At 39.7% G+C, this 246541-nt stretch overlaps 2 protein-coding genes and 1 pseudogene across 11 annotated transcripts; 1 reads left to right on the forward strand and 2 right to left on the reverse strand.

Moving 5' to 3' along the window:
- Positions 1-20272: 20272 nt before the first annotated feature.
- On the forward strand, positions 20273-173067 carry FBXL2 (F-box and leucine rich repeat protein 2). Of its 9 annotated transcripts, none has more exons than XM_047741532.1 (16): positions 20273-20359; positions 56217-56294; positions 60754-60815; positions 107949-108003; positions 108504-108578; positions 114374-114468; positions 136669-136737; positions 136838-136933; positions 137129-137255; positions 137397-137471; positions 140173-140303; positions 141810-141870; positions 142675-142719; positions 143288-143344; positions 170403-170615; positions 171259-173067. In XM_047741532.1, exons 1-16 carry the CDS (start codon positions 20357-20359, stop codon positions 171364-171366), a joined length of 1350 nt encoding a protein of 449 aa, XP_047597488.1. In that variant the 5' UTR covers positions 20273-20356; the 3' UTR covers positions 171367-173067. The 9 variants fall into 9 exon arrangements, with proteins under 9 accessions (XP_047597488.1, XP_047597514.1, XP_047597491.1 ...); XM_047741558.1 differs by lacking the exon at positions 171259-173067 and adding an exon at positions 156257-156475 and having other exon boundaries at positions 170403-170487; XM_047741538.1 differs by lacking the exons at positions 20273-20359; positions 56217-56294 and adding exons at positions 39450-39454; positions 43737-43741.
- On the reverse strand, positions 78620-79261 carry LOC125107029 (eukaryotic translation initiation factor 1-like; annotated as a pseudogene).
- Positions 173068-174307: 1240 nt separating the features above from the next.
- Positions 174308-231334, reverse strand: UBP1 (upstream binding protein 1). Of its 2 annotated transcripts, XM_047741517.1 has the most exons (16): positions 230922-231334; positions 215012-215163; positions 203175-203251; positions 197060-197165; positions 196308-196414; positions 194164-194316; positions 193955-194065; positions 193399-193506; positions 187155-187258; positions 184982-185036; positions 184618-184711; positions 181332-181422; positions 180720-180835; positions 178476-178618; positions 177496-177547; positions 174308-175206 (listed from the first exon to the last, which is right to left on the reverse strand). In XM_047741517.1, exons 1-16 carry the CDS (start codon positions 231032-231034, stop codon positions 175169-175171), a joined length of 1620 nt encoding a protein of 539 aa, XP_047597473.1. In that variant the 5' UTR covers positions 231035-231334; the 3' UTR covers positions 174308-175168. The 2 variants fall into 2 exon arrangements, with proteins under 2 accessions (XP_047597473.1, XP_047597478.1); XM_047741522.1 differs by lacking the exon at positions 193399-193506 and having other exon boundaries at positions 230922-231331.
- Between the last annotated feature and the right edge of the window lie 15207 nt (positions 231335-246541).

Below are 246541 nucleotides of genomic sequence, written 5' to 3' on the forward strand. Positions count from 1 at the left end.
GGTTACACATATATTAACAGGCTTCTAATTCCCAGAGGAGCATATGATATCCTTGTAATCAGTCTTCCAGTCTTGAATTCTTCAGGTCTCTGACCAACTATTTTAGGTATTATCTGTAGATCAGTGCAGATTCATGAGTAAGGCCATTGGTCGTATTTACCAAAGTTGTACCCATTGGGAGAATTTTCTTTGGCTACTGTTTTTTTTTTCATTGTGGTAAAAATATGTTTAACACAAAATCTAACACTTTAATCATTGTAAGGGTAATCTGTGATCTTAAGTACATTCACATTGTAGTGCAACCATCATCACCATCCATCTCCAGGAATTTTTCAGCATCCCTAACTGAAACTATGTACCCTTAAACAATAAATCCCATTTCCTCAGCCTCCCAGCCACTGGTAACCACTGTTCTACTTTCAGTCTCTCCAAATTTGATTGTTCTAGGTACCTCATGTAATAGAGTCATATAATGTTTGTCCTTTTGTGTCACTACTACTTTTTAATGTTTTATTTCTTTATTAGGGAGAGAGAAAGAGTGCACATGAGCAGGGTGGGGGGGTGCAGAAGGACAAGCAGATTACCAGTTGAGTAGGGAGATAATGCAGGGCTCGATCCCAGGACACTTAGATCATGACCTAAGCTGAAGTCAGACGTTTAATCACTGAGCCACCCAGGTGCCCAGTACTGTTTTTTCAGTCCTGTATCACAGTGGGGATGGCTAGTGCCATGCTGTAGACACTCAACTATAAAGAAGGCCCAAGTTTTCTCCTCCTTTGTTAAGTGAAACTCTTCATGAGTCCCTAAGTGTGGGTTGAGGTAGAGGCAGCAAACCAATAAAACCAAGTGCCATGGGAATCTGAGCCACCCGCTCATCAATTTGTTCCTTGTTCCTTCCAGACCTACTGATGTATATAACCTTTCCATTTCAGAGTGGAATTCTGCTATACAAATCAAAATAGCCCATTCATAAGACCAGCTAAGGTCTCAGGCTTTGATGGTCTCTGTGGTCCAGTGGTCAATCTCCACCAGGGCCCAGTAGCAGGATACAAACTGCTAATCCAAAGGAGAGTAGTTGATTGAACTCTTAAACTCTCGAGGTTTGCATTGCCATTCTACTGTCTCTTCTGCCCAAGCTTCATAAGACATCCCTATCTGCCACACACATGTAAAGTATTGTGTCTTTTGTGACATGAAGCCAAGTGGCAAGGCAGTTTGTACTTGCTACAGAGCTCCCTGTCGCTATGTACTTCTTTTAACGCTGTAAGCCTTATGGGTTTCCATCCATGATTATATTTGCTGGTGGAATTAAAATAAACTGTTTGGGGCATCTGGGTGGCTCAGTGGGTTAAAGCCTCTGCCTTCAGCTCAGGTCATGATCCCCAGGGTCCTAGGATCGAGCCCGCGTCGGGCTCTCTGCTCAGCGGGGAGCCTGCTTCCCCCTCTCTCTCTCTGCCTGCCTCTCTGTCTACTTGTGATCTCTCTCTGTCAGATAAATAAAGTCTTAAGAAAAAAAAAATAAACTGTTTACTCAGTTAATAACTACCTATAGGCACCAAAGCCTGTATTGATTTATTCTAATAATGCCAATATTCTGGGAAGAACAGGTGTCAACACCTGGTTATATTGAAGATTAGCCACTAATATTTTCCAAACTCTTCTGGTCTTTGCTCTGGCAAACAGGAAACACTGAATGACCAAACATCCTGTTTCATACCTCCTATTTATACCTGTTGTCCCAGTATCCCATCCACTTTCATATTTGACCTAGATTTTTCATTTTCTGAAGAAATGTCAATAGTAGAATTAAGATAAGCCAAAAGGGCAATCCTCAATCTTGTATTTCTAGTTTGTGAATGTTCTCATCTAATAGTGTGTGAGATGCATGCGTGGTTCTCACTTGAACAATGACTAAACATGGAAGCTAACCAGTGACCCATCTCATTTTCCCTGATTTTTTTCTGACGCCATGTAACCATCTTTTCCCTTTCAAGGACAGTATATATCAACTATACATACTGTATCTAATCAGTTATATAATCAAGTATGCTGAGCCCCAAATAGATAGGGACAGCTCACTCCTTACAGTCTTTGGTCATTGTGGGGAAAGTATTCAAAGCTCCTGCCAGCCGCTTAGTTTATTAGGCAGTTTTTCAGTAGCCTGAAAGATGCATGAGGCTGCTACTTAACAGGTCAGTAGAAAAAGTGGGACATTATCAGTTAGGTTTATATGAAATATGTGCAGAAAATAGGGACCGAGGAATTTGGACTTGGTGTAGTTTGAATGCCCTTACTACTTAGAATGGTCTACAACTGTTTAGTTATTTATTTTTGGTAACTATTTTGCAATAAATCCTTTTGGTAGCAATGAATTAAGAAAGGAGGATTTCCTGGGTGGCTCAGTCAGTTAAGCATATGCCTTCAGCTCAGGTCATGATCCCAGGGTCCTGAGATTGAACCCCACATTGAGCTCCCTGCTCAGTGGAAAGTCTGCTTCTCCCTCTGCCTTCTAATTTGCCTGCTTGTGCTCTCTCTGTCAATAAATAAATAAAATCTTAAGAAGAAAAAAGGAAAGGAAATGCATATTTCAAGAAAATCAAGTACTATATTTCCATTTCTCAAGATAGTTAATAACAAGCATGTTAGTTGCCCAAAATATTCATCAGCATTTAATACCCATAATGGGCCTGAGGAATATCTCTGACAACATCAGAACACATGAATCTGCTAAAGAGGCATTGGCAATTATTCCAAAAGTTTGAAGACAACATTTTAACATGCACAACATCAATTTACACATCATTCCATGATACATGGCTTTTCAATTCAAATGATTTTTCTTTTAAGTTAATTCTTTTATTTCAAGTTTTCTTGTACACATACATTGATTTCATCGATGGTGAAATGATGCCAGCTTCACACAATATTATCAGATACTTTAAATAGAAAATCAGTCTACTCCAATAGTGGTTTAATTTTTTTCATCAGCTGTGTACATGAAACAAGATAAATTTTTTGGAGGCTCATTCTGTCAAAGGAGAATCATTTGACATTATTTAAAGGCTAATATAAAATGGTTTTTTTTTCTGGTGATTATTTAAGTACAAATTTTGATGAAAAAATAATATCTACACTAAATTAAGAAACCTCTGGATGTTTCTAGCATTCTTGAATACATTATGATACCCATATAATCCATAATTTCAAACAAGCTGTGATATCCTATAGACTTGAGAGATTTGCTTGCATTATTTATTTATTATTGAATATACTTGACCTAAACATTGTATAAATTTAAGGTATACAAAATGTCACTTTGATACATTTATATATTGTAATACGGTTGCCTTTGTGCTGATCACATTCAATAATTATGGTAATATTATTGTCTATATTGCTATACAGTGCATTAGATCACTTTGGCTTATTCACTACTTGTTGCAAGTAGCAAAAGTACATTGTTAAACAACATCAATCTTATCTCTACCCCCAACTTGTATTATTTATTTGATGTTTCCTCCCCCTGTCAAACCTCTTCTTTTGGATTTTCTACTTTTAACATGCTGGGTCTTCTGGATTCATTCTCTCGTTTTCTTATTTTTCTCTTTTGGGTTATGAGGATGGCCGAACACATGACACCCAATACTAGACAGATAGGATTGACAGCAGTTTGATAGTCACTTACACTCACAGCATAGGGAAGGACACCGTATGCCACGCAGGGCCATATAGGGGTTGTCATTTGGGAACTGGGTGAACAAGTAGGGGCTAAGGGATGTAGACTTTGAAGTAACAAGAAGGTCAGGTGACCTCTGGTTCCTCTGGGAGGATGTGGCTGCCCTGTTTGAATAATTTCCTCAGGTTGGTGGAGAGCTGGAGCCTACTACTCAGAGAAAAGCAGAAACTATGCCTGGTCCCTGTGATAAGGAGGATTGTTTGGCTAGGGGACTTTATCCTTGGTCTCAAAATGGGGAGAAGAACTTGAGGTTAGCCCTGTGAGGGCCTCCTTATTTTGCCAGATGTCATGACCTTGGAGAAACAATTTAAGTGTATCCTATCCTTGTTTGTAAAATGGGGATAATAATATCAATGCCTTATAGTTATCAATGTGATTAAATGAGATATCCCAGAACACTGTAAATGCAACAAAGTAATTGGCTAAGCAATAGGTCTGTAATTCATCCTCTTTATTACTTGGGAGACACATCAGGAAAGAAAGGGTGAGCCAGTCAAATATTTCTATAATCATTTAATGATTGACTTTTATAATCATTTAATGACAGACTTCCCAGCAAACAAACTAATGGTTTTTGCTGGTGGGAGTATCTTATCCTTAGAAAGCTTTTAGAAGGATGTACCTGGATATCTAGGATTGCTTATGGTAAAGAAACAGGTAATCTATGGATTCTGGGGCATGGGTGTCTGGAGATATCACGTAAGTTATGTAACCATGTAAATAGAAAGTGGAGCTGTATCATGACTTAGATGTAGGTGTTGTCAGAGCACACGTCCCTTGAAGACCTCATCTGTCGAAAGGTAGACAATGTGGAATCACTAGGTATCTGCAGAAAACCTGTAAGATGACAGATGGAGACCTAACTAAAGAAATGAGAAATGCGGGGGGAACCACAAAAACAAGCAATTAAGAAACCAGAAAAGACAGAGGCAATGCAGGGAAAAGAAAATTTCAACACAGTAACCTTACTGCTCTCATGAAGGTAAGATACCACATTCAAAAATGTAGAGCAGGGTGTAGTACTCTGTTAAAAAGAAAATCACAGGTCCAAAATGGTGTCACTTAAGTCACCCAATCTGCACTTAATACCTAATTGCAGTTTCAACCTCCCCCAAAATGTAGTCTTAACTGGTCAGTCAGGAATTTTCTTCTAATCAGCTTCTATGAGGAATCTATCACAGGTGCTCTCTCCATCTCCCCAGATGAAGATGAGGTAATCCATCTAATAAGACCTGCTGTCCTTTCTCCTAAGGAAGGTGACCTTGCCTGAAACAATCCTTTCTTTTCTTTTGCTAATAACTCTTTGCTCCACCCTCTTTCCTATAAAAACCTTCCATTTTGTACAACTCCTGGGAGTTCCTCAACTAGGTGGGATGCTGCCCATCTAGTTCATGAATCATTCATCAATCATTTAATAAAATCGATATTATCTTTATGCATTTACTTGGATAGATTTTCTGTATAACAGCCCTTTCCCCCCACAAAAAGAATATTTAGAAACCAAAAAAAAAAAAAAAGATTTCCATAGATGGGTTTGAAGATAAAGTTGAGAAATCTCGCAGTTAAATACAGTGAAAAGACAGAGATAGCAAATATGGGAGGAAAAAGTTACCCCCAGAATGCCCTTCACCTCTACTGCTGTCATCTCTCCACATGGCCCCTTGAGACAGGCCAAGTACCTACCTACTCCAGGACCTGAAAGTAATAAACTTCTTTATGACTTTACTTAACGCATGTTAATTTAACAAAGTCATAAGTTTCTATGAAAAGTCCAAAGTCCACCCAAAGGTTTCTGAAAATCTCTGAGACTTGGGTTTTTTTTTTTTTTAAAGATTTTATTTATTTATTTGTCAGAGACAGAGCACATAAGCAGGGAGAGCAGCAGGCAGAGAGAGAAGCAGGCAGGACTTGATCCCAGGACGCTGGGATCACAACCTGGAGACTTGGGTTTTGAATTCCTGCCCTCATTTCTGGTTCTACAGAAAGTGGCTGCCCCTTTATTTTCACCTCCTGTCCATTCAAATGTAGAAATCATGTTGGAGTACCTTTTTCTTTATTTTACCAAAACTATTCACTTAAGGCTTACCTATGAAATAGTCTTTTATCAAAGGACTTTAAAAAGTGAAAGCATATTTTTGCATAAGTGCAAACAACATAAAACAGAATACTAGACTTCCCTCTTTAGTCCTATTGGTCACTCTGCCATTTTCTGAATCCACCTTCTTTTGTTCTCTACCCCACCCACCCAGTTCCTCAGCATTCTCCCACCCCCAAATCCATCCCCTTTTCAGATCCCCATCTCCCTTAGTTTCCCATCATTGCATATAAGCCCACCACTCATAAACATTCCACAGTAATTAAAGGAGTAAGCTTAGACCCTCCCTGAGACTCCCATTGTTTATATTGAAAATATTTTGCTTTGGTTATGATATTTCAGAGTTTATGCATTCAAAAAGATGTCTGGTTATGCTCAAATCCCTAGATAATCCATAAACTAGTGTATACTATCCAACTTGTTATCTTGGTTTAGGGTAAGTTGTTTTTCTATCTAAAAATCTCACCAGGGAATCTAATAGCTAGATCATTAAGTAGGATCTATTAGAATAACCACTAAAGATTTTAAAATTTAATTAGCTTACCAGACCTCATTTATATCTTGTTATGTCCAAATTTCTCCTGGGCACTTAGAGTCAGAAGGCCAAATATTGAATCATTTTCTTAACAGTGAAGTAATGAATAATGATTGTCCGAAATAAACTTAACTCATCATTTTGGTACTGGAAATTCACTTCTCAGTGTTAAATGTAATTGCCTTTTATTGATCATCTATGACAACAGGCATTTTAATACATATTTTATCTCTAATCCTTGCAACAACTCCATAGTCAGGTTGCAGATGAGAAAATGGAGCTTTTTTCTATATATTGCCCAAGGTCACACAGCTAGCTTGGCAAAAGTGGGATTTGAACACAACTGTATATGATTCTAAAATTTCCACCCTTACCTCTTATGTACCCTATAAGCATTTCTTCCTATTACATTAGGGTTAAATTCTGGAAAGGCAGACTCTAATGTTGACAGTCTATGTCCAGAGTGAGAAAGAAACCATAAGTAACCTCTTGAGCACCTTGTGACTATACAGCTTAGGTCACGTATTGTGAATATGAATTTATGGGTCTGTCCCTTTCTCTGGAGATGTTTCCAGGGGTCTTCCCATCCTCTGTATCACCAGTCCCTACTACAGCCCTTACTCCATGACTGGCACATAACAGGTACTCAATACACGCCTGGTGAAAGAATGAGTGAGGTACTGTCCATGGTCGTGGGGACACTCCGTTTCCCACAGTTCACTTGGATGAACACCTGCTCATCTTTCTTGAATCAATACCAGCATCATCTCCTCTGTGAAGTCCTCTTTGTAACGTAGTCCAGTCTCTCCACAGATGACTCTCCCCTTTGTGCTTCCACTGTAGCCTGGACAGTTGTCTCTTAGTCATTATGGCCCTTTTATGCAACTGTTGTTCTGCAAATCTATCTCTCCCACTAGTCTGAATACCCTTGAGGACAGGGTCCATGTCTTTTCTGTGTTATCTCTACTGCTTTAAGAAGTACCTGGTTCATAGTAGGTTCTCAACCTATGTTTGATGAATTAATCATGTACCCCAATCTGCTATTAACTCATCAAAGGACCCCAAGAAGAGAATATGTCAAGGGTCATGGTCATGCTTTCAGTATAATAAAGACCTTGCCAGGGGATTGCCTGGATCCCTTCTTAGCATCTTCTTTTTAGGGCAATGACTATGTCCCTTTATGTCTCCCTGTCTCTAGTAGGTTTTACAGTATCTACCACATAGTAGGCATTTAATTAAGCTTTGATGAATGGAAGGATGAATGAATGAGCCTCAAAAGCAATACATACCAGCCAATGTAGCATTTCAAATGTAATGGATCTGAAACAGTCTCACAAATCATCTGCCACCAGCCTGAAGCCACATAACCAAAAAAATCACTGCACAATGTAGCATTTACACGTAGGCTGCCTTTGGGGCAATGGAGGTTGTGAGCTGGTCCTGAATAAACACAGGCTGCACTGAAGAGCCATTGTGGGCACTGGTAGTTCTTACAAGTTCCTTTGGGGTCTGAAGTTGATTTGCAGCTGGAGCCAAGTCCCTGCCAAGCACCCCCCCTCCCAGCTTTTTTTGCAATTGAATTATTAACTAAAAGAAAACCATCCAGGGTGTAGCTGTTAGCAGTGAACTGCCAATGCTAGGAAATTTTTATTTTGTTTACTCAGAGTGTTTGCACCTAATCTAATGAAAAGTAGGAATGAGCCGGCAGAAAGCAATTCAGAAGCCCTGGCCCCAGAGGAAGACAGGCTTTGGACCTGACAGGAAGACCATTCCGTGCAGAAGCAGTGGGGCTGCAGGGCTACCCCTCAGAGTAAAGACTTTTTTCCAGGGATGTGTTATCACAGGTTACTGCTGTGCTGGCTTTTCAGGGACCAAGGGAGGATCCCCATGCTCCCATCTCCCAAATACCTCCAGAAGTGCCTGGTTTAATCCTGCAGCTTTCATGGAAGACTTTAATCCTGGTTGAGATGCAGATGCCGCTGAGAGGGACAACTCTGGAAAGGAATCAGCAGAACTGAGTTTAAGTGTGACTTTTGCAATTTATAATCCATCATGGAGACCTCACTTTACATCTCTGGTCTTAGTTTCTTTACCTATAAAATAGAGGTGATAATGCTATGTGACATTCAGGGTTTTTGAGATTGGAATTACTTGGTAAATCAAAACATTTGCTGCATATAAAATGATGATCCATAAGAATTTCTACGTGCATGGTACCTTAGCACATTGCCTTGCTCTGTAAAGCACATGAGGGCAAAGGCTGTGTCTTCCTCTACATCTGCAGCTTCTAGCTCAGGACATGGCACAGAGTAGGTGGCCAATAAAGGGTAGGTGAATTGAGCAAGGACAACTTGTGGCAGCAGGAAGCATAAATACACTCCAGTCTTCTATCATGTCTGATGTCCAAGATCCTCACTTCCTTAGGATCACAGAGAAACTGCTGAACTCCATCCTTTTGCTCTGGGTAAGCAGGGCACCTCCTGCTCAATTTCCAACGGACCCTCAGTCATTACCAAGATGACTGCTATTCTGGGGACCATTCATCCCAGATCTCCTTCAGATGGTCCATGCATTGTTAATAAAGAGTCCTATTGTACCCTTTGGTAAATGTACTTGTCAGGCTATGCACTGAAATCTTTATTTTCCAGAAAAATGGTCATTATGTACATGAAGCATGGTGACAAGACAGGGAAAAATCAGCCTAATAATGTGACATATTAAATATCTCTCATCTTAGCCCATATGTTGATTTTGCTTTTTGCTGAAGTATGGCAAATCATAGATATTTTAATATTTACCTCAAGAAATGGTGTTGATAGAAGGGTCCAAGATGCCTGGCCATCAGAAAACTAGATTCAGGGGGCGCTTGGGTGACTCAATTGGTTAAGCCTCTGCCTTCCTCTCAGATCATGATCCCAGGGTCCTGGGATCGAGCCCTGCATTGAGCCCCACATTGGGCTCCCTGCTCAGAGGGGAGCATGCTTGTCCCTCTCTCTTTGCTCCTCTGCACCTGCCACTCCTGCTCTTCCTCAATTGCTCTCTCTTTATGAAATAAATAAAGAAGATCTTTTTAAAAAAGGAAAAGAAAACTAGATTCCCCCTCTTAGACTGTCATTAAACATGTTGTTAGTTATTCTGTTGCCCTCTGTTTGTTGTTCAGTAAATTCCAGCAATGGAGAGATGACTGCTAAGCAGAATAATTAAAAGCCACTATTTTTCATTATATTATATATTAAGACAGCATATTCTCTTGTCTACTGACTTTGAAGAGGGCCCTGCCAGATAGTCTGTGTATGACTAAATGTTCAAATAAAAGGATTATTCTGTAGGTCCTTGGACTTGGTTTTTTAAGAAACTTCCTCTTCATTCATATGAAAAAAATAATAATATTGTCTAGAATGTATTTTAATTTTTTACATGAATGATATAATGTGTAATCAGCAAATTCCTTATTTTCTAAACAATTGGGTCTTGGTCTTCTATATTAGAACATACAGATCTTCCTCGTTCTTTTTGAATAGTACCACCAAATTCAGAATGATGGATAGGTAAGGTAAGGATTTGCTTTTTTATATGGTTACTAGTCAAAGGGTACTTTGGGATTTATATAACATTTTGATTATTCTATAAGGTGAATGATTTGTTTTGAGTTATATAATTAAACATTTGAAACATGAGTAGTTCTACTGGTGAAAAGGGCATTTTGGAGTACGAACAGAAGACCTTTGCGTAAGAGAGTGGTCACTTTGCCAGATAACTTCTTGGCATTTGGGGATTATTTTAAACATAGTGTGTTTCTTTTTTAAGAGAGTTTAAGTAATCTCTACATCCAATGTGGGGCTTGGTCCTGAGACAAGAGTTGCATGCTCCATTGACTGAGCCTACCAAGCACCCCAACATACTGTGTCTATGATAACTTACTCTGTGGCATTTCAAAAGAGCCCACTCCTTCATTTTTTCTCAGTAATTTGGTCAATATTACCAGCTAGTCAATCCATACAGTCTGTTCACTGGTAACAGGATCTTCCTCCAATACTGAGTCATTCTTTTCATCCATTTTTCCCTTTGGCTTCTGTAGGCACACATTGTGCATTTTTGTGGGACCTTGAAGCTGAAGTTAAAGGTCTTGTTGTTTTGTTTTTGTTTTAACACTGATCACCATAGTACCTATGCCCATTTATTTGGGGTGATGTTAACGCTGATCATTTGGTTAAGGTGGTATTGGTAAGAAAGAGTTTCCCCTTCTCCTCAGTTTATTTATTCAATTCAGTTATTCACTATGTTATTAGCTGCTTGATGCTGTCTGATACCAGAAGTTATTTATCAATAACATATCTACCTATCTCTATTTATGCCTATGATGTCTATTTCTGTCTCTATCTCGGGACATAAACAGGAAAACTTTAAGGGAATTTTCACTTCTGGTAATGGTGAAATAAATTAGATGAGTCTCTTTCTGAAAATGAGGACAACTTATTTTTTTTAACTTTTAAAAGATTTTTTCTTTATTTATTCAACAGAGAGAGATCACAAGTAGGCAGAGAGTCAGGCAGAGAGAGAGAGGGAAGCAGGCTCCCTGCTGTGCAGAGAGCCTGATGCGGGACTCGACCCCAGGACCCTGAGATCATGACCTGAGCTGAAGGCAGAGGCTTAACCCACTGAGCCACCCAGGCGCCCAATGAGGACAATTTAAAAACTTGCATAAAATTTGGTAATGTCTACTTACAGGCATCAAACAGCTAATAACATAATGAATAATTGAATTGAATAAGTAAAGGGCAACTCTTTCTTACCAACACCACCTTAACCAAATGTTCAACTCTAACGTCACCCCAAATAAGACTTGTTGACATCATGTACTCTTTTGTGCCATGCACTGAGGAGGAAACATAGCCTCTGTTGTATTCTTCCCCTACATCTATGGCCTCGATCTGATCATGAGAAAGTATCAGACAAACACAGGTTGAGGACCGTTCTAAAAAATACCTGATCAGTACCCTTCAAAAAGAATGTCATAATGGGCCCCTGGGGGGCTCAGTCAGTTGGATGACTGACCTTGGTTTTGGCTCAGGTCGTGATCTCTAGGTTGAGAGATCGAGCCCCCACCTGCGGCTCCATGCTCAGAGAGAAGTTGGCTTCCCCTCTCCCTCTGTGACCCCACCCATTCACACACACAGGTGCTTGCACTCATATGCGTGCTCTCTCTCTTTGAAATAAATAAATCCTTTTTAAAAAAGTATTAGGGTCATGAAAGAATGAAGAGGACTGAGGAATTGACACGGACAAGACAGGAAGACCAAATGCAATGTGAGATCTTGGATTTGACACTGGAACAGAAAAAGGACATCCGTGGAATACTGGTGAAACCTGAATAAGTTGCAGTTCAGTTAATAATATGGTAGCAGTGGTAATTTCTTAGCTTTGATAATTGCGCCATGATTATATAAGATGTCAGCATTAAAGGGAATGATAACATCTCTGTCCTATCTTTGCAACCCTTCAACAAGTCTAAAATTCATTTCAAATTAAAAAGTTTTTAAAATCATTATGCAATACAGTCAGCTGTGAGAGAAAAAACTAAAAAAGGCTTTGAAAACACAACACATAGTTGTTGGGACTTGTAAAACCCAAATAAATGGGTTGAATAACAGATTGGACACAGCCAAAGAGTAATTAGAGAACTAAATGTCAAGCTGAGATTATCTCTCGGCACACAGCACAATGAGATAAAAGGTGGAAAATATAGGGTTAGATAGACAAATCTTTTCTAGCATCCTATGGAGAGGTCCCACTATGTGTCTAATAAGAATCTCAGAGACAATGGAGAGTTACATCAGCACCATGTGTTGAAATAGAGTTTCTATCATGTTTCCCCAAAGAACATAAAGTTTGGCAATCAGCCACAGAGGAGAGTGACTTTGTGGACACTGGAGAAAAAAATATCCAAGATTAGATGCATCGAAGAGGGTAAGAGGAACAGCCTTACTTACCTGTGTCACCCACACGTCCCCCAAGGCTGCGTGGCTCCAGTGCCTAGAGAAACCTACTCAGCAGGTGATTTCTCCCATGGAAGAGAGTGAGTATGGGAGGTGCCAAAGAGAACCATTCCTTTCTTGCTCCATCCAGAATATGGAGGTGTGCTCCACAACTTGGGTGGGTGGGCGGGGGAGGACAAGGAGGGGCTGGCAAGAACAGCAGCCAGGGCACTCCACAGGATCAAAGAGACACAGATCCTACGGGCTGTTTTGTGGACTCCACTGTGAAGGCCCCCCACAAATTACTGAGGATGATTCACTTGTGGATCCCCCCAACTGGCATTTGGGTTTCCTCCTTATCCCATACCCCCAGCTCCACGAACTTCCCCCAATCCACATCACCACCCCCAGCCACCTCCCTATGTGACACCTAAGGGCAGTGAGCATGAGTGCAAATGGTTACTGAGCACATGCAGGAAGCCAGCCAAATTATTTTTGCATTCTGTGATGATAGCTTGATTATCATTGGTGATTGATTACTTTGCTGGAATTGATGTGTTAATGTTAATACTGAGGATTTTCACATCTATGTGTATAAGTGAGATTGCCTTCTGTTTAGTTGTTATTCTTTTGCTGTCTGTATATGTCTAATTTTTATGACAGATTTTTCCAAACTCACAAAATCAGTTAGTGTTCCATGTTTTCTGTGCTCTGGAATATTTTATGTAAGAATATTTTTCTGTTCCCTAAAGTTTTTGCAAAACTTGTTTGTAACATCATTGGATACATTTGGGAAGTTTCCCAGGTCTTTCCATTTCTCATGTGACTAGTTGTCTTTTTATGTTTTCTATACTTCCTTTACTTTTTTTGAAATACACAATTTATTTTTGAAATTTACAACTTTATAGAAAAATGACTATTTTCATCTGAGGTTTCAAATTTATTAGTGCAAAATTATTCCTATTATTACGTATTGTTCTTCCCATACAATGTCCTTAATGCTTTTATATGTACCTTCTCCCTTTTTTACTTGATCAGTATTATCTGGAGTTATCTATTTTACAAATCTTTTAAAAAAACCAGAGTCTGGTTCTATTCAACTCTAATTTTCTCCCTGTGATGAATTTCTGCCTTTATAGTATTTTTTAATTAATAGACTCTATTTTTTAGAGCTGTTTTAGGTTTATGCAAAAATTGAGGGGCACCTGGGCAGCTCAGTTGGTTAAGCATCTGGCTCAATTTCAGCTCAGTTCATGATCTCAGGGTTGTGGGATCAAGATTGGTGTCCAGCTCTGAGCTGGGCGTGGAGCCTGCTTGGGATCCTCTCCCTTTCCTTCTACCCCTTCACTCCTCTCCCTCTCCTAAAAAAAAAAAAAAAAAAGAAAAAGAAAGAAAAAGAAAATTTGAGCAGACAACACAAAGTTCACATATACTTTCTATCTCCTGCCCACCCTCATCCCACCCCACTCCATCCCCTCACAATTTCTCCCATTATTAACATCCTGTGTTACTGTGGTACATTTGTTACACCTGATGGACCAATACCTTATTATTAACTGAAGTCTGTAAGTCTGTACTTTACATTAGGCTTCATCCTTTTTTTTTTTTTTTTAAAGTAGGCTTTACGCCCAATGTGGAGCCCTATACCAGGCTTGAACTCACAACCCTGAAATCAAGACCTGAGTTGAGATCAAGAGTCCCATGCTTGAAAGAATTGAACCACCCAGGTGTCCTGAGTCTTTTTTTTTTTTTTTTAAGATTTTATTTATTTATTTACAGACAGAGATCACAAGTAGGCAGAGAGGCAGGCAGAGAGAGGTGGAAGTAGGCTCCCTGCTGAGCAGAGAGCCTGATGCGGGGCTCGATCCCAGGACCCTGAGATCATGACCTAAGCCAAAGGCAGAGGCTTTAACCTACTGAGCCACCCAGGCGCCCCCCCCCCCTTTTTTGGAAGTAAGTATAGTTGACACACAATGTTACATTAGTTTCAGGTTCATAACATAGTGTTCAGACAAGTCTATACTTTGTGTTATTCTTGCCATAAGTGTGGCTACCATCTCTCCCCATACAATGCTATTACAATATTATATTGTTGGCTATATTCCCTTTGTTGTACCTCCATCCAGTCATCGCCATGGCTTACTCATTCTATAATTGGAAGCCTGTACTTTCTTTCACTTATTTTGCCCATCTCCCCACCTTCTTCTCCGGCAACCACCTGTTTGTTTTCTTTATTTATGTGTCTGTTTCTGCTTTCTTGCTTGTTAGTTTTTTTCCCCAGAGTCCACATATAAGTGAGATAATATCGTATTTATCTTTCTCTGTCTGACTTATTTCACTTAGCATAATAAAGACTTCACTTTTGTGTTGTATAGTTTTAAGGGACTTACAAATGTTTTTCATGTGTCCACCATAACAGTACCATATGGAACAGTTTCACTGCACTAAAAATCCCCTGAGCTCCCCCGAACTCCTGGCAACCACTGATCTTTTAACTGTCTTTTTTTTTTTTTTTAAGATTTTATTTATTTATTTGACAGAGAGAGAGAGAGCACAGTAGAGGGAGCAGGAGAGGGAGAAGCAGGCTCCCCACTGAACAGGGAGCCCGACGTGGGACTCAATCCCTGGACCCTGGGATGAGGCCTTGAGTTAGAGGCAAACGCTCAACCAACTGAGCCACATAGGTGCCCCCTGATCTTTTAACTGTTTTTATACTTTTGCCTTTCCAGAATGTCATATACTTGGAGTCCTATAGTATGTAAGCTATTCAAATTGGTTTCTTTCACTTAGCAATATACATTAAAGATTCTTCCATATCTCTTCATGGTGGTCATAGCTCATTTCCTTTTATGCTAATAACATTTCATTGAATGGATGTAGCACGGTTTGTCCACACACCTATCGACGTGCATCTTGGTTGCTTCCAAGTTTGGGCAATTATGAATAAAAGTGCTATAAGCTTCATATGCAGGTTTTTGTGTAGACATAAGTTTTTGACTCATTTTAGTAAATACCAAAGAGTAGAACTGCTGAGTCAACAGTAAGAGTATGTTTAATTTTATAAGAAACTGCCAACCTGTCTTCAAAGTGGCTTTATCATTTTGCATTCCCAACAGTTCCTGTTGCTCTACAGCTTAATTCACTTTTTATTATTCTAATAGGTATATAGTGGTATCTCACTGTTAATGTTAATTTGCAATTCCTGTATGACATATGATGTTCAGCATCTTTTTATATTCTTATTTGTCATCTGTATATCTTCTTTGGTGAAGTGTCTGTTCAGATCTTTTGCACATTTTTTAATTGGGCTGTTTTATTGTTGAATTTTAAAATTCTTCATGTATTTTGGATACAAGTTCTTCATCAGATAGGTGTTTTGTAATATATTCTCCCAATGTGTGACTTATCTTTATCTTTTCATTGTCTTAAAACTGCCTTCATTTTACTAATTTTTTCTTCAACATACTTTAGGTTTGTGTACTTTTTCTAGTTTATTCAGATTTGTTTCAGTTGTTTTTTATTTAATGATTTAATAATAAAATTTCTTCTGCTCCATTAGCTGATTCCCACAAGTATTTGTAAGTATTACTTCATTTTCTTTAGTTCTAAATATTTTTATTTCAATTTTATTTCATCTTTCAAGTATGATTGATTCAAATCTGCCTTTTAGCTTGTAAATTTATGGTTATGCTTTGTCATTTGTCTAGTTTTATTGTACCATGGTCAGTGAATATAGTCAGTAGGATATTTTAAAAGAATTTCAAGCAACATCCTTGATGTCCTGCTAAGATTAATTTTGGGCAAGGATATCATGCTGCACAACTCTGGGGGTACTAATTATATTTTAATTTATGTGTCTAATGCTCCTCAGGTTCATAGTGTTTAGACTTTATAACTCTCCCCGATTAAGGAAACATTTTTGTTTTTGAAAAAATGTGCATCTTAGTCACATTTGTCAATTTTTATGTTATATAATTTAAGGCTATGTTGTTAATGGAATAACACTGAGAGTCCAGAAATAAACCTACACATCTACGGTCTATTGATTTTCACTGGGGTGCCAAGATCATTCAATGGGGAAGATAAAAGTATTTTCAAGAAATGGTGCTGGGATAACTGGATATCAGCATGCTAAAGAATGAAGTTGGAACATTACCTCACATCATGTAAAAAATTAACATAGGTCAAAGATCTAAATATAAAACCTAAAAGCTATTAGAAGAAAACCTATGGATAAATCTTCATTACCTTGGATTTGGCAAAAGATTCTTAAAGTATGACCCCAAAAGCCCACACAATGAGAGAAAAAAGGACAGCTATCCTGGGCGCCTGGGTGGCTTAGTCATTAACCGCTTGCCTTTGGCTCAGGTCATGATCCCGTGGTCCTGGGATCACACCCCACATCAGGCTCCCTGCTCAGTGGGAAGCCTGCTTCTCCCTCTCCCAGTTTCCCTGCTTGTGTTCCCTCTTTCACTGTGTCCATCTGTCAATAAATAAATAAATAAATATTTTAATTTTATATTACTTTATTTTTTATTTACTGAGCCTAATGCAGGGCTCAGTCCCAGGACCCCAGGATCATGACCTGACCCAAAGGCAGACACCTGGTTAACTGAGTCACCCCAGCACCCCTGCTAGCAGAATTCTTGCTGGGAAGACCAGTTCTTGCAAGGGACCCATTCTTGGAGCTCTCTACTTTACTAATTCCATGTCACTTGTCTTGCAAGTACTTTGGAAAACAGTTTGGTACTATGTGGTAAATCTAAAGATATACAAAGCAGAAATTCTATTTCTTGTTATTTACCCTAGATCAGTTATTCTCAACTGGGGTAATTTTGCTTCTCTAGTAACATACAGAAATGCCTGGAGACATTTTTGGTTTTCACAACTGAGGTCACGCCACTAACATGTGGTGGGTAAAAGCCATGGAGGCTGCTAAACCTCCTACAATAATTCATAGGATAGTTCCCTCTCACCCTGTTCCCCCACCATCGCAACAAAAATTATCTGTCCCTAAATATCAAAATTGCCAAGAAACCCTCATCTAGAGAAATGAGTACTCACAGGCCCAGGGAAAATGCTCACAACTGCATTGTTTTATAATAGTCCTAAACAGGAAGTGATGCAAGCAACCCAAATGCCCAACAGTTGAAAGGATATATTCTTGTACATACATTCAATGCAATGCCTTATAGAAATGAAAATTAATGAGCTATAAAAACTATATAAAGAAGAGCAAGAAAATGTTTTTCATAAATATTAAGATAGTGGTCATTGGATGGGGGTTACTATTGGGAAAGGACACATGAACTCTTGAAGGCTTTTGGCAATGTTCTATTTCTTGAACTAGATGGTGTTTACATAGGTGTTCACTTTATAAAAACTGTACATTTATATTTTACTACTTATATGTATATTTCATATTATAATAGATAAAATTTAAAATTACAGTTTTTCAGGATGCCTGGGTGGCTCAGTCAGTTAAGCGGCTGCCTTTGGCTCAGGTCATGATCCCAACGTCCTGGGATCGAGACCCACATCAGGCTCCTTACTCTGCAGGGAGCCTGCTTCTCCCTCTGCCTCTGCCTGCCACTCTGCCTGTACTTTCTCTATCTCTCTGACAAATAAATAAATAAAATCTTTTAAAAAAGTAAAATAAAATTACAGTTTTTCTTCTATCACACTCCCTACTTTGACAGATCATATTCTTTTTTTTTTAAGTATTTTATTTATTTATTTGACAGAGACACACAGAGAAAGGGAACACAGCAGGGGTAGTGGGAGAGGGAGAAGCAGGCCTCCTGTGAAGCAGGGAGCCTGATGTGGGCCCCAATCCCAGGACCCTGGGATCATGACCTGAGCCAAAGGCAGATGCCCAATGACTGAGCCACCCAGGTGCCCTGACAGGTCATATTCTTACTTGTATCTTCAAACTGACCATCCAGTCTGAGAATATATGTTTGTTCTTTCAATCAATCATCAATATTGAATAACCACTATAAGCAGAAACTATTCTAAACAGGAGGAACACAGAGAGGGAACAACATAGACATCTTGCATTCCAGGGTGAAGAGACAGGCTATAATTAATATACCAAAAATTGTGAAAGATATTTTAGGGGGCATTAGATATTTGAAAACAGGACAGATATAAGAGAGGTTATAAAGACTGTGGTGAGAAAGAGTAACCAGGGTGAGATATTTCAGATTGAATGGTCAGTGAAGGCTTCGGTGAAGATGACATTTGAGGAGATAAGTGACCTGTTTCAAACCAGGAAATGGGCAGTGTGAAGTTCTAGAGGAATAATATTCTAAAAAAACAAAGGAGTTTGTTGCTGAGGCTCTTAAGTAGCAAAGTGTCTTACATGTTTGAGGAACCTCAGGAAATAAAGCATGTTTAGTGTGGATTGGATGAGGGAAGAGTGGTAGGAGATGAAGTTAGTGCAGGAGGCAAGATCTCCATCAGGGGGAGTTTGGATCTTTTTCCTAAGTGCTATGGGAAGCCACTGAAATACTGCAGACTGTAGGAGAGAAGACAGGTGGCATGGAGACTAACTTAGGCAAGAGATGATGGTGACTGTGAGGTGGAGATCGTGACAAATGGATAGACTCAGGATTTATTTAAAGATAGAGCCCAGAACATGAGGTATGAGGGAAAGAGAAAATCAAGGATGATTCCTAGGGTTTTTTCCTGAACAGCCAAGGAGAAAGAGGGAACTTTTGCTGGGATGAAGAAGATTGGAGAGTGAGTATGACATTTGAATCAAGGAGCTGAGATGCCCTTCAACAGATGAATGGATAAAGAAGATGTGATTCATATATGTAGTGGTAGATGACTCAGCCATAAGAAAGTATGAATACCTACCATTTGCATCCACAGGGATGGAACTGGAGGGGATTGTGCTACACAGTGAACTAAGTAAAGCAGAAAAAGTCAATTATCATACGGTTCCACTCATATGTGGAACATAACGAATAGCTTGAAGGACCACAGGGGAAGTGAGGGAAAACTGAATGGGAAGAAATAAGAGGAAACCATGACAAAGTCTGGACTCTGGGGAAAACACAGAGGGTTACAGAAGGGAGGGAGGTGGGGGGATGGATAACCCAGTGATGGGTATTAAGGAGGGCACATGATAAGCACTGGGTGTTATATGCAACTAATGAATCATTGAACACTATATCACAAACTTATGATGTACTATATGCTGGCCAAGTGAACATGAAACAACAACAACAGTCTTATTTGGGCTATGTTAAGTTTTCAGATACCTGTTAGAAATTCAAAGGGAGGTGTCCCGATTGGCTGTTGAACATGTCTCCATAGATTTTAATATGCCAGATTTGCGGATATCTAATGTTCCCTTCAACCATATTAAACACATCCAACAAATTGAGAATTGATTTAATAAATTAGAGCATACACACACAATGCTATTCCATGAATTGGCATGCAAAGATAATTTTTAAAAGAAGTAGGTTATAAAAGTGTGGACGGTTTGCTTTCACTTTAAAGAATACAATATATTATAATGTACATTTCACTGGAAGCCGATAAACTAGGATATAAGCTGTAGTTACCTGTGCTGGGATTTAGTGTGGTTTTATTCTTTCTAATTCTTGCTATCATTAGTTTAAAATGTCTTTAATAATCACGTATTACCTGTGTAATCTGTTTCTTAAAGTAAATCCACAAAGGTCTCTTCCATCTGGGCAGCCTGCGGCGGGGGGTATCTGTCAGGTGAGGGATGTCAAGGTGATCAGGCTGATGATGGTCCAGATGCAGAGTGTACGAGGTCTTGAGGCCCCGCCCAGGAGCAGAGGCAAGGATGGGAGGGGGGCGTGGGGGCGGTCCAATGGCACCGCCCTGCACATCACGTGCTCGACAGCCGCCAATGGCCGTCTCCGAGCCCACCTTGGGAACGGGGCGGGGCGCCCAGCTGGCGTCACCATGACAACGGGCGTTGCCGGCGGCTTGTGACTTCGGGCTGTGGGCGCGCTCGCAGCTCTTCGGCCATGGTGAGTCTGGGGCCCCAGCGGGTTGGGCCGCCCCGCCCTTCCCCGCCCGGGCCGAACCCCCGCGCGGCCCCTGCTCGTTCCGGCGGGCGGCGCCGGGGTCGCGGAGAGGCCGGGCTGCGGCCTGCGGGACTGCGGGGCAGGGCAGGACTGGGCGGGCCCGGGGGAGGGGGAGCCCCGGGGGACCCGGAGCGCCCGCCCTGCCCTGGGGCGCCGGCGACGTAGCCTTCTCTGCGTTGAAGGTCTGGGCCTCCGCTGGGACCCCTGTGGGCCGCGGGACAGCGTGACGCTTTTTGGTCCCGGCGAGCCTGGGAAGCCACCCAGAGGGTGTGGTGATTTTTTGTTTTTTGTTTTTTTTTGTTTGTTTGTTTTGTTTTTTGAGAGGGGATCTATGTATCATATATTTGTATTAACACTATTTTGCAGTCTGTGTGCTACCTTTTTTCTACGCAATTATATATAAATAATACAATACATAGTAGGTATTTCTTTAAAATTCATCATTGACAGGATTTTTAGCGTGTGGTGGAATTTAAATATGTAATTTGGATTTTCCCTTCTCCTCTTCAAAAAAATGGGGGCACTAAACTGGAGGTTTTCCCTGTGCACAGCCCTTTAAGGGATTTAATTAGTAATTAGTACATTGTAAACGTCTTAATCACTACTTTTTTGAAAAAACTTGAGAGCGAGTGGGCATACCACCTGGCCCCCATTAAGCTCGTTTTTAACACCTGACTTGAAGACTCAGCTGAAGTGTTGGCTTGACTAGACAGGATTCATGGATTGCTGACCAAAGGTGTGATTTCTCGGGAGGCCTCCAAAGGGTGTAAAAGAAGAGAGGAGCTGGACTCTGTTGGGGACACACCTTTGATCTAGAATATTTGAGAGGGGTTTGGGGCGGATTATAAAGAAATGCCTGGCTTTAAGAAACAGTTCTTTTTAAAAAATCACTAGTGTAGATTTACTCTTTTTCTACAGTGAAGTGCTAATAAGCTGAGAAGGTGGGGGGTCTCCCCAAGTGTCAATTGGCCTGGAGAGAAAACCTACCATTTGGAACCCTGGCAGACTTTTCTTCTCTTTTCTTTTTTTATAACTAGGGGGAGGCATGATGGGAAGAGAAGGTGGCTGGTCTGTATCTATCATTGGCTCTGAAAAAACAACTGCCAGATGTGTGGCCTTTTGATAGTAGTGGGGGGAAAATTACCCACAAATAACAGAAATGTGGTCTTTATTTTGTGTATGTTTCTTTTTAATTCTGAATTGGTTTAAGTGACAAATTAATGGAGCCTCACAAGAGTTTTGGAAAATGAATTTACAAAAATCTGAGTGTTGTAAATATTGCAAAATGTTATATGTTATATGTGAGAAAAGCTCTTACAATTATAGCAAAGAGAAAGGAAGAATATTCCGGATTTAAATTTTCATAGGTCTCTGAAGTCTTCTATTCCTCCTGTTGCCCATTTTTCTTTTTCTTCTCTCCTTCCATCCTGACCCACAGTCCACCTTGATTCACTATTGTGCATTTTAGAGTTTTACTTACTTTAAAAGCATTCTACTATACTTGTGTACTAGTGGTTGGTTTGCTAAACTTACAAACTTTTTTTGCTTTTTATCTGTTTTTAAGCATTAAGAATTTCATTCATGGAAGGGATCTAATTTATGATGAACTGATGCCTGGGCTCCAGCAAGAGTGGGGAATGGTTAGTTGTATAGGAGGGGGAATGAGGAAGCTGCCTATGTAATCCCCAGAACTGTATTCAGTAACATCACTGTTCATTGAATGCTTGAATCTAAGCATACAACTTTAGCAGTTGATATGAATAACTTTGCACATAAATTTGGAACTCTGCTTAACTATCAATGAAAATTTCTTCAATTAAGCCACTAATTTCTGTTCTATAATGACAGCTGGCATTTATTATGTACATTCTAAGTGAGATATTTTTCTATGCACCTCATGTATCTTATTTAACCATCACAGCAACCCTATGAAGAAGATACCATTTCCCCATTTTAGAGATGAGGAAATCGAGGTGCAGAAGAGTAACTTGCCCAAGTCACCCAGCTGATAAATTAAGGGAGATTTCAAAACCAGGCAGATTGTTTCAGAACCTGCTTATGGAAACACTAGATTATACTATAATATATAGTGCATCAGTGTTATGTTCCCCCAATATTTATGCCAGGTATATGTTAGGAAATTTGTTTCCTATTTGGATTTTAATATTTTTGAGCACTTAACAATACTTGTATTTATTCCTGGCCCTAAGCTAGATGCTACAGAGCAGGGTAGTCATGCCTAGTCTTCTCTCCTCTTACTTTTCCCTCCCCTTTTTCACAAAGATGAAGAGAAATTAATAAAGACAGATTGTTGAATTGGGGTTCATACTCATGGCTGTAATAGCATTGAAAGTTTCTCCTATCATTTCACTTTGCTTTCAGGGATTGACACATACTTTTTGTGAATCACAAAGACCAGTGTTTTACATAAAGCCATTTAGAGTTGGAGGATGAATATATTTTAAAAAATAAAATTCTATTGTCTGAGATTTTTCCTGATAGTAATTTTAACATATATTTCAGTTGTATATTCTAAAATGGTTTCCAGAAGACACCAGTTTGATTCATATGGATCAGAATATACATTGGGATACCTTTTGTCATATTTTTGCTGTTGCCTAATACTTTAGCTTATAAGGCAGATGTTTTTTTTTCCGGAAGTATAACATTGTATCATTACTCTTTTTCCCATTTAACTTGTTCACTTGGACTTTCTGGCTATTTCGGTACTTCTCTTTCTGTGTTTATCTGTGGTTACGACTTCTCAGAGGTGTTGGGAAGCACAAGGCAGGGGGAGCTTTGCAATAAAATATACCAAGGTTTACAGACAGTTTTGGTCTCTTGTCACATGGATAGTTTAGAGAGCTAATATGCTTATAGAATGAGATCTATGTCAAAAGATCATAAAAAGAATACATTTTCCTTCTATTAGTAATATTGGTCTCCCTTTGGTCTGCACTGCGCTGGGGATGAAGCGTAATTTTTAGAACTGTAACAATAACTTTTTTATAGAGCCCTTTGACATTGTCCAGTTTAGGCTGATCACTTCACATTTATCTCATTTAATCCTTCCACATCCCTCTGAGATTGACATTATTATGCCCATTTAGCAGACCCAGATTGATGAGGTAATTTGTCCAAGGCCATGTAAGTGAGTGGCAGAGCCTGGATTTGAAGTCAACCAGTATGTCTCTAAAGTCTGGCATCTTAACCATTATACCTTGGCCTCTTTCCAAACTAAAGATTGTTCCCAGTGTCTAGCATGAATGTACTTTGCCAAGATTAAGGTCTTCGTGTTTTATTGGCCTGAGCCAGCAAGCTCTTTTTTATTTTATGACAAACTCTATTTTTTTTTTTTTAAGATTATTTACTTATTTGACAGAAACAGAATGAGAGAGGGAACACAAGCAGTGGGAGTGGCAGAAGGAGAAGCAGGCTTGCCACTCGATCCCAGGACCCTGGGATCATGACCTGAGCCAAAGGCAGATGCTTTAACTACTGAGCCACCCAGGTGCCCCACAAACTCTCTATTACGATGTTGTTTAATGACATCCTGTGGGATTACTTGGCTACCCTCCTTCCCCTGCCTTAAGAGGGCAGACAACCAAAGCTCAAATATGGCCAGCCGTGGGTTGGGCTACACTTTTACTTTTGCCTTCCCTGCCACATTTTGTGTCTCTCACCTCTAACCTCTACCCTCGACTACTACCACCTTCAGCACAGGGGTGGCTATGAGAGGGTTGTAAGAAAGCAGAATAGGGCAGTTTTTGGGAAAATTGTGTGGAGTCAGAATTGAGGTTCAAACCCAGCCTTTTGAGTTTTCAGTGCTGCCCCTATAATTGTCTTTCCATTAAATTTTCTGTTCTGTGTGTTTTCTATCCAGCAAATGTTTGTTGTGGGCTACTGGGTGCCAGTCACTGTTGTAGGCAGTGGGTGTCCAGCAATGACACAGGCAGGCTCTGCTCTCAGGGAGCTTACGTTGGGGTGGCAGGAAGACATAATAAACATACAGATAAGGTTGGTGAAAGTTGCTTTGGAGAAAACTAAAGCTGAGTGAGAGAGAAAGGAAGTTTTTAGGGCGGATGAGAGAGTGGATGAGAAGGAGGGAGGAGTTGCTTTTTATATAGAGTGTAATGGAAGGCCTCTCTGATAAGATGACATTTGAGCAGAGTCTATCTCATGGGAATGCCTGGAGTAGGCCATTTTATGAGAGGAACCAAATGCAAAGGTCCTGAGGCGAGATCATCCCAGGTGTGTTGGAGGAACTGCAAGTAAATCAGTATGGCTGGAGTGTTGTAAGACGGGTGCATAGTAGGAGGTAAGATCAAAGTAGTTAGGCCAAATCACATAGGATTTATAAGCCATTTGAAGAACTTTGTCTTTCCTTTTGTGGAAGGGGGAAGCGATTGGCAGGGTTAAGAAGAATGACATAATACAACTTTTAAAAGGACCATTCTGTCTGCTCTGTGGAAAATACATTTAGGGTATGAGTGAGGGGGAGGAAGGACAAAAACAGAGGACACTAGATAGACATTATTACAGAAATCCATAGGATCGTTGATGGATTTGTTGTGAAATAGAGAAGAAAGGCAAGGATGATTTCCATGACTTAAGCCTGAGGGATAGGAAGGAGTTGTCATCTACTAAGATGAAGGACCAGGGGAGGAGTAAATTTAGGGTATGGATAAAGAAAACAGGAGTTAGTTTGGGACTTGATGAATTTGTGACATTCATTAGACATGTAAAATCTAAAGACACAATTAGTCTTTCAGAAACTGTGATGGTATATATTTTAAAAACACAGACTTAATTGTATCTTGAAGTACTAGATTTGAAGGAGACTTCTGAGTTTCTGTTGCACAGGTCCCTTCAATTTACAAACTAGAAATACTGAAAGGGTAAATGACTCAGACAAATCGCCTTTTTACTACTGTTGTGCAGTATAAAGAACTCCTTTGTGCATGCAAAGAACTTCTAGACTTGGAGTCAGGAAATATAAGTTTAAATTACAGTTGTTTCTTTAAGTTTTAAACCTTTGCAAGTTATTTATCTGCTCCAGGTCTGTTTTCGTCATCGAAAGGGGTGAGAAAGACTCCTACTTTCTGTGAGGATGTCGCAAGTTGCAAAAGTTAGACGTTGTTTGCACTGTAATAATGAGAAAGGTGAGGAAGCTAGAAAATGGTAGTTCTCTAAAAAATCACCAGAGAGCTGAGGACACAAAGACATCTAAATAAATTAAAAATCCAGAACATAATGAGCCTTCCCAGAAAAAAAGGAGACACATAGATACTTCCATTTATGGTGGGACAGCAGGAGGAAGAAGAATCTTCTACAAACCAGTGAAGAGAAACCAGCCAAACCTTCATTGACTGCATGTGGGCTGGAGTGACAATTTGGAATTTTGAAGAGCCCCAGCCACAGAGTAGGGCTTCACCCACCTGCCGCCCCTTTCCCATGGACCTTCACTGAGTTTAAGAATATAGTATGCTGGGGCGCCTGGGTGGTTCAGTGGGTTAAGCCGCTGCCTTCAGCTCAGGTCATGATCTCAGGGTCCTGGGATCGAGTCCCGCATTGGGCTCTCTGCTCAGCAGAGAGCCTGCTTCCCTCTCTCTCTCTCTCTCCTGCCTGCCTCTCCGTCTACTTGTGATCTCTCTCTGTCAAATAAATAAATAAAATCTTAAAAAAAAAAAAAGAATATAGTATGCTGGAGGCTGGGGTCAGGGAAAGAGAGCTAAGAATGATCCCGAGATGGGTGGACTCTGTTAAAGAATGGAGGGAGGACTGGAGAGTTAATACAAATCTCTCTGAGGCACTAGGGACTTTTACCAAGTATAAAGCAGGGTTACCACAGGCCGGGGCGTGGCGGGAGAGCTGACCAATATCCCTCTGTGACTATCCAGGTTTTCACTGAGAACAAGGCAACAGCCTCTCAGAAGGTGGAATCAGAGCACAGGGTAGAGAGAGACAGACAGATCTTAAGGCACAGACAGTGAAGGGTGCTTTGTGCAGAGCAAAGACAGCTCCCAGCTGGCAGCAAGAATGCAAAAATAGGGAAAAATCTCTTGAGTTCAAAAGCAAGCAACTGAGTTGTACAGCTCAGAGATGTGTGAAGTTTCACCACTGCTCAGATCCTGACTTCTCCTGAAGGTTAAGTTCTCATCTCACCCTAAATGTTTTTAAGCCATTCTTAAACTGAATCTAATAAATGCTAAAAACAAACAAATAAATAAATAAATAAATAAAATAAAAAAATCTCAAACCCAGCTCAACCATAGATTAAAAGGATTTAGTTCCCTTTACCTCCCCATCTCTACCATAACCTAATTAAAGAAGGAGCTGCCCTTTGTGGAGGTAAATTAACTGGGTTTTTTAAATTCAAGTATCATTGACATAAAACAATGTTAGTTTCAGATGTATAACATAATGATTCAGTATTTGTATATACTGAGAAACAATTACCACAGTAGGCACAGTTAATATCCATTGCCATATAAGTTAAAAATTTTTTTTCTTGGGACACCTGGGTGGCTTAGTCTGTTGAGCATCTGCATTCAGCTCGGGTCATGATCCCAGGGTCCTGGGATCAAGTCCCAGATCGGGCTCCTTTCTGGGTAGGGAGTCATCTTCTCCCCCTGCTTGTGTTCTCTCTCTTCCTCTCTCACAAATAAGTTAATCTTGAAAAAAAATTTTTTCTTGTGAAGAGAACTTTTAAAATCTACTCTCTTAGCAACTTTCAAATATATGCCATACAGTATTATTGTAGTCATCATGTCGTACTTACATCCCTGTGACTTATTTATTTTCTTTTTTTTTATTTTAAAAAATATTTATTTATTTGACAGAGAGAGAGATACAGTGAGAGAGGGAACATAAGCAGGGGGAGTGGGAGAGGGAGGTTTGTACCTTTTGACCACTTTCACCCACTTTGCCCCCTCCCCACCCCTGGGAACCACAGTCTGTTCTCTATATCTATCAGGTGTGTGTGTTTTATTTAAATTCCATATATATATGAGATCATAGGATATTTGTTTTTCTCTATGTGAATTATTTCACTTAGCATAAATAGGATTTATACCCTCTAGATCCATGTTGTTGCAAATGGCAAGATTTCCTCCTTTTTATGCTGAATAATATTTGTATTATATTGCATAATGGTATTTATTATATTGTATAATACATATATATACCACATTTTCTTATCCATTCATCCATCCGTTGTCACTTAGGTTTTCTATATCTGGGCTATTGTAAATAATGCTGCAGTGAACATGGGGGTACAGTTATCTTTTCAGGTTGTTTACCTTTTCTTCAGATAAATACCCAGAAGTAAATCTGGATCATAGGGTGGTTCTATTTTGAACTTTTTGAGGACCTCCAGATTGTTTTCTACAGTGGCTGCACCAGTTTACATTTCCACCAACAGTGTGCAAGATTCCCTTTTCTCCACATCCTTGCCAACACTTGTTACTCCTTATCTTTTTAATAATAGCCATTGTGACAGGTGAGGTGATCTCATTCTGGATTTAATTTGTATTCCCTAATGATTAATGATGTTGATTGCCTTTGTACAAGTTGGCCATCTGTGTGTCTTCTTTGGAAGAATGTTTGTTTAGATCTGCCCATTTTTTAAATTAGATTTTTTTGGGGGGGGGCTACAGAGTTGTATGAGTTCATTGTATATTTTAGCCCTTAACCACTTACCAGATAAAGATTTGCAAATATTTTCTCCTATACAGTAGGTTCATTTTTGTGAAGGTGTCCTTTGGTGTGCAACAGTTTTTTTTTTTTAAATAGTTTGATACAGTTCCACTGTTTACTTTTGCATTTGTTGCCTTTGTTTTGGTGTCAACCCAAAAAACTGTCTCCAAGCTATTGTCAAGGAGCTAACTGCCTGTGTTTTCTTGTAGGAGTGTTCCGGTTTCAGGTCTCACTTTCACTCTTTAATTCATTTTTAGTTTTGTGAATGGTGTAAGATAGTGGTCCAGATTCATTCTTTTGCATGTGGCTGTCCAGTTTTAGCAACACCACTTATTGAAGACTGTTCTGTCACCACTGTATATTCTCTGTTTGTCATAGATTAATTGATCAGGTATGCATGAGTTTGTTTCTATGCTCTCTAGTCTATCCTGTTGATCTATGTGTTTGTTTTTATGCCAATACCATGCTGTTTTGATTATGCTATCTTTGTAGTGTAGTTTGAAATCTGGGATTATAATACCTACAACTTTGTTCTTCTTTCTCAAGATTACTTTGGCTCTTTGGAGGCTTTTGTGGTCCACATTAATTTTGGGATTCTTTGCTCTAGCTCTGTGAAAAGTATTACCAGTATTTTGATAGGTATGGCACTGAATCTGTAGATTGCTTTGGGTAATGTGGACATTTTAGAATAGTAATTCTTCCAGTCCATGAAGCATGGTATATTTTTCCATTTACTTTTGTCATCTTCAATTTCTTTCACAACTGTCTTACAGTTTTCAGAATACAGGTCTTTAACCTCCTTGGTAAATTTATTCCTAGGTATCTTATTATTTTTGATGTAATTGTAAATGGGATTGTTTTCTTAACTTCCTTTTGTTTGTTATTAATGTATAGAAATGCAACTGATTCCTCTATTGATTTGGATCCTTTACTGAATTGAAACTTTACCAAATTAATTTACTCTAATAGTGTTTGGTGGAGTCTTTAGGATTTTCTATAAATAGTATAATGTCATCTACAAATAGAGACAGTTGTACTTCTTCCTTTCCAGTTTGGATGTTTTTATTTTTCTTGTCTGAGGGCTGTGGCTAGGACTTCCAGTACTATTTTGAATAAATGTGGTGAGAATAGACATTTCTTTCTTGTTTCTGATCTTAGAGGAAAAGGTTTCAGCTTTTCACTATTAAGATGTTAGCTCTGGGTGTGTCATATATGATCTTTGTTACGTTTATGTTGCCTCTAAACTTTGTTGAGAGTTTTTCTCATGAGTTGATGTCAAATTTTTGTCACATGCTCTTCCTGTATGGAGATGATCATATGATTTTTATGCTTTGTTTTGTTAATGTGCTGTTTCACATTGATTTCCAGATGTAGAACCACCCTTGCATCTCTAGAATAAATCCTACTTGACTGTGGTGTATGATTCTTCTGATGTATTTTTTAATTTAGTTTGCAATATTTTGTTGAGGATTATTGCATCTGTGTTCATCAGAGATATTGATCTTTGATTTTCTTTTTTGTTACTGTATTTTTGGTTTTGGTATCAGTGTAATACTGACCTTGTAGAATGAATTAGAGGCATTCCTTTGCCTCCTGCTTTTTGAAATGGTTTGAGAAAGATAGGTAGTAACTCTTCTTTAAATGTTTGGTAGAATTTACCTGGGAAACCATCTGGTCTTGGACTTTGGTTTGTTGGGAGTTTTGTTATTGATTCAGTTTCATTACTGGTAATCAGTCTGTTCATATTTTGTATTCCTGATTTAGTCTTGGAAGATTGTATGTTTCTAGAAATTTATGCATTTTTTCTAGGTTGTCAAGTTTTTTGACATGTAATTTTTTGTAGTAGTCTCTCATAATCATTTGTACTTGTGAGGTGTGGGTTCTAACTTCTCTACCTTCATTTTTATGTTTTTTTCTTCTCTCTCTCATTGATGTCTCTGATTAAAGGTTTACCAAATTTAGCTTTTCAAAGAATCAGCTCTTAGTTTCATTGATTATTTTTTCTACTTTTGTCTCTCATTTATTTCTGTTCGATCTTTATTATTTCCTTCCTTCTAACTTTGGGCTGTGTTCTTTTTCTAGTTCCTTTAGGTACAAGTTTAGATTGTTTTTGGAGATTTTTCTTATTTCTTCAGTCAGTCCTATATCATATAATCTGTCCTCTTAAAACTGCTTTTACTGCATCTCTAAGATTTTGAACTGTTGCATTTCCATTTATATTTTTCTTTAGAATTTTTAATTTCCTCTCTGATTTCTTTTTTGACCCACGGATTATTTAGCAGCATGTTGCTTAGCCTCAAAGTATGTGTTTTTTTTTCCAATTTTTTTTCTAGTTCATACCACTATGATTGGAAAGGATGCTTGATATGATTTCAGTCCTCCTAAGTTGATTGAAATTTTTTTTGTGGCTTCACATGGGAATGCAACCTGAAAAATATCTCATGTGCACTTGAAAAGAAGGTATATTCTGCTGTTCTGATGGAATGTTCTGTAGTATTTGTTATGTCCATCCTGCCTAATGTGTCATTCAAAGGCATTGTTTTTCTTAACTGATTTTTCTGTCTGGATGATCTACCCAGTAATGCAAGTGATATGTTAAAGCTTCCGTTATTATTGTATTGCTGTCTTTTTCTGTGTCAGTTAAGAATTGCTTTACATATTTAGATGTCTCTGTGTTGTGTGCATAGTTATTTACAATTTATATATCCTCTTGTTGGGTTTGATCCCTTTATCACTATGCAGCAATACTCTTTTTTTGGCCTTTTATTACAGTCTGTTTTAAGGTCTGTTTTGTCTACTCTCAGTATTGCTACCCCATCTTTTTTTTCTACTTCCACTTCCACAGCCTATTTTTTTCCCCATCCCTTCACTTTCAGTCTGTACGTATCTTTAGATTTGTAGTGAGTCTCTTTTAGGCCGCATATAAATTTTTTTTAATCAATTCATTCTTCTGTCTTTTGAATGGAGCATTTAGTGTGTTTACATTTTAAGTGATTATTGATAGGTATTACTTACTGCCATTTTCTTAATTTCTGGTTGTTTTTTTAGTTTCTTGTTCTTTTCTTCTCTTGCTCTCTTCCCTTGTTTGATGACTTTCTTTAGTATTATGCTGGATTCTTTTTTCTTTATTTTTTGTTTCATAGGTTTTTGGTTTGGTTACCATGAAGTTCATGTAAAACATTTTATATATATAACAGTCTATATTAAGTAAACTGTTGTTTAAGTTTGAACACATTCTATAAGCACTACATTAATCCTCCACATTTTATGTATATGATGTTATATTGTATATCTTTTTAATTTAGTGGATCTCTTGACTGATTTTTTAGATATAATTGATTTTATACTTTTATCTTTTAATCCTCATTTTAGCTTTATAAGTGATTAATCTTCTACCTTTACTGTAAGTTTGCTTTGATCAGTGAAGTTTTTTTCCTTTCCTTCCCTCTACTTACTGCCTTTTCTTTTCCATTTATTTATTTTTTTTTAAGATTTTATTTTATTTGAACAGAAAGAGATCACAAGTAGGCAGAGAGGCAGGCAGAGAGAGAGAGAGAGAGAGGAGGAAGCAGGCTCCCTGCTTAGTAGAGAGCCTGATTGTGGGACTTGATCCCAGGACCCTGGGATCATGACCTGAGCTGAAGGCAGAGGCTTAACCCACTGAGCCACCCAGGTGCCCCTCTTTTCCATTTAAAAAGTCCCTTTAACACTTCTTGTAAGGCCAGGTTAGTGTGATGAATTACTTTAAGTTTTGTTTTCTGGAAAACTCTATCGCTCCCCAATTCTGAATGATAACTTTGCTGGGTAGAATATTCTTGGTTGTAGGCTTTTTGCTTTCAGCACTTTGACTATTTCATGCCACTTCTTCTGGCTTGCAAAATTTCTGCTGAAAAAAATCATCTTGTAGCTTTATGGGATTTCCCTTGTACTTAACAGTTTACTTTTCTTTTGCTGCTTTGAAGATCATCTTTCATTTTACCATTCTAATTATTATGCGATTTAGTGCAGACTATGTTGGGTTCATTTTGTTGGTGCTTTCTGTGCTTCCTTCGACTGGTACCTTTTTCCTTCCCAGGTTAGGAAAGCTTTCAGCTATTATTTCTTCAAATAAGTTTTCTGTTCTTTCTCTATCTACTTCTGGGACTCTAAAATGTGAATGTTTAGCATACTCAGTGTTAATCCCAGAGGTCCTTAAACTATCCTCATTTTTAAAGTTCTTTTTTCTTTTTGCTGTTTCATCTGGTTGCTTTCCACTCCCCTGCTTTTTAGGTTGCTGATCTATTCTTCTGTATCCCCTAATCTGCTTGTATTTTTCACTTCAGTTACTGTATTTTTCAGTTCTGACTGGTTCTTTATATGTTTTCTCTTTGTTGAAGTTCTCACTGGGTTCATCAACTCATCTCTCAAATCTAGTGAGTATATTAATGCCCATTACTTTAAATTCTTTATCAGGTATATTGCTTATCTTCATTTACTTACAAATTTTTTGGAATTTTGTCTTGTTCTTTTATTCAGAACATATTCCTTTGTCTCATTTTGTCTGAATCAGTGTTTGTTCTAGTATTAGGAAGGGTCAGCTATATCTCCCAGTGTTGAAAGTGGTGGCCTTATATAGAAGGCATCCTGTGTTACCCAGTAGCACAGTCTCTCCTGGTCACCAGAACCAGGCACTCCAGGGGGTATCTTCTATGTAGGCTGCATGTGCCCTTCTATTGTCGCTTAGCTACAGCTGCTGTAGGCATGCTGGTGGACAGGGCTGAACTGCCCAGCTGTCTGCAGTGATTTGTTGTGACGCTAGAGGTGCATTTTGGACAGAACTTGCCCCCAGTGGGCTGAGAGGGCCTGGCTGTAGCTACTGTGGTTGTGCTGGTGGACAAGGTTTGCTCCTCTGTCTCCCCAAGGTGGGAGTTATTTGTAGGATTGGTGATCCTGGCCAGGGCTGCCTGCTGTGTGTGGTGGGGTGAGAACTGCTTTGAAGGGGCATTTGCTAAGTTAGGTGCACAGAGGAACTCAGGTTGGGGCTGGTGGTACTAAGAAGGTACTGGAGGGTGTCATAACTGGTTCCCACAAGTATAAGGCCAGTTAGACTGAAAGAATTCAAGAGAAGTGACACCCACCAGCATTCCCTCTCCAAAGAAAGCTCTTGCAGATCCCTTGCACCCCCAGCGATCTGCAAGATTCTAAAATTAGTCTGTGAATCTCCTTGTGTATAACCCACATGCCTTTCAAACTACTCTTTCTCTGCTGGATCTTGGAATGAGTGATACAGCATGCAGGCTCTTTAAGAGCAGAGACTTGATTTCCCATGGCTCTCTGGCACTCCTGGTGTTACTTCCTGCTGATTTTTAAAAAAATTTTATTAACATATAATGTATTATTAGCCTCAGGGGTATATGTTTGTGAATCATCAGGCTTACACAATTCACAGCACTCACCATAGCTTGTACCCTCCCCCAATGTCCATAACCCAACCATCCTCTCCCTACCCCCCCTACCACCCCAGGCAACCCTCAGTTTGTTTTGTGAGATTAAGAGTCTCTTATGGTTTGTCTCCGTCACGATCCCATCTTGTTTCATTTTTTTCCTTCCCTAACCCCCAAACCCATTACATTGCCTCTCAAATTCCTCATATCAGGAAGATCGTGCGATAATTATCTTTCTCTGACTTATTTCGCCCACCATAATACTCTCTAGTTCCATTCATGTCATTGCAAATGGCAAGATTTCATTTCTTTTGATGGTTGCATTGTATTCCATTGTATATATAGACCACCTCTTCTTTATCCATTCATCTGTCGATGGATATCTAGGCTCTTCCATAGTTTAGACTATTGTGGACATTGCTGCTATAAACATTTGGGTGCAACGTGCCCCTTCGGATCACTACATTGTATCTTAGGGTAAATACCCAGTAGTGCAATTGCTGGGTCGTAGGGTAGCTCTATTTTCAGCTTTTTGAGGAACCTCCATGCTGTTTCCAGAGTGGCTGCACCAGCTTGCATTCCCACCAACACTGGAGGAGGGTTCCCCTTTCTCTGCATCCTCGCCAGCATCTGCCGATTCCTGACTTGTTAATTTTAGCCATTCTGACTGGTGTGAGGTGGTATCTCATTGAGGTATCGATTTGTATTTCCCTGATGCCGAGTGATGTGGAGCACGTCTTCATGTGTCTGTTGGCCATCTGGGATGTCTTCTTTGTAGAAATGTCTGTTCATGTCCTCTGCCCATTTCCTGATTGGATTATTTGTTCTTTGGGTGTTGAGTTTGATAACTTCTTTATAGATTTTTTGATACTAGCTCTTTATCTGATATGTCATTTGCAAATATCTTCTCCCATTGTGTCGGTTGTCTTTTTGGTTTTGTTGACTGTTGCCTTTGCTGTGCAAAAGCTTTTGATCTTGATGAAGTCCCAATAGTTCTTTTTTGCCCTTGCTTCCCTTGCCTTTGGTGATGTTTCTAGGAAGAAACTTGCCATGGCTGAGGTCAAAGAGGTTGCTGCCTGTGTTCTCCTCAAGGATTTTGATGGATTCCTTTCTCACATTGAGGTCCTTCGTCCATTTTGAGTCTATTTTCATGTGTGGTGTAAGGAAATGGTCCAGTTTCATTTTTCTGCATGCAGCTGTCCAATTTTCCCAATGCCATTTGTTGAAGAAGCTGCCTTTTTTCCATTGGACATTCTTTTCTGCTTTAATGAAGATTAGTTGACCATGGAGTTGAGGGTCTATTTCTGGGCTTACTATTGTGTTCCACTGATTTATGTGTCGTTTTTGTGCCAGTACCATACTGTCTTGATGACACAGTTTGTAATGGAGCTTGAAGTCTGGAATTGTGATGCCACCAACTTTGGCTTTCTTTTTCTATATTCCTCTATTTGAGGTCTCGTCTGGTTCCATATAATTTTAGGATTATTTCTTCCATTTCTTTGAAAAAAATTGATAGCATTTTGATAAGGATTGCATTAAACATATAGATTGCTTTAGGTACATAGACATTTTCACAATATTTCTTTTCCCAATCCAGGAGCATGGAACATTTTTCCATTTCTTTGTGTCTTCCTCAATTTCATGAGTGCTTTATTGTTTTCTGAGACCAGATTCTTTGCCTCTTTATCTAGGTTACTCCTAGGTATCTGATGGTTTTGGGTGCATTTGTAAATGGGATCGACTCCTTAATTTCTCTTTCTTCTGTCTTGTTGGTGTAGAGAAATGCAACTGATTTCTGGGATGCCTGGGTGGCTCAGTGGGTTAAGCCTCTGCCTTCGGCTCGGGTCATGATCTCGGGGGTCTTGGGATCGAGTCCCGCTTGGGCTCTCTGCTCAGCAGGGAGCCTGCTTCCCCCTCTCTCTCTGCCTACTTGTGATCTCTGTCTTTAAAAAAAAAAAAAAGAAATGCAACTGATTTCTGTGCATTGATTTTATATCCTGACGCTTTACTGAATTCCTATACAAGTTCTAGCAGATTTGGAGTAGAGTCTTTTGGGTTTTCCACATAAAGTATCATATCATCTGCAAAGAGTGATAGTGACTTCTTTGTTGCTGATTTGGATGCCTTTAATTTCTTTTTGTTGCCTGATTGCTGAGGCTAGTATGTTGAAGTACTATGTATGTCCAGTACTATGTTTGAATAGCAGTGGTGATAATGGACATCCCTGCCCATGTTCCTCACCTTAGCATTAAAAGCTCTCAGTTTTTCTCCATTGAGAATGATATTCGCTGTGGGTTTTTCAGAGATGGCTTTGATGATGTTGAGGTATGTGCCCTCTATCCCTACACTTTGAAGAATTTTGATCAAGAAAGGATGCTGTACTTTGTCAAATGCTTTTTCACCACCTATTCAGAGTATCATATGGTTCTTGTTCTTTCTTTTATTAATGTATTGTCTCACATTGATTGATTTGCAGTTGTTGAACCAACCTTGAAGCCCTGGAATGAATCCCACTTGGTCATGGCGAATAATCCTTTTAATGTACTGTTGGATTCTATTGGCTAGTATTTTGGTGAGCATTTTTGCATCTGTGTTCACCAAGGATATTGGTCTGTAATTCTTTTTTTTTATGGGGTCTTTGTCTGGTTTTTGGGATCAAGGTACTGCTGGCCTCATAGATGAGTTTGGAAGTTTTCCTTCCATTTCTATTTTTTGCAACAGTCTCAGGAGAATAGGTATTCTTCTTTAAATGTTTGGTAGAGTTCCCCTGGGAAGCCGTCTGGCCCTGGGCCCTTGTTTTTTGGGAGATTTTTGATGACTGCTTCAATCGCCTTACTGGTTATGGGTCTGTTCAGGTTTTCTATTTCTTTCTAGTTTAGTTTTGGTAGTTTATATGTTTCTAGGAATGCATCCATTTCTTACAGATTGTCAAATTTGTTGGTGTATAGCTCATAATATGTTCTTAAAATTGTTTGTATTTCTTTGGTGTTGATTGCGATCTCTTCTCTTTCATTCATGATTTCATTAATTTGGGTCCTTTCTCTTTTCTTTTTGATAAGTCTGGCCAGGGGTTTGTCAATCTTATTAATTCTTTCAAAGAACAAGATCCTAGTTTTGTTGATTTGTTCTACTGTTTTTATGGTTTCTATTTCATTGATTTCTGCTCTGATCTTTATTATTTCTCTTCTCCTGCTGGGTTTCAGATTTATTTGCTGTTCTTTCTCCAGCTTCTTTAGGTGTAGGGTTAGATTTTGTATTTGAGACCTTTCTTGTTTCTTGAAAAAGGCTTGTATTGCCATATATAGTCCTCTTAGAGGTGCCTTTGCTGTGTCCCACAGATTTTGAACCGTTGTGTTTTCATTTTCATTTGTCCATGAATTTTTTCAGTTCTTTAATTTCCTGGTTGACCCGTTCATTTTTTATTAGGATGCTCTTTAGCCTCCATGTATTTGAGTTCTGTCCAACCTTCCCCTTGTGATTGAGTTCTAGCTTCAGAGCATTGTGTTCTGAAAGTATGCAGGGGATGATCCCCCTTTTGATGCCCATTAGCATGGTAGATGGCTTCCCCTCACTTTAAATCTGGAGGTGTCTTTGGGTCTAAAATGAGTTTCTTGTAGACAGAATATTGATGTGTTTTGTTTTTTTTATCCATTCTGATACCCTGTGCCTTTTGATTGGGGCATTTAGCCCATTTACATTCAGGGTAACTATTAACAATATGAATTTAGGGCTATTGTATTGCCTGTAAGGTGACTGTTACTGTATATTGTCTCTGTTCCTTTCTGGTCTACAACTTTAGGCTCTCTCTTTGCTTAGAGGACTCCTTTCAGTATTTCCTGTAGGGCTGATTTGGTGTTTACAAATTCTTTTAGTTTTTGTTTGTCCTGGAAGCTTTTTATCTCTCCTTCTATTTTCAATGATAGCTAGCTGGATATAGTATTCTTGGCTGCATGTTTTTCTCGTTTAGTGCTCTGAATATATCATGCCAGTTCTTCCTTGCCTGCCAGATCTCTGTGGATAAGTCTGCTGCCAATCTAATATTTTTCCATAGTGTGTTACAGACTTCTTGTCCTGGACTGCTTTCAGGATTTTTTCTTTGTCACTAAGCTTGTAAGTTGTACTTTTAGATGACAGAATGTGGACCTATTTTTATTGATCTTGAGGGAGGTTCTTTGCACCTTGTGGATTTTGATGCTTGTTCCCTTTGCCATATGAGGGAAATTCTCTACAATAATTCGCCCCAATATACCTTCTGCCCCCCATCTCTTCCTTCTTCTGGAATCCCAATTATTTTAATATTGGTTTGCCTTATGGTATCACATCTCTCGAATTCTCCCCTTGTGGTCCAGTAGTTGTTTGTGTTTCTTTTGCTCAGCTTCTTTATTCTCTGTCATTTGTTCTTCTGTATCACTAATTCTCTCTTCTGTCTCATTTATCCCAGCAGTAAGAGCCTCCATTTTTTATTGCATCTCATTAGTAGCTTTTTTGATTTCAGCTTGGTTAGATTTTAGTTCTTTTATTTCTCCAGAAAGGGCTTTTATTTCTCCAGACAGGTTTTCTCTAATATCTTCCATACCTTTTTCGAATGCAGCTAGCACCTTGAGAATCATCATTCTAAACCATAGATCTGACATATTACCAATGTCCGTATTGATTAGGTCCTTAACCTTCAGTACTGCCTCTTGTTCTTTTTTTTGTGGTGAGTTTTTCTGCTTTGTCATTTTATCCAGATAAGGATATATGAACAAGAGAATATAATACTAAAAGGGTGGCAAAAAACCCAGAAAAATGTATGCTAATCAAATTAGAAAAGATACCAAATCAGGGGGAGAAGAATGGGGGTAAAAAGAAATCTAAAAAAAATTTTTAAAATTTAAGAATTATATATATATATATTAGACTCGTGAATAGAACAGAGCCACCCACTTGATTTTGGGTGTATTTTGGTCTCTTAGAAGCAACTATTTCCCAAAATTTAAAGAAGAAAAATTTATATATATACAAAAATAAGGGCAAACATCATGAATGGATGGAATATGACTGTAAAGAAGAACATTTTTAAAAATTCTAAAAAAAGGAATTGATAAGATAAGTTGGTTGGAAAAAGAAAGAAAAAGAAAGTGGAGAGAATTTGCTCAGGCTGGAGACTAGACCAAAGCCCTGTGCTAGATTTAGGGTATATTTTGATCTATTAGAAGAAATTGTGTCCTAAACTTTTTAGAAGAAAAAACCCTATATGTGTACAAAAATAAAGTTAGGTACAATGAAGGATAAAATATGACTATAATAATGAAGGTTTAAAAGATTTTTTTAGAAAGGTATTGTTAAGATAAACTAGTTAAAAAAAACATTAAAAGAGGAAAGAGGAAAAGTTTAAAAAATTAGAATAAGAAAAAAATAAAAATATTTAATTAACTTTGTAAGACCAAAGAATCATGGGGAGAAGCCATGAATTCCATAGTTTTGCTTTGCCTTCCTCTGGATTCCACTGTTCTCCTTGATCACTGAGTTTGGTCTTGGCTGGATGTTCTTGCTGATCTTCTGGGGGAGGAGCCTATTGTAGTGATTCTCAAATGTCTTTGCGCTGAGGCGGAATTGCACTGCCCTTGCCAGGGGCTGGCCTGTGTAATCTGCTCGGGTTTGCTCTCAGGAGCTTTTGTTCCCTGAACGCTTTCTGTAGAGCTCTGGAGGACAGCAATGAAAATGGCAGTCTCCCAGTCTTTGGCAAGGAGCAGTCAAGAGCTCAGGGCCCACTCCTTAGTGCACCCTTGGAGAAAATTGCTCAATCATTTCTGTCTCCCTGGTCTCTGACTGTGCTCCAAGCTCACTGGCCTGTGACCAGGCATTTCTGTCTCTGGCACACAGCCCCATTTGGAGTCTCTAAACCCCAGCAGATCAATGCCACTCTGCTCTTCTGGTGGAGGAAGGTGGGTTTCCCTGGATCTGCCACTTGTGGGGTCCCTGTTCAAAGAGCAGTGGCCTGACTGTGCCGTGAATCACAGTTTAAGGTAACCCTGAACTGAGAGCTCACTCCTTGGCTCCATCTCTGTAGCAGGCTTCTCTGCTTTGATACCTGTGAGCTCTGGTACACTCAGACACCCCTGATCCTTCTGTGACCCCGTGGGACCTGAGACCACACTGTACCCATGAGGGCTCCACCCCTGCTTAGCCTCTGGAGCGATGTCCCTCAGTGGAGCAGACTTTGAAAAAGTTCGGATTTTGTGTTCCGTTGCTCCACCATTTGCCGGGAGCTGGCCCTTTCCCCTGCAGTCTATCTTCCTGTCACTTTGGATTCACTTCTCTGCACATTCTACCTTTCTGAAAGTGGTCAATTTTCTGTTTCTAGAGTTGCTACTCTTCTCTTCAATCTCCTGTTGGGTTTGTAGGTGTTTGGAATGGTTTGATAACTATCTACCTGAACTCCTGTGACCTGATGTCATCTCAGTCTGCTACTCCTCTGCCATCTTGACTCCTCACCTGATTTTTTTTTTTTTAAGATTTACATATTTATTTTATTGGGCGCTCTGGGTGCTCAGTCAGTTAAGCATCTGTCTGCCTTTGGCTCAGGTCATGATCCCAGTGTCCTGGGCTTAAGCCTGGCATTATGTTTGTTGTGAAGTGTTCGATTACTGATTTAATCTCCTTACTAGTAATCAGTCTTCAGATTTTCTATATTTTCATTATTCCGTCTTGGTAGGTTGTATATTTCTAGGAATTTACCCACCTTTTTTATGTTGGCCAACTTGTTGGCATATAGTTTTTAATAGTAGTCTCTTATATATCTTTGTATTTCTGTGGTATCAATTGTAACATCTTTCGTTTCTGATTTTATTTGCATCCTCTCTCTTTTTTTCCTGATAAGCATGACTAAAATACCTCCCAACAAATGTAAGTCAAAGAGCAGATGGCTTCATAGGTGAATTGTATAAAATATCAAATAGTTAATATCAGTGCTTTTCAAGTTCTGCCAAAAAATAGAAAAGAGAACATTTTAAAACTCATTTTACATAGCCAGCATTACCCTGATATCAAAACCAGACAAGGATGCCAAAAGAAAATTTTAAGCCAATATCCTTGATGAACATAGATGCGTTATCTTTTCAAAGAAACAGCCCTTCATTTCATTGAACTTTGTAAATTACTGTTCTTTACATATAATATCTGACATAGAATAACAAATTATGAGATATGCAAAGAAATAAGGAAATGTCAGGAGTGATGAGAAACAAAGTCAGCAATGGTCCAGAAGTTGAACATGGTGAACAGAAAATATTAGCAGGAAGATAGAAAACTATAAAAAGAACCAATATGGAATGCTAGAAATGAAAAATATATCAGAAGTTAAGTATTCATTTGATGGGCTTAACAGTACACTGGACACCAAACCCAAGCAAGATAAATACAAAGAAGTCTAAACTTAGGCAAGTCATAGTCAATTGCTGAAAATCAAAGGTTTTTTGTAAAGGAGGTAGAAAAGAAAAATATATAAAAGGAAACAATATAAATGATAGTGGACATCTTTTCAGAAACAATGCAGACCAGAGAACAATGGCATAACTTTTTTTTTTTAAAGATTTTAGTTATTTACTTGTCAGAAAGAGCACAAGCTGGCAGAGTGGCAGGCAGAAGCAGAGAGAGAGAAGCCGGCTTCCCGCTGAGCAAGGAGCCTGATGCGGGACTCGATCCCAGGACCTTGGGATCATGACCTGAGCCAAAGGCAGCCAGCCACTTAACCAACTGAGCCACCCAGGCATCCCAATGGCATAACTTTTTAAATGATTTTTTTTTTCAAGGCAAACATGCTAACTTGGAATTCTATATACAGGGAGATATTTTTTAAAATACGGTAGAAATAAAGTCATTTTCTGGCAGACAAAAGTAAAGACAATTTGTCTATAGCAGACCTATACAATAAGAAACATTGAAAGAAGTATTTTAGTGCAAAGGGAAGTGTTAATAAAAGAAACTCAGTGCTAAAGGAAGGAATGCATTACAACAGGAAAGTAAATGTAAGATTAGAGGATTAAAATATAAGATCAAAAGATTATGGCTGTCTAAAGCAAAGATAATAGCAGTGTGTTATTGAATACTTAGTATAAGAAGTAAGATATAGGGGCGCCTGGGTGGCTCAGTGGGTTAAAGCCTCTGCCTTCAGCTTGGGTCATGATCCCAGGGTCCTGGGATCGAGCCCCACATTGAGCTCTTTGCTCAGCAGGGAGCCTGCTTCCCTTCCTCTCTCTGCCTGCCTCTCTGTCTACTTGTAATCTCTGTCTGTCAAATAAATAAATAAAAATCTTGGGAAAAAAAAGTAAGATATATAACTATAAATGCAAAACAGGAGGAAATGAAGTTTGTGATAAGTTAAAGATACACTCTGTGATCACTAGAGCAAACCTTAAAAAAAATACAGCCAAAGCTATGTGGTCATTAAAAGAAATTAAATAATATTGCTTTACTAAAAGTGTCATGAAAACAGGAACAAAGAACAGACAAGACAAATGGAAGGTGATGTCAGAATGGTAGACAAAATTAATATCAAGAATTACCTTAAATATAAATATAAGTAGGCCATACACTCCAGTTAAAAGTTAGCAGTTGTCAAACTGTATAAAATAACATGACTCAATATGCTATTGTAAGATAATTTAAATATAAAGGCACACCAGGTGCCATCGATAGATGAATGAATAAAAAAGGTGTGATAAATATCTCACATAATGGAATATATTCAGCCATAAAAAGAATGACATCTCGCCACCTGCAACAACATGGATGGAGCTAGAGAGTATAATGCTAAGCAAAATAAGGCAGTCAAATAAGGACAAATACCATATGATGATTTCACTGATAGCGAATTTAAGAAACAAAAAAAAAATGGACAAAGGAAAAAAGAGACAAACAAGAAACAGACTCTTTTTAAAAAAAAAATATTTTATTTATTAGAGCATGAGCAGGGGGAGGGTCAGAAGGAGAGGGAGAGGGACAAACAGACTTCACATTGAGCAGGGAGCCCCATGCGGGGCTTGATCCCAGGGCACCGAGATTATGACCTGAGCCGAAGTCAGACATCTAACTGACTGGGCCACCAGCCACCCCAAGAAACAGACACTTAACTATAGAGAACAAACTGATGGTTACCAGAGGGGAGGTAAGTAGGGGAATGGGTGAAATAGGTGATGGGGATTAAAGAGTGCACTTAACATGATGAGCATTGAGTGATTTATAGAATTATTGAATCACTAAATTGAAACGAATATGAAACTAATATAATACAATAAACTATATTGGAATTAAAATTAAAAAACAAGAAGGGGGCTCCTGGGTGCCTCAGTGGATTAAGTCTCTGTCTCATGCTCAGATCATGATCTCAGGGTTCTGGGATTGAGGCCTGCATCAGGCTCTCTGCTCAGTGGAGAGCCTGCTTCCCCCTCTCTCTCTGCCTGCCTCTCTGCCTACTTGTGATCTCTGTCAAATAAATACATAAAATCTTTAAAAAAAAAAAAAGATGTGATCTATGCATATGTGTATGTATTTGTATATGTGTGTATGTATATATGTATATATAACTACAATATGTATATATAATTATAGTAAATGGTAACTGCAATTATTATGGTGAGATTTTATAATATATGTAATTGTTAAATGACTGTATTTTACATCTGAAACTAATATTTGTTTAAAAGATAAGAAGGCTTTTTTTAAAAAACTTTGTTTTTTAAATGTTTTATTTATTTGACAGAGAGATGGCCAGCACAGGTAGGGGGAGCAACAGGCAGATGAAGAGGGAGAAGCAGGCTTCCCTCTGAGGAGTGAGCCTGATGTGGGGATGGAGCCTGATGCAGGGCTCCATCCCAGGACCCTGGGATCATGACCTGAGCCAAAGACAGACGCTTAACCTACTGGGCCACCCAGGTGCCCCAAGACTTTTTTTTTAATTTAGTGCTTGTGATTCTTAAAATAATATTGTTGAGGAGGATCAAAGATAGCGGTGGAGTAGGAGGATCCTAGGCTCATCTTGTCCCATGAATACAACTAGGTAACTATCAAATCATCTTAAATACCCCAGAAATTGGCCTGAACTGACAGAACAAACTCCACAACTAAAGGGAGTGAAGAGGCCACATCAAATAAGTCAGGAAGTACAGATACATGCATTAAGGGAAAAACGGGTCACCAGTACTTTGGAGGGGGGGGAGCCATGGTCTTAGGGGAGGGTAAGAGGGAGAGAGGAGCATACAGGGGTATGTACAAGGAGAACATCAAGGCACCAGTGCCTGCTTTTGTTGATTTTGATGGGAGTACTCTTTGCTTCCTGGATCTGGATGTCACCTTCCTCAGACTAGGGAAGTTTTCTGCTTTTATTTCTTGAACATTTCCCCAAAGCCATTGGCCTGGAAAATGAAAGGGGCTGAATATAGTGAGTTCTTACAACCAATAGGGCTTAAAGCCTGGAGTTTTAAAGGTCAGTGGGTTTGCTTGGGATAGAGCAGGGAGGGCACTGCCCTGCTTCTGAAGAGAGGGCAGACCTACAACCTGGGGACAGATAGTGTGGGAACAGTGATCTAAAGAACACCTGGGGTGCACAGTGGGGAGATGATTCACTTGTCTTAAAGGGTGTTCCAGGAATCAACATTCACAGAGTTGCCTCTCCAGGAACAGGGGAGCTGACTGGCACCATTTCCCTCCCCACCCCTCATAAACAGAGAACATAAACACAGTGCTGACACTGGCTGACTAACTTCTTTACACCAAGCTCTACTGCCACCCCCAGCACTCTGGCAGGATTGCCCTTCTCAGTCAAGCTTGCCTCAGTTCCAGTGTGGCATCTTCTCCCCTAGAAGAACAGCACAAACCCCTGCCCACACCACATCTCTGCCAGAGACTTCTGCATGGCCTCAGTTGTAGTGGAAGTAGCATCAGGTCTCATTTAACAAGCAGACCAGAGCACACCTAGTTAACGCTTACCACATTCAGACCAGGGAGCAAAACACTGCCCATAGCAGACCAAAGAGCCTCTGCAGACAACTGGCCTGAAGGATAGAGTGCCAAAACACAAAAGTAGATACTCCCGAAGTGCCAGGCCCTGAGCACTATATGACCTTCTTGTAAGGCCATTACTTTCAGGAGAAGATGTAACAGACTTTTTTAACATGCAGTAGAAGGCAGAGACTTATACAAAATGCTAAGATGGAGGAAGTTATCCCAAAGGAAGGAAAAAGATGGGGTCATGGCCAGAGAAATAAGCAAAACTGATATAAGTAACATGCCTGATGGAGAACTTAAAGCTATAATCATAAGGATACTCACTGGGCTTGAAATAATAGAAGACATTAGTGAGACCTTTTCCACAGAGAGAAAAGAGTTAACAAAGAAACCTAGATGAAGAATGCAATAAATGAGATTGGAAACTGGCTTGTTATAATGAATAGCTGGCTGGAAGGAGCAGAGGAATGAATTATTGACCTAGAGGCCAAAATAATGGAAAATAATGAAGCTCAACAAAAGAGAATTATACAACACAAGAATAGACTTAGGGAACTCAGTGACTCCATCAAATGTAGTAACATTCATATTACAGGAGTCCCAGAACAGGCCCATTCGGTTAAGCGTGCAACTCTTGATCTTGGGGTTGTGAGTTCAAGCCTTATGTTGAGTGTAGAGATTACCTTAAAAAAAGTAAAAAAAAAAAAAAAAAAAAGTAAAAAAAAAAAAAAAAAAGGTCCAGAAGAAGAGAAAAGGAGGCAGAAAATTTATTTCAAGAAATAATAGTAGAAAACTTCCCTAATCTGAAGAAGGAAACAGACATCCAGATCCAGGAGGCAAAGAGAATGCCATCAAAATCAACAAAAGCAGGCATTATTGCCTTGGTGTTGACCCAGACCTATTGTAGTTAAATTTGCAAAATATGGTGATAAAAGAAAACCTTAAAAGCATCAAGAGAAAAGAAGTTCTTAACTTACAAGGGAAAATCCATAAATTTAGCTGAAGATTTCTCATCAGAAACTTGGCAAGCCAAAAGGGAGTGGCATGATATATTCAGAGTGCTTAATGGGGAAAATCTGCAGCCAAGAATACTCTGTCCAGCAAGGCTATCTTTCAGAATAGAAAGAGAGATAAAGAGTTTCCCAAACAAAAACTAAAGGAGTTCATCACCAACAAACCAGCCCTGCAAGAAATATTAAAGGGGACTTTTTGAGTGCAAAGGAGAAACCAAAAGTGACAAAGACAAGAAAGGATCAGAGAAAATCTCCAGAAACAACAAGACAAGTAATAAAATGGCAGTAAATACATATCTATCAATAATTACTTTGAGTGTAAATGGACTAAATGCTTCAGTCAAAAAACACAGGGTGTCAGATGGATTAAAAATAATAAGACCCATCGGTATGTTACCTACAAGAGACTCATTTTAGATCTAAAGATACCTGCAGATTGAAAGTGAGGGGTTAGAGAAACATCACGTACGTGGATGTCAAAGCCAAAGTAACAATACTTACAACAGTCAAACTACACTTTGTTTTTGTGTTGTTTTTACCCGGTTTTTGGGTGTCAGGATGGTACTGGCCTCATGGAATGATTTTGAATGTGTTCCCTCTATCCTATTATGTGTAGGATTTTGATAAGATTTGTAAGATTGTCGTTGATTTAAAAAAAATGTTTGGTGCAATTCACTGATGAAGCTTTTGGTCTTGGGCTTTTCTGTCTTGGGAGTTATTTTTTTTGTTTTGTTTTTTTTAAGCTTTTTATTTGAGAGAGAGTGCACACATGAGCAGGAAGGGCAGAAGGAAAACAGACTCCCTGCTGATGCAGGGCTTGGTCCCAGGACCTTGGGATCATGACCTGAGTTGAAGGCAGATGCTTAACCAACTGAGCTACACAGGTGCCCCTGTCCTGGGAGATTTTTAATTCCTAATTCAACTTGCATTTTTGTTGTTGGTCTAAGAAGATTCCCTATTACTTGGATTCAAGATTCATGAATCAGTTGTGGTAACTTATGCATTTTTAGAGATTATCTAGGGTTTTTTTCCCCTTAGTTTTCTGATTTGTTAGTGTATAATTGTTTATAGTAATCTGTTTTCAGACTGTGTATTTCTGGGGTTATATCTGTTGTATTATTTTCTCTTCCCCTTCTCATTTTGGTTTTTGAGTCTTCTCTCTTTCTCTCTCCCTCTTTTTTTTTTTTTTTATGTGATTAAAGCATTGTCAATTTTTTTTTTTTTTTTGAAAACTGGTGGTTACTTTCAGTGTTATGTTATTGTTTTTCTGGTCTCTATTTTATTTCTGATTTTTCTTTATTATTTCCTTTGTCTACTAAAATTAAGCTGAGTTTCTTCTTTTTCTGGGTCCTTGTGGTGTAATGTTAAGTTATTGAACTTTTTTTCTTAATATAAGCATTTACAGCATAAATTTTTCTCTAGTATCTGCTTTTGCTGAATACCATAAGTTTTGAAATATTGTTTTCTTCTTCTTTGGTTTTGAGACATGTTTTGACTTGCCATTTGATTTTTTTTTTTTAAGATTTTGTCTATTTATTTGACAGAGAGAGATCACAAGTAGGCAGAGAGGCAGGCAGAGAGAGAGGGAAGCAGGCTTCCCGCTGAGCAGAGAGCCCGATGCGGGACTTGATCCCAGGACCCCGAGATCACGACCTTAGCCGAAGGCAGTGGCTCAACCCACTGAGCCACCCAGGCGCCCTTGCCACTTGATTTCTTTTTCTTTTTCTTTTCTTTTTTTTTTTTTTAGCTTTTTTATTTTTTTAATAAACATATAATGTATTTTTATCCCCAGGGGTACAGGTCTGTGAATCGCCAGGTTTACACACTTCACAGCACTCACCATAGCACATACCCTCCCCAATGTCCATAATCCCTCCCCCCTCTCCCAACCCCACTCCTCCCAGCAACCCTCAGTTTGATTTGTGAGATTGAGTCACTTATGGTTTGTCTCCCTCCCAATCCCATCTTGTTTCATTTATTCTTCTCCTACGCCCTTAACCCCCCCATGTTGCATCTCCACTTCCTCATATCAGGGAGATCATATGATAGTTGTCTTTCTCGATTGACTTATTTCGCTAAACATGATACCCTGTAGTTCCATCCACGTTGTTGCAAATAGCAAGATTTCATTTCTTTTGATGGCTGCATAGTATTCCATTGTGTATATATACCACATCTTCTTTATCCATTCATCTGTTGATGGACATCTAGGTTCTTTCCATAGTTTGGCTATTGTAGACATTGCTGCTATAAACATTCAGGTGCACGTGCCCCTTTCGGATCCCTACGTTTGTATCTTTAGGGTAAATACCCAGCAGTGCAATTGCTGGGTCATAGGTTAGTTCTATTTTCAACATTTTGAGGAACCTCCATGCTGTTTTCCTGAGTGGTTGCACCAGCTTGCATTCCCACCAACAGTGTAGGAGGGTTCCCCTTTCTCCGCATCCTCGCCAGCATCTGTCATTTCCTGACTTGTTAATTTTAGCCATTCTGACTGGTGTGAGGTGATATCTCATTGTGGTTTTGATTTGTATTTCCCTGATGCCAAGTGATGTGGAGCACTTTTTCATGTGTCTGTTGGCCATCTGGATGTCTTCTTTGCAGAAATGTCTGTTCATGTCTTCTGCCCATTTCCTGATTGGATTATTTGTTCTTTGGGTGTTGAGTTTGCTAAGTTCTTTATAGATTTTCGATACTAGCCCTTTATCTGATATGTCATTCGCAAATATCTTCTCCCATTCTGTCAGTTGTCTTTTGGTTTTGTTAACTGTTTCCTTTGCTGTGCAAAAGCTTTTGATCTTGATGAAATCCCAATAGTTCATTTTTGCCCTTGCTTCCCTTGCCTTTGGCGATGTTTCTAGGAAGAAATTGCCATGGCTGAGGTCAAAGAGGTTGCTGCCTGTGTTCTCCTCAAGGATTTTGATGGATTCCTTTCTCACATTGAGGTCCTTCGTCCATTTTGAGTCTATTTTCATGTGTGGTGTTAGGAAATGGTCCAGTTTCATTTTTCTGCATGCAGCTGTCCAATTTTCCCAACACCATTTATTGAAGAGGCTGTCTTTTTTCCATTGGACATTCTTTCCTGCTTTGTCGAAGATGAGTTGACCATAGAGTTGAGGGTCTATTTCTGGGCTCTCTATTCTGTTCCATTGATCTATGTGTCTGTTTTTGTGCCAGTACCATGCTATCTTGATGATGACAGCTTTGTAATAGAGCTTGAAGTCCAGAATTGTGATGCCACCAACTTTGGCTTTCTTTTTCAATATTCCTTTGGCTATTCGAGGTCTTTTCTGGTTCCATATAAATTTTAGGATTATTTGTTCTATTTCTTTTAAAAAAAATGGATGGTATTTTGATAGGAATTGCATTAAATGTGTAGATTGCTTTAGGTAGCATAGACTTTTTCACAATATTTGTTCTTCCAATCCAGGAGCATGGAACATTTTTCCATTTCTTTTTGTCTTCCTCAATTTCTTTCATGAGTACTTTATAGTTTTCTGAGTATAGATTCTTAGCCTCTTTGGTTAGGTTTATTCCTAGGTATCTTATAGTTTTGGGTGCAATTGTAATGGGATTGCCTCCTTAATTTCTCTTTCTTCTGTCTTGTTGTTGGTGTAGAGAAATGCAACTGATTTCTGTGCATTGATTTTATATCCTGACACTTTATTGAATTCCTGTATGAGTTCTAGCAGTTTTGGAGTGGAGTCTTTTGGGTTTTCCACATATAGTATCATACCATCTGCGAAGAGTGATAGTTTGACTTCTTTGCTGATTTGGATGCCTTTAATTTCCTTTTGTTGTCTGATTGCTGAAGCTAGGACTTCTAGTACTATGTTGAATAGCAGTGGTGATAATGGACATCCCTGCTGTGTTCCTGACCTTAGCGGAAAAGCTTTCAGTTTTTCCCCATTGAGAATGATATTTGCAGTGGGTTTTACATAGATGGCTTTGATAATATTGAGGTATGTGTCCTCTATCCCTACACTTTGAAGAGTTTTGATCAGGAAGGGATGCTGTACTTTGTCAAATGCTTTTTCAGCATCTATTGAGAGTATCATATGGTTCTTGTTCTTTCTTTTATTAATGTGTTGTATCACATTGATTGATTTGTGGATGTTGAACCAGCCTTGCAGCCCTGGAATAAATCCCACTTGGTCGTGGAGAATAATCCTTTTAATGTATTGTTGGATCCTATTGGCTAGTATTTTGGTGAGAATTTTCGCATCTGTGTTCATCAAGGATATTGGTCTGTAGCTCTCTTTTTTGATGGGATCCTTGTCTGGTTTTGGGATCAAGCTGATGCTGGCCTCATAAAATGAGTTTGGAAGTTTTCCTTCCATTTCTATTTTTTGGATCAGTTCAGGAGAATAGGAATTAGTTCTTCTTTAAATGTTTGGAAGAATTCCCCTGGGAAGCCATCTGGCCCTGGGCTTTTGTTTGTTTGGAGATTTTTGATGACTGTTTCAATCTCCTTACTGGTTATGGGTCTGTTCAGGCTTTCTATTTCTTTCTGGTTCAGTTGTGGTAGTTTATATGTCTCTAGGAATGCATCCATTTCTTCCAGATTGTCAAATTTGTTGGCATAGTGTTGCTCATAGTATGTTCTTATAATTGTCTGTATTTCTTTGGTGTTAATTGTGATCTCTCCTCTTTCATTAATGATTTTATTTGGGTTCTTTCTCTTTTCTTTTTGATAAGTCTGGCCAGGGGTTTGTCAATCTTATTAATTCTTTCAAAGAACCAGCTCCTAGTTTTGTTGATTTGTTCTATTGTTTTTTTGGTTTCTATTTCATTGATTTCTGCTCTGATCTTTATGATTTCTTTTCTCCTGCTGGGTTTAGACTTTCTCTCTTGTTCTTTCTCCAGCTTCTTTAGATGTAGGGTTAGGCTGTGTACCTGAGACCTTTCTTGTTTCTTGAGAAAGGCTTTTACCACTATATATTTTTCTCTCAGGACTGCCTTTGTTGTGTCCCACAGATTTTGAACTGTTGTGTTTTCATTATCATTTGTTTCCATGAATTTTTTCAGTTCTTCTTTAATTTCCTGGTTGACCCATTCATTCTTTAGAAGGATACTGTTTAGTCTCCATGTATTTGGGTTCTTTCCAAATTTCCTCTTGTGATTGAGTTCTAGCTTCAGAGCATTGTGGTCTGAAAATATGCAGGGAATGATTCCAATCTTTTGATACCAGTTGAGACCTGATTTAGGACCGAGGATGTGATCTATTCTGGAGAATGTTCCATGTGCACTAGAGAAGAATGTGTATTCTGTTGCTTTGGGATGCAATGTTCTGAATATATCTGTGATGTCCATCTGGTCCAGTGTGTCATTTAAGGCCTTGATTTCCTTGTTGAACTTTTGCTTGGATGATCTGTCCATTTCAGCGAGGGGAGTGTTAAATTCCCCTACTATTATTGTATTATTGTTGATGTGTTTCTTTGATTTTGTTTATATAGTTGGCTGCTCCAACCTTAGGTGCATAGATATTTAAAATTGTTAGATCTTCTTGTTGGACAGACCCTTTGAGTATGATATAGTGTCCTTCCTCATCTCTTATTATAGTCTTTGGCTTAAAATCTAGTTGATCTGATATAAGGATTGCCACCCCTGCTTTCTTCTGATGTCCATTAGCATGGTAAATTGTTTTCCACCCCCTCACTTTAAATCAGGAGGTGTCTTTGGGTCTAAAAGGAGTTTCTTGTAGGCAACATATAGATGGGTTTTGTTTTTTTATCCATTCTGATACCCTGTGTCTTTTGATTGGGGCATTTAGCCCATTTACATTCAGGGTAACTATTGAGAGATATGAATTTAGTGCCATTGTATTGCCTGTAAGGTGACTGTTACTGTATATTTTCTCTGTTCCTTTCTGATCTACTACTTTTAGGGTCTCTCTTTGCTTAGAGGACCCCTTTCAATATTTCCTGTAGAGCTGGTTTGGTGTTTGCAAATTCTTTCAGTTTTTATTTGTCCTGGAAGCTTCTTATCTCTCCTTCTATTTTCAATGATAACCTAGCTGGATATAGTATTCTTGGCTGCATGTTTTTCTCGTTTAGTGCTCTGAATATATCATGCCAGCTCTTTCTGGCCTGCCAGGTCTCTGTGGATAAGTCTGCTGCCAATCTAATATTTTTACCATTGTATGTTACAGACTTCTTTTCCCGGGCTGTTTTCAGGATTTTCTCTTTGTCACTAAGACTTGTAAATTTTACTATTAGATGATGGGGTGTGGACCGATTCTTGTTGATTTTGAGGGGGGTTCTCTGCACCACCTGGATTTTGATGCTTGTTCCCTTTGCCATATTAGGGAAATTCTCTCCAATATACCTTCTGCTCCCCTCTCTCTTTCTTCTTCTTCTGGAATCCCAGTTATTCTAATATTGTTTCGTCTTATGGTGTCACTTATATATCAAATTCTCCCCTCGTGGTCCAGTAGCTGTTTGTCCCTCTTTTGTTCAGCTTCTTTATTCTTTGTCATTTGGTCTTTTATATCACTAATTCTTTCTTCTGCCTCATTTATCCTAGCAGTGAGAGCCTCCATTTTTTATTGCAGCTCATTAATAGCTTTTTTGATTTCAACCTGGTTCGATTTTAGTTCTTTTATTTCTCCAGAGAGGGCTTTTATATCTCCCGAGAGGGTTTCTCTAATATCTTCCATGCCTTTTTCGAGCCCGGCTAGTACCTTGAGAATCGTCATTCTGAACTCTAGATCTGACATATTACCAATGTCTGTGTTGATTAGGTCCCTAGCCTTTGGTACTGCCTCTTGTTCTTTTTTTTGTGGTGAATTTTTCCGCCTTGTCATTTTGTCCATATAAGAGTATATGAAGGAGCAAGTAAAATACTAAAAGGGTGGCAAAGACCCCAGGAAAATACGCTTTAACTAAATCAGAAGAGACCCCAAATCATGGTGGGGAGAAAGGGGATAAAAAGAGGTTCAGGAAAAAAGAAACAATTAAAAAAAAAGAAAACAAATAAAGAAAAAATATAAAAAAAGAAAAAATATATATATTAGATAAACTAGTTAAAAAACGTTAAAAAAGAAAAGGGTAAAAGTTAAAAAAAACTAGCAGCAGAAGAAAAAAAATTGAAAAAGAAAATTAAATTAACTGCAAAGCTAAAGAATCATGGGGAGAAAGGCATGAGTTCTGTGCTTTGCTTTCTCCTCCTCTGGAATTCCACTGCTTTCCTTCATATTGAATCTGCACTCCTTGGTAGGTGAACTTGGTCCTGGCTGGATTTCTTGTTGATCTTCTGGGGGAGGGGCCTGTTGTAGTGATTCTCAAGTGTCTTTGCCCCAGGCAGAATTGCACTGCCCTTACCAGGGGCCAGCCTGAGTAATCCACTCAGGTCTGTTTTCGGGGAGCTTTTGTTCCCTGAATGCTTTCCATAGAGTTCCGGAGGACGGGAATGAAAATGGCGCCCTCCCAGTCTCCTGGCCGGAGGAGCCGAGGGCTTGGGGCCCCACTCCTCAGTGTGCCCTCAGAGAATAGCGCCCAATCACTTCCATCTCCCTGGCCTCTGGCCATGCTCCCAGCTCACCCAACCTGCAACCGGTTCAAGGGAACCCCGAGCTGAGAGCTCACTCCTTGGCTCTGTCTCTGTATCCGGCTTCCCTGTTCTAATACCTGCAAGGTCTGCGACACTCAGACACCCCCGATCGTTCTGTGACCCTGCGGGACCTGGGGCCACGCTGACCTCGCGTGGGCTTCACCCCGGTTTAGCTTTTGGGGCAATGTCCCTCAGTGGAACAGACTTTTAAAAAGTCCTGATTTAGTGCTCCATTGCTCTGCCACTTGCTGGGAGCCAGCCCCTCCTCCCCGTGGTCTATCTTCCCATCGCTTTGGATTCACTTATCTGCCAGTCCTACCTTTCAGAATGTGGTTGATTTTCTGTTTCTAGAATTGCTGTTGTTGTTCTCTTCGATCTCCCGTTGGATTTGTAGGTGTTTGCAATGTTTAGATACGCTATCTAGCTGATCTCCTGCTAACTGATGTAGTCTCAGCCTGCTACTTCTCCGCCATCTTGACTCCTCCCCGCCATTTGATTTCTTATTTGGCCCATTGCTTGTGCAGTAGTATGGTGTTTAATATTTATGTATTAAGTATTTAGTATTTATGCCATAGATTTTCCCGCTTTTATTGTTCTATAGTTTATTTATTGTTCTGTAGTTTTATACCATTGTGGTTGGAGAATATACTTGATATGATTTCACTTTTCTTAAATTTGTAATACTTGTTATGTTTCTTTTTATGTGATTTAGCCAGGGGTTCTTCTGTGTGTACTTGAGGAAAATGTGTACTCTATTTTGAGGGGCTAGAATGTTTTATATATATCTTTTAGAACCATGTATTCTGAAGTTTGTTTTAAGTAAAAAAAAAAAATTCTTACAAAAAAATAATAACTTTAACTGAAGGTACTCATTTGAAATAAAGCATATCAGGTGGGAGGTGAGTGGAGGGATGGGTGAAATAGGTGTAGGTAATTAAGAGTACACTTACCATGAACACTGAGTAATGATATATAGAACTATTGAATCAGGGGCTCCTGGGTGGCTCAGTCAGTTAAGTGTCCAGCTCTTGATTTTGGCTCAGGTCGTGATCTCCGTGTCATGAGACTAAGTGCCAGGTTGAGCTCCATGCTGGGCCTGGAGCCAGCTTAAGATTCTCTCTCTTCCTCTCCACCTCTCCACCCACTTACTCACTCTGTCTTTAAAAAAATTTTTTTTTTGATTCACTATATTGTAAACCTGAAACTAATATAACACTGTATGTTAGATGTACTGGAATTTAAAAAAATAATAACAAAAAATGAAAAAATATTAAAGTAGGTAAATAGAACACAAAGACATACTGTTTGGTTGCTTTGAAGAGCTATGTAACACATCTTTCACTACAAATATAAACATTTGAATCTAATTATAGTGATACTCTAGAAGAATTTTTGTATACCCAAGAATGTTTTATTACTAAAATGGCCACAGTAGTACATCTTAGAGAATATAGTCACTGGTATTTTTTTTATTAAAGATTTATTTATTTTTAGAGGGGGTCGGTGGAGAGGCAGAGAGAGAGAGAAACCAAGCAGACTGTGTGCTCAGCACAGAGCCCAACATGGGGCTTGATCTCACAAGCCTGAGATCATGATCTGAGCCAAAACCAAGAGTCAGATGCTTAACTAATTGTGCTAACCAGGTACCCTTGTAGTCACTGGTATTGTAATAGCATTGCATGCTGACATATGGTAGCTACACTTGTGAGCAAAGCATAGTGTATAGATAAGTTGAATCACTTTGTTGTACACCTAAAGGTAATGTAACATTGTGTGTCAACTGTACTCAAAAATGTTTTTTCTAAAAATGAAAACAGTGTACGTTTGAAAATACAAAAATATATATACACATACATATAAGGCCAAAGATGAAAAAAGATGCAAAAATCAGAAGAAAGCTGGTTGTTGCTATCTTAATAACAGTCGAAGTGGATTTTGGCACAAGGATAATTTCTAGAAAGAAAGAGGACATTTCACAATGCTCTAAGGTTTAATTCATTAGAAATAAATAACAAACTTAAATACATATGTACCTAACTACAAAGCTTCAAAATACATGAAACAAAACTCGAGAGAACCAAAGGGAGAAAGAAAGAAATCTACAATCACAGTTTTAAATAGCAACACCTCTTACTAATTGATAGAATTTGTAGATTAAAAAAATCATTAAGATATAAAAGATTTGAACATCACTACCAACCAACTTGACCTAATTGACATTTATCTAATGATATACTTCAGTACATAGGAATAGAAAAATGGTAAAAGTCCTTCCTTGTTAGTAATCATTTTAAATGTGAAATTATTAAGCTTACCAAGTAAATACAGATTGGCAGAATGGATTAAAAACCGAAAAACCATGATCCCATTATGGGCTGTCCACAAGATTCTCTTGTTAGACCAAAATTAAATAGGCTAAAGGTAGAAAGATGGGAAGAGACTTTCTATACAAATAGTATTGATATCATACAAAATAGACTTCTGAGTTAAAAACAACAAAAATAATAAACAAAGGTTTATATTTTGATAGATGGTGAATTTCTCAAGAAGTTACAATAATTATAAACATATATGTACCAAATGATAGACTCCAAAATATATACAGCAAATTGACAGAAATTAAGGATGAAATAGACATTTCTACAATAATAGTTGGAGATTTCACAACCATCATCCTAACTATTATTTGTTGAGCACTCACTATTTGCCAAGATTATTCTAGGCATTTTACATACGTGAACTCCTCTAACAGCAACCCTTGTGGCAGAGTTACTCATTATCCCCATTTTACAAAAGAGGAATTCATGGCATAGAAAAATTAAGTGACATACCAAGGTAACAGCAATGTACTTGGCAGAACCTGAATGGTAGATTCAGTAAATTAGATTTGGTTCTTAGAGATTTTCTATTCAAACCTCCCACTGAAAGAAGGGATTTCTTTCTTCAACATACCTGATTCTGTGATACTTGTAGGAGCATTGTGTGGATAGAGCATCACCACTTGAAAGAGTAAAACATTCTAGTATGGGCTAGTCTCATTGCCATACAATTCTTCCCTGCACTGAATTATAATCTTGTAACTTTGATTCACTGGCCTTTATAATGAAAATAAGCCCATCCTTCTGACAGCTATCAAAGTATGTGAAGATTGTCATGATGTCACTCTCCACCACCCTCAACACCAATTGGAGACCTCAACAACATACTGTAAGTAACACGGTAGTTAGCATATCAATAAGGAAATAGACCTACTGGAGATATATAGAACACTCCACCAAACAATAGCAGAATTCATTCTTCTCAAGTGAATGTGGAATGTATTCCTATTCCTATGGGACCTATTCTGTTCTTCAGGGCAGACCTTATGTTAGGCCACAAAAATAGTTGATAATTCTCAAAAGATGGACTTCACATGAAGTATCTTCTCTTACCACAATAAAATGAAGCCAGAGATTTAAAAAAAAAAAAAAAAAAAGGAAGACGGAAAACTGGACATTTCGCAAATACATGGAAATTACACAGTAGACTTTTAACCAGTAGGTGAAAGAAGAAATAAAAAGGATATTAGAAAATAATTTGAGACAAATGGCATTGAAAACACAACATATCAAAACTCATGGGATGGAGTGAAAGCAGTGATCAGAGGGAAATATATTGTTGTAAATGCCTACATTAAAAAATAAGATAGATCTGGGGTGCCTGGGTGGCTCAGTCGGTTTAGCATCTGCCTTTGGTTTGGGTCATGATCTCCAGGTCCTGGGGTCAGACCCTGAGTTGGGCTTCCTACTGCTCGGCAGATAGTCTGCTTCTCCCTTTCCCTCTGCCCCTCTCCACAGCTCATGCTCTCTTTCTCATTCTCTCTCTCTCTCTCTCTCTCAAATAAAATCTTTAAAAAAATCTCATATCAGGGGGTGCCTGGGTGGCTCAGTGGGCTAAAGCCTTTGCCTTCGGCTCAGGTCATGATCCCAGGGTCCTGGGATCAAGCCCCGCATCTGGCTCTCTGCTCAGAGGGGAGCCTGCTTCCTCCTCTCTCTGCCTGCTTCTCTGCCTACTTGTGATCTCCGTCTGTCAATTAAATAAATAAAATCTTAAAAAAAAATCTCAAATCAGTAACCTAACTTACATTTCAAGGAACTAGAAAAAAGTAAAAATTATGTAATGAACTCAGTGCTTAATGGAGCTTGGAATACAATAGGGACTTAATGTTTGTATCTCGCTGTTAGAAGGTGGAGGACGGTCAGGAACGTATCCTCCAGACTGAGAAGGCACTTGAATACTGCAAAACGAAGAAGGCTGTTCTATACCATTTATACAGTTTTATTCAGGGTCACCTACTGACAGGGTATTGGGACAGCAGGTGGACAGAGGATCCAGGGTACTCTACCCCCATTCCCCACTCAGCTTGGATCTCAACCCACAACTTTTATAGTGCAAGGGGTATGGTGGTGTGGTCACAAGGTGGTTATCTATAGTGAGGCCATCTGTGTCCTAGAAGATCTGTACTAGTTATCTAAAGTGGTGCCACCTGTGTGCTAGAGCATGCTGTCTACTAGTTATGTAAAGTGGTGTCATTTCTGCACTGAGGGGAGAACAAGATGCAGGGCCAAAAATGGAGCCAGTGTTGTCACAATCCTATACTCACATATACACTGCTGAAACTAATCATTGAAAACATTTTTTAAATGAGTGTAGGATACTATTTACAGTATTCTTTCCATTTCTGTAGTTTGCTTTGATGGATTATGGTATATATGGGTTTTTAAAATCCATTTTTAAAAATGAGATATTACAGGGGCACCTGGCTGACTCAGTTGGTGGAGCCTGCGACTCTAGATCTCACGGTTGTTAGTTTCAGCCCCATATTGGGTACAAATCTAGAAATAGATAAAGATATTACACATATACTGTGAATTTCACCCATTTAAAATGTACAATCCAGTGTGCTTTAGTATATTCATCAAGTTGTGTCTTCATCACAATTAATTTAAGAACATATTTATAACTCTAAAGAGAAACTCCATCAGCAGTCACTCATTCATTTTAGGTGACCACTAATCTTAATTGTGTCTGCATGGATTTGTCTTTTCTGGATGTTTAATGTAAATGGAATCATGCAATATGTGGCCTTTTATGTGTGTCTTCTTTTATGTAGCATAATGTTTTCAAGGCTCATTTCTGTTGTAGTATATCAGTCTCCATTCCTTTTTATTGCTGAATAATCTTCCATTGTATGAATATACCACATTTTTTAAAAAAGATTTTATTTATTTATTTGACAGACAGATCAGAAGTAGGCAGAGAGGCAGGCAGAGAGAGAGGAGGAAGCAGGCTCCCTGCTGAGCAGAGAGCCCGATGCAGGGCTCGATCCCAGGACCCTGGGATCATGACCTGAGCCGAAGGCAGAGGCTTTAACCCACTGAGCCACCCAGGTACCCCAAATATACCACATTTTGATTATACATTCATCAGGTGATGAACATTTGGATTGAGTCTACTTTTTTGGCCATTAGGAGTGAGACTGCTGTGAATGTTCATGTACAAGTTTTTGTTTAGATACTTGTTTTTATTTTCTAAGTAACTACTATGATTGGAATTGCTAGTTTATCTGGTAACTCTGTTTAACTACTAGACTGCTTCTCAAAGTGGTTTCATTGTTTTACTTTCCAGTGTATGAAGGTTCCAATTTCTGTACAGTCTTGCCATTATTAGTATCTTTTTTATTTTAGCTGTCCTTGTGGCTGTGCAGTGTCTTATTGTGGTTTTGATTTGACCTTCCTTAATGACTAATTATGTTGAACTTATTTTTATGAGCTTATTGGCCATCTGCATATCTTCTTTGCAGAAATGTCTATTCAGATCTTATGCCTATTTTTTAACTGGTTTATTTTTCTGTTTGTTGCATTGTGAGAGTTCTTTATATATTCTGTATATAATTCCTTTATTAGATATGTGATTTGCAAATATTTTTTTCCTATTTTATGGATTTTTCTTTTTACTTTCTGGATGATGTCCTATATGACACAAAAGTTTTTAATTTTGATGAAGTCCAATTTATTTTTTCTTTGGCTGCTTATACTTATGGTATCATATCTACAAAATCATTACATAATCCAAGATCACCAAGATTTATGCTTATTCTTTTCTTTTAAGTTTTAACTCATTTTTAAAAAATCTTTGATCCATATTGAGTTGATTTTTTAATATAATGTGAGGTGGGGATACAACATTATTGTTTTGCATGTGGACATCCAGTTGTCCTGACACCATCTGTTGAAATACTATTCTTTTCTCCATTGAATTATCTCAGAGCACTTGTCCAAAATTGATTGCTTGTAAATATAAGGGTTTATTTCTGGATTGTTCTGTTCCATTGATCTATATTTCTATCCTATTCCAGTACCATGATGTTTTAATTACAGTAGCTTTGTAGTAAGTTTTGAAATCAGGAAGTGTGAGTCCTCCAACTTTGTTTCCCTTTTCAAGATTATTTTGGCTCTTTTGGGACTCTTGCATTTCCATATGAGTTTTAGGATCAACTCTTCAATTTTTTTTTTTTAAGATTTTATTTACTTGACACAGAAAGAGAGCACAAGCAGGGGAAGCAGCTAACAGGGAGAGGGAGAAGCAGGCTCCTCCCTGAGCAGGGAGCCCAGTGCAGGGCTCAATCCCAGGACCCTGGGATTATGACCCGAGTAGAAGGCAGATGCTTAACTGACTGAGCCACCCAGCTGCCTCTCAACTCTACAATTAAAAAAGAAAAAAAGACAGCTGGGATTTTGATAGAGATTTCATTAAATCTGTGGACCAGTTTGAGAACTGTTGCTAACTTAACACTCTTAAATCTTTGAATTTGTGAATGTGAAATTTGTTTCAATTTGTTTTCTTTAATTTTTCTCAACAGAGTTTTTTGTGTGGGTTTTCAGTATATGTCTTGCATTTCTTTAAATCATTCCTAAATCTTTTATTCTTTTTGATGCTGTTGTAATTTATTTATTTGTATTAAAGAGGGAGAGAATGTGAGTGAGGGGAGGGGCAGAAGGAGAGGGAGAGAGAGAATCTCCAAGCAGACTTCCCAGTGCACAACATGGAGCCTGATACAGAGCTTGATCCCAGGACTCTGAGCTCATGATCTGAGCCAAAATCAGGAGTTGGTTGTTCAGCTGACTGACCCACTCAAGCACCCCATAAATGAGATTGTTTTAATTTCATTTTCAGGTGGTTCATTGCTAATGAACAGAAAGACAATTTGTGTATAAATGTATTACATATTTGTATATTGTATTGCTAAACTCGTTGATTACTTCTAATGATTGTGTGTGTGTGTGTGTGTGTGTATTTCTTTAGATTTTCTATGTATAGGATCAAGTTACCTGTAAATAGAAGTTGTTTACTTCTTCCCTTCCAGTCAGGATGCCTTTTATGTATTTTTCTGGCCTAATAAGCTTGGCTAGAACTTCTAATACAATGTAGCATAGAAATCACTGTTGCATTTTTATGAAGTGGTGAGGGGGTATAAACTCTTTTTATATCCATTAATATTGAAGGATGATGGCTTCATGAAATTAGTTATCATATATGTAGGACAGTAATTGGGGCTGTTATGACCATGTAACTTTTTTTTCATTGGGGAACACTTTAACAATGTCCTTGTTTTTTTTTCTTTCAGGTTTTCTCAAATAATGACGAAGGCCTTATTAACAAAAAGTTACCCAAAGAACTTCTCTTAAGGTAAATGTAGATAAACTTTAGTGAACTCAGATTTGATTCAGTCATCAAGTTCCAAGACAATCTTCTTTCTCACTATGAGTCCATAGCATAGAAAAACAGACAGAATTAGCCTAACTGACTTTTTGTTTTTGTTTTATAGAATGCTGTTCAGCTTGTTGTTAAATTTTACTTGGTCTAATCCAGAATGTACTAAGTATGTACATAGCATTGGTCTGGATTCTTTTTGTAATGTGGTAAGTATTGTAATAATCTTCAGTAGGTGCCATTGTTTTGGTATCAGTAGATATTCTCAATGTAATCAGTAACATGAGGAGTGATTACTAAGGTTGTGAGCTCCTGAAGTCCCAGACATGTAGATGTTTTCTGATAAACAAGTTTTAAAATAAGTACAGCTATATGTTCTTACTAAACACTTAAAATGCTCAGTCCAAATACTGATATATTTTTATCCATCTTATGAGAATTATGTGCTACGTGACAGTAAGTACTATAAAACATGGTTTTTGTCCTGTATTTCTGGCATCACTGAATATGCAATAAATGGTGTTTTGCTTGTCATTTTACCAGATAAATCTATCAACCAACGTTTGTTGATCCTGAGGCACTGCAGTTTCCTTTAGTACTCTACAGTCATCAAAGAAATCTTATTTTAGTTTTGGATGTTCTGTTTTAATTGTTTACAAGTAATACATGTATACATGGTAAACTTTGAGTGGCATTTCCCAAACTCTTCTCATATCACTGATGTTCCTCAAAACAAAACAAGTTTTATGATCAAAGAAGAATGGGAATCACTGGGATAACAAAACCAATTTCTTTAGGGCCTTACTAGGCTAATACTTGTGATGATACTCCCAGATGGATAATTGTGGCATTTCAACGTGCTTACCATGGAACTCTTTTAATATTCCGTATTAATTCCATATTCTGTGGGAAAAAATTCTGGGAAATGTTCACATAGAGTAAGTGATTGGCCAGATGACTCAATTCCCTTAGGTTCTTTCATTTTACTCAGTTAATTAAAAAGAAAATTATTTCACAAGTGTATCAAATGAAAAATACAGCAATAATATTTTATTTTGATAAAACAAATACTTGTTTGGATGAAAGAATATTCTTTGGCATTTTAGACCCTTTTAAAGTTAAGGAAGTGGTAACAAGAAAGGAATGATATGTTTTTCATATAAACCCGGGAGCTCTTGATCAAGCAGTGAGCTGTTAGAGCCAGCATGGCTGTGTTAGGATGGGCAGGCTGTTACTATATAAATGGAGGGGATGCCATCCACAACAGATGACAAAATTCATGGTGTCCCTTGGAATTGTACGGTGTTTAATTCCTGGTCTGAACTTTTTCTAGCACAGACATCAAGCTGTCATATGAACATGTCCTCCTCCATCCTCTGGAGAATCCACCAGCTTCAGGCTGACCCATTATTAGTCATTCAACACTTGGGTGTGATTAAACGCCACTCTTCCCATAATACTACTCCTATCTGTGACTCAAAGCTGCTAACTTAATATTTTCCTCTTTGGTAGGGTTAGCTTTGACACTGTTCTCAGCCTGGGAATAGTTTCTATCTGCTGACAAAAAAGGCGGGGGGAATTATATCACTTTCTGTGCTAGTGTGATTTATGAAATGTTATTTTAGAAGTTTTAGTTCTCTCAAAGATCCATGATGGACCCAGCTGTTATGAAATTCTCCAGTTACAGGTTTTGAATCATACCCCAAAGCTCATACAGAGATCAATTTTCAAAAAGAATTGGCATTTGAGACCAAATGTTCATAACATGTCTATTCATAGGTTTGTATTCCCACTTCTGCTCTTATTTTGGAGTCTGTGAGGGGAATTTAAATTTTAAAGTACTGCTGCTACAGGTCTTCTCTGACTCGTGAGTCTCAAAATTAACTCTAGCCAACCATGGTATTTTAATGTTTGTTGGCCTTTAAATCATTTCTGCCATTTTACTCTCAGACCTTATATTCTCAGTAATAGTATTTCTTCCCTTTCCTTTTGTTCCTTTTTGGGCAAAATTTTGAAGAAAGGTTTGACCCATGTTATCAAAGTAGCTGTCTTCATCATCCCTCATGGAGCTTAAGTCTTGATTATCTTGCTTATTTAAATGATGTCTTCATACTTTCAGTATGTCCTAGGCTTACATTTTTACTTCATAATGTAGACTTCTTTGTAACAGTGCAGATTTCGTATTCTTGTTGAATTCCTATTCACCCTCCCTCTTACTTCATCAATAGAAATGAATTCTTTGACCTTACAATAATCTTACGTACTTGCAGCCAGATCCTCTTGTGTCTGCTGTTTTGTTTGTTTTGTTTTTTAAGATTTTTTATTTATTTGTCAGAGAGAGAGAGAAAGAGCGCACAAGCAGGAGGAGTAGCAGGCAGAGGAAGAAGCAGGCTCCCCACTGAGCAAGGAGCCTGACATGGGACTCTGTCCCAGGGCCCTGAGATCATGACCCAAGCCAAAGGCAGAGGCTTAAGTGACTGAGCCACCCAGACGTCCGACCCATGTCTGCCTTTTTTTACTCCATCTGTTACCACCCTCTTAAATTCTCTACTAGCTTCCATTACTGATCACATCAGGCAAATTCTTAGCTTCCCCTTTGGAACCATTAACAAGCACAACCTAGAATTATGTGTGTCTTTTCATCTCTTTATATCCCTTTGAATCCACTCAGAAAAATCCATGAGGTGATTTTTCATCTGATCATCTTATTGTTAGTTTTAAGACTACCCAATATTGTTCACAGATTCCTTCTACCACCCCATCTTTAATTTGTTACTTAGCAAGTTTTTAGAATTTTGCTTTTTCTACCCAACTTTCATTCATAAATAAGGGTACTCCAGTTCTCCTTCTCTACCCTTTATGCTCACAGAATTCAACAGCTTACAATTTTACTCCTCCTGGGGAGTCAGTTGTATAATGCTCATAACATTATAACAATTGTTATAACAATTATAACAATCTTTAATTTGTTGAAAGCTATATATCTATTAGTGAGTTGGGTTGTCCTTATATTCTGTCCTCACTGTTATTGTCTGTATTACTTTTAGAGCCAAAGTTGGTTGAGATTTCAGTTCTCTCCATTTATTGCTTGTGTGACCTTAAAGTGACTTAACTCTTTGGACCATAATTTCCTATATCTACAAAATGGAGATGATAATAGTTCTCACTGAATGGGGTAGTTGCTAGCTCTTAGAGGGACTGGCATTTAATAAATGCTAAATAAATGTTAGCTTTTATTGTTAATATCAATTTTGGATGCCTGAATTACTTATTAAATGCTATGTGATAATGTGGTCAGTTTTACTGCAAACAACTGATAAAAGCAAGCTGTCCTGTTGTGGATCTCAGCATATGCTACTGCTAACAATTCATTTTATCACTCTGGACTGATGTAGTCTCAATGTAAATTGTACATTACAAATGATAATTAAACTGATAACTACTAAGGCATAGGCAGGTTGGTGGTGGTGTATGTCAACTGGTAATTAGTTTGTATTATAAAAACTATAGCTTCTTGCAAAGAACCATTCCTCTAAGAAAAGTAATCTTATGTGAATTGAGTACTGGTCTAAAGTTCAGACTATAAATTTTGATATTAAGCTTTTTACCTTAAGTTTTTATTTCTATTATGGTTGCTTTCAGATGGTGATGATTAAATGAAATGTAAACATATAAACTACCTCACAAAAAATAGGGGTTGCTACATGCAGTAAATATTTTAAAACATTCAGAGAAGATAAAGCTCTTGTTAGTTATAAATAATAATGAAAGAAATCTCTTATTAGATACATTTTTTAAAACTGAGATCATTATTATTTAGGTCATTTTCTCTCCTTGTAAATTTATGTGGACACATGACAGAATTAAGGACTAATAGTGTTTGTTGGCTTGATGAAGGGAAGTTTGATTACCCTCAACAAGAGAGCTGAGCCTAATAATTCTGGGCAAATGAAATCAACTAAACAATTACATACATTTGGCAGTTTTGCTAGTTTCCTGGGGAAAATTATAAGATAACTAGTGCAAAAATTTTCAATTTTCCTTTTCTTAAAATCATAAACCAATTCCATGAGTGAAAATAATTGTGGTTATTGTTGCAGTCATTAAGTTACAACCCAGTGCTTATGTGTAATTGTGGGACCTTGGGGAGCAGTGCAGTGAAGGGCTCATTCCTGTTTCGGGCAGCATTGAGTGGGTGTTCTTGCCTGCTGGTTGGTTTCAGCATTCCATGGGTTTTTTTCAAGGACTGGTGCATCCACCTCCTGCTGTCTGTGATGCCTTATATATATTCCAAGGCAGCTTAACAGGTAAGATGCTCTTTTGGGGATACATACTGCAAATTTAAGTTTAAGCAACTGAGCAGGTTTTTCCTTTTTGTTAAAATTTTTTTTTTTCATTTGTGTGTTCATTTTTATTGCTTTTTACTTTGCATGATGCAATACATGGCTGAATTAGTGTGTGTTGAAATCAGATGCAGAAGCTTAAAGGCCCTTTCTTTTCATTACTTCTATATACTATTATGTACTGTTTTAGGGTTGGCATCTAAGTCCAAATCCTGGCACAAGCAAATTTTCCTTTGTCTAGGTTGAGGGTATAGTTATACATTAAAAGTCTATTGATGCCTTTAGAGACATATATATATATATGTATATATATATATATATATATATTTTTTTTTTTAACTACATTGAAGTGGCATCAAACACCAGTAAAGCTCAACAGATAGGAATGATAGAGCCTAGTACATTGTTTTCCAGAGCTTCATCCCAGGAAAGTTATGTTAGAGACCTATTAATTTAAAAACTCTGAATTCAGAAGATTGGTAAGTTTGACCCTATGAATAGTAAAATACATCCAGATATATATACTATACCACAGAAACAGAGCACAGTGGTAGCCCAGTGATGGGCATTTCACCAGTTAGAATGCACATTATAAGCAGTGGCTACATTCTTCAATGCACAAATAAAATCCTCTTAAAGATTATTAGGTAATAAGGTGGATTATTCTTGATGACTAGAGCTTGAAGAAGGTATGAACAAAGGAAGAAATACAAATGGCCAATTTGTATGGCACTCAATAAGGCCCATATTTAAATAGAAATCAAAATAATGAGATATTACTTACCTGACTGGCAAAGCCCAAAAGGTTGATAATATTGGGTTTTGGTAAAGAGAAGACAGACACTCTAAGATACTTTAGAGCTGGAAATATAAACTGCTATGGCTATTCTGTGGGGCCACTGGGGGAAATCTTTAAAATGCTAAATGTACATATTCACAAATTCCATTTCTTAGAATTTACTAATAGATACATTTACAAAGATACATATACAGGGATGTATATACTAAGGTATGTATATAGGGATGATTAATACAGCCTTTTTTTATTTTTAGTAAATTGAATTACAGAATTGGATTACTCCTAATTCTTGGTTAATCATACATTTCCTCATGATCCGTGCATTGCCTTTTCCCCCTCCCCACCATCAAGTTAATATTTTCAGAACTTTGAATTTATGACTCCTTTAACTTTTTTTTTATCTTAAGTATATTTGACTAAATGGTTGCAGTGTTTACTTTTGCTTGTTTATCAACTTTGTAAAAAAAAAAAAAAGTATATCTTCTGAGACATGGTTTTCACTCAAAATTATGTTTCTAAGAGTGATCCATGTTGCTTTGCTTGGCTATTATTCATTTTACTGCTCTATAATATTCTATTGTATGACTGTGCCAAGATTAATTTATTGATCTTTTTTTTTTTTTTAAAGATTTTTTATGTATTTGAGAGAGAACGTGCAAGAGAGCACAAGATGAGGGTAGGGGCGGGGAGAGACAGAGAAGCAGGCTCCCGGTTGCGTGGGGAGCCTGATCTGGGGCTTGACCCCAGGACCCTGAGATCATGACCTGAGCTGAAGGCAGACGCTTAACCAACTGAGCCACACAGGTGCCCGTTATTGATTTTTCTTTGAGAAATACTTGGGTTTCCAGTGTTTTGTTAATAAAAGCAGCGCTGCTGTGAAGATCCTCGTAGTTGTCTCTTGGTACAAATATACAGAAGTTTCTCTAGGAGTAAAATCGCTGGGGGTCATAGGCTGTACAAATAATCAACTTTATTTTCGTAATACTGTTTTTCCAAAGTAGTCTTATCAATTTACCTTTATACAATGAATAAGAGCCTCTGTTGAGTCACTCTAACATTTAGTGTTGCTGCATGTCTTAAGAGTAGAATAGCATTTCATTGTATTCTTTATTTGAATTTCCCTGAATTCTAGTAGTGTTGAGCATCTATTTATCATTGCATGTATTTCCTTTTCTGTGAAATATATGTTTTGCCTATTAGGTTGTTTCTTGTTGATTTGCTATTGGGGTTTCCTTCCCTCTTGCTCTTTATACTGTATCTTCTGAATTTTTTTTCTCCATCCAATTTGCCAAATGGTGTCCCAATTTAATAGTCTTTACAAGAGGGCAGTTAGGGGTTTTAATGATTAAAACTTATATTTTATTCACTGTGATTATTATGATTTTCTATTTTGTTATTTCTTTATCTTATCTTTATCTGCCACTCCCCTGCCTCAAACCTTTCCTATTACCTTTAGTGTAAAGTCCATTTAAATTGTTAGAACCTAAATTATTCTCCTAGAAATGCATACTTATTAACTCTTACTTTTCCCATCTCTCTCTTTTCCAACTTATGTGTAAATTCTGGCAGTTCTGAATTAGCTCCAGTCCCTGAAATTGTCATTCTCTAATTTGCTCCCTTCTGCACTTATTCTACTTCTTGAAAATGTCTTTTGCTTAGTCTTTTTCACTTAGTTCAGCCTAAGGCTTTCCCCAAGTTCGAGGCTATATTCTCTCCCTCTTGAGTATGCTTATAGATCCTTTAAGCATTTTGTAACTTCTGGTGTTTGACCTGGATTTTATATATCATAACACAGTAAATCTAGCTTTTAAAATAATTTATATATGTATTTGATACATTAGTTTCAGGTGTACGGTATAATGGTTCAGTATTTGTATATATTGTGAAATGAACATCACAGTAGGTCTGGTTAATATCCATCACTATATATAGTTACAAAGATTTTTTCTTGTGGTGAGAACTTAATATCTACTTGCTTAGGAACTTTCAAATATGCAGTGCAGCATTATTAACTATAGTCACCATGCTGTATGTTACATCCCCATAATTTATTTCTGTTGTGACTGGAGTTTGTACCTCTTGACCACTCCTTTGTCCCCCACTTCTGGCAACCACGTATCTATTCTCTGTATCTATGAGCTCAGTTTTTGTTTTGGATTTCACATATAAGTGAGATCAGACAGTATTTGTCTTTCTCTGTGTAAGTTATTTAATTTACCATAATGCCCTCTAAGTCCATACGTGTTGCAAATGGCAAGATTTCCCTTTTTTATGGCTGAATAATACTGCATTATATGTGTATATACGCGCGCACACACACACACACACACCACATTTTCTTTATCCATTCATTTATAAGCAACTTAGGTTTGCTTCCATATCCATAGACAATCTTACTATTTTAAGTAATGCTACAGTAAACATGGGAGTGCATATAACTTTTCAAGTCATTTTCATTTTCTTAGATAAACACCCAGAAGTGGAATTGCTGGATCATATGGTAGTTCTATTTTTAATTTTTTGAGGAACCTCCATACTGTTTTCTGTTTTCCACAGTGGCTGTACCAGTTTACATTCCCACCAGCACTGTATAAGGGTTCCATTTTCTCCGCATCCTCACCAACACTTAACATTTCTTGTCTTTTTAATACTAACCATTATGACAGGTGTGAGTTGATATTTCATTGTGCTTATTATTTGCATTTCCATGATGATTAGTGATGTGAGCACCTTCTCATGTACATGTTGGCCATCTGTATGTCTTCTTGGGAAAAATGTCTTTTTAGGTCCTCAGCCCTTTTTTTATTGGGTTGTTTGGGGGTGGGTTTTTTGCTATTGAGTTGCATTTTGTATATTAACTTTTTTCAGATATATAATTTGCAAATATCTTCTACCATTTGGTGGGTTGCCTTTTCATTGTGTTAATGGTTTTCTTTGCTATGCAGAAGCTTTTTAGTTTGATGTAGTCCTTATTTATTTTTGCTTTTATTGCCTTTTTTGCTTATTTTTTTGCTCTTGGTGTCAAATCCAAAAAATCATCGCCAAGACCAATGTCAGGAAGCATCCTGCGTATGTTTTCTTCTAAGAGTTTTGTGGTTTTATGTCTCATTCAAGTTTTTAATCCATTTTCAATTAGTTTTTGTTTATGATATAAGATAGTGGTCCAATTTCATTCTTTGAATGTGACTGTCCAGTTTTTCCAGCACTACTTTTTGAAGAGACTGTTCTTTCTCCATTATATATTCTTAGGTACTTTGTTGTGAATTAATTGACCATATAGTCATGGGTTTATATTTGGGCTATCTCGTCTGTTCCATTGATCATCTGTCTGTTTTTATGCTGATTCCATACTGTTCTATTTACTATAGCTTTGTAATATAATTTGAATTCCATTGAGTTCCTTATATTTTCAGTACAATCTTTGTACTGAGGTTAATATTTTCTGACTGGATCTTTCTCCCAGTGTGTAACTTATTTTCTTCCCCATTCTTTAAAGCATATTTTGATGAGCCAGACACCTTTTATAAAGTCAAATATATTCAGTCTTTTATGGTTAGTGTTTTTTGTGTTTTGATAAGGAACATCTTTCTTACCTTGAAAACAGATATATTCACATGTATTTTCTTCTGAAAGTTAAAAAGTTTTGTTTCTGATATCTCAGTTTGTAATCACCCTGGTGTTAGTCTTTATTTATAAGATAGAATCCATTTTTATTTTCTTTTCCATGTGGATTACCAGTTTTTCAGGTTCATTTGTTAACTGGTCCTTCCTTTCCTCAAAAGAATGCCATTATTACCTCTATCATATACTCTGTTCTCTCATAATTATATAGTTACCTAGTTTTTACTCTGTTTCATTGGTTAATTTTCTGTGTGCCAATATACACAGAAGACATCTGTATTTTTGGGTGACTAGGACCTTTAAATTTATTTCTCATTGTTTTTATCTGATTCTGGAGTTAATGCAAGCCTATAGAATTGAGTTATGGAGCATTCAGGCTTTTCCTGCTCTCTGAAATAGTCCAAGTGTTTTGGTTTAACTGTCCTTTGAAAGGCTGATAAAACCAGAAAAGACCTCAAATAGCTAGAGGAATGTTGAAAAAGAAAGCCAAAGTTGGAGGCATCACAATTCCAGACTTCAAGCTCCATTACAAAGCTGTCATCATCAAGACAGTATGGTACTGGCACAAAAACAGACACATAAATCAGTGGAACACAATAGTAAGCCCAGAAATAGACCCTCAACTCCATGGTCAACTAATCTTCATTAAAGCAGAAAAGAATGTCCAATGGAAAAAAGGCAGCTTCTTCAACAAATGGCATTGGGAAAATTGGACAGCTGCATGCAGAAAAATGAAACTGGACCATTTCCTTACACCACACATGAAAATAGACTCAAAATGGACGAAGGACCTCAATGTGAGAAAGGAATCCATCAAAATCCTTGAGGAGAACACAGGCAGCAACCTCTTTGACCTCAGCCATGGCAATTTCTTCCTAGAAACATCGCCAAAGGCAAGGGAAGCAAGGGCAAAAAAGAACTATTGGGACTTCATCAAGATCAAAAGCTTTTGCACAGCAAAGGAAACAGTCAACAAAACCAAAAGACAACCGACACAATGGGAGAAGATATTTGCGAATGACATATCAGATAAAGGGCTAGTATCCAAAAAATCTATAAAGAACTTATCAAACTCAACACCCAAAGAACAAATAATCCAATCAGGAAATGGGCAGAGGACATGAACAGACATTTCTGCAAAGAAGACATCCAGATGGCCAACAGACACATGAAGACGTGCTCCACATCACTCGGCATCAGGGAAATACAAATCGATACCTCAATGAGATACCACCTCACACCAGTCAGAATGGCTAAAATTAACAAGTCAGGAATCGGCAGATGCTGGCGAGGATGCAGAGAAAGGGGAACCCTCCTCCAGTGTTGGTGGGAATGCAAGCTGGTGCAGCCACTCTGGAAAACAGCATGGAGGTTCCTCAAAAAGCTGAAAATAGAGCTACCCTACGACCCAGCAATTGCACTACTGGGTATTTACCCTAAGATACAAATGTAGTGATCCGAAGGGGCACGTGCACCCAAATGTTTATAGCAGCAATGTCCACAATAGCTAAACTATGGAAAGAGCCTAGATATCCATCGACAGATGAATGGATAAAGAAGAGGTGGTCTATATATATATACAATGGAATACTATGCAACCATCAAAAGAAATGAAATCTTGCCATTTGTGACAACATGGATGGAACTAGAGGGTATTATGCTGAGTGAAAGAAGTCAATCAGAGAAAGATAATTATCATCTGCTCTCCCTGATATGAGGAAGTTGAGAGGCAACGTGGGGGGTTAGGGGGTTAGGGAAGGAAAAAATGAAACAAGGTGAGATCGGGAGGGCAACAAACCATAAAAGAGTCTTGATCTCACAAAACAAACTGAGGGTTGCCAGCGGGGGAGGGGTAGGAAGAGGGTGGTTGGGTTATGGACATCGGGGAAGGTATGTGCTATGGTGAGTGCTGTGAAGTGTGTAAACCTGATGATTCACAGACTTGTACCCTTGGGCCTAGTAATACATTATACGTTAATAAAAAATTAAAAAAATAAACGAAAGACTGATAAATTCTAAAATTGAGCCTAGAATTTTCTCTGTGGGAAAATGTTTAACTAACTTGATATAAGTAGGATTTTTTTAAGCTTTCATTTTTTTCTTGGGTCACTTTGGTAGTTTCATTTTTCTAGGCATTTGTTTCTGAGTTTAAAAATTTGTTGTCTTGTTAGGGTTTTGTTTTTTTTTTTTTTGAAAGGATATTCTGTCCCACTGTATCTTTTTTTTTTTTTTAGATTTTTATTTATTTATTTGACAGAGAGATCACAAGCAGGCAGAGAGGCAGGCAGAGAGAGAGGAGGAAGCAGGCTCCCTGCTGAGCAGAGAGCCCGATGTGGGGCTCAATCCCAGGACTCTGAGATCATCACCTGAGCCGAAGGCAGCGGCTTAACCCACTGAGCCACGCAGGCGCCCCTGTCCCACTGTATCTTATTTATTATTCAAATATTAACATACAGTGTTATATTAGTTTCAGGTGTACAGTGTAATACAACAATTCTATACATTTCTCAGTGTTCATCAAGTATACTGTTCATTCTATTTATTTTACCTATTACCCCACCCACCTCCTTTCTGGCAACCACCAGTTCTCTGAATTTAAGAGTCTAGTTTTTTGTTCATCTCTTTTTTTCTTTGTCTTTTTGTTTCTTAAATTCCACATATGAATGAAATCATATAGTATTTGTCTTTCTCTTATTTCACTTAGTATTATGCCATCTTAGTCCATCCATATTATTATAAATAGCAAGATTTCATTCTTTTTATGGCTGAACAATATCCCATTTTATATGTATACCATGTCTTCTTTATCCATTCATCTATCAGTGGACACTTAGGTTGCTTACATATCTTGGCTCTTGTAAATAATACTGCAATAAACAGAGAAGTGCATATACCTTTTCAATTTAGTGTTTTTGTTTTCTTTCTGTAAATACCCAGTAGTGGAATTACTGGATCATATGGCAATTCTATTTTTAATTTTTCAAGGAACTGCCATACTGTTTTCCACAGTGGTTGCACCAGTTTGGATTCCCAGCAACAGTCTATGAGGGCTCATTTTCTCCACATGCTTGCCAACACTTGTTGTTTCTTGTTTTTTTTTTTTTTTTTTTTTTTAATTTTAGCCAGTTTTGATAGTTCTATTTTTGTTTAACTCTATAGTATCTGCTGTCATGTACTTTTTTTCATTTGAACTGTCATTAATTTATGTTTAAGTGCTTACCCCATTTTTGATCAATTTTACTAAAAGTTTATCTATTTTGTTAGCACTTTTAAAGAACCAGATTTTGGCTTTATTATTATAGTTGTTGTTGTTATTATTTTGATTTAAAAACAGAAATTTCTTTTCTCACAATTGTGGAGGCTTGAAGTGCAAGACCCAGGTGTCAGCATGGTTGGTTTATTCAAAGACCCCCTGTCCTTGGCTTCATAGGTGGCCGTGTTTTCCCTATGTCCTCACATGGTTTACCGTCTGTAGTAGTCTGTATTTTAATCTCTTATTATGAAGAGCTAAGTCATATTGGATTAGAGCCCACTCTAATGACTTCATTTTACTTTAATTATGTGTTTAAATATCTTGTCTCCACATGCAGTCACACTCTGAGGTACTTGGGTTTAAGACTTTAGTATTTGAATTTTGGGAGTACCCAATTCAGCCCATAGTTGTACATGTTAGCATATGTGTACATGTGTAGTTATGTGTACGTATATATGTATTGGGTGGACATATTTGTGTGTGTATATATGAATGTATATGTGAACATGTGCCTGTGTATGTGTATTATGTGGGCATATGAGTCTATATATCTTTGTGTGTGAGAACATTCCAACCAGTGGAAACAGCACTTGATAAAATTATACTGTATTTGGAGAATCTCGCACAGTTTAGTTTCCTTCTACTCATGGCCCATGTGTGTATTTATTTGCATTTAGTTGGAAGTGCATGGAATGTAATTATTTTCCTCTGAGCTTTCTGCTACCTAACATTTTGTGATTACCCTCCCCTGTCAGCACATAAAAGTGGTTAATAACCACTTAAAATTTTTTCTTCTTTTGTTGAATTATTTCATAACAACATCCTGTAGTAGAATCACTGATCAAAGAGAACATTTTATAGCTCTTGACAAAATCATTGCTTTCCAAATGTAATGAATTTTCTTATTGAAATATATTTGACACATAACATTGTGTATGTTTAAGATCTATAGCATGTTTGATTTGGTAGCTTATATATTACAGTATGATTGTCATTATAGCTTTAGCTAACACCTCTATCACATCATGTAATTATCAGTTCTTTTTTGTGGTGGGAATAATTAAGATCTGGTCTCTTAGCCATTTTGGTTTTATACTAGAATACTGTTACCTGTAATCACTATGGATCTCCAGGATTTGTTTATCTACTAGCTACAGATTTGTACCCTTAAACAACACCTCTTCCATTCCCCTACCTCTTAGCCCCTGGTAATTATTTTACTCTTTAGTTTTATGAGTTCAGTGAGTGATGTCATATGATATTTGTCTTTCTCTATCTGACTTATCTCAGCATAATGTCCTCAGGGTCCATCCATATTGTTGCAAATGGCAGGATTTCCTTCTTTCCCATGGGTAACTAATACATACACATGCAGGTGTGCGCTCACGCTCACGTGCGCGCACACACACACTACATCTTCTTTATCCATCTGTTGATGGACATTCAGGTTGTTTCCATATCTTGGCTTTTGTGAATAATGCTGCAGTAAACATGGGAGTGTATATATTTCTTCAGCGTCCTGTTTTCATTGTCTTTGGTTATATGCCCAGAATTGGAATTGCTAGATCATATAGTGGTTCTGTTTTTAATTTTTTCAGGAACCTCCATATCATACCCAAACCAAATCACAACTGTTTCTCCCTTCTCCAGAAGTAACCACTATCTTGACTTTTATAGTTATCACTGTATTTCATTTTTTAGATTTATCACCCAAATGTGTATCCTTAGACTTACATTCTCTCTTGGCCACTGAAAATTTACAGATCTTTTTGAGTCTCTGATAATTAGTAGGGCCCCTGTTCATCTCTTTCTGTTCCATACATATGCTCTTAAAAAACTTGGGTTATTTGACTTGCTGAAGTTCCCACAGTCTGGGTTTTGTTAATTGCGTCCTCATGGTACAATTTCAGCATGCTTCCTTTCTCATCTATATTTCTTGGAAATTGATAGCTGGATCCAGAGGCTTGATCAGACTCAGGTTCTGTCCCTTTGGTAAGATTTTATGTGGTGGTCTTCCTTCAGGAGTTACAAAATGTCTGGTTTTCTTTTTCTTGTAGGGGATGCTAGCATCTATTGATGTTTACTATTTAGATCATTAACTTATTGGGGCTGCAAATTGATATTCTGATTCTTTTTTCATTTATTAGTTAGAATACTTGTATAAAGAGCTATTTCTCTTCGTTCGTATTTGATTATGAAGTGTTACAGTTTACATACAAAAAAAGTCAGGATAAGTGCCTGATTCTTTGTTTATTTGCCAGTTTTTGAAAGAGATATGTGAAGATATGACATTTGGGGGAAAACATTTGCATAGTTTCATATAATCTTCCATAGCAATCTATATTAATTACAAGAGAAAAATAGTAACTTTATAATGAGGCAGTCTGGCAGACATCATCTTAATCAAATGACCGCAGTTAACATTACCAATAACGGGACAAATGGACACCATGTGCCTCCTGATGTAATGAACAAGAAGACCACAATATTATTGCTGTGGCATTCCTGACAGAAATTAATAACCTGAATCTAATCATGAGGAAACAGCAGATACACACAGGAGGAGATCCTATATGCTTCAAAAATACTAAAGTCAAGAAAGATAAAGAAAGACTGAGTGTCCTAGAATCAAAGAGACTAAAGAGACAAAACAACTAACTGCAATACGTGGTCCTAGGCCAGAAAAAATGTTTTTCTTTTGTTTTAAAGACCACTAATGGCCCAGTTGGCACATGTTTAATAAGAGCTCTAGATTAAATAATAGTACTGTACTGCTGTCCTCTTTTTTTGGATAATTGTACTGTGTCTTTGAAAAAGGAGATACTTGAGTAATTAGAGGTAAATGAATATCATGTCTGCAGCTTGCTCTCAAACATTTCAGAGACAGTGACATATATGTGTGTATATGATGTTTGTTAAAAGATAGGCTGAGGTATATTAAAAATTATTAGAGTTTATTTGAGAAAGAATCACTTTGAATGGGGTAGTGCCAAAGCGGGAGTGGTTGGGAGTGCTCTACCAGTCAGAGCCAGGGGAAAGTCACCTACATAGAAGGTGGAAAGACAAAGAAAGGAAGTTATCTGATTGGCTGTGTCTTAAAGCTTCTTTGCTCTTTATGATTGGTTGTCCTTAGTGTTCTTATTTTGTAACTTTGGGGTATTTAAAGGCTCAGATTTTTGGTTGCTTAGGTAGGCACCACAGCCTTATAGCCACCTCAGTCTAATAGCCTCCCTGTTTAATTAATGTAATATATATACATACATATATATATGATATATATGTTAATATATATTAATGTGATTATATATGTTCCCATATATATATGGTAATGCAAGTACAATATATTGTTAGCACTTGGGAAATCTGGATGAAAAGTGCACAAGAATTCCTTGTCCTATTTTTGCAAGTTTTCTGTAAGTTTGAAATTACTTAAAATTATTAGTTGGTTTTTTATCATCTTCTGAAGGGGACCTTAGACTTTTTGTATTATAAATTTATGAATTTAAACCTGTTTAATAATTTTCAGTTCATTGCTGTTACTACTTTTATTGAAATTCACATGGTCTTGTCTTTGACTCCTGAGCCCTTTTACATAACCCTAGTAGTTTTTTTTTTTTTTAAAGATTTTATTTATTTATTTGACAGAGAGAGATCACAAGTAGACAGAGAGGAAGGCAGAGAGAGAGAGAGGGAAGCAGGCTTCCTGCTGAGCAGAGAGCCCGATGTGGGACTCGATCCCAGGACCCTGAGATCATGACCTGAGCCGAAGGCAGCGGCTTAACCCACTGAGCCACCCAGGCGCCCAACCCTAGTAGTTTTGATAGTTTCCTTCCTGACACATATACAGATGTATGAGGCTCATTTCATATATTCGCTGCCCCAGACCTGGAATCAGCCATTTTTTCAAGAAGTGTTGGTTTCTTTTTGTGGGAAAGGGTATTTCAGGTCTACAGTCTGGTTGCTAGAGGTATTTCTAGGCCTTTTCAGTATATTGAACATATATATAGAGATGAGAAACTCATGATTTCATACTGATATATCTGCTGCAAATTCAGGACTCTGTTATTACTTCATCAGTCTGAAGTCTGCATCTCCTTTCTTCCACACTAATAGTCCTGGTTATGACACAGGGGATTATACAATTAGGATATCCTAATATAGATTAAGATATCTTAATATCCTAAGTCCTAATGCTCATTTGCTTTATCCACATCACAATCACCATAGCCTCAGAATAACAACACCGGTATAGTTTTTACCAGTATAATTACTGAAAACAGTGACATTTGTTTGCATTTGTTCTCTCTTTCTCCTCACCCCTGCCTTTATTTATTTTTTTTAAGATTTTATTTATTTATTTGACAAACAGAGATCACAAGTAGGCAGAGAGGCAGGCAGAGAAAGAGGGGGGAAAGCAGGCTCCCTGCTGAGCAGAGAGCCTGTTGCGGGGCTCATTCCCAGGACCCTGAGATCATGACCTGAGCCAAAGGCAGAGGCTTTAACCCACTGAACCACCCAGGCGCCCGACTCACCACTGCTTTTAAATGGTTGTACTAAATCTACATTATCAAGTGTGTAGCCACCATATATTATACCCTCTCTCTTTTACCTCTCATTGAGCTTATTTAATGCTTACCACCAGTCTTTATTTATAGTCATTTTGTTGTCTGGTGCTTGTTCTCCAGAAGATTCGTTCTTCAGACAGGGTTCATGGGAACAGTATTCTCTAAGGTCTTTATGTTGATACCAGCTTGTGCCCTTTATACTTGAAATCCAGTTTTGCTGTATATAAACTTCTGTGTTTACATTCTTCTATTCCTGATTATCTTAAATCTGTTATTTCATTTGCTTCTACCATAAAGCTTTGTATATGTAGTTGGAATAGGGATGAATACTTTAACAGCTGAGTAATCTCATTATGGATATTTTGATGTGTCATCTAAATTTGACAGGTGACAGTTTCTTAAAGATTAGTTGCAATTTGAAATTTTTAAAACCACAGCAATCGACCCTTTATACTTTACTAAGTTAAATTCCATTTGTCTTTGAATAGATCTTTTCCTCATTCAAAGTGCATTTTGAAATATCATGAATTTATCATTTGGAAAATATCAAGATTTGGGATACCGAACAGGGGTGCCTGTGTGGCTCAATCAGTTGAGCATTGTACTCTTGATTTTCGCTTAGGTTCTGGTCTCAGGGTCATGAGGTTGAGCCCCACATTTGTTCCACACTCAGTATGGAGTCTGCTTGAGATTTTCATCCTCTGCCCCACCCCCCCACCCCTGCTCACTCACATGTGTACTCTCTCTCTCTCTCTCTCAATAAATAAATAAGTAAATACAATCTTTATTTTAAAAAAAAGATTAGGGACATTGATAATTCACGGTAGCCAGTATAAGTTTTCCAAAATTCTAATTTTTATTCAAAAGCTTGAATTTTATCATTGGCACAATTTTCCTTGAAGTGGCAGTTTCATTTCATTTTTAGAAAATGTCTGTTATGTACTTGAGTCTGAATTACCATAATTTATGTCAGCTATTCCTTCATGTTTCATTAAAAAAAGTGAACTAGTTAAAAAAAAAAAAGTGGCTAGTTTAGCTCATAGCTCAAACAATTGTTTTTTTCCTAAGACAACCATTTGAAACCTTTCCTTTGGCTCTTTTCATTTTATTGCATGAATGAGTTACTCTAGTCCAAGCTAAAAACAGACCTCAAATGGTTTCATTATACAAGCAGTGAGGTTTTTAAACTTGTGATAAGGGACAGAAGGAAAATTCTACTCATTGCAAGGAAATCCTCACTTAAGGTTCAGTAAGCCAAAAGCACTTAAAACCCATGAACCTTCAGCTGGTCATCCTTAGCCAGCCCAGTCCCTGTGAGGAACTGGCATATGTTCTTGTGCTGGTGACCCTTTAGCTGAATTACGTCTCCATATTCTGAATGCTCACTTATATTACCATTGCAGGCAAGTTTCTTCTTCTTCTTTTTTTTAAAAAAGATTTTATTTATTTATTTGACAGACAGAGATCACAGGCAGAGGCAGGCAGAGAGGGGTGGGGGGAAGCAGGCTCCCTGCTGAGCAGAGAGCCCGATGCAGGGCTCAATCCCAGGACCCTGGGATCAGGACCAGAGCTGAAGGCAGAGGCTTTAACCCACTGAGCCACACAGGTGCCCCGAAAGTTTCTTCTTAAACACCTTCTCTAGCTTCTTTTTATTGTAATTATTCTTGATCCCTTGGACAGTAGTAAGGGTCTTCCTCCCATTTTCTCTGCTGAATTCTTATATGGATATAATCCTTAGTGCCTGCAGGAAGCAAATCATCACCCTTACTTGCATCAGCAGAGGGGTGGAAAGAGTGGAGGTTCTTGATAGCAGACATACAATGTGATTCCTTTTCCTCTGTGGGAAAAGGCAGTGGTGGTGGTGGGATGGAGTGTTGTGCAGTGAGGGGGCTCAGTGATTGGGACCAAAAACCATTTGAAACCTTTTATGTGTACCTACCATTTTGTCACACAGAAATTAAAAAGATGTGTGCTCAAAAGTTAAGTTTCAATAAAATCAATCATTTGTTTCTGCTTTGTCCAGGACATTCTTAAGTAAAACTTCTGTTTTGTTTTGTTTTGTTTTGTTTAATGATTGTTATTTTGGGTTTTAAACACTGAGGGCCTGGCATTGAAGGCTAAAATGACTCTTAAGTACAGTTTCCCACTGCCTTTATTTGTGCTCAGGAACCAGCAGTTTGCCCACCATTTCTTTTGCACCATTAGTGGAAGTGTTAATACAGAAAAGGTAAATGACATCTTTGTATTAAGAATAGTTTTGACCTACGGAATTCCTGAAAGAGTCTCAGATGATTTTCATGGGTCTCTGGAGCATATTTTGAGGATTTCTGTGTGTGCAAGTGGCACATATCATGTTCCCACATTTAAACCACATAGCCCCACCTGACTGCTGCAAAAGAGGAAGAGGCAGCTAGCTGCTCTCCAAAATCCATATAGCCCTGTTCTTCCTGGGCACACAGTAGGCATGCATGCCCAGGGAAAGAGAAAAACATGACATTTGATGAGCAGCTAGCCACTTATGCCCTAGTCTGCCTTTCTGGTGACCAGATTACCATATTTGTGACCCTTATTTCCACACAGAACACACCTCATCCCCAAAAGGTAAACCAAATCCCATCCATTCACTGCATCCAGCTCCAAGCGTAGGATCGCTGGCTGATATGCAGTCTTCTCTGTCATATCTCCATGTGGTGCTTCATGATTTTGTTAACTTTCCCCAGCTACTGCCCCTCCCCTTATTCAGGATCAGGGACAAGGTGACTGCAATAAACAAAATTTGGGAAGGGGAAGACACACAGTAAGACACACAGTAGTTACTGTTCTATAGCAATGATGAGATTCTGCTAGTCAAGCTTGTGCTGGCAGTAGGGGAAGGTCCTACTCTGTCTTCTGTGAAGAACTCTTGGGACGCCTGGGTGGCTCAGTTGGTTGGACGACTGCCTTCGGCTCAGGTCATAATCCTGGAGTCCCGGGATAGAGTCCCGCATCGGGCTCCCAGCTCCACAGGGAGTCTGCTTCTCTCTCTGACCTTCTCCTCACTCATGCTCTCTCTCACTGTCTCTCTCTCAAATAAATAATAAAATCTTTAAAAAAAAAAAAAAAAAAAAAAAAGAACTCTTTTCCCACTGTTTTTTTTTTGCTGACCCTTAACTCCAGCCTTTGGAAGGTTCTTCCTCGCCCATTATCTTCCATAACTAACCTGAAGTGGATGTTAGGGAATATTCCTGTCTTGGGGTTTCTTCCTATTTCATAGTCATTTCTTACCTCTGCAGTTTTGGAGATCTGAGGATTAGTTTCTAAGTGGTATATTTTAGACCAAGATTTTGGATGAATTCTTTGAGAGAATTTAATAACTCACTGCTCATCTGATTTGTTTGATTCTAGTTCCTATGCCTGTAACCCCACCCAGTTATTTCTTAGACTGTAGCCTTAGGACTCCTATATTTTACTTTTTGCCTCTGTGCCTCTTTTCTCAGTAGTATCTCTCCAGAGACATCTACAACAATAATAGGGTTGGAAAGGAACGGGGCAACTTTAATTTAGTCTTTGCTACAGGGTTTAATGTATATAACAAAGAATTTCAAGCAATCTCCTGTAGCCCAAGATACTTTTAAGTTTTGGAAAGTAATGTTTAGACATAATTGGCTTTTTCAACAGTCTAAGGCTTTCAGTTTTTGTGCTCTCTCCCCTTTTATTTCTGCTTTGCAAGCCAGCTAGTTTTTTCCTGAGTACTTTCTTTCTTGTAATGCCTTGCTAACCACAGCAATGATAAGCCATTAGTCACTAACCTTTTGGCGCTTTGTAACCTCTTCTCTAAATTAGATCTACATACTGTGTCTGCCCTCCACATTATCACAGGCAGTAGTAACACATAGTTATCTGCTCTGTTTCCTTTGCTGTCAGCCACTAGGCAGATGTCACATATTTTAGATTTTTTGTTCTAGAAGCTCCCCCTTCAAGTTGTCTCTGTCTACACTAGTGTAGAGTACACTAGTGTGGCATATGTATTTAATAATTATCTGATGTCTAAAACACAACAGAAGTTTACTTACTGTTTGTCTAATAAAGTTGGGAATGGTGTGTGGAGGCATCGAGGAGGCCCTGCTCCCTGCAGTTATTAAGGACCTGTTTGAAAGAAGTTGTATTGTTTTCAACCATGGCTTCCTTCCAGCTGGGCACCTTCCTGTGGCTAGCTGTTAGTTATGTGCCTGCTTGTACTGCAAGGGAGGCTAGGAAATGAAGTATAGATGTGTATCTGGGAAACAGTTGTCACTGGCCTATAAAATTGAACATTGGCATTGACCAAGCATTGCAACTTTTGAGTATACACTACAGAAGCTCTTACAAATGTAAACCAGATGACATGTATAAAAATGTTCAGTAATGTATGGGTGGCTCAGTCAGTTGAGCATCCAGCTCTTGGCTTTGGCTCAGATCATGATCTCAGGGTCATGAGATTGAGCCTTACATCAGTCTCGATGCTCAGCATGGAGTCTGCTTATCCATCTCCTTCCTCCTTCTGCCTCCCCTGCTCATGCTCTCTCCCTCTCAAGTAAGTAAACAAAAATCTTTAAAAAAATGTTCATAGCAGCACTATTCTTAATAGCAAAAATACTGAAAATAACCAAATACTCTCTGGAATATGGAGTATAATTAATGTAGATGATAAATATGTGATATAATGTATAATGTGAAATATAAACATAGTGAAATGTACTAAATCTCACAAAATAACATGGATAAGTCTTAGTATTATAATGCTAGTGGGGAAAAAAGCTAGTTTCAAAAGACTATACAGCATATACTATTTTTTTAAGATTCAAAATTTTAAAAAGCCACATTTTAGGAATGTATACATTGTGGTAAAACCCTGAAGGGAACAAAAAGCAGAAATCATGAGCATACTTACTGGTTGAGAGGTAGAGAAAGGAAATAAGGGAAGAACACAAAGTAGATACCATGATACTAGTAATGATCTAGTTTTTAAGTTTCAGTGGTGATTCATACACTCTTATTAGGGACTATAAAGTGTTATATATTCTTTTTATGTATCAAAATATTCCTAATAAAAAAATTTGTGATAAGTTTGAAAGGTATGAAGGTATACTACATTTTTTCTTTTCTTGATTTGTTTTCTGATTAGTTTTTTGTTGATGTACCTAACTAATCACCTTGTTACTTCATCTCCCCTTGGCTGTCTTTTAGGGTTAGGTATCTCTAATCTTTATAAATATTTTATTTCCCACTTCTTATTCAGAACTGTTCCCATTTGTTGTGTTCCAACCTTTTGAATCACACTTCGCTAAGTTCACTGTTAATTTCTCAGATTACATTTATTAAAATTCAGTTACTTTTTTCATTCTGTATTGTAATTTGGTTCAATCTTCATAATATATTCTACCTGGATTTCCTTTCCTATGTTGATTTTGCAAATCTCCCTTCTCCAGCTCCATGGTGCAATGATCTAACGTTGGAAATTTTCACTTTTTCCATCATTCAGTTGACTTATATTTTAAATTAAAGGGCCAGATTGTAGTCTCTGCTTTGGATTAGATCTGAGCCCACTTTTCTTTTTTTTTTTTTTTTTTTTAAAGATTTTATTTATTTATTTGGCAGAGAGAGATCACAAGTAGGCAGATAGGCAGGCAGAGAGAGAGAGGAGAAAGCAGGCTCCCTGCCAAGCAGAGAGCCCGATGTGGGACTCGATCCCAGGACCCTGAGATCATGACCTGAGCCGAAGGCAGAGGCTTAACCCACTAAGCCACCCAGGCGCCCCTGACTTATATTTTAAAAGTCAAGTTTTTCTTCTAGAAACTCAGTGATAGATTCCTTAAGATCACTAGCATTATGGCAGAAGTAGATTCATCATTGTTTAAGCATCTTGAATTTTGCATGAAGTCACTGATCTTTACACTGTTTTTGTTAAAATGTCTTTTAGGGTGGGGAGTCAGTAGATAGGTGATGGAGATTAAGTACTACACTTACTATGGTGAGCACTGAGTAATGTAGAGAATTGTTGAGTCACTATATTGTACACCTGAAACTAATAAAACACTGTTAACTATACTGGAATTAAAGAACTTAATAAAATTTTTAAAAATTTAAATTTAAAAAATGTTTTTTAGGTAACTTTAGTCAGAAACTAACATCTTTTTGTGATGTGTTTTATTTTAGTTACTATTTAGTCCTCAATATTTATGATGAAATCTTTATTCATAAGATAGTAATTGAATAATTGGATTATTCAGTTAACCATAAAAGTATCTGTTCTTTTTTAGAAAATGTAATGATTGCACATCTTAATAACTTAGTTTTAACTTCTCTTGAAAATACGGAGGGTTGAAACCAAAAAGAGACTACATTCATATGAAGCTAGTTTTGCTGTTGTGGAGTTGTTTTCTCTTTGTAGTCTTATCTTTATTATATATGTATTTTTTATTAACATGTAATGTATTATTTGTTTCAGGGGTTCAGATCTGTGAATCATCAGTCTTACACAGTTCACAGCACTCACCATAGCACGTACCCTCTCCAATGTCCATCACCCAGCCACCCCATCGCCCCTCCCCCACAGCAGCCCTCAGTTTGTTTCCTGAGATTAAGAGTCTCTTCTAGTTTGTCTCCCTCCCCAGTGCCATCTTGTTTCATTTTTCCCTCCCTTACCCACATGATCCCCCACCCTGCCTCTCGAATTCCTCAGATTAGAGAGATCATATGATAATTGTCTTTCTCTCATTGACTTATTTCGCTCAGCATAATACCCTCTAGTTCCATGCATGTTGTCACAGATGGAAAGATTTTGGGTTTTTTGATGACTGCATAGTATTCCATCATGTATATATACCACCTCTTCTTTATCCATTCATCGGTTGCTGGACATCTAGCTTCTTTCCATAGTTTGGCTCTTTTGGACATTGCTGCTATAAACATTCAGGTGTACGTGCCCCTTTGGATCACTACATTTGTATCTTTAGGGTAAATACCCAGTAGTGCAATTGCTGGGTCATAGGGTAGCTCTATTTTCAATGCTGTTTTCCAGGGTGGCTGCACCAGCTTGCATTCCCACCAACACTGGAGAAGGGTTCCCCTTTCTTCATATCCTCGCCAACATCTTTCGATTCCTGACTTGTTAATTTTAGCCATTCTGACTGGTGTGAGGTGGTATCTCATTGAGGCTTTGATTTGTATTTCCCTGATGCCGAGTGATGTGGAGCACGTCTTCATGTGTCTGTTGGCCATTAGATATCATCTTTGCAGAAACGTCTGTTCATGTCTTAGCCCATTTCTTGACTGGATTATTCTTTGGGTGTTGAGTTTGATAAGTTCTTTATAGATTTTTTCGATACTAGCCCTTTATCTGATATGTCATTTGTGAATGTCTTCTCCCATTCTGTCAGTTGTCTTTTGGTTTTGTTGACTGTTTCCTTTGTTGTGCAGAAGCTTTTGATCTTGATGAAGTCCCAATAGTTCATTTTTGCCCTTGCTTCCCTTGCCTTTGGCGATATTTCTAGGAAGAAGTTGCTGTGGCTGAGGTTGAAGAAGTTGCTGCCTGTGTTCTCAACGATTTTGATGGATTCCTTTCTCACATTGAGGTCTTTCATCCCTTTTGAGTCTATTTCTATGTGTCTGTTTTTGTGCCAGTACCATACTGTCTTGATGATGACAGTTTTCTATTAGAGCTTAAAGTCTGGAATTGTGATGCCGCCAACTTTAGTTTTCTTTTTCAACATTCTTCTGGGTATTCGGGGTCTTTTCTGGTTCCATATAAATTTTAAGATTATTTTTTCCATTTCCTTGGGGAAAACATGATGGTATTTTGATAGGGATTGCATTAGATGTGTAGATTGCTTTAGGTAGCATAGACATTTTCACAATATTTGTTCCTCCAATCCATGAGCATGGAATGTTTTTCCATTTCTTTGTGTCTTCCTCCATTTCTTTCATAAGTACTTCATAGTTTTCTGAGACTAGATTCTTTGCCTCTTTGGTTAGGTTTATTCCTAGGTATCTTATCGTTTTGGGCCCAGTTGTAAATAGGATTGACTCCTTAATTTCTCTTTGTTCTGTCTTGTTGTTGGTGTATAGAAATGCAATTGATTTCTGTGCGTAGATTTTATATCCTGCCACTTTACTTAATTCCTGTATGAGTTCTAGCAGTTTTGGAGTGGAGTTTTGCACATAAAGTATCATATCTACAAAGAGTGAGACTTTGACTTCTTCTTTGGTGACTTGGATGCCTTTTATTTCTTTTTGTTGTCTGATTGCTGAAGCTAGGACTTCATATTTGATCTTAGCCAAAAGGCCAAGAAGCAATGAGGCTAGGACTGCTAGTACTATGTTGAATAGTAGTCGTGATAGTGTACAGCCCTGCCATGTTGCTGACCTTAGGGGAAAAACTCTCAGTTTTTCCCCATTGAGAATGATATTCACTGTGGGTTTTTCATAGATGGCTTTGATGATATTGAGGTATATACCCTCTATTCCTACATTTTGAAGAGTTTTGATCAAGAAAGAATGCTGTACATTGTCAAATGCTTTTTCAGGGTCTATAGAAAGTATCATATAGTTCTTGCTCTTTCTTTTATTAATGTACCAGATTGATTGGTATGTGGATGTTGAACGAGCCTTGCAGCCGAGGAATAAATCCAACTTCGTCGTGGTGAATAATCCTTTCAATGTACTGTTGGATCTTAGTGGCTAGTATTTTGGTGAACATTTTTGCTATTGGTCTGTAATTCTCCTTTTTGATGGGGTCTTTGTCTGATTTTGGGATCAAGGTACTGCTGGCCTCATAAAATGAGTTTGGAAGTTTTCCTTCCATTTCTTTTTTTTGCAACAGTTTCAGGAGAATAGGTATTAATTCTTCTTTAAATGTTTGGAAGAATTCCCCTGGGAAGCTGTCTGGCCCTGGGCTCTTGTTTTTTGGGAGATTTTTGATGACTGCTTCAATCTCCTTACTGGTTGTGGATCTGTTCAGGTTTTCTCTTTCTTCCTGGTTCAGTTTTGGGAGTTTATATGTCTCTAGGAATGCATCCATTTCTTCCAGATTGTCTACTTTGCTGGCATATAGTTGCTTGTAATATGTTCTTAAAATTGTTTGTATTTCTTTGGTGTTGGTTGTGATCTCTCCCCTTTCATTCATGATTTCATTAATTTGGGTCCTTTTTCTTTTCTTTTTGATAAGTCTAGCCAGGGGTTTATCAATCTTATTAATTCTTTCAAAGAACCAGCTCCTAGTTTCGTTTATCTGTTCTACTGCTCTTTTGGTTTCTATTTCATTGATTTGTGCTGTGATCTTTATTATTTCTTTTCTCCTGTGGGGTTTAGGTTTAGGCTTTATTTGATGTTTTTTCTCCAGCTCCTTTTGGTGTAGGGTCAGGATTTGTATTTTTGAGACCTTTCTTGTTTCTTGAGAAAGGCTTGTATTGGTGTATACTTCCCTCTCAGGACCAACTTTGCTGTATCCCAAGGATTTTGAACAGTTGTGTTTTCCTTTTTATTTGTTTCCATTAATTTTTAAAATTCTTCTTTAATTGTCTGGTTGACCCCTTCATTCTTTAGTAGGATGCTCTTTAGCCTCCATGTATTTGAGTTCTTTCCAACTTTCCTCTTGTGGTTGAGTTCGAGTTTCAAAGCATTGTGTTCTGAAAATATGCAGGGAATGATCCCAATCTTTTTGGTACTGGGTGAGACTTGATTTGTGACCCAGGATGTGATCTGTTCTGGAGAATGTTCCATGTGCACTAGAGAAGAATGTGTATTCTGATGGAATATTCTGGATATATTTGTGATGTCCATCTGGTCCAGTGTGTCATTTAAGGCCTTTATTTCCTTGTTGATCTTTTGCTTGGATGATCTGTCCATTTCAGTGAGGGGGTTATTAAAGTCCCCTACTATTATTGTATTATTGTCAATGTGTTTCTTTGATTTTGTAATTAATTGGGTTATATAATTGGGTGATCCCATGTTAGGGGCATAGATATTTAAAATGGTTAGATCTTCTTCTTGGGTAGACCCTTTAAGTATATAATTGTCCTTCTTTGGGTCTTATAGTCTTTGGTCTAAAATCTAATTTATCTGATATAAGGATTGCCACCCCAGCTTTCTTTTGATGTCCATTAGTATGGTAAGTTGTTTTCTACCACTTTACTTTAAATCTGGAGGTGTCTTTGGGTCAAAAATGAGTTTCTTGCAGACAGCATATCAGTGGGGCTTGTTTTTTTAATCCATTCTGATACCCAGTGTTTTTTGATTGGGGCATCTAGCCCATTTACATTCAGGGTAACTATTGAAAGGTATGAATTTAGTGCCATTGCATTGCCTATAAGGTGACTGCTTCTGTATGTTGGCTCTGTTCCTTTCTGGTCTGTTACTTCTATGTTCTCATTTGCTTAGAGGACCCCTTTCAATATTTCTTGTAGAGCTGGTTTGGTGATAGCAGATTCTTTTAGTTTCTGTTTTTCCTGGAAGCTTTATATTTCTTCTATTTTCAGTGACAGCCTAGCTAGATATAGTATTTTGGCTGCATATTTTTCTTGTTTAGTTCTCTGAATATATCATGTCAGTCCTTTCTGGCCTGCCAGGTCTCTCTGGATAGGTCTGCTGCCAGTCTATTATTTCTACTGCTGTAGGTTACAGACTTCTTGTCCCGAGCTGCTTTCAGGATTTTCTCTTTATCACTGAGACTTCTATGTTTTACTATTAGATGACAGGCTGTTGACATATTTTTATTGATTTTGAGGTGGATTCTCTTTGCCTCCTGGATTTTGATGCCTGCTCTCTTCACCAAATTAGGGAAATCCTGCATTATAATTTGCTCTAATATACCTTCTGCCCCTTTCTTTCTTTCTTCTTGTTCTGGGATACCGATTATTCTAATATTATTTCATCTTATGGTATTACTTATCTGTCAAATTCTCCTCTCGTGTAAAGTAGTTGTTTATCTCCTTTTTTCTCAGTTTCTTTATTCTCCAGCATTTGGTCTTCTATATTACTAATTCTCTCTTCTGCCTCATTTATCCTAGCAGTAAGAGCCTCCGTTTTTTATTGCATTTCATTAATAACTTTTTCGGTTTCAACTTGGTTAGATTTTAGTTCTTTTATTTCTCCAGAAAGGGTTTTTATTTCTCCAGAAAGGGATTCTCTAGTGTCCTATGCTTTTTTCAAGCCCAACTAGCATCTTGATAAACATCATTTTGAACTCTGGTTCTACATCTGACATCTGACATCCATATTGATTAGGTCCCTAGCTGTCGGTATTGCCTCTTGTTCTTTTGAGGTGAGTTTTTCTGCCTTGTCATTTTATCCAGATAAGAATAGCTGAATGAGAGAACGAAGTACTAAAAATGTAGCAGCGACCTCAGAAAAATATACACTAACCAAATCAGAAGAGATCCAAAACCTGGGTGGGGAGGGGGGGTGTGGGTAGGAGAAAGAAAAATATATATATATATGATTAGAACAGAGCCACACATTTGATTTTGGGTGTATTTTGGTATGTTGGAAGAAACTGCCTTCCAAAATTTTAAAGAAAGAAAAACTTATATATATACAAAAATAAGGGTAAACATGATGAAGGGATGGAACATGGCTGTAAAGATGAAAATTAAAAAAGATTCTAAAAAAGGAATTGAGAAGATAAGAAGTTGGTTGAAATAAGAAGGAAAAAAAAAAGGAGAGAGTGTGATCCGGCTGGAGACTAGAAGAAAAAGCCACACACTAGATTTCGTGTATATTTTGATCTGTTAGAAGAAACTGTATCCCAAAATTTTAAAGAAACAAAAACTTAACATGTATACAAAAAACAAGGTTAAATACAATAAAGGAATAGAATATGACTATAACAATGAAAATTTTTAAAGTTTTTAAAAAGTATTGATAAGATAAAATAGTTTAAAATGGTGAAAATAGGACAGAGGAAAAATAAAAATATATAAGATAAAAATAAATTTTAAAAAATTTAACTTTGCTTGACTTATTTAACTCAGCATAATCTCTTCCTGTCCCGTCCATGTTGATACAAAAGTTGGGTATTCATCCTTTCTGATGGAGGCATAATACTCCATAGTGTATATGGACCACATCTTCCTTATCCATTCGTCCGTTGAAGGGCATCTTGGTTCTTTCCACAGTTTGGTGACTGTGGCCATTGCTGCTATGAACATTGGGGTACAGATGGCCCTTCTTTTCACTCCATCTGTATCTTTGGGGTAAATACCCAGTAGTGCAATGGCAGGGTCATAGGGAAGCTCTGTTTTTAATTTCTTGAGGAATCTCCACACTGTTCTCCAAAGTGGCTGCACCAACTTGCATTCCCACCAACAGTGTAAGAGGGTTCCCCTTTCTCCACATCCTCTCCAACACACGTTGTTTCCTGTCTTGCTAATTTTGGCCATTCTAACTGGTATAAAGTGGTATCTTAATGTGGTTTTAATTTGAATCTCCCTGATGGCTAGTTATGATGAACATTTTTTCATGTGTCTGTTAGCCATTTGTATGTCTTCATTGGAGAAGTGTCTGTTCATATCTTCTGCCCATTTTTTTATATGATTGTCTGTTTTGTGTGTGTTGAGTTTGAGGAGTTCTTTATAGATCCTGTATATCAACCTGTTGTCTGTACTGTCATTTGCAAATATCTTCTCCCATTCTGTGGGTTGCCTCTTTGTTTTGTTGACTGTTTCCTTTGATGTGCAGAAGCTTTTGATCTTGATGAAGTCTCAAAAGTTCATTTTCGCTTTTGTTTTCTTTGCCTTTGGGGACATATCTTGAAAGAAGTTGCTGTGGCTGATATAGAATAGGTTACTGCCTATGTTCTCCTCTAGGATTCTGATGGATTCCTGTCTCACGTTGAGGTCTTTTATCCATTTCGAGTTTATCTTTGTGTACAGTGTAAGAGAATGGTCGAGTTACATTCTTCTACGTTTGGCTGTCCAGTTTTCCCAGCACCATTTATTGAAGAGACTGTCTTTTTTCCACTTTATATTTTTTCATGTTTTGTCAAAGATTATTTGCCCATAGAGTTGAGGGTCCATATCTGGGCTCTCTACTCTGTTCCACTGGTCTATGTGTCTGTTTTTATGCCAGTACCATGCTGTCTAGCAGAGAGAGTCCATTATCGTATGGTTTCACTTATTTGTGGAGCATAACAAATAACATGAAGGACAAGGGGAAATGGAGAGGAGAAGGGAGTTGAGGGAAATTGGAAGGGGAGGTGAACCATGAGAGACTATGGACTCTGAAAAACAATCTGAGGGTTTTGAAGGGGCGGGGGGGTGGGAGGTTGGGGGAACCAGGTGGTGGGTATTAGGGAGGGCATGGATTGCATGGAGCACTGGGTGTGGTGCAAAAACAATGAATACTGTTACACTGAAAAGAAATAAAAATTTTAAAAAAAATTTAACTTTGCAAGACTAAAGGATCATGGGGGGAAAGCCATGAATCCTATGTGTTGCTTCCCTAGTTCTATTCCACAGTTCTCATTGATTTGTGAACTTGGTCTTGGCTTGATGTTCTTGCTGATCTTCTGGGGGAGGGGCCTGTTGCAGTGATTCTCAAATGTCTTTGCGCTGAGGCAGAATTGCACCGCCCTTTCCAGGGGCCAGGCTAAGTAATCTTGGGTTTGCTCTTGGGAGCTTTTGTTCCCTGAACCCTTCCATACAGCTTTGGAGGATGGGAATGAAGATGGCGGCCTCCCAATCTCTGGTGCCAGAGAGCCGAGAGCTCAGGGCCCTGGTCCTTAGTGTGCCCTCAGAGAAAAGCAATCAGTACCTCCTGTCTCCCTGGTCTCTGGCTGCAGTCCAGGCTCACTCGGCCTATGACTGAGCATTTCTGTCTTTGGTGCATGGCCCTGTTTGGAGTCTCCAAGCCCAGCAGATTCCTGCCACATGCTCCCCCACCACTCCTTCCAGAAGGATGGGGTCTCTCCAGATCTGCCACTTGTGGGGTCCCTGCTCAAGGAGCAATGACCCACCTGTGCCTTGGATCACAGTTTAAGGTAATCCTGAGATGAGAGCCCACTGCTCAGCTCTGTCTCTGCAGCCAGCTTCCCTGGTTTGATACCTGGGGGCTCTGCTGCACTCAGACACCCCTGGTCTTTTTGTGACCCTTAGGGTCCTGAGACCACACTGTCCCCACGAGGACTCCACCCCCCCCCCCAGCCTCTGGAGCAATGTCCCTCAGTGGAGCAGACTTCTAAAAGTTCCAATTTTGTGCTCCTGCTGTGATCTGTCTTCCTGAATGTTGCCTCACATTCACTTCTCTTCAGGTCCTACCTTCCAGAAAGTGGTGCTTCTCTGTTCTTAGAATTGCTGCTCCTCTTCTCTTTTATCTCCTGTTGAGTTTGTAGGTGATCAGAATGGTTTGATAACTATCTAGCAGAACTCCTGGGACCCAGTGAAATTTAGGTGTTCTACTCCTCTGCCATCTTGCTCCTCTTTATTATATTTTAAATTAAAAAGCTTAATAGCTTTAGCAAGTGACACAATAAAAATGTTGAATAAAGAAAAAGGTATATCTTCTGTTAACATGCCTCAGCTCTCACACTCTGAGATAAAAAGTATAAATAGTGTCTGTACTTTTGGAAACATTCCTGAAGTGGTTAACTCAGGGTTTTTTTTTTTTTTTTTTTTTTTTTCTCTTTTAGATAACATCACCAAACCAATGCTCTGAAACCTCAAATTTAATATTTAGTAAATGAACATAATTGTTTTCTCTTCACTCATTTACCTTAGTATGTGAGAACAGGCTTAGTGCAATAGGCTTTAGGAAAAATTTTGTCTTCTGTACCCACATTTCAGAGACTATTTATTTGCACACAAAAAAAATGAAGCCCATATTTTCATGTTCGGAGGCATTATTCTAAGTAGGTAGTTCTTTGAAGAATGTAGGGAGGGCCTGGCATCACTTTTTGTTATTTTTTATCCTAGCTGTTCTAAGGATATGAATGAAGTGTATAAATATAGAAATGCCAAAAGTCATATTCTGGGTCTTACTACCACACCTAACCCACAGCAGTTCTTAGCAAAACAACTAACATTCATGTGATAATTTAAAGTTCCCCACACTTTCTTAAAGGCCTGTTAAGGTTCTGCCTCTGTTGATTCAGTCTAAGGTTTACTAATGATTATTATTTTGAGGGAAAAAGGAATGTTCTCTGAGTATATTGTAGCAGTTTCATAATCATCACTTGATACTCAATCTTTTCAAGTAGAAGGAACAATATTAATAAAAAATCTCAAGCTCAGAGGTTGAGTGACTTAATCAAGATTCCACAATTGTTTAAAAACATGAGATTTGGAATTTAAAGGGTCTGTGTGGATCTGAGACTTCAAGGCTTTTAACTTCAAATCTCATGTTCTTCCTTTATACCGTATTGTTCTTCAGCCAACAAAAATTGTTTCCAGGATGTGTTAGTTTTATAATCTATAAAACAAACAGATAAAAAATCCTCACAAATCTCCATATATCTACCTATAAAAGATAAGGCATGTAATTTTTATCCTTTTAGGCAGAGCACAAACTTCCAGTTTAATAGATCATTCAACACTATAGGTCATACGTCTAATCAAAAATCTACTAGCTCATATACATAGTTTTCTTTGCTGTAGTAAGGGAAGTGAAGGGTAGCTGGCATTCTACTCCTAGGGCATTCTATATACCATGCTGTTGTTATCAAAGCAAAGGAACATCCTATAATCTTATAATTGAGCTAGTATGAAAACACAAGGAGATACAGTGGTTATAATAGAACAAAAAAGGAAATACATAGTTCAAGAATGAATGGTAGTGTACTGATAACTGGCAGTGGTTAGCAAATCAGCTACCAGGCTGTCTGTAATAACTAGTGGCTGGGATTTTGATGCCGCCAAGGAAAGGAGATGAGACTTCACATGTAAATGGAGAGCAATCAAATATGTGACCACTACAATGCAGAGACTCTGGAATGGTTTCCTCCACCATGTAAGATGGGACTTAAACAAGCAAAGAAACAAGCTTCTGCTTAGGTTCTGGGGGGGACGTTCTTTCTTGGGAAATCTCATTTCATTTGTGGATGATTCAAATTCCAAGCCTAGAGATTAATGTAAACTTGATGCTGGAAAGGTGAAATCTTTGAAGAATTTGGCAAAATCAAATGTTAAACCATGTCATAGGGGCATTTCACAAACCAAGATACATGAGCTTTCCACACATCAATAATCAGATGAAAATGAGGTCATGATAAAATATTAGTAGTTACTGAAGGAAATGGTCCACTATAAGGTAGAGTAAATGGATTAAACAGTAATTAGATCAAGCTAAAAATGGAATTAGGAAACTGGAAAATAGAGATTGGAAATTTAACATAGTTCAGCAAAGAAAGAAAAATACAGAAAGGGCTAAGTGACTCAAAAGGTGGGATTAAGTGGCTCAACATATGTGTAAAGGAAATTATAGACAAATATAGAGAAAATATAGAAGTAATATTTGAAGCAATAGTACTGATAATGTTTCAGAATGGAATAAAGATATAAATCCTCAAATTAAAGTAGCACTGTGGGTCTTGAACAGGATCAATAAAGATAAATTTGTATAATAGGCATAATGAAACAGCTAAACTTCAGAGAATAAAATTACCTAAAAGGATTAACAATTGAATTGACAATAGAGCTCTCATCAGCAACAATAGAAGCAAAGAGTAGAAAAATATTTTCCATATATCAATGGAAATGTAAACTTAGAATTTTTTACCTACCTAAATAATCATTCTAAAATGAAAAACCTTTTTTATAATATAGTGTAGGCACTGTGGAAAACAGTTTTTAGCAGTTCTTCAAAAAGTTAAAATTACCACATGACCCAGAAATTCTACTCCTAGATATATACTCAAAAGAATTGAAAAATACTTGTATATAAATAGAGTGTCATTATTTACAATAGCCAAAATGTGGAAACAGCCCAAATGTCCATCAATAATGAATGAATAACCAAAATGTGGTATATATATACAGTAGGGTATTATTCACCCATAAAAAGGAAAGAAGTAATGATACATGCTACAACTTGGATAAACTTCAGAAATATTTTGCTAACAAATGAAGCCACACCCAAAGGCCACATATTGTATGATTCCATTTATATGAAGTATTCAGAATAGATAAATCCACAGAGATGGAAGGTGAGTTGGTGGTTGCCATGGCATAAGAGGAAGTGGGGAATAGAGAATAGCTGCTTAATGGCATGGTGTTTTCTTCTGGGGTAATGAAAATATTTTGAAACTAGTTGGAGGTGGTGGTTGTACAACATTGTGCATGAACTAAATGTCACTGGATTGTATACTTTAAGGTGGGTTTGTTATGTGAACTTTTTCTCAGTTTTTAAAATCACAATTAAAATGTTCCAACTTTTAGAACTCACCTGTCTGAATGAACTGTTAAAGGATAAAATCTAATAAGTTTGATCTCAGAAAGAATGTGTGAGAAACAAACTGGTAAACCAAATGTAACCATGTGGTAAATATTATTTAGTATTGACTTTAGAAAAGGAAAGAAAATATTGATAATAACTAACATGGAAGATTTCATGGAAGCAATGACAGCAAGAACAGTTGTTCATGGTTTCAGTTGGATGATGGGAGGGTGGTGATCAGAATTAAAGTGATTTAAGTTTTGGTGGGAGATATGTTGGTTAACTTCAACTTAAGAAATATTAATGTAAGATACGTCTTAAGATTAAAAAAAATTATTAGACTTCTGCTTTTGCTTAGGGAGGACATGAAAGACTATGGTAATCACAAGAAAAATTACAAATTTTAAAAGTCATACTTTCTATAGGGTAAGCAAAGAGCAATGGACAAGAGGAGGTCTGAAAGAACTGAATTTCTCAGGACAAGCTCTTTGTAGTGAGCAGAACCACAGCAGCTTCTATACCTGGTGGTGAATGCCTAGTCATGGTATGGACCTGCTTTAGACACAGAGGCTAAATCAGCCATGCTTTGGAGATTCAAATGGCAAGGACAAATAATTCGGTCTAGCTATTCTTTCCCATTAGTTCCTCTCCACTCTTCCTTGGCCCCACGAAGTTTTGCCAAGAAGACAGGGATGAAGGAAAGCAGAAAGAAATTGTCCAGGCCATCATTCTTGCAATGATGGGATTCAGAGTACTTGCCAGACTTAAATCCAGAGGCTAACCAGAGCTATCTGAAACTGCTTCTAGATCATACACTGACAAGATATTTTTAATGTTATGTATGGCTCAGGAAGTTGGAGATGAGCCATTCACAAGTGAAATTTAATTTTAGCTATGACCCAGCTCCAGCTCAACTCAAGAAGGATCCTGAATGAGCAGATAGAGGAAAGGGCTTACCCTCTGGGAAATAAGCCAAATGATATGACCTTCTTAACTAGTTTAGTCACAATGTCTGGAGTAGAGCCTAATATTATGAGACATACAAGTGAGCAGAAAAATGTGACCCATGAACAAAAGAAAACAGTCAATGTAAGCAGACTTTTAGATGACCCAGTTATAGGAATTAGTATATTAGGATTTTAAAAGAACTATTACAAAACATTAAAGATTATTGATGTGTCTTCTCAGGAAAGGGAAACAAAAGCAAAAATAAACTTGGGGCTATACCAAGATAAAAAGCTTTTGCACAGCAAAGAAAACCATCAACAAAACAAAAAGACACCTACTGAATGGGAGAATATATATGGAAATGATATATCTGATAAGGGACTAATATTCAAAATATATAAAGAACTCTGGTAACTCAGAGCCCAAATAATCTGATTTTAAAATGGGCAGAGGACCTGAATAGACATTTCTTCAAAGATGACAAAAAGATGGACAACAGATAGAGGAAAGATGTCCAACATTTTTAGTCATCAGGGAAATGCAAATCAAAGCCACAATGAGATACCATCTTATGTTTGTCAGAATGGCTATTATCAAAAAGGCAAGAAATAACAAGTGTTGGCAAAGATGTGGAGAAAAGGGAACCCTGACATAGTGTTGCTATGAACATAAATTAATACAACCAATTTGGGAAACATGGAGCTTCCTCAAAATATTAAAAATAGAAATACCATATGGTCTAGTAATTCTACCAATGAGTATTTACCTGAAGAAAATGAAAACACTAATTTGAAAAGATATATGTAACTCTGTGTTTATTGCCTCGTTATTTAAAGTAGGCAAATTATGGAAACAACCTAAGGACCCATTGATAAATGAATTGGGTAAAGATATGTGTAATTGTATACATACATACACACATATTGGAAAATTACTCAGCCATAAAAAAAACAATGAGGGGCGCCTGGGTGGCTCAATGGGTTAAGCCGCTGCCTTCGGCTCAGGTCATGATCTCAGGGTCCTGGGATCGAGTCCCGTATCGGGCTCTCTGCTCAGCAGGGAGCCTGCTTCCCTCTCTCTCTTTCTGCCTGCCTCTCCGTCTACTTGTGATCTCTCTCTGTCAAATAAATAAATAATCTAAAAAAAAAAAAAAAAAAAAACAATGAGATCTAGACATTGATAGCAACATGAATGGACCTAGAGGGTATTATGCTAAGCAAAATAAGTCAAAGACAAATACCATATACTTATATGTAGAATCTAAAAACAAATGAACAAACAAAAAACAGAAGCAGAATCGTTAAGTACAGAGGGGCACCTGAATGGTACAGTCAGTTAAGTGTCTGGCTCTTGGTTGTGACTCAGGTCGTGATGTCAGGTCCTGAGATCAAGCCCCATGTTGGGTTCCACACTCTGCACAGAGTCTGCTTGGGATTCTCTCTCCTTCTGCCTCTGCTCCTCCCCACTCTATGCTAACTCTCCCACTCTCTCTCTCAAATAAATAAATCTTAAAGGAAAAAAAAAAGCATCATAAGTACAAAGAACAAACTGGTCATTGCCAGAGGGACAGGAGTTCGAGGGGTGGGTGAAACAGGTGAAAGGAATTAAGAGGTACAAACTCTCACTTATAAGTCTTGGGGATGAAAAATACAGCACAAGGAATATAGTCAGTAATACTGTAATGTAATGCAGTGAAAAAATCTTAACTGCACTTATTGCAGTGAGCATAGCATAGTGTATAGAATTATTGAATCACTAGTCTGTATACCTGAATACTAGATTATATTGTATGTCAACCATACATTAATCTTTTTAATCATGAAAAAATATGTTAAAGAATATACAGAAAAAGATGGCTATAGTGAGTGAAGAGGTAGGATATTTCAGGAGATGTGGAAATTCTTTAAAAAATGGGATTTCTAAAACTGAAAAATACAAAACTAAAATTTTTTTTAAAAATTGGTTAGGCTGGGGCGCCTGGGTGGCTCAGTGGGTTAAAGCCTCTGCCTTCAGCTCAGATCATGAACCCAGGGTCCTGGGATCAAGCCCCGAGCCTGCTTTCCCCCCCCCACACCCCGCCTGCCTCTCTGCCTACTTGTGATCTCTGTCTATCAAATAAATAAATAAAATCTTTTTTAAAAAATTGGTTAGGCTTTTCAGCAGATTGGACACTGCAAAAGATAAGATTGATGAACTTCAAGATTAATAAAAGTTATTTGAAGTGACATACAGAGAGAAAAGAGCAAAAATTAACACATCATTAGCAGCTCAAATGGTCTAACACACATAGAATTGGAGGTCCAGAGAAAGAATGGGGCATAAAAAGTTAAAGAGCCCCACATTTTCCAAATCTGATGAGAGTCTACAGATTCAGGAAGTTTAGCAAATGCCATAAATGAATAAATGCAATGAAAAATAGCGCCTAAGTATACTACGGTTAAATTATTGAAAACCAAAGATAAAGAGAAATCTTTAAATATATGTATGAAATGACAATATGAATTTTCATTGAATTCTTATAAGAAATAATTCAAAACAAAAGACAATGAAATGGCATCTTTAAAATGCAGAAAGAAAAAACTCAAAATTACATATCCAGCAAAATAATCTTTTTTTTTAAAAAAGATTTCATTTAGAGAAGAGAGGATGGAGGGTACAGAGGGAGAGGAAGAAAGAGTCTTAAGCAGACTCTGCACTGACTGTGGAGCCTGACTTGGGACTTGATTTCACACCTTTAAGATCACAACCTGAGCTGAAACCAAGAGTCGGTTGCTTAACTGCCCAGGCCACCCCCAAAAATTATCTTTTAAAAATAAAGCATTTTCTGGTAAACAGAAACTGTCAGAATTCATCACCGACATTCCCATACTGTACAAAATGCTAAAGTATGTTCTTAAGGCTGAAGGGAGCTGAAAATCATGTACAGAAAAGAATGAAGAATACCATAGATGGTAAGTATGTGGGTAAATATAAAATACCTTTTACCTCTTAAAGTTACCTAAAAGATAATTGTTTTAAGCAAAAATCATAACACTGTATTGTTTTATTTATAATGTATGTCAAGTAAAATATATGACAACACAAAAGATAAAAAATGAGATTATATTGTAATTGTGGCTGTGGCAATATAATATTAATTCAAACTAGACTGAAATGGGGATGTATTGTATTCAGAGCAACCACCAAAGACATAAATATAAATTATCTGGTTAAAGAATTCTTAAAAGGAGAGTGAAAGAATAAAGAGCAGTTGAGGAAAATGGAAAACAAATGGCAAGACAGTAGATTTAAGCTATATACATGAAGTATAAATGAGCTTAACACTATTAAAAGACAAACTGTTAAACTGGAGTTTTAAAAATAACAAGATACACAATTTGATTGAAATTAAAAGATGGAAGCATTAAAAGCTGTTGTGGTTATGTTAGCATTGACCATGTAGATCTTAAGGCAAGGTGTATATTAGACACAAAGAGATATTTCTTGAAAATAAAAGGTCAATTGGACAATAATAGGAATGTTAAGTTTTGATGAAGCTAATAAGTTGAAAATATATAAAACAAAACTAAAGGGAAAAAAAGGACAAATCCAAAATTACATGTAGAGCTTTAATATACCCTTGATAGACTTATAGTAACTGATAGACTAATCAGACAAAAAAAATTAGAAAGGATATAGGAGATTTGAACCATACTTAACCAACTAGATATATATAGGACATTACATCCAATAACTTTAGAATATACATTCTTCTCAAATGTAAATGAAACACATCAAAATAGATTATATGTTGAGTCATAATGTAAATTCAACAAATCTCAAAGAATTGAAATCATCTAGAGTATGTTCTCTGACCATAGTGGAACTAAACTAGAAATCAAGAAAAACAAATATTAAGCTACATACTTCTAAATCCTTGGATCAAAAAACTTATCACAGTGGAAATCAAAGCATTTCAAATAAACAATAATGAAAGTATGGCATATCAAAATTTGTGGGATGGTGTTTAGAGGGAAATGCTTTAAATGCATGCATTAGAAAAGAAGGGATGAGAGTCAGTGATCAAAAGTTCCATCTCAAGTAACTGGAAAAACACAGCAGGTTCAGAGAAACTATAATGAAGAAATTGATGAAGATAAGAGCATAGATTAATGAAATAGAGAAATCAACAAAGATAATTTTTATTACTAAAATTGATAACTCTGTAGCTTGACTGATCAAGGGGAAAAAAGCAAAACAAAACAGAAAAATTCCCAAAAAGGGACATTACCAATTTTTAAAAGTATTATGGACATAGTTACAGAATGCATTTGACAACTGTATGAAATTAGATTAAATGGGAAAATCCCTTGAAAAAAACACTTTTAAAAACCAGAAGAAATTAAAAATCTGGAGTTACCTGTTACTACACTTGACGTTAGTCAAAAGGCCAAGAAACATTGAAAAGTTATCTATTAAATAGAATTTATTAATAAAATTTTCCTGCAGAGAACAAGCCCAGAAAGCTTTTCTTTAAATTTTTCCAAAAATTTAAGGAAGAAATGATACCAATCTTACAGAGACTTTTTCAAAGTATAGGAGCAGTTTTATGAGGTCAGCATAACCCTAACCCTACCAAACTGAATGAGGATGTTGTAAGAAGGGAAAATTACAGGTCAATATTTGTCTTGAGCATAGATGTAAAAATCCTGAATAAAACTAGCAAGTCAAATCCAGCAATATATAAAAAGCCTAATAATTATAACCAGTGGGTTTATTTTAGGAACACAGGATTTGTTTGTATATTTGAAAATCAGTCAGTGTAATTAAGCACAATAATCTGATTTTCCATTTTTGGAAACTAGAGAAAGAGGATCAGTAGAAGTCTAAAGCAAGCAAAAGAAAGGACCTAATAAAAAATGGAGCAGGGGCACCTGGATGGCTCAGTGGATTAAGCCTCTGCCTTCAGCCCAGGTCATGATCCCGGGGTCCTCGGATCAAGCCCCACATCGGGCTCTCTGCTCAGTGGGGAGCCTGCTTCCCCATTTCTCTCTGCCTGCCTCTCTGCCTACTAAAAAAAAATGGAATAGAACTCAATGAAATTGAAAACAGTAGATGAAATCAATGAAACCAAAATTGGTTCTTTGGAAAGATCAATAAAATTGACAAGCCTCTGGCCAGATTAACCAAGAATGAAAGAAAACACAAATTGCTAGTAACAGAAATGGAAGCGGGATCATCACTACTAATCTCATGAACATTAAAAGGATAATAAAGGAATATTATGAACTCCTCTATGTCCACAAATTTGATCACTTAAATGGACCAGTTCTTCATAAGACAAAAATACTAACTCCTGCACAAGTGAAATAGATATACTTAATGGACATATATCTATTAAATATTTTGAATTGATGATTAATAACCTTCCCAAACCAAAAGCACCAGAACCAGATGGTTTCATTGGTCAGTTCTATAACATTTAAAAAAGAAATACCAATTTTTAAAAATATTTTATCTATTTATTTGAGTGGTGAAGAGCTTGAGTAGGTGGAAGAGGAGCAGAAGGAGAGGGACAAGCAGACTTTCTGGTTGGGGAGCCTGATTCAGGACTTGATCTCGTGACCCTGAGATCATGACCTGAGCTGAAGTCAGACACTTAACCAACTGAGCCACCTAGGTTCCCTGAAATGATACCAATTCTTTATGCCATCCAGAAAATAGAAGCAGGAGACTTCCTAGGTCATTCTGTGAAGATAGCATTACCCTCATACCAAAACCAGATAAAGACATTATAGAAAGGAAAAACTACAGAGTAATATATCTTGTGAACATAGATGCAAAGTCTTCAACAAAATATTAGTGCATAAACAATCTTGGAAAGCTGAAAAAATTTTTAAAAAATCAAACTATGCATAAAAAGAATTATACACCACAACCAAGTGGGATTTATTTCAGGTATGCAAGTATGCTTCATTCCAAAATTGAGGTAATCCATCACATCAGTTGTTTAAAAAAGAAAAAATTATATGGTCATTTGTAGATGCAGAAAAAGCATTTGACAAATACTAATGCCCATCATGACAAACTCTCATCAGACCAAGAATAGAGGGGAACTTCCTCAACTTGATCAAGAATATCTACAAAAAAACAGGCTGCCTGGCTGGCTCAGTCAGTAGAGCATGTGACTTTTTATCTTGAGTTCATGAGTTCAAGCCCCAGGTTGGGCATAGAGCTTATGGAAGGAAGGAAGGAAGGAAAACAAAAGGAAAAGGGGAGAAAAGGAAAGGAAGAAAGAAAACAAAGAGGAAAAACAACAAAAAACCTTCAGCTAACACTATACTTAATAGCTGAGAAACTCAATTTTTTTTCCCCCAAGATCAGAAATAAGAAAAGGGTGGCCACTCTTACTGCTCCTATTTATCATAGTACTGAAGTCCTAGCTAATGCAATTAAATAAGAAAAGGAGGCGGGGAGGTATACACTGAGAAGGAAGAAATCAAATTAGTCTTGTTTGTAGATAAAATGATTGTGTATGGAGAAAATCCCAAAGAAGTGACAAAACATTTCTGTAACTAATAAGTAATTACAGCAAGTTTTTAGGATACAATGTTAATATATAAAAGACCATTGCTTTCCTATATACCATTAGTGAACAACTAGAAATTGAAATGAGAAGCAATACTATTTACATTAGCATAAAAATGAAATACTTAGGTATAAATCTAGGATAATTTGTATAGGATCTATATGATGAAAACTCCAAACGCCAATGAAAAAAGTCAAAATCAAAATAAATAGATGACATATATCCCTGGATAGGAAGACCCAGTGTTGTTAAAATGTTCATTCTTCTCAAGTTGATCTGTAGAATCAAACACAATCCCAGTCAAAATACCACCAAGTTACTTTGCGGATAGCAACAAGCTCATCCTAAAGTTTATATGGAAAGTTAGAAGACTCAGAAAAGCCAGTATAATACTAAGGAAGATCAAAACTGGAGGGCTGACACTACTTGACTTAAAGACTTACTGTAATGCTACAGTAATCAGGACAATATAATTTTGCTGAAAGAATAAACAAATAGATCAGTGTAACACAATAAAGACTGCAGAAATACAGCCACACAAAGTCAACTGATCTTTGACAAAAGAATTTTAATTTTTTTAAGATTTTATTTATTTGACAGAGATCACAAGTAGGCAGAGAGGCAGGCAGAGAGAGAGAGACAGAAGGAAGCAGGCTCCCTGCTGAGCTGAGAGCCTAATGCGGAGCTCAATCCCAGGACCCAGAGATCATGACCTGAGCCAAAGACAGAGGCTTTACCCCACTGAGCCACCCAGATGCCCCAAGGAGTTTTTATTTAAATAAATAAATAAATTTATTTATTTATTCATTCATTCATTCATTCATTTATTTATTTGAGAGAGAGAGCCAGCAAGCAAGCATGCATGACTGGGCGAGGGGGAGAGGAAAAGAGGGAGAGAGACTCCAGCAGACTCCCCCCTGAGTGCAGAGCCTGACATGGGGCTCGATCCCAGGACACTGAAATCATAATCTGAGCCGAAATCAAGAGTCGGTTGCTTCACTGAGCCACCCAGGCACCCCAGGAGAAAAAGCAATTTAATGGAGAAACTATCTTTTTCACCAAATGGTGTTGCAACAATTGGACATCTATATGCAGAGGCAGAATGTAAACACAGACCTCACACCTTTCACAGAAATCAACTTAAAATGGATCATAGACCTGTATGGCAAATGCAAAACAATAAAACTTCTGAAAAAACCATAGAAGAAAAATGTAGGTGACCTTGGGATTGGCAGTGAATTTTTAAATACAATACCAAAAGCATGATCTATCGAAGAGAAAATTGGTAAGTTGGATTTATTAAAATTAAAAACTACTTCTTGGGAAAGATAATGTTAAGAGAATGAAAAGACAAACCACAGACTTGGAGAATATATTTTTCAAAGTCATATATGATAAAGGACTGATGTCCAAAATACACAAAGAACTCTTAAAATCTGATAAGAAAACAAATGAATCAAAAAGAGGCAAAATAGATGTGCCTGGATGGTTCAGTCAGTTAAGTGTCTGCCTTCAACTGAGGTCATGATCCCAGGGTCCTGGGATCAAGCCCCACATCAGTTCTTTTCTCAGCGGGAGCCTGCTTCTCCCTCTCCCTGTTACTCCCTCTGCTTGTACTCTTCTTTTGTCTCTGCCAAGTAAATAAAGTCTTTTTTTTTTTTTTTTAATGGTCAAGGGGCACCTGGGTGGCTCAGTTGGTTGAGTGGCTGTCTTCGGCTCAGGTCATGATCACAGGGTCCTAGGATCAAGCCCCATGTCCAGCTCCTTGCTCAGCAGGGAGCCTGCTTCTCCCTCTCCTTCTCCCTGCTACTCTGCCTGCTTGTGCTCTCTCTCTCTGTCAAATAAATAAAATTTATTTTAAAAAATGGACAGAATATTTAGATATTTCACCAAAGAAGACATACACATGACAGTAAACATATGAAAAGATGCTTAGTATCATGTCTTTAAGGAATTAAAAACTGAACGAGATATCACTGTACACCTCTTTAGAATGGCCTAAATGTAAAAACCTAACAATACCAAATGTTGACAAGATTCAGAACAACAGGAACTCTCATTCATTGCTGGTGGAGCTTCAAAATGGTAGAGGCACTTTGGGAGACAATTTGGCAGTTTCTTACAAAGCTAAACATAAGGTTACATGATCTAGCAATTCTAGGTATTTATCCAACTGAGTAGAAAACATACCTACACAAAAACCTGCATACAAATGTGTATAGCAGAATCATTCATAATCACCCAAAACTGAAAGCAAGTAAGATGACCTTAAATAGATGAATGGATAAACTGGTACATCAGTTTCAATATTAATATTAATATTTCAATATTAATGTAACATTAAAAAAATAACGAGCTGTCTTCCCACTAAAAGACAAAGAAAAACTTTAAGTGAAGGATGCCTATCTGAATGGGCTCATACTATATGATTCTAGTAATTACATTATGAAAAAGGCAAAACTGTGGAAACATTAAAAAGATTGATGGTTAACAGGGCTTCATCTGAAGGAGGAAAGTGGTGAACAGGTTATCAGTTCAAGCCCCACTTGGGTGTAGAGCTTACTTTAAAAAAAAAAAACACACAGGAAATGACATTTAAAAATTCCATTTTAATAGTAACACATCAAATAACCGGCGCAGGGGAATCTAAAGATGAAGAGAGTATCTATATGGAAAACTACAAAAATTACTATGAGAAATTAAAGACATCCTAAATAAATAATGGAATATATCATGTTTCTGGATTGGAAGACTTAATATTATAAAGGTTTCAATTTTCCTCAAAGTTTCTATAAATGCAGTGTAATCCCAGTTAAAATTCCGTAAAGTTTTCCTGTGAAAATTGACATGCTGATTCTAAAAGGGAAGAGGAATTCTAAGAACCAAGAATAGCCAAGGTAATCTTAAAGAACAAAGTTGAAAGACTTAACATTACCAGACCTCAAGACTTATAAAGCTTCATAATTAAAACAGTCTTATTGGCACAAAGGTAGACAAACAGACCAGTGGAATAGAATACGAAGTTCAGAAGTATATCCACTCCTATATATCCCTTTATATATTTGCTGATAAACAAGTTGCCTTTGCAGTGCTTTCCTAATGAAGGGTGAAGTTATCACATTTGAGGTAGGAAGCAATTTCCAGGGGGAAAAAAAAATGCTTGGAAAGGCTGGAACTCAATTTACCATGACTCTTAACTCCTCTAGCTATCTGTCTCTATTGCCACTGTCCCACACTGTTATTCAAGTCATTTATTTTATTCACTGAAACATGATTTCAGGAATTTGGCTTAGGCTGCAGTTTGGTAGTTTGGAGTCCTATCATGCCTATTTAATTTGTGCAAATTCAACTACATATATTTATGGGATGATGGGAAGAGGGAAAATAAACATTAAAGGCAATCTCCTTTTTCATTCAGTAACCATAAAATTTGGTAGTAAGCTTGAGATGAGTAATGTGAATTTTTGCTCCAGCTGTTGGTTCTCATGTGTGGCTGGATATGTGAGCATTTTGCTTCAGTTAGTGTGATCCTAGCTTTCAAAGATAGGTGTTTTCCATACAGCATGCTTACAAAGCAAAATTACTTCATCAGCTGTTCAGTTGAAAAAAAATAGCATCTAGTCCAGTCTTGAGGTGAAAACAGTTGAGTTTAACTTTCTAAGGCTGTATATGTAGTGGTCATAGACTTGGGCTCTCAAGCCCGACTAACTGGTTTCAAACCCTAGCTCTATTCTTACTATCTGTGTGGCCTGGGCAGGTTACTTAACCTTTCTGTGCTCCATTTCATTCTCTGAAAAAGAGATAATAAACAATGTTGAGACAGTTAAATGACTAACATAAATTGTGGCTAGCACATAGTAAATGCATAATCAAAGTTAGCATTTTTAAATATCAGTGTAATTGTTCTTATGAAGAGGTGATAGAATGTGGTCTCCAAGGTGGTACAGTCTTAAGGGATTTTCAAGGGAAACTAGGCTAACTCCTTTTTCACCTAGGCTTTTACTTTAGAACCCAGCCCCAGCATATTCTACCATATGCATTTCTCTCTCCGGTCCTTGGTCTTTTAGAGAGCTAGTGATGAGTTGTGGCTCATAGAATGGTCATATGGCACAGAACATGGATGTTTGAGGCAGAAAGGCGTGCGGGTGGGGCAAGATGTATGTCCATAGAGGCAGTGTAGGTTTGCAGGCACCCTGAAACATGTTTAGCATATACTTTAGTGCGTATTTTTAGCCACCAACATTTTTCTATATACAAAGTTCCATTGCATCTTTTAAGGTCAGTATAGCCCTTATGTTTCTATTCTTTACTTTTCAGTAGAAAGTGATTGGAGCCTGTATTATAGAATGGCACCTGTAGCATCACTAGCCCTGTGGTAATGCTTGTGTATGCATTATTGTAGGGTACAATGCTCTGGGGTTTTATGGATCTGCTATTGTTCCCTGAGCCCATGGATTTTCAACTGACCATTGATTGTTATCTTTGGAGAATTTTTTTTAAATTTTTTTAAAATGATTTTATTTATTTATTTGTGAGAGAGCATGAGAGGAGAGAGAGATCAGCGGGAGAAGCAGACTCCCCGCCAAGCAAGGAGTCCGATGTGGGACTCGATCCCAGGACTCCAGGATCACGACCTGAGCCGAAGGCAGTTGCTTAACCAACTGAGCCACCCAGGCGCCCCATCTTTGGAGAATTTTGAAGAACTTTATAGGTGGCTGTTTGCCATCTTACCTTTTCCCCCTTCTACACAGAGACACAAACTCTCATATTTATCTCCCAGAACTATGAGAATTGAGATCCTATTATTGTCCCTGACCTCATCCTCATAAACCTCTCTTCTCTCAGAAAAGCTGCTCTTTGTTTGCAGCTGTTACCGCACAGGGCTGAGACACACACAGGTATTTGCCACAGTGCTATCGTCAGCAACTCCTCTCCACCGCCCGTGTTGGGACTTCACTCAGTCCCCTGACATACTGACAGCTACTGCTCCCTCCAGGGGCTCTACTAGGTTTTTGTTTACTTCTCTGATTTTTCTTTTCCTCATCTTTCCCCTTCTGTGGTTCTTGGCTTTTGCTCAGCAAAAACTGGTCACTATAGAACTTGCCAATGAATGGACTCCATCTTTCTGCTCTGTGAACAAATACATCAAAGCCAAATGGGTTTTATCATTGAGTCTTTCTTGGCTGTGTTATTTGAGGCTCAGACATCTGAACCTCTTTGGTACATCTGTTAACAGAAGAGGAGTTTGTACCGTGTGCTAGGGACATTAGAATTAGAAGGATTTAGCTCTCCCCAGGCTTAGTGTCTAGGAGATTAGAGAGTTGGTTTTTTAATAGAATAAATTATGATCTACTGTCCCACGTCCATGTCATAGAACAAGTGACATAAAAGTTTAACAGGTTCTTTTTTAAGAAGATTTATGTAGTGAGTCTAAAACAGCTTTGGAACATGTGAACATTTGATATTTCACAGTAGTGTTGCAGAATTATAGTGAGCTTGTGTATTTCAAATTGAGGAATCTTGAAAAAAACTTATATCAGGATGGTGCATTAGATTTTATCTTTCAAGTTGTAAATATCCTAAAATGTTAATACCATCTCATTTTTTTTGTTTTTCCCCTTTCTTCCTAGAATATTTTCCTTCTTGGATATAGTAACTTTGTGCCGATGTGCACAGATTTCCAAGGTAGAGTATTAACCAGATTTTTATCAATCAATAAATACTGAGTTTTATTAGAATGAGTTTTAGTTTTAGTTCAAACAAGCAGTTAACTTTTTTAAATTTAATGTTTTTAAGAAAGTGCACATGTGTGTCTGTGCGCTAGTGGGGGGAGGGGCAGTGGAAGTGGGAGAGAGAGGGAGAGTGAGACTCTTAAGTAGGCTCCAGATCTAGCGCAGAGCCAATGCGGGGCTCAGTCCCACGACCCCAAGCTCATGACCTGAGCCAAAATCAAGAGTTGGATGCTTAACCAACTGAGCCACCTAGGTGTCCCAAGCAGTTAACTTTAAATGTCATCTTTTACATTTAATATAACATGGTGTTATCATAATTCCATATTTGATTGTCCACTTAATGTATATCAAGAATAAAAGTTTGGAAATACAGAGGTTGAATCAGGACTTCCATTAACAGTCTCAGTGTATCTCTTTCACTCCCATCTCTCCTCCTCTGCCTCCCGCCCCTAGGCCTGGAACATCCTAGCCCTGGATGGAAGCAACTGGCAAAGAATAGACCTTTTTAACTTTCAAACAGATGTAGAGGTAAGTTAGCTTTCTTTTAGACAACAGACTTTATAAAAGATAAGTAAACTGGTCACTCTTTCCTGCCTTCTTCTTTTGCTGCATTTAGATTTAATTTTTTTTAAAATATTTTATTTATTTATTTGACACAGAGAGAAAGATCACAAGCAGGCAGAAAGGCAGGCAGAGAGAGAGGGGGAAGCAGGCTCCCCGCTGAGCAGAGAGCCTGATGCGGGGCTCAATCCCAGGACCCTGAGATCATGACCCGAGCTGAAGCAGAGGCTTAACCCACTGAGCCACGCAAGCACCCCTAGATTTAATATTAAGATATCAGGATGTAGGCGAGAAGGAAAAAAACCTAGAAGGTATCTATGTACATCAAGACCAAAATTCTGCATGTATTTTGCTTTGGCTCTGTATCAGTAACAAACTACTTTCCCTCCTTGTTCAAGTCTATAGCCTTGGTATTGCCACTTAGCTTTTTAAAGCCCCGAACCTGCATCATTAACACCCAGTTCAGAGATTTAATCTTAGCAGACTCCTGACAAATATTTATTGATCTGAAAGATCCACTGAGAATTCTAATTCAGCATCAAAAATGGAGAAATGGCAGAAGAATGGGTCGAGGAGTGAAGATGGAGACCTGAGATATCACTGCAGCTCAGCCACTTAAGCCATATAATCTCTCAGTTCTTCAGTTTTATTGTCTATAAAATAAAGAGGCAAAAAAAAATCCTCAAAGCCTTTATAATTCTAGGATTTTCATGTATTTATCTGGAAATATGTGAATATCCCTGACCAAATGAGAAAAGTTTATTTTAAAACAACTTTTAGATTAAATATCAACTTATAATGAAAAAGAAAGAGGAAAGTAATCTTCATTGCACACAATATTTATCTAGACTGGGACACCTGGGTGGCTCAGTCCATTAAGCCTCCTGCCTTTGGCTCAGGTCATGATCCAGGGTCCTGGGATCGAGACCCACACCGGGCTCCCTGCTCTGTGGGAAGCCTGCTTCTCTCTCTGCCTCTGCCTGCCACTCTGCCTGCTTGTGCTCTCTCTCTCTCTGACAAATAAATAAATTTTTTAAAAAAATAATAATTATCTAGACTACTGCGTTAAGGGTGTGCAGATTCTGAAGTTTATCTGCCCAACATTGGGAGAACCTTATTCATTTCTAGTTTAGCCAATTCAGTTGTAGTCATGGAGTTGTATTTTAATCCAGTTCCTCATATAGCATTTTCATCAAGTGTTTCTACCAAAGTGTATGTTTTGTGTCTTTTTTTAGTGGATAAGGAAATAATCATGCCTAAGAGTGAGATGAGCCCAAACAATTTCCTCTGAGTTATTTAACCTCGTGTTACCTGAGAAGAGCTAACGATCAGTTGTGGAGGCCCTTCCCCTCTTTCTCTAGGTTACTAGCTGGAGAGTGTCTGATCCCATATCAAACCAGTGGAGCAGAGCACCTGCAGCAAGTGGGGCTGAGCACAGAGTTTCCCACTGTGGGTTTCCTCTCATGTTGTGGTGTTTTGAATTGGGAAGGGTCAGGGACCTCAGGGCTTCACACCCAGCCTGAATACATAAGTGCTCAGTTGCTGTTTTGGACTGTGGTCCCTGGATTAGGAGTTCTGTAATGCTCTTTCCAGGCTTAATAGCAGTGATTCCACAGTGCCCCACCCAAACATGCTGACCTTCGATTCTTCTTCAAACTGATAATCTCTAGATCTTTGTTCATTGTGTTTACTTAGTGATGCTGAGAAGCACATTAAATTCCAAAAATTGTGGTCATTTCTGCTCACCAAAGGAAAGTCATTGTTTTTTAAAATTCTTGCAAATTATTATTTTTGTGGCTCTTATTGTCCCCTCAGTTTTCTTTGATGATTTTCCCGAACTATACAACTTTTTGAAAGGCATATTTAAAACTTTTAAATTCAGATTTTAAAAACTACTATTTCAAGTAAATAGCACTACCTTGTATATTATTTGATTTCAGAATTTTAGCTTACAGCTGATCATAGCTATATAAATACATTGTAGAAAGACTTACGAGTACTTCCACTAAAGGAAAGACTAGTTTATGGGTAACCAGTTATATAAAGAATTACATATAAAAACTTCTTTTTAAAATTTTATTTATTTGACAGAGAGAGTGAGAACAAGAGAGAGAAAGAGAGCATGAGCAGGGTGAAGGGCAGAGGGAGAAGCAGATTCGGAGCCTGATGTAGGACTTGATGCCGGGACCCCAGCCAGTTTCATGACCTGAGCAGAAATCAGATGCTTAACCAACTGAGCCACCCAGGTGCCCCTACATGTGAAAACTTAAAATAGATAGCACCATATTAGTATTAGTCTAGCCTAATATTATTTAGTTCCCCTTTCGGGGCTAACAACTTGAATCCAGACTGGATTATGAACCAAGTGTCGGAGTCCCCTGTGTTCTTTAAATAGGACCCATTGGATACTCACCCCAGGAAGCATTCCATGGATAAACTGATCACCTAAAATTATTTCTTTGGGATGAAAATGATGATTTATGGGTATGTTGAGAGAAAGAGAATGTACCAAGGTTCAGGATTAATATACTATTTACTATGTGCCTGGCACTATTTAAGTAGCTTACAAATATCCATTTAATTTTCTCAAAAACACCATATTGAAGAAACTGAGGCACAAAAAGTTTGAGTAACTTACCCAAGGTCATTCATCTAATAAGAGGAAACAGTAGGGGGATTCCTGGGTAGTTCAGTCAGTTAGGAGGAAACAGTAGGTACCGTGAACACAATGGGTTATGTGACCGTTGTGTTTCAGAGAAAAGGTAGAATAAAGCATCCAGATGACAAGTGTACATTGTGCCTTTCCTTGAGCATCACTCCTTTCCTGATTCAGTATTGTTACCCTGATGTTTAGGCATTTTCCATGTCTTTAAAAGTTGGAAATTTTTTGTCAGTGTCTTCATGGTTAATAAAGATTCCACCAGGGACGCCTGGGTGACTCAGTTGGTTAAGCGGCTGCCTTCAGCTCAGGTCATGATCCCAGGGTCCTGGGATCGAGTCCTACATCGGGCTCCTTGCTCGGCAGGGAACCTGCTTCTCCCTCTGCCTCTGCCTGCCTCTCGGCCTACTTGTGATCTCTCTCTCTCTCTCTTTTTCTCTCTCTCTGACAATAAATAAAATCTTAAAAAAAAAAAAAAGATTCCACCAGGCCAAAAATAAGAAATAACCAAGTAGCATGCTAATCTAAAAGTTATAACTCCAAAGGTCTCTCCATTTAGGCCTTATTTTTCTCTAAAGCTGTTCATTCCAAAATCTATATTATCATACTATCATCATCATTCAACATATTATCTAAATGGATAATACACAGTCATTGACTTGAATTTTGCATTTGGAAACTATGTGCTCATTTTTTCTTCGTTGTAAACAGTAGAGCAGAAAATTCTGAATGTAATTTTTTTTTAATCTGAGTACCAAAATTTTTACTCCAAAGAAAGGAAGAATAGAAAGCTTATATAAATGTAACCAACTTGAAATGGAGAAAAATATGTTGTGTACCACATTTGTAGATGTTGGTATGGAAGGGTTTTCGCTATTTTATTTTTTACTTGAATGTTTATCTTAGATTTCCAAGTTATAAGCTTCCCCACCTCCAGTGACAATGATTTATTAACTTAGGGAATACTCAAGAAAGCATAAATAAAGCTGCTAACAATATCAGAGTGTAGATTTTCATCTTAAGATGTTAGCCAGGTAATATGTGTGAGCCTTGCTCCCGTGATCCTGTGGTTTGATGTGTCCTAGTGAATGCTTAGTGCTTACAGTTCAGTGTCAAGATTGCCATGTTATAAAGTGAGGATAATAGCTTTTTTTTAAAGACCCAAATGGTCCTCTTTCAGTATTTCCTCCTTTGTGGAGGAGTAGTTGTGCAGCCTTTAGAATCAAGTAACTCTGTTAGAACTCTAACTCTACTACTCACTAAAGTGTAACCTTGGCAATTTGACCATTTAATTTCTTTATTTGCTAAATGAAGGTTTGAATCCATTCTGTTAATTGTCAGGATTCTCCAGAGAAAAAATTAATAGGGTCTGTATGTATATAAACACAGAAATTTATATTGAGGAATTGGATCATGTGATTATGGAGGCTGAGAAGTCCTAAGATCTGCAGTCGGGAAGCTAGAGACCCAAGAGAGCTGATACAGAGCTCCAGTATGACCTGTCAACCAGCAGAGCCCATGGGGTAGATTCCAGTTTGAAAGCTGACAGGTTCCAGACTTAAGAAGAACTGATGTTTTTCAGTCCCAGTCCAAAGGCCATAAAGGACCACTGTCTTAGCTCAAGCAGTCATGCATGGCGAGTTCCCTCTTACTCAGCCTTTTTTATTCTATTCAGGTCTTCAGTTGATTGGATGAGGCCCACCCACTGCAACTTTTCTCTCTCTACTGATTCAAGTGGTAATCTTATCCAGAAATACCCTCACAGACTCATACAGAATACTGTTGGGCCAAATGTTTGCACATTCTGTGGTCCAGTCAAGTTGATGCATCAGATTAATTATCAAACGTTCACCCCTTGTCAACTTGGCACCCATATGTATCACCTTAAGCCATACTTAATCTCCAAATAAAGAAAATAACAAGGTCCAAATTCAACCTAATGTGGTACAAGTATCCAGTGTACAACCAGAAACACACTAACTCCTTCCTCAAAAGAAGAGAGAATGTCCTTGAGTGATGTTCACTCTTCTTCATATCCTGTATCTTAAATAGTATGATATAGAATTAATGATACTTAAATACTTGATATGATATCAGTACATCTTATTTTACATAAGGGAAGAGAAGAGGAAAGAAAACAAATGTCTTGGCTTTACATACACACATACTCATAACAAAATAAGGAGAAGCATTCATGACAGAGTTTTCATTTCTGTAATTGGTTGCATGATAGTAGTTGATATTTTCAACTGTCTTCTTCTACTTCCCATTCTGTGTTCCCTTTGCAGCAAGCACCTCAGCTGGTCATGGATCTCTACCTGGTAGAGTAACCCAAACCATCAATCCTGAAGTGTATGGACTATTGGTAGTCCTGCCTGGATTGATTTGAGTTTTACATTGACTTGAATCACAGTGCATGGTAATGTTACAAGAGATGACCTGAAAGATTTGTATTCCAGACATACTCTTCATTGTCTCCATTGTGGAGTAGTAGACCATGAAGTTGTTGGGAATAGTAACTGAGCCATAATAAGTACAAGAAAGTGTTAAAATCGTGCCCGAAAAAGTGAAAGTGCTTTATCAGTGTTCATTTTTTTCTTTTAATGTATCTGCCAGTATCCAGCCAAGTTTCCTATTTCAAAGTAAATGTGTTTATAGCTGATTGCTAAGGAGGATGAGGGGGAACTTTTATAATACATTTGCAAACTTTTAGAGTGGTAATGTTTAGCTAAAATAGAATTTTTTTTTTTGAGCAATGTTGTTTTAGATTGCTGCTTAGCAGCCAGTGTTCCTACAGCTGACCTCAAAAAACCTTGCAACTGGTGCAGTAGCTCTGAGCCCTGAGTAGGGGAGGCCTAGCTCCAGGGTTAAAGCTGCCAAAATACAGTGCACTAAGTTTTTTTTTTTTAATACTTAATGCTTTAATTGAAAACATTTTTCAATGCTTGCAGCTCCTTTAGGAACAGTGGAGTGTTGGAGGAATGCTCCAAAATGGCTTCATTACACCTGGAAAAAATATATTCCATTTCTAAATTTCAGGTTATCATGCTGTTAGATAAGCAGCATGAAAAATGATATTTTTTTCTGACTTTTTTGATTCCAGGGTCGAGTGGTGGAAAATATCTCCAAGCGATGCGGTGGATTCCTGAGGAAGCTCAGCTTGCGAGGCTGCATTGGTGTTGGGGATTCCTCCCTGAAGTAAGTTGAATCCACAGTGACTCACTCTATCATGGCAGCTTGTAGCTGCCTTGTTGTCAGCAAAAATATTATGTGCTCTTCTTCTGGTAAATTCTTTCTATGATAATTTGCATAGAGAACTAAAAGAACCATGACTTGGGAGTCAGCAGACCTGGGTCAGGAATATGACTCTAGGAAAAATTATTTCACCTCTCTGAGTGTCCACTCTCTTCTACAAAGTGAAGGCGACTGTAGGTGCTGCATGAGAGTGTCATGGATATCACATAAAGCAACATATGTAGAGTGCCTGATGTGTAATAACATAATAGTTGACTCCGCTGTGCTTTTCTTCATTTGCTGATCTTCTAGTTTCATTCTCACAAGAGTGACTGTCTTTTTGTATATTATACTACTGAAAATAATCCTTCCAAAAACTCCTTTAGCATACCTGGATTTTGCTTACTTGTGATAGGATCTAATTATCCAATTGTATCCTATCCAAACAATTGGTTGCCCACCTCTTCCTGGATAGCCATTAGTTATTGGAACTGTTATTAATCCACTGTTAAAGACGTGTGCTTTTCTGGAGACAAGACATAATTAAAACCTTTATGTTCTTGGGGGTGGGGGGAGTAAGATGGCAAAGGAGTAGAAGATCTAAATTACATCAGGTCCCAGGAATTCAGCTAGATAGTTATCAAACCATTCTGAACACCTACAAACTCAACAGGAGATAGAAGAGAAGAAGAGCAACAATTCTATGAACAGAAAAGCGACCACTTTACAGAAGGTAGGACGTGCGGAGAGGTCAATCTAAGGTGATATACAAGAAGATAGACTGTGGGGGGGTGGGGGGACTGGCTCTTGGGAAATGAGAGAGCAGCAGAGCAGAAAATCAGAACTTTTAGAAGTCTGTTCCATGCAGGGTTGTCGCCCCAGTAGCTAGGTGGGGGGTGGAGTCCTCACTGAGACCGTGTGGTCTTAGGTTCCTCAGAGTCACAGAAAGACTGGGGGTCCCTGGGCGTGGCAGAGCTCCCAGGTATCAGAGCAGAGAAGCTGGCTGCAGAGATGGAGCCAGGGAGAGGGTTCTCAGCTCAGGGTTGCCATAAACCATGATCCACTTCACAGTTGAGCCACTACTCTTCAAGCAGGGACCCCACAAGCAGCAGATCCAGGGAGATTCACCTTCCCCTGGGAGGAACAGCACGAGAGTGCACTGCAGGAATCTGCTGGGTTTGGAGACTCCAAATGAGGCCTTGGGCCAGAGATAGAAATGCTTGGTTATAGGCCAGGTGAGCACATAGTGCGGCCAGAGACCAGGGAGACAGAAGTGATTGACTGCTTTTCTCTGAGGGCGCACTGAGGAGTGGGGCCCTGAGCTCTCGGCTCCACTGGGTCAGAGACTGGGAGGCCGCCATCTTCATTCTTGTCCTCCAAAGCTATACGGAAAGCATTCGGGGAACAAAACTTACCGAGAGCACACCCAAGAAGATTGCGTAGCCGGCCCCTGGCAAAGGCTGTACAATTCCACCTTAGGCAAAGACATTTGAGAATCACTGTAAAAGGCCCCTCCCAAAGAAGATCAGCAAGAACACCTGGCCAAGGCTAAGTTTACTGATAAATGAGAATTACAAAACTCCAGCACTAGGTGAATACAGCACATAGAATTCATGGCTTTTTCCCCATGATTCTCTAGTCTTTCAAAGTTAATTTTTAAAATTTTCTTTATTTTTTCTTTTTCTATTTTTTAAAATTTTTCTTCTTTTCTATTTTAACCAATATCTTATCAATTCCTCTTTAAAAACCTTTTTTAATTTTCATTTTTACAATCATATTCTATCCCTTCATTGTGTTTAACCTTATTTCTTTTTATATATACATTTTTCTTTCTTTAAATTTGTGGTATACAGTCTCAAATAACAGAACAAAATATACTCTAAATCTAGTGAATGACTTGGTTCTAGTCTCCCGCCTGATCACATTCTCTTTTTTTTCTAAATTTTTTTTAAACGAACTTGATTCCTTTTTTGAAATCTTTAATTTTCACCTTATAAATCATATTCCATCCCTTCATCGTATTTACCCTTATTTTTGTATATATGTTTTTCTTTAACATTTTGAGAGGCAGTTTCTTCTAACAGACCAAAATAAACACAAAATCTAGGGTGTGACTCTGTTCTCTTCACCAGCCTGATCATATTTTTGTTTTCCTTTCTTTTCTCCCTGGTTTTGGGTCTCTTCTGATTTCTTTAGTGTATATCTTTCTGAGGTTGTTGTTACCCTATTAGCATTTTGTTTTCTCATTCTTCTATTATTCTCTGGACGAAATGACAAAACAGAAAAACTCACCTCAAAAAAAGAGCAAGAGGAAGTACCAACTTCCAGGGACATAATCAATATAGACATTAGTAAGATGTTGGAACTAGAGTTCAGTATGATGATTTTAAAGATAAGAGCTGGGCTTGAAAAAGCCATAGAAGATACTAGAAAATCCCTTTCTGGAGAAATGAACTAAAATCTAACCAAGTTGAAATCAGGCTATTAATGAGGTACGAAAAAAAAAATGGAGGCTCTAACAGCTGGGATAAATGATACAGAAGAAAGAATTAGTGATATAGAAGACCAAGTGATGGAGAATAAAGAAGCCAAGAAAAAGAGAAATAATTACTGGATCACAAGTGGAGAATTTGAGAGATAAGTGATACCATAAGATGAAACAATATTAGGATAATTGGGATCCCAGAAGAAGAAGAAAGAGAGAGGGGCAGAAGGTATATCAGACCAAATTATATTGGAGAACGTCCCTAATATGGGGAAAGAAACAGTTATCAAAATCCAGGAGGCACAGAGAATCCACCTCAAAATCAATAAAAATAAGTCAACAGCCCATCATCTAATACTAAAACTTACAAACCTTAGAAACAGAAAATTCTGAAAGCAGCTCTAGACAAGAAGTCTGTAACCTACAGTGGAGACATATTAGATTGGCAGCAAACCTAACCACAGAGACCTGGTAGGCCAGAAAGGACTGACATGATATATTCAGGACACTAAATGAGAAAAATATGCAGCCAAGAATATTATATTCAGCTAGACTGTCATTGAAAATAGAAGGAGAGATAAAAAGCTTCCAGGACAAACAAAAACTAAAAGAATTTGTAAACACCAAACCAGCCCTACAGGAAATATTGAAAGGGGACATCTAAACAAAGAGAAAGGGGCGCCTGGGTGGCTCAGTGGGTTAAGCCGCTGCCTTCGGCTCAGGTCATGATCCCAGGTCCTGGGTTCGAGCCCCACATCGGGCTTTCTGCTCAGCAGGGAGCCTGCTTCCTCCTCTCTCTCTGCCTGCCTCTCTGCCTACTTGTGATTTCTCTCTGTCAAATAAATAAATAAAATCTTTTAAAAAAAATAAATAAAGAGAAAGCCTGAAAGTAACATAGACCAGAAAGGAACAGAGACAATATACAATAACAGTCGTCTTATAGGCAATACAATGGCACTAAATTCATATCTTTCATTAGTTACCCTGAATGTAAATGGGATAAATGCCCCAGTCAAAAGACACAGGGTATCAGAATGGATCAGAATGAAAAAAATCAATATTCTGTTTACAAGAAACTCATTTTAGACTCAGAGACACCTCTAGAATTAAAGTGAGGGGGTGGAAAGCAATTTACCATGCTAAAGGACATCAAAAGAAAGCTGGGGTGGCAATCCTTATATCAGACAAATTAGGATTTAAACCAAAGACTATGATAAGAAATGAGGAAGGACACTATATCATACTTAAAGAGTCTGTCCAACAAGATCTAACAATTTTAAATATCTATGCCACTAACATGGGAGCAGCCAATTATGTAAGACAAAATTAATGACAAAATCAAAGAAACACATTGACAGTAATACAGCCCCCTCACTGAAATGGGCAGGTCATTTAAGCAAAAGATCAACAAGGAAATAAAGGCTTTAAATGACACACTGGACTAGTTGGGCATCACAAATATATTTAGAACATTCCATCAAAGCAACAGATTACACATTCTTCTCTAGTACACAAGGAAAATTCTCCAGAGTAGATCACATCCTGGGTCACAAATCAGGTCTAACCCAGTACCAATAGATTGGGAAGATTCCCTGCATATTTTCAGACCATAGTGCTTTGAAACTAGAATTCAGTCACAAGAGGAAAGTTGGAAAGAATGCAAATACACGGAAGCTAAAGAGCAACCTATAAAAGAATGAATGGGCCAACTAGAAAATGAATGAAGAATTTTTTAAAAGTTCATGGAAAACAAATGAAAATGAAAACACAACTGTCAAAAATTCTTGGGACACAGCAAAGGCGGCCATGAGAAGAAAGTATATAGTGATACAAGCCTTTCTCAAGAAACAAGAAAGAAGGGATTCAGGGCAGTTGGGAGAGAATAAATGAAACAAAGGATCAGGAGGGATACAAACCATAAAAGACTCTTAGTCTCACAAAACAAACTGAGGCTTGCTGATGGGTAGGGGAGTTGATCCCATTTACATTTGCACCCAAAACCATAAGATACCTAGGAATAAACCTAACCAAAGAGGCAAGGAATCTGGATGCAGAAAACTATAAAATACTCATGAAAGAAATTGAGGAAGGGGGAGAGTCAAGATGACAGAGAAATAGCAGACTGAGATGACATCAGGTGGCAGGAGTTCAGCTAGATAGTTATCAAACCATTCCGAACATCTACAAACCCAACAGGAGATCAAAGAGAAGGAGAAACAGTGCCTGGGTGGTTCAGTGGGTTAAGCCTCTGCGTTTGGCTCAGGTCATGATCCCGGGGTCCTGGGATCGAGCTCCGCATCGGGCTTTCTGCTCCTCAGGGAGCCTGCCTCCACCTCTCTCTCTCTGCCTGCCTCTCTGCCTACTTGTGATCTCCGTCTGTCAAATAAATAAATAAAATCTTAAAAAAAAAGGAGAGAAGGAGAGGAGCAATTCTAGAAACAGAAAATCAACCACTTTCTGAAAGGTAGGATGTACGGAGAAGTGAATCCAAAGCGACGGGAAGATAGACCGCAGGGGGGAGGGGCCGGCTCCTGGCAACCAGTGGAGCAACAGAGCACAAAATCTGAACTTTTAGAAGTCTGCTCCACTGAGGGACATCGCTCCAGAGGCTAAGCGAGGGTCCCTTCACAGGGACACTGTGGTCTCAGGTCCTGTGGGGTCACAGAAGGATTGGGGATATCTGAGTGTAGCAGAGCTCTCAGGTTTCAGAGCAGGGAAGCTGACTACAGAGATAGAGCCAAGGAGTGGGCTGTCAGCTTGGGGTTACCTTAAACTGATCCACAGCACAGTTGCCCCTCTTTGAGCAGGGACCCTGCAAGTGGCAGATCCAGGGAGACCCACCTTCCTCTGCCAGAAGAGCAGAGCGGCAGGATTTGCTGGTTTTGGAGACTCCAAACGGGGCTGTGTGCCAGAGACAGAAATGTTCAGTCACAGGCCCGGTGAGCTCAGAGCGCACCTGGAGACCAGGGAAACAGGAGTGATTGAGCACTTTCTCTGAGGGTGCACTGAGGAGTGGGGCCTGGCCTCTTGGCTCCTCTGGGCTGGAGATTGGGAGGCTGCCATTTTCATTCCAGTCCTCCAGAACTCTACAGAAAGCATTCAGGGAACAAAACCTCCCGAGAGTGAAACCGAGCAGATTACTTAGCCAAGACCCTGGCAAGTGTGGTACAATTCCGCCTCAGGCAAAGACATTTGAGAATCACTACAACAGGCCCCTCCCCCCAGAAGATCAGCAAGAAATCCTGCCAAGACCAAGCTCACTGACCAAGGAGAACAGCAGAATTCCAAAGCATGGATTCATGGCTTTCTCCCCATGATTCTTTAGTCTTGCAAAATTAATTTTAATTAATTTATTAAATTAATTAATTTAATTAATAAATTTTTAATTTTTAATTTTTTTTCTTCTAATTTTTTAAACTTTTCCTCTTTCAACGTTTTTAAACTAGTTTATCTTAACAATACCTTTCTTAAAAAAGAGTCTTTTAAAATCCTCATTATTAGAGTCATATTTAATTCCTTCATTGTACCTAACTTTAAATTTTGTATACATATAGGGTTTTTTCTTCTAAAAAAAATTTGGGATATAATGTCTTCTAATAGATCAAAATATACCCTAAATCTAGCACAGGGCTTTGTTCTAGTCTCCAGCCTGAGCAAATTCTCTCCACTTTCTTTTTCTTTTTCCAACCAATTTATCAATTCCTTTTTTAGAATTTTTTAGAATTTTCATCTTTATAGTCATATTCCATTCCTTCGTCATGTTTACCCTTGTTTTTGTATATATGTTTTTCTTCTTTGAATTTTTGGAAGGTAGTTTCTCCTAAGAGACCAAAATTACACCCAAAATCTAGTGGGTAGCTATGTTCTATTCATCAGTCTAAAATATATATATATATATATATATATATATATATATATATGTATATGTATATGTATATGTATATATGTATATGTATGTATGTATTTTTTTTCCCCTATGTTCCCCCCACCCACCGATTTGGGGTCTCTTCTGATTTGCTTAGGGTACATTTTTCTGGGGTCTTTGCCACTCTTTTAGTATTTTATTCTCTCGTTCATATATTCTTATCTGGATAAAATGACAAGGTGGAAAAACTCACCACAATAAAAGAACAAGAGGCAGTACTGAAGGCTAGGGACCTAATCAATGCAGACATTGGTAATATGTCAGATCTAGAGTTCAGAATGACGATTCTCAAGGTGCCAGCTGGGTTCCAAAAAGGCATGGAAGATATTAGAGAAACCCTATCTGGAGAAATAAAAGAACTAAAGTCTACCAAGCTGAAATTTAAAAAGCTATTAATGAGGTGCAACAAAAAATGGAGGCTCTTACTGGTGGGATAAATAAGACAGAAGAGAGAATTAGTGATATAGAAGACCAAATGATTGAGAATAAAGAAGCTGAGTAGAAGAGAGACAAACAACTACTGGACTATGAAGGGAGAATTCAAGAGATAAGTGATACCGTAAGACAAAAACAGATTAGAATAATTGGGATCCCAGAAGAAGAAGGGGGGGGGGCAGAAGGTATATTGGAGCAAATTATTGTAGAGAATTTCCCTAATATGGCAAAGGGAACAAGCATCAAAATCCAGGAGGCACAGAGATCCCCCTTAAAATCGATAAAAATAGGTCCACACTCCATCATCTAATAGTGAAACTTACAAGCTTAGTGACAAAGAGAAAATCCTGAAAACAGCCCGGGACAAGAAGTCTAACATACAATGGTAAAAATATTTTAGATTGGCAGCAGACTTATCCACAGAGACCTGGCAGGCCAGAAAGAACTGGCATGATATATTCAGAGCACTAAATGAGAAAAACATGCAGCCAAGAATACTATATCCAGATAGGCTATCATTGAAAATAGGAAAGATAAAAAGCCTCCAGGACAAACAAAAACAAAAAGAATTTGTAAACACCGGGGCGCCTGTGTGGCTCAGTGGGTTGGGCCGCTGCCTTCGGCTCAGGTCATGATCTCAGAGTCCTGGGATCGAGCCCCGCATCGGGCTCTCTGCTCAGCAGGGAGCCTGCTTCCTCCTCTCTCTCTGCCTGCCTCTCTGCCTGCTTGTGATCTCTCTGTCAAATAAATAAATAAAATCTTAAAAAAAAAAAAAATTTGTAAACACCAAAACAGCCCTACAGGTAATACTGAAAGGGGTCCTCTAAGCAAAGAGAGAGCCTTAAAGTTGTAGACTGGAAAGGAACAGAGACAATGTACAGTAACAACCACCATACAGGCAATACACCGGCACTAAATTCATATCGTTCAGTAGTTACCTTGAATGTAAATGGGCTAAATGCCCCAATCAAAAGGCACAGGGTATCAGAATGGATAAAAAAACAAAACCCATCAATATTCTGTCTACAAGAAACTCATTTTAGACCCAAAGACACCTCCAGATTTAAAGTGAGGGGGTGGAAAACAATTCACCATGCTAAAGGACATCAAAAGAAAGCTGGGGTGGCAGTCCTTATATCAGATCAATTAGATTTTAAACCAAAGACTGTAATAAGAGATGAGGTAGTTCACTATAACATACTCAAAGGGTCTGTCCAACGAGAAGATCTAACAATTTTAAATATCTATACCCCTAACATGGGAGTAGCCAACTATATAAACCAATTAATAGGAAAAATCAAAGATACACATCAACAATAATATAATAATTGTAGGGGACTTTAACACCCACCTCACTAAAATGAACAGATCATCCAAGAAAAAGATCAACAAGGAAATAAAGGCCTTAAATGACACACTGGACCAGATGGAGATCATAGATGTATTCAGAACATTCCATCCCAAAGCAACAGAATACACATTCTTCTCTAGTGCACATGGAACATTCTCCAGAATAGATCACTTCCTGGGTCACAAATCAGGTCTCATCTGGTACCAAAAGACTGGGATCATCCCCTGTATATTTTCAGAACACAATGCTCTGAAGCTAGAACTCAATCACAAGAGGAAAGTTGGAAGGAATGCAAATACATGGAGGCTAAAGAGCATCCTACTAAAGAATGAATGGGTCAGCCAGGAAATTAAAGAAGAATTGAAAAAAGTCATGGAAACAAATGGTAATGAAAACACAACTGTTCAAAATCTCTGGGACACAGCAAAGGAAGTCATGAGAGGAAAGTATATAGTGATGCAAGCCTTTCTCAAGAAATAAGAAAGGTCTCAAGTACACAACCTAACCCTACACCTATAGGAGCTGAAGAACACCAAAGAAAGCCTAAACCCCCACAGGAGAAGAGAAATATAAAGATCAGAGCAGAAATCAATGAAATAGAAACCAAAAAACCAGTAGAACAAATCAACAAAACTAGGAGCTTGTTCTTTGAAAGAATTAATAAGGTTGACAAACTCCTGGCCAGACTTATCAAAAAGAAAAGAGAAAGGACCCAAATTAATGAAATCATGAATGAAAGAGGAGAGATCACAACCAACACCAAAGAAATACAATTATAAGAACATATTATGAGCAACTATATGCCGGAAAATTGGACAATCTGGAAGATATGGGGGCATTCCTAGAGACATACAAACTACCAAAACTGAACCAGGAAGAAATAGAAAACCTGAACAGATCCATAGCCAGTAAGGAGATTGAAGCAGTCATCAAAGATCTCCCAAAAAACAAGAGCCCTTTGCCAGGCGGCTTTCCAGGGGAATTCTACCAAACATTTAAAGAAGAATTAATACCTATTCTCCTGAAACTGTTGCAAAAAAAAAAGAAATGGAAGGAAAACTTCCAAACTCATTTTATGAGGCCAGCAGTACCTTGATCCCAAAATCAGACAAAGACCCCATAAAAAAAAGAATTACAGACCAGTATCCTTGATGAACACAGATTCAGAAATGCTCACCAAACTACTAGCTAAGGGATCCAACAGTACATTAAAAAGATTATTCACCACGACCAAGTGGGATTCATTCCAGGGCTTCAAGTTTGGTTCAACATTGGCAAATCAATCCATGTGAGAAAATACATTAATAAAGGATTTGATACTCTCAATAAATGCTGAAAAAGCATTTGACAAAGTACAGCATCCTTTCTTGATCAAAACTTCAAAATGTAAGGTTAGAGGGTACACATATCACTCAATATCATAAAAGCCGTCTATGAAAAACCCACAGTGAATATAATTCTCAATTCCCCTAAGGTCAGGAACATGGCAGGGCTATCCACTATCACCACTGCTATGCAACGTAGTACTAGAAGTCCTAGCCTCTGCAGTCAGACAACAAGAAGAAACTAAAGGGATCCAAGTTAACAAAGAAGTCAAACTCTCACTCTTTGCAGATGCTATGATACTTTATGTGGAAAACCCAAAAGACTCCACTCCAAATCTGCTAGAACTTGTACAGGAATTCAGTAAACCATCAGGATATAAAATCAATGCACAGAAACCAGTTGCATTTCTATACACCATCAACAAGACAGAACAAAGAGAAATTAAGGAGTCAATCCCATTTACATTTGCACCCAAAACCATAAGATACCTAGGAATAAACCTAACCAAAGAGGCAAAGAATCTGGTCTCAGAAAAATGTAAAGTACTCATGAAATTGAGGAAGCCCCAAAGAAATGGAAAATCATCCCATGCTCATGGATTAGAAGAACAAATATTGTGAAAATGTCTATGCTACCTAAAACAATGTGTGTATTTAATGCAATCCCTATCAAAATACCATCAATTTTTTTTCAAAGAAATGGAACAAATAATCCTAAAATTTATATGGAACCAGAAAAGACCCCAAAAAGCCAGAGGAATGTTGAAAAAGAAAGCCAAAGTTGGAGGCATCACAATTCCAGACTTCAAGCTCTATTACAAAGCTGTCATCATTAAGACAGTATGGTACTAGCACAAAAACAGACACATAAATCAGTGGAACACAATAGTAAGCCCAGAAATAGACCATCAACTCTATGGTCAACTAATCTTCATTAAAGCAGAAAAGAATGTCCAATGGAAAAAAGACAGTCTCTTCAACAAATGGCATTGGGAAAATTGGACAGCTGCATGCAGAAAAATGAAACTGGACCATTTCCTTATACCGCACACGAAAATAGACTCAAAATGGACAAAGGACCTCAATGTGAGAAAGGAGTCCATCAAAATCCTTGAGGAGAACACAGGCAGCAACCTCTTCGACCTCAGCCATGGCAGTATCTTCCTAGAAACATCGCCAAAGGCAAGGGAAGCAAGGGCAAAAAAGAACTATTGGGACTTCATCAAGATCAAAAGCTTTTGCACAGCAAAGAAAGCAGTCAATAAAACCAAAAGACAACTGACAGAATGGGAGAAGATATTTGCAAACGACATATCAGATAAAGGACTAGTATCCAAAAAATCTATAAAGAACTTATCAAACTCAACACACAAAGAACAAATAATCCAATCAAGAAATGGGCATCGTTAAAATGTCTATATTTTAATTAATTAATAATTTATTGTTAAAACGTCTATACTGCCTAGAGCAATCTATACTTTCAGTGCCATTCTGATCAAAATTCCACCAGCATTTTTCAAAGAGCTGGAGCAAACAACCCTAAAATTTGTATGGAATCAGAAGCGACCCTGAATTGCTAAGGAAATGTTGAAAAAGAAAAAACTGGGGGCACCACGTTGCCTGATTTCAAGCTTTACTACAAAGCTGTGATCACCAAGACAGCATGGTACTGGCATTAAAACAGACACATAGACCAGTGGAACAGAGTAGAGGGCCCCGATATGGACTGTCAACTCTATGGTCAAATAATCTTTGACAAAGCAGGAAAAAATATACAGTGGAAAAAAGACAGTCTCTTCAATAAATGGTGCTGGGAAAACTGGACAGCTATGTGTAGAAGAATGAAACTCGACCATTCTCTTACACCATACACAAAGATAAACTCAAAATGGATAAAAGACCTCAACGTGAGGCAGGAATCCATCAGAATCCTAGAGGAGAACATAGGCAGTAACCTGTTCGATATCAGCCACAGCAACTTCTTTCAAGATATGTCTCCAAAGGCAAAGGAAACAAAAGCGAAAATGAACTTTTGGGACTTCATCAAGATCAAAACTTTCTGCACAGCAAAGGAAACAGTCAAAAAAACAAAGAGGCAACCCATAGAATGGGAGAAGATATTCGTAAATGACAATACAGACAAAGGGCTGATATCCAGAAGACATGAACAGACACTTCTCCAATGAAGACATACAAATGGCTAACAGACACATGAAAAAATGTTCATCATCACTAGCCACCAGGGAGATTCAAATCAAAACCACATTGAGATACCACCTTACACCAGTTAGAATGGCCAAAATTAACAAGACAGAAAACAATGTGTGTTGGAGAGGATGTGGAGAAAGGGGAACCCTCTTTTACTGTTGGTGGGAATGCAAGTTGGTACAGCCACTTTGGAAAACAGTGTGGAGATTCCTTAAGAAATGAAAAATAGAGCTACCCTATGACCCTGCAATTGCACTACTGGGTATTTACCCCAAAGATACAGATGTAGTGAAAAGAAGGGCCATCTGTACCCCAGTGTTATAGCATCAATGGCCACAGTCGCCAAACTGTGGAAAGAACCAAGATGCCCTTCAACAGATGAATGGATATGGTCCATATATACAATGGAGTATTATGCCTCCATCAGAAAGGATGAATACCCAACTTTTGTATCAACATGGATGGGACTGGAAGAGATTATGCTGAATGAAATAAGTCAAGCAGAGAGAGTCAATGATCATATGGTTTCACTTTTTTGTGGAGCATAAGAAATAACACAGAGGACATGGGGAGAAGGAGAGGAGAAAGGAGTTGGGGGAAATGGAGGGAGAGATGAACCATGAGAGACTATGGACTCTGGAAAACAATCTGAGGGTTTTAGAGGGGATGGGGGTGGGATGTTGGGTGAACCTGGTGGTGGGTATAATTATGGAGGGCCCTATTGCATGGAACACTCGGTGTGGTACATAAATATTGAATTCTGGAATAGTAAAAAGAATTTTAAAAAAATAGGAAAGAGGGGGGAAAAGCATTAAAAAGAAAGAAATGGGCAGAGGACATGAACAGACATTTCTGTAAAGAAGACATCCAGATGGCCAACAGATACATGAAAAAGTGCTCCACATCACTCGCCATCAGGGAAATACAAATCAAAACCACAATGAGATACCACCTCACACCAGTCAGAATGGCTAAAATTAACAAATCAGGAATTGACAGATGCTGGCGAGGATATGAAGAAAGGGGAACCCTCCTCCAGTGTTGGTGGGAATGCAAGCTGGTGCAGCCACTCTGGAAAACAGCATGGAGGCTCCTCAAAAAGTTGAAAATAGGGGTGCCTGGGTGGCTCAGTGGGTTAAAGCCTCTGCTTTTGGCTCAGGTCATGATCCCAGGGTCCTGGGATTGAGCCCCGCATCGGGCTTTCTGCTCAGTGGGGAGCCTGCTTCCTCCTCTCTCTCTCTGCCTGCTTCTCTGCCTACTTGTGATCTCTGTCTGTCAAATAAATAAAATCTTTTAAAAAAGTTGAAAATAGAGCTACCCTACAACCCAGCAGTTGCACTACTGGGTATGTACCCTAAAGATACAAATGTAGTGATCCAAAGGGGCACGTACACCCAAATGTTTATAGCAGCAATGTCCACAATAGCCAAACTATGGAAAAAAGTTAGATGTCCATCAACCAATGAATGGATAAAGAAGAGGTGGTCTATATATATGTACGATGGAATACTATGCAACCATCAAAAGAAAGGAAATCTTGCCATTTGCAATGACATGGATGGAACTAGAGGGTACTGAGTGATGGATGGAACTGAGTGAAATAAGTCAATCAGAGAAAGACAATTATCATCTTCTCTCCCTGATATGAGGAATTTGAGAGGCAAAGTGGGGAATTCAGGGGTTAGGGAAGGAAAAAATGAAACAAGATGGGATTGGGAGGGAGACAAACCATAAGAGATTCTTAATCTCACAAAACAAACTGAGGGTTGCTGGGGGGAGGGAGGTATGGAGAAGGTGGTTGGGTTATGGACATTGGGGGGGTATTTTCTATGGTGAGTACTATGAAGTGTGTAAGCCTGATGATTCACAGATCTTGACCCCTGGGGCAAATAATACATTATAGTTTAATAAAAAATAATGTTAGCCATTCAAAAAAAAAAAAAAAAAAGGAAATTGAGGAAGACACAAAGAAATGGAAAAACATTCCATGCTCATGAATTGGAAGAACAAATATTGTGAAAATGTCTATGCTACCTAAAGCAATCTGCACATTTAATGCAATCCCTATCAAAATACCACCAACTTTTTTCACTAGAAATGGAACAAATAATCCTAAAATTTATATGGAACCAGAAAAGACCCCGAATAGCCAGAGGAACGTTGAAAAAGAAAACCAAAGCTGGTGGCATCACAATTCCAGACTTCAAGCTCTATTACAAAGCTGTCATCATCAAGACAGTATGGTACTGGCACAATAACAGACATGTAGATCAGTGGAACAGAGTAGAGAGCCCAGAAATGGACCCTCAACTCTATGGTCAACTAATCTTTTACAAAGCAGAAACAAATGTCCAGTCGAAAAAAAGACAGTCTCTTCAACAAATGGTGTTGGGAAAATTGGACAGCCACATGCAGTAGAATGAAACTGGACAATTTCCTTACACCACACACAAAAATAGACTCAAAATGGATGGAAGACCTAAGTGTGAGGCAGGAATCCATCCAATTCCTTGGGAAGAACATAGGCAACAACCTCTTTGACCTCAGGCACAGCAGCTTCTTCCTAGAAATAACATCAAAGATAAGCAACAGGAAAAATGTACTATTGGGACTTCATCAAGATCAAAAGCTTTTGTACAGCAAAGGAAACAGTCAACAAAACCAAAAGACAACCAACAGAAAGGGAGAAGATATTTGCAAATGCCATATCATATAAAGGGCTAGTATCCAAAGTCTATAAAAAAAACTTACCAAACTCAACATCCAAGGAACAAATAATCTAGTCAAAAAATGGGCAGAAGACATGAACAGACATTTCTGCAAAGATGACATCCAGATGACCAACAGACACATGAAAAAGTGCTCCACATCAGCATCAGGGAAATACAAATCAAAACCTCAATGAGATACCACTTCACACCAGTCATAATGGCTAAAGTTAACAACTCAGGAATTGACAGATGTTGGCAAGGATGCAGAGAAAGGGGAACCCTCCTCCAGTGTTGGTGGGAAATCAAGCTGGTGCAGCCACTCTGGAAAACAGCATGGAGGTTCCTCAAAAAGTTGAAAATAGAGCTACCCTATGACCCAGCAATTGCAAACTGGGTATTTACCCCAGTGATACAAATGTAGTGATCTGAAGGGGCACATGAACCTGAATGTTTATAGCAACAATGTTCACCATAGCCAAACTGTGAAAAGAGCCTAGAGGTCCTTCAACAGATGAATGGATAATGAAGATGTGGTATATATACACAGTGGAATATTATGCAGCCATCAAAAAAACCAAAAACAGAAATCTTGCCATTTGCAATGACATGGATGGAAATAGAGGCTATTAGGCTAAGTCAGTCAGTCAGAGAAGGACAATTATCATATGATCTCACTGATATGAGGAATTTGAGAAACAAGACAGAGTATCATAGGGGAAGGTAGGGAAATACAAAACAAAATGAAAGCAGAGAGGGAGACAAACCATAAGAGGCTCTTAGTCTCCGGAAACAAACTGAGAGTGGCTGAAGTAGAAGAGGATGGGAGGGATGGGGTGGCTGGGTGATAGACATTGGGGAGGGTATGTGATATGGTGAGCGCTGTGAATTGTGTAAGACTTATGAATCACAGACCTGTACCCCTGAAGCAAATAATGCATTATATGTTAATTTAAAAAAACCCAACCTTTATGTTCTTATCTTTGTGGTCTCTGCTATTGTTTGAAGTTGGCTAAACTAGAACACACACTTCCCCCTAGAATCTTAGAATACTTTGTCTCTTGTAGACTAAGAATCACCACCATGTATATCAATCGCAACTGCCAGTAGGAGTGTGCAGCACTTAGTGATTATAGATAGTGGAATTTGTAATTGAAACATCTGCTGTACCATTGTTAGAAAAATTGATTCATAACCTATTTTAAGGATCAAAACGCTCCCTGTAAATGTTACAGAACAAAGTATTTTTTTAAGTCAAGAAATTCAGATCACCAGACCAAATTTTCTGGTACTTCAGAAGCTTTGTAAACTGATGGAATAGATTGATTCTATTTTAATACAAAGCTTAAGGACCTTAGATAATTTATAAAAGAGAACATAAGTTTAATAGTGGTTCCATTAAACTAAAATAAATATGAAGGTGTGGATTGTCGATGAGGAATATAAAAAATATATATATTTTCATTTCACTTTGCATAATACCTCTGGTTCCACTCATGTTGATGTAAATGGTAGGTATTCATCCTTTCTGATGATTGAATAATATTGCATTGTATATATAAACTGCATCTTCTTTATGTGGGCTAATTTAATTTTTTAAAAAGGACATATATTCTTATCTTGGCAACTGGAATAAAGCCATATATAGTAGCAAAACTATCCTGAGAGGCTAAGAATGTTAGTGGTTTACTGTAATTTTTATAGTAGAAATCTATTTTAGTATCTTGTACTTTTTTTTTTTTTTTTTTAGAGAATGTGTGCATGCGAGAGAGCAGTGAAGGGGCAGAGGGAGAGGGAGAGAGAGAATCTTAAACAGTGCAGAGCCAAATTCAGGGCTCAGTCTCACAACCCTGAGATCATTACCTGAGCAAAAATCAAGAGTGAGACACTTAACCTAATGAGCCACCCAGTCACCCTGTTATCTTATACATTTTTAATATGTGAAACCAGATTACTGTGAGAAATAATAAGTATAATTCCAGAATATGACTCGGAATTTTGTTATGCCTCCAGTTTTTTATTGTAATTACCTAAGGCCAGTTTTGGCCTCTACTCTGCCCCACATATGTATTGTTATTGTTTGGATGGAGGGAAGATATTCATTTGGAAATGTTTATTGAGCCCTACTCCACCAGGCACTGATCCCTAGGGAATGGAGATACAGCAGTAATCAAAATAGACTAAAATCGCAATACTAACGGATCTCACATGTATATTCTTATATTCTCTTGCTGCATCATTATATATGAAGCCCTATATACAAAGCCTGGTTTTATTGATATATAATTGAGATACAATAAACTGTATATTTAAAGTATACAATTCGATAATTTTTGTATATGTATATACCCATAAAACCAACATTATAATCAGATAATGAACATATTCATGTGAAAGTTTCTTCATGTGCCTTTATAACCCCTCCCTTCCTCCTTCCCTGTCTCTCCCCCATTGTGAGGCAGCCACTGATCTGCTTTCTGTCACTATAGGTTAGTTTAAATTTTTAAAAATTTTTATGTAATTATACAGTGTGTACTCCTTTTTTCCTGGCCTCTTTCACTCAACATAATTGTTTTGAGATCCGTCCATGTTGTTTGTGTATCAATAGTTCATTCTTTTTTATTGCTGAATAGTAGTCCATTGTATGGTATACTACCATTTATTCATTTATCATTTGCAGCCACTACATATAAAGCTGCTATGAACATTTGTATACAAGGTTTTGTGTGTCATATGTTTTCATTTCTCTTGAGAAAATACCTAGGAGTGGAATGGCTAGATCGTTTGGTAGGTGTGTGTTTAACTTTTTAAAACTTTCAAACTATTTCCCAAAAGGATTATACCATTTTATACTCCCACTAGAAGTGTATGGTACTTCCAGCTCCTCCATATCCTTGTCAACACTTGGTAGGTCATTCTCTTTAATTTTAGTGTTTCTAATAGATATATGTAGTAGCATCTCATTTTGGTTTTAATTTGTATTTCTAACAATTAGTGCTTTTGAGCATCTTTTTGTGTACTTTTGCTATCTGCATATTTTCTTTGCTGAAATATCTATTCAAATGTGGGGGTTTTGACTTTTTTTTTTAAATTAGATTGTTTTTTGTCTTACCACTGAATTTTGAGTTATATACTGCATACAAGTCCTTAATCAGATTTGCGTTTTTTAAATGTTTTCTCCCGGTCTGTGGCTTATCTGTTTATTCTCATGAGGGTCTTCTGAAGAGAAGATTTTCGTTTTAATGAAGTTCAACTTACCGGTTTTTTTGAATGAATCATGCTTTTGGTGAATGATACTTTTGGTAATATATAAGATCTTTGCCTAACCCAGGGACATGAAGATTTTCTCCTGAAGTATTGATTTAGTAGTATTTCACAAATTTTAATTATGTGTTTCATTTTCATTCCATTAAAAATATACACTCTTTCCCTTTGATTCCCTTTTGATTTCTTCCTTGACCCAGGGGTTATTTAGAAGTGTGTTATTTTGCTTCTAAATATTTGGGCATTTTCCAGATTTTTTTTTGTTATTCATTACTAATTTAATTCCATTGTGATCAGTGAATATACTTTATATGACTTGAGTCCTTTTAATTTTATTGGAACTTGTTTTGTAGCCAAGAATATGGTCTGTCATGGTAAATGTTCATATCCACTTGAAAAGAATATGTACTCTGCTGTTGTTGGGTGAAATGTTCTATAAATATCAATTAGATCAAGTTGAATAAGAGTGTTGATAAAGTCTTTTATATCTTTGCAGATTTTCTGACTTCTTATTTGATCAATTATTGACAGAGTTATATTGAAATCTCTGCCTTTAATTTCAGATTTGTTTCTCCTCAGGTTATATCTTCATGTATTTTGAAGCTCTGTTATTAGGTATATAAACCTAATAAACCTATATAAACCTAGGGTTGCTGCACCTTTATGATGAATTGACCAGTTTTTCATTATCACATGACCTTCTTTTATCTCTGGTAATATTCTTTGCTGTGAGGTCTACTTTGTCTGATATTATATAGATACTCCAGCTTTCTTTTTTTGGCATACAATTTTCCATTCTTTTACTTTTCACCAATTTGTGTCTTTATATTTAAAGTTGTTTTCTTGTAGGCGATATATGGTTGGATGTTGCTTTTTTGATCCATTATTACAATTTATGCTTTTTAATTTTGTATTTAGATCATTTACATTTAATGTGATAATTGATCTGTTATGGTTATTTTTAAATTTACTCTCTTCATGTTTTCTGTTTGTCCCATACATATTTTCTTTCCCTTTCCTCTTTTTCTGCCTTCTTTTAGGTTGAGAATTTTTTTAGGATTCCATTTTATGTCGTTTGTTTGATTAGAGTTATAAGTTATTATTTTGTAATTTTAATGGTTGCTCTAGAGTTTTTGTAATGTACATCTTTAACTTGTTATAGTCTACCTTCAAATTGTATTACAGATCACTTCCGTTTTTCCTCACTCAACCTTTATGCTGTTACTATTACACATTTTAATTCTATATATAATACAAACTACTCCACACTAGATTGTTAGTATTTTTTTTAAGATTTTATTTATTTATTTGACAGAGAGAGAGAAATCACAAGTAGGCAGAGAGGCAGGGGAAGCGGGCTTCCTGCTGAGCAGAGAGCCTGATGCGGGGCTCAGTCCGACCCTGGGATCATGACCTGAGCTGAAGGCAGAGGCTTAACCCACTTAGCCACCCAGGCGCCCCAGATTGTTAGTATTTTTTAATAGTTGATTATTTTAAAAGAGATTTAAATAACTAGAAAAGTGATTTATATACCCAAGTGGTTACTATTTCCAGTATTCTTGATTCCTTTGTGTAGCATCACTCTTTTTTCTACCTATAGAATGTTCCTTAATATTTCTTGTACTGCAGATGTGATTAATTCTTTCAACCCTTCTGTATCTGGGGAAGAAAAAACGTTATTTGTCCTTCATATTTATTTCAAAAATATTTGAGGGTCACTTGAGTGGCTCAGTCATTAAGTGTCTGCCTTCAGCTCAGGTCCTGATCCCAGGGTTCTGGGATCGAGCCCTGCATCAGGCTCCCTGCTCAGTGGGAAGCCTTCTTCTCCCTCTCTCACTGTGTCTCTGTCAAATAAATAAATAAAATCTTTCAAAAAAATTCTTTGAAAAATATTTTTGCTTAGTATAGAATTCTGTTGACAGTTTTTTCAGTATTTTAAAGATGCGTCTCCTTGGTTTTCTTGTTGTTGCCTTTTTTTTTTTTTTTTTAACCAATGAAAAATCTGTCACCCTTATTCTTCTTTCTCTGTACATAATGTATCTTTTTCTCTGGCTGCTTTTAAGATTCTTCTGTCACTGGTTTTGACCAATTCAGTTATGATATGCCTTCTTCATATTTCTTGTACTTGGAATTCTTTGACTGTCTTGGATTTGTAGGTTTATAGTTTTCATAAACTTTGGAAAAATTTTGGCCATTACTTCAGATATTCTACCTGATCCCACCCCTGCCCAAACTCCTGTTCCTTGAGGACTCTCAGTCACATGTATAGTAGATTGTTTGAAGCTGTCCCACAGCTCATTTATGCTATTCTTTTTTCTTCCACATTTAATAATCATAACATGTTTAATCTTTATGTAACTTCATAGAACTATATTCTACAAAACACAGTTATAGTAACTTTTAATGTCTTTGTCTACTATTTCTAATATTTGTGTCAGTTTTGGGTCAGCTTTGGTTGATTTTTTTTAAGGTTTTACTTACTTATTTGACACACAGAGAAAGAAAGAGAGCAGAAGCAGTGGGAGCAGCAGGCAAAGGGAGAGGGAGAAGTAGGCTCTGTGCCGAGCAGGGAGCCTGATGAGGGGCTCGATCCCAGGACCCAGGGATCATGATCTGAGCTGAAGGCAGACACCCAACCAACTGAGCCATCCAGGCGCCCCACTTTGGTTGATTTTTCTCCTCATTATGGATATATTTTCCTTCTTTGAATGCATGCCAATTTTTTGTTCAATGCCAGACATTCTGAATTTTATTTTGGGTGCAAAACAGTTTTTTATTCCTATAGATATTATTGAGTTTTATTCTGGACACAGTTGAGTTATTTGGACTTAGTTCCTTTCAAATCTTTTTCTTTTTTAAATTTGTTAAGTTGGACCAAAGCCATGTTTAGTTGAGCACTAATTGTACACCTGATGCAAGGTACTTGTTAGTGCTCTACGCAGTACCCTACAAATTGAGACTTTTTCACTGTTGATTTATGGGAATGGGCACTTTCCTGGCTATGGGTGAGCTCTGGCTGTTGTTCCTTCTAATGCTTTTTGATGATTCTTTCCCTGGCTTTGGGTAGTTTCCCTATATGCATGCCCTGATTAGTACTCTACTGAATTCTTGAGAGGAGCCCTCTGAAGTTCTCTGTGCTCCAGTACTCTTCTCTGATAACTCTAATGACCTTGGTCAGATTTTGGCTCCATATCTTCAACTCAGGATTCCACCAGCCTCCAGGTCAGTTCCATAGCACCATACCAGGGTAGAAGGAGCAGATAAGAGTGACACAGTTTGAGGCCAGGTTTTGGAGACTGCATGGAAGAATCAGGATTCAACACTAAAAATACGTTGAAGCTGTATTTCAGGAAAAGTCAGTCCTTGCTGAATATTTTAAGGAATAAGTGCTAAGGGATGTTTAATTTTCCGCTTTTGGCCCTTCTGCCAACCCACAAATTATTGAGGAAGTTTCTCTTCATGACTCAGTATCCTCACCAGGAAGTGGATGGTTCTTCATACTGATCAACTACTGATCCTATCAGTGGCCAAAGATAGTTTCTTCAGAAAGGCTCTTGAACAACCAAATGACAGCATGGCACAATATAAGAAAGATCCAATCCCCTTGCTTCCAACTGATTTTTCTATAGAGAGGAAGGAACAAGGAGCCAGGCCTCCTTTCTAAGATGTTCACCAGGGTGTGGGTTGAAGGAACATTATGACTGATACGTAGTTGGTCTTGGGCTTTGTCTCTCAAAGTGTAGTTCCCAGGTAGCAGCAGTGGCATCACTTGTGAATTTTTTAGAAATGCAGACCATCAAACAGTTTCTCAAGCTGTACCATTAGAATCTGCACTATGGGGACGCCTGGGTGGCTCAGTGGGTTAGAGCCTCTGCCTTTGGCTTGGGTCATGATCTCAGGGTTCTGGGATCGAGCCCCATGTCGGGCTCTCTGCTCAGCAGGGAGCCTACTCCCCGCCCCTGCCTACTTGTGATCTCTGTCAAATAAATGAAATCTTAAAAAAAAAAAAGAATCTGCACTGTGGGGGCACCTGGGTGGCTCAGTGGGTTAAAGCCTCTGCCTTCGGCTCGGGTCATGATCCCAAGGTCCTGGGATCGAGCCCTGCATCAGGCTCTCTGCTCTGCAGGGAGCCTGCTTCCTCCTCTCTCTCTCTCCACCTGCCTCTCTGCCTACTTGTGATCTCTGTCAAATAAAAATAAATAAAATCTTAAAAAAAAAAATCTGCACTATGACAAGAACCCCAGCTGTTTCATGTGCATATTAAAGTTTGAGGAGCACCAGCACCTATGGTTAACAATAACTTATTGTACACTTGAAATTTGTCGAGAGTAAATCTCATGTTAAGTGTTCTTTCCACAGTAAACTAAAATGTAAAAGTTTGAGGAGCACTGTGTTAAATGTGAACGGTGACACATGCCCTCTAGTGGCTGACCAGGGAGCTTTAAAATGTTTTCTCTTTTTAGGACCTTTGCACAGAACTGCAGAAACATTGAACATTTAAACCTCAATGGGTGCACCAAAATCACTGACAGGTAAGGAATGAGAATGAGTTTGGTGACAAATTGACCATCAGGAGAGTGAGGGGAGAGAAACATGGTTGAAAATATCTTTAGTGTGTCTGCTTTTTTCCAGCACATGTTATAGCCTTAGCAGATTCTGTTCCAAGCTCAAACATCTGGATCTGACCTCCTGTGTGTCCATTACAAACAGCTCCTTAAAGGGGATCAGGTAAGAGTACCTGTTGTTAGAAGAAACACCTAAACCTAAGAGCATCCTGGTGTGCCTAAAACTTTTTAATGATCCCACTGGAACAACAAAGAGGTCTTCTCTCCCCTTAATTGTTGTGAGTTACTAAACTCAGACTTGGTAATCAACTGTCTGTAGGATAGATTGCACATGTGTGACCGTTTCTTGTTCTCTCAGTGAGGGCTGCCGAAACCTGGAGTACCTGAACCTCTCTTGGTGTGACCAGATCACGAAGGATGGCATTGAGGCACTGGTGCGAGGTTGCCGAGGCCTAAAAGCCCTGCTCCTGAGGGGCTGCACACAGGTACCGAGGGCTTCGTTGAGGTTTGTTTCTCTAACATGAGGTGTGGGCACTTCATTAGAGAACTTGCTTTTGCATTTTTCTTGGTTCGCCACTATTCCCTCACCTGGTTCCATCCCCCTTTTGTTCTCTCTGTCCACTCAGTTAGAAGATGAAGCTCTGAAACACATTCAGAATTACTGCCATGAGCTTGTGAGCCTCAACTTACAGTCCTGCTCAGTAAGTAACACAATTTTCCTGGGAGTGTCCTCCTGTGCCACGTTCCTTGAGTCTCCTGTGGGCCCCACTTTGAAGCCCCCAGGCAGGAGGGATGGTCGCCACACCTTGTTTTCTTATTCTTTGTCCTCATACGATCTGTCAGTTTGCCACAAGATGAAAGAATAACAGTCTAAACAAAGTGGCCCATACAAAGCCACTTATATTTCCCCCTAAAAATAACATAAATTGACGTCTTGGTTTATTTTATGATAGAAATGCTATGAACTAGTCACTAAGCTGAACAAATTCATATAAGGTCTCAGTGTCTTTTATTTTTTCTTAACTTATAAGCTGGGGATAATGACAGTGGACAAAATGAAATCATAGATGTGAAAATGCTTTGAAACATGAAGGATGTATTCAAGAGCAAGGTGTAATTTTCATCGTGACATTAACATGTGAAAAACAATTATTCCGTCCTCACTGCCATTGTCAGTATTGATCCTTGAAGAGAATGCTTGCTACATGCTCCTGGGCTTCCCAAGGGGAACATAAATTTTGAGAAATGTCAAGAGAAATCTTTGCAGTTGGTATTCAGTGAATGAGTCATATGTCTTTAGAATCCTTGATGGTGGAAGATAGAACAGAAACTGTCATCTGGACAGATGTCTTACGGTACTGCTCAATATTAGGATCTTGTAGTGAGAGCACTCACAGACAACTTAAAGTAGAATATAAATATGCAAGCCAGGGGTGTCTGGGTGGCTCAGTCTGTTGAGCATCTGACTCTTGGTTTCAGCTCAGGACATGATGTCATGGGTCATGATCTCATGGGTTGTGGGACTGGGCCCTCTGCTGATCTGCTTGAGGCTTCTCTCCCTCCTCTTCCCTCCCAGCACTCTCTCTCTCTGTCCATCTTTAAAATGGATAATAAAAAAATGCAAGTCATTTAACAATAATTTAGTGATATATTTCATTTGCTATTTTCTAAAACATTTGAGGAAATATTATAAATATATACATATATGGGACCCCTGGGTGGTTTAATCAGTTAAGTGGCTGCCTTTGGGTCAGGTCATGTTCCCAGGGTTCTAGGATCAAGTCCTGCATCGGGCTCCTTGCTCAGCAGGGAGTCTGCTTCTCCCTCTCCCTCTGTCTGCCCCTCTGCCTGCTTGTGTTCTCTCTCTCTCTCTCTGTAAAATAGATAAATAAAATATTTTAAAAATACATATATATATAACATATATATGTATGTATATGATTTATATAGCAGATATTTAAAGCATTAATCTGTAGAAATTCAACCAAAAATTATGATGTCACTTAACCAGGCAAGTCTTTTTTTTTTTTAAGATTTTATTTATTTATTTGACAGGGAGATATCACAAGTAGGCAGGCAGAGAGAGAAGAGGAAGCAGGCTCCCCACAGAGCAGAGAGCCCAAAGTGGGACTCGATCCCAGGACCCTGGGATCATGACCTGAGCCGAAGGCAGAGGCTTTAACCCACTGAGCCACTCAGCTGCCCTTAACCAGGCAAATCTTATGAGCTCTTTATTTAATCTGATTTTTAAGATTTTTAAGTTTGTGAATTTTTCCTCAAAAAAAAAATCAAATGAACTCTGGGGAGGGGGATGAAATTCTTTTAAAATTCACTCTTGGCGGGATACCTGGGTGGCTCAGTCAGTTGAGCATCTGACTCAATTTCAGCTCAGGTCATGATCCCTGGGTCCTGGGATGGAGCCCTGTGTCAGGCTCTGTGCTCAACAGGGAGTCTGCTTGAGGATTCTTTCCCTCTCTCTCTTCTCTGCACTTCCCCCTATTTGTGCGCTCGCTCGCTCTCTCTCTAAATCTTTTAAAAAAATTTCATTCTGTGGGCACCTGGGTGGCTCAGTGGGTTAAGCCTCTGCCTTCAGCTCAGGTCATGATCTCAGGGTCCTGGGATTGAGCCCCACATCAGGCTCTCTGCTCAGTGGGGAACCTGCTTCCCCCTCTTTCTTTGCCTGCTGCTCTGCCTACTTGTGATCTCTCTCTGTGTGTGTCAAATAAATAAAATCTTTTTTTAAAAAAATTTGATTCTGGGGTGCCTGGGTGGCTCAGTGGGTTAAGGCTCTGCCTTCGGCTCAGGTCATGATCTCATGGTCTTGGGATCGAGCCCCGCATCAGGCTCTCTGCTCATCAGGGAGCCTGCTTCCCCCCCACCTCTGCCTGCCTCTCTGCCTGCTTGTGATCTCTCTCTCTCTCTCTCTCTGTGTCAAATAAATAAATAAAATCTTTTTTTTTTTTTTTTTTTTTAAATTTTATTCTCAGGCGCCTGGGTGGCTCAGTGGGTTAAGCCGCTGCCTTCGGCTCAGGTCATGATCTCGGGGTCCTGGGATCGAGTCCCGCATTGGGCTCTCTGCTCAGCAGGGAGCCTGCTTCCCTCTCTCTCTCTCTCTCTCTGCCTGCCTCTCCGTCTACTTGTGGTCTCTCTCTGTCAAATAAATAAATAAAATCTTAAAATAAATTTGTATTTATAAAAAATTTTATTCTCTGTTAGTACTAGAATATTTTAAAACTGTACAGAGATAACAAATACATGTCAACCCTGTACTTCATCTTGTTTTATTAAATTATTAGGATAAAATGCTGGTATTTGGCAGCCCAACTAATTGACCAGCAGTAGATCCTATTTTTCAGTATTGTTGGTGCCTTCTGATGTTCCTTCCTGTTTGGACTTCCCCAGCGCATTACAGATGAAGGTGTCGTGCAGATATGCAGGGGCTGCCATCGGCTACAGGCTCTGTGCCTTTCTGGCTGCAGCAACCTCACAGACGCCTCTCTCACGGCCCTGGCTTTGAATTGCCCAAGACTTCAGTAAGTGCACCATTCTTTTGCTTTGTAGCTCAGAGCTTGCTGGACTGACCAGGAGGGCTTCCTGCAGGAAGGGAAAGCCTTACCAGCAGGTGGATAGGTAATGATAGAGGTGGTGGCAGTGGTTGGGTTATTGTTGGCTTTTATCAGATGAGTTGGGGTAGAACAATACGTTATCTGGTTTATTTAGGGATGTATGGGAGGAGTGGATGGGATGAACTGTACACCACCAGGGAACCTGAACTATAATTTCTTGGTGGACTTGACACATGTGCCCACCTGATTTGGCTCATCCTGTTATAGCTTTGACATCAGAGTGATCTGATAGGGTCACAATGACAGCCTCACATCCCAGTGTTACCAGATTCTCCCCTAAACCAGTTGCTAAATGGACAGAAGATGGGGAGGGAGATCACAGTCACCTTATTTATCACCTTTCCTAGAAGAAGAAAGTTTTGTTTTAACAAATAAAGATTTATTTTCTCCAATAATATTATGAATAGTAAAACTTTAACTATGGCAACAAAGTACTAATCATAGTTCATACCAGTTGAACTCATTTGTGTTCCAGGCTCTGTGTTGGGCAATTTTATAAGCATTATCTCATTTAGTCCTCTCCACTTCTCTAGAAGATATGCACTATCATTCTCACTTGTCTTTCAGATGAGAAACTGGGAGTCAAAGAAAATCACATAATCTATCTGGGTCATATGATGAGAAGGAAGTAAAACTAGAGTTTGAACTTGAATCGTTCAGAACCAGCAATCTTAGCCCTTGTACAAAAGACAGAAGAAAGAAACTTATTTTGTTGTTTACTTCTCAGTGAAACTGATCAGTTTCTCATGCTTACACCAGTTTCACATCTTTTACCCATTATCTATTGCTGTCCTTTGCCCATTTTTCTTACTGTTTCATTGGGGATGATTCTAGACTATTTTGATATTTCTGAGTAGTAGAAGGAATGTGGGTGATCAAAACTGGTCAGAAAGGTGGTCAAAATTACTGCTACAGGGGAGTATTTAACTTTAAAATGTTATTTTTCCATCCCTACTAAGCATGGGCATTGAGAATTAACTCAGGTTTTTCATTGGCTACAAATTTTTAAAATTCCTTTTAGGGTAACTGGGAATTTCATTTAAATACAATATATATAAAGATCATTTTGTTGAGTAAAAGCTCATTTTAATTGTGTTTAAGAGTCAACAAATATTGGAATAATATTTGAAAATAGCAGCAGCAGCAGCAATGTCCTGGAATTGTGGGAAGATTCCTGGGTTTTCTCCCTGAATTTGGGCTGGAACTGTGGGACTTAGGGCAGGCCACACTTTCCCCTAAGCCTTCTTCCCATCATCTATCCTGTGGGACAGCATTTGCATTTACTGTCCTTAGGACTATTCCAGAAGCAGAGGTGTGTCAGAAGGCAGAATAACCTCAAGAGTGTGCTTCATAAAGTGTATTTCTGTTGTTAACCAGTCACTGCCTTTTCCTCCCATGCACTCTGTATCCCAGGATTTTGGAGGCTGCCCGATGTTCCCATTTGACTGATGCAGGCTTTACACTTTTAGCTCGGGTAAGCCAGAGGTTTCAAAAAACAAAACCAAACTATAATTTACCTCTCATTTCAAAATAACTTGCTGTGGTTTTAGAGTGTGCAAAAATTGCGTACCTTTAGAAAGGACAGGTACCAAGTAGACTAGGGTCCTCAGGATACGTTTCCCATTTTCCCCAGAATGCTAAGGTGGTCCTGTAGGGGTTTCTGGAGCAAGTCTAAACCTCACTCTCATTTGGTCAGGCGGGACCACAAGAGGAATTTCCTCCCTGGCAGGACATGCCCTTCCTCATTCAAACCCTGACTCAGTCTCTCAGTAGCTTCCCCAATTGAGCTGTTGTCTGCCTCTGCTCCTTCTTCCACATCACCCTGCAGATGCTGACTATCATGGGGGTTCCTCTTGTCTGCAGCTGGGAACCCATGACCTTCTGGGGATGGTCTTACTTTTCCTCTACCCTAATCCTCACCTGTCCAAACTGTGCCTGAGCACCCCACCTCCATGCTTTCCCAAGCCTATTCTATGGCTAAAATTTACAGGATGATATCCATAGCCACTGGGAAGGTGGAGGCCACTACCTTTCCAGGTGAGAGGATTGTAGCCCAGGGTGGCCACATTCCCATTGCCAAAGGGAATGTGATTCAAAAAGCACCTGCTCAGAAGTGCTGGCTCACTGGGTCACTTTAGGAACAGGACATACTCCTAAAGGGAAGAGAACAAGGATACTGGGCCAGTACTCAGAGGGATACAGCAAGCCACCCATGTTGCCCTGACCACTGACCACATGGTGGTGGTGGGGGGTGGTGGTATCTTATGGACTTTTCCAGAATTGCCATGACCTGGAGAAGATGGATCTTGAAGAATGCATCCTGGTAAGTAGACTCCTGACAAGTCCTGCAGGGCTGCCCCTTAGACCTGAGAGACAACCAGGCATAGCCAGAGACCCCAGCTGGCTGTTGTCTGGACCCTTCTCACCCCAGCATGTCAGGAATTGGGACCCCCATAAGGGCTAGGGCAGTGGGATGCATGAACTTTGGGCTCTTCTCAGCCATCAGAGCTATAGCTGAGAAGTTCAGGGTAGCTCCAGGTTTTGCCAAACATTAAAAAAAAAAAAAATCTTCCACAGAACTGAAGGGAGAAATAAGTTTGCATGTCCAGTGTTGAGGTGACTACAGAGGAGAATCCTGGGGACCCTCTTTACCTACTCCTTCTTTGTCCCCTATCCCTGGACCCCCTTGGGGCACCAGAGGAGAGACCAAGAACAGCTTTGTGTCTACAAGATTTGAGGTTGTTGGTGAAGAGAGGGGCTCCCAGCCTGAATGTGTTTGAGATGAGTTTTTAATTGTTTTACACCTTTTGATTCTTATGTTCAGGAGAAACCAAACTTAGGTATTAAGTTCTGGTGTGGAAGCCACATTGACACAGCTTGTTTCCCTCCAGATCACCGACAGCACACTCATCCAGCTCTCTGTCCACTGTCCTAAACTGCAAGCCCTGGTGAGTCTGAGTTTTTCCTGACATTCTTCACCTCTTAGGGATGAAAGAACTCTCCCACCACAGCAAGAATCTGTGTGGTTTTCCTTTTTGTAAAGGTATCATCATTCCTGGTTTCAAAGATCTATTAGTTGGGCTAACTTGGGAGGCAGGTTATCTAAATGTTACTGGTTTCATCTTAGGATATGAACCTATAATAGAGACCCATGTCCTTACTACTATGTTCATGTCCACTGTGTCAGGGAGAGTGAAACTTAGCATGTTACAATGATAAAATCTAGACAAGGATCCTTTTCGGTATGCCAGTTTTAAACTTGTAGGATGTATCTTCAGCAGGTTCTGCTGATTCTGAAACTTGCTTTATTTCCTGGTTTCCTTTTCAATACCAGAGCCAATTTTGGTGAGCTTTAAAAAATCTTATTATGCAAAAAAAAAAAAAAAAAAAAAAAAATCTTATTATGCAACTCATTTGTCCTGGAAGCTATCCAAGAAGAATTTTAGCAGTTTATGATATTAAAGAATAAGGAATATAGCCCAAAAGGAAATCCCCATGACTGTCTTCATTGCTAGAGAGTTTTATCTTTCATCATGATTTATCAAAACTCAGTGATGTTGTGTAAGGAGCCTAGGCCATCAGGTGTCCAGTCAGTCACTGTCCTTTCAGAATGACAAGTATACAGGTTACCTAACTGGTGGAAAGCTGCTCTTGATGATATGAGACAATTTTATCAAACCACTACTCAACTGGGACACAAGAGGAAAAATAGGGACTCAAGACTTGATAACATTTAGATGAATATTTCATCCATTTTAAAATGAAACATTGGACACCTCGGAAAATAACAATGTGAAGTAGAATGTATGTTCATTTTTCAGTGTCACACCCCCACAGTCTGACCAGCATCTCCTGTCTTTCCCAGTTACTCCATCTGTCACTGAACTGCAACCAAGACTGAACCTAAATGGGTCCCTTTGAACTCATCATCTTTTCATTGTCAATCCTCATTTGATGTCCCTTCCCACTCAGCCTAAATTGTGTGTTCAATTATTAACTCATTTCCTTGATCCTCAAGATTTTCCTTCTTCAATTAGCTCAGCTGCCGTTCTGTTTAACTGTCAGCTGCTGAGCCATTTTTGAAGTAAGAACAAGAGTACAGTAGAGAAGGTCTCACTGGCATTTTTTAATGGAGGAAACAGCACATATTCTTAGATTGACAGAAGCCATGGCTGGGTTTCAGAATGAGGGAGGAGAGGAGATGAGGCTGAATGGGAAGCAGGACCAAAGCCTCATAGCCCCTGCTAAGGAGAATAGACCTGCTCCTCTCAATTGTCTCTGTGAGCCTTACCAAGGTGACATGAAAAGCTGAGATGGGGGCTCATAGTCTGAAGGGCCAGTGTTCTGTGGCACACCTGAAAGAGCAGCCTGGCCCATATTTTGTTCCCAAATTGGCGACCCTGCTTTATTCATTTCTTCTAATTGTCTCAGCTTAGAATGTTGAGATTCACTAGATGCTTTTGACTACTCCTAGAATTTTATAAGCAGAACAATTCCATGCTCACATGGGTACCCACAAATCCTGTACCAGCTGCTGAGACTAAACCCCATATCCAGTTCACAGTAGCCTCCCATAGCTAAGACTTTTAAATTTATCCTCACTAACATCTTGTCCTCTGATTTGGGTGCACACAACTTTATGACTGTTATATCTTCCTGAAGAATTGACATTTTGTCATTATTAAATGTTCTTCTTTATCACTGATAAAACTCTGTCTTGAAGTCTACTTTATCTGGTGTTAATATTAGTCTTTTTATGCTTATTTTTGCATACATATCATTTTTCTTCAACTTATGTTTTTATATATAAAAGCTGTCTTGCCTTTATGCAGTCTGATAAACTTTCTTTTAATCAAAATGTTTAGTCATTTATATTTAATGTAATATTGATACAGTTGGTTGTTTTCTCCTTTTTGTTTTCCGTTCTCTGCTCCTTCTTTCCCACTTTCTTTTTGAGTTAACTAAATATTCATTTTAACTGCATTTTAATTTGTCTGTTGGCGTTTTTAGTCATATCTCTATGCCTTGATTTTTTTAGTGCTTGCACTAATAGCCAAGGAAGCTTTCTTCAGTGGGAATTTAGGGGTAGTCTAGGATTGGAATTTAGACTGTCAATTCCCAGAAGACAGAAATAGGATCTTCTCTCTTTACCAGTAGCACCTTGCACAAGGCTTAGCCAGAGAAGCCACTTCCAGTCCTCTTTGGGGACAAAGTAGGGTGTAAACAAGCCAGCCCAAATATGAGAAAGTCAGACACAGAAATTGTGTGAGTAATGAGGGTGATCCCTACAACTGTGGTGCTTCAGATCCCAAGGATTGCAGCCCTTTTCAGGAGACTGCCAGCAGTTCCCTGGCCATACTAGAACCCCACCATGAGAAGCTGCTGTTTTGGAAGAAGTTTCCTGCACTCAGGAATCCTAAACGTCCCCAAGTTCGCCTTACCCATAGTATCAAGCAACCTTGTCAAGGCAGCATGACCAGCTTCTTGAGTTTCACACCACCAAACTCAGGGAGGAAAGGAGGATGGAAAGAGTTCTTGATGTTGAAACAGATCTCAGGGGAAGATTCTGGGCCCTGGAGAAGAGGAGAATGTCTGGATTACTCAGGGCATGGCCTATCCTAATTTTAACAGATAAGTGGCTTGAATTTTCTTCTTTTTAACATTTCAGTTCGAATTCCATTAAATCCCTGGCTTTTGGAGGGGAGCACTGCCCAGAATATGGGACACACACACTCATACAAACACACTTCTGAATCCTAGGAGACCCCTAGCAGCCTAGTAGAAATGGAAGAAAGGGGGTAAGGAAAAACAAGTCTGAGTGCTATCATGTCAGCCTCCTATCTCTGCTATAAGTGAACTTCCTTATCTTTAAAAATAGCAAAAATAAGTCCTTCCTTATCAATAATCACTCTAAATGTAAATGGATTAAATTCCCCCAATCAAAAGACATGGAAGGACCAAATGGATAAAAAACCGTGACCCAGCTATATGGCTAGACCTAAAACAATTTAACTTTTAGAGCTAGAAAGAAACAAACCAAGCCCAGAGTTAGCAGAAAGAAGAAAATAACAAAAATTAAAGCAGATATAAATTTAAAAATAGAAAATAGAAAAAAACAAATGAAATAGTTTTTTTAACAAATAAAATTGACAAACCCTTAGAATAACTATGGAAAAAAGGAGAAGACAAGTAAAGTCAGAAACAAAAGAAGAGACATTATAATTATGACATGAATAAAATGAATCAAATATGAACAGTTATATGCCAACAAACAATAATCTAGAACAAATGAATGAATTCCTAGAAACATATAACCAAGTAAAAGTAAATCATGGAGAAATGGGAATCCTAATCAGACACATAACCAGTGTGGAGGTTAAAACAGTCATCAAGAACCCCCTAACAAAGACAAGCCTGGGACCAGATAGCTTCTCTGGTGAATTCTACCAAACATTTAAAGAGGAATTACTACCAGTCCTTCTCAAAATTTTCCCAAAAAATTGAAACGGTAAGAACACTTCCAAACTCATTTTATAGGCCAGCATTACTTTGGTACCAAAACCAGACAAAGACACCACTAGGAAAGAAAATGATAGGCCAATATCCCTAATGAATATAGATGGGTACATCCTCAGTAATTTACCAGCAAACTGAATCCAACAGCACATCAATGGAATAAAAGGTAAAATCACAAGATCATCTCAGCAGATGCATAAAAAGCATTTGATGAGGGGTGTCTGGGTGGCTCAGTTGTTAAGTGTCTGCCTTTGGTTCAGGTCATGATCCCAGAGTCCTGGGATCAAGCCCCACATTGGGCTCCCTGCTCAGCAGGGAAGCCTGCTTCTCCCTCTCCCACTGCCCCTGTTTGTGTTCTACCTCTCTCTCTCTCTGTCAAATAAACAAAAATCTTTATTTAAAAAAATTTGATGAAATTCTACACCTTTTCATTATAAAAACTCTCAACAGACTAGGAAAAGAAAGAAGATCCAGAATAAGGCAAGGGTGCCCACTTGTACCATTTGTATTTAACATAGTACTAGAAGTCCTAGCCAGACAGATTAGATAATAAAAAGAGATAAAAGACATCCACATTGGAAAGGGAGAAGTAAAATTATCCTTGTTTGCAAACAACTTGGTTGTTAAGAGTAGAAAATCCCAAAGAGTCCATTTTAAAAACTTAAAGAACTAGTAAATAAATTCATTAAAGTTGCAGGATACAAAATTAACATACAAGATTTGGTTGCATTTTTATACATTAATAATGGACTATTCAAAAAGGGAATTAGGAAAAATTCAGTTTAGAGTAACATCAAAAAGAGTAAAATACAGGCATCTGGGTGGCTCAGTTAGTGTCTGCCTTCCACTCAGGTCATGACCCCATGGTCCTAGGATCAAGCCCCACGGTAGGCTCTCTGCTCAGTGGGGAGCTTGCTTCTCCCTCTCTCTCTGCCTGCCATTCACCCTGCTTGTGCTTGCACACACTCTCTCTCTGTTAAATAAATAAAAAATCTTTTTAAAAAAGTAAATACTTAAGAATAAACTTAACTGGGGCACCTGGTGGCTCAGTGGGTTAAAGCCTCTGCCTTCGGCTCAGGTCATGATCCCAGGGTCCTGGGATCAAGCCCCGCATCGGGCTCTCTGCTCAGTGGGGAGCCTGCTTCCTCCTCTCTCTCTCTGCCTGCCTCTCTGCCTACTTGTGATCTGTCTGACAAATAAACAAAAATCTTAAAAAAAAAAAAAAAGAATAAGGAGATGAAGGACTTGTATATTGAAAACCACAAAACACTGATGAAAGAAGTGAATTAAGTGGAAATACATCCCATGTTCCTGGATTAGAGGTGTTAATTTTATTAGAATGCCCATATTGGGGCGCCTGGGTGGCTCAGTGGGTTAAAACCTGTGCCTTCAGCTCAGGTCATGATCCCAGGGTCCTGGGATAGAGCCCCACATTGGACTGTCTGCTCAGCAGGGAGCCTGCTTCCTCCTTTCTGTCTGCTTCTCTGCCCACTTGTGAACTCTGTCAAATAAATAAATCTTTAAAAAAAAAATGCCCATACTACCCAAAGCAATCTACAGATTCATTGCAGTACCTATCAAAATTTCAAAAATATTTTTTACAGAAATAGAGTGATGCTACAATTCATATGGAGCCACAGAAGATTCTGAATAGCTAGTTCTGAGAAGGAACAAAGCTGGAGGCATCACACTTCCTAATTTCAAGTTATATTTTGAAGGTGTTGTAATCACAACGATATGGTACTGGTACAAACACCAACATGTAGACCAGTGGAATAGAATAGAGAGCCCAGAAATTAATCCATGTGTATATGGTCAGTTGGTTTTCAAGAATTTAAATCAGCACCTTGAAGGGAGATTAGCACTCTCATTTTCACTGTAGCACTATTCACAATAGCTAAGATATGGAAACAACCTAAATGTTCATCCTCAGATGAACTGATACATAAAATGTATTCCATACACTGAATGGAATACCAGTCAACCTCAAAGAGAAGGAAATTCTCCAATATATGACAACATGGATGGACCTTTAGGACATTATGCTAGGTGAAATAAGCCAGGCACAGGAAGACAAGTACTGCATGATTCCATTTATAGGTAGTATCTAAAATAGTCAAATTTATAAAATCAAAGACTGGACTGGTGGTTACTGGGGTGTGTGGGGAGTTATCAACAGGCATAAAGCTTTTGTTGAGTAAGATGAATAAGGTCTAAAGATCTTCTGTAAAATATTGTACCTATAGTCAAAAATAATATGCACTTAAAATGTGTTAGAAGGATAGAGCTTATGTGCTTTTAGCACAGTAAAATCTAAAAAAAGACATTACTATATAACAGTTATATGAGGGTATTACGGTAGCCAAATTCATAGAAACAAAATGGTGGTTGCAAGGGGCTGGAGGCAGGGACATGGGGAGTGCTTTTTAATGGGTATAGAGTTTCAGTTTTGCAAAATGAAAAAGTTCTGAAGATCCATTGCACAATAATGTAAGATACATTAACACTGTTGAACTGTATACTTTAAAATGGTAAAGATGATAAATTTTAAGTTATGTGGTTTTTCTCACAATTAGAACTTTTAAAGAAAGAATGGAAATGAAAAATAAAAAAGATCCCAAGACATTAGGAAGAAAGAAAAATGGAAAGAACAGGAAAAATGTATAAATAAAACATTTTTCCTCTGAGTTTTCTAAGTTTTATTTGATGAAGCAAAAATTATGACATTGGTATGGTTCTCAATGTATATAGAGGAAGTAATTAAGACAGCATATTGTAGGGGTACCTGGCTGACTCAGCTGTGTGTGCAACTCTTGATCTTAGGGTTGTGAGTACAAGCCCCACGTTGGGCATAGAGTTCACTTTAAAAAAAAAAATATATAAATATATATATATATATATATATATATATATATATATATATGAAATGAGGATGGGTGAAAGGACTTTTTTTTTTTAAAGATTTTTTTATTTATTTATTTGACAGAGAGAGATCACAAGTAGACGGAGAGGCAGGCAGAGAGAGAGAGGGAAGCAGGCTTCTCGCCGAGCAGAGAGCCCGATGCGGGACTCGATCCCAGGACCCTGAGATCATGACCTGAGCCGAAGGCAGCGGCTTAACCCACTGAGCCACCCAGGCGCCCGTGAAAGGACTTTTTTAAATGGAGGTAAATCAGGACAAACAGAAACTAAAAGAATTTGCCATCACCAAACCAGCCCTATAAGAAATATTGAAAGGAGTTCTCTAAGCAAAGAGAGAGACTAAAGGTAACATAGACTAGAAAGGAACAGAAACAATATACAGTAACAGTAACCTTCTAGGCAATACATTGGGACTATATTCATATCTTTAAATAGTTACCCTGAATGTAAATGGGATAAATGCCCCAATCAAAAGACACAGGGCATCAGATTGGATAAAAAAACAAGACTCATCGATATACTCTCTGTAAGAGACTCATTATAGACCCAAAGACACCTCCAGATTTAAAGTGAGGGTATGGAAAACCATTTACCTTGCTAATGGACATAAAAAGAAAATGGGGTGGCAATCCTTATATCAGACAAATTAGATTTTAAGCCAAAGACTATAATAAGAGATAAGGAAGGACACTATATCAATACTTAAAGGGTCTATCCAACAAGAAGATCTAACAATTGTAAATATTTATATGCCTCTAACAGAGGAGAAGCCAATTATATAAGCCAATTAATAACAGTCAAAGAACCATATCAATAATAAGACAATAATACTGGGGGACGTTAACAACCCCCTCACTGAAATGGAGAGATCATCTAAGCGGAAGATCAACAAGGAAAAAAAGCTTTAAATGACACACTGGACCAGATGGAAATCACAGATATATTCAGAACGTTCCATCCCAAAGCAACAGAATACACATTCTTCTCTAGTGCTCATGGAATATTCTCCAGAATAGATTACCTTCTGGGTCACAAATCAGGTCTCAACCCGTACCAAAAGATTGGGGTCATTCCCTATATTTTCAGAACACAATGCTCTGAAGCTAGAACTCAATCACAAGAGGCAAGTTGGAAAGAACTCAAATACATGGAGGCTAAAGAATGAATGGGTCAACCAGGCAATTAAAGAAGAATTTTTAAAATTCATGGAAACAAATGAAAATACAACTGTTCAAAATCTATGGGATGCAGCAAAGGTGGTCCATAGAGGAAAGTAGACAGCAATACAAGTCTTTCTTAAGAAACAAGAAAGGTCTCAAATACATAACTGAACCTCACACCTAAAGGAGCTGGAGAAAGAACAGCAAATAAAGCTAAACCCAGCAGAAGAATAGAAATACAAATTAGAGCAGAAATCAATGAAATAGGAACCAAAAGAATAATAGAACAGATCAATGAAATAGAAGCTGGTTCTTTGAAAGAATTAATGAGATTGATAAGCTCCTGGCCAAACTTATCAAAAAGAAAAGAGAAAGGACCCCAACTAATAAAATCATGAATGAAAGAGGAGAGATCACAACCAACACCAAAGAAATACAATTATAAGAACATATTATGAGCAACTATATGCCAGCAAATTAAACAATCTGGAAGAAATGGATGCATTCTTAGAGACATATAAACTCCCAAAACTGAACCAGGAAGAAATAGAAAACCTGAACAGATCCATAGCCAGTAAGGAGATTGAAACAGTCATCAAAAATCTCCTAACAAGAGCCCAGGGCCAGACAGCTTCCCAGGGGAATTCTTCCAAACATTTAAAGAAGAATTAATACCTATTCTGAAACTGTTGCAAAAAGTAGAAATGGAAGGAAAACTTCCAAACTCATATTGTGAGGCCAGCATTATCTTGATCCCAAAACCAGACAAAGACCCCATCAAAAAGAATTATAGACCAATATCCCTGATGAACACGGATGCAAAAATACTCGTCAAAATACTTGCTAAAGGATCCAACAGTACATTAAAAGGATTATTTACCACAACCAAATAGGACTTATTCCTGGGCTACAAGATTGGTTCATCATCTGCAAATCAGTGTGGTATACCACATTAATAAAAGAAAGAACAAGAACCATATGATTCTCAATAGATGCAGAAAAAGCATTTGACAAAGTACAGTTTCCTTTCTTGATTAAAACTCTTCATATTGTAGGGAAAGAGGGTACATACCTCAAAATCAAAAAAGTCATCTATGAAAAACCCACAACAAATACCATTCTGAATGGGGAAAAACTGAGAGCTTTTCCCCTAAGGTGAGGAACACGGCAGGGCTGTCCACTATCACCACTGCTATTCAACATAGTACTAGAAGTCCTAGCCTCAGCAATCAGACAACAAAAAGTAATAAAAGGCATCGGAATCAGCAAAGAAGAAGTTTAACTTGCACTGTTTGCAGATGATGTGATACTTTATGTGGAAAACCCAAAAGACTCCACCCCAAAACTGCTAGAACTCATACAGGAATTCAGTAATGTGGCAGGATATAAAATCAATGCACAGAAATCAGTTGCATTTCTATATACCAACAGCAAGACAGAAGAAAGAGAAATTAAGGAGTCAATCTCATTTACAGTTGCACCCAAAACCATAAGATACCTAGGAAAAATCTAACCAAAGAGGCAAAGAATCTGTACTCAGAAATCTATAGAATACTCATGAAAGAAATTGATGAAGACATAAAGAAATGGAAAAACATTCCATGCTCATGGATTGGAAGAACAAATATTGTGAAAATGTCTATGCTACCTAAAGCAATCTACACATTTAATGTACTCCCTGTCAAAATACCATCAACTTTTTTCACAGAAATGGAACAAATAATCCTAAAATTTGTATGGAACCAGAAAAGACCCCAAGTAGCCAGAGGAATGTTGAAAAAGAAAACCAAAGCTGGTGGCATCACAATTTTGGACTTAAAGCTATACTACAAAGCTGTAATCATCAAGACAGTATGGCACTGGCACAAAAACAGACACACAGATCAGTGGAACAGAGTAGAGAGCCCAGAAATGGACCCTCAACTCTATGGTCAACTAGTCTTCAACAAAGCAGGAGAGAATGTCCAGTGGAAAAAAGTCTCTTCCACAAATGGTGTTGGGAAAATCAGACATCCACATGCAGAAGAATGAAACTGGACCATTTCCTTATACCACACAAAAAAGTAAACTCAAAATGGATGAAAGACCTAAGTGTGAGACAGGAATCCATCAAAATCCTTGAGGAGAACACAGGCAGCAACCTTTTCAGCCTCAGCCACAGCAATTTCTTCTTGGACATATCACCAAAGGCAAGGTAAACAAGTGTAAAAATGAACTATTGAGACTTCATCAAGATCAAAAGCTTTTGCACAGCAAAGGAAATAGTCAATAAAACCAAAAGACACTGACAGAATGAGAGAAGATATTTGCAAATAACCTATCAGATAAAGGGCTAGTATCCAAAATATATAAAGAACTTATCAAGCTCAACACCCAAAGAACAAATAATCCAGTCAAGAAATAGGCAAAAGACATGAACAGACATTTCTGCAAAGAAGACATCCAGATGGCCAACAGACACATGAAAAAGTGCTCCACATCAGTTGGCATCAGGGAAAGACAAATCAGAACCTCAATGAGATACCACCTCACACCGGTCAGAATGGCTAAAATTAACAAGTCAGGAATTGACAGATATTGGCAAGGATGAAGAGAAAGGGGAGCCCTCCTACATTGTTGGTGGGAATGCAAGCTAGTGCAGCCACTCTGGAAAACGAGATTCCTCAAAAAATTGAAAATAGATACCCTACAACCCAGCAATTGCACTACTGGGTATTTACCCCAAAGATACAAATGTAGTGATCCGACGGTACATGTGCACCCAAATGTTTATGACAGCAATGTCCACAATAGCCAAACTATGGAAAAAACCTAGATGTCCATCAATTGATGAATGGATAAAGATGTGGTATATGTATACACACACACACACACACACACACACACACACACACACGGTGAAATATTATGCAGCCATCAAAAAAGTGAAATCTTGCCATTTGCAATGACATGGATGGAAGTAGAAGCTATTATGCTAAGCAAAATAAGTCAATCAGAGAAAAATAGTTATCATATGGTCTCACTGATATGAGGAATTTGAGAAACAACAGAGGATCATATGGGAGGGAGGGGGAAAATGAAAAAAAAAAAACAGAGAGGGAGACAAACCATAAGAGACTCTTAATCTCAGGAAAGAAACTAAGTGTTGATAGAGTGGAAGGGGGTGGGAGGAAGGGGGTGGCTGTGTGATGGACATTGGGGAGGGTATTGCCATGGTGAGTGCTGTGAATTGTGTAAGACTGATGAATCACAGACCTGTACCCTGAAACAAATAATACGTTATATGTTAAGTTAAAAATGAAAATTTTTAAAAAGGGAGATAAAGTTTTCATATTTAACTCAACCTGTAAAATATTGATGCCAGTAGGTGGTGATAAGTTATGGTTGCATAATGTAATACCTAGAGCAACCACTAAGAAGTCTACAAAAGAGAGACACTCAAATACAATAGATAAATAAAAATGGAAAAATAGGTAAATCAAAATGGAAATCTATAAAAAATGTTTCAGAGACTCATGGGCAGGCAGAGAAATGAAAATCTAGAAGAATAGGGGGAAAAGGGTCGGACTTAAGCCCAAGCATATCATTAAATATAAATGATTTTTTTTTTACAGATTTTATTTATTTATTTGAGAGAGATATAGAGCACAAGTAGGCAGAGCAGCAGGCAGAGGGATGGGAAAGGCAGGCTCTCCACTGAGCAGAGAGCTAGGTGGCACTTGATCCCAGGACTCCGGGATCATGACCTGAGCCGAAGGCAGACACTTAATGGACTGAGCCACCCAGGTGCCCCAATATAAATGGTCTTAATTTATATACCAATTAAAAGGCAGATATTGCCCGAATGGATAAAATAACATGATCCAAGTATAAGCTGTAAGAAATTTACTTTGAATGTGATACTATAGGTTGGCTAAAGTAAAAGAAAAAGAAAGATATAATAAAGAAACTTTATTTTTTTTTTTAAGATTTTATCTATTTGAGAGAGTGTATGCAAGAGAGCACAAGCAGTGGGGAGAGACAAAGGGAGAGGGAGAAGCAGACTCCCCACTGGGCAGGGAGCCTGTGGGGCTTGATTTCAGAACCCCGGCATCATGACCCAAGCCAAAGGCAAACTCTTAACTGACTGAGCCACTGGTGCTCCCAAAAGAAACTTTATAAACAAAAGAAAGCAGGAATGGTTATATTATTATTAGATACAGGAAACCTCAGAGCAAGGAGAATTTACCAGGAAGAGAGAAGGATATGACATACAGATAAAAGAGTCAATCCACCAAGATGATTGGGTGCCGGGGTGGCTCAGTCATTTAAGCATCTGCCTTTGGCTCAGTTCATGATCTCAGGGTCCTGGGATCGAGCCCTGAGTCAGGCTCCCTGCTTACCCTGGAGTCTACTTCTTCCTCTTCCTTTATCCCTAACCCCCGCCTGTGCTCTCTCTTTCTCTCCCTCTCAAATAAAATCTTAAAAAAAAAAAAAAAAAGGATAATTCCATTTTTAATGTATATACATCAAACAACAGAGTTGCAAATTATGTGAAGCAAAAACTGATAGAAACAGAAGATCCACAATTATAGTTGGACACATCAGTATTCTTCTCTCAACAGTTGATAGAACAACCAGACAGAAACTCAGCAACTATAGAGAACTTAACACCGTTAAGGGAATGCAAACTGTCACAGCCACTCTGGAAAACAGCACCCTAAGCACAATTTTTTAGAAGTTCAACTAAATGAAAATTAAAATAGAACATATCAAAATATGTTGGATGCAGTAAAGCAGTGCTAAAAGGGAGATGTATAGCATTAAATGATTACACTGAAAATAAAGTGTTGGGGTGTCTTTTTTGCTCAGTTGGTAAAGTACATGACTCTTGATCTCAGGGTTGTGAGTTCAAGCTTATACTAGCACCCACACTGGGTGTAGAGATTACTTGAAATAAATAAGTAAACTTGAAGATAAATAAGGAAAGTCTTGATAATCTTAAACTCCCACCCAGATGAAACCAGAAAAAGAAGGAACAAAATAAATCCAAAATAAGGAAAAGAAAGAATGTACTAAAGATAATAATAGAAATCAATGAAAGTAAAAAATGAAGAACAATAGAAAAAAACAGCAAAACAAAAGCTTGTTCTTTGAAACAGACCTCTAGCAAGACTGATGAAGAAATGATACATTACCATTAATGAGAATGAAACAGGGGTGCTATGGTCTGAATGTTTGTGTGCCCCCAAAATTCATATGTTGAATCCTACCCCCCAACAGGATGGTCTTAGGATCTTGGGGAGGCGACCAGGTTCAGAACTTCCTCATGAATGGGTTAAATGCTCTTATAAAAGAGTCTCCAGATGGATCCTTCCCTGCATCCACCCCTGGAGGAGTGTACAGCGAGAAGGCATTGGCTGCAAACCCGGAAGGGGGCCGTCTCCAGCCATCACATCACATCTGCCTGCACCATGATCTGGGACTTCCAGCCTCCAAACCGTGAGAGAGAAATTTCTGTGGTTTATAAGCCAGCCTCTCTGTAGCATTTTGTTACAGCGCAGGAACAGACTGAGACCTGCACCACCACAGGCCGTGAAGACAGTAAAGGATGATAAGGGAATACTAGGAACACCTCCACATAAATCCATTTGACCACTTCCAGCACATTTAAAAGCACAGACCAGCACAGCTCATTCATTATAAAACATCATTTGAATAGCTTGTTAGTACTAAAGTAATTGATTTATAATTTTTAAACTGCCAAAACAGAAATCTCCAGATGGTTTCACTGAAGAGTTCTATCAAACGCTGAAGCCAACTACACAATTTCTTCCAGAAAATAGGTGACAGAGTACTTCGCAACTCATATGAGGCCAATAATAACCAGATATAAAACCTAGGTAATAATAGTACCAAGAGACAAAACTACAGACTAGTATCCCTCATAAATATAGAAGCAAATGCCCTTAAAATATTAGCAAATAGAATTCAGCAATATATAAAAATAATTATACACCCTGACCAAGCAGGGTTTATTCCGGGGACACAAGTCTAGTTTAATATTTGAAAATGAATCAGTGTAATCCACCATGTTAACAGGCTACAGAAGAAAAATTAATGATCATATCAATTAAAGCAAAAAAAATTTGATAAAATTCAAAAGAAAAAGTTCAAGGTATTTTTTTAAGTGCCAAGAATACAAGAGAAAAATCCCCTATCTCATTTAAAACCCCCAGTTACCCTATTTCCCCACCTGCCCCCTCAGGGATAATCTCTGTGGCCAATGTATGTTCCTTCTAGAGAAATTCTATGTGAGATTGAGAGATTTTCTCCCCCTCCCGCCCTCTTCCCAGCAAAAGACACCTGCTGTTTTGCATTTAAAGGCAGTTGTACTTCCTGCTGTGCATATTTGCCGCCTCCCCCACCACCACTTCTGCCTTCTCTGGAATGCTAGTATAAGCACTTCCAGAATGTGGCTCTCCTAATTAGTCTGTAGATAGACAGTGCCTAACAGTGGCAAACTTGTTTTTCTGGAGTATCCCTTCCTCCTAACACACCTGCCATAAACAGATGAGGAAATAAAAACAGCCTTAAATCCGTAGGATACTAGGGGTGGGCAAAATAATGCAGGAGAGGGGAAAGGTTTATTTATTTTTTTTTTAAGATTTTATTTATTTATTTATTTGACAGAGGGAAAGAGAGATCACAAGCAGGCAGAGAAGCAGGCAGAGAGAGAGAGGGGGAAGCAGGTTCCCTGCCGAGCAGAGAACCCGACGTGGGGCTCGATCCCAGGACCCTGGGATCATGACCTGAGCCGAAGGCAGAGGCTTAACCCACTGAGCCACCCAGGTGCCCCGGAAAGGTTTATTAAGGCTGGCCTGAGCTTATTATAATGGGCAAGTCTCAACTTCTTTGAGTCTTGATTTCCTCATCTGTAAAATGGCAATCATAATACCTACTCCGTAGGGAGGCTGTGAAGCATAAATGAGATAATATATAAACAATGAGTGGCAGATAGCTTTGACTATTGGCTCTTTATTAGCATAAACTAAAAGCCCCTCTGCTCTGTGAACCATATTGGCAGATTTTCCTAGGAACTCAGGGAACACCTCAAGCTTGTTTGACATGTTGACCCCTCTGATTATCCTTAAATTAAACCAGTTTTTAAATTATATAAATACTTACCTATGCCAGTATAGAAGCTTTTCAGTTAATATGAAAGCATCTGTCTCCTTGGTCCCAGATGCAACTGTTAATTTTTTGATTTCTCAATTTCCCTGTTTTAAAACAATGAAGTTGGTACTCTGACACCATCTCCATCATCTTCCTCTAATCTATGTGGTTATATGTGTGTATATTCATGTATGTGTATATGTAAGTAATATAGATACATATACACTTTGTTTCTGGTTGTACTTTATTGTAAATAATTAAATTCTATTTTTAAAATTTTTTAATTAAATTTTCTTTCCAAATTCTGTTGGTTTTTTGTTTTTTTTTTAGAAATTTATTTATTGATTTTACTTTTTTTTTTTAGATTTTTTTTTTATTTATTTATTTGACAGAGAGAGATCACAAGTAGACGGAGAGGCAGGCAGAGAGAGAGGGAAGCAGGCTTCCTGCTGAGCAGAGAGCCCGATGTGGGACTCGATCCCAGGACCCTGAGATCATGACCTGAGCCGAAGGCAGCGGCTTAACCCACTGAGCCACCCAGGCGCCCCTATTTATTGATTTTAAAGAGAGAGAGAAGGGCAGAGGGAGTGGGAGAGAGTCCCAGTTAGAGTCCACACTGAACACGGAGCCTGACATGGGCTGGATCTCATGACCCTGGACACCCAACCGACTGTACCACCCAGCTGCCCTTCAAATTCTGTTTCTTAATTTAAACAACCTCCTGGCTTTATCCACAAATCAATTCCAAAGCTAAAGAAAAATGAACAGCAGTAATTGATTACATAAGTACTATTTCATGTAGAATCATATGTTGTGATTGGATTCATGAGAAGAAATATTTCCCATGTTGCTCAAAGAAGAATCATTCAAGCTCCAAGTTCTGACAGAATTTTTTTCCTTCTAGGTTCCTTTCCCTCTAATTTGTACTCAGCTGCCTATTTCTTGTATCCACTATCAGGCTTTCTTGATTTTTTTTTTTTTCACTTTGCAGAAATACCTCACACCCATCTACTTGTCTCCTCCACCGTAACTCATCAGGTCCAAAATTGGCAGGCATTTCCTTGCCTCAAAGATTGTAGTAGTCTATTTGCTCAACTACATCCACATTTACATTCTGAATAATCTGGCAGTCAGGGTGGCTTATCTTTTCTTTTTTCTTTTTTTAAAAATAATTGATTTATTTTTCAGTAATCTCTACACCCAATGTGGGGCTCAAATTCATGATCCTAAGATCACAAGTCATCTGCTCTTCCAACTGAGCCAGCCAGGCACTCCAGGGTGGTTTATCTTTTCAGTTTTAATTTTTTACTGAAGTAAAATATACATGCAGAAAAGAGCACTTATTATAGGTGTATATATCAGTGCATTTGCATAAGCTACATGATGAAGAATCAGCCTTACCAGACTCCAGACAACCCTTTTCTGCTGCTCCTTTCTGGTCACTAAGACATCCCCCACCACCACCATCACCAAGGGGAGTGACTTCCAACTCTAACCCTAGATTAGTTTTGCCCTTGTTTTGTACTTTATTATCTATAAACTATGAATGGGGGGTACCTGGGTGGCTCAGTCAGTTAAGCGTCTGTCTTCAGGTCATGATCCTGGGGTTCTGGGATCAAGCCCTGTACTGGGTTCCCTGCTCAGTGGGGAGTCTGCTTCTCCCTCTGCCTTTCTACTGCTTGTGCTCTTCTCTCACTCTTTCTCTCAAATAAATAAAATCTTTAAAAAAATAAACTAAATAAACTATGAATGGAATTATGTGTCCTCTTTGGTGTCTGTCTTCACTATTATATCTGTGAAGTTTATCCATATTCTTACATATAAATGAACACTGTTCATTCTCATTGCTGTATGGAATGGGCACAGTATGATTTAGTTATCCTTTCTATTACTGATTATTTGAGTAGTTACAGTTTGAGGGTATTAAAACCAATATTGTTCTGACTTGTGGTGAACACATGTATGCATTCCAGTCAGGAATATCCAAATCGTGCTGCAATGTAGGAGAGTTCCAGTTGCTCCACATCCTCACCAGTAACATCTTTTTCATTTTAGCCATTCTGGTGGGTATGTAATAATACATGATGGTCTCTTTGAAAAACAAACATCGCATTCTCCTTAAAACTCTTCCCGGTGACCTTAGGATCAAAATAAAATTCCTTTATGTGGCCTGCACAACTGTGATCTGGTCTCCACCTCTGCAAGTCCATCTGCATCTTCCTTTCTTCCCATGCACAGTACTTGTCACTACCTGGGGTGCTACACACAACACACTCTTCACACTCTTTCTCCTTGGCTCCTCATCCTTCAGACATCAGTTTAGTGGTCATTTCCTCAGGTCACATTCCACTGCTATGTGCTCTGAGAGCACTTACCTTAACTTCAGCTTAATAGTTATGTCTTTCGAGACCCTCAGCTCCACCAGTGCAGAAAAGTGTGTTTTTACTCACCATCACAACATAGGGCCTGGCACAGAGTTAGAACTCCTATATTTGAAGGAACGAACGAATAATGGGACTTTGATGTACTACTTTTTGCCTCTGAACTTTTATGGTGGGGTGAATGTTGCATTTTATATGCATTTGGATAAAATGTCAGATCTGAAACTATTGATATGTAGAACTTTAATTACAGAAATGCCATTTGGGGGGCACCTGGGTGGCTCAGTCCATTGGGCATCCAGCTCTTGGTTTTGGCTTGGGTCATGATCTCAGGGTCCTGGGATTGAGCCCTACATCAGGCCCTGTGCTCAGCATGGAGTCTGCTTGGCAGTCTCTCCTCCCTCTGCCCCTCCCCCTGCTCATGTGCATCCACTCTCTCTAAAATAAATAAATAAATCTTTAAAAAAAAGAATTGCCATTTGGCTATACAATGTTCATCTGAATTTGTTATGTTCTGTAGTCTTTACTATTTATACCCAAGAGAAACAAGTAATGTCAGATCACAGTGTCCAAGGTCTATTTAATTATAACCATCAAGAGTGTTCAGTAAGTCTCTGTGTCATGGCTGTTTGCACAATTTTCTAAATGACATGGACATCAGACTCATTGCACTGGCGTCCTCAAGTGGAGTAGAGGGCTATGAAATTGCACTGAATGGAGTAAACTGAAATTTCCCCTGCAATCTTTTTTTTTTTAACCTTTAAAATGGTCTTTAATAACAAATGAGTGAATTAATAACAATTTAATAAAAATGAGCTAGCAGCTTACTTGTTGCCATGGTAAGAGTGGGCTTTGATTCCATTCCTTAATCACCAGAATAATAGCAAAGCCACAGCGTAAGTGGTTTCAGTCCACACTGTAATCTAATATCCAGCAGTTTGCTTTTCTTCAGCACCCTGCTGCCTACCTGTCTCTAACTGAGGGCAGTAAGCACTATCTATTATTCTTTTGTTCATTATTGAATTGGATTCTTAGAGCCCCCCTGCCCCGGAGTGTGGGGATTCCTGCTTTGGCAGACCCCCCAGGATTCCACAGAAAAGCCGTCCGTCTGAAAGCAGGTGGTTGATCTGCTCAGTTTCTGTTAAGACCCATTAACTCTGCCTTGATGGGCACTTATGTGCATTTACTCCTTTATTCCCAAGGGTCATTGGCACTAAAGTTTGAATTTTCCAGAATTACTGCTACTCAGAGAGAGTCCTGGGTACCACCGGCTCTGGTTCCTTTTTGTTCAATGGAGATATACTTGATAAAATATTATATTAGTTTCAGGTTTACAACATAACAATTTGATATTTGTATATATGGCAAATGATCAACATGAATGAGTTTAGTTGACATCTGTCTCCCTATTTATAAAATTTTTTTCTTAGGTTAAGAACTTTTCAGATTTTCTCTCATTATATCCCTGTAACTTATTTAATGATTGGAGATCTGTGCATTTTGACTCCCTTCACCCTTTTCATCCACTTACCCCACCCCACCTCTGACAGCCACCAACGTATTCTTTTTTTATATTTCAAATTTTATTCAGATTCCAGTTAATTAGCATACAGTGTAATATTAGTTTCAGGATGTATTCTATGAGATTGGTTATTTGCTTGTTTTTTTAAAATTCCACATATAAGGGACATTATATGGTATTTTTCTCTGCTTGACTTATTTCACTTAATGCCCTCACGGTCCAGCCATGTTGTCACAAATGACAAGATTTCATTCTTTTTTGTGGCTGAATAATATTCCTCTTTGTGTGTGTGTGTGTGTGTGTGTGTGTGTGTGTGTGTGTGTGACATTCATAACCCATTCATCCATTGGTAGACACTTAGGTTGTTTCCATGTCTTGGCTGTTGTAAATAATGCAGCAGTGAACATGGGAGTACAGCTGTTTTCGAATTAGTGTTTTCATTTTCTTCAGATAAATACCTATAAGTGGAAGTGCTGGATCATATAGAGTTCTGTTTTTAATTTTTGAGGAACCTCCATATTGTTTTCCGTAGTGGCTACACCAATTCACATTCCCATCAGTGGTGCACAGGGGTTCCCTTTTCTTCATGTCTTTGACAACATTTATTACTTCTTATCTTTTTGATAATAGCCATTCTGACAGGTGTGAGGTGATATCTCATTGTGGTTTTGATTTTCATTTCCCTGGGGTGATTAGCACTGTTGAGCATCTTTCCATGTGTCTGTTGGCCATCTATATGTCATATTAGGAAAAATGTCTTTTTAGGACATTTGACCACTTTTTCTTTTTGCTACTAGGTTATATGTGTTATTTCTATATTTTAGATATTAGTCCTGTATCAGATATATGTTTTGCAAATATTTTCTCCCATTTTTGCCTTTCCATTTGGTTATAATGGTTTCCATTGCTGTGCAGTAGCTTTTAGTTTGATGTAGTCCCACTTGTTTATTTTTACTGTTGTTGCCTTTGCTTTTAGTATTCTTTCAAAAAAAATCATTACCAAGATCAATGTCAAGGAGCTTATTGCCTGTTTTCTTCTAGGATTTTTATGGTTTCAGGTCTTACATTAAGCTTTAATTTGAGTTGATTTTTGTATATACTATAAAATAGGAGTCCACTTTCATTCTTTTGCATGTGGCTATAGTTTTCCCAGCACTATTTATTGGAGTGTCCTTTCGTCACTGTATATTCTTGACTCCTTTGTCATAAATTAATTGATTAATAATGGGTGGGCTTATTTGGGAGCTCTTTATTCTGTGCCATTGATTTGTGTGTCTGTTTTTAATGCCAATACTGTACATTTTTATTACTATAGCATTATTTGTAATATAGCTTCAAACCAGGGAGTATAATGGCCTTCAGATTTATTCTTCTTTCTCAAGATTGCTTTGGCTAATAAGGGTCTTTTAGGGTTCTGTATACATTTTAGGATTTTTCTATATTTTCTTTGATAGGCAGCAAAACAAAGTTTATTGAGCCATAGTTATTGAACGATAGTACAAAGCTCCCCCAAAGGGAGGGGACCCGAGAGGGTTGCCCAGGATTGTTCTATATTTCTATGAAAAATGCAGCTGAAATTTTGATAAAAATTGCTTGAATCTGTAGATTGCTTTGAGTAGTATGGACATTCTAACAATTTGAATTTTGATCTATGAACACAAAGTCTCTTTTCATTTGTTTCTGTCATCTTAAGTGTCATCAATGTCTTATGGTTTTCAGAGTATAGGTTTTTTACATCTCCTTATTAAAGTTATTTCTAGATCTTTTATTCTTTTTGATACAATTGTAAGAGTGTTTTCTTAATTTCTCTTTCTTCCTTTTTCTTTCTAGAGAGAGTGAGCAAATGTGAGTGGGGGCAGGGGAGAGGGAGAGGGAGTGAGAGGATTTGAAGCAGACGTGGGGCTCAATCTAATGACCTTGAGACCATGACCTGAGCCGAAATGAAGAGTCAGATGCTTAACTGACTGAGCCACCCAGGTGCACCTTAATTTGTCTTTTTTTTTTTTTTTTTAATTTGACAGAGATCACAAGCAGGCAGAGAGGCAGACAGAGAGAGAGGTGGAAGCAGGCTCCCCGCTGAGCAGAGAGCCTGATTCGGAGCTCCATCCCAGGACCCTGGGATCATGACCTGAGCCAAAGGCAGAGGCTTTAACCCACTGAGCCACCCAGGCGCCCCTTAATTTGTCTTTCTGATAGCTCATTATTAGGGTATAGCAATGAAGCCAGTTTCTCTATGTTAACTTTGTATCCTTTACTGAATTTGTTTATTGGTTCTAAGGTTTTGTGGTGGATTCTTTAGGGTTTTCTGTATATAATATCACATCATCTGCAAATAGTGACTGTTTTACTTCTTCCTAATTTGGATGTCTTTATTTCTTTTTCTTGCCTACTTCCTCTGGCTAGGATTTTTAATACCATGTTGAATAAACATGGCAAGAGTGGGCATCCTTATCTTATTTCTCACCTTAAAGGAGAATCTTTCAGCTTTTCACCATTGAGTATGATGTTAGCCTATGAGCTTGTCATATACAGTCTTTATTATGTTGAGGTATGTCCCTTCTTTACCCATATTTTAAATCACAAATGGATGTTGATTTTGTCAGATTCTGTTACATCATCTATTTAGGTGATTATATAATTTGTATTCTTCATTTTGCTTATGCTGTATCATATTGATTGTTTTGAAAATGTTGAAACATCTTTGCATCCCTAAAATAAAAATTCCACTTGATTGCGGTATAGAATTCTTTTTTTTTTTAAAGATTTTATTTATTTATTTGAGAGAGAGACAGTGAGAGAGAGCATGAGCGAGGAGAAGGTCAGAGGGAGAAGCAGACTCCCCATGGAGCTGGGAGCCCGATGTGGGACTCGATCCCAGGACCCGGGGATCATGACCTGAGCCGAAGGCAGTCGTCCAACCAACTGAGCCACCCAGGCATCCCTAGAATTCTTTTAATGTACTGTTGAGTTCAGTTTGGTAATATTTTGTTGAGAGTTATTGCTTCTATTTATCAGATGTTGGTTTGTAATTTTCATTTTTTGTAGTGTCTTTGTCTAGTTTTAGTATCAGGATAATGTTTACCTTGCAAAATGAGTTTGGAAATGTTCCCTCCTTTTTTTTGGAAGAGTTTGAAAATGATTGGTATTAATTCTTTAAATATCTGGTAGAATTCACAAATGAAGCCATCTGATCCTGGACTTCTCTTTGTTGGGAGGTTTTTTTTTTTTTTTTTTTTTTTTTAAAGATTTTATTTATTTATTTGTCATAGAGAGAGAAGCGAGAGTGAGCACAGGCAGACAGAGTGGCAGGCAGAGGCAGAGGGAGAAGCAGGCTCCCTGACAAGCAAGGAGCCCGATGTGGGACTCGATCCCAGGACGCTGGGATCATGACCTGAGCCGAAGGCAGCTGCTTAACCAACTGAGCCACCCAGGCGCCCCTGTTGGGAGGTTTTTGATTGCTGATTCAATCTCCTTACTAGTAATCAGTATGTTCAGATTTTTTATTTCTTCATTATTGTTTTGGTTGGCCTTTGTTTTTAGGAACTTACCAGTTGTCCAATTTGTTGGCATATAATTGTTCTTAATAGTCTCTTATGATCTATTGTATTTCTGTGATATCAGTTATAATTTCTCTTCCTTCATGTCTGATTTTGAGTCATCTCATTTTTCTTGGTGAGTTTAACTAAAGGTTTGTCAGTTTTGCTTATCTTTTAATAAACCAGCTCTTAGTTTCATTGATCTTTTCGGTTGTCTTTTTTTTTTTCCCAGTGTTCCAAGATTCATTGTTTATACACCATACCCAGTGCTCCATGCAATACGTGCCCTCCATAATACCCACCACCAGGCTTACCCAACCCTCTACTCCCCTCCCCTCCAAAACCCTTAGTTTGTTTCTCAGAGTCTACAGTCTCTCATGGTTTGTCACCCCCTCCAATTTCCCCCAACTCACTCCTCTTTTTTTCCCAATGTCCACTGTGTTATCCCTATGCTCCGCAAGTAAGTGAAACCATATGGTAATTGACTCTCTGCTTGATTTAATTCACTCAGCATAATCTCCTCCAGTCCCGTCTTTTTAGTCTCTTTTATTCACATACTCTCTAATCTTTATTTCATCCCTTCTACTAATTTTGGGCTTTGTCATCTTTCCATAGTTCCTTAAGGTGTGAAGTTAGGTCATTTGACTTTTCTCGTTCCTTGAGGTAGGACTTTATTGCTATGAACTATTGCCTTAGAACTGCTTTTGCTCCATCCCATAAATTTTGATTTTTACATTTCTATTTTCATTTGTCTCAAGACATTTTTTACATTTTTCTTTTGATTTCTTCTTTGACCCATTTGTTGGTGGTTCAGTAACATGTTGAATATCCACATATTTGTGAATTTTCCACATTTCTTCTTGTAATTATTTCTACCTTTATATTATTGTGGTTGGAAAAGTACTTGATAATGATTTTAATCTTAAACATATTAAGATTTTTTTAAAGATTTTATTTATTTATTTGACACAGAGAGAGATCACAAATAGGCAGAGAGGCAGGCAGAGAGAGAGGAGGAAGCAGGCTCCCCGCCCAGCAAAGAGCCCGATGCGGGGCTCGATCCCAGAACCCTGAGATCATGACCTGAGCCGAAGGCAGAGGCTCAACCCACTGAGCCACCCAGGTGCCCCAACATATTAAGATTTCTTATGTGTTCTAACATATGATCTGGTCTAGAGAACGTTCCATGTACACTTGAGAAGAATGTGTATTCTGCTTTTAGATAGAATGTTCTGTATATATCTATTGAGTGTATATATCTATTGAGTCCATCTGTTCCATCATATTGTGTACAGCTGATGTTTTCTTACTGATATTGTCTGGATGATCTACCTGTTGATGTAAGTGGGTATTAAAGTCCTCTAATTACTGGTGCTATTACTTTAGGTCTGTTGGTATATGCTTTATGTATTTTAGATTGATCCTATGTTGGGTGCATAAATATTTACCAATACTTATGCTCTTGTTGGATTGACGCCTTATCATTACGTATTGTCCTTTGTTATTATAGTGTTTTAAAGTTTATTTTGTCTGATGTAATTAGGGCTACCTCCAACTTTTTTGGAGGTTTTTATTTGCATGGGCTTTTTTCATCCCTTCACTTTCAGTCTGTGTGTGTCCCATATAAATGGGTCTTTTTTTTTTTTTTAAATTCATTCAGGCACTCAACGTCTTTTGTTTTGGGGGTTTTTTTTGTTTTGTTTTAGATTTTATTAATTTGAGGGACACCTGGGTGGCTCAGCTATTAGGCGGCCGCCTTCAGCTCAGGTCATGATTCCAGGGTCTTAGGATCAAGCCCTGCATCAGGCTTACTGCTCACCAGGAAACCAGCTTCTCCCTCTCCCACTCCCCGTACTTGTGTTCCCTCTCTCACTGTCTCTCTTTCAAATAAAATCTTTTTAAAAAATTTTGAGAGAGAGATAGCAACAGAGATAGTGAGAGAGCCCAAGTGAGGAGAAGGAGAAGCAGGCTCCCCACTGAGCAGGGACCCTGCTACTGGGCTTGATCCCAGGACACTGGGATCATAACCTGAGCCAAAAGCAGATGCTTAACTGACTGAGCCAGCCAGATGCCCCAACTCTTTGTCTTTTGTTTGGAGAATCTGGCTCATTTACATATAAAGTAATTATTGATAGCTGTGTACTTATTGCCATTATGTTGTTTTCAGGCTGTTTTGTAGTTCCTTTCTGTTCGTTTTCTTCCTTTGTGGTTTAATGACTTATAGTAGTACACTTAATTTCTTTTATCTTTTGTGTATCTACTATAGATTTTTACTTTGGGGTTACCCGGAGGCTTACATATAACAACTTATATTTGTATCAGTCTATTTTATAACAGCTTAAATCTGAATACATTCTAAAGTTCTATGTGTTTACCTCCCTCCTCCATTTTGTTTTTGATGTTACATTTTACATCTTTTCATCTCGTGTATCACTTGTTTGTAGTTTGGGTTTTGTTGTTGTTTTTATTTTACTACTTTTGTCTTTTAGCCTTCATAATAGCTCTATAAATGATTCGCCCATTACATCTTTCCTATATATTTACCTTTGCCAGTGAGATCTATACTTTCACATTTTATTTAGTGCCCTGTCTTTTCATCTCAACAAAGTCCCTTTAATATTTTTTGTAAAGCTGGTTTAGTAAAGTAATTAACTCCTTTAGCTTTAACTTGTCTGAAAAACTCTTACTCCAATTCTGAATGATAACTTTGTTAGTTAAGAGTATTCTTGACTGGAAGTGTTTTTTTCTTTCAGTACTTTGAATGTGTCATGCCACTGCCTTCTGTCCTGTGGTTTCTGCAAAAAAAATCTGATAGTCTTATGGGGGGTTCCACTGTACATAACAAGTTTTTCTTTTCCTGATTTCAAGATTCTCTTTAACTTTTGACATTTTAATTATAATTTATCTTGGTGTGCATCTCTTGGGGTTCATATTTATAGAACTCTCTAGACTTCCTGGATCTGGATTCTGTTTTTCCCCCCAGGTTAGCTTTCAGCCATTATTTTTTGAAATAACTTTTCTGTTCCTTTCCTCTCTCCTCCTTTCGAGAGCCCCATGATATGAATGTTAGTCTACTTCATGTTGTCCCTTAAGTCTCTTATACCATCTTCACTTTTCTTTCCTCTATTATAGCTGTAGAATTGGGTTGCTTATAGGAGGGGAATTCAGCATCCTCTCAGAACTAGGTGATCAAGGAGCATCCCTGAGTGGCAGGCCCCAAAGACTAGGGCACCAGAAGTAAAAATGGGACACAAGATGCCTATAAAATCTTCCCTCCAAGACATCCTGGGGTCCCCCAGAGGTCTCCAGTAAGTCTTGCCAGCCCTTAAAATGTGTTTAATCTGAAGCCTGCCCCTCAGCCTGCAGCTATGATGATAAGCTATTTTTTTTTTTTTAAGATTTATTTATCAGAGAGGAACAGAGAAAGCACAGGCAGGAGGAGCAGTAGCAGAGGGGAAGCAGACTCCCCATTGAGCAGGGAGCCCAATGTGGGACTCAATCTCAGGAGCCTGGGATCCCCACCTGAGTGAAGACAGGCACTTAAGAGACTATGCACCCAGGTGTCCGTGATAAGCTGTTAGTCCTCTTTTACAGACTGAATTCCTGGGCCTGTTGTCTCTTGCTGTGCCCTGGGGATACTGGCCATTTCAGAACTATTTTTCTGTTGGTTACCGTCCTGTGAGGCCCACCAGCATAAGGCCCATGGGCCCCCAGAGCCGGGAAATGCAAAGGTGTCCTCTAGCAACAGCTGCAAAAACCAAGTACCAGATGGAAAACCAGGGCACGGACGCTTGTAGAAGTTCCTTCCTGAGAGAGAATGGTGTCCTCAAGTACAGCAGAGGGAGAGGGAGAAACTGGCACCCGCTAGCTGGGGAGTGACAGAGGAGAGTGTAGAGATGGTGCCTACTAAGAAAGAAAAGTAGAACAAGGGGGGAAAAAAAGCCTAGAGGGTTTTTTGTTTTGTTTTTAAGCATCCACCAGTTGGAGCAAGATAGAGGGGTGCACAAAGATGGGTGCCCACCGGTCCCTATACCTAGAGTACCCCAGCATGCCCCCAAATGTGTCAGATCAGGTGCCTGACCCTCAGGCCAGTGTCCAAGACAAGTAAACAAGACCCTCCCACACAAAGTCCAGACACCTCTGAATGGGCCATGTCCAGGTTGGGCCCTGAGGTGGGTGAGTCCACATGTGTGAGCCCTTTAAGAGCTGTTGCTGGAATTGCTAGTCTTGTGGGTCTCGGGGATGTAAGCCTGTTGGTTTCCAAAGCTAGCTATTTTAGGGGCTTGTCTTTCAGGTACAGATCTTAAGAGCTGGGTTGCCCAACATGGGGTTCAAGCCCTTTGCTCCTCAGAGACAAACTCCAGGTTTTGGGTTCCCTTCCAGCTGTGAGTCTCTGCATTGGGAGTGGTACTTATGGCAAGATTGTGTCCCAGCTTCTCCTACCCCGTGACCTGGACCTTCTCTCATTCACTCAATGTGTAGGAGTCACTCAGTTTTTAGAGTTTTTGTTTTTTCAGAGTAGGCTGTCCTTTATGTAGCTGAGAATTGGGGAGTTTATGAAAGATGAGTTCAGGATCCTTTCACATTGTCCTCTTCAACTGTATCATCACCTGCAATTTGATTTCCATCTTTACATAATTGGAAAGATGAGAGCAGCCACCAAGAGCTGCAGCAAACCCATGGCCACAGGACCCTGAGATTTTGGGTTTAATCCTCCGGTGATAAGCGGCTACCATAGGGTGCTGCCCAGCCCAGGCCCGGAGCCTTGGAAAGAGCAGGTCTCTCAGATATCCACACGTGTCTCCTCGTTCTAGAGTCTGTCCCACTGTGAGCTCATCACAGATGACGGGATCCTGCACCTGAGCAACAGCACCTGCGGTCACGAGAGGCTGCGGGTACTGGAACTGGACAACTGCCTCCTCATCACCGACGTGGCCCTGGAGCACCTGGAGAACTGCCGCGGCCTGGAGCGCCTCGAGTTGTACGACTGCCAGCAGGTTACCCGCGCAGGCATCAAGCGGATGCGGGTAAGGCAGGGCTGGCACACTTCCTAAGCAAACAAGAGTATGTCAAGACTCCATCTTCCACATTTTATTCTAAGCTTATAGTGATGTTCTACAAGTGTCTTCTTGTTCAAAATTTCCTTATTAGATCTTACTCTGGCCAATTCAACTTCCAGAATGGGTGTGGGACAGAAGTTCTAGAGGCTGGTGATCAGACCCTTGTAGGGAGAGAGACTTACAGTCATTACCAGCAGGAAGGAAACCATGGTCTTGGTTAACTTCCAGAGAACAGGGCTTACATAAAACATGGCTTTTCTTTGTCCCACGTAGTTCACATAGTTTTCTTGAATACACTTTACGTTGAGCAGCTTTGCATTTACCTCCCAGAGTTGCCCCAGGTGCTAACGGCTGCAAGGATGTGCTCAGTGTCCATACAGGACCAGCGACTGCCCCCAGGGCAGATATTCGGGTCTCCTCACTTCAGAAGGATACGTATGTAAACAGGAATAGCTCTAGCCTACATGAGAAACTGTATTTGAACTATCTGCCTGAGAATCAAGGAGGGTCAATTCTACAAGGCAAACTGGGGGCTTGTCTAGGATTGTGCCTGTAATCCTCAAATACACACGTAATGACTACTCCACATCTGTCTGCTTTCTGCCTCCAGGCTCAGCTCCCTCATGTCAAAGTCCATGCCTACTTTGCTCCTGTCACCCCCCCGACAGCAGTGGGAGGAAGTGGACAGCGACTGTGCAGGTGCTGTGTCATTCTCTGACGGCGACTGCCTGCGTCCAAGGCATGATGAAGTGTCCCTTCCTCCAGAGAAGACCCGGGTCTTCCTGCTCCGCCTTCACCCAGATCTCTTGGTTCTCCATTGGGAAAGACATTTACAGGTAAAAGACTTCAGTAGGGACTGCAGTAACTCTGGTGAGAGTTCTCACCTTCATTCTGCTACGATACAATCCAATCAAAGCCTTGTGTCTGCCAGCACATGGCAAGAGTGGTCTCAGCACAGCCTGGACCACAAAGGGCACCTGGATCTCTTAAGAGGTGGGTGCCTTCTTAGGTACCAGCGTCCTGCCGTTGGCTTTGTCAGCGCTCCTTAGACCATCAGTGTTAGCACAAACCGAGCAGAAAGACTAAGCTGTTGATTTTCTACCTGATACTGAAGCCAGTGGCCTACTTTAATTCACAGTGATTTCATTTGGATTAGCAGGACTTTTCCACTTTGAAGATGAAATAGTAACTTTCTCAAAGTGACCTGTACTGCAAATTCGTGATGCCTGAGAGTTTTATACGTAGAGACTTAGGTGGGAGGCAAGTTAGGTTTCCATGAGACACCAAAGAAATGAGGACTCTGAACTGGGTGGAGCAGGGCCTTCACCTTTCTATCAACTTGTCATACACTCTTTCGGGGACCAAAAGCTAGACAAAAACCACCGAGTCCGTGTTGCCTGACTGGAAACAAGCTGTGGCAGGTGCTACCGCAGAGTACATTTTTGTTCTAGGAGAAAAGCTAATCGTGTCAGCTCTCACAAAATTTGGGGGACCTTAAAGAAATAGGATTAAGGCTTAAGTTATAATATATATAATCAATTAAAAATAATGAATGGATGCATGTAGAATGGATGTGATTTTTTTCCAAGTTTATTTTAAAACCTTAGAAATCGTTACACCGGAACCATTCCAAAATTGTACACACTTAAAACTCGGCTCAGTAAAGTGTTGGCACCTTTTAGACTCAATATAAAAATGAATAAACCATTGCAAAGCTTAAGTCAGAGGGTTTTATTGCTATAATCTTCATGGCAGACAAATCTGAGCAAAACCATTTTCCAAATTCAGACCTCCCTAATATCTACAATCAGGTAAGCTCTAGTTTCCATTCTGTGCTGTCCACATATGTGATATTTATGAAAATCAGGAACCCATCACCACTCTCACCTCGTGAACTTCAGACTTCCTAGCAGCCGTTCCCCACCATGAAGAGCACAGAACTCACAGCTCACAGGAGGCTGGAGTGGAACAGCGAACCCGACACGGCACTTGCCCGTGACCAGTGGTGCCTCCAACAGATGGACCATTTAGGGTACAGAAGAGAAGGAAGGTGCATACATGACCCCTTAAGTTAACGAGATTATCAGAATAAGCGTTCAAGCCCTGATGACCTCACCACCTGGCGAGATCCTCTAGTTTTTCCTGGTCTAGAATGTGCACGTATATACCACAGCGGTTATTTTAATATACATTTACACCACTATGTGTGGGGGCATGACTGATGCAAGAAGCTATTTAAATAGCATAAAACACAGACTTGTGTCAGTAAATTATAGTTTGTTTTTAAAAATTTCTATGACCAGGGCTTTCTATACGGTCTCTTTTGAGCCAGGACACAACCTATCAGAGTTACTGGACTCATTCCTCAATGACCTATGACCTCATTAGAAGAGCAGCTCAGGTGAGGTTTCTCAGATGAGAAAATCAGGTCTGCTTCCTCTGTAGGTGTGGAACAGTGAGTGGAATCATTTGTCCTCAGTTGCATCATCTTTGAGAAAACAAACCAGAAAGAACACAACACATAGGCCTTGCCTCTTACAACATGTGGACTTGGGGGTGCTCAGAACACCTGCATGGAACCCCCTCAGATTCCAGGACTTGAGGGACACCATTAGGAAGTGTGATTTTAAATGAGACACGCATTTGCAAAACAATCGGAAAACATTTATTATACTGAAATGTATACATCCTACTATTAAAAAAACAAAGTAGCAAATTTGCTGGTGCCATAATTTAACCTGCTTCACTGGGACAGACTAATGGTCAATGCTGCTTGGTATAATTTCAAGTTCAATGAGCTTTTAAAACCTGATGAATTCAAAATAGCACACAGCATTAAATGACATTTATTTCCGTGTATCTTTGAGACTCAAAAAGGAATGCTAAACAGACAAGCAAAAACATATGCTCACTTCTTTCAAGTGGTTGGTACAGAAAACGTGTTCATAGGGAAGCAAAGGGAGAGGACAGAAAGGAAAAGTTCCTCTGCTTTTAGGGTCTAGAGGAGTTACAGATATTTTCAAACTGAAGATGAAAATATTTAGAGACTGGGCTTCTCTGTATCCAATAACCCTTTAAGAATTAAACACAAAAGGTCAAAGCTTTTACCCACTCAAGTAGTTTGTCTTCTGGGGGATTTCAAAGCCTATAATTACTCATTCCTATTTCTGCCTGAACAAAGGTAAGATTCAAATAAACACATTCAGAACCAAGACAGCTGGGTAACTGGTCAGAGCTGCTATAGTTAAAGGGAAACAGAAGTCTGCTACACCACAGGCCTCACAGATGCTTGCTGGTGTGCATGGGGAAGGCTTCGGGCAGAGGGAAGCAAGAAAGGAAAATTGCAAAAGCAGTGGGCTCCCTTTGAGAAGTGTACTGGCAAACAAGCATTTGGTTTTGTGGAAGAGGCACCCTTTTTATAGAAAAAAGTTATTATGTAGTATATAAGAAAGCCTCTTAAATAATCACCAAAATATTTACCCATGATTGTACTAAAGCTCATATTTCAAAAGTGTGGGGTATTTTTATGGTACAATTTAGTGTTTCATTTATGACATCTCATTTGCCACAAATAATTTCAACTTGTTGATAATAAAGACCCCTTAACAGCAAGTCAGAAACGACCATACATTTCCCCCTACCTAGATCACCAGTTTCCATTGTCTGGGACAGGGCTTTAAAAACATTCAGGAACAGGGTAGGGTGGGTGGGGAGGGGAGGGACAGAGAAAGGGAGGAATACCACACGAGTTTAAAAGGGACTTCAAAAATGAAAACCAGAAACAAAACTCTAAAAATGGAAGCAGAAGCAAAAGGTTTTCAATAATCTGTGACAAAGCAAAAACACAAAAGTCTTTGTACCTATTAGGATTTACACTGATCCTCTCACCAAGGTACTCTTGATAATGCAGTTTGCTTCAAGCCCGCCTTCCTGGCTCGGATCTTTCCCGATCTGGCACAGCCCATCACACACACCCTTAGACATGATTTCTTCCGAGAAGGTGCCAAGCCTCTTACCTGACCCCTGATCATGGTCTCGGCACATCGCATCTGCAGACAGATTCCGTGCTGGCTCCACGACACCACTGTCCCCCACCCCTGCTCTGGGTCAGCATAAGGTTCAGGCAATAAAAGCCAAACTGGCACAGAAAGGTAAATGCCCACAGTACATTTTTACATTCATTTCCAAACCGCATACAGTGTAAAAAGACAGCAAAGGCTGCTTCTAGGAACTGTATCTACTGGCCTCTGCCAGAGAAGCAGGCAGCCCCGCTGGCACGTGGCCCCAGAGCCGCACGCGTGCTGTCCCGACGTGCTCACTCTCACGAGGATGCTTGGCTATGGCAGTGACAGTGAGGAGATTCGCCTCTCATACAGCTCATTAGAAAGGTCATCTTGTGTTTTCAATATGAAACATTTCATACGGTAAAATCCAATCCCAAGACTTCTTGGATTCAGTCTTCACACACTTTTAAGCGTGACTTTATTTGGTACTGAATATAGTTCAGACTAAGTACGACATCACTTCAAAACTATGTGGATACCATCACCGTTCTCAGCTGCAGGAAAAGGAAAGAAATGTGACACACAGTTCTTTTGGGCGGGGGCTTAGGAAAATCAAGGCCATTAAACTGCAAACTCCCAGAAAGCTATAGCTTCTCTTCCCAATTCAAATTACCTTTAAGTCTAGAGAGAGAGCATCTGCACAATCCCTGTTGGGGTATTTTACTTTCTGATGTGGGGCCCATGTGCCCATGAGTGTCAGTACCCCTGCTGCCTGTCCGCTCTGGGGCGTGGGGGTAGTGAGGGGGCGGGAGCTGGGGCTGGCGCAGACTCCTGGGCAGGCCCCAGGCCAGCCAACTCCGCATGACACACGCACACTGGGTGCTTCCATCCACCTTTCCTGGAAATGAAGTTTTTAACCTCCTCAGAGGCAGATCTGAGACATTCTGAAAAAATCACTACTTTTGTCTGATGGCCTAGTGTTTCTCAGGAAATGGCTGGAAGTAGTACAGGCATTCATCACGGAACAAAAATGTTATTAGGACAGGAGTCTGAATAACATGCTGCGATCAGAGGGGTGTGCTAAGATGTCTGACATTAGCAACATCCACTGCTTTCTTAGAACACAATGATATGATTACAGTAAGACTTTCCTTTTTTAGACCTTTTGAGTTTTGGAGAGTAAAAGCTGTACTGCTTTGACGACAAAATGCTGAGCAGAAGAGTGCTAAGCCCAAGAGGCTGTGACAGTGAAAGAGGGAGTGAGCCAGCTCAGGGGAAGTTACTGTGCCTACCGCTAACGGAATAGCAAACACAAGATGCCACACGCACATGAAGCCGACCAGGCGCTGCGGTTTTGGACTCCATCCTTCGAGAGGGACTCCTGGGAAAGGGGGACACAGCACCTTGCTCTCTGAGGTGCAGCTTTTGTGTAGGCCTGGATTCAGCTCTTAATCCACTGGATTTTAAAAAGTCTCCTCATATAAAAATTTTGCATTTAAAAATCCCTCCATTAGCCCTCTGAGCCCCATCCGGGCCCTCCTTCAGTATTTTTTTCCTAAATAACTGCAATGCCTTCCACGGCTTAGAGTCACTGTGGATGTGCTAAAGGCTTCCAAATTCCATCTCAAGTCCAGGCCTTTCCTGCCCACTCCAGAGGGGGATAATTCACTGCCAACCTGGCTTTTCCAAGCACATATAAAATGGAACTCTTGACTGTGTCTCTCCCAACCAGTCCTGCTTCTCTACTAGGTACACCGTCTGCCCAATGGCTCTTAACAAGAGTTACCCCCACAGTGCCACTCAAATGTGGAGCCCAGCAGGACCTGCCCATAAATGTGTCAGACCCCAGTGACCTCTCCTGCCTTCAGCTTTCCTCCAATTCCCATCTGCTTTCACAGAGTCATAAGAGTGGAAGAAAAGAGCGCCTGGGTTGGTCAGTTGGTTAAGCCACTGCCTTCGCTCAGGTTACGATCCCGGAGACCCAGGATCAAGTCCCACATCGGGCTCCCAGCTCCGCGGGGAGTCTGTTTCTCCCTCTGACCCTCTCCCCTCTCTTGCTCTCTCTCTCAAATAAATAAACTTCAAAATCTTTAAAAAAAAAAAAAAAGTGGAAGAAAAACCTAATCCCATTCGTCCTTTGTTGAAACAACTTCACTGATGTCTCCAATGCATTTCAAATAAAATCTCAGCTACCCTCATGCCCAGGTCCTGCACACCAGACCACACCTCGTACTCTGACTCTTGCTCTGTGTGCCCCTCACACTGTGTGGCAGTGACACAGCCTTTGCTTGGCCCTGCACAGCAGCCCAGCTCTTTCCTGCGCACACCTTGGGGTGTTCCTCAGGTGGGCATCTCCCCTAACTCTTCAAGTCTCAGCATTACTAACACCTCCTCAGAGGGGCTTTGCCCATCTGCTTCAAGTCCCCCCTACCCAGCACCCCCTTAAACACAAGCACCTCCCACTTACCCACTCCTCCAAGGCACTTAAAAGATTTTGTAATTGCATGCATCTGGTGGCTAATTCTGGTTTGCTTTCCCTACCAGGAGTTCCATGGAGTGTTTTGTTAAAGACCTCTCTAGCACCAAAAGCTGTCTGACACAAGGTACTCAAGAAAATGGTGGCTGAATTCAGTACTTTTTCCCAATAATCTGGGACTGACTCCCCTTATTTGTTAGTTTCTATTACAACCACTAGAAATATTCTCTTGATTCATTTTTCAAACTCTTAAAACTAGTAAAGCCAGCATTTTCAAAAGTAAGCACACAAGGTGACTACTGATTACAAGCACACACCATCTTTCATGATTTCAGCATTTCAAGACACATGCACTCATGCAAAGTACCTTTTACTGTGAAGAATAAAAAACAACTCTCATCTTGAAAGTTCTGAACCATCTAGAAAGATAAAGCAGATAACAATTAAGATCCAATTGTTTTTTTCCTGAGCTGATCAGAAAAGAGTAGAATTAGCAGCTCCAGGAAAATGTCATCATCTATACACTGTTGCACAAATACAGAACTCAGTGGTGAAAACAGTAACTCGTGAACGCAGCATGAGGTGGTAAACATTCGCACCTGCTACACTGGCAGGGCCTCAAGCTGACCAGGCCTGCCCATGTCTGGTCCCTGAGATAGCACCACAACCCGCCTGACCCACTGGGAGCTTTCCCGGCTGGGCCCTGTAATGACTCTTAACACAGAGTCACAGCGTTAGTGGTCTATTATTACCTGTTTGTTGCTGAACACTGGGAGAACCCTAACATTTTTAAAGATCAATCATCAGGGACACCTCAGTTAGTTAAGCACCTGCCTTTGGCTCAGGTCATGATCCCAGGGCCCTCAGATTGAGCCCCCATCAGGCTCCCTGCTCAGTAGGGACTCTGCTTCTCCCTCTCCTTCTGTTCCCCGCCACCATTTGGGCTTTCTCGCTCTCAAATAAAATAAAATTTAAAAAAAAAAAATTTTTTTTTTAAATAAAGATCAATCATCCAATAGTGAACAAAAGGAAAACACATCCAAACACACTTCTTACATAAAATGGGCCAAAGCCATGCTAACCCCGAAGTTCCCGGAGAGTGTCTAAGGGAGGGTAGGGGAGCAGAGGGGCCAAAGCCACAGGTCTGGGTTTATATTCCTTGTATCACCAGGATATCTGAAACTCCTGGTTTTGGATTCTTACAAATTTGACACCAGCTCTTTAAAACAGATTCTCCGGAGTACTTCCATAAAGGGATCACAGAATTTTTCCATAGTTCTTCAGTGATAAAGAGAAAGGATATGCCTGTGTGGAAGGGAAAAGCGATGGCATGCCAGTTCACATTACCTGATCGCTAACAAGAATGTGAATACCGGTGGGCCCCTGTCTGTAGACCTGGTTAATCTGGTGGAAAGGAATATTAAACACCAATGCAAGTTTTCGAGCAACTTCTGAAGCAACCATTTCTTCCAAGTAGATTGCATGATAAACTGAAATAAAAAGAGTAGCTTTTTAGCAGTAATCGTTGATCTGTTTTCCACATCTCTAAGATCACCCCTTTCAAAGTATTAAAAAATAGGTGTATAAAAATTAAAAATGGGAACTAGTATCTTTCCTCCCTTACCCCCTACTGAAAGAATAATAAATTAACAATGTCACAGGTATAATTTAATAAACGTTAACAGTAATATCTGTACAAAAGGATTTGAAGTTTTCATTTTTCTTAAAAAACAAACGGGAATTTACTGCAAATGGGCACAGGGGTCTTTATGGAGTAATGGGACTAAAACCTGATGGTAGTAGTGACTGCAAAACTCTCAATTTACTAAAATGTCCTTTACTGGACGCTTACAATGGAAGGATTTTATGGTAAATTTCAGCTGAAGAAAAGTTTTCAAATTATCATGTGTGTCTAGCAATATATAAAAAGAACTCTATCACTGTTGATTCAGTAATCCTACTACTGGAAATTTATCCCAAGGAATCCCCCAGAGAATGAAACACAGTACAGAAGATACCACATAAAAAGCTAAGGATGTGGACAGTGATGCGTGCTGCTGCGTCCTCCAGAGGCCTGTGTTTCCGGAACAGTTCCCTTTGCAGCAGCTGTCGTCTGCTGCCACGTGCATGTGCAGGAAGCCCGGCTCTTACAGGTCCTGCTCCGTCCTGGATTCAAGCCAGCCAGTGAGCAGATCACCGTGCTAGAACTCTCCAGCACCTTCCCCAAACAGGAGGGTCTCTCGTGTGCTTACAGTAACGGAAACCTCTGCTAATTACACATTATAGAAAGCTTAGAATATGGACCTATAGTCAAGGGGAGACAGAGAGCTGATCTAGAGCAGAGTCCCTGAACTAAAGCCTGTGTAAGCCCAGCAATGCCCTCACTTGTTCTTTTCCAACAGAACTGTATCAGAATGTGGCCACGCCCATCACGGGTGTCTGGTGGGAAAGAGTCTCCAGAGTCCACAAAGTCAAGGCATTTCCTACTTGGCCTCTTAAGGAAGTTTGCTGGAAATGCAGAAAACCCCTGCCCTAGGGCTAAGCTGGCCAACATTTCCTACATTCCTCCACAAACACCTTCCCAAGTCCAACAGGCCTGACCACATAGATGTAAATGATACACGAGATCCTGATACCTGGAGAGCTCCTTTAGAATTTTATCCTTTCAGATTAACTTTTTTATCTTCAGTCTTCAAACTCACAGCTTTTAAAGTCAAAATGACACCAAGTGGAAAAACTCACAAGAGACTGGGATTTTTCAAACACAGTGACACTTGTAGGTGTACCCGAAATAAGGTAAATGATTGCCTCTGAATTCCATAACACTTCTTTCTGGAGAGTTCTGAGCATGTTGCCCTTATTTTGCTTGAGAATAGGGCAGAGGGGAGGTATTACCACACACCCAACCTTACAGATGAGAAAACACATCCTTTAAAAGCGTAAATACTTTTGTTTTTGAGGGCCGTATTTAGAGGAGAGAAGGGCCAGGGTGTGTGTCTGCCCTCAGCCAGCACTCTATGGATGGAGAATTGCCTGGTATGTGTGAACGGTGCCCCAAGGACGTGGTGCCGCTCAGCACACAGCTCACAGCACTGGCCTGCTGTCTGTTGGAGACAAGTCCACACACTTAGTGCTGGGACACATGTGAATCTCTGCACATGTGATATTTTAAGGTTTTCCCCCAGTCAATAAAAGGGGGGGGGGAGAAAAAGAAAAAAAAAAGAAAAACCCTCCTGCTTTCTTGCCAAGCTGCCAATGTTACAGTCATCATTTCAGTAAATCTGAGATTTAAGGGGAGACTAAAAGCCAACTAAACTCCAAAAGGCATTCAAGCTGGTCTTTCACTTATTGGCGCTTTCCAGCACAGAAAGCCAAATACAAAGGAGACTCAGAGAGTGGTGGAAAGAGTAGAGAAAGGCAGCGAGCTTCCCCTCTCCCGAGGCCTTGGCCCCAGCACCACTGCCCCTCCTGCTGTCCGCAGTCCCACCCAGGCAGCTCAGCGGTCCTTCCAAGCCCCGCTCGGGGCCTTCCTGCTTCTGCCTCCGTGACAGAAAGGGTGCGATGGGAAGCCGTGATGCCCTCAGGACCCACCGTACGGCGTCCCACTGCCACTGTCGCCTCCGCCGCCAGCCGGCTGCTGGCCCTGCAGCGGTGAGCTGCTCGGCTGCTCCTGGCAGACATAGATGGTCAGGCGGGGCCTAACCGACCTGCAATCAGAAGACGCCCCACATGAGCTGCAGCAGGTACACAAGACCACTACAGGACTCTAAGTTCTATCTCCTTACGAGAACTTTACGGTATCATTTCATTACACAAAATGACTAATAAAAATATAAAAACACACACCTCACACCAACTATCACAGGTGGTCTAATCTGATGATCCAGACTTTAAACCACTGAGCTGGTGTGTCAGATACTGGTAAATTTAAGTTTCAAGATTAAGTCAGCAATTTAAAGTTAGTAAGATTCGACTGAATGGTCTTCAAGAAATCAGTCCTGCGCATGTGCGTTTCTACAGTCTCGCAGTCTACCTCTGCCCTCATCAGTGCCTGCCCTGAGGGTGCACACAGAAAAGTCTCCTCCCGAGCATGAGGCCCGACGCCCCACGGTGCCCACGCCGGAAAGCATCCCGCCAGAGCTCCCCACACAAACATCTGTCCTCATCACAAGCCAACAGTTCCTTTTAAACGCTGTATTTTACCTGGACTTCAGGGAATTATAGAGCCGAATTCCATCGGCTGCACCACAAATTTGTACTAGATCCTCCTTTGTCAGTTTTAATAAGTCGGCACCTGGAGAACAGCAAAAAGAGATTCTTTTCAGAGATGGAAAAACAACAGCACGACCGGTTACAGCATCAGTCTTCACACGGTGAACTGTCCCTCAGAACCATCACGGTCTCCTGTGTGTACACTCACAGACACAAACAAAAGAGCATACACACACATTCCCTGTCCCACAGAGAAAATAAATAAATAAATACATTGCTGGCGTTTCCATGTCCTGAATGAAGGAGGAGCACAGAAGCCCAGATGCAGGTCAGTCGGACAGATGAGTGGGGCCTACAGGGCTGTCTGTTCCCAGTACACAACTTCACCACCCACCTTGTTTTGGCTGGCTGCTGGTTTTGTGGATAAGCAGGATTCTGACCCCCTGATAATTAACCTTGAGATCACAATAATAAGATTTTATTTTACAAAAAGAGGAAATGGAAGTCTAGAGTTTTGGGGACCTGCCCAAGTTGGCTCCCTCTGAGTGATACTGCAACTTCCAAACATTCTGCAACATTACGGTCACAGCAGCCAGTTTTAAAATGAAAGCGAAAACATGGCACAGACTCACACATTACACCTTACGATTTCCCCAAATCACTGCTAAGTGTAAATAACATAGCATCTAGGATCTGCTTCAAAATAGAATAGAAAAGTGGGACAGAAAAGAGTAGAAAGCAAAACCAACCAAAGGCTGGGATGGTTACATGGAAGTTCATCCTCTCCTACTTTTTATGTTTGTGTCCACAATCTCTCTTTTATTAACATTCAAGGTGTAGTTTATTGCTATAATTAAGATAACCTCTGGGATTAAGGCATGACTTCCAAGCAATAAATACCCGCTTAGGTATGTAACAAGATAATGGAGTTATCTATTTTTGAAGGCTTGAAGGTGAGAGCCTGATAACTTCCTGCCTTGTAAAAGAAAGACCACAGAAGCCCACCTCCAGGAGGCACAAACACTAAAGGAGTTGTTTTCCAGAGCCAGGGAAGCAAAGACTGGCTATCTCCCTACTCTCTCCGGAGTCCCACAGCTGTGGCCAGAGATGTGTGTGTGAATCTCAACTTGCATAAAGAATTGGACAGATACTCGTGTGCACAGCCTTTTCTGAAGATGAATGGCCACAGGCTCTGAGCCAGCAGCTTCCCCCTCCTCCTCCCCATTCTATAGCTGGGAAGCTCCTGTGTAAGAGAAATGCAGGAGGCCAAGCCGAAGGAACAATGATCACAGCAAAAAGAGCTGAAACTTCTCCAGAGAGAAACCTGTATTCACATAACAGGACCTCTCTTGGTTCCCACAGCCAGAGCTTTTTGTATGTACTCTGCTCTTCACGTCTTTCCTATGAGGGTTCAAGATCCATCTTCCCCAAACAATGAAATTTTTAAATTTCCAATTTTTCACAAAGATATAGTCATATAAAAATATGGCTACAAACTAGCAAGACCTTCATCCATTACTTTAATTTTAAAGGACAAAGGGGCGCCTGGGTGGTTAAGCGACTACCTTCAGCTTGGGTCATGGTCCTGGAGTCCCGGAATCGAGTCCCACCATCAGGCTCCCTGCTCATCAGGGAGTCTGCTTCTCCCTCTGACCTTTCCCCTCTCATGCTCTATCTCTCAAATAAATAAATCTTCAAGAGACAAAGAGCTACACAGGGAATGACTACTTGTCGAATAACAATAAATGGCTGACGGAAGAGAAAATCATGTTCTTTGTGCAATCAAGCTCTCCCCTAGGCCAGGTGTATGCACATAGTTCTGTCCCTTCAAAGCTTCGCACTGCCCTGCCCTGGCCCCACAGCACCGCGGGCAAGGCAAGCTCTCTACCAGTTTACTGTGGCCCAGCAATTCTCAGCAGCTGTTTAGCCAGGAAACGGGTCCCAGGGCCAAACACACTTGGGAAATGCTGCCCCTGCCCCACATAGTCTTCACTATCTCTCCAAACAGGTTTCCTAGAGCATCACCTGGAGAAGCTCCACTTGGTCCCTTTTAAAATTCCATCAACAGGGGTGCTTGAGTGGCTCAGTCAGTTAAGTGTTTGACTCTTTGTTTTGACTCAGGTCCTGATCTCATAGGTCATGTGATCGAACCCCGTGTCTGGCTCCACACTCAGAGGGAGCCTGCTTGGATATTCTCTGCCTCTGCTCCTTCCCCGACTTGTGCTCTTTCTCTCTCCCTCATATAAATAAATAAAATCTTATAAACAAACAAACAGGGTGCCTGGGTGGCTCAGTGGGTTAAGCCTCTGCCTTCAGCTCAGTTCATGGTCTCACGGCCCTGGGATCAAGGCCCGCATCTGGCGCTCTGCTCAGCAGGGAGCCTGCTTTCCCCTCTCTCTCTGCCTGCCTCTCTGCCTACTTGTGATCTCTCTGTCCAATAAATAAATAAAATCTTTAAAAAACAAACCAAAAAAACCCAAACAAACAAAAAAATACCAAAAAACCCCACCTACATACTCCCTTAGCTAACACTGCAAGAAAAAACGAACTTAAGTACACAGAAACCATATCCGAGTAGATTCATACCACACACTACTACATAGCAATAAAGAGGAACTGATATACATAATCACTTGGATGGACTCAAGGGCATTATTATGCTGATCGGAGAAAAAGTCAGTCTCAAAAGGTCACATATTCTGTGATACCATGTATATAATAGTCTTGAAATGACAAAGTCCAAGAGACAAACCAGATTAAGGGCTGCCAGGGTGTAGGTATGGCGGGGGAGAGGCAGGGAAGCATAAGGGAAATCCTTGTGATGATGTCATAATTCTGTATCTTAACTTCGGTAGTGATTATACGAGTCCATATGTGTGATAAAATGACACAGACCTATATACACACGTTGCACCAATGTCTATTTCCTAGTTTTGCTATCATACTATGATTACATGAGAAATTGAGTGAAGGGTTCACAGAACATCTCTATCTTCACAAAAGACAATAAGACAAAAATTACTTCAAAATGAAGTTAATGAGAAACTGGATAGAACTGTGTACACCTGTACAAAGATGAAGGTACCTGAAACTGGTGAACTGGGAGACTACTGATGTTAGCTTCCTGACATAAGAGGTATGCAGGATATCACCACTAGGTGAAACTGGGTATGACTCCATCATAACTTCAAAAAATTTTTTAAATCAAGGTAAATAAAAGTACAGAAACAAGCACAAAACACACACGTACACAAACACACACAAACACAAAACATACCTGAAAAATTGGAAAACAGTCTTGTGTAGGAAGAGAATCTGTTTTTGAGCAGCCATTGTTGGGTTTCCTGGATCGTGGCTGAAGGCTGAAGTTGCTATTAACATGGAAAATGAACACAAACAGAAACTATTCAAACTTAATAAAAAACCAAAGTCACTGGCATGTTATAAACATTTAAACAAAACACAGAAATACTCCAAGTTTAAGCAAAAAAACAAACAAAACAAAACAAAAAAACAAACCCACTCAAGAGGAGGACAGGTCTGACTACTCAGAGGCCCAAACAATGCCTCAAGCCCCTGTAAGAGCCTCAAAAATGCAGGACCCTTAGAGCATCGGACAGCTTCAGGATGAAGACACTTACTTCACTGGAGGCCTGTGAAACTCCATCTCCCTGATGGTTTGGGGAAGAAGAATTGCTGGGAAGAACAGAAGGAAGGAGAGGAGAATTATTATACACATACATACACACACACACACACACACACACACACACACACACACACACACACTTAAAACCAAAACATTAAAGGCTATTAAACTGGGTCAGTGTAATATAATACTGTAGGACAGAGCATGTAGATCTGTGATTGAGAATGCTGGCACCACTGGTCAGGCAGTGAGTATGAGGAAAGTGACAGAAGGCTGTTCAGCTAGCGCCTCATCCTCCTCTTCTCTAGCAGTTCCAGGTAAGAACTTCAAGTTTTAGGAAACAAAAGGATTCCAATTATTTCCAGGGGTGCCAGGAAAATGAAGGACACTCATTCATTTTAGTAAGAAAATAGTATGAGAAATCAAGATAGAGTTAGAAGTAACTGCAAAATACACACACACATGCACACACACACACTTAATAAAATAAGGAGGTCCAAGAAATAGTCCTAAGTAAAAATGGAAAATAATTATCTGTTTAATTAATACATTTATTCAGGGAAGCAAAAGGAATAAAGGTGTGCCACTCTCCTTGAGTTTTTAAAGATCAAACAAAAACGCAGACAACTCCACAGGGAGTGTGGAGCCTTCCTGGTCCTGGGCTCAGACTCCTTTCTTAGCACCTGTACTTCAGTTATGTAAGTTATGATGCTGACTGGTGACTCTCCCTCTGGGCCTACACGGACAGGGAAGGTGTGTGTCACCCGGAGAGCACAGCTCCTGGCCAGCACAGGGCGCGGCTGCTCCCAGAAGCTGTGTGTTCAGCCAGCAGTGCGGGAGCCCAGAGCCCCCCTCTGAAGTCATGACTTCTGCCCCAGACGACTCGGCCTGGGCTGTAAGACAAGAATGGCCCCCACATGGGGACATGCCAGTCCCTGAGCTCTCCAACGTAGAGCTGAAGAGTGTGTTCCTCCTCGTAAAGCACAAAGATCTACAAGATGAGCTGCCTGCTGGTCTACTCATCTTCACAGGAAAAAGCATGTTTTTTGTGTTCTTATCAGACCCTGTTACAGACAGGATATTTGTGTTCCCTCAAAATGCATACACTGACCATCCTCACACACACACCCCGCCCCCCGCATGACACAATGAGGCGGCGGCACCCCAGGGAGGGACCAGGAAGGCGAGCTCAAAATGGCGTCTGCTCCACTGCGTGAGAACCCAGGTGGCACCTGCAACCCGGAGGGCCCTTGCCAGAACCACCCAGACCTCACACTTCCAGTTCCACAACTGTAACAAACAAGTTTCTGTTGTCTCTAAGGCCCTGGTCTGGTGTTCTGTCACAGTAGCCACAGCTGACACAGACAGACCTATTGGTGTGGCCCGAGTGTAAGAAAAAGAACCTTCCCCTCCCAATCTTGTGTATTTTTCCCTTCCCAGTGAGAAACCTCCCAACAACAGGGCACTTCTGATCTGACCTGCTCGGGATCAGCTCTTCAGCAAAGCCCCAGGAAGGCAAGCCCCCTCCCACCTCCGGCACCATGTGGCACCTACAGGACATGTGACAGCATCCCCTGCCCCCACCCAGAGCCTGCAGGGTTCACAGATGCCAATCACAGCCAGAGAATAAAACAGAACAAGTCCACCATCCCCATTTCTAAAACCATAGTGAAGTTTTAGAAATTGAAAGTCTTTCCTGTAAGTTTAAAGACTTACCATAATAAAGAAAGAAGTAAATAGTCTGTGTAATGTGAGGCAGAAAAAGCAGAGCAGGAACAGCTCTCTGATATGGTGCGCACTGAAGACAGATGTACTTTATAATAAATGCAATCTGAACCCATCCGAGTCACAGTTTCACCTTAATAACTCACTGTCCACTATCCATGAACTCCATTCATGTTCTTTTTCTCTCACAAAGAATGTACCTTGAAAATGCCTCCTTTTCTACAATTCCTACAGGTGTGAATATATGAGGCATGAAGGGCGAAGAGCAAAAAGGCTGGCAGGCAAAGAAAAGACAATTTTCCTCTCAAGCTGAGGCGGCTAGCTCCCGTGACTATAAACCTCAGACAGATATAAAAAAGAGGATGCTGGGAAGTGAGAGAGAGGGCAGTGAAGGAGCACAGTGTGGCCAGCCCCAGGCGAGCGACGGCACGATGCGGTACCTGTCGGGGATGCTGCAAGTGCCCTGCTGTGGGGACGTGAAGGCGGGCGCTGTGGAAGGGCTGCTATTCACGTAGGCTGTGGGGGTATCGGGCCATGGAGAACACTAAGGATAGAAACAAAAATAAATTAATGAGATGCTTTTAGAAGTGTATGGAAGAATTATTTTCGTAAGTCACTCTCTAATCTGGCCAAATGCGAGGTTATGAAACGCAAGACACCTGACACTCATCAAGCAACCTTCACAGAAACATATCAGATTTATTACTTCTGTGTGGCTTTACCTGCCACCCACAACTACACACTGCTTAATCTCAGGGAAGACCTGAAGTGATGACAGCAGCAAAATGTATGCAGGCATTTTTAACGTACACTTCTGTACAGCTGGCTTCTAAGAACTTTCACTCCCCACTTTATCAGTTCTGTAGCAGGTACCTAGGTTTAGAACAGCAGAGGCAAGAATGGATTCACAAGCAGCATCTGACACCTATGGTGACCAGGACAGTGGCTCTGTCCCCCTAGCACTCCTCTGCCCGCTAACCCAGAGCAGGCTGGCCAGTAGCCCCTTGCTTTCTTTGGAGTCCTCTAAGATTAATAATCCCCAACCAAAGTGAGGCAGGCCGAGCATCAACACACATCAACATGTACCATGCTGCCCATGTCTCTCTGTCTACATGTTTACTATTTACAGTTTCTGGAAGGTGCACGGTGAACTAGGGTATTTTTCAATCCCATGTACCATTCTGACCTAAGACAGAGCAAAGATACAAAGACGCATTGACTATTACAATCAGTAGAGATGAAAAAGCTAAAGTCAAAAGCATGCTGAGCGGGCTGAGCAGGCCAGGGCAGCCAAGGATGAGCCTTCAAACCTGAGCTATGCACAGAGCGAGTCCATCTCATTCCCTGATATTCCCTCTAGAATGAGTCTGTGTTAGGACATCCTCGGTTTCAAAGCCCCCTTCAGAATCACTATGCTCCTATTTTACACAAAATAGTTGTCATACCTCACCATGGACAAGGGATAGAAAACCCTCCCCCAAACCAAGCAAAAGACCATTCAAAGACACTAGGATAAATTTTAAAAGTACGTGACTCTAAAAAAAATTTTTCCGTTGGCATCAGGGTGGCTCAGTTAAGCGTCTGCCTTTGGCTCAGGTCAAGATCCCAGAGTCCCGGGATCAAGTCCCCACACTGGGCTCCATGCTCAGTGGGGAGTCTGCTTCTCCCTCTGACCCTCTCCCCTCTCACACTCTCATTCACTCTCTCTCTGAAATAAATAAAATCTTTGAAATAAATAAATAAATCTTTAAAATGTAAATTCTTCTGTATGTCAGGCAGTTTTCAATTCCTTGTCTTCAAAAACTGAAGGAGACCTGGTGTCAGCTGACACGTACTGAAATAATCTACCAGTTCATACAAAAATAGGTCACTGGGATTTTGTGCAGATAACTCAACAGGAATTTCAAGACCTGAGTGACACTGATAAAAGAAAAATAAGCACATCTAAATGAAGTTTCTCTTATCTATTAAAAAAAAATCTAGAATTTGATTGCATTCTACCGTCTCGTTCTTCATGACATATTTCCAATAACATTTCTATTTTGTAATTAAACTGTTCATCAAAATGTGTATGATTTGTTGTTTTGATAAACTGGTAACAGTCATTAAGTAGTTTTCAATTTTTTGGGCAGCCTGGGTAGCTCAGTCAGTAGAGCATGTGGCTCTTAATCTCGGGGTCATGAGTTCAGGCCCCACAATGATTTACCTAAAAAAAAAAATTTCTCAACTGACAGGCTTTATGGTCAAAGGAAATTACAAATCTCAGTTTCTGTAAGTCTGTCATAAAGAAGTAACCAGGGTGGGGCACCTGGGTGGCTCAGTGGGTTAAAGCCTCTGCCTTCACTCAGGTCATGATCTCAGGGTCCTGGGATCGAGTCCTGCATCGGGCTCTCTGCTCAGCAGGGAGCCTGCTTCCGCCTCTCTCTCTCTCTGCCTGCCTCTCTGCCTACTTGTGATCTCTGTCAAATAAATAAAATCTTAAAAAAAAAAAAAAAGTAACCAGGGTGATCATTAAGATTTTTAGGCAGGGACACCTGGGTGGTTCAGTCAGTTGTGTATCTGACTCTTGGTTTCAGCTCAGGTCATGATCTCAGGGTTGTGAGATTGAGCCCCATGCCAGGCTCAGTACCTCAGGAAGTCTTGATTCTCTCCCTCTCCCTCTCTCCCCCTTTGCCCCCTTACACTTCCCCCTGCTCGCTGCATGTGCTCTCTAATAAATCAATCAATCTCTAAAAAAAGATTTTCAGGGGCGCCTGGTGGCTCAGCTGTTAAGTGTCTGCCTTCGGCTCAGGTCCTGATCCCAGGGTCCTGGGATCGAGCCGCATATCGGGCTTCCTACTCAGCAGGAAGCCTGTTTCTCCCTCTACAACTCCTCCTGCTTATGTTCCCTCTCTTGATGCTACCTCTCTGTCAAATAAATAAAACAAATCTTTAAAAAAGTAAAAAATAAAGATTTTCAGGCATAAAAGTACGTCATATTGGGATGAAATTATTTATGGGGAGTGGAAGAGAAAAGAGATCATGAAGGAAGAGTGGGATAAAATTTCAGACTTAACTAAAGAGCTTCATCATGAGCTATTTAAATGAATGATAATGGGTGTCAAATTGCTATGAATACACTTCCAAAAGTAGTATAACAGTTTTATCTTAAATTATAATACAAATATTCACGATGCCAGAAAATTGTCTTCTTTGCAACTGTTTAGATTTATGATGAAAACTTTCATGTCAACCTGAAAACGTGCAAGGGAGTACATACTTTTTCAAAATTCTTTTGCGTGTAGAAGTGTCCAGACCCCAGTGTGAAGGAGCTAAGAGACTGTGAAGCACTGAGGGCAGAAACTAGTCTCCCCGACGGTTACAGGTGCTTACAACGGGTCTGACACCCATCAGAAGTACGGATAGAGGGGCGCCTGGGTGGCTTAGTTGGTTAATCGGCTGCCTTCAGCTCAGGTCCTGATTCCAGGGTCCTAGGATTGAGCCTCGCATCAGGGTCCCTGCTCAGCAGAGAGCCTGCTTCTCTCTCTCCCTCTGCCTGCCGCTCTGCTTACTTGTGCTGTCAAATAAATAAATAAAATCTTTAAAAAAAAAAAAAAAAAAGAAGCACAGATAGAGGGAAAATAAAACAAATCCCAGGTTCTTAACATTCTTTACAACCACCCATTGTGTATTCCCTCAAAAACTGGAAAAGTAACTACAGACTTACTGTTTCAACTACTACTAGCTTTCAAAAAAGCAATCAAATATAGCTGGACAGGACAGATGAACTCACTGCACGCACACCAATTTCATTCTCAACAACCTTTTGCACAACAGGACTCCCTCCTTTCAAACTGGGGCCTTGTTTCTCCCTTCACCTGACAGAGTAGCACGTCCCCTGCTTATGCGGTCTGAGGAACCAGCTAACAGATCTAGTAACTTTCTGGATGCCTCATGCCCATAATCAGCTCCACTACCTGGAAGATGATTTTCATGCTACACCATCCTCCCCAGATATAAAATACGAGGTAATCTAACATGCACATCTAAGTGGGGTGAACCTTTTAATATCAAGCCTCTGCATACCTGCTCATCACTGCCTACTGTCTGCAGACATGAAGCCATCAACAGCTTCAAGTTAACAGCACAGGAAGACGGCGGGGACAACCAAGCTATAGGACCTCCATAAACACACCTATTTCACTTTAACACAAGCTTGATTCCTTTAACAGTAGAAAAGCAGGGCTGCTAAACAATGGCCGACATCTAAAACTTGCCCAATAAACAGGAGGCCAGACTCACTGAACACCAGGAAATCAGTGTTCGGAGAAAACTGGTCCTGCTAGGAGGCCTCAGCTTTTTGGGAGTAATGGGTGGCAGGATGTCCGATGGCCAGGCTGCTTGCCACACTATGGCCTGCCTGCCCGTATCTTATGGGCTCCTCTTCCAGTCTGAAACCAGGTGGGCAAGGCACATGGAGGAAGACTTGCCCAATGTTTCTCCTCCCTTGTCCTGCCTCCCTGAGTATAAAGGTAAGCAGTGTGGGACTGCCTCTGTTCCCGAGGAGAGTCTATAATTCATGACAGCTCCAGCAACATGTGACTTGGACTCATGTGGGCAGTTTCCGTGCACTGTGAACAAAGTCCCGCCCCTGATAGACTGGGAAACGCCGACCCACCTTAGAGTGGAGACACTGGCAGCCCCAAGGTGAGCCAATGCAACACAGCTCAGAGACCAAGACCAGAGGACGCATTAAAGGTTTCACCTCTATTAACCAGCAGTAGGGCCTCTATTCAGTGTGGGACCAGTTCATGCAACGCCTTTTAACAGGGGAGCCTAACCTCCCTTCCTAACAAAAGTCAACTGTCACTATCCAACAACTTCGAGAAACGCTGGCCTTTCTTTGTAGGCACTTGCAGAAATGTAGGAAATGCTGCAGACTTTTTTTAAGGGATTAATCTGTACCTTGCTTTTTAAAAACAGGTTTCAAAGAGGATCTCTAACCACCCCCTACAAGTATCTTAACCCAACCAAACTCACCCATGGGAGCAAACAACACGCTCTAGGAAGATGTGAAATCCCAGGCCAGTGAACTGCTGACGTTTTGCACACTTTAGACTTGAGTTAAGAATCATTAATAATTTACCAACAAATTCTACCACCTCCAGATTAGCTCTGGACTATAACAGATTAATTTATGAAATATCAGAACCCATTCCTTTTAATTAAATCATTACCAACAAGAAGGGTAAAGTGAATTGAGTTACCAGGATCTCCCCAGAAAAGTTTACCAAGAACTATCTGTGAGTCTTCAGCTGGGAAATGAGACAGAGGATTAACAACATAAAATTGGAGAGGGGCATTCTGGGGTAGGAGCATATAGTTGTTTCATACAACCTCTGACCCAAATCCCAAAAGCCCAGTTAAAGAAAATGCATCATGTATGCTCCCCATCCATCCTGATGACTACTACTTCTTTACTGCATAAAGAAGCACTTAAAATACTGTCATGCAATGCTTTAACCTGGAAATGAGGTTCCTGTGATAGTGCCTGTGACTTTCATAGCACTGCAAATTACACATACATATGTAAGCGTGGAAATCCCACGTTTGGCACCTTGATAGTATAAACGCTGCAATAAGATGAAGAGAGTAGCCAACAATACATATGATGACAGCTACTTTTAAAAATTCGAGAATGCGGGGCGCCTGGGTGGCTCAGTGGGTTAAGCCTCTGCCTTCACTCAGGTCATGATCTCAGGGTCCTGGGATCGAGCCCCGCATCGGGCTCTCTGCTCGGCGGGGGGCCTGCTTCTCCCTTCTCTCTGTCTGCCTCTCTGTCTACTTGTGATCTCTGTGGAATAAATTTAAAAAAAAAAAAAAAAATCGAGAATGCTCTGTGTTTACATATTTACATATACTGTGGGTACGTTGTGATCAAAGTCTAAAGAATACAATAAACCTTGGTGGACCATTCGATAAAGAACTGGATCATGAAATAAAGATCTGCTGCCCTGAAGCTGACAAAGCCAAACCCCCTGACTGGATGTTGGGGCAATCAGGTCTGAGGGTGCCAAGTTGCACTATTCTGGCCTGAAGCAGAAGATCACAATGCAGGAGGCAAGAGGAAACACCAATGCAAAGATTTCTTTCTACCAGTGCTGCCAAACAGGTGTTTAAAAGCACAGACAGACGCATATTCTTATCCTACATGCAGGGAAATGTGACACAAAGTATTGCATGTTAATGTCAAGCTTGCTGCCATCATGTCTTTAAATATCCATGAAAGTTTCTTATCAGTTATACACATGAGAAAGCAAAACCTTTAATTACACAAAAATGGTAACTATTTTACTAAAGAAAGTATTTTCAATTAATTTCAGTGCTCTTGAAGGAAGTGTGTGTGCAGAGGAGAGAGAGGGAGGGAGGGAGGAGGGGGAGGAGACAGGGAGGGAACACATTTTTGAGTGTCGTTTTTCCCTCCAAAACCACCCACTATGGTCAACTTTGTTTTAAAGTGTTAGATTTAGGAAATTTTCCTCAGTGAGGAACAAACAGAAAGCAGGAAGTCTAAACAAAAGCAAATTAAATCAAGACAAGGACATCAAAAACAAATTTGGCTTTACTTTTCGGTGGAAGTTGATCCTATATCTAACACTGCACAAGGTTTCTTGCACAATGAAAAGAGAAGCAGAAGTCCCTTACACTGCCTCGCTTTGCCAGAGAATCACCGTAGTCTGCTGGCAAAGTCCGCTTGCTGGACTTTTTCTGCTCATGTTCAACTGCATCTTCAATTATAGGCTCAAGCCTCATCTGGACAAACACCAAAGATTGGGATCAATGTCTTTTCATTATACAAAGAAAGATCTAATACCCTGTTTTATGTCTCTGCAGTCCAATTAAACAAATGTATGACTAGCAGGATTCAAAGTTAAAGAAAATGCAAAACCCCAGCAGTGACAAAAATCAGACATTCTAGGCCCCGACTTAATCTCTTGCCAACTTCAGGGTTTATAAGGTCTGTTTCTGAGACCAGATTGGGATTTCAGCATCTTCATTCACGACCCCACCCAGGAAACTAATCTATTTAAAACCCCCAAATTTAAATAAAATCTTTACCCCGCAAATTTCACAAAGAACATTATGTCAATCTACCACCCAATCTTCCCCAACCCCTTTGTAGCAAAACTCCTCCATAGAGTGAGTGCTACTACGCAAAGCGCTGCTTCTCCTCAGAAACCAAAACGCAGCCCCGCATTACCTCGGTGAGGATGGTGGTGTCATAGGATGGCTGATACTTTTCCTTCTCGTGAGCTGTTCTCTTCTCCATCTTCTCTCGGTCCGTTTTTTGTTTCCTGTCTGCACCTTTAGGCTTAAAAACAAAGTGCATGATTTCCTCCATCAGGCTGAAGACGGACAATTTACAAGCACAACTGGGCCTTACTAAAAAGCCCAGTTTCTATCGCGTACCTTAAACACTTTGATTTGGCAGCTAGCTGAGTGTAGATGATCCGTGTATTCTCCGTTTTCATTCTGCTTAAAGGTGTCGACCTGAATCCTGAAAGGCACTCCCTTCTCACCTCCGTGCTTCCGGGGAGTAAATTCTGTGCTGATGCAGTGTACCTGGAAAATAGCTCAAGCTGAAAGGGACTCAAAGTACCAGCCACTGAGTCTCCTTCTATTTTGCTCCCTCTTACCCCAGCCATAAATTCAGGATCCCTCAAACAAACTCTTCCATACTAGCCGGATGGCTGTCATGAATTCTTCCGTATGGCTTTCCTTTCACAAATCCAACTGGGCCTTTCTGAACTTTCTGGCGACAAGCTCTTCCCCAGTCCAATGCCTCTCCTCTCACACAGGACTTGTTCGGGTTACAGGGATGCCTCTACCTCCACTCTGGACCGAATGATGCTCTCAGACCCAGGGTCTTTGGCCTTTCACGTGGCTCAGTCCACAGCAACCAAACCCATTGCTGAGAGCTTCTGTCACCTGCCCTCTTTTGTCACTGCCCCAACTCTAGCCAACCCATCAGGTTACTGCTGTGCCTACATACATCAGCTATGACACCGCCCAGGGAGTGGCTACTACTCACCCTGCCTGTATCGACCTAAACTGTTCTGTCAACCTTCAAAGTACACTGAGGACAATGCTCATTTCCTACCACTTCTGCCCCTCTCCCAAGACCAGCACAATGTCAACTGACATAAACCATGTCCCATGTGACTATTTGTTGGCAGGATACAGACATATTTGGTAAACCAAAAAACCACAAAATACTAAAGATTCTTAAAAAATACATAAGTAAACAAATATTCTTTATAGTTCATACAAATCAGAGACTACTTAGATTGATCAGCAATTAAGCAATCTCCCTTTCTACATAAAGATTACCTACTCAGTTTTAATTCCACCACTTACAAATCTGAATATACAGGGTATAAAAATTACTATCAATCATATTTTACATAATTAACGTTTCCAAAAAAACTCATCTCTCGGGGGTACCTGGGTGGCTCAGGTGGTTAAAGCCTCTGCCTTCAGCTCAGGTCATGATCTCAGGGTCCTGGGATCGAGCCCCACATTGGGCTCTCTGCCCAACAGGGAGCCTGCTTCCCCTCCTTCTCTCTCTGCCTGCCTCTCTGCCTACTTGTGATCTCGGTCTGTCAAATAAATAAATAATAAATAAATAAATCTTTGGAAAAAACCTTATGTCTTAGGGATACAAGCTGAGTATTTATGGGTGAAACGAAATGCCTGGGAGTTGCTTAAAAGTATTCCATCAAGGGGCACCTGGGCGGCTCCGTGGGTTAAAGCCTCTGCCTTCGGCTCAGGTCATGATCCCAGGGTCCTGGGACTGAGCCCCACATCAGGCTCTCTGCTCAGCAGGGAGCCTGCTTCCTCCTCTCTCCCTGCCTGCCTCTCTGCCTATTTGTGATCTCTGTCAAATAAATAAATAAAATCTTAAAAAAAAAAAAGTATTCCATCAATAACTAAAACAGAGGAAACTACTAATAACTGTTGAAGCCAGGTGATGGGTACATAGAGGGTTCATTACTATTCTATTACTTTTGTGGGGTTTGAAATTTTCAATATTAGAATGTCTTTTAATTATGCTAGAGAGAAAATCTTGAAACATACACTTTTTTCAATCCCACCCTTTTACTCTATTTTATTTAAGTGAACTCTACACCCAGTACTGAGCTTGAACTTATGACCCTGAGATCAAGATTCGTATGTTCTACTGGCCAAGCCAGCCAGGCACACTAATCCTACCCTTTTAAACAGGAGCTTTGGTTAAAGAGAAATGCATCTTATGAAAAATAGAAGTTTTGATTACTGTCACTACCAATGGTAAAAGTTAACATCTGATTCACGTTTTATATATCAGATTGTCTTTATATATGTCAGCCTATAAATGATAAATGTAGTAAATTAACTCCTATTCAACAGTCCATACGTATGTAAATTTAAAATATATAAAATAGAAAACATTATAAGATAGCTTACAAATAAGCATTTAAAGAAGGTAATATCATGTGTCAAGAATTTAACCTCATCTATGGCCTTTCAAATGACTAGGTTAGTATACTTTTATTAATGTAAAAACTCCAAACCTGAATGAAAGCAGACGTGCGCTTCGCAGGGTCCCACAGAAATTCAACCGCATTTAACTGGCTTGGATTTGTCCTTGTGTCAATTATTCCCACAGACATTGGAATATCTGTATTTTTTAAAAAGTTACATAGAAGTTCATCCACTACGAATAATTAAAAAGCTTACCACTTACTATAACTATGTTCAAATGAAATTATTTCCCCTCCACGCAGAACCTTTTTCTTCAATGTTTTCCCGGTCAATGATGCTAATATGGAAACCCATCTAAAGCTACCAGACTTTCTCCCACCATGGTTTCTATTTCATTTTATTCAACATATGATGGATGGTGTCAATTAAGAATTAAATAAATGGGGGCGCCTGGGCAGCTCCGTGGGCTTTAGCCTCTGCCTTCGGCTCAGGTCATGATCTCAGGGTCCTGGGATCGAGCCCCGCATCGGGCTCTCTGCTCAGCAGGGAGCCTGCTTCCTCCTCTCTCTCTGCCTGCCTCTCTGCCTCCTTGTGATCTCTATCTGTCAAATTAATAAATAAAATCTTAAAAAAAAAAGAATTAAATAAATTATTTCAAACTCCAAATTCCTGGCTCAGGTTCTTTAAGCACCAAAAAACTACTTCATTTCTAAATTATTTAACAATGCGAGGCACGCAGGATCTGCTAACACCAACACTCTCTCCACACAATTATATATGGTGCCTTCTCTACCAAACAACTGCCTTCATCTCTCCAGAGTCTTCTGACAGCCACCCGTACCTAAATCGAGAAGTCTGTCTCCTGGACGATTCCACTTCCAGCCTTCAAGCTGCTGATGCTCTGTGTATTGTAGCCGTCTGTCATGGAATACAACTCTTATGATGCTCTATAGAACAAGCGGGGAAAATGAACACTTTTAAACTGGTCCAGCTAAAATGCAGAAGCATTTTCGATTCTTATGCATTAACCTGTAATAGAAGAATATACCAAAAAATATTCTGCTTTAAACATTTTCTAAGTGAACTGCTTTGTTCTTGGAATATCTGGATAACTCAGAAATAAAAGGCACAAATAAAATGATTACTTAGGTAAAATTTTTATTTACAGTCTGATACTGCAATTCAAAATTAAGGTATACGCCCATAAAAATCACTGAGCAAGAATTCTATTTCTATGAAGAAAACATCAGATGCACACAGGAATTACTAAAGCCAAACAGTAGTATAAACAGAAACAGAGAAACCCAGGTACAATGGTAAAACTGTTCATTTAAAATAAGTTAATAACTGAACTTCTTTAAAGACCCAAGGATAAATACTAATATATAAAAATGCTGAATCATTATATTGTACACCTGAAACTAATATAACACTGCATGTCAACATATACTTCAGTGAAATAAAAAATAAAGAGATAGTCAAGGAATAGGTGGGGGAATCTGCAAAATAAGACCCAGCAAAAAAAGAATATATATGCAAAAGTCATTCTCTACTATTTCATTTGCAAGAGGTTATCTGAGGTAAGCAAGGGAGAGAAAAAAACAAAACAAAACAACCCACAGGTAAGCTTTACCCAAACACTACGGTTCCTAGGGAAGACTTCACTCCACTATCTGGCCAGTTCTCTGCTCTCCGCCCATCCCTCCTTTGCCTCCCACAGGTTTGGAGTGCCAACTATTGTTTCACTCCAGGAACAGGAAAACAAGTCATCCAAATGCCTTCAGATACCACATTTGCAATAATTTGTGTGACACATGCATAGATAACTTTCTCATGATGCAGTAAGATATTCACATTTCCAGTAGACACTCTGGTATAAATAGGAAATAATTTGTTAGCAATACATATAAATATTACTTTAGTGGCCCTGTATTCCCTACCCACCAGGTACTGCCCATAGCAGATAAATATTTTGAAGCAAACTATTTAAAAGGAGCCATATATTTTTTTAAAGATTTTATTTATTTGAGAGCAAAAGAGAGCAGAGCAGGGAGGAGAGGGAGAAGCAAGTTCCCTATGAGCAGGGAGTCCACGGTGGGGCTCAATCCCTGGACCCTGAGATCATGACCTCAGCTGAAGGCAGACACCCAACCAACTAAGTCACCCAGGAGCCCCAAAGTAGCCATATTTTAATTTGAAATACAGTTGACCCTTCACAACATGGGTTTAGGGGTACTGAGAACTTAAGTACTTAACAGCCTACTACTGACTAGATACTTTACTAATAACGTCAAAAGCTGAAAAACATATGTTATATATTATATACTGTATTCTTACAATAAAGCAATCTACAGGAAAGGAATCAGTTACTAAGAAAATCATAAAATACATGTACAGTACTATACTGTATTTATTGGAAAAAAATCTGCCTATAAACGGACTCACACCATTCAAAGCTGTGTTGTTCAAGGGTCAACTGTTGTTTAAAAAGAGGCCAAGTCAGCTGCAGGACCAAAGTGGAAATCTACAAAGGCAGTCGCTGCTCTGATTCATGCCCATCTGCCTTCCCCACCTGTACCCACATCTACAGAGCCTGCCCAGGTGGTCTACCACACCCACTTCACGCTACCGCCTGCTGGCTGCAGACCTCACAGAGAAGGTGCACGGTCTGGTGGTGGCCACTGGGTGACACTCACCAACACGCTGAACTCAGGATAAAGTGCAGCAGAGAAATGACATGATTTTGATTCTTCTGTATTTAACTAAATCCACAAATTCAGAAAACAGTATGAGAATGTAGGTATCAGATTTGAGCTTTACTAAACCCTGTTCTAGAAGGTCAGACTAAGACAGCTCAGTAAGGAATATGAAAGGAGAACCACAGTTAAGAAGCGGCAATATAGAAAACTTCTGAAATGAAACTGGAAGGGAAAAAGTCATTAATTCAGACACCCAGCAACAGATAAAGGGGCCCTAACAATACGATAAATAGAACTAGAGCACCTCACTCAGTACAGAAGCACAGTCAACAAGCTCCAAAGCATCCCTGACACCTTAGCCTTTGTTCGGCAAGACTCCCCCAGACTAGCAGAGTCAAAGATCATGGGGCCAGGAATTAGACTTAGGGAGCTCCTAGGCAAAAAATGATGTGATTTTGAGGAAATTCACCCTGCAACCTGTGGTGGCGGCCGACTGTCGCTCTGCATCCCAGGCAGGCTCTCAGGATCTAACTGGACATTTTCTGGCATAGCCACCAAATATCAGATAAGTGGTTTATCAGGTGAAGATGAAAGAGATTTAAGACCTTTTAAAAATTAACCTTTCCAATCTAGAAGTTAACTGTTTAGGGAAACTGATGCTTTCAAAATAAGTACCCTTGTCTAGACAGAGTATGCTGGTTTAATGCCAACAAAACCTCTACTTTGCACTTACAAGGGGATGGTTTCTTTACTGTCAACAGTTCATGATCTCATGATGAAGTCATTTTTGCCTTCATTTCTTGACTTGCTTTAATCGCGTATATTAAATGTTTTTACATATTTTAATTTGGAACTAAATCCCAGGAAGGGTAACTTAGAGCAGTCATGCAACAACTTAATTAACCCCACCATTCCAAGTTAACCTGACCGGTATTTTTAACTAGTTTACCAAAAGTTTTTTTTTTTTTTTTTTAAAGATTTTATTTATTTATTTCACAGAGAGAGATCACAAGTAGGCAGAGAGGCAGGCAGAGAGAGAGAGAGGAGGAAGCAGGTTCTCCGCCGAGCAGAGAGCCCGATGCGGGACTCGATCCCAGGACCCTGAGATCATGACCTGAGCCGAAGGCAGCGGCTTAACCCACTGAGCCACCCAGGCGCCCTTACCAAAAGTATTTTAAAACATTAAGTCTCCCCTATCAGACTGGTTCTTTTGAAATCTTACCACCTATTCATAGAGAACCACCCTAGATAGCCTGCTTATCCTCACTGATAAATGACAACCTGCTTCAAAAGTGACTTTCCCCAGTGCTTTGAGGGAAACTTAAATTTTGGCATTGGATCCACATGCCAAAGTATGTTTTATCTTCCTCAGAATGCTGAATAGCTATGAACAATGAACTTCGTTAAAATTAAGTTATAAGGGCGCCTGGGTGCCTCAGTCATTAAGTGTCTGTCTTTGGCTCAGCTGGGATCAAGCCCCTCATCAGGCTCCCTGCTCAGGGGGAAGCCTGCTTCTCCCTCTCCTACTCTCCCTGCTTGTGTTTCCTCTCTCGCTGTGTCTCTGTCAAATAAATAACTAAAATCTTAAAAAAAAAATTAGTTTAAAAGAGGAATTAAAATTCAGTAAATTCTATAGTCCAGCCAAAAAAAAAATAAGAAGAAGAAGAAAAAGAAAAAAGAAAAAAGCAAGCACAAGGCGGAAGAGATAAAATAACACTAGCAAACTGCTGATAGTTGTGGCAGCTGATGGGAGAACTTATCCCTAGCACCCACCATACACATGTAAAGTTTATCAGAAACCACTGCATGATAAACACATGTGGATAAACATACCATTCTACTTCTGGGTATGTTTCAATTTTATCATATAAGTAGTTTTTCAGTAGTTTTCTAACATTTTTGGATCCAGTTTTAAGGCTCTCAATACAGGGCACATGATGATGCCTTACTCAATTTTATAGACAAATCTATAATTTAAACAATTTTTCTATGCTTCTATACTGATTTAAAAAAAAAAAAAAAGCCAGCATCCCACAGTCACCAAATTTAACTTTCATTGGGAGAGAAGAATTTACCCACATCTTCCCTTAAAATATGTATCATTGGTTGGATTTTAACTGGGTGTGAGACAATTGGCAGATCTGCTGAAGGTAAGCCAGGGCACCCAATGGCCTGAAAATAAACCAGCTTGGGAACAAGGCATCCTGAGAGAATCTCGGACATTCGAAGCTTCCTGCACACTGGAAAATGAGAGCTGTTAAGTTTGGCTCCTGCACCAGACCATCGTTATTTGTAATGAAAGCCCAGGAGAGAACAGCCAATCCAAGTAGGGTTTGCTCACTCTGAACCATGATGGCTTTTTTAAATGGTGAGCCCAGTCAGCATGCACTATGGCCAGAATCCCCACAGGAAGGAACAAAAAAAAATAAGACCATCTGATTTACCCTCCAGAGAAAGGACCAAATCCACTAATTGAGCATAGACACGATAGACTCAGAGTACAAATGGCAAATAACCTCTCTTCCTCTGTTTCGGGTAAGATGGGAGCCCCGGGAGTCAGAAGACGTCTGGGAGCTCGGTCCAATTGGCAAGACAGTGACTGGTGGGGCATGAACCCCCCATCTCTCCCTCAACTGCTCATAGGACTGGGGGCTTCCTGCCTCCAGGAGTCAGAGGAGCGCTAAAACATCCCAAAGACCTCTGGGTGCTAGGCAACTGGCTTCCCAGACACACCAAATTTGTTCACCTTTATGTTAATATCCATTCCCCCTGTGAAGGCTGCCTTTCCTGCACTCGCCCTCTAAAAAGGCAGATCCACAGAGGGCAGTCTTCCCAGTGGAATGCCTCTCTACAGTGAGGGCCCAGCAGTGCCCAGGCCCCTATATGCCTCTCTGTGGGAAGATGGAAGTATCAAGGGAACTCATGCCTGCTTCTCTCTTGCTAACACTTAGATATACTGAAGTTCTCTTCTTCCAATTAAGCTTCTTCCAAAAGTCTTGCCCTGTAATACTACAGAATCTATAATACACCGTGGTGAGTGACAGGTAGAGGCCAGAGGACCCACCCTGCATGACATTGAAGGGGGCAGAGATGGTTCTGAAGATATATCCTAAAAGGGATGAGCTATGCCTCCTATACTTGGAATGACTGTCTTCATTCAGATATAATAGTAAGAGTAAACTCTCGAGAGTTCAAATTTTACTTAGAGAAATTTAAGAGGTGAAATAAAGGGTTTTTAAAAGTTTCATATAACACTTCCATTCCCCCATACTATCTTTTATTTTGAAAGAAAAACTTAGAAGTCTTTGACATCACCCTATAACCCAGCAGTCACACTACTGTGTATTTACCCTAAAGATACAAATGTAGTGATCAGAAGAGGCACATGTGCCCCAGTGTTTATAGCAGCAATGTCCACAATAGCCAAACTATGGAACGAGCCTAAACGTCTGTCAACAGATGAACGGTAAAGAAGATGTGATGTGTGTGTACACACACACACACACACACACACACACACACAGGAATATTATGCAGCCATCAAAAAAACCTTGCCATTTACCATGATGTGGATGGAATTAGAGAGTATTATGCAAAGTGAAGTCAGTCAATCAGAGAAAGACACTTATCATATGATCTCATTGATATGAGGAATATGAAAAACATGACAGAAGACCATAGGGGACGGGAGGGAAAAATGGAACAAGACAAAACCAGGCAAGGAGACAAACCATAAGAGACTCAATCTCAGGAAACAAACTGAGGGTTGCTGGAGTGGAAGAGGGTGGGACAGATGGGGTGGCTGGGTGATGGACATTGGGGAAGGTATGTGCTATGGTGAGAGCTGTGAATTGTGTAAGACTGATGATTCACAGACCTGTACCCCTAAAACAAATAATATATTGCATTATATTATATATAAAATAATATATTACATTACATTAATTAAAAAAAAAAAAAAGAAGAAAAAGAAGTCTTTGATGTGGTGGTGGGCTTTTTCCTATAGCCCCAACTATGGTACCTTAGTTTCCAAAGGGTTTTCACATTTACTTTACCCAATAACTGCTATCATTTGTTTTATGGATAAGTAAACAAAATACAGCTGAAAAAGTTAGGAGTTTCAATACAGCCATTACTTAGAGTGAAATTATTTTTAAATAACTCTTGTGCAAACAAACCCCCAAAACTTAACAGCAAAACTGCTACTTTTTTCAATCATTGTAGTATCTGTTAGAAATTAAGATGGATCATCCTTACCTTTACCAATTTTCCAGTGATCTCAGGCATATCTCCCATTTTCCGGTTATCCAGCATCCGAATTTCATAAGACTGACCTATTTTAAAGAAATTACTGAATGTAAAGAAATCATGTATCACCAACAAGCCATATAAAGAATATCACTCTGTTTAACATAAAAATTCAGGGGTCTCTCGGGGTGACTGGGTGGCCTGGTAGGTTGAGCTATGGACTCTTGATTTCAGCTGGTCATGATCTTGGGGTCGTGGGATGGAGCCCTGCATGGGGCTCTGTGCTCAGAGCAGGATCTGCGGTATTCTCTCTCCCTCCCGATTCTACACCTCTGTGTGTGTGTGTGTGTGTGTGTGTGTGTGTGTGTGTGTGTGTGTGTGTGTGTGTGAGCACATGCGTGTTCACTCTCAACTCTAATAAGTAAATAAAATCTTTAAAAGAAAAAAAATTCAACTCTTAACGGGAGAAGCAAATTCATATTGATCTTTCTCTTTCCTGCAAACCCCATCCTCTCCTCCTTGCACAATTACAGAAAACTGAAGAGTTTTACAATTGATTTTCATGTTATACTCCCACACTAAATTTTTATTACGCATACATGCATAATCCAAGACCAAATTTTTATCAGTTTTACTGAGATATAACTTACATACCATAAAATTCACCATTTTAAGAAAGTGTACAAGTAACTGTTTTAGTATATTCAGAATTGTGTAACCATCACCAAAGCCAATTTTAGAGCATTTTCATCACCCCCAAAAGAAAATCCTACCCCTCAGCAGTCACTTCTCATCCTTGCCTACCCCAGCCCTTGGAAACCCCTCATCAATCTACTTTCTGTCTCTAGGGATTTGCCCACTTCACACGCTTGATACAAATGGAATCACACCCTATGTGATTAACTGACTTCTTCCATGAAGCATATTTCCAAGGTTTTCGTATTTTATAGCAGGTACTAGGATAGGCAGATCTCCTTTTGTTGCGCCCTGCTTTATCGCACTTTGCAGTGCTCGCTTTGGCAGCACATATACTAAAATATCGCACTTTGCAGAAATTAGGTTTTTTTTTTTTTTTTTTTTTTTTTTTTTTTTTTTTTTAAATAACTGAAGGTTTGTGACAACCCTGCATCAAACAAGTCTATTGGGGCGCCCTTTCTTCCAACAGCATCTACTCACTTTGTGTCGCTACATCACATTTAGTAATTCTCACAGTATTTTGAACTTTTTCATCATTATTATAGTTGTTATGGTGAACTGTGATCAGTCATTATAGCTCACTTTTTAGCAATAAAGAATTTTTTAAAAAATCTTTTTAAATTTAATTTTTATTTGACAGAAAGAGACACAGTGAAAGAGGGAACCCAAACAGGGGGAGTGGGAGAGGGAGAAGCAGGCTTCCCACTGGGCAGGGAGCCCAATGCAGGGCTCGATCCTAGGACCCTGGGATCATGACCTGAGCCAAAGGCAGATGCTTAACAACTAAGCCACCCAGGCGCCTGAGCAATAAAGAATTTTTTAATTAAAAATGTTGGGGCGGGGGCTCCTGGGTGGCTCAGGGGGTTAAGCCTCTGCCTTCAGCTCAGGTCATAATCTTGGGGTCCTGGGATCAAGCCCCACATCGGGCTCTCTGCTCAGCAGGGAGCCTGCTTCCCCCCCACCCGCCTGCCTCTCTGCCTACTTGTGATCTGTCAAATAAATACATAAAATCTTTAAAAAAAAAAAAAAATGTTGGGGTAGCCAGTCAAGCATCTACCTTTGGCTCAGGTCATGATATTGGGGTCCTGGGACTGAGCCCCATGTTGGGCTCCCTGCTCAGCAGGCAGCCTGCTTCTCCCTTTCCTACTCCCTCTGCTTGTGCTCTCTATCAAGTAAATAAAACCTTTAAAAAAGGGTATATACATGTTTTTTAGACATTAATGCTACAGCACACAATAGACTCAGAATGGTGTCAAGCTAACTTTTATATGCACTAAGAACCTAAAAAATTCATCTGACTCACTTTCCTGCAATACTTACTTTATTGTGGAGCTCTGGAACAGAACCTGCAGTCTGTCCAAGGTGTGACTATACTGCATTACATTCTATTGCAAATATTATTTCACTGCACAAACATACCACATTTTGTTCATCCATTCATCAGCTGATAGACATCTAGGTTGTTTCTCCTTCTTGGCTATTATGAGTAGTGATAACTATGAACATACATGTACTGTATTTTGTGTGAGCTAAGACCAAATTTTAATCCTAGAGCCTTCTTCCTTGTGACCAATGAGCCCTACTCACATTCTCTCACTGGTCAGGTATTGTTCATAAGAAAACACAAACAGATGGTCTCACACTCAACTATATAATTAGGAAAATGAGCTGCTGCCAAAAGTTAAGAATGTACTCCAAACCCGCAAAAATTATTTTTGAATTATCTGTCATTAAGTAATAAATAGAACAGTATAATTTGACATGAAGAAAATCAATAGTACTTAAGGAATGTTTCTAGTACCATATGAAGTTGGGGATCTTTATGATCCAGTCCACACTCCAATGGGGCTTACCCTATATAAAAATATACAAAGGATACTAGATCATTTATTTGGTCACAAAATACAAGCAGATCACTTCAAAGCTGGTCAAAGAAAACCATTATATAGAGTAAGTTACTAAAGAAGAGTCCTTCAGTCATTCAACAAACAGAGATCACCACTAACTGATATTATGGCAAGAGACATTTTTAAAGAGTTAAATTTGCAGCATACTTAACAAAGGATCTAAACTCAGAAAATAATTTTAAAATAAAGCATATGAATAGGCATTTTTGAAAACCATACCATCATACACTTAAAATTACTCAACCTCACAAAAATTTTAAAATTTAAAGATTAAAATGTTTTATGCTATCAGAGCAACAAAAAATGTTTAATTAAAAAGCAAGTGGGTGAGAAATGCGCACATAAAATGTGGGAGGAATATGAACTGATGAAAGTCCTTCAGAAAAGCAACCTGGCTACCCGTTAAGTTAAATATTCTATATTTATATATATATATATATAAATATATCTATATTCTATATTCTTTGACTAGGGGATTCTGACTCGTCAATACAAACAGGAAAAATGCAAGAGGGGGAATATCTGCAACTCACATTAGACACAAAGGGCTAATTTCACTAATACATAAAGAACTTCTACAAAATCACAAACAAATGTCCAACATCCCTACAAGAAAAAAAATGAGCAAATGACATAAACACATTCACAAAAGAAGAAATGCCAACGGTCCTTAAACATAGTAAAAGACATCCAATCTTCATCAGAGAAATGCAAATTAAAATCACACTGAAATCAATTCTCGCATATCAGGTAGGCATAAATCCCTCAATCCGAAACAGTCACTCTATGGATAGCAGGAGTGGGGATGGAAAGAAACTATCACTCTGGAGATTATTCTGAAGGGAGAGCCTAAGCATTTTCTGGTATATTAGATATACAGTGTGAGAGGGGGGAAAAATTAAAAAAAAAAAAAGAGTTGAGGATTATTCCAAAGTTCTGGCCACAGAAGGTCCTCAACATGAGGAAAACCACCAGGAGTAGATCTAGGGGAGAAAATCATAAGCGCAAGGACTACATTAATTGACTACCTACTGGCCATCCAAATTGATAATCAGATTGATTTACAAATCTGGAGTGAAGGGGCGCCTGGGTGGCTCAGTGGGTTAAGCCGCTGCCTTCGGCTCAGGTCATGATCTCAGAGTCCTGGGATCGAGCCCCACATCGGGTTCTCTGCTCAGCGGGGAGCCTGCTTCCTCCTCTCTCTCTGCCTGCCTCTCTGCCTGCTTGTGATCTCTCTGTCAAATAAATAAAAATAAAAAAAAAATCTTAAATAAAAAAAAAAAAAAAAAAAAAAAAAAAAAAAAACAAATCTGGAGTGAAGAGGAAGAAATCCCAATTGGAGATATCAACAGAGGACTTTTCAGGGTTATAGCTGTTAGGTAAAGCTACTTAAAGACATGATCATCTGAGGAGTGAATGTAGAAAAAAGAGAAGAGGGTCAAGATACTTCTCTAGGACAGACAGTAAGAAAAGCAGCCAGTGAGTGAGATGGGAGATGGAAGAGGTGCCGAGCAACCTGCCCAGGATAACTTGTCCCACCCATCAGGATTATCTTATGATCCTCAAAATCTCAAATTTTCATGACTGAAAAAAAATCAAATCAAGGACAAACCTCAATATTCCTTTGTATCATTTATTCCAATCAATCTAACAAGGACATTTCTGTGCTCAATATAAAGTTTAATCTATTTCTACAAACACAGCTCAGGATTTGTTGTTCCTATATTAAACTACCACAGACTTTTATTCTTCTAAAATCAAAAGTAATTAAAAAAAAAAGTCCCCATACACTTGTTATTCTTCAAATGGTTTCTCTAGGGGCATCTGGCTGGCTCAATCAATGGACTGTGTGACTCCTGATCTTGGGGTTGTGAGTTCAAGCCCCATGTTGGGTATAGAGATTACTTAAAAATAAAATCTACAGGGGCACCTGGGTGGCTCAGCTGGCTAAGCGTCTGACTTCAGTTTAGGTCGTGATCTCAGGGTCCTGGGATCAAGCTCCACCATCAGATTCCCTGCTCAGCGAGGAGTCTGCTTCTCCCTCTCCTCTGTTCCTCCCCCACGGCTTGTACTCTCAAATAAATAAAATCTTAAAATAAATAAAATATTTTTTAAAAATAATATAAAAGACTGTAACAACACAGTTTCCAACATACGTGACAAATCTCCGGAGTCATTACACAGGTATGGAGTCCCAGGTTGGGTCCTAACCATTTATAAGAACCGCTCATCCAACAGCAACAGGAAACTAACAGAGCAACCAAGGTCTAAATAGTTGGGTTTTCCAGTACAGTCAGAAACCAAAACGCTACTTAGCTATAAACGACAGTAACAGCAGCAAAGTTCATGTGCTTCCTGTGTGCTGCCTAGCTTATACGTGTATTATACACATTAATACAACTTAATTCTCAATTACCTTATGTGGAGAGAATTAAATTAAGGAACTTGCCTAGGCTGGCAAATGAGGGCATGGAATCCACACACAGGCAGCCTCGTTCCATAGATTGCAGACAGCCCCTACTTACCAGGGCCCTCTCCACCTCCCACCCCACCACATGCAGAAAAGACACAAGAGACATTTAAATCACTGCTCACTGTAACTAGGTGAAAGAAACATTTAAAAGAAACCAAAAGGTATGTGAAGAATGTGCTTAAGGACATCTAACAGGCAACAGGGGTGTTTACATCCCAGGCAGTGGAGTTTCACCGGCAGCCACATATGACAGCAACTACCACACCTTACTACAGAAATGCTAAGGTTAAGTTCTTTTTTACATTTCATCCTTTAGTGACAAGACCATCACATTAACCATAATCCCGCTTAAGCACACAACTGACCCATCACATGAACAAGTTTAGTTTACTGGAATAAATTCAATAAAATATTAACTATATAAATTTTTGTTATATAAAGACTGTCATAAAACATGATTAGAATCCTCTTAGGTATTTTTAAATGGTTCTAATTCAGTGGCTGCCTGAGGCAAGCAGAACTTGGTAAATGGGAAACAGGGAAAGAAGACTTTTTATTGTATACCTTTTCATACCTTTTGAATTTTGAACCATGTATATAAATCATCTATTTAAACCATTAAATTCTGGGGCACCTGGGTAGCTCAGACAGTTAAGTGACTGCCTTCAGTTCAGGTCATGATCCCAGGGGTCCTGGGATCGTGCCCCATTGGGCTCCCTACCCAGCAGGGGGTCCTGCTTCTCCCTCTGCCCCTCAACCTTGCCTGTGTTCTCCTGCTCTCTGTCAATAAAATCTTAAAAAACAAACAAAAAGGGACGCCTGGGTGGCTCAGTTGGTTAAGCAGCTGCCTTCCGCTCAGGTCATGATCCCGGCATCCTGGGATCGAGTCCCACATCGGGCTCCTTGCTTGGCGGGGAGCCTGCTTCTCCCTCTGCCTCTGCCTGCCATTCTGTCTGCCTGTGCTCGCTCTCTCTCCCTCTCTCTCTGACAAATAAATAAAAAAATCTTAAAACAAACAAACAAACAAACAAACAAACAAAAAAAAAACTTGTTAAATTTTAAATGGTGGCAATTAACTAAAAACTTAGAAAACACTAGAACTTTTCTAGTAACTATTCCAATAATTACTTGGGTAGTTAAGAAAACTAGATTTGGAATCAGAATACTCTTAGATCTTTATCTGTAAAAAGCATGGCATGGTCAATAATCCAACTAGGTAACTGTAGGAGTAATTACGCCTTCTGAAGTTTTCATATAATCATAAAATGGAGATAACTGTGCTTTCATTAATCATCACCCATTATTTCCAATTTTCCTCCCGTATACTAGAATGAATGGAGCTAAACTCACATGTGAGTTAAAAAAGAATAAAACTTGTGCTGTCTAATCCCTTCTTAGAGAATTTTTAGGTCCTTTTTTGATATTAAAAAAAAAAAAAAGCAACATTGTTAAGTCATTTTCCTTGGTGGAACTGCAGAATTCATCTGAATTCAAGAAGATGGATTCATGAGGGGTGCCTGGGTGGCTCAGTCGTTAGGCGTCTGCCTTCAGCTTAGGTCATGATCCCGGAGTCCTAGGATTGAGCCCCGCATTGGGCTCTCTGCTCAGTGATAAAGCCTGTTTCTCCCTCTCCCACTCCCTCTGCTTGTGTTCCCTCTCTCACTGTCTCTCTCTGTCAAACACACAAATGAAATCTTTAAAGAAAAAAAAAAAAGGATTCATGAGACTTAAAAATGAGTGACAATCTGATTCCTAAAAACACAGGCAGTAAATTATGTCAAATCGTCAATACTAAAATGTTGTCAGCCAGGACGACTTCACAAGAACTTTCCATGACAATGTCAACTCCAGCTGAAAAAAATATTCATGGGGTTTTACTGGATTCCAGATAAAATCAATCAAGTCTCGGGGCGCCTGGGTGGCTCAGTGGGTTAAGCCTCTGCCTTCAGCTTGGGTCGTGATCTCAGGGTCCTGGGATCGAGCCCCGCGTTGGGCTCTCTGCTCGGCAGGGAGCCTGCTTCCCACCCCCGCCCCCGCCTGCCTCTCTGCTTGCTTGTATCTCTGTCTCTCTGTCAAATAAATGAATAAACTCTAAAAAAAAAAAAAAAAAAAAAAAAAAAAAAAAAAAATCAAGTCTCATTACTATTGTCCATACCTAACCCAGATTCTCTTTACACTATTTTGCAGGAAAGGTTTCTATTTAAAAAAAAAAAAAAGAAAAAGTCAAAACTGCACAAGCACTACTGAGAATATTTCCTTTGAAAAGGGAGTCCTATCACCTGAAGGTACTTGCTGAGCCTGGACCTCGGTTTGCTTCCGCAGCTTTAAAGAGATGGGGTGGGACGCCTGAGTGGCTCAGTGGGTTAGGCCGCTGCCTTCGGCTCAGGTCGTGATCTCAGGGTCCTGGGATCGAGTCCCTCGTCGGACTCTCTGCTCAGCGGGGAGCCTGCTTCCCTCTCTCTCTCTGCCTGCCTCTCTGTCTACTTGTGATCTCTGTCTGTCAGATAAATAAAATCTTTTTAAAAATAAATAAATAAATAAAGAGATGGGGTGAAGGACACTCCACCACACCTCACCCCAAGCCAAACCTTGCTGTCTCTGGAAAGAGCTATGGATCCTTTCCTTAGAAACATACACATATATAAAAAATTGAAAACAATCTCAGGGGATTCATGAAAAATCATGCATCCAGAACCTTTTGTCCAAGTGATAAATGCTAGGAGACAAGTCTGGGAAAGAACTATACACACTGTAATATGTATACCTATACTCATGTATTGAAGTTTTTACAATTCTTTTAAAAGGTATATGAAATAATTCCTTTATGAATACTCTACTGTGTTTTTAATAGTTATTCAAACAGCATTTTAAATTTTTTTTTTTAAAGATTTAAAAATCTTTAAATTAAATTTAAAAATCTCCCTCCTGAGCAGGGAGCCTGATGCAGAACTTGACCCCAGTACCCTGGGATCATGACCTGAGCCGAAGGCAGACATTTAACTGACTGAGCCATGCAGGCATCCCCCAAGTGGTAATTCTTTTTTTTTTTTTTTTTTAAAGATTTTATTTATTTATTTGACAGAGAGAAATCACAAGTAAGCATAGAGGCAGGCAGAGAGAGAGGAGGAAGCAGGCTCCCTGCTGAGCAGAAAGCCCTATGTGGGGCTCGAACCCAGGACCTGGGATCATGACCCGAGCCGAAGGCAGCGGCTCAACCCACTGAGCCACCCAGGCGCCCCCCAAGTGGTAATTCTTAAATAACAATTTTAGTTAGAGAGAGAGAGAGAAAGCAAGTGCACGCATGTGCTCAAGCAAGGGAAGGAGCAGAGGGAGAGGGAGAGAGAAACAGACTCCTCCCTGAGTGGGGAGCCCAATGCGGGGCCGGATCTCACAATCCTGAGACCATGACCTGAGCCAAAATCACGAGTTGGACGCTTAACCAACTGAGCCACCCAGGCACCCCATTATGTATGTTTTTTCTTAAAGATTTATTTGAGACAGAGAGAGAGAGCACACAATCAAGGAGGAGAGGCAGAGGGAGAGGGAGAAGCAGACTCCCTGCTGAGCAGGGAGCCCAATGTGGGATTCAATCCCAGAACCCTGGGATCATGACCTGAGCTGAAGGCAGACGCTCAACCAACTGAGCCACCCAGATGCCCCATATTTTTATTTATTTTTTTTTAAAGATTTTATTTATTTATTTGGCAGACAGAGATCACAAGTAGGCAGAGAGGCAGGCAGAGAGAGAGGAGGAAGCAGGCTCCCTGCTGAGGTGAGAGCCCGATACGGGGCTCGATCCCAGGACCCTGGGATCATGACCCGAGCCGAAGGCAGAGGCCTTAACCCACTGAGCCACCCAGGCGCCCCCCCATATTTTTTTTTTAAGATTTTATTTATTTCTTTGACAGAGAGAGAGAGTGATCACACATAGGCAGTGAGGCAGGCGGCAGGGGGTTGAGGAGCGGGAAGCAGGCTCCTCGCTGAGCAGAGAGCCCAATGCAGGGCTCAATCCCAGGACCGAGATCATGACCTGAGCCAAAGGCAGTCACTTAACTATCTGAGCTACCCAGGCACATATGCAGTTCACTTTTCCACTTTTTTCTTAAAAAAGAACTTAAAAGATAAATTCTACAGCCAAGAGAAGGTACATCATTAATACTGCAGTGAGCAAGGATGCCTAGGCGGCTCAACTGGCTGAGCATCTGCCTTTAGCTCAGGTCATGGTCCTGGGGTCCTGGGGTTGAATCCTATGTCTGTCTCTCTCCCTTTGCCATTCGCTGCCATTCATGCTCCCTCTCTGTGAAATCAATAAATAAACTCTTAAAAAAAAAAAATACTGCAGTGAGCAGAGTCAAGTGCAAGAAAAATCACCTGCTCTTATACTAGTTAGAGTCAAGCTGGAGTATCATCTGGGAGGGGCATACAACGGAGCCTGCTAAGGTGCTGGAAATACTGGACAGAGACAGTAGTTTCAAGGGAATAATACATGTAAAAATTCACTGATTTATACACTTAAGAGTTGTTTTCAAATCTAAGCTTGATCAAATTCACACTGAGCAAGTTAATCAACTGCTCTCAGCTTGGTTTTTAAATCTGAAAGTGGATCTTTTTTAAGTAAGCTTGAACTCATGACCCTGAGATCAAGAGTCACATACTGGACCCTCAAGGGTGCCTGGGTGGCTCTGTTGTTAAGCATCCAACTCTTGATTGGCCCAGGTCATGACCTCTGGGAGGTGAGATCAAGCCCCACATAGAGCTCTGTCCTGGGTGTGGAGCCTGCTTAGGATTCTTTCTCTCCCTCTCCCCCCACCATGCACTCTCTCTCTCTCTGAAAAAGATTTAAAAAAAAAAAAAAAAAAAAAAGAGTCACATGTTCTATCTAACAACTGAGCCAGCCAAGTACCCCTAAATTGGATTAATAAAACTTCTCCTACTAGAGTTACTGTGGGAATTAAAAAACACAGTACTTAGTACAATGCTTAATACATAGTAAGCACTCAGAGAATGTCAATCTAATATATCATTACTACAGATGGGGAATTGCAATTTTTACCAACATGAGAGATCTTTTTCCAGTTTAGTAATAACAGTGATAAATTATGGATACTTCCCCAGGCCAACAGACAGACACATCCAACACATTCCCTTAAACAAGGGTGTGTGTGTGTGCACGCACGTACACTCATTCATCCCATGGTATGCACATAACAGCTCTTACCCAAATATTCTCCAAGTAAGAAAAATACAGGTTATTTCCTAGTCATTAGAAATAAAGCTACAGTGAATAACCGTAACCCCACATAGTTTCTTCTGATTATTTTTACATCTAAAATAAATCTTGCCATATAAACTTAAAGTAGTTTCTTTTTTTTGTTGTTAAGATTTTCTTTGAGAGAGAGCACAAGTGGGATAAAGAGCAGAGAGACAAGCAGACTCGAGCAGCAGAAAGAAAGGGAAAAGCCCAATGAAGGGCCTTTCAAATAGGACACTTAAGGGATGCCTAGGTGGCTCAGTCGGTTAAGCATCTGCCTTTAGCTCAAGTCATGATCCCAGGGTCCTAGGATGGAGTCCCACACTGGGCTTCCTGCTCAGAGGGAAGTCCACTTCTCCCCCTCCTCTCATGCTCTCGCTTTTTAGAAAAAAAAAAAAAAAAAAAAAAAAAAAAAAAGACATGTAAGTCTCAAACAACAGAATGACTACCCAAACAATGTTAACAACAGAGTTAGGGTATTGTACAAGTGCTATGGTAGAATAACCTGGGGTAAAACTTCATAGATCCTGCATTTATATATCGAATGAAAAGCTAAAGTTATTCTTCCACATTTCAGAATGCTAATCATCAGTCCAAAACCCAGAGCTCTGTCCAAACATTCAAAGAATATTCTATTTAATGACAGAAAAATAATTATGTTAAGTGAACAGATATTAACTCCAATTTTGTTGAAATAAAGCAGATGTACACATAAGAAAATATACCTATAAGGTAAACCACTTTATCTTGGTGAGAGCAGTTAATTTCCAGCTTTATGTCTTGACATATTTCCTAATCTTTCTACAGTGAGAGGATGTAATATTTTTATAAGAATAAAAGTTCTGATTTTGTTTAAAAATAAGGGTGCAACATGCTTTCAATGTATCCAACAAATTCATAGCTATGTAACAAAGTACTTTTGTTTAATTTGGTTAGTCACACTGGCCTATGCCCAAACTGTTAAGAGAACCTCAAAAAAATACCTTATAATTTCCAAGAGTAAATTCTACCCCCACATCTCTATTTTCCACTCTGCCAGCTCTCACTTTCCTATCAGCAAAACTTCATATTCTCATAAAGTGCGGACAAGATATGAGTAGACAAAATTGGACATGGCTTATTTTAGCCACAGACTCCATCTTGGTGCAGCTTGTCTATTTTCAGCACAAACCTGCTTCAGGCCTGAGACCCAGGCTCCTTGATTCATTCTCAAGTTCCATACTGAAACCAGCATTCCTAAAAATAACTGACATCCTTTCCTACTTGCTTCTCCTTTGGATTTCGCCTGAAAAACCCTGTAAAAAATCTTATTGCAAGGGCCCTCTTTGTGCATATCAGGTTCCATGAACTACAACTCTGCTGGCTAACAGTAAATTACTATGGTTTTTGTTAACTAAAGTTGTCAAATTTAAGAAAAATCATTTAATTTTAAATTACTACTTGTAAATTCGGTTGTAAAGCCCAAATGCTTGAGCTGTGTGTCCGTCCTTCGTTCAGAGCACGACACAGCCATACTCACCTTGGTTCAAGTACGTGAGAGTCTCGTCGTGCAGTTTTACCGCGGGCGAGGTGGCAGCGCACATCACATACTGAAAGGGTGGGTGTTTAGTCTCACCGTCCAGTGGAAGGCTGGAATCTTCTTGTTTAAAAATGGGCAACGCCAAGACATCGCTGAAAGGCAAGAGAACCAACAGTGGTCTTGAGTTTAAAATATTTAAAAGCATATAAAAACATGGAAGGGCAGAGTTTCTTTTAAAATTTAAGCTCAGGAGTGCCTGCTCAGTCGGTGGAGTGTGCAACTCTTGATCTCAGGGTTGTGAGTTCAAGCTCCATGGTGGGTGTAGCAATTACTTAAAAAATATATAAAACCTTTATTAAAAAAAAATAAATAAAAATAACATTTAAGGGTTGCCTGGGTGGCTCAGTGGGTTAAGCCTCTGCCTTCAGCTCAGGTCATGATCTCAGGGTCCTGGGATCAAGCCGTGCATCAGGCTCTCTTGCTCGGCGGGGATCCTGCTTCCCACTCTCTCTCTTGCCTACTTGTGATCTCTCTGTCAAATAAATAAAGTTTAAAAAAAAAAATTTAAACTCCAAAATGTCACACAGAATAAAAGAACTATTCATGTTAATCTGGCTCCCCAAAAGAGAGTATTAATAACCTATATCTCTAGTGTGGGTGTGGGGAGAAGGAGGGAACAGCTACGATGAGGCAGATAAAATAAAAAGTACTTAATAGTTAATAAAGTCCATGCTACTTACTGATCAAGAGATCTAATAATATACATGCTACTTCAAAAAATTCTTCAAAAACTTTAAACTCCATATTATTTCTATTAAAACAAGAGCAAGTAGGACCCCGGGGTGGCTCAGTCCGTTAGGCGTCTGCCTTTGGCTCAGGTCATGATTCCACGGTCCTGGGATTGAGCCCCTAAGAGTCTGCTTCTTCCTCTGACCCTCCCCGCTCTCATGCTCGCTCTCTGTCTCTGAAATAAATAAATCTAAAAAAAAGAGTCTTAAAAAGACAGCAAGTCAAGAGTGCAAAGCCTGTTTTGAAAGGTAGGTCACACTGGTACTATAAAATCACAAAGAAGCATTTGATTAAAATGGTACTTTACAAAAAAAAAAAAAAAATGGTACTTTACAAAAAGTACCCTGCAAGGCCTGGCAAACACTGAGGGCATAAAGCTTCATGCTTAGTCTAAAACAATGGCTTCTTCTGCGAGGGAACAGCAGCAGTAGAAACAGCTGCTATTTTTTCCCCCAAGAATAATTTGTGGCATTGATTGGAAGGGAGGGAGGGGGGCTTCTGGGGCACTGTCTATATTCTCTGTTAACCCAAACACACATGGATGTGTTTATTTTGTTTTGCTATAAAAACAGCTGCGAATATAACTTATATTCCATAAAAATTCACCCTTTTAAAGTGTGTAATTTGATGGGTTCTGGTAAATTAATAGAGTTGTGCGTTACCACAGCTATCTAATTCCAGAACATTTTCATCACCTCAAAAAAAAATCTCACACCCATTAGCAATCATTCCCCAGCCCTATCCCCCTACCCTATCCCTGGTCTTGGCAGTGATCTATTTTGTCTCTATGCATTTGCCTATTCTAAACATTTAATACAAATAGAATCATATGGTCTTCTTTTACTTAATATGTTTTCACGGTCCACCCCTGTTGTAGCATATATCAGTACTTCATCATTCCTTTTTGGGGGTGAATGATATTCCCCTATGTATGGACAGACCACACTGTGTTTATCCATTCTGGGACATCTGGGTTGTTTCTGTTTTTTAGCTATTATGAATAATGCTGCTATGAACAGCTGCTTGTTTTTCATGGAGACATACGTTTAATTCCCCTGGATATAAACCCAGGAGTAGAACTGCTAGGTTATATGGTTACTGTTTAACTTTTTGAGGAAATGCCAAATGGCTTTCCAAAGCAGCTGCACCATTTTTACATTCCCATCATTAATGTATGAGTTACAGGTATTGGTTTTTGAGATAAATCACTGACTTGTACCTGTATCTTGCTAATGTTTCCATGTTCATTCCTCAACAAAAAGTAAAATAATAAAATATCCAAATGAGGGGTACTTGGATGGCTCAGCTGGTTAAGGTATGGACTCTTGATTTCGGCTCAGATCATGATCTCAGGGTTGTGAGATCGAGCCCTACTCAGCAAGGAGTCTGCTCCAGATTCTCTTTCCCTCCGCCCCTCCCCCTGCCCTATGCTTTCCCACTTGCTCTAAAATAAATAAATCTTTTAAAAAATATAACCAAATGAATAACTACTACATCAACACCAATAGCAAGGGTTTGTCTGAATTGCTTACTTTCCTTTTTTATCTCTACAGGCCATTAAGTAAGATATTTGGCTAGTCCATTTTAATTAAATTCAACTTAAAACAAAATGTTGAAATAAATGAGATGGGAGAAAAAACCTGCATTGCATTCCCCCCTCCCTGCATATACTCTATTAAAGCACCAGACTGATTATTCAGAGACTTATTACCCACCAGTCCTCCTCTTTATCCCTGGAAACTGTCAAAATGCTTCTAAGCATACAAGTATAACTGAGAAACACACAGTCAGCGATGGTCACCAATCCTCCTCTAGGCTCTTCTCAGCACAACCTAGGGGTCACCTAAGTGGCACAGATATAAAACCTTGTGGCAGATATACAAACTTTTCAGGTGACTTAAAAGTGGTACTTTAAGACTTGAGAACAACTCTCTTCATGAAAAACAACTATAACAGTCAAAATGGTTCTACAGGAGATGAAAATATATATATATTCTTATGTCCTATATATGTAAGTATTTAAAGGACAAGAAAAAGAGGCGCCTGGCTGGCTCAGTCAGTAGGGCATGCAACTCTTGATCTCCAGGTTGTAAGTCTGAGCCCCAAATTGGGTGGGGTGTAGAGATTACTTGAAAATAAAATCTTTAAAAAAAGATCATTTTCCTTTGAAATCCCAATTAATTTTTAACTTCATTAGAAAATGCATTCCTGTCAACACAGCAGTCAGTGTTCCTCGTCAAACATAAGCCAGATCATTTCATTCCTTTGAACTCTCTCCCTCAGCTAGAGTCTTTCAACTAGGGTCCCTTCAAGGCCCCACTCACTTTGTTCTTCCCTCCTTTACTTGCCCTCACTTCCCTGCCCCCCACACCAGCCTCCCACCCTGCCTTTTTCCCACCCTGTCACTGGCTTTGGGTTTGGCTCTACTCTTCTGCTGATGTCCCTCTAGTGCACTCCCTTTAAATGTCCCCTTCACAGTGACAGCCAGACAGCTGCAGTCCTTGCATCCATGTTCCCAATTTCCCCGTCCTGCTCTATCTACCCACAAAAAGCTCATCACCTTCACACAGTACAAAGGACTTAAGTCTCTACCACCCATAAATACATAACGATCTCCCCAAATTTGTTTCACTTCACTGACTCACCCCAGCATTTAGCACAAAGAAGGGTCTCCAGTACCTCCTGAACCAATGAACCAACTGCAACACTAATAACCAATTATTACTAAAAGGAAAAAACCAAGTGCCTAGGTAATTTAAGATCATCATTTCTTCTAGGGTGAACCTGAAGAAAGTTCTAGTATTCAGTTGTTTTTATAATCCCATAACCCCAACAGGTAGAGCTCCCAGGGATCTGACAACCAAATGAAAAGTTTCTCAAGGCTTCAAATTATTACAAGTAATTCTGAAATGCCAGTACCCAAAAATAACCAGGCACACAAAGACAAACAAGACTCTGGGAGCAAGAACCAACAGCAAAAACAACAGATGGCCTACACCCAGTTCCAGATCTGTCTGTTGGTATTCAGCTCTCTTCCGCCTCTGTTGCAGAGGGTTCGAGGTCTGAAACTACATATATAAGACTTCTTGCCAGCTGGAGTCTTGCTAAGTTGTACAAGGGAAGCACTGGTGGGAAATTAAAAGGTAGTGGGAAAAGACAGAGAGGCAGGAAACTGCACAGACTGTGCCACAGGAAGTTTCCGGGCAGTCATCCCTTCAGCAGCTAGCCCAGGAGCAACCAGGTAACAAGTCCTCCCCCAACACGCCCAACCCTTCTAGCACCTTTGCAAACTAATACTTCACTACATCTTTCTCTGCTTTAAACATCTAAATGGTTTCTATTTTCCTACTGGACACAGACTGATACCCCCAAAGAATTCAGATGCTAGAATTAATGGACTCATACTATAAAATTATGCTTATCCTGTTTAAAGAAATAAAAGACAAGCCCAAAAAGATTGCAACGAAAAGGAAATTTTAAGGGTAGGCAAAACTGAAAAGGAACAAATGACTTTTAATTTTTTTTTAAAGATTCCATTTATTTATTTATTTGACAGAGAGACAGAGAATGAGCACAAGCAAGGGGAACAGCAGGAGGAGGAGAAGCAGGCTCTCTGCTGCACAGGGAGCCAGATACGGGGCTCGATCCCAGGACCCCAGAATCATGACCTGAGCCAAGGGCAGATGCTTAATTGATAGAGCCACCCAGGCATTCCCCAAATAGAACTTCTAGAACTGGAAAACAAAATTGCTAAAATTAAAAACTTAGCTTTAGGGACACCTGGGTGGCTCAGTTGGTTAAGCAGCTGCCTTCGGCTCAGGTCATGATCCCAGCCTCCTGGGATCGAGTCCCACATCGGGCTTCTCCCTCTGCCTCTGCCTGCCACTCTGTCTGCCTGTGATCTCTCTCTCTCTCTGACAAATAAATAAAATCTTAAAAAAAAAAACTTAGCTTTAAAAGTAGTTCAAACAGAAATGTAGAGTGAATAAGTAAACTGGAATATAGGCAAAAATAAGTTATTCAGAAGGCAGCAGAGTGAAATGAGGGAAAATGCAAAAGAGAAAGAAAGGATATAGTGAGATTTTATATTGAATTGAAGTTCCAGAAGAGGGAAAAATATTGTGGAGGAAGTATTTGAGATAAAGGCTGAGCAAGTTCCAGAACTAATGAAATATACCAATTCACAGATTCGAGAAGCCCAAATAACCAAAGCAGGGCAAATAAAAGAAAACCACACCTAAATACATCAAGAAAAACATCTAAGCTTAGAAGGAAGTACCAAGTAAAGGACTCAATCAGTGGAAAGTGGGAAAGGGGAGGATGCGGTGGGAGGTGGGAGGGTCTGAGGAGTCCTGGAGTCATGGAGTGCTGGGATGGGGAGCAGTGGACAAGGCCACTATGGGAACAACGCAGTGGCAAAAGTATGCACTGGAACACTAAGGCTGTGAACTTCAAGTGAGATCACTCAGTACTTTTTGACCACATTCAACTGCTTAGGTGACTAAAAGGAAGTGAAAAATCACATTTAATCAGGGTTACAGTTCTGCTAAAATAAAAAAGATGGGAAGGAAATAAAGCAAGAGAGGGCAAGAGAGACAAAACTATATGCAACGAAATACAACGACTGTCCATGAAAATTAAAAGTGGCTGAAGGGAAAAAAAGGTGTTCAAGAGGATGTGAAGCACCTGGGTGGCTCAGTCATTTCAGCTTTTGACTCAGGTCATGATCTCAGAGTTGTGAGTTGGAGCTGCACTCAGTGGGGAGTCTGCTTCTCTTCCTCTCCCTCTGCCTGTCCCTGGCTCATGAGCTCTCTCTAAAGTAAACATATCTTTTTTTTTTTTTAAGATTTTATTTATTTATTTGACAGAGACAGCAAGAGAGGAATACAAGCAAAGGGAGTGGGAGAGGGAGAAGCAGCCTTCCCACCAGAGGGAGCCCAATGTGGGGCTCAATCTCAGGACCCTGGGATCGTGAACTGAGTGGAAGGCAGATGCTTAATGGCTAAGCCACCCAGGCACTCCTAAAATAAATAAATTGCAAAAAAGAAAAAAAAAAAAAAGAAAAAAAAAAGAAAAGAAAAGAAAAGCAAAAGGGTGAATAGAGTTGAATCAAGGATCGTAGGTGGGCCAAATGACAGCAAGAGGAAGGTACTGAGGGAGTGAGCTGAAAGGGTAGAAAGGTAGTAGTTAACACTGAACTCTGAATTTGATATTATATGTGGGTTACATGATTGGAAATATCAAGGTCTAACATATGATCACAGGACTGAGAAGCTGAAGATATACCACTGTAAAAGAGATACAGGGAACAGAAATGTTAGGCTACTGGAAGGTCCATTTGGATATCTTCTGAAATCACCGAGAATTTAGTAGAGTCAGGTAATGACAGTGAACCTGGACCTAAAATTTTAAAAATGAGGACTGACCCAGAAATCACTAGGATAACTGCAATATGGTCTCAGAAATAAACTGAGGGTTTTGGATGGGAAGGGGTGTGGGGGGTTGGGTGAGCCTGGTAGTAGGTATTAAGGAGGGCACATATTGCATGGAGTACTGGGTGTGGTGCATAAACAATGAATTTTGGAACACTGAAAAAAGATGACTGCAATAACTGAGTGACTGATTGGTTAAAATGTGATAACATGAAATTCAAAGTTGGGGGTCTTACAAGGAAGGAAGAAAGGGAGCATAGCTTAAAAGTAACAGTGAGAAGTACTTCCTTAATGTTCTGGGGCAGCAGGAGGCCTATGGAAATAAACCACCACCACTTGCAAGGGCTTCAGAGCAAAAATATAGACTGGGAGGAAAGCCCGCTTTCCAAAGGAACAGGAAGATGAAGATATCATTATGAGACAAAATTGCCTGTGTTAGTCTCCTCAGGCTACCATAACAACATACCAAAAACTGGGTGGCTCAAACCAACAGAAATGTACATCTCTCAACTCTGGAGGCTAGAAATTTGAAATAAGGGTGCTGGCAGAGTCGGTCCAGGCCTCTCCCCCAGCTTCTGGTGTTTGGTGAAGTCCTGCACTTCCTGGCTTGTGGATGCATCCCTCCAAATTACATGGCCAGCTTCCCCTTTTAGGTCTTCACTTAATCTTCCCTCTGTGCCCAAAGGTCCTCTCTTTATAAAGACACCAGTGCCTGTCCTCATTATATCATTTTTGGTTGATTACCTCTATAAAAATTCTATTCAAATAAAGTCACATTCTGAGGTCCTGAGGGTTAGGACTTCCTAATATATCCTCTTGGGGGACACAATTCAATCTATGTGATGGCAGATTGAAGGTTCCAGAAGGCAAGGTGGAAGGACGTTAGGAACCGGCAAGAAAGGGGAGATGGCTAAGAACTAAGGAGGTGTGGGGCGGCTGGGTGGCTCATTTAGTTGAGTGTCTGCCTTTGGCTCAGGTCATGATCCCAGGAGCATGGGTATGAGCCCTGCATCGGGCTCCCTCCTCTGAAGGGAGTCTGCTTCTCCCTCTCGTGCTCACAGATGCATGCACATTTGCACTCCCTCTCTCAAATAAATAAATAAATAAATAAAAAGAATTGAGGGGTTGCAGCGCGACAGTGCTGACCAAAATGCAGGAGAAAAGCAGTATCCTGAAACGCTGGAGTTTCTTGTAGTCTTAACAAATAAATACAAAGGGCACAAAAGGTCTGGGGTCTGGTCCAATATGCCCTAAAAAATTTATATTTATATGTATCTGTCTAGGAGAGACAACTCAAAAAGAGAAAGCACAAATAAGTATGAATAAAAAAGGAGCTATCACTAATAAAAACTAAAAATGGGGGGTGCATGAGTGGTTCAGTTGGTTAAGCATCTGCTTTCAGCTCAGGTCATGATCTCAGAGTCCTAAGATCAAGCCCCACATGGGGCTCCCTTGCTCAGCAGTGAGTCTACTTCTTCCTCTCCCTCCACCCCCTACTCATTCATGTTCCTCTCTCTCAAATAAATAAAATCTTAAAGAAAAAAAAAACCCTGAAAAGATGAGAATATCACTACCAACTTTATGCCAACACATCTTAAACTATGGATAAGACGAACAATTTCCTAGAAAGATAATTTATCAAAACTTTCTTTAAGACACAGGGGCACCGTGGCTTGGCTCAGTCAATGGAGGATGTGACTTTTTTTTTTTTTTTTTAAAGATTTTTATTTATTTGACAGAGAGATCACAAGTAGGCAGAGAAGCAGGCAGAGAGAGAGGGGGAAGCAGGCTCCCCGCTGAGCAGCGAGCCCGATGCGGGGCTTGATTCCAGGACCTTGAGATCATGACCAGAGCTGAAGGCATAGGCTTAACCCACTGAGCCACCCAGGTGCCCGAGGATGTGACTCTTGATCTTGGGGTTGTATATTTAAGCCCTGTGTTGGGTGTAGAGATTACTTACAAAAATAAAAGCTTATAAAAACTTTCTTCAAGACACAAAAATCTTTTTAAAATAATCCTACAGAGTCTGATATTGTGGCTAAAAATTTTCCCCCAAAGAAAATTCCTGCCCTAGAATGATTTTATAGGCAAGTTCTGTCAAACTTTCAAAGATAGTTCTCGCAGAAAGTCTTCAAACAGAACAGAAAGAGAATACACTCTAACTCATTTTAGGTGTCTAATGTAACTTTGAATCAAAACTAGCTACAAACAGAACTAAAAATGAAAATGAAAAGCTCATTTCAGCCATAAATATAGAGGCCAAAGACCCAAATTAAGAATTAACAAATCAAATCCAAGAGTATAATGACAAAGCATGATGTAGTTGAGTATTCCCCAGGAACACAAGGACAGAATACAGAATCTGGAAACAGAACTCCACACTTCTGGACAGCTGATTTAGAACAGAATGTCATTGTGAAGAAGCTCAAGTAAAAAGTCTTTTCAAACAGGGAAAAGTGCAATCGGTCTCCTACTTCATACCTTACCCTTACCAAAAACAAACAAACAAAAATTTACTCCAGACAGACTGTAAACTTAGGTGTGATATATAAAGTAATAAATCAGGGGGCCTGGGTGGCTCAGTGGGTTAAAGCCTCTGCCTTCAGCTCAGGTCACGATCCTGGGTTCCTGGGATCAAGCCCCACATTGGGCTCTCTGCACAGCGGGGAGCCTGCTTCCCTTCCTCTCTGCCTACTTGTGATCTCTGTCAAATAAATAAAATCTTTAAAAAATATAAAAATAAAAAAATAAAGTAATAAATCTTTAGAAAAGACTGTAAGAATATCTTACACCCTCACAGTAAGGAAAGACCAACTATAAGTGAAAAGATTAGTCAATCTGACCATATCAAAATCAAGAACATTCAAAAGCCACCAAAAAGAAGAGAAAGGCAAGTCACAGAGGTGAGGTATTTATGACATATATGCATGATCAAAGGCTAGGGTCCAGGATATATGAAGAACTACAAGAAAGAAAATAAAAAAGAAAACAATAGAACTGAATGAAAAAAAGGCGTTGCCTTCGAATCCTGTGAGATACTTAGCTGAATATATATGCATCTGTTAGAAAACAACCACCAAAACCAAAGAAAAAAGCATCCAACCAACCAAGTTGGAAAATAACAAGAGCAAGCAAGAAACAAGGAAGAAAACGACCACAAAAGTAAAATAGAAAATCCAACAGAAAAGAAAAGTAAAGCCAAAATTTGGCTTTTTTAGAAGCACTGAAGATACAAGCCTCTGAAATAGGTCACAAAAAAGGAAAAGACACAAGTAGTACATAAAATAAAAGGCATCATCACAAATATTGAAGAGATCTTTCAAAAAAATTTTTGAAAACTCAGAGCAGACAATTTTTGATAAAATTTAAAATTACCACAACTGGCCAAGATACACAAATTCTGAATACTCCTATGTCAAATAAATTACAGGTACCGTCAAATATCTACTTGTGCAAGAAAGTTAAAATCACCAAATCCAGGCTGTATTCCAGGTGAACTTTACAAAATCTTGAACAGTTAAGTCTCATCTCATAAAGAACTGTTTAGGGACACCTGGCTGGTTCAGTCCACAGAGCACAAAACTCTTGATTGCAGGGTTGTGACTTCAAGCCCCATGTTAGGTATAGAGCCTGCCTACATACATACATACATACATATATAAATAATAAATAAAACTTCTGGCACATAAAAAGAGCAAGCCACCCAACTCAATGAAACTGATACAGCCTTGATGTTTAAAAAAAAAAAAAAAAAATACCAGGAGTGCAAGAAAATTGAGGACCAATCTCATTTAGGAACAAAGATAACCTGTTTATGAAACTTTGGGAACATTCTCTAAAATCATTACAACTAAAAACTCAAGTTTTAGTGGTTCTAAATAACACTACAGTGAAGCCCTAACCAACACACCAAGCAAGAAAATGAAATGTAAAGATCACATAGGAGGAAACAAATCTACCATTATTTAAAGATACTGTCTAACTACAAAGTCTGAGATCCTACAAATTATTAGAACTATTAAGTTCACGGGAGCCTGGGTGGCTCAGTCAGTTAAAACGTCTGCCCTCAGCTTGGGTCATGATCTCAGGGTCCTCGGATCAAGCCCTGCATCTGGCTCCCTGCTTAGCAGGGAGCCTACTTCTCCCTCTCCCACTTGCCCTGCTTGTGCTCTCTGCCAAATAAGTAAAATCTTTAAAAAGGTGGGGGCAGAACTATGAAGTTCGGCAAGGTCCTGGAGGGGGAAAAACAAAGCAAGCCACAACAAGACAAAGAAAAAATATATATAGCCTTCCTGGCTGATTTTTCTCGTATCTAGAAAGATCATGTTCTACAAAGGACCTCTCTATTAATTGGTAGGCAGCCAAACGGAGCAATGGAAAGAAGAAGCCATACCCCAGCTCTGGAGCTTCAAATCCTAGCTCCACCATTTGTGGAGTGACACCGTGGCAGGCTACTTAACTTCTCTGAGCTTTAATAATGGGTTTACTTTAATTTATAAGAAAACATTTTAAGTATCTAAACTATATGAACACATTAAACCAGAGATTCTCAAAGTGTGATTTGTGGTATCCTGAGGAAACAGACTTCTTCAGGGGATTCGGGAGGTCAAACCTATTTTCAGAATACTAAAACAATATTTGCCCTTTTCACGTTGATGACATTTGCACTCAACCAATGGTGATTAAACCTGCTAGGGCCTTAACATCAATCGAGGCAGGGGCACCAAACTATCCAAATCAAGGCAGTGGTAGTCACTCTATAAAAATGATTAATTTTAGGGCACCTGGGTGGCTCAGTGGGTTGAGCCGCTGCCTTCAGCTCAGGTCATGATCTCGGGGTCCTGGGATCAAGCACCACATTGGGCTCTCTGCTCAGCAGGGAGCCTGCTTCCCTTCCTGCCTCTCTGCCTACTTGTGATCTCTGTCAAATAAATAAATAAAATCTTAAAAAAAAAAGATTAATTTTAGTATATATTGGTTCTTGGGTAGGTGTATTTCTGCTGCACACCGAAGTGCAGTGGTTATCTCAAGGAAAGCTTTTATGCCACCTTAATAATCTTTGATCTGGAGGCTGACTGAGCAGTTTCTCCCACAGAATATCACTTTACCTTGAAAGAAAAACTAACAAACTGTGATTACTCAGACCTGGTTATGTGACAGAAATTTCCTCAAAAATGAAAAAGTGAGCCCATCATTTCCTGGGAAACTATAATGGTTTTAGAGTAGGCAGTTAGTTAGGTTCGAATAGGATGTCTGCAAGCCAGCATACAGGAAGTCATTGCCAACTATGAGGAAGTCAGAGGTCTGTCCTGGCACCATTCCAAAACAAAACCACAAGAAACTGGATCAAACCAGACAGGTCCAAGATGGCTGACAAAGTAGGCCAAGGTTCACATTATTCCTTTATTATTACACTACATTACCAGAGCTAAAATCTCCCCAACACGGGTCTCATGACAGGAAACCCCTGGCCAAATAAGGAAGAAAAGGCTATGCTTCCAAGAAATTCCTTCCTCAAGTGATGAATATTCCACCCTCTTGTTAACAACTTTTAAGAGAGAAACCCAGGAGCACCTGGGTGGCTCAGTTGGTTCAGCGTCCAACTCTTGATCTAAGCTCAGGTCTTGATCTTAGGGTTGAGTTCAAGTCCTGTGTTGGGCTCCACGCTGGGCGTGGATAGAAATCCAAACCCTAACGGATGCCACACACCCTGGAGCCGACCAGCATTCACATTTTGAGAGCATACTTTTGCTTTAATAAACTTTCCTGCTTGTACTGCTGTGTAGTGTCTGTCCTTCAAGTCTTTCTCCTGATGAGATCAAGAACCTCCAGTGACATCTTTTAGACAACCGGGGTCAAGAGCCTCACATGACCTGAGGTCTCCCCAGTCTACTTAGCCAATGTCTTCTGTAAGGTAATAATTTAATATCTTATGCGTAATCTAAAGAGATCATAGTACTTCCTAAGTCCTAAAAATTAAGTTATAGATTTTAAATTTCATGTAAACAGTAAGATGGGAAGAAAATTACCAGGTGGCCCAAAAGACCCTCCTAAGAAAGTCTTATTGTGCTACTTCCTAAAGGTCATTTAGTTATCTGTCCCTTACTTCAGAAAACATGAATGACCTAGATTTCAAGGTACAATGGGTTTCAGCCTTCCTTCAGTGAGGGGAAGCTTAGCCTTCATTTGGAATGGTAGTACCACTAGCAGGTCACCTGGATCCCAACACTGTAACATCAGTGGGCTTCAGATTACTCACTTAAAATAAAAGGAATGGTTTAGAAGTTTCTAAGGTTTCTTCATCCATCTCTAGAATCTTGATATTATAACTAAGATTCTAAAAAACATTTATGACCTGCCTCATTCCAAACAGAATCTGCAGTAGCTCATACCTCACATATAAATGTGGTACACCAGTACACACAGACGGGAGGGAGAAGGGTGGTGACAGAGAAAATGAAACAGAGCCAAGAAGAAAAAGAGGAGGGGAAGAAGCAAAGACAGTATCAAAAATTTGTCACAGCATAGCCTAATACTATCAGCCTGCAGTTTTTTTTTTTTAAGTTTTTTTTTTTAAAGATTTTATTTATTTATTTGACAGAGAGAGATCACAAGTAGACGAAGAGGCAGGCAGAGAGAGAGAGAGGGAAGCAGGCCTCCTGCTGAGCAGAGAGCCCGATGCGGGACTCGATCCCAGGACCCCGAGATCATGACCTGAGCCGAAGGCAGCGGCCTAACCCACCGAGCCACCCAGGCGCCCCTTTTTTTTAAGATTTTATTTATTTATTTGACAGAGAGATCACAAGCAGGCAGAGAGGCAGGCAGAGAGAGGAGGAAGCAGGCTCCCCGCTGAGCAGAGAGCCCGATGCGGGGCTCAATCCCAGGACTCTGAGATCATGACCTGAACGGAAGGCAGCTGCTTAATCCACTGAGCCACCCAGGTGCCCCATCAGCCTGCAGTTTAATGCAAATAGTTTTGGGGTTTTTTTGTTGTTGTTGTTTTTTTAAGTAAGTCCCATGCCTAACCTGGGGCTTGAACTCACAACCCTGAGATCAAGAGCCAATGTTCTACAGAGCCAGCCAGGTGCCCTAACGCAAACAGATTTTTAAGTTAAGTCATACTACTGAGAGAAACCATCTTTCTACCCCCAAATCAAGGAAACCATTTCTTAAAAAGTCTTTAGAGATGGGTGGTTTACAGGGCCTGAGAGGCTCAATCAGTTAAGTGTCTGCCTTTGGCTGAGATCATGACCTCCAGGTCCTAGGATCGAGACCCACACTGGGCTCCATGCTCAGTGGAGAGCCTGCTTCTCCCTCTCCTGCTGCTCCCCCTGCTTGTGCTCTCTGTCAGACAAGTACATAAATCTTTAAAAAATAAAAATAAAAAGGGTGATTTAAACCATCCAAAGACCAAATATAGTAAGCATACTTCACTTTGGAATTTAAAAAAATTTACTTTGTAGGTAGCCTTTCATTTCATTGAGAAGTCATTTTCCAATAATTTCAAATTCAGCACCTTGAGTTTAATTCTTGAACTTTAGAAAAAAGAAATCAAAGAGAAAGATAAGCATCAATAGCCTTACTTCCCATTTGATGCGATATGAAGAGAGACTACCTGCCCATGCAGAAGAGAGACACCAGGCACTCGGAAGATCCAGCCTTCTTAGGACTCCTGGTCCAAACTGGGAAGTGCAATCAAAGAAAGCCTCCAATAGCCTAAAGCCTACTTCAGACTGAATCTGTATCAAGTCCATTTTGGAACTGCCCAAGTCTGAATTTCAGATAAAGGGCCTTGAATTTGCAAGAGGCAAGCAAGAACTCTCATCAGCTACTCAGTTTTGAGAATCCAATTAAATACGAAAACAAACAAACAAACCTAAATAAGCTCCTTAAAAACTGGTATTGCCTTCAGAGATACCTGAAATTTTAGATTAAATGACACACCATGTAAGTAATAACTAAAAACATTTAATGGAAAGTTTCCCCATGGCCAAGTGTTGTATAAGACCCATAATCATAAAGATGTCAGACATTATTTTAAGAACAAGGTCAGGGAAAGGTTAAAATCATGATTTTCTTTCCTTTTCACAGACTAAAACATACACAAAAGTTCATTAGCTGGCTGGGTCACTAAAACAAATAAAACTCTAGGGAAAAAGTAAAAACTCAAGATAACCCTAACAAGCAAAATTCTTGGCCACAAACTTCCATTTAGCCATAACTGAGACCTGAGAAGCAACTTTTCAGCTGAAAACACTAAATTCCCTTCATGTGCCTTAAATGGTCTCCAGGAGCAGCATGGCACCTGAGGTCTGTGTTTTAACTACGAAATCACAGTCTCTAGTACTGTGTGGGATGACCCTGTGACTTTCAATAGATCAATTTCTTCAACTGAGACAGCTGTTCTAGAAAATAAGCCACCTCATCCAGAGCCCTCAAGTTGCACAACTGCAGACAGCAAGTGCCAAGTTCAGGGAGAGGAGCCCATACCCAATCAGGGTCAGAGTCTGGTGACCAAAGGCTTTCCTCCACACACTTCCACACTCTAAGAAACATCTCCTTCTTTCTGAGAGTTCTTTATTACCCAGAGTTTGCCCTTTAAGATATAAAAGCTGAATTTCTTCAGGGTGCACCCCCACCCCACCATTCCAGGTCTGCTCTGACCCCCAAGTCTCTCTTCGGGACATTTATGCTCTCTGTCCTCCCGGAGAGCTGCAGTGAGATGTACGAAAGCTACCAGAAGACTGGACAGCACTTCAAAGACATCAGGCATTACTTTAAAGAACACATTCAGAAAATCTCAATTCGCCTTAACAAAAAGCTGCCAAACCATGGAATTGTACACTTTAATCAGGTGAACTTATACTGCATAAACTGTATTTCAACATAGCTGCTAAAAATAAAAATAAAGAGCCAGCAAACTGACCTAAGTTAAAAACAAAAACAAAAAAACCCAACACAGCATTCTTCAGGATAAAGGCCAGAAACTAAGCTCTGATCTGTTTCAACCTTCAACATTAAACAAAATGAATGGCTGCTGGGACAGGCAACAGAGACTAAACTATTGTTTGTTGTGCAATCACTGCATCTTAAAGCCTTCTTCAAAAAAAAAAAAAAAAAAAAAAAAAAAAAAAGCCTGAGAGAGCGGTCACCAAAATGAAAAATTTCACTTTGAAACAATCAAAAACCATAACTAAGGTTGTTTTTTTTCCCCCCGAGTCTCCTTTCACTTATAATTATTACTGTAACAGCAAATGATTAAAATTTGCAACCAGAAAAGACTACGATGTAGAACAGACTAGAAACTGATAACCAAAACCTTGGAGTATTTTCCCAATACAAGTTCTACCATTTCGTACACTATTCAAGCTCCAAGGGACTAGTAAATCACTTCCAAGGAAAAGGAAGCCCCTTCCCCCCCACAGCCGGCTACTTTTACAGCAAAAATGCAGCTCTCAGAAGCAGTTCCCGCGGCGTCTTGCAGGGCCGCCCTCCCACGCCCGCCACCCGGGTGGGCAGACACCCGCCGGGCTCCCTGGACCCGACCGCCACGCGGCAGGGCCCGGACCCCGCGGCCAGGAGGCCCGGGCATCGCTGGGCGCAGCCGCGCCTGGCAGAGACCGGGGGTCGTGCAGGCCTTCCCCAAGGAGACCCCAGCTTCCGCCCGCCCGGCCCGGGGCGCCCGGTACCTCATGCTGTAGGCGCCGGCGCCCAGCTCCTGCCCGATGCCCGAGAGGCTGGCATCGAAGTCGTGCACCAGCCCGGACTCGATCACCTCGTCCATCTTGAGCACCCAGGCCATCTTCCGGCCTCGCCGCCGCCCGGCGCGGCCTCCGCGAGCAGGCGTTGGGGCCGGAGCTCCGCGGGCGCGCCCTGGGGGAGGGCGCGGGTGAAGCCTCGGGCGGCGCGGCGGATGGTCACCACAGGCGGCCCGGGCGGCGGCCGGGACGAGAGCGTCCGGGGCCCCGCAAGCAGGGCACGGCGAGCCCGGCAAGCAGCTGCAGCGGGAGCTGCCGGGCCGCCGGCAGCGCCTCCCTCCCGCGGGCGCCGGCCCCGCGCCTCATGCCGCCGCCGCCGCCCACCCCCTGCGCCGCTAGCGCTGCAGCCGCCGCCGCCCGCCCCGCCCCGGAGCCCCCGGCTGCATCCTCCCCGGCGCCGCGCGGGGGCGGGAGCTCAGCCCGCCCGTCACCCGATCCCCGGTCTCGACCCCGGCCCTCGGCCCACCCGCCCAGGTACAAGCTCCCCGCCACCCCGGCCAACCCCGCCGCCGCCGCTCCGCCGGCCCGGACGCTGGCTCCTATATGGCCGTGGCCTGAGCGCTCTCGCCGCTTCCGCCTCCTCCCGGCCCCGCCCCGGTCCCGCCCCCACCCCCGCTTTCGATCCTCGCTCAGGCCCGCCCCGCACGGCCGGGCACTTCGGGGAACTCCCGGCGCTTCGGGACGGAGAAACTGTTCAGGCGGAGCAGCGCAGCCCCGCCCACGCGGCCAATTCGCAGCCCCTGCGGCCCATAGATCTCCCCGCACTCCAGCCCAGGAAGAGGTGGTGCCCGCAGGGAGGCCAGTTTCCGCCCATTCAGAAAGGCGGACTGATTGACAGGCGAACGGGACAATAATGGCAAGTGCTTGGTCGAAGCTCCCGTGAGTCTCTGGGCCCCTGTACTAAGCAACCAATCAAAACGTTCTTCCTCTTGGGCGGTCTCGAGGATGGAATTGGCTGCCTAAAGAAAGAGTTCATTGGGCGGCACCGGAGGAAGCCGCCCTAAACGCCGCTCCTGGAGGTCTTTTGCTCCCTTGGGGTCTTTCCGGGCAGTCTCTGGGTTTTGCCGAAACTACAAATGGGGGTGGAGGGGGCGCGGACTGAAAAGCCAAATGGGCAGAAAATCTGGATTGACATGAGTGTAGGCCAATCAACGCCGTTGAAAAGGCCTCCGGCTGTCTCCCAGTTGCAGATTGCGGTGAGCATAATGGCGAGCCCGAGTTAAACTGGGTTTTCAGTCCCAGTAACAGCCAGCAATCGTGTTACTGTTACCGCTCTTGGTTTTGGAGGTTCACTGGGCTTAGATGATTCTCGTTCAGGGTCTGTCTGTTCTGTGGGTGGAGTGGCATGGCTGGGCTAAAGTCCTCTCAAGGGCTTCCCCACTCACGTGTCTTAAGGCATGATGTCGGCTATCCCCTGGAACGTCAGTTGGGGTTGCTGGAATGCCTACACAGTGGCCTCTCCGTGTGGTCTTGACTTCTCTCGGCATGGGAGCTGGGTTCCTAAAGCAAGTGTCTCAAACGACAGAAAGTGGAGATTGCTGGTTTCTTAATGACAAAGATTCTTTGCTTGACCAAACTTTAGTCAGATCTCAAACCTTCCAGACCCATCTGTGCACATTCTTGTAAAATTCAGTTTTAGCAAGAACCCTCTACCTCCTTAACTGCTCAGGTTCTTTAGCCTCTGCCATCCCCCGGGTGATGTCTGATCACCCTGGCGGGTCTTCAAAAGAATTATGTTAGGTACTTCTGCCGGAACCACCCCGCCTTACCTCCTTGTAATTTCTTCATAGTAACTTTGCATTCACTCATCCCCAACCTGCTCCTCGACTCCAAATTCCCACTTAGCCATGCTGTATTTGGCTTTGAGCCTAATCCCCATTGCAAAATTGTGTTGGTATGATCCTTAATACCCATTGTAATAGTCCTGAGTAAAGTCTGTCTTGCCATTTTTAGCAAGTGACACTGAATATTTTTTCTGAAAGCCTGGGACCAAAAACTGACACAGACTCTTTATTCTGTACTGTATTAGTGAAGCAGCCATAGAATAAGGTTGATGGGAGAAGAGTTAGTTTTGGGGGGCCATGTTTTAAAATTTCCAAAATTCGGGGTGCCTGGGTGGCTCAGTGGGTTAAGCCGCTGCCTTCGGCTCGGGTCATGATCCCAGGCCCTGGGTTCGAGCCCCACGTCGGGCTTTCTGCTCAGCAGGGAGCCTGCTTCCTCCTCTCTCTCTGCCTGCCTCTCTGCCTACTTGTGATTTCTCTCTGTCAAATAAATAAATAAAATCTTAAAAATAAATAAATAAATAAAATAAAATTTCCAAAATTCACCGTCAGGCCACAAATGTTGTATACTCTTTCCACAAGCAGTGAACACTCACCTCTTCCCCAGACCCCCGCAAAAAGCCCTCATCCCTTTACAACATTAAGGTTCGGGATTTTGTGAGGTCCTGGAACAGATGAGGCACTTTGGGTGCTGTTCCTTGGTTGTGCATTAAGTGGTTCTTTAAAGTGGCTCCTCATGGGGCGCCTGGGTGGCTTAATCCTTAAACCTCTGCCTTCCAATCTGGTCATAATTCCAGGGTCCTGGGATCCAGCTCTGCATTGGACTCCCTGCTCAGCAGGAAGCCTGCTTCTCCCTCTCCCACTCCCTCTGCTTGTGTTCCCTCTTTTGCTGTCTCTCTCTCTCTCTCTCTCTCTCTGTGTCCAATAAATAAATAAGATCTATTTTAAAAAATCAATAAATCGGGGCGCCTGGGTGGCTCAGTGGGTTGAGCCTCTGCCTTTGGCTTGGGTCATGATCCCAGAGTCCTGGGATCAAGTCCTACATTGGTCTCCCTGCTCGGTGGGGAGTCTGCTTCCCCCTTTTTCTCTACCTGCTTGTGATCTCTCTCTGTGTGTCAAATAAATAAATAAAATCTTAAAAATAAATAAATTGGCTCCTCTGAAGATCTGTGAATTAAAAAGACAAATGACGGACACCCAGGTGGCTCAGTTGTTAAGCATCTGCCTTTGGCTCAGGTCAAGATCCCAGAGTCCTGGGATCAAGTCCCACATCGGGCTCCCTGTTAGGTGGGGGGTCTGCTTCTACCTCTCCCACTCTCCCTGCTAGTGTTCCCTCTCTGGCTGTGTCTCCTCTCTCTGTCAAATAAATAAAATCTTTTAACAAACAAAAAATAAATAAGACAAATGACTGTCCCAAACACTACCACATACTTCACACCCAGTAATGGGAGAGGCACAGGAAACTTACCTCTACACACACTTTTCTTCAAAGGGGGAATGGAAGGCACAAAGCAGTCACCAGATCATAGACATTCTGAAATTCAGTTGGGTAAATGTTGCCAGTTCCTTGCTTAGGAACTTCATCATACTTCCTGGGAATGTTCAGTGGCTCTTCTCTCTGTCCACTGGACTCTTGATTCTGCCCTCTGAGTTATCCTTCCTGTTGCTTAAAAAGTAGCCCATGTTTACAAATCAGTTTTCTCAGCTGTTTTCCATCCATAGTTGTGCAGGGTCTGAAGTATTCTCTTCATGTGGTGCTCTCATTGTCCCTTTTTAGACCAAACTGATACAATTCATTTTTAAGCTTTGTGGGGTTTTTGTGAATCAATTTATAATCTACTCCAATGAACAAAAAGTTGGTACCAACACGTATCTGGGAGGCAAGCTTGGCGGCATTGTTCTGGCTTATGTTTCTCTTAAGATTACAGTCAAGATATCAGCTGGAGCTACAGTTTATCTGTGGGTTTATCTGGGGCAGGAGGATCCATTTTTTTTAAAGCTCATGTGCATGACTGTTGGCCAGAAGCCTCAGTACCTCATTTGGGACCACAGGACTCCCTAAGTATCCTCAAAACATGGCATCTGGCACCGCCCCCACCCACCCAAAGTAAGTAAACCAAGACAGAGAAAGGAGGCTGCTCTGCCTTTTATGACCTGGTCTCCAAAGACACATTATCCCTTCCACTTTATTGCTGCTCCAAACATGCAAGTCACTACATCTAGCCTCCATTCAAGAAGAGAATTTGCCAGGGCACCTGCGCGGCTCTGTCAGTTAAGCATCTGTCTTCAGCTCAAGGGTCATGATCCCAGTTTTTGGGATAGAGCCCCACGTCCGTGCTCCCTACTCAATGGGGAGCCTGCTTCTCCGTCTCCCTCTGCAGTTCCCCCCTGCTTGTGTTTTCTCTCTCTTTTTGTCAAATAACTAAATAAAATCTTTAAAAAAATAAGGAATAAAAGAATTTGTCTCCATCTTTTGAAGGATAGATGTCAAAGAACTTTACATATTTTTAACCAGAACAGCAATGTTCATTATCATCACTTAATGGGTTTTTGAAAACACTAAACAACACAATTAAATCAGAAAAAGAGGGACACCTGGGTAGCTCAGTCAGTTAAGCAGCTGTCTTCGGTTCAGGTCGTGATCCCAGGGTGCTGGGATCGAGTGCCGCATCTGGCTCTTTGCTCAGCGGCGAGTCTGTTTCCTGCTCTCCCTCTGCCTGCCACTCCTCCTGCTTTTGTGTGTGCTCTCAGACAAATGAATAAATTAAATCCTTAAAATAAATCAGAAAAAAGATGGGGCGCCTGGGTGGCTCAGTGGGTTAGGCCGCTGCCTTCGGCTCCGGTCGTGATCTCAGGGTCGTGGGATCGAGTCCCGCATCGGGCTCTCTGCTCGGCAGGGAGCCTGCTTCCCTTCCTCTCTCTCTGCCTGCCTCTCTGCCTACTTGTGATCTCTGTCTGTCAAATAAATAAATAAAATCTTTAAAAAAAAAATAAATAAATAAATCAGAAAAGAAACAAGATATAAAAGTGGGAAAAGGAGGTTAAAGTTATCACTATTGATAGATTATATGTTCATATACCTGAAAATCTCATGGGAAACAAGTAAAAATTGAATAACGTAGTGACATACAACATGAATATTCATAAATCAACAGTTTCGTACAAAGAACTTTGACAATGTAATGAAAGAAAAGGATCAATTTATAACAGAATTTAAAAAGATAAAATACGTCCAAACCAACCTAACAGAATTATAAAGAAGTGTGTGAGCAAAATTTTTAAATCCTCAAAATGAATACAAAAGTATACTGAACATAAAATACTACATCTGGTATTATAATGGTAGTTCTGCTTAAGCTAGCCAGTAAAGTTAATGTGATTCCAATAAAAACACTGACAGAATTTTTTTAATTGGACTGCAGGATTCTAAGATTAACATGGAAAAGTAAATGAGCAAAAATAGTCAAAATTTTTTTAAGTTTAGATATTAAAACACTATAAAACCTAAGTATTTAAAAACAGTATTCGTTGATGAATGGATGAGCAATGAATGGAAGAGAATGAAAGATCCCGGAACAGATCAATATGCATATGGGAATTTATTATGTAATAAAAGCTGGCATCTCAAATCAGTGAAAGAAAATGGACTATTTAATAGCTGGTTTGGGGATCAACTTTAAGCACCTGAAAAAGCTTATACCAGAATAAATTCCAAATGACTCAAATTTCTTTTTCTTTAAAAAGGCTTAAAAGGATAACAAACAGAAATTATAAAACACTAGAAGAAAACACGGGCAAGTAATTGTAGAGACTTGGGAAAAGGCTTTTGTAAGTACGACACAAAATCTAACAATCTTAAAAGATTGATGCACTTGAAAACATAAAACTATTACTTTATAGTAATCACCATGATAAGCAAAATCAAAACTATTTAGAGCTTAGATCATGAACAAAAGTTGTGTTTCCCTAACACATTAAAGAGATCCTGCAAATAGATTAAGCAAAGTATGGTGAAATGGCATTTGTACTCCAAAGAATACACAAGTTGGAGCACATCTGTTTGAGATCTGTTCACACAGAAATTTTCATGGAAGAAAACAACTAATTTGAAGTGCTGCCTCCTGCAACACAGTCTAAAACCTGGTCATTAGAGTTTTGTATCGTCAGTAATGGGCAAAGATGAGCAGCATCTGAAGAACGCTCTGTTTTTGCTGTTTTGCAAAACTGTGAAAGCAGCTGATATAGCTCTCAACAGAAAGGCTGCTATAATCATGGTCAGTGATCCCCTACCTACCATTTTCTCCCAATTAAATGTGACCCTGGGGATCAGCCAAAGGAACAACCGTTCTTACACAGTCTTTATCCACTCGGTACTTAGGAACAGCTAATGAACAGGAAGATACAGCTGGTAAACAGGAAGACCAAGCTCCTGATAGAGAAAATCAGGTTTTAGAAATGTTCGCATTTGACTGCTGGGATTAAAAAGACCTACCTTCTTGGGCTTCTGCATAGCAATTAATTCTTCCCCAGGAAAAAGTAGTAGTAAATTTTTCAAATGCTAAAAAGTAGTAACACCCTTTCTGCCTGATGGCTCTTGGGCTGCTTAACCATTTCAATCCGTCCTTTCAGATTCTGTCTTTGTTAAGTCATTCACGGGTGGCAGCTTCCTTTCTCTGTCTTGGTTTACTTACTTGGGGGGCGGGGTGCTGCTAGATGCCTGTTTTGAAAACACCCAGGCATGGTCCCCAAATGAGGCACAGAGGCTTCTGGTCAACAGTCATGAAGACAGTGAATTGCTTGTGTCTCATCACAATTCAGATGTTGAAATCACATTGAAATCTACACGCCCCCCCCACAAAGTGATAGTATTAGGTGGGGTCTTTGGGAGGGGCTATGCCCTCAAGAATGGGATTAACACTCTTATAAAAAGATAGCCACAGAGCTCTCCCACTCATTCCCCTTCTGCCATATGAGGGTATGGTGAGAAGTCTGCGCCCCAGAAGAAACCTGGCACCTGATCTCAGGCTTCCAGCCTCCAGAACTGTGAGAAATAAATTGTTGTTGGTAAGCCACACAGTCTGCTGTATTTTGTTACAGCAGCCTGAAGAGACTAAGACAGTGGGGGTACTGGGGTTACCTTTGAGACATGCTGAGGTTTCAGAAAAGCCAGTGCTAAGTGTCTAGCGAGCCAGAGTGTCAATTAACTTTTGCTGGGTCACCAACCACCTTAAAATTTAGTGATTTAAAATAATAGCCATTTACTTAGTGCGTGCTTCTATGTGTCAGAACTTTTGCTGGGCTCAGCTGTACAGTTTTGAGCCTGGCGAGGCTTCCTCATGCATTTGCTGCCAGCAATGGCTCTGCTGATCTTGGCTGGCTTTCTCACATGTCTGGGGTTCGGCCGGGACATCAGGGCTGACTTGAATCCTGCTACGTGGTCTCCACGCTCCAACAGACTAGGTCTACCTTGTTCTCATGGTGGTGGGATGGGTTCTGAGAGACAACAGGCCAGGGTGAGACCTCTACTCAGCCCTGGAACACCATCACTTCTGCTGAAATCTCTTTTTTTTTTTTTTTTTTTTTAAGATTTTATTTATTTGTCAGAGGGAGAGAGGAGAGAGAGCAAGCACAGGCAGACAGAATGGCAGGCAGAGGCAGAGGGAGAAGCAGGCTCCCTGACGAGCAAGGAGCCCGATGTGGGACTCGATCCCAGGACGCTGGGATCATGACCTGAGCCGAAGGCAGCCGCTTAACCAACTGAGCCACCCAGGCGTCCCTGCTGAAATCTCTTGACCAAAGCAAGTTGTAAGACCAGCCCAGACAGAAGGGATGGAGAAACAGACTCCCCCTCTTGGTGAAAGCAGATACAAAATCCCAAAAATTATTTGGCATAAATGCTGACAAGGAGCAAAGATGTTTTTTGTCTGGGAGTTCTTAAAATGCTTCACCGTTATCAAATGCATTTTTCAGATTCTCTCTGAGAGAAATGGGACGGGGATTGGAAATTGTGGCCCTTCTTATGAACAGCACATACAGTCAGGTAGATAGCAAGATGTTTGAAAAAAGCTTCAAGTCAACTGGATTTAAAACTAGCAAAATTTATGGGCACCTGGGTGGCTCAGCCATTAAGCGGCTGCCTTCTGCTCAGGTCATGATCCCAGATTTCTGGGATCGAGGCCCACAACGGGCTCCCTGCTCGGCCAGAAGCCTTCTCCTTCCTCTCCCGCTTCCTGTTCTTGTGTTCCATCTCTCTCTGTCAAATAAATAAATGAAATCTTAAAAAAAAAAAAAAAAAAAACTAACAAAATTTGTTCCTGGAACAGTTGACAAATACGCTCATTCTGAGGTTGGTGGATAACAATGCCATCAGGTGGGATTTGATAAAAGTCTCTTTGCCTTTAAAAGGAGAATGTTACCTTCCTGGCTCTGTTTGCATGGGGAAAATGCCCTGCAATCAAATTCTGTCAAAAAGAATGAACATCAGGGGCACCTGGGCAGCTCAGTCGTTAAGCATTTGCCTTTGGCTCAGGTCATGATCCCAGGTTCTTGGGATGGAGCCCCACATGGGGCTCCTTGCTGAGCCAGGAACCTGCTTCTCCCTCTCCCACTCCCCCAGCTTGTGTTCCTTCTCTCACTGTGTCTCTCTCTGTCAAATAAATAAATAAAATCCTAAAAAAAAAGGAAGACTGTGAAATCATATAGACCACATGACCATAAATATGGGCTAGGTGCTCTTTTGAATATAACATATGAGTTACACTCTGTAGCTATATTGTCTGGATTCAAATTCTAGCTCTGCCAACTATGAGTGTGTGATCTAGGACATTACCTTAGTTTCCCCATCTGCAAAATAGTGTATCTTCTTCATGGAGTTGTGAGGATTAAATAAGTTAATACATTACCGAGCTTTGAACTCAGCCTGGTTCAGGTTTAAGTGGTTGTTGTTATGTGTAACCTCTGACCCATCTCACCAACAAGAATGAGTTGACTACTAGGTCTTGGATAAGCAGGCAACTCAAGGACAGACAACTGATTTGCCAGTGCCCTTGCTATCATCATTCATGGTATTTTTGAACATGTCATAAACTCCAACAAAGAATGAAATATTACTTGACCATATACAAATGTGGACAGTCCCCAGTATATAGTCATTTTACCAATACCCTGAATCTACTTGGGAATTTCTTAGATATTATACTCAGCAAAGACTTGACCCTGGAGAACTGTAGACCAGACAATCCAAATACGCTTCCAAGAGCCCTTTGTCTTGAGGAAAATAGAACAGGTAAATTTTTTTCTCACAGGCACGTTTAATATAAAATTATGCTTCTCCAAAAAATGCAATGATCTTTCTTATTTTTTCCCTCCAACTATGTATGTAAATTTTTTTAATCTACAGAAAAACTAAAAAAAAAAGAACGGTCAGCTATATGTTCTTTAGTCACATATTATATTTCACTATTGTTAATTTCTCTACTACTCTTCATTTGCCTACTTATTTGTTTAACCATGTGATTAAGTTGCAGCTTTCATGATAACTCATGCCTAAATTCTTCACAGTGTATTTTTTTTAAGATTGTATTTATTTATTTGAGAGAGAAAGAGAGCAAGTGCCCAGAGAGGGGAAAATAAGCTGACTCCCCACTGAGCATGGAGCCCAACGCAGGGCTCCATGCAGGGCTCCATGCAGGGCTCGATCTCTCGACCCTGAGATCATGACCTGAGCCGAAATCAAGAATCAGTTGCTTAACCGACTGAACCCCCGAGGCGCCCCATTCACAATGTATTCTAAGAGGACAGAAACAATCCATCATGATTCTAATGTCATTATTACATCAGGAAATTTAATAATTCAGTTAAAGAAATTAAAAAAATATTATCTAATGGTCACTTCATTTCCAGACCTGTCCTTTTGTCCCTAAATTGTTTATTACAGCTTTTTTCAAATCCAGAATTCAACCAAGGGTCACAATTGCATTTCTTTTTCAGTTTTTTTTGTCTCTTTAGAGCAGTTTCCCTGCTCCCCATCTTTTTTTTTTTTTTAAGATTTTATTTATTTGACACAGAGAGAGAGAGATCACAAGTAGGCAGAGAGGCAGGCAGAGAGAGAGGGAAGCAGGCTCCCTGCTAAGCAGAGAGCCCGATGCGGGGCTCGATCCCAGGACCCTGAGATCATGACCTGAGCCAAAGGCAGAGGCTTTAACCCACTGAGCCACCCAGGCGCCCCCCCCATCTGCTTTTTTAATAGGCTTATTTTTTTTTTAGAGTTTCTCTACAGAAAAATTGAGGAGCGTACAGAGAGTTCCCATATAATCTATACCCAATTTCCCTTCACCTAAGTTACTTTTAGGCTTGGCCATTTCAAAACTCTCAGAAGAGTCGTTGCATTCTCTTTGTTGGGGGTGACGTATTTGGTTTCCTTTAACATTCAAACCTGATGGAGAGAATTTTACATCACTGGACATCCGGGTTTTGGGTGGGGTGTTGACTGAATGGGACTTGGGGTTGTATCCCTTACAACGAAGAGTCACTGTGTTCTGGGCCAGGGGGTGGGCAAAGGCGTGCCCACACATTTGGGGACCAGAAAGGTGGATGGGCTGTAGCAGAGTGGTCATTTTGCCAGATCAGATTTATTTTGTTGAGCACGTACATAAGGTCCAGCTCCCAGTCTCCCTTGCAACACTAGAGAGGGCCATGTCATTACGGAGCTCCTAGGCATTGGAACATGGGTGGGAGTGCCGTTTGCCTCTTCCAGGCCCTCCCATTTCTTTTCTCTCTTGCAATTGTCCATGCTCTTTCTTCCTTAATCACTGAGTCAGATGCAAAGTATCCAGGGGGACTGGGAGGCCGAGGGGCTGGTGGAGCCATGATGGGGCCCCAGAAGTGGATCCCATTGTGTCCATGGCACAGAACGCCTGGCCTGCTCACAGTCCTATTGTCCTGCAAAGCAGAACTGAATGCTTGTTTTACAAAGCCCCTGCGCTTTGGGGATGTTTGCCACAGCAGTTAACAGACCTGCACCCCGGCAGGCCTGGCTCCTTGCCTTAGTCTCCTAGTATGCTGTAAACAACTTACTTGGGGGATCAGCACCACAAAAGTGTATTAACTCACGGTTCTGGTGGTCACAAGTCTGAAATCAGCTTCACTGGACTCAAGTCGAGGTTCAACAGGCTTCATTGCTTTTAGAGTTGCTGGGGGAGAACCTGTTTCCTGGCCTTTCCCGGGTTTCTGGAGGCTGCGTGTATCCCTTGGTACCTACATCGCTCTGACCTCTGCTCTCGCCGGCCGGTCTGCTCCTAACTCGGATCCTCCTGCCCCCTCTTTCACTTATAAGGACATAGTGATGACATTGGGCCCACCTGGCTAATCCAGGCCAACCTTCCCATCTCCAGACACTCAAATTAATAACACCTGCAAAGTCTCTTTTGCCATGTAGGGTAGAATTTCCACAGGTCCTGGGGTCTTAGGACACAGACACGTTTGTGAGCCGTTGCTCTGCCTACCACCCTTCACTTCCTTCACCTATGCTCAGTGTCCTTCTCAGTGAGGGCTTCACTGGCCAGTCTTTGTAAGTTTCCATCATATCCTCGCCTTTCAGAATCCTCCTTCCCTGATTTTTTTTGTCCCTTAGTCCTTGCCACTATCTCAGGTATGCTACATTTTTCTTATTTGTCTTTTCTCTCTGACTAGAATGTAAGTTCCTAGAGGAAAGAGATTTTTGTCTGCTTTTTCAGTTTGATATTCCTAGAGCCTAGAACAGTGTCTGACATTTGAATGGGTGTCTGAGTGATGTGGAAAACCAAGGCAAAAAAAAAAAAAATTAAATTTCCTTACTATCTACAGCTCATTGACAAATCCTTCAACCAGGCAGAGTGACATTCCTCTAGGGACACAGCTGCCTTGATGCTAATACTTTGCCAAGGGCAAAAGACAATCTTACCCCATCCCCAGGATCCTGTAAGTCTACTTTAACATATAAAAATTCCTTTGGAAACGTCCTTTATCTCTCCCCCAGGCATATAACTCACTAATATACATCTGATATACATCTGAACGGTCTCATGACTTGGGTTTTATTAGACAGTAATAAATGAGCAATAGCTAGACTCCTCAAGGTCCTGGAAACCTTGTTTCCAAAATGCCTGGAGGCATACGCTATCCCGAACCCCCTCCCAACTTGAAAGAATATAATGGGTCACTCCTCACGCCCCCAGTGCAGCCCTTTCTGCCCACGGGTCCCTTCTTGCACCTTCTTGCTACCTTCTTGCACCAAAGACATCTCAAGAATTCTTTCTTGGCTGTTGGCTCAAACCCCAACGTCTTCCCCACAGCACAAGTACTTGTTGAATAAATACCTTTTTAGAAATATTTATTTATTTGAGAGACAGAGAGAGAGCATGCACATGTGAGAGCATGAGCAGGGGGAAGGGAAGAGAGATAGAGAATCTCAAGAAGACTTCTTGCTAAGCACAGAGACCAACTCAGTGGCCCAATTGCAGGACCCTGAGATCATAACGTGAGCCAAAACCAAGAGCCAGGTGCTTAACCAACTGAGTCAACCAAGCATCCCAATAAATGACTTTTTAATAGAATGGAATTACATTTGTGTTGTAGTATTTATTGATTGAACAATATCTTTGATCGGGAACTTGAATTGGGCCATTTGATATTTCACCACGATATAACATACCTGTCTTTGCCAGAAGCTGTGATCTTGGGGATGTAGTCCTAGAATTCCCAGTGTTACAGTTACACCCTTGTTCATAGATTTCCTATGAGGATGTGTAATGCAAAGAAATAGCTACCAACTGGAAAGCATTCAAAGTGGAGTCCCTAAGTTGTTTGACAAATTGCTGAAGTGAACGGACCAGACAGCCCAAATAACGTCAGTGTTGTTTACCATAAACACCTCTAGATCAGTGCTTCTCACACATGAACTTGCATATGAGTCACAAACCATATGAGTCCCCCGAGGAGTCTGTTAAAAATATAGTAGGTCTGAATGATGCTCGTGCTGCTGACCTGCAAAATAGCAAGATCTTATATGATATTAAAACCAGAAATTAAAACCAGGGAGGTAATAACTTTTCTCTTGCAGGAAAGATGTTAAAAGCTGAGGTCTAGGGACCTAGAAAAAAGCCAGAAAAAAAGGCACACTGGACCAAGGAAGCAGAAGGGAAGATTGGAAGGCTTACTTATATTTTTTGCAGAGGTAAGACGTTCATAAAACAAACATAAATTTCCACAAATGAAATCATATGCAAAATTGAAAATCCTCTTTCTTCTCTCTTCTTCATGTGAACCCCCTACTTCCACATCCGTTTGTAATCTGGAATGTATTTTTTGTTTCTCCCAAACTTTAAAATCCCACATCATGCACACATGGGTTAGTATCCCTAGCCTTCCCTTCCCTTCCCTTCCCTTTTTCCTCTCCTTTCCTTTCTCCTTTTCCTTTCTTCTTTTTCCTCTCCTTTCCTTTCTCCTTTTCCTTTCTTCTTCCTCCTCCTCTTCCTCCTCCTCCTCCTTTTCTTCTTCCTCTTTCCCTTCCTTCTCCTCCTCCCTCTTCTTCCTTTTCCTCCTCCTCCTCCTCCTCCTTCTTCTCCGTTATTGTTTTTGCCACCATGAACAGTACACATGGGGAAGTGCTGGTGTAGTCAATTTATGTTTTAGGAAAGTTGAGGTGGTAAAACTACACAGCTGAAAACAGCCACTAATGCTGCCAAGTGTATAACAAAACTCAGCCCCCTTCCCCGGTCTGCCTTCTCAGGAGATTGCTCCTCTCCACAGCAGCCACTTTCAACCTTCAGCGATTTCTTTCCATACTTGTTTCTAGATAGTATCTATTTACTTTTTACAATGGCAGGTGAGGATTCAATGATCTATATACCTCCTACCTCATCAAAGTTGTTACAGCTCTTTTATTAAGTCAACTTTCATTATCATTATGTTTTACTATTCACAGATGAGGATATAATATATTATGTTACATACTTTGCCATCCATGTGCTTGTCAAATTAACCACATTAATTCCCTCCCCAAATCTGAGAAAATCCACTCAAGACATGCACTCCATGAGTCCTCTTCTTTTGTTCCCCTCTTTCTTTCTCTCCTCTCCTTGGAGAAATTCCTCCCAGAGCCCCTTCTCCCTGCATTCCAGTCTGGGCTGGCTACCTTCCTTAGGGCTGTTGAGTGGTGGCCTCGGGACACTTCTCTTCACTAGCCAGGCTTGAAGACAGGCAGGTGAATGGAGGCAGGACAATTGGAAGAGGTGATGTAATCAGCAGCATTCGCAGTGTCAGTGAGATGGGAGAGCTGGAGCTCTTGCTGCCATGCCCAGCATCTCCAAGACAAATGGTGTTTGGGTTGAGTTATCATTTTATCAATGCTTCCAGTATGAGAGAGGATATGGAAATCATATCCTCCTCTTTAACTACTATGACTATTATTTTTACTCATTTTGATTACTTCCCTAGGTTAGGTATGTGTATTTTTAGAGACTCGGTGTTTTTTATGCTCCAGTTATTTAAAGTATATAAAGAATAGTTTTAAAATGTCAGTTATTTTTTGTTCTTTGTTTTTTTTAGACCTTAAAGGGTGCCGATATTCACAAAGTTGGGGCAGAACCTTACCAATGTCCCTGTAAGATACCTAGAGCATTTCTAGCATGGAGATTAAGTTTCTGTCTCTGGTCTCAGCTAATCTGGGTTTAAAACTTAGTTACAAGCTTATGGGCTACAAGACCTTGGACAAATCAATCAACTTTTCCATGTCTCAGTCTCTTCTGTAAATTGGGGTTGGTGATAGTACCTGACTCATGGGACTGGAATGAAGACTGAGTACACCTAATGTGCTGAGCACAAATCCTGACACATGAGAAAGAACAGTAAGTATGCAGTATTTACTACATACTTTCATGCTAAAATGTGAAACACCAGCAAAAATCTGAAATGTGAAAATGTGCACAATTTACTGTTTTTAAGAGATTTGGATATTCTAAAGAGTCACTGAGCTAATTCATTCATGTATTCATTTATAAAACAAATATTAAGACTTGCTATCATATTGCTATGTTTCAAGTATTGTGGACAGTGCTAGAAATACATACATGGTTACAAAAGAGGAAAAAAAAAAAAGGCTGTGTAGCATTTTCATAGTCAAGAGGTGGAAGTAACCCAAATGTCCATTGGCAGGAGTGGATAAAGAAATGTGTACATTCATACAATAGGATATTATTCAGCCTTCAAAAAGAAGAGAACCTTGTTATATGTTACAAAACAGACAAACCTCAAGGACATTATGTTAAGTGCAACAAGCCAGGAACAAAAGGACAAATACGATATGATAGTATACTTCTAAAATGTATAGATACTTCTAAAATGTATCAGAATTGCAGCAACAGAAAGTAGAGAGGTGGTTGTCAAGGGCTAGAGGAAGGGGAATTAGTCTTTCATGGGCACAGAATTTCAGTTTTACAAGATGAAAAAATTCTAGAGATCTGATGTACACCGATGTGAATGTACTGAACGCTACTGAAAGTACACTTAAAAGAGGCTAAGATGGTAAATTTAATGTTGTATATCCTCTTACCACAAAAAAACCATAAAATAATACTAGTTGTTAAAGCCCCCTACAATTAGCAAGTGAAATGCTGGGTTTGTAATCCTTAGCTGGACAGAGCAGCCCAGGTCCAAGGAGGGTGGAGTGACTGAACATGAAAGAGGGGGGCAGCATCCCAGTGTGTCGGCTGGATGGCCACTGCCCCCGTCGGA

This window comes from Lutra lutra, chromosome 1, assembly GCF_902655055.1.
Source record: "Lutra lutra chromosome 1, mLutLut1.2, whole genome shotgun sequence".
NCBI lineage: Eukaryota > Metazoa > Chordata > Mammalia > Carnivora > Mustelidae > Lutra > Lutra lutra.

What these genes read in the sequence shown, in the direction of transcription:
- FBXL2 (XM_047741532.1), top strand. An exon ending in GGAGACCTCAACAACATACT is followed by an intron (nt 56,295 to 60,753) that starts GTAAGTAACACG and finishes TTTTTCTTTCAG; the next exon opens with GTTTTCTCAAATAATGACGA. An exon ending in ATCTTGAAGAATGCATCCTG is followed by an intron (nt 142,720 to 143,287) that starts GTAAGTAGACTC and finishes GTTTCCCTCCAG; the next exon opens with ATCACCGACAGCACACTCAT.
- UBP1 (XM_047741517.1), bottom strand. Translation starts at nt 231,034, where the DNA reads ATGGCCTGGGTGCTCAAGATGGACGAGGTGATCGAGTCCGGGCTGGTG. An exon ending in AGACAGACTTCTCGATTTAG is followed by an intron (nt 196,415 to 197,059) that starts GTACGGGTGGCT and finishes TAAAAAATACAG; the next exon opens with ATATTCCAATGTCTGTGGGA. An exon ending in TGGCAGTGGGACGCCGTACG is followed by an intron (nt 178,619 to 180,719) that starts GTGGGTCCTGAG and finishes TTTTTATTTCAG; the next exon opens with TTTATCATGCAATCTACTTG.